The sequence below is a fragment of the Dicentrarchus labrax genome, unplaced genomic scaffold, assembly GCF_905237075.1.
Source record: "Dicentrarchus labrax unplaced genomic scaffold, dlabrax2021, whole genome shotgun sequence".
NCBI classification, from domain to species: domain Eukaryota; kingdom Metazoa; phylum Chordata; class Actinopteri; family Moronidae; genus Dicentrarchus; species Dicentrarchus labrax.
The window spans coordinates 7,773,258-8,037,425 of record NW_026136707.1 but is presented as its reverse complement, the minus strand read 5'-3'; the positions used below and the strand labels follow the sequence as shown (position 1 = coordinate 8,037,425).

Below are 264,168 nucleotides of genomic sequence, written 5' to 3'. Positions count from 1 at the left end.
CTTGTTAGCACGGTTCCACAGATACATATAACACAAATATACAACAGAAAAAAAATACAAAATATACAAAACAATTTCGAGACAGACCCATTGTGTCAATGCAAATGTAAACTCTCATACTAGTGTTTGCTCTTTTCTTTTGGCAGTGGCATCAGTTTTTGGACTGTTTGAAATGTCTTACTTGCTCTTTTCATTTTATCTCACTAATTGAATCTGGCTCTCTTAGCTGGCAGTGTGTTTTTGGATTTCCAAACATGTTGCTGTAGGTGTCCACTAGCCAATGGCATGGCTCCACCGCCGTGATCTTTCTCTGCACATACAGACAGTACAGCAAGGATCTTTTCCCACTGTGCCTCCTTGTCACTTTCAGCACTCTGGCACGCTCCAACAAAGTCTCCCCTCTCGCACATACACAAATACCCAGACGCGCACACACATACAAGCACATGTACACACAGTTAGAGTCAGATTGCGTGTGTTCCTTCCCAACTGTGCCTCAGAGGACTCTGCGCTTGTTCCACAGACGAGGACATGCATGTGCACACACACACACACACACACACACACACACACACACACACACACACACACATACAAACACAGAGTCCTGATACACACTTCCCATCTCTGCTGGCATCCTGGGAGGGACGTGTAAGAGAGAGAGCAAGAGCATATGTTGGATAGACGTTTGTTGAGGGGGGATATTTCTCTTTGGATGTTGTCTTACAAGCTCTGACGGCGTGGCGCAGAAAGAAGGCATTTTTTCGTCCAATTTATTAATCCTTTTAGGCAATGTTCTCTGTTCAGAAATGCAAATTGAATCAATCTGAGGCTGACTTTAAGACTTTTCAAGTGGGATTTAATTAGAAGCCAGGGCCTGCAGTTTTTAATGAGAGAGGGGGTGGAGAGATGGAGAAAGAGAGAGAGAAAGAGAGAGGCATGGGGAGGGAGAGTGGGTTGCGGTTTTGATCTGGGGGTCCTGCTGGAGAAAGGATACACAAACACCCACAACATACACACATACACACACACAAATGTACACACATGCACGCATGCACACAAATACACCCTGTAGAGCCGAGTATGAGGCGGATGCCCGCTGTTTGGTTTTTCTTCACTTCCCTCATCTCCGTCTTGTGAGAGTTCAACCAGAGATCTTGTTACTTCAGTATACATCTAAAACTCTCACACCAACCTAGCGTATCTCTGCATAGATGGGAGTGTAGCTTCATGCTGCTCTTCAGTGTTGGAGCTGCTCAACCTAAAAGACCTTGGGTTAATACTGGACAGCTCCCACACGTTAGGGCATGGTAAGCCATAAATTTGAAGCTGGTGCAGAAAGCAGCACATACCTACCTTCATTGGATGAGTAAAAAACAAGTCAACGGATAATCCAAGTTTCAAGTTGTGGAGCATTACTGAGCACTGTGTATATGTGTGATTCATACCTGCTTCTACTCACTATTCAATGATATCAGTTGTTGTTAAACCTGCAAAAATGTACTGGAAATATTTTTCTCCTTCCTGACTAGGTAATCATCTTTTAACCCCTCAGATTTATCTTATGAAACCTTTCACCTCTTTGAGGATCCTTATCCCCATGCTGGGACACACTACTATAAATGTGTATGTGCAGATTTGTTATGTATATATGGCTGAACATGTATGAAAGCCACGAGTGCCAATATGTTTGAGTTATTTTTAGTTATTATAGTTATTTGAACAGATCTTCTCGTCACTCCCTTGTAAATGATTCTAGCAGACACCACTTCCCTCCAGAGAAAAACTGGTCAGAGATTTCACTGCCATTTGGCTATCACGTGCTAGGCCTGATACATTTTGGGGAAATATGGTGCTGTTAAAAAGGGTGAAGTCGGCCTGTGGTGTCGGGATGTGGTTTGAGAGCTCACGCTCTCCTCTCTACAGTAACTCTCTGCCTTCTTTCCCTCTCCTCTTGCTGTTTCCTGTCACCCTCTCAAATTGGGGCCAAGGCTGGAGAGCACTGGGTTTTTTTTTCGGGGATGTGACATCTTCACCGCCACTGTGTTTGATTTTTCTCTTCCTATATATTCACTTTTGTTTGGTATCCACCAGGAGAATGGAGGGGAGTGCTTTTAACTTGACCATTTCCACTTTGAGAGTTTTCTCTGTGCTGCTGTCTTTCATAAAAGCTGTGGTGGGTCTATGTACTGGAAAAACAGCAAAAGATAAATGTCAGGAAGACTTTCAAGCTGGCAAAGCTTAATATACTGTAGGTAGGAATAAACATAAAATGATATGCACGAAAACAACAATTTCGGATGCCAGCGGAGTTGATGTACAGTATTGAAGGAGCATTGGAAGGAGGGAAAATATGTGAAGAGATGACTTTTAGGCTGCCACGGAGAGACATGAATTTACCCATTAAAGTGAGAACTCTAGCATGTGCCTCACAAAATGCTTGACGTCTAGTTGATACTGTCAATGTTTAAATAATACTAATTAATCTCCATTATTGAAACATGTAATTAATCTCTCTCTCACACTCTCTGGCTGTCTCTCTGTCTCCTTCTCGCTCACATTTAATGGAACATGAAAGGGAAACCCAAAGAGCAAATTCTGTGTTGTGGTCCTTGCGGGGAGCTCATTGAGGGACTAACATCAGAGGAGAAGACAGGCAAAGAGACAGACGAGTGGACATGTTTTGACAAACAGACAGTTGGTCCAAAACTCCTCCCTATCTTACCGCTCTGTGCCTCCTCTCCCTCTCTCTCTGTGTCTTTGAACTCGGGCCTTCATTAACAATCTGCTGATTAACAGGCTTGGGAACACAGGGGGTAGACGGATCAGAGGAGGAGAGATGGAGGGAGGAGGGAGAGACAGAGAGAAAGAATAAAAGGGGGATGCAACTTAGGGGGCTATGTTCAGACCAACATAGCACTGTGTGAAAAAATGCAGCCCCCCTCATTCATTTCAGTGAGATCATTGGGGTTGGCACGGCTGTGGTACAGATGCAAAAAAAAAAAAAATGCTGAAAGAGTTGTCAGTCAAAAAAGTTGAAGAGGGCTCAACGTTTGCCACAATACGATGCAACTTCATCCAGCAATGCAATCAATAACTGTACATGTAAGTGCACATTCCTGGTAGATTACTTTGTAACGTGAGCGCCATAATTCTTCTGTTTACCTCGCCATCTTTGAGACAAAGGATAAAAGGAGTCCAGATCCAAATCCTTCCTCAAAGTTTTTGGGATGGCCGCTCCACTGCCATGACCTCAACCTCAATGAAAATATATGGGCTGCCCTGAAAAGACGAGCCAATGCAAGAAAACCAACGAATCTGGTGAGCTCTACCAATTCTGCCAAGATGGGTGGTCAAAGATCCAACCACAATTTGGCCAGAAATGTATTAATGGCTACCAAACGCAGCTGAATGAGGTAAAAAGGACTAAGGGACATGCAACCAAATTCTAGTTGTGCTGTATGTATATTTCTGACCCATTAGAGCTTGTTTTTGTGAAACATTCAAATCAGCCAGAAAACAACACTTAAGGAGCTGTCCTAAGTGAATATAAACTTTGGACATCAATTGTATATTCAAGTGCACATTCCTGGTAGATTCCTTTGTAAAGGGAGAAGGAGGATAAAATGATGGTCTCTGTGATAACTTTCCAGGGTCGTAAAAATTCACATTATAAACTGCTGTGCAGTCTTTTGGCATCTGATAAGCCTTAAAAGTCATAGACCTATCACTCAAACCAGCCTTCCTGAAATTTAACATGGTGCTGTTTTCAGTTTGAACCAACAGTAAGCCGGCGAAATCGGTAAACCGACCATTATTGCACTTGGTCCGTACCAAGCTGAAGCAGAGTGGATAAACCTGAAAAATCTGGCCTCACATTTCAGCACGGACGGGAAAAACTGAGCTTTTAAAGAACAATGGCTTAAGCTTGGTCGGCGTCTGTGTAAGAAGGGAGAAAATCAAACTAAGTTTGGCTGTATTAAAACACAGTAGAGAGAAGATAGATAGATAGATAGATAGATAGATAGATAGATAGATAGATAGATAGATAGATAGATAGATAGATAGACAGACAGACAGACAGACAGACAGACAGACAGACAGACAGACAGATAGATAGATAGATAGATAGATAGATAGATAGATAGATAGATAGATAGATAGATAGATATGTCTGTCCCAGATGTCTGTCTCAGATGTTGGCTGCGAGGCACAGTTGTGTTGTTTATCAACTGACAGAGGACCCGAGGAAGACAAGATTTAGTCATTTTCCTTTTCATTTGCCGTTTTAGGACGGATAGAGATCTTTATAAAATTGACCTAACTCTGCTGCAGAGTTGGATGCACATCACTTTCAGACGTAAACAGCATTTTCAGAATTCGTCCACCCACTATGGACATATTCTTATAAATGCAGGAGAAGGAGAATGCATTGCTGGGAAAACTCAAAGAGTGAGAGATTAAGAGAGAGAGAGACATTAGCTGAGACTGAAAAACGCAGAGAAGGAGAGAGAGTGGCAGAAAGTCGAGCTGATGGGCAGAGACGGAGAGCGAGAGAGCCAGTCTGATGGACAGAGAGAAAGAGACACTCTGACAGAGGGAGAGAGCGAGGGACGGGCCTGTTCTGAATTAATGACTGCTCTCATCAGAAGATGAATGTTCTCCCGCTCTCCCCTCGGAACCAAGCTCACAAATAAAAAGAAAGTCAGTCCAACGAATAATGAATACACAAATAAATAAATAAGCCAATAAATAAATGAATAAACGGGACAGAACTCCTGAAAGACAGATTATGATCGATGTACAGTCAGTGGCGTGCTTTTGTGTGTGTGAGTTTTTCTAAATACATTTTTACATTTGCGTCTCATGGTTATGTATGGGTCTGTATCCATGCTGCACATGGTTTAGTGTGTGCTAGTTTGGGTCTGTAAACATGCATGTTTTTATTGTGTGTTTCCTGCTGTGCACATATGTGTAATTGCTGGTATTTCTGTGTGTGTTGGGGTTCATGTCTCTGTGCTTGTTGTTCATGTGACTGTGAGTTTGTGGCTGTGAGTTTTTGTTTGTGTGTGTGTGTTGGTATTTACTTGCATGTGGGTTTGTGAATGTGGCTTTGTGATAGTGTGTGCATGTATCAATTTTTATGACTGTGTGTTTGCGTGTGTGTGTGCATGTGTGTGTGAGTGGGGGGCTCTCTGGTGAGTCTCCTTAACATCAAACAGCTGGAAGTAATAAAATATTTAGGAAGCGCTGGGAGTCTGTGAATATTAATACTGCCTTTTCCTTCTGTCTCTCAAATCTCCCTCTCTTTTTCCCTTCTTTCTCTTTTTTTCCTCCCACTTACTCTCTCCCTGACTCACCCATCCTCTATCTTGCTTCTTCCACTGCTTCATCTCTCAGCTTGTCCTCACCTCCCTTTGCTTTTTTGGTCCAAACTCATGCGCTGACTCTGCCTAACTCACTGATTCCAGCCTGTCTGACCTTGTTTATGAGGGAGTCACAGTCATTTAATTGGGAGTCTGCTCCAACCGCTGGCACAGAGGGTGATGGAGGGAGAAGAGAGGAGTTGACCTATGCCATCCTGTCTTGCTAGCGGCGTCGGCATCTCACTGTGTGGGGGATAAGCAGTGTCACAAGTCCTCTGCGCCACCAGGCAGCAGAGTTCACCACGCTGCACCCTGCCTTGTCAAACATGAAAGTGGACCACCAGGCAGACGGACACACTGGCTCCTGAACAAGGAGGGCCACAGGACCTGTTGGCCCCACCACAATGGAGACTATGCAGCTCTATTATTATAAGATTATGTTGAATTCAATGTTTTGCACCTTACTGACATTTTTAGTGACACAAAATCAATGTCTTTGCATCTACTGCACTAGAATTACTGAAGCCAGAATTCACAAGCATTTTACGTGATGTGAGTGTTTATTTTAAATGGGAGAGAATCGACTCTACGTAAATATGAGTACACCACAATTTTAAACAGCAAAAATATATTTAAAGTGGTAAGGTCTAGAGTCTGAAGTGCGGCCACCAATAATTATATGGTTTAATTGTTTAATTATACAATACATTAATACATTTAGAATGCCAATTATAAATCAGTTAATGAAATTTGCATTTGATTTATGCATTAGAAAAATATAAAGGCAAACATGGAATTTGCCAATTATTCAGTATCCTAATTAAATGCCATTAAATGTTGAATTAAAATTTTTTTTTAAATGGAATTGCAAAATTAATTATAACAAACAAAATTTTACTTTGTTATTTACTGCTGCTACTTCTACATCTGCTTATCGTATTCCATCTCACAATTCATCAAACATTTACACTTTCACACATGTAAGCTCTGCCCAGTCCACACAGTATGGAGACCAAAAGGTGTTCAGTATTAAATAAATACAAAATGAAACAAATAATCACATGATTAAATACAGAAAAAAACAACAACGCATTTTTTTTACCGCTGTTTTCAGTTCTAAATGTCCTCTTTCAAAAGTCTGTTTTTGTTAGTTATACTACATATTTTGTATGTATTTATTCATATGATAATTTATTTCTTAATGTTACAGGGATTCATTTAATAACACTTTGGGTCTCCTTAAGTGGCAGCAGGATTAGGAGCTGATTGGTCGGCTGTTGAACTGTGACCCCACACATCTCCCCACACTTAACACTTAAGTCATCAAAATGTTGTAATGCAATGGTAACACCTATTGCAGTACAGTATTATGCTAGAGGCTCTACTGTGCACGCAAACACTGCTCAATTTTCACTGCTGTTTTCCCAGTTGGGCTGTTTCAAGAACCTCACTGGTTTTTGATAAGAAAATATTAGGAATTCTTCTTGTCATTCAAGTTCTGCGTAAAGAAATAACTTCCTATTCTGACACACATGCCATCTCTTTTGTCAATGTTTTGCTTTGGCTGTGATTGGGTTGAATTTAAAGTAGACATTTGTAAAAACAAAACATGTGCTTTAAATTGCCTCTACCTTTTCAATAAAGTTTACATCCTACAAAAACTAAAATACAGGTCAACATACTGAAAATCTGGAGTCTGAATCCATTTGGATGCATGATGTAGTTTTGTAAATACCTAAGCTTAGACCCAAAGGCGGACTCACAAGCAGCTGTTGTAAAAAAAATTTGTTTTACGATGCACAAGGTCACTCATTACAACAGATAGTACATTCACATACACAGACAGAGACACAAACAAGTGACAGCAAACACACAGACAAGTAAGACAGGAAGCAGGACAAACAAACTAAAAGGTTGTGAATTGCATCAAGGTCATGTGTTTTGAGCTGCCATTCTAAGGCTGCCATGCTGCCTTTGTCCCTTCTGTATACCTTCCTGTATGTGTGCGTCAGAGGGACATGCAAAGAAACAAGTAATTACACTGCTTATTACATGACAATTCAAAGAAACTCAGACAAAAGAACTTGGCGCTTCACGACAGGACAGGAGGGAGGCAGGTAGCAGGTTCACAGAGAAGCAGAGTGAGACACAGGCAGACTGACAGTGAGACAGGCTTTGGGTAGGGAGACAAAGAGTTATAGTTATACTGAAGGACAGGCAGACAGGAGGGCTGGCTGTTGTCAGCATCAGTGACAACAACAGCAGCAATGTAATTATAGGCTCTTTGATTAAAATCAATCTCATTTCTGCCACTCACAACACATTTTAACTGCTGAAAAGCTCTCTGCCTCTCTGACACTTCAGCTGGGGGGAGAAAAGAGTGGAAGTCAGGGTGGACAGATGGACAGGAATGGTAGTCATCTATGTTGAAGTTTCACTGCTGTGGTGTTTTGCGCAGCATCTCTCAAATATCATTTCTGCAAAGAAACACTCTACATATTCGCACATGGCCTCATTCACAGTTAACACCGACAATAGAGCCTGATTCTATGCCACTCTGCAGTCTGTGACCTCCTTACACATGAGAAAAAAAAAAGTTTAAGGTCTTATCGCTGTTGAAGTTACAACAGTATACATTTTCCTTCTAAATGTGCATACATATGTGTACGTGTATGTTTAGTTAAGCTTTCCTATTCCTATCATATTGTATTGTTGTGATTGCAGCTGTGACAGCCAACAGTCATCCTATCAAATCACACCTCAAGTACTGTAAACATCATTGACTCACCTTTCATTTGAAACAAGCAAAACATGCTTGTGTTTCTACTGGGATTTGTTTTCTTTAGACTGGCTGTTAATAAACTGCGGTGCTTTGGCATTGGCTGTTCTGTTTTACGAATATTGTGGCATGTTACGCTGCCAGCCGGTTGCAGAGCTTTGGAAACCCCCTCACTACCACACCTTTCCGACGCAGGATTAGGCAGGGATTGAGTCCGACCATTTCTGTAACTTTCCAAAACCAACAATCCCACATTCACACCCACTTCACACTGTGATTGGTCATCTGGGTTTGATTGAACTTCTCTGTTCAGCTCTTTTTTCATTCTTGATGCAACTATTTTTGTCACTTTTCATGTGAACTACTGTATACAACACAATGAATGTCTTCCAAGAGACATTGTATAAAAATGTGGGCCGTAAGCCCCATAGTGAAAACAATATCATGTCTCCACCCCCTCTATGACAGCTCCACCTTCCAGTATGGAGAAGAACTATAAGCACTTCTGATATTCAACGTCTTACAATCTAAGGGCCTAACTGGCTTCCCACCTTCTGTTGTTGGCCTATGAAGTCAATCCGGCTCAAATATAGTGACCTTGCATTAAACCTCTACAGTGACACAGAGCTGATTGAACCAGTACCCACAATTTCTTGTGCGTTGCACAGTTGAGTGGGTAAGTTTAAAGACTAGTCCACTGGCTGATTTATGTGGCTACACCTACATAGTCAAACAGAATGCATTAAATAATAATTAATATGAGTCAGCAACTGGCAGGTGAAGGTAGCCTGGTGCAGTCTTAAAATATAAATGTAAAACTGGTTGTGATATAGGTTTTAAGATAAATACTATTAAAATTATCATTTTGACAGACCAGGACAGATGTGAAGTGCTGTGTAACTTTGACCACACCATTTTTCCCTAACTGCTTTTCAGACTCGACAATTAAGCTAACAAATACACTTTCAAAAGCAAAATCTTCTTTGTGAAGATTGTATGAAGCAGAAGCTTATGGATTTTGCATTCAGGTGTTTTTAAAGTTGTCCAAAGTTTTACACAACCACTGGAGCAACCCATAACAGCACAGCCCAGTCAGTGTGGTTTGGTGATTTGTAGGTTAAAGGACATCTAGGTTGCTGTTAAAACTTGGCCCGAATTTTGGTGTTCGAAATTGAAAATTTGGTTTTTTGACATCCAACTGACAAAACTGCTTTAAAACTGTCCTCAATGGCATTTAAAAGACTATATTCCTACAACTAGCACTAACTTTTCAGGATCTCTGTGCGTGTGTGAATTTCTTAGTTAAATCTGTAAGTGGACCTTACCAAAGTGATTTCTCCCCCTACCTCAAAAATGCCTAGAGAGCACATGCTCATAGACCTATTGGGTTACAAATTGTTCTTGATAGACTCATGGTTATTGATTTCACAAGTGAAAAGTCACTTTTCTCAGCTAGGGAGAGAAAGACACGCGAAATGGGTGAGTGAGACAAAACAGAGACACAGACATACACACACACACACACACACACACACACACACACACACACACACACAAACAGTGGAAGAAGTAGAGAAAAGACAGACTGACGGAGAGACAGAGGGGAAAGGCGTCAGAGTGGAGAGGATTTATGAGTGGGGCCTGTCTGTTGGCTATGGGCCTGGTCCCTCTGTGGTCCACTCCTCTGTAATATTCACCGCTCCTCAGGCTCCCATGTGTCTGCCTGTGGCTGCAATGTACACACATGCTCACACGCACACCCTTACACACATACGAATACTGTACAAACACGGATGTATGCGTGCACATATAGACTGCTCGCTCCAGAGGAATCCAGTCACTGTACAATTACCCCTCTGCTATGTCACTGGGCAGTTAACATCTGCTCCCACTTTTGCCTTTTGTCTCATTTCCCACCTCTTTCTGTCTGTTCATCTCTATCTGCTTATTATCACGACTGTCCACCTGACCCTACGTGCAGACATCACACCACAAGCCGCAAGTCAGAGCATTTAACCGTCGATGAATTTAACTTGAATTTAAAAACAAGTTGCTATATTTCAGTATGGTATTTGCTTACAACATATCACAAAAGAAAAAAATAGTGCACAATTCAGCCAGACTGTTACTTCAAGGAATTGACCATTAATAGCAAATGGTCACACTGTTGGATTACGTAGAAAATTCTTTGTTCTCCGAAGGACGCTTTCGAAGAACTCAGTGGAGTTTGTGGAATGAGCTGCAGCAGCACACAGCACCAACATACTGTAAAGGTGTCTACAGAGTAATAGTAAGATTCTATAAGGCTGCTGTACGATTATGATTCATACACAATTCATATATGAATATGAGTCAGCTGGATGTCGGGCAGCTCATGAATGAGCCACTGATGGGGAAGCAGGGATAAAGCAGCTGAACCTGTGAAGTATAAAAGAAACAGCCATGCAAACATCTATGTCTGACACCTGTGTATGTTCACTTACATGCAGCTCAAAGAAGCATGTTCCAGCATTAAGTGGCTGAGCTTCATAAGACATGGATGAAAGCCAAGCATGTTTTGCTTGTTTCGAATGAAAGGAGAGTCAATGATGTTTACAGTACTTGAGGTGTGATTTGATAGGATGACTGTTGGCTGTAACAGCTGCAAACACAACAATACAATATAATGCATAGGAAAGCTTACAACTTAAATAAACATACACGTACACATATGTATGCACATTTAGAAGGAAAATATATACTATACTTCAAACTTCAACAGCAGGAAAGACCTTGAACTTTTTTTTTCTCTTTTGTGGATGTGTAAGGAGGTCACAGACTGCAGAGCGGCATAGAATCAGGCCTTTATAGTCAGCGTTAACTGTGACTGAGGCCATGTGCTAGAGATGTCTATGTTGCACTGCCGGCAGGGCTGAATGGGAATTCCTCTGCAGCGACCCTGGTCAATAAGCCCACAGCAGACTGCAAGGCCAACCACCACAGAGGCTGAGAGGATAGGATCAAAGACAGCGAGGCAAGAGGGAAAGGAGGAAGAGTGAGAGAAGGAAGTGAGGGAAGGGAGAAGACACAAGATGTGAACTGATGGAGGAAAGGTTAGGGGAGAAAGGAAGAGACAGAGGGAGAGATGCGTTAGGGGGTCAGGGAGAAAAGAGTATATCTATGAGTGTTTGTGATGTGTGCTTGTGAATGTGAGTGTGTGTCCTCCTGTTCAAAGAGAGTGCATGAGGGATTTGACAATAAGAAAGAAAAAGAGAGAAAAGGAATATGAAAACATCAGTGACATCAAAACAACAAAAGGAAGAAAAAAGACAGGGACAACTGAAGAAAAAAAAAAAGAGAGGATGAAGAAAACTTTGGAAATAGCCCATAAAAGTGTGTGTTTTGGTTGTGTTGTGTGTTTGTGCCTGCGTGAGACTCCCTCTCAGTAGAGTGTGTCCCATGCAACTGCCGGTGCTGAACCTCCCTCTCTGCACAGGACTTTTCTAAAGGGCACTGAAAGACAAACACTGTTCACTAGCAGATGCATATATCTCTTTGTGTTCGAAGTCTGCGACAGCTGATTCATCTTTATACAAATGTGATGCAGTGCAGGGTTTCCTGTAGTGTGTTATAGCAGAGCTGGGCCACCTCACCTGAAATTAGCACTACAACATTTACAACATTGTAAAACAGTAATACATTTTGTATGAAATGTGAAAACTATATTTCCCACAGGAAATACTGTATATTTAAAGGGTATTGTTTAAGCCCCCATCTTAATAATTTAACTGAATTGATCAGGAGAAAAGGGGGATCAGGATAACTTACCCCAATTTCCGTGAGGAAATGGACATGATGCAGTATACAGCATTTGATCGAATCAATGAGAATCCCTTAAAGGTCCAGTGTGTAACATTTAGGAGAATAAATTGGAAGAGTTGGAATATAACTTTCAAAGGTATGTTTTCATTAGTGTATTAATCACCTGAAAATAAGAAGCGTTGTGTTTCCGTTATCTTAGAATCAGCAGCTTTTATTTACAAAAGGGGTCTGCCATGTTGAAATGCCATGCTTCTATAGTAGCCCAGAACGGACAAACCAAACACTAGATCGCTATAGATAGGGTGGGTACATAGTTTCCTTCACACTTGATTGAGTCAAGTGGTTTCAGTTGGTTGAAATCTGCACTAGATGCTATAAAACACCGACCCATTAAAATGTATTTACTTTTTTCAAAAAGTTCACTGGATTTTGATTGAGCATGACACAAATGCAACATATGCACCATTTAGGAAACCCCAATATCTCTGCCATCAGTTTATTTGTAAATGCATTTACTTGAGTTTATCTCGTTATCTTTTATATCTAGAGTGCCAGAATTATCTAGAATCTACACACTGAACTCCAGTAAAAACAAAAAAGTGTGGGGTCAATATTACACTGACACAATCCTAGGTAAATTTTACACAGACGCAGTGGGTAGAAAACCACCAAACAGAAGGGTTGTTTGGAGACAGTAACCCAAAAGTAATGTAAAAATAACACCAACACTGGGTCAAAACACCACATTGTGTCACACATTGTGTTTTTTAGTGTATACTATTTCAGAGGTTTTTCAATCATTCGTCTTATTAGTGATAGCATATTTACTTCTGGCAAGGGGCATGCTGAAGTTGAGTGTGCTGAATAGTAGCAGGCAGACGAACTTCTACACTTGATGTTGCACGGCTTGTCTGTGGTGACTCCACTCCGCTGCCTCACTGGCAGGCTAATGTTAGCAAGTGAGTCTGCAGATTTGATGTCGTTATGGAGTTTGAAAGCTGCTTTGTACAAAGTCAAGCTTTAATGTCCTCCATTTTCGTAGTAAACAACATAACATTACAAGCTTAGTTTATTGACAAGTCAATAGGGCATGCCATAGGTCAAGCTGACAGTGGTGTGCCCTCTGCTGGATCACTAGGCAAACTACTTCAAATGGTCTGTTGCACTAATAGACAGTAAATTGCTTTTGAATAGTCTTAAGATTTTAGATCATATCTATGGATGATATTGGCAAAGGGAAAATGCAATAGGCTACATTGAAATCCATCAAATATTGGTGATTCCCTCCGATATTATGTAACTGTTAAACCTGAACAAAGATGTTGTGAATGTGTCTAAGGAGAGAGAGGGGACTATGAATGGGCACAGTATTTGTGTGTGTGTGTGTGTGTGTGTGTGTGTGTGTGTGTGTGTGTGCATGCATGTGTGAAGCTGGGTTCACTTATGTAACAACCACAAGACACAGACAGTGGGAGGTTGAATTAGGAATTATAAATCGAGGAAGAGGGCAAGAATAAAAAAGACAGAAAGAAACCACAGAGACAATGTTAGTGAGGGAAAGCTAGGACAGTGCACCTTTTTGAATGAGTTAAAAAAATGATTTCCTACAAATCTTACTGCATATAAATAAAACTTAATTTGGTGCTCACAACTACCAAAATGAGAAAGAAATTGATGATTTTCCCTGTGATAATTGATAAGACAGACGGTCAGACAGACAGAAAGCCCTTGCAGAGTCTGTGCTCAGAAGTGGCCTTCTGTGATCCCTGCCACTTGGCCAAACAGCATCAGGAAAGAGTGTTGCTCTGGCCGCCAGCCGGGCTGTCGCCATAGGGACCCAATTCAAAGAACCCCCGGCCAAACCATCTGAAAGATGTGGAAGGGGGGGATTTGAAGATGCAAAGACACAGCGAGAGTGCGGATGAAGCGCTTAAACACCCCATATTCTACCATTATCCGGCCCACTAATCAAAGCCCCCAGTTTCTCTTTACTTTCCCTGTGTTTTTGTCTGCGTCTCTTTTTCTATTATCTGCATTTCTTTCCTTCTGTGGCTGACTTTGAAGTTGTATAAGTGAGATGAGAATCCCAAATTTTCTCTCTGAGTTAACGTCTGTCTCTGGCTCTCTCTCTCCCTCTGTGTCTTGTTTCCCCCTTTAGCTCACAGAAAAGAATTCAAAGTGTACTCTTAATGGCTTACATGTGTTTCGATTAAGAAGCTGGCATGCACTTCCCATTTTAATGGGCTTTCTGTACTCTTAGTTCACTGCTGGGCTAGGTTATGTGGTGGGGATTTGGAGGTAAAGGGTTTTCATTGCCAGGCTATGGCAGGAATGTGGTTAGTCAGATGGCAGGAATGTGGCACGGCAGACACACATATTCTTCTGGCTTTCAGACACATATGTGGGCACAGATGCTCAAACGATATGGGCACCATGTAAGTGATTAAACACACTTCTTTTAAAAATGTTGTCCTTTGTCTATTCAAGAGTATGATTTTAAATTAGCAGGATGAGCAGCACTGCTGTTTGTTATGCTGGCAGGCATTTGGACACGTGGCCCTGAGATTGAGTGGGGCATCTTGAGAGATGTTGGAAGCATCAATGACACCTGTACACAGAGTGTACAGCCGTATTTTACTTTGCCAGGGTTTGGCGTGCAAATCGCACATTGCAAATATTTACAAGATCGTTTGGAAATGAACACGTTTATCTAAAATCACTCAGACCCACTGATATTTAATGTGTGAGTAGTTATATTAGCTTAACTTACAGTAAATCAATTTGTGTATGTCTGTGAAAATAAAGAAGCAATCTTGTATCAGAAGAGTCTTAAGAGATACTGTCCAAAGGCATCAAACTTTATTAAATGACTAACGTTTCAATGCCAGGTATGTCTTCATCAGAGAGAGAAAATAAAGGAGCACTTCTCAAAAGTGTAAAAATTCAACATTAAACTTGAAAATGAGCAGCTAGTCTTGCATCTTGATGTGAAACAACATGTTTGCAGTCAGGCCGGCCATAATTCAAATTTTCTAACAAAAAAAGTTGTAAATTTTACTATTAAACATAACATTTCTAGCTAACATGCACACATAGACACAGCATAAAGCCAGTTAAAAAAATGGATGCTGATTTTTCATTTTGTATGTTTAAAACAATGTTGATCCAAGTATGGGCTAATACAAAATAAGAGCTTGAAAAGTGAGTCGATTGAGTAGATATCAAGCAGCTGAAATAAATTAATCTATGGAAACACATAAATGAGGCATCCAAGAGTTTGTCCCCAAGACCTAGAGTAAAGCTGTGATGTATTTTTTTTCTTCTTACATACAGTACTCTCTTTTATTTCTTTTCTCTTTAAAATCTTTCTACTTCTCCATTTTTGTTATTTTCTTGTTTAATTTTTACATATACATTCTTTTCTTTCACATTTCTTCCATACAACACAGCAATATAAGCTGGGCTACATGAGGAGGGCCCTCTCTCACTGTGTGTCTGTTTATCTCTCTCCCTCTATAAAATATTTTGCAGGCCCAAACCACCCTGCGGTTACAGAAAAAAGAAAAAACACATTGGGTGTAAAATGATCCCAGCCCTGTAAAATTAGAAAAGGGGAGGAAGAAAAATGAGCGCACCCAATGTGGCATGTGAACTAATGATGGGTTGGTGGGGTGTTGGTTTCGGCAGAGGAGCGAAAAGACCGACAATGCGTGTGATGCAATCATCACCTTTCGTCCAGTGTATGGTTAAAGTGGGCTGTGCCCCGGCAGTTTGTGGTGTGCCCACAGGGTCATGCCAGGACATGTGTGTGGGTGCTTGGTCGATGGAGGCAGGATGGGGCCGGAACAGGGCGGAGAGGAGTTAGGGGAGGAGAAGGAGGAGGAGGACAAGAGGTGGGATGTGGGGGATGGGTGATCATGGTAAGCGGGTGAGATGAGGAGAGCTGAGAAGACAAGGACGGACAGATGAATCGAGGGAGGAAATGGAATAAGCAAAGATGCACATAAACACATGTTTCCGGACACACGCAAACACACACACACACACACACACACACACACACACACACACACACACACACACACACACACACACACACACACAACCACTCCAAGTCACCCTATTATTATCATTATGCAAGTGTGACTGCAAATGGTCCCCCTGAGCAACAACAGGACTGAGCAATGAGCCCATAAACAGAGATGGGCTATGGTGTAGCAGTGTTGGCATTTTTGATGAGGCAGCAGCCACACACACACTCAAATTCGTTCACATACACACACATACACTCCTCTTTCCCTTCGACCTCTGCTCTCTGAGGGAAGGCAGTGCGAGCACACAGGCTGCCGTAGGGACTGAGCGACAGTGTGCCCAGCTGCATGCCAACTGCGCCCGCGGGCTGCCCTAACCCATGCACCCAAGGGAGCAAACAGCCTCTACCGCTCTCTATATCACCATCTCTCCCTTTCCTTCTCTTGTCCTCCCTCTCAGCCTCTCACTGTCCTTCCCCATTTCCCAATTGTTGTTAATCTATCTTCTTTTTTGTGCTGCTCGGTCTCTCTCTTCCTTTCTTTCTTTCTTTCTTTCTTTCTTTCTTTCTTTCTCTCTTCACCCCATCCTTCTCTCCCTCTCACTCTCACTGCCAGTCCTAGAGAGTGAGTGACAGGCTGTGAATTGCTCTGAGGCTATACCCAGATAAAAGGCAAGGAATGCACATAAGTACACACACACTCAGACACACACATGCACACATACTTCACTGGGAATCACATCCACTGTCACATAGATAGACACAAGTCCTGCCTTCCTTGCGTTGGTGAGAGCAATACACACTCAACACACTGAATGTGGAGTGACAATCTCTTTGTCCAGTTCCCCCCGCCCTGATGCCTGTGTGCTTGGTCACTCACTGTAATGGCACCCAGCATCCATTTGTGTGTGTGTGTGTGTGTGTGTGTGTGTGTGTGTGTGTGTCTGTGTCTAAGAGAGAGAGAGAGAGAGAGAGAGAGAGAGCAAGAGCAAGAGTGTGGGTGTGAGACACAGAGAGACAGATTGAGAAAGAGTGTGTGTGCATGATGTGCATATGTGTGTTTGTATGTGTGTGTGTGTGTGAGAGGGAAAGATATTGCGTCTCACAGTGTGCGGTGTCAGGTCTGGCTGTGTGAGCTGACACTGATTATAGTCTTCACAGCTCACTCCCATCACAGGCAACTATAGCCACGGCCAAAGCCCTATATTTCAAAAAGTTGCAACACTGTGCAGGATCCAGAATTGCTTTTATGCCTCCAGCAGTTCGGCCACTGGCTTCCTGGAACGAAATTTAGAAGCCATGCCGTCTTGGAATTGAAATTGAGTACAGACCTAATGGGACCTTTTTTGTAACTGATGAAAATGTGTCATGTGTCGAGTTCCTGGTCAGATCCGTAATCTTGTTTATTTACTCTTTGATCAGAGAGTTCCTGATTAATTAAACAATCTAGACAATTTTATTTATAGAAAATTTCATTTAAGTTCTTATACAGATGCCTGTAGCTTTTTGTTGAATAAAAAAAGGGTTCCAATTTCTCAATGTAATGTATGACGATATGAATTTTTCCCGATGATGAATTCAAGTGGTCAACATTTTTCTGGTTACTCCACAGTCATATTGAGGCGGGGCTCAACAATAAGGATTGCCGGCTTACCCGAAGCAAGTAAAATATGACTTTATGTAAGTAAATCTAGCAACTTGCTTGCCTGATCAAGCAGTTTGCAAAAAAGGATGATGCTGTTGAGGGAAATAGCTACGGTGTGATCCATTTGCTACCTTCCAATCTCTGTTGAGAGTTGCACACACACAGTACGGATCGGGCACTCATGACAAAATGGTGGTGGGTTTAGTTAATTTGGCCGATGTTAGAGGATGTAGGCGCAACTCCAACTATATATTGTGTAGTTTGCCACTAGTTTGAGAGCAAGGCGGATACAACAGGGTTGTTTTTCAAAGGTACGTCAAGTTTATGAAGACTTTCATGGCAGCTAAGAGTGTCTTTGTTGTTATTTGATAACCACTAATTAATAAAACAATTTGTATAGGGGCAAGTAAAAATTTGCTTAAGGCAAGTACATTTTCTGACCCCCCTGTTTTACACATTTTGAATGATACCCAGCCCAAACACCAGAAAATTATAACATGAATATGTAAATATTGCACATATGGTCAGTGTATATTTACGTTTATAGCCGGAGCACTACTACAAAAATCATTTGCCCAAACAGTTTTCTATGTAAAACAGTTGTGCCATGCTCTTGTTGAGACACATGCTCCTGTCTTTTGTGCCAAATGAAAGGCCGTACTGCAGAGTGTATAATTATTGTAACAAGCCTTCTGTCTTACCCTGTATACACCAATGACGAGGAAGCATTCAGAAAAACAAACAGTGACACTGATGACTGATGCCTACTCTTAGATGCTCACATTTAAAGGCTACCAAACCACGAGACTCCTTTTCTGTGTGGACCTTTTTTTTGTGTGTGTGCTCTCTCTTTTCAGTGTCATTGACTGCTTTATGCCAGATATAAAAAGCAATGCATGGCCAACGAAGCGCATAATGGGCAGATTTGAGTAACGTGTCAGTGCAGAGGAGTGAAAAAGAGGAGGGGGTGAGGGAGAGGGAGTGAGAGGGAGGGAAAGGGAGGCAGGTGAGAGGGAGATAGAGAGATTGAAGGAGAGGAAGAAGGAGAAAAAAGAGGGGAAGAGAGACGGATAGAGGCAGAGGGGTGGTGACCTGTGCCCTATCCTACAACAGAGGTAGCCGCCCTGGCATCTGCAGGCGCAGCAGGCATCAGATGACATGCTACACGACTCGCAGGCTGTGACTGAAGTAGATTGGACCGGCACATTCATGCTGAGTCGTGGTGGAGACTCCGCTGTCAGATAAAGTGACTCTCTGTCAGATGAAAACAGATGGTAAAGTGAGTGGACGTCCAGTCTGAATCAGTCTGAATCACAACTGAAGCAACTATGAGCCAAATCCAGGCAGGTTGAATTAAAACCCGCGTGGGCTCGATGAGAGATCCAACAGAACGAGCAGTTCAATCATGCATCATCCTCTCAACCTGACTCACTCACAGTCGTTTTAAGCTGATGCGACCAACGCTGCAGACCCCACTGAGTAACTTCCCTCTGAGCCCTAATTCTGTACTCCGTCATGTGAATCACGTACACCATGAGCGTAGTTGACTCCGGCTGATGTGTGCTGACATGTAAGTGCCCATAGTGTGAATGCTAAATCCAGCACTGTGCTTCCATTATCCATGCGCAAACTCCATGCTGTGTATGTGTACAGTGCTAAGCCCTACTGGAGATGATGTAACTGGAATTCAACAGAGGTCAAGCGTTGTCCATAGCTAACTACTGGCCTGCATAATGTAATGAGTGCATTAGTTACATCACCATCAACATACTGTAAACGCCTTAGGCTGATATTACTGTTTATATCAAGATGCTACAACAGGATATGGTAGAAATAACTAATTCTAAATTTATATGGTTGTTTGCCATCACAGATCATCTTTTATTACATCCTGCTATCGCTTGATTATTAAACATATGAGTGGTCAACATAGTAAAGCCCATAGGCATTAATTAATATAGTAAACTCATAGGCGCCGATTTATGTTTTTGCCCGTGGGTGCCCAAATGATGATTGTCACAAAATCACTTTATTGAGCTTACTTTAGTAATTACCATGATGCAGGCTACTGTTGTCTGTCGGATATAACACTAGACACAAACAGCAATGAAATGTGACATTACACTGCTCTAATTTTTAACACCATACAAGCACACAGTATTGAGGGGGCAGTGTTAACATACCCACAGGCCACCACATAATGCAATGTCTATAATACTGCACTATAATAGAACAACTGATAGTAATATCGATCACGTATGATAAGCTGACAGGCTTCACAAAAACTTTTAGATATTTCATTTCTACAGGTGAAAACAGGCTCATTCAGAGCAAACAGAAAGCACCTCATCCACTTTGGCCATTTTAAAGGTGGGGTAAGACAAGAAGTTGGTCATAATAGTGTAGTAGTGAAGTAGTCATTGAAACACAAGATCAAAAAACAGGCTGCAGGCTAGTATGTGTTTAAAACCAAATGCAAGAGTTTAATTTAAAGGCTGCTGTTCACAACTTGATTCATGTTTCAATCACTTTCCTTCTCATTTTTCTGAAAGTGCAACACCTCCCTTGATGCCTACACAGAGAATAAGCTTGGAGCTTGTCCGATTTTCACACCTTCCCACACCTGGCCAGTCATTCTAAAAAGAGGGGGTGACTATCAAATCTTCTGTTTCAGGAAAAGTCTAAAAAATTGGGCAAGAGAGAATCCATTATCCAACCCTCTAAAAAAAATTACTTTTTCCTATTTTACAGCATGTCTGAAGGACCTTGTAACCAGCTTTAAGGGTTCCAAATAAAATAGTGTGTAAGTCTTGTCATATAAAAGCATATAAAAGACAACACCTGTGTTTTTAGCTAGTGATATGTGTTATCTGGGGTTGAAATCAGGTGAATGGGATAATATCCTTTTTTGGGTGAATTATTTAGTCAAACATCCGTAAAATGTACCTACAGTGACTTTAAGGGGCATGGCCTCGACACCGACCAGAGTGATTGACAGACTAACCCCAGCAGCGTAGCAGGAACAGCAGGCTGTTAGTTTTGTTGTGAGTCAGTGGATCAATACTTATGCAACATCACAGTTTTATGATTTCTAGTTTTAAAAGAGTTGTTTCATCACCAATAATTGGCTTTTGCCACAAAAATAATGCATCTAAATGCGTAAACGGGTTTTCCCCTTTCACTGCTGATGAAGCGTTGCGGTCTTGATTGACTCCAGATGTCTGCTTTTTTAGCCTTGTTGTCGTTTTCGATGGGTGGCCATTGCTGCATGAACACATAGTTGAAGAATACTGGTTTGTGGGCAGACAGACATGCATGGAGCAGGTGTATGCTATAGTGGTGTAGTCCTGGTCCCCACTCCCTAGCCCTCCGCTGTTTAATGACTGTGGTACAGCCCTCCACTGTGGCTTTGCCCCACCCCTCATGCCTTTCCGAGCGTTTGAAATGTGCCAGCCAGATGTTCAGGGCTTACACCTGTAGGAGACACAGTCTTTGACATGGTCTCTGCGGATCTGTGATGAACACACGCATACGCACATATGCATGGCCGTGCACGTTTCCAGATGTACATATGTCCATGTGCCCGGCAGAAGTGCATGCTCAAAAGATGCATCAGCAGCCAACATGTAGACACCCAAAAACAGAGTCAGTCACACACACACACACACACACACACACACACACACACACACATATACACACACACTGCTCCATCTTTAACCCCTCATTTATCACCGTTCACTCACCCACAGCTTGGCTCCCATGTGAATTTCAGGACACTGGTGGGGTGGCGGGGCATCCAGTTTATGCCACCCTGGTGCTATGCACCTCTCTCCCACGTCTCGCCCTCCCTCTGCCTCCTTTTCTCTTTCGATATTGTGTGCCATTACGCTTTAGCATTTTGTAACTGGAGACTGTCTGTCTGGCTGATGTAAGCTAATGGAGAAGAGCGAGTGTATGGAGAGGCTATAGGAGAGTCTTCCTTCCTCGCAAGCTGCTGTCAGAAAGCATACAGGCCTGATTAACGACAACAGCCACAATAGCTCTTTATGCATTCTCTCCCCACTGCTGGCCCGCTGCCAACTCACCCTCGGGGAAGGCGAGGTATACATGGTGTGAGGAGTGCGTGTGTGGCAGAGGGAGTGAGTGAAGAAGGTGAGGTATGTAATATGTTATGATTGTGTGTGCATGTGTGTGTGAGAGAGAGAGGTAGGTGCGAGAGGGAGCATTCAAAAAGTGCTAAAGAGAACAATCAGATGCTACAAATCCAATTCACAACTCTCCTATCACCAATCCTCTCTGTGAAATAACATAAAAAATAAAGAGCCACTTTCTGCGGTGTCTAATATCTATAATGTCTATCAACAACTCTCAAAATGACCTAAATGTAACCCTTGTTCTAAGCAGTAAAACTAGTCGGGACTGTTGTACGAAGTATAATTGGGAGTCGGATGAATATAGCCCTAAAACTTTATATTTCTGTAAGGTTGTGTTTTGGGTCTCAAGTCTCCACTGATGCTGAATACTTGTGGGTGAGTGTTTGCGCGTGTATGTGTGCGTGCGTGTGCATGTGTGTGCAAATGTGTGTGCGTATACAGCTAGCTAGCAGCTATCTCCCCTTGCTCCTAACACAGAAAGGTTGAGAAGAGCCATCTTTCATCTCCTCTGCATCATCACAGCGTCTGCATTATTAATGGCCCTGATTACTGTAATCAAAAATTCTTATTTATTTGGAGGAGACGGAGGAGGGGGAGGAGGCAGCGAGGCCTGGGCTTCTCTCTCCAGACAAAAAACCTTTGGTCTCCAGCTTTAATTTTTCAGAAATAGAGATGCCGCAGTGCCCTATCTTCCCCAAGTTCGGAGCTAAGCTAGTTAGGCGCACATAAACATGCAAATACTGAGGCACAGACGTTCAAACTTTTTCTTTCTGAGTCTTTGAGCATCACATACACTTGCATACACAAACACACAGCTGCACTGAGATGCACATCCCCGCACACACACAGAAGTAACTGTCAATAATAGCGTCTTAACGAAGACAATCATCTAGACCTCCAGACAGCCAAAACGATAAAAAGCAGAACGCACTCATCCCTGCCTTTCATCTGGTTTTGAGCTTCTTTTCTACCTTCTTTCCCTCCTTCAGCAAAGTCTGTCTCCTTGCCTCCCTCATTCTCCTCCTCCTCCTCTCCTGCTTCCTCCACCATCCACTCCACCCTGTCTAATCTTTCCAGGCACTGCCATTTGCATGCAAATAGTCCATTACCCAGTGGCAGGGAGACACAGCCAGGAGCTCACTACTAGGTAATCAAGGACAAAAGAAGTGCAGGAGAGATGCAAGAAAAGAAAGGGGAAAAAAAGAAAGACAGAGTGGGGGGGGCAGTGAAAGATCACAGGTGAATTAACATTAAGAAAGAAAGGCACAAAGTGACTTGGCAGAAGGAAGAAAGGCGAATGTGAGGCAAGGAGAGGAGAAATACAGTGTGACTAGCGGAAAGATGACGTGTTTGAAGAGGTGATTGGAGGCGAGGATCTTTGTAATGTAAAAGTTACAAGTTAAGTTGAAGACTAGAATGAGTGGAGTGCAGCTTTGAGTGTGCGAAGGATCAAAGAACACCTTATTGCAGCTTGTCAGCCTGTCAATCTACTACAGGTTTATGAAATGAAAGACTGTTACACTGAAGTAAGGATCCGGAGGAAAGGTTTCTGCCTGCATGTTTTGTCTGCAGTTTAAAGTACAGCTTGCAACAAGTACCTTGTCACAGATGCAAGGCCCATAAAGGGGCAAATTTGTAGCATTTGAAAAAGGTACATTTCAAAAGGAATTAAAGGCATACCTTGACATTTTGAATACATTTGGTTATTTTTGTCAGAACATATTTGTCACAATGAAGGAAAAACATCCGTTCTGTAGTTTCTGTAAATAATGCTTGCAATGTTAATATGTTTGCAGTGTGCTTTGAGGATGGCGAAGGACAAATGTAGAAACATTTTTCTACACTGTGGAAGTCTTCACGAAAATGGACTTTTATAATGTCAATGTCAAACAATGTCAATGCATCCCTTGAAAGCACAAATTTGTCACTTGAGTTCTATTTTGTGTCTCTAATGGTAGAAACAATAACAGTGCAAATGACATGCCGATGTCCTGCACACAAACAAGGTATCCAATATGTGGATAGTGCTAAAGCGATTAGTCGATTAATCAATTATTTTAACAACAGAACAATTTTGATAATACTTGTGATAATATAAAATGATATAATATAATAATAATAACAAAATCATTGTAAGTAAGAAAAATCTAAAAGTTCAAACATTCACTGGTTTCAGTGTTTTAAATGTGAGGATTTTTTGTTTTTCTCTGGTTTAGGGCTTTCTAAATTGAATATCTATCTTTATAATTATCTTTCTTGGATTGTGAGTCAGACAAAAAACAATTTGAGGATGCCACCTTGGATTTTGGGACATTTTTTACTATTTTTGTGACATTTAAATGACAAAATTATTAATCAACAACACTGAGAGCCTAACTAATGGTAACATCAGCATTCTAACATTCTCGCAGTGACAATGTTAATATGCTGATGTTTCACAGGTTCAATGATTACTATGTTTACCATCTTAGTTTTGTTTGTTAGCATGCAAACACCTGCTAATTAGCACTACAAATAAAATACTAGGGATCGACCAATATGTTTTTTTCAGGGCCAATACATATAATTATATGTAATTAAGGAAGCCAATAATCGATTTTTACAATAATTTGGAGGCAAATGGTGTACTTTTTATTCCACTACATTTGTTTGATTATATTGATTGATAAATAAATGATTACCCTGCTGTAGGCTGTAGGCAGAACACAAGACTACAAACAGAGAGAGGCTGCATTTTAAAATTATACTGATGATCGGAAAAATGCTAAATATTGGATCTGATAATCATCCAGGCGGATAATCGGATATAACAGTACAGCTGAGGATGATGAGTTTTGCAAGTACAGTATTTGAACATAAACCAAAGTAATGGACACATTTATTACAAATGTCTGTACCAAATATTTTGCCAATCCATTATGTAGCTGTTTTCATCAGTGAAAATAAAAAGTCAAAAGGATACATGAATGACTATACAACATTTCTTAATAACTAATCCAGTGGTTGTTGAGATATTTCAGTCTGACGTAACGTGGTGAACAGACTGACTGACATATATGTGACATATATTGCCATCCCTGGAGGCACACTGGTATCGTAGCTAAAAATGCCAAATACTCAACCTGACTCCAGTGTCTCATGCAAGGATCTGCTGGTTTTCCCTTGTTTTTATCATTGTAAATTGATTATCTTTCAGCCTTGGACTGAAAACAGGCAATTTGAGGACGCCACCTTAGTTTTGATGGTCATTTTGACCATTTTGTGACATTTTATAGACTGAATGATTCTTTCAAAAAAAATGATTAGTAGATTGATAAAAATTAAAATAACTGTCACTTGCAACTCTGGGTACAAAGCAACATTTGAATCCTTGATGTTAAAGATGGGTAAAAACAATCTGTTAAATTTATATTTTTGCCAGTCCTTCATCTATTATGAATGAACACAATACGTTTTTCCACCGACAGCTACATCAGTCTATTTTGTCAGTTGCATGGAAAATAGGTCTGCCTCCTAATTATGAATAGACCACAAATAGATGATGACATCTCAGGGAAATATTTTAAAAAATTCATTTTACTACACCCTACCCACCACTACTACACCCCTTGTCCATCCTTCTGGCTTATGCATAACCTGTCTACATAATCCTCATAACCTACCCACATAACCTCTTGCAGCTTTTGTTCCACTTCCACATCTATACCACCCAAATACCTTGTCTCACATTCAGTGCCTTTCTCTCTTTCTCTCCATAGATGCTTGAAGTAGCTAAACTTCTTCGTATGGGAGAAGAAGAAGTGCATGAACGTCAAAGAAAATGAGCCCCCCACCGTCGCCACCACCTCCGAACCCCTCCTGTCCCCCCATCCTCCCTCTCTGCGAAGCGCTTGATTGCGGCCCGTTTGATGTCCTAAACGCGGCGTGCTAAGATTTGCTCTCTGTTCCTCGCCGAGCCCGTTTGAAGCTCTGCTTGAGCGACACACATTTTCGACGTTACACATTGCTAAAACGGGCAATTATTTTTTTCCCCCCCTTTTTATGTTTGGCTTTAGAATCGCAGTGCATAAGGAGGGGGTAGAGGAGAGAGACAGGGAGCGATGACTTGCACCCACACATTCCTCTAACTAAGACGTAAATATGCATGGTGCAAAGACCTTTCTTCTAAGACAGGCATTTTACTGTTTCCTAAACTTTTTTTTTTTTCTCTGTCACAAGCATTACTGAAATTACACCTCCTGCAGATATCACCAGCATGCACCTATTAAGACCCATATATTACTGTCAGTAGTGCTTGGTTGAACCTGCCTCAACCACTTCTCAGCATCTCTAAACACTTTCATAAGCTTCCTCTGTCGTTCGTGGGAATATAAAAGAGTCCTCCGTGATACAAGTTGCTGTAAAGGGGTTTTATCCACTGTACGAAGCGCTACTGAAGCCGCCCCAGGCTCGCTTCCTTCTACACCCACTACAGCAGCTCCAAGACAGTGGCTTGGGAAAAAAAGGCACTAGCCTTGGACCTGCTTCTCACCCACCCACTCATCTCTATGTGAAGCAAGGTCACCACTTATGTAGGTTTATCATTTTACAGACTTGCATTTGACACGCAGTTGATCCAGAGCTACAGAGCTCTCCCCGACTACGATATCTGCTTGGCTGCGGATACTGTGCTTGCTGTACTGTGGCACATTGGTAACATATGCAAACACACGCACTTACATGCACACACAAATATACACACTGAGGCACACACTTCTCTCAGAGCTTGGCCTGTGCCCAGCATTGCACTCCCCTTTTATGACCCTTGCTTTATGGTTTATTTAAAAAGTAACAGTCCCTTTATAGGTCATTAAAGCAGAAATAAAAGACAGCAGACGGCCTGCAGTGGATAGAAGAGTGAGCAGACGCCAGCCAGATTGGCTTGAAACACACACGCACAAACACAAGCGTATGCAAGGGTGCAACCAAGGCCAAGGGTTGTGACCCTCCTGGTGGGAGTGAGTGGTTACACATCATTGCTTTACACATCATTACCCTGGTCGTATATTGTGCCATGACAAAGCGTAGGGACAAACAAACACATGTATGGCACACAAGTACATATACAGAAAGATTAATTACACATTTTCAAGACAGATAAAGATCATAATACATGCAAATGCACAGCACACAAACATACACATATAGTCAAGAGGGTGCTCACAGCAGACATCGTGGCAGGCATGCATGATACACATGTAATTTCATCCTTTTAGGTTGTCTCTCTCTCTCTCTCTCTCCCTCTCTCATACTTACCCTCTTCTCATTCACACACACTTTGACCTGTGCGTGATGGCAAAATGGGCATGATTAACTGTACAGAAATGTCAGCCGAGAATAATGGCTGCAATGTAATTACTGAACAAATGTGGTCCACCGAGAGACAAGTAAGACAGAGAGGAAAGGAGGAAAAAAAAGGATACATTATAGCATTCATAGTGTATTTGTGCTGTGTCTCTTAGTTAGAGAAATGTTATTATGATAAAACAATTTTGTGCATGTTTTTGCATCAGTCTTAAGTTTATGTGCTAATAATCACATTTATGTATCCATAAATAAATCAGTGTGTTATATGCACACACACACACACACACACACACACACACACACACACACACACACACACACACACCAGTGTTTTCTGTGTTTCCAAACAAGCATACGCACATATGTTCAAATGACTTACGGTGATATCTCTGAACTGCCTCATATATCCAATCAGCTACGTGATTGATTGTGATTCTACAGTGCCATTAGAATTGCTTGCGAGTCTTTCTGTCATCATAAATCTCAATGCATATCTTCGGTGAAATACATATATAATATAGAGATCTGCTACTTATATTATGAACTTTGCGACAGTAAGTAGCGAGAATAATTGAGTGTTAGTTTGTATGTTAAGCGTTAGTTCTGCCTCAGAAATTTTCTGTGACTTTAAATAAATCTCTGTCTCATTTAGTGTAATGCCCTTGGAATGATGTGTGAAGAATAGTTTATATGTATACAGTGTATGGTGTACAGTGTATGTATGAGACAAAGACGGGAAAAAGTTAGTCTGGAGCCCTGGTGTGGTATTGGTGTGTAGTGTGTGAGATTTGTGTTGTATGTTGTATCAGTGTGTGTCATCTCATGCACATGTGGACCATTTTCAAATCGTTTGCTTTCAGGAACAGGGTCGCAACGGCCCTCTACTCTCTCTCTCCCTCTCCCTCTCTCTCTCTCTTTTGCTCTCTCTCTATCAGCTCATCTCTCATCTGACCGACCACAGAGGGAGGGAGAGAGAGAGAGAGAGCGAGAGAGAGAGCGCAGAGAGCAAGGCCATAGTCTTATTAGTGATAATGAGAGAGAGCCACTCTGCCAATTTACATCCGTAATCTGATATTAGCTCCTGCCACCCGCACTAAAGGAGCACATACACACACATAAACACACAGAAAGGCGTGCACACATTTGCAGGCAGACACACACATTTGGAATTAGATATTCATATTCATGAAAAAGACCAGAACTGCTTTTGGGTGAGAACTATTGTGCCCCCAGAGTACAAAGAAAATGTGCTCTAAAAAAACAGAAATATCAAAACACATACTAGACAGAATATAATGTTAGTAATGCTAACTCACTAACTAGAAAGTTATTATATTTCACACTGCGAATGGAGTACGTATCTAGTATTTGCAGCATTTTTGAAGTGCATTTCCTTAATTTCTTCATTTCATTCTTGCATGTGTTTGCACAAGTAAAGAACACATCTGTACCAAATGTCTTTTCTATTAAAAGAGCCATTTCAGCTATGTGACACTGAACTTTCAATGGTATCCAATAGGTTTTTGAAAGGGTCTGAGATTTGAGCATGAATCATCAACTGAAAATATTAAAATCAATTGACATTTATATAATAAAACATTAAATAAATATTAAATTAGACAGTACAGAAATATGTGTAGGCCAATTTTGTGTATGACAGTGAAAGAAAAGGACCCTAAGCTTTTTAGGGATGTAACCTTTGAGTTAAAAAATTCTGAATGTGAAACAACACATCTTTATATGAAAGCCACAGGTTGTTATAAGCACTCTCCTTCTCTTTCTTTTTTATTTTACATCATTTAAGCAAATTATTATGGGGTATTTTAAGGCTTAATTGCTGATGTGCTAATTGCCTCCTTTTTGTTACAGTCTGTGGCTTTAATGTGAAGATGTGCTGTTTCACATATGATGCTCCTTCCCAGGTGTGCATTAGTTAACACAACAGGTAGGTGTATGTGCTCACAGCAACGTACACTCCTGCAGACAAAAAACCTACACTGACAAATCCTCTAATTTCTGCAAACCTTGACAACATACTACAAATGCATGATAAACCTCACATGCACAGTAACACGTGTAAGCTCTCATACACACAAACTCAATATATGACATACAGTATACTGTATATGAGGAAATTTGTCCTCAGCCTCTGTTTCTATATCAAAAGAACTGATGGATAAATGAAAGCAGATTCTCTTAGGCGAACGCTGAAGAACTCGGTTGAACATGATAAGTGTAACATGTTCATGAATATTCCATCTACACTGGAGAGGCCCATCTCTCAATCGCTCTCAATCCCTTGTGTTTCAATTAGAAGCAAACCACCCAGAATAAGCTAATTGTAGTAAGCACTTAAGCATGTATGGCAGGATCCCTGCCGCCTATCCGTGGGCTAGAATGTGGGTTTCGACCATGAGGGTGACAGAGCATTATGCAAGCCAGAGGGGAAACCTTTTAGCTGTAACCTCATACACTTTTAACATACTGTCATGTGTAGCAGCAACTATCTGAAATCACTTTCCACTACAGGCAGCAGTTACGTTTCTCCATGCATCTCCATGCACATCATTTCAACAGAACTGCCATATGGATCTACACTGCACAGCGTTATCTAATAACAGTACATCTTTCTCTAATCTAATCTACTCAGTTCCTGAGCCTTAAAAGCACATTTTTAATGCAAATGAATTGGCATATAAGTGTGCAGGTATTAGCAAGATGTTATTCAACACACTGTTACCTGTTTGCATTTTGTCTGATAAGTGCAAATTAGGCAACAAATATACAATTCAAAATGAAACCGTACACATTAAATCAGTTTTATTGAAGAAAGGTATTGAGGTAAGGCCAAGGCTTTTAAATGCAGATAGCTAGCAATTAACATCCAGCTGGTAATTTGCGTAAGAGCTGCTTGCCATTTTGTGCTTGGTATACATCTTCTTGATGTTGTGTATCTATGTATTTGAATCTCAAATTCTATGTAGTGACTTTGCCATCAAAGATAGTTAATGTCGGACATATACGAAAGAATGGGTGTCATTGTTTAAAGTGATTTAGTTATTGGTAGATATACAAGCATATTTTGAAATATGTAAATTGTGCCAGTTTAGTTTTAATTGATATGCGGAATTTACACCCCTAAATATGCTACTGCTTGCACATTATCTTTATGAAGAACTTTGTTATCCCATCTGTTATTGCCTTGCCTTTTAAATGTGATAAGTTGGTTTCACTGAACAATCTAAATTCCTTTACTTCCATGTCAGCTGCTAAACAACAAACATTTTCCAGTAGGAAATTTGTTTTTCTTCTACGTTTCACTGAGAGAGTGATGGCACAATCTTCTGGTATCTCTTCAAGATGAGGGCATGTTAGCCAAAACTGCCTCTAAAATAGACAGTGTGTGAAGTAGAGCTGACAAAATTGCTCAATTTAAAAATGAGTTGATTGACAGAAAAATAATCTTTAACTATTTTGATAATGATCAATAAATCAATAAAGTCCTTTTTTGAGTAAAAATGGCAAACATCCAGCGTGTCAAATGTGAGGATTTACTGCTTTTCTCTGTTTTGCATGATAGTAAACTCAATCTGTTTAAGCTTTGGATGGACAAACAAGCAATTTGATGTCATCACAATTGTTAGCTGCAACCCTAAACCTTTTAAACCCTTAAATAATGAAAGATTTTTTCACAAAGAGTTGCTTTGATACTTTTTTCTTCATACCAGGCAACACATTGATTAGTACATTTGTTGAAATTTATGCACAGATATTAACTTGAATATTTCTGCACTTTTGAAAAGCATAAAGTTTTTTAAACTTTTTTAGGGATATAAAGCCTTTAAAATAGATGCTGCCATGACTGAAAAAGACCTTTTCCATCCCAAAGAAATAAAAATCTTTGGGGGTATTCCAGCGTCCTGTCAGCTTTCATCTTATTGCATTTATTTTGGACCATATGTAAATATGATATATATGAATAAAGACGTCTACTCATCCGTCAGTATGCTGAGTCAGAGTCTGGCTCTAAATTGGGATATCCATCATGCAGGAGAGGAAAACACATTAATTGGATTTAAAACAAATATGGTATACTTTGAAGGATGGTACATAACGTATAGGCTCTTGCTCAACCAAAAGGCAACTACCAGCTGAACTTGTGATGTTTTAATTACTTTCAAGCTATTCAAACATTTTCCCCCTAATATTCATATTTTGGAATAATCTCAGTGATCTTCTGGCCTTTCAGTTTTCTCTCTTATGGTTATAATGTAAATCTATAAACTCAAAATCTGTCTAAATCCAACACTCTCCATTCCTTTTAGCATTAACCCGTAGCTGCATTAACCTTCCTTAGTGCCTCAAAGTGCCTAAACCCTCTTACCTTCGAGTGTGGAGAAAAATACAGCCAACCTAAGCACTGTGCCTGTGTGCACCGCATTTCCTGTTTGACTGAGAGTGACTTCTACTTCTCCCTTTCAATATTGTGTATGCTGTCTCCCCTGCACAGTGCCAATGTACTGTACCACACACTCCTTCTCACCAATTACCTGTCTGTATCTCTCCGTCTGCGTTGTGTGATTGAGAGAGGGTGCGAGAGGAAGAGAAAGTGAGGATGTGTGTTTGTGTGCAAGCATACCTGCATATAGGGAGTGCGTGCACATGCTTGTGTGTGTGTGTGTGTGTGTGTGTGTGTGTGTGTGTGTGTGTGTGTGTGTGTCCGCGTCTCATTCTTCTGCTTCTGTTTCCCCTCCGGATCTCATGTATAATTTATGGAACCTCTCATGAATATGCTAATTAGCCGGCGTGCAGGGAGAGGTGAGAGGGCTTCCCCTGTTCTATTCTTACATTCGTCTGATGAGAGAGGGAAAGAGAGAAGGGTGGAAAAGAGAAAGAGAGAGGAGGGAGAGAGAGAGAGAGAAAGAGAGGGGAGAAACCGGGAAAGTGAGTGTTGTTGCTGGAGAGGAAAGGGAATAAGTGAAAGAGGGGGAAAGACGAAGGGCAGAGAAGAAAAACGCTGGAAGGAGAGAGTGTGGAAATACATTTATGAAATCCCCAGCGTTCGACAAATAAGCATTGTGGCAATATGGACGGTGGCGAGCCCATGTTGTGCTATATTGTGTTGGAGACAAATGAATCACCCATGCTGAGGGGACGTGGAGAGGCGAGATTGGAAGAGGTAGTGAGAGAAACGGGGAGATGAGAGGGAAAAAAGGGAGAAATAGTTGTCATTGTTCCATCAGCATTTCAGTCGTGTTTTTGAAAGGCTAGACAGGCAGGCAAATAGGACCGTTATACCAGTTTCAATTGCTTCTCCCATAAATAGATGATAGGTGCCAAGTTTCTGAAGAGACGCTGAAAAACACCCATCTGAGCATCACTCTAGACAAAGGGAAGAACAGGGTGATGCAAGCCCCTAGCACTAATCAGATAAATTGCAGAGAAGGAGAGAAGGTAGAGAGATTAATCCAATAGCTAACAAACTAGCAAACTAAACATCAAACGCTTCGCCTTCAAAGTTGCATAACATGAAAAACCCTTTAAACCACATCAAAACCCTCACAGACAGCTGAGGGAAGATCTCACTCTCCTTTCTTCTCTCTTTCTCTTGAACTCTCTGTCAGACTGCAAGCTACTCTCTCTCTTCCTTTTTTTGTCTCACACTCAACCTCTCTCGCTCTCTTTCACCCCCGTGTTTCTCTTCCTCTGTCTGTCTCTCTCTCTGCCCTCTACTATCTCTGGAGTTCAATCACGAGGAGTGAGTCTCATGTGAAATAGTGCATGACATACAACGTGTGTGTGTGTGTGTGTGTGTGTGTGTGTGTGTGTGTGTGCACAATGTTTGCATGAATGCATACAGTTAGCTGAGTTTGTGTATGTGTGTGAGGGAGTTCACAAGTGTGTGTGTGTGTGTGTGTGTGTGTGTGTGTGTGTGTGTGTGTGTGTGTTGTCTTCCCTCCTGGCACCCTCTGGGTAGAGAGAGCATTCCAGCGGGCAGCTCATGATTCAGCATCTGTCGCCCTGCTTATGTAAGAGAGCAGACACAGCCTGACTGACTGACTGGGGGAATGGCTGAGTTACTGACTGACTGACTGACCAAGTGACTCAGTAAACAAGCTGACTGATTTACTGACTTTCAGATTGGCTGGCTTGACTGACCGATTAACTGTCTAGCGTATATGGGAATACACTTTTAAATAATTGAAATTTACAAGTCTTTCCATCAGTATAAACATATTTTTTAGTGTAGACAGTCAGAAAGAAGCACATATCCAAGAACTAGAACTAGAAAGAAGCAATTGGACAAAAAGTATATAGCTTTACTGCATGGTTACCTAATAGTTAAGGTGTTCAATAAACCACAACCTCTTTGCATCAATTCCACCCAGGACCTCTGTAAATTTCTTGTCTATCTGTACACTGTAAACTATCAAATAAAAAAGGCAAAACTGAGGAAAAAGAGAATTGCAATCCCAGAAATCCAGTGAGAATTAAAATGAATTCTCATGTGCTCCTCTACCAAAACTGAAACAGTTTGTCTCCAAACTTCAGGCTGCAAGCTGCAAGCTGCAAGCAAAGGGCAAGGAAATGGAGAAAAACTGCCAAATTCTAGATTCTGCAGGGATTTGTGAAAGACATTATTTTACAGTTTTCTTGTCCCATTTCAAGTATTAAGAGTTAAACACATTTACATGTAAAATAAACTTAAGACTCAATTGGCCAAGACTGAAATGCACTTAGTCTAACTTGGCCTGCTGAGTTGTGATGTCTAAGTCTAACTATAACTGACTCAACACTTGCTTGCCCCTGACTATCAATCTAGTTGACTCATCGGCTTAGCGATGCTGACCAACTAACTAGTCATCCTCCTGATATGACAGCTGTCATACTAACTGACTCACTGGCTAACTGAAGCTGGATGACTGATAGGTACGCTGGCTGCCTCGATGTCTGATTAAATGTCTGATTGGCTGGCTGCCTGGCTGGAGTCAGGCGAGCAAGAGAGAGCAAGAGAAAGAGAGAAGAGAGGGGAGCACAGAGGCAAACCAGAGTTCATTACAGTAAACTTGGAGAGGCAGTGGTGACAGGCTGAGAAAGGGTGCAGAGACGGGAAGAAATTGAGAGTGACATGAATACTCTGAGCCCCAATGCAAATAGATGCAGTTACCTAGATGGCCTGCTCCTTATATAGACACAATACAATAGAATCGCAAAACACACACACACACACAAAATGGAGAGTAGGCGGTAAACACACACACACAGAAAAACACTCACAGTGGAGGTGCACATGTTCAGTGTGTGTAAGGTTTCTTGATCAGGCTGAAGGTTGTCTGTGGCCGGGAGCGCAGAGGACAGACTGGACAGAGGTGAAAGGTAAGGTTGAGTGTGTGTGAGAATGAAAAAAAAAGGAGAAAAGAAAGACAAAGAAAGACGAATCAACAACAAATGAAGAATGGTGAAGGAAACTGAAAGAGGAGATTGTGTTCAGCAGCGTGACCTTCAGTGTTAGGCTGTGGGGAGGATCAACCTCTGGGAGAGAAGGGCGGCTTGGCAAAGTCACTCCTACACAGGGCTCACTGGCAGACAGGGTCAGGCCAAACACACACACACACACACACACACACACACACACAAAAACACACACTCTCACAGAAGCACCGGACACCCAGAGCCAGCCTGTAGCAGACTTTCAGCCAACAGATATGAGGTGCAATAACACCCAATGTGAGTGGGTTCCTCTCACCGCTTTAAAAAAAAAGAGCACACCTCCAACAACACGCGCACACATGTACACACTGCACTCGCCGCTTCACACGTCTCACATTAGTGGCCACAGACAGAGGGAGGAGGAGGACTGAAAGCAGAGGAGGAGGAGGGGGTGACAGCGGGAGTGAGACACGAGAGAGAGAGAGAGAGAGAGAGAGAGGGGAGAGGCAGAGCAAGAGAGGTGTCGCCTCTCCTCACTGATCCCTTATGCTAAGAGGGATTTGCATACATTTTTAATCAAAGCAAATTAGATCATAACCAAATTAAATCACGCTTTCCAGCCGCCCCCTTCTCTGTCTGGCTCCTGTTCCATCCACCCACCTATTCCTCATCATTTAATTATAGTCACTAATAGGTATGGTTAGACAAAAAAAACCTCTGCACACATATGGAGCTAATTGACAAATATATATATGGAATGTGTCTTTATGCCTGTTAAACTGAATATATATCCATCTAGAGAAGAATAAAACTGGATTTCAACATATAGTAGGCAAAACTAATTTTACATTGGCTGCAGGTTTACGTCTGTCTTGGCAACATTCAGTGGCTTTGCTACTGTAACTGTCAAACGTGTACCGACAAATACACAGCAATAAATCAAATGAAAACACATACATGCAAGCAAGCATGCACGCACGTAGGCTAACAATACAGTCACCCACCACAGAAACTAGACACCTCCTCCTACATTCCTCTCCACACCCTATGCTGCTTAACAGATTGGTATCGGCCCCCATTGCTAGCTATTGCCCATTACACAATGACTTCCTACTGTTGTCCGATAACTCAATCACAACCCTATTATAGGCAATCATCATGAAGTCCACCTCTTCACTGGCCCAAACATACTTTGTCACAAACCCAATTTGTCACGATTTCTTCCCTCCCGAAAAAGAAATCCTTGGACACAAATGTAATTGCACATTTTTGTGCCAATTCATACACACAAACACCTACATGTATGCACAAATGAAGACACGTACAGTAAACAAACACACACAAGCATGTTAAAGTGAATTCTGTTTCTTTCTTTCTCTGTCACACACACAGGCATGTGGCCACACAAAGGTGCCTGCAGGCCTATTTGAGATGCAGACTCCCATGTCCCAGTAAATGATATTAAAAGTCATATCATGAATAAATCAGCAGGCAGGGCCCTAACGTCTCCTCCATGACACATTCACATACAGTAGACAGTAGACCGAAGGAGAGAAAGATAGAGAGGGAAGGACAACAATGCCACTAGGTAGAGTACAATGCATACAAATACACAAGCGGGCACACACTACATACACTCATATTGTAAAATAGGGCTGCAACTAACAATCTTTTTCATTATCAATTTATCTATGTCCTTGATTAATCAATGAACCTCTTGGTCTATAATGTCGAAGAAAAAAATGTCCTTCACAGTTACATGCAATTAGATTTTATTTTCTCAAATAAGACAAAGAAAGGCAAGAAATTATCAAAATAAAGAAGCTGGAACCAATTAATTTGGTGCAAAAACATGCATGCAAAACACTAATTCTAGCTTGTGATGGCAAAGTCAAATTTTGTGTGTGCTCCAACTGGCAGCAGTACTAAAGACACAGGTTCATATGAGTCAAGCTTGGTGAAATCTGAACAAAAGGACACCTCTTTGTTGAGTCTGCCATAAGATTCCTCATTAACAGGTTAAACTCACCTTGATGCCGACTTCTGCTGCAGGGACATTTCGGTTCCATTAAGATGAAGCAGAGTTCACAGAGGCACTTTTGGCCCATTTCAATTCTGACCTGAGGGAGAAATATGAGACACAAATCCTGGGGCTATAAACAGTAATTTCCACAGTATATTTAAAGGAGCACAAACACATAGGTGGCCTTGTAGATTAAAGAAAAAAAAATACTCAAATCGAGGCATTTTAAATCTGAGCATGTAAGCGCTGACTCTAATGCTTAAAGGCGTTATTAGAAAAAGGGTTTTTTTACCATAACATCTAGGAGCAGTTATGGGGAACTACAGAGGTAACCCGAGGCTTCATATAGAAAATTATATTTTAGAGTGGCACACATTTGTGTCTTAAATTATTTCAGTCTGAGGTGGCGCTACACTGCGTGGGCAACGAGACAATTTGTTAAGATGCTAAAGAGAGGCTAGCTAGCGTATCTCTTATTTTAAAGATTTATTTGTATATTTCATTTTGTACTAGCATTAAATGAAAAATACTAGTACACAATGAGAGTAGTGTTGGATTTTTATACATTTTAAAGGAATTTGAGGCTGTGGTTTGCTAGCTTGCTTTTATGGTACAGTAGCTACATCAAGTTTCTAACCTGTCCAACAAATACCAATCCCCCTGCGCATCCATGTTAAAGTTTCTCCCTCCACCTTTCATACAGTATACATACATACTGTTCTTGAACTAAGTAAACTAGGTGCAGAGTAAAGAATATATATTCTGTCAATGGTGCAGGGCCTGCAAAACACATTGTCGGAAATTCAAGGGCCCTGGGAATGTGGACTATGTTCGAAAAAAGGTAAGAGTCAGGACAACTCTAACTGTTTTAACAGTTTGCAGTAGAGTTGCCATAAGGATTATTAAATCAGAAACTACTTTTTATTTTTCAAGCAAAAATGGTTTCAGCTTCTAAAATGCGAGAGTATGTTGCTTTTCTTCTTTTTTTGAATTTTGGTCGAGAAAAAAACAGATTAATTGAGAATGAAAATAATAATTTGTTGGAGCCCTAATATAGTCATCAATGTAACAGACGGGTGACTGTCATTGATTAGCTAGCCTATAGATTTATAATTTTTCTCACATTTGTATTATAGTTAAATGTTTATTTTAACCATCTTTGTTCAGCTTTGTTGTCCTTGATTTTAGCTGTTTGTCTATTTCTAGCCATTTACTTACAATTTTTAGAATTAGGTATAATATACACACTGTTTATTGCATGAAAACCGTGTGGGCATGTTCATGTAAATATAATTATGTACTGGCATTTAAAAAAGTGGTGACCAAGTTATTTTTAGCTGCAAAAGAAAACGACTTGTTTCTAAATATAGTTCTGATTTCATCTTTAATTTCTGCAGGTGATGAATATGAAGGATGCTCAGAGAAAGGAGAAAAGCAGTCCTCAGTTATTACTGCTGAATGCTTTAAGATTTATGAATTGCAGTCACAGGTTGTCTTTCATGGTAACCATATGTTAACCAGCTTTCGTTTACAATGAGGTAGACTTTTAGCAGGTATAGGGTTAACAAATATATTTCATAATTTACTGTGCAGCCTTCTGAAGAGGTCGTGGAACAGTTAAAAAAACATCTGTTGAGACAATATTCTAAAGATAGATGTACCTACTAAATCAAGTTTTTTTTAAGTAAACCAGCTTCTATTGAAGAACTTAGAGTCAGTATTTACAATATAACTAATTGATGGATACAGAAAATCCTAGTTTGACCCAAGTTTACTTGAATTGCTACTGACTATGAAATCCCCAAGTCGTGCATACACACACATGCACACACACCGTTTAGTGACTTCTCTAGCACATCTTTTTCTGGAGGTTTGTAGCTGTCACAGAGAAACGTACTGTTGAGGTATAATGAAATCCAGACCTTTACAAGCCAGTCTTAGTTTTATGATGGTAATATTAAAGAAGACATTTCCTGGTTAGCTGTTACAGAAGAGATTGGCTCTTCAGGTGACAAATCAAATGAAATGATACACAAAAGACTCATGAATCCAGTGCAGCACTCCTTATCCATTTTGCATGCCATATTATGTTTCATATTATATGCTGTGAGATTCTGTTTATGTACCACTCCAGCGTGTCCAATTTGTGCAACGGGTCAAATGATGAGTGTCATTTGAGTTTTGCACTTAACTTTTCTATAACTCAACTCAAGTGAATTTGGTTGTTGCTTAACACTTCATTTTGGTTACTTTAATGAAATTATTTGTTTCCTAGGTCGTCACCTAGGTTTTCAACTTGTGCTGCATATTTGTTTTTTCCATCAGTATCATAAAGGTGATAGGCCAAGTTTTCATTAAAGTATAACACATTCTAGGTCAATTTCTTTGTGTAACAGTTACAGAATCTTGCAGCAAATATCTGAGAGGTTTTACAATGAGTTTGAGAGAAGAAGTGGAGGAGTCCATTGGGAGATATGTGTACTGTATGCTAAGGTGTGTGTGTGTATGTGTGTGTGTGTGTGTGTGTGTGTGTGTGTGTGTAAAAGAGAGAGTCTTGAGTGGCGCAGAGAGCAGGGAGTCGGCTGATGGGCAAAGGCATGCTGCCTGCAGGTTCAATCTGCCCGCGAGTCAGGCATCAAACTTTCACATCCACACATCAATTATTCAACGGCCTGCATTGTCAGAGTGTTAGCATGCCACAGTGGCAGACGACAAACCTGGGTGAGGAGGGAGAAGGAAATCGGAGGACAGGGAGGGGAAGGAGGGAGAGAGGAGGTAGGATTGGTGAAGAAAGAAACTGATGATTTGAAAGATGGATGGGGAGATTGTAGTATGAAAGAAGTTAGAAAGGAGGGCCTTTAGAAGTATTTCACTTTGGAGGTGAGAAATTATAGCTGCAACCACTCACGTTTACCAAGACTTTTGAACTTAAACCTACATTTATCATTGCCATTTTTTATTTCAGTGGCTTGACTTGTTTTCTTTGATTATTTAGCACTACAGAATTAGGCGGAACATTCATTCAGTATATGTGCACATTATGATAGTCCTGGTGGATCACATACTGTATGTTACAGTATATGGTATGCTCATGTTGTATTCTCATCACAAACTGCCTGAGAGTTAAATGATACCAGGAGGCACAATGGTAAAACACTCAGACACAGTGCAGAGAAATACATACTGTAGGTATGTTCATGAATGTGCTTAATACCACAATTCGTATTTATGAGTTTCTGAAATCCAAGTTGTAATTAAAATGGGAAACTGGGATTTTTCTGATATGTCCAACTGTAATTAATAACATGGAAGTGCCTGAAAACCAAACAAATATGGATGCCTTACATCAGCCCAAGACCATTGTTCAGTGTAATTAAACCAACATTTAATAGAGATGGTGTTATATTGTAAATGCACAGTATTTTAACTTTTAAACAAGCTACCCTACATTCATACAACTGTCTTGATAACATTAAAGATTGCAAAGTAAAATGGAAATCTTTCACATCGCTACCATCTATCCATTGCGACATGGAAACAGCATACGTGTGAATTCCAAGTGTTTAAGGTGGGAATCCCAGAAGACGGGTGGCAATATATCGAGGGGGCAGTGTGAACTTTTGTTCATGTAACACCCTACCAGTGAGACTCAAGAAGCGGCTGACAACTCCATGTGTAAACCATGTGTAATCTGTCTACACCCGGTCCAAGAGTAGGAGTTAGCAGTGAATCAAAGTCCCCCCCTCCCACAAAAAAAAAAGACCTCTCACTAACTTGTCACAGGTGTAACTAATAATATTAATAATGGCTGCTTTTTTGCAGGACTGATGGTATTCTGATTCTGATTCTGATTCTGATCAGTGCCGGCTCATGGACACAATCAGGGTCTTGCTTAAAAAAACCTAAATGGAACCAAGCAATATTCGAGGTTATTAGTTACACCTGTGCTTCTCTTGCTATGAAGATATAGATCCTTCCATCCATATAGAATTTGGAACTGGGGAGAAATTGAGGAAAACACAAACAAAACGTTTCTTGGTTTAATTGTTGGTATGTGAGGTTCAGTTAAAACCTTCACACCAGTTCAGATGAATGACTTTAAGTGAGAGATAGCATCAGGGCTCTTTTGAATTGAATCAAACAGTATTATCAACATGCAAACTAGTACTCCAACTCGTTCCCCACCAAATAATGTGGCTTTTCACCCACTAATACTGTATTAGAAGCAACCATACATCAAGATCTCAAGGTATCCAGATGAATATTAAGTTAATGTTTAAAGGTTATAGAGCTACTGGAATATGGCCAAGGTAAGTAAGACTAGCTCATGTACGGTTGCTTGACAGATGTAGTAGTTTCCAAAATAATGAGCTAATTTAATACATTTGGTCTAATCATAGTCCCAGTGTGTTGAAGCCCCTGCACAACCATAGTCCACCCACACAGGTGTGTTTACTTAGATTGCTTCCTTCTGGACTTTGTTAGCGTGTACAAACTGGCCTTGATTGACATCTCCGTCACTCTCCTGTTGGTTTTGTTGCATCTGTTGGGGCGGGGCAACTTACTCTGATATCATTCCCATTGGTTCCTAGTTTTGTCAAACAAAATAAGGTAATTCCCAGCACAGATCCATCCAGGTTCAGCCTGACTAGAGGTCTAATCACCCATGGTAATTGGAAACACCTGTGTGGGTGTACAGGGCCTTTAAAGCAGATGTAGTTGTATAGACACCCTGCTGTACATTCTAGGTACTTTCCACCCTGAGCATGTTCATGTTCACAATAAATATGGACACATTATTAATAAGATATTTACCTTAATGAGATTTACTTTGCCAAAGTGCAATAATAAAAGAGACAAAGAAAATATGGAGAACGTGGAATTGAGGGATATTTAAGACTATAAACGTACAGTGGTCTACTGTTCATATGTCTCCATGAAGCATTCAGACTATGGTATAAAAATAAATAGAAGGAAAAAAAGATGAAAGGTATAAGAATCAAACAAAGAGGAGGAAATAACAGCTAATGGACACAGAGAAAGCACATTCACAGCAACTACTCTCCTTTTTCCTTCTCATGCTGTCTGTCTCCCATGCCCTGACTTTCTCCTGTAGCTCAATTCATTGATTTTCTCACACTCACCTATAAAGAAAAGTATGGCTGATTTGGACTCTCAGAAATTATAATGTGACATTTGGTGGAAAATGCATTGCAGATGCCGATGAGGGAGATAATAAGATTTTAAGGGGCTTAACACTGTTGGAGTGGGGCAGTATGGCTTTCCACAGCTCTACAATTGACTGCATGGCTGACCCCAATGTCAGTTTATGTCACTTATCATCTGGAAAAGGGCAAAATTGAGCGCTGGTATTCCATCGAAACTAAGATCTTTTATTTCCAGACAGAATGAGCTCCTTCTCTGTGCTACATCCAGCATTGCTCCATATACAGTTTGAGAACGACGCCAGCTTTTTCAGCTGATCATGCACAAACACACATGTACTCTAACAGTCAAGTGCATCTGCACATGAGAGCACACACACACACACACACACACACACACACACACACACACACACACACACACACACACACACACACACAACATGCGCTCACACACACTCACATAGAGGCACGATTTCCCACTTGCGTGTGAGCCATTGGAGAGAGCAGGCAGACGACTGACAGCCAAGGCAAAGTGCTGATGGTAAGCAGAATTCTCCTGGAATTCTCGAAAGCCAGGACAGGAGTGTGTGTGTGTGTGTGTTTTTTTGCCAAAGATACACACACTCGGGGAAGAGTTTTACAATTCTAATAGTGAAATAAAATGTCTAAATAGCTGCTTCATTTCAATTTAGTTAAATCCACCAAACAGAATTTATTTGAAGATAATTTTTTTTTAAATAAATAGAAAAATGAGAGATATACTGGGGATTGGAGAGAGAATAACAGGGGTGAAATAGTTTAGATGTAAGATTATACTGTAATTCCTCAGTGAATGTGTTCTTGGTGTGGATACCCTAAAAATAACCACAGTGGCAACGGGCCTCCATCCGTCCTCTACCCTTGGCCTTTAAACATCTCCTCTGCAGCTGCAGGGCAAGTTAGTGACCTCTCAATCCTTGTGCTCCCTCTAAAGACACACTCACACACACACAAAAACACGTTTGTATAATTACACTTGTGAAAACTTTCACAGACTGACCTCTGACCCTAACCTCCACACTGCACACATTGAGAAGGCCAAAGCGCCTACTAGATAACTGTCTCCAAAGAGGTTTTCTGAACGGGGTCAGTGTGGAGCCCCCTTGCTCATCTGACTAATAAAGGGTTTGTGTGCCTACTTTTAAGCGCCCTTCTGAACTCCTGACCTTGTTTTGAGAGCCATGTTGATATTGTTCAAATTTGTCATTTCGGCTAAAACAAATGAAACAACATTCATTGAGCACCTGGATTTTGGCATGTTTGCACCAAACCTATCACCAGGGAGAACACTGAGTGCCATTCAGTGCCAGTTTTTAAAATGACTTTAAAATGGCCATGGTTGAGGTTAGATGAATAGTTTGATATGTCACTAAATAATGCTTAAATAACATTAAATAAGATAATTGATACTCTTATATCTGTAGGATTAATATAGCTACAGCCGCTGGTTAACCACAGAAGACAGGAAACAGGGGGGAAACAACTAACCTGGCTCTGTCCAAGACTAAAAAATATACATGCAGTGTCACAGGAGGTTGTGTGGTTTATGGGAGACTGGCATGCAACCCCCATAATGTCAAAAATAGACCAGCAGCGTATTCTCCGTGAAGCAGAGGAGAGAGCCACTTTTATAACCTGCTGTGGCGCTTCTGGTGGAATCACAAGCATTGTCTTAAATGGTGGGTTTGAGCTCTGGCAGCCACGTCACAGCAGGAATCAAGCAATAACAACCCCATACCCTTTTATACCTTGCTACATAACTACTACTGTTCTTCCAGCATTGTCAATTAATTTTGGCACCGGGCATAAATCGCAAGTTGCAGACTCCAATATGAACATAATTTCTACGGATACTGGGCCAAGATGTAAAATGGTAGATTTTTGTGACCAAAACAATGTGGGACTTTTTAGTTTGATTGAGGCTGGTAGAGGCAAGTTGTCAACATTTTACCACAGTCTTATTTGCCACCCACTACACTGTCACCTAAATTGATCAACAATGTTGTGAGAATTTTGAGTGCATCTTTTGGGTATGTTTCCGGTTACCACTTCTTCCCTCACCACATTCTTGCCCACCATAACTCCTCACCACAAAGATGCCCCTTCTGATGTGGACAATGTTCAACAAGGACATTTAAAAAACCTAACCACAACCTAAACCTAGCTCTAAAATAGTCCCCAAGTAAGGGGAATTTTGTTTTCAAAGATTTTTCTCACATTTATCTCCTTGTCCCCAGCTGGGATATTTTGTTATTACAAGAATACAAACACAAGCGAGAACACACACATAGACACATATTCACTCATGATATACGATTCTTCTCTCTTTTGCACATGTTCTTGTTCTTGATCACAGATAATAACAATTCTACAAATTCACTTTTGCCTCCTTCCATTCTATGCTGCCTCTGTCTCACACACAGCCAAGCACACACTGACCGACTGGGCTGACCGATCATGTCCATTGGACCATCCCTGATATACCTAGTGTGCAGCGGGCCATGCGCATGCCAACACGGTGTCTGCATGCAATCTTGATCTCGAGTCACTCAAGCGGGCAGACAGAGGATGTGAGGAACAGTGAAAAGGAGAGGGAGAGTGAGAGGGGGGCCACCACAGAGATCATCTATATTTCATAGACCTCTCAATTAGTGTCAGTGTTCACGGGTGGGAGGTTGGGGAGCAGTCCCTGTCTACTTGGCCTGCTCGTCTGCTTACGCTTGGCCTGTACCTTTTTCCCTCTCCCTCCTCCCCTGTACACAATAGGAGGTCTAATTTAGGTTCACTTCAGGGCTTTTCAACTCATAATGAACGAGATGCCATTGGGGATTCCTGACAGCAATTTGATCTGATGTAATTTCCTAAATGTGATAATGGTGTTATTCTAAATGTGAGAACATGGAGGATAAATAAAAAAATCCCATGGGATGCCACGTTCAAGTCAGACGTTTATGTTTATCATGGCTTTCATGGTGCACAGATGGTGAGGTAGGCTTGTCATAAAACATTAAATGGTAGCAAAAATGCATCGGAAATAACAATCCCAGATTAGCTCCTCTGCATGTTTTCAAATCTTATTATTCATTTCAAATCTCATTATCGTAAGACTTAAGTGATGTGTAAATTTATAGTTCAAGGTAGGAGAAGCAGCACATTTTTGGGGGATGCAGAATAGTCTAAATTATCTGGATTAGCACCCCATACCTTTCTAAGTATACCTACCTGTCAACATCCCACCTAGGACTCTGAGGATTGTTACATCATTTAACTACCAGAGCCAGACTGTTTGACTCACTCATTGGTTCAACCCTTCCTGATCTCATTAGACCTCATGAATAACATTATTTCTACAAATTATCTGATTTATACTGACATATATATGTATTGCAAGTGACACCTTAAGGCTTCAGTGGCATAGCTTAATAGCTTTGTGTGATTTCAAATCCACCCATGCCTAGATGTCTTTCAAATTAAAGTGGAAGTTATACTATCACATCGATCGCATATTAATGTAAGAAATCCCAACAGGCAACTTTGGTTTGTTGGACCTGTCCTCATCAGGTCAAGTTGACATACAAGGATACAAGGTAATTGAATTGTCATTTTACAACGCAGGGTTGTATAATGAAATTCAGGTTGTAGTTCCCTTTATGCTACTTGTAAATATATATATATATATTTTTAAAAAAAGCTATGTACAGTAAAAAAAAAAAAAAAAAGAAGTCATAAAAATAAACTATTTTACATGACGGGGTGCTGAGGATCAATTCAGTCTCACAGCCTGAGGGAAGAAGCTGTTCTGAAGTCTGGTGGTATGGCAACAGAAGCATCTGTACCTCTATCCAGATGGTAGGAGGGTGTGGCCAGGCTGGTTATTGTCTTTTAGTATCCTTTCAGCTCTGCACCAGCACCTCACCTCACCAATATCACTGATGTTGGGTAGTTGAGTACCAATGATCTTCTGAGTGGTTTTAATCACTTGCTGCAGAGTCCTCCTGTCCTGGGCCGTGCACATGCCATGCCTGTTTGTGATGGATTATGTAACCAACATGAGAACAAAGTTGGCAAAAAGCTGTATTTCGGTTACAGAGAAGTCTACTTTTTAGATTTAGTGGCTTTATGGTTACTCTGGCAGTGCAAGGGCTTGGAAATGGCGGATTTTCAGTATTTGATTAGAGATGTTTCAGTTCAGGTATATGTTTGAGCCTGTTTCACAAAAACGATTTGCAAGTAGTGCAGTAAAATTTGCTTGAGTCCTACAGGGCTCTTGCATATTTATGAATGGCATTTGTTTTGATTAGTGAAATGTGTCAAAGTAAGCCAAAGAGGAAATTGTTGCAAATTTGGTGAAGCACGCTGCAGTACCTGGATGTGGTTCTTTATGCAATTTCCATCATACTTGCCCCAGTGGTATCCCTCCATCAGGTTTGGACATTACCTTTCTCCAGTTTAAACCTAAAATGATTGGTTTGTGATCTGGGGGGTGGGGCGGGGGAAGATGAACACACTGTGGTTTCTGGCAGCCTGGACATAAACTGTCCTCTGGATTTTGCTCATCTGTCACTAGCAATAGAAAAAAAGGAGCTCCAAGTGATACCTAACATATCCACTACGTTTTCATCATCATATCATTCTATCGTCCTAATATTTTTCTTCTGAGTAAGCACATTACTCCAATTGATTACTCACCTGTGCAGAGCAGATAGTGATCATGAACCTGGAGGTGTTTACATCCCACAGTATCCATCTTCTATTGGAGTAATCCAGTGAGTATATTTGGGTGTCTCAAAAGAGGTATAAGGTTTTATCTAGGTGTCTGAAGCTAGGATATGATGCATGTAAACAGCACCTAAAACATAAACAGCATACTACAACAATCTGATCGTAACTGGGATATAAGTACATGCAAACAGAAATGAGAATTATGGGAAAAAGGAGATACACAAAGCAGGAAAAGAGTAGATTTTCTGTATTATACTGTGTACTCACACAAAGAACACATTTGACTTTAAGCATCAGGCTCTATCCCTGTGAGTCCTGGTTTCTGCCATCTCCATGAGGAGAATCAAGTCTGTCTCTCGTTACCATTCCCTCTCTTTCTCCTTCTTAACCCAGCTGGAAGCTCCAGCTGCTAGGTTATGGCTTGTCTGATGGTCCCCTGTGGCTCATTTACTAACCAGGGAAGGAAGCAGAGGAGAGGAGAGGAGAGGAGAGGAGAGGAGAGGAGGATGTGGAAGAATTGTTTGGTCAAAAGGGGAGAATGACTACATTTACATGAACAAAAGAAACCTGATTATTGGGTGAAACCAGGTAACTGCACCCATGTGTCTTACCAGTTTACTGTTCAGCACCAGAAATAGATTTATTTAAACTTTTCCGTTTTGGTCAGATCCAGAACACATTGCTATGAGTAATGATGTGTCCTTTCATCCCACCAAACTTCTGCACAATGACAGCAATAATAGTCTTGATCCTCCAGGGAGAGTCCCTATCTGAAGTCTTTGTCATACACATGAACATATGTAAGAAAACCTGTTAAAACCCAATTAAGCATAATGAGCAAGAAATAAGGTTTCTCCAGCAGAAATATATCTGTGTTAATCGTCTTTGTCCTCATCCTTCACCCCAACTTAGCAAACTAGGTTTCTCGTGACTTGGCATTCAAGAAAACTGGGTTACTGCAGACAGCTGAGGGTATCCAGGTAACTAAAGTGCACTGAATGAGAGACAGAGGCCAAGTGGTCTCTAAAGATAAAGATAAACATTGTGAGTAGCAGGGCTGGAAGAGAAAGGAGTGCAGTACTATATAGGCTTTACTCTTAGTTAAATTGGTGGCCATGGGGGTTAAAGGTCAAAAGTAAAGGTCAACAGTGATTGGTTCCCTTGAGGAAGGTCTCAATACATGTGTGGCCTTGGGCTCATCCATGCATTTCTTTCCTCTTTCTCTTTACACATTGGAGAGCGACCTTGAGAATCTGCTCAGTTTCTTGCTTTTTCTACCATCCTTCCCTCTTACTCACAGAACAATTATAGTTATAGGAAGCTCAGAAAAAAGGAATCTCAATTTCAGCTAAGGGAACAGACCCGGTGCTCAAGTGTATAACTGTGTGTGTGTGTGTGTGTGTGTGTGTGTGTGTGTGTGTGTGTGTGTGTGTGTGTGTGTGTGTGTGTGGTGGGTGGAGGTAAACCTTAGGTCAGGGCCCCTTCCTCTTTTCTTGATGCGCTCGGTAGCTAGCAGAAAAAGCTTCAGTGAGCACTTTAGGGTATGCCCTGGGCTAGGATTACCATGGGTTGGGAATTAGGGAGGAAGGCAAAGGTCGGAGGGCTAAGTGTGTGTAGGGGTGTGAGTCTGTTTGAGTCTGTGTGTGTGTGTGTGTGTGTGTGTGTGTGGTGTGTTTAGTTTGCTGCTGATGTAGGCAGAGATTAAATGAGTCCTAAGAATGGAACTGGCCCAGCTACTGCTTATGGGATGATTCAGTTCGTTACAAGTTGGCCATCATTTTTGTCAGTTGTAATATTATTATACAAATCAAGTTAAAGAGATTTAGGAACACAGTTACATTGATTGAAGATCTGACAGGGCAAGAAACATGAGTGGTCCGATCAAATCAGTTGCAAACAAGCCAGTAGGTAAATTGAATGTGTGACTTTTCTATAATTTTTCTTTATTTTTAAGTTTTTCTTCTGAATGACTGATAATTTATTCTATTCAGGACTCGTAACAATTAAACAATATGGGAAGGGAAAATCAGTCTCTAATTTATCTCCTCACCGATTATGGCCAGATTAGAGCTCTAACTTGTGAAAAGGGACACAAGGAAACGTTGCTCTATTTTAGGTGGTTGCAGACCAAAAAGGCTAGGAACCACTCGTGTATATAATGGACAGTTTTGGCAATAATGTTACTGTTCACCTAATTTTTTCCTCAAGATTGTCACTAAAATCTTACAACAATTACTGATAGTAAGGATACTCCAAAACTACAAAAATAAGGTCCAAGTTGTAATGACCCAGATTTGTCCAATTTTGTTGCTTTAATTTTTACTCAGTCAATTTAAGTCAGTTTAAGAAGCAGTTTGTAAAATATGTTTCTTAGGTTTAATTTGTTTATATTTCTCTATAAAGTAGGCAGGAAGAAGACAGGAGTAGTTTTTAAAAGTCTCACAGTGGTTTGCAGTTATGGAAGAGAACTGATCTGAACACAGGCCATTTGACTTTGCTGCACACCAAAGTGCACATCATCTGACCCCCGTAAAGCTTAATGGACTGACAGAGTAGATAGCCTAACAGGGACTCAAGATCAGTGAAACTGATCTAAATGTAGATCCATACCTCATGGCAATGTCACAGTGCAGGCCTACCTTCAGCACTGATTTGAAGTCAAATGCGGTGCAGGCAGAGATGCTGTGGCTGTAAGGCAACGGGAGTGCTGATCTGAGAGCAGTCTTGGAGGCCGACTGAGGAGAGCTGCAGCTCTGGGCTCTGGTGAGTAGTGAGAAATTAATTAAGAGTGAAACAGCAGCAGGAGGGAAGATAGGAGGGAGGGCGGCAGAGGGACTGAAGGAGCATGTGAGAGAGAGAGAGAGGGAACCTCTGGGAGTGGGCCTCCTGGAGGATCAAGACTATTATTGCTATCATCATTGTCTAATTTTCCCTCCTTCTCTCCCTCCTCCCATCCTTCTCATGTCATCTGCATCTCCCTTCTTTTTCTCTCTGATTTCTCTTGCTTGTCTCTCACCTCCTTCTCTCCCACCTTTCCAACTCCTCCATCCTCTTTCTCCCTCCTTTCCTCTGTATACTGGAGGACAGGCTGCTAGCCGGCGGGTGCTGTAGAGGAGGGAGAGCAAGCAAGAGCCTAATGAGATGTCTATCGCCTCCGTCTAGACTGGACCGCTCCTTTCAGCAAAGAATCACTAGCACCACACCACACCACACTGTACTACACACTGTACCATGTCTGTCTGCCTGCCTACTGCTGCTGCTGCTGGGGGAATAGCGAGAGGCAAGGTTTGTGTGTGTGTGTGTGTGTGTGTGTGTGTGTGTGTGTGTGTAGAGAAAGGAAGGGTGTGTGTCTAGGAGGTGTGTAGAAGCAGTATGTGAAGGCATTGGCATGGTCGGTGTGTGTGTGTGTGTGTGTGTGTGTGTGTGTCTGAGGGGTACACTGGCAGAGCTATATCTTGCAGGGAGTGTGTGTGTGTGTGTGTGTGTGTGTGTGTGTGTGTGTGTGTGTGTGTGTGTGTTTGTCTTGTTTGTGTATATTGTGCACAGACATGTCTGAGTGACAGTGTGTGCTACTGTCAGTGCTATCTCTATAATTCGAGTGTGTGAGAAACTGGCCCTTGGGCAGACAATATTATGATGGATGCCCTCACACACACCCTCCTCCACTGTGATTGCCTGTTAGGGCTCTACTCTCACAGGCTGACAAAAAACTGCCCTCCAAATCCCACCATCATACACACTCTGCTTGCAGAGTCCCCTTTTATTTCCTGATAGGCAAGCCCATAGCAGACCTCCACCACAGGGACCTTTGCTAACACCAGGGGGACCTCTGTTGTTCTGGAGGGACCTCTCCACTGGCAAAGTCATCAGAAGTACTCAGTTACACATGTTTCCCAACATCCATCTCCACTCTTGTCTCCGTTAGCCCACTAGGCTGCCTCAATATTGCACAAATAGAAAACATACTGCCACCAAATCCACCAATGAAGCTTGATAGATAGCTGTGTCTGTTCCTTTGTGAAGCCACAAAAAAAAATTCTCCTCTTATGAAATCATTCTCTCTATAACTGAGTCCTGAAAACCTTATTTTCTTTAAAAGAATATGTTCTGTTTCCAATAGAAACCAGTTTTTTTTTCCTGAATCTAGAAAGGAGTTTCATTCGGAAGGCGGAAACTGGAAGTCTTTTCCAGAAAATAGTTTGAAATATTCTTCCTGCACTGGCACACATTGCCATCTGTCTTAAAGGAGTAGGCTAACAGTTCGGGAAATCTGATTATTTGCTTTCTTTCTGAGAGTGTAATGAGAAGATCAATATCAACCTCATGTCTGTGCTTTAAGTCCAGAGCTGAAGCCACGAGGTACTTATCCTAGCTTAGCATAAAGACTGAAAACACTGGAAAACAGCTACCCAAAAATTTGTGATGAACACTTTATTCCATTTCAATGTCTCCAGCTATAGCACTGCTTTACAAATACAATAGATTAGCATTCATCAGGAAATAGTTACAGCACAAAGGCCCTTAAAAACTAAACTAAATCCAGTAGGATAGCACTAGTAATATTAGAGTAGAGTACTGTAGGTGGAAAGATCCAAGGTTATTATAGTTAACTAAAATTAAAATAGAACTAGGTGTGAAAAACCTTTTCTGACAGAACAATTCAAAGAGTAAAAAAACTAAACTAAGCATTAACACAATAAAAGCTCAGTTTTAATAAGCAAACCCACTTTGGAAACTAGCTGGAACTAAACTAAAAATGAAAAAATGAAATGAAAACAAAAAATACAAAACTATAATAACTTGAACTAGCTGTTTCTTGATATTAAGCTAGGCTATCACTTCAAGTCACTCTGTAAAGACTCTGAAATCATATTTTTTTTCATATTGATTTTTTAAATCAGCCTCTTAATCTGAGTGCCGGGGTCCTACATGAATGCAGCCAAAGTTGGAATAGTTTTGGTTGCTTAATGAGAGTGACACAGACATGAGACTGATGTTCATTTTATAAATGTCATTCTCAGAAGACAGCCGATATGCATATTACCTTTAAGAACGATTCATAACTAACAATTCCGTCAAAACAATAAACTTTAAGGACTCAACTTTAGTCAAAAAGCCATAATTTGCTGCTTTGTTGTTATAGCTACCATCTCTAACAAAAAGCCCATTAAAGAGCCACTAATGGGGACAGCTGTTAGTGGCTAGCCTAGCATGCTAAGACAGTGGACTTTATATTGCCTGTCAGCTCAGTTCCCTGTGGGGGTGAGCTGTGAAAAGCTGGAGCTTGTCTCACTAGAGGCCTTTCTCTCTTCTGTCTCTTTGTCTCTTTACATGGGTTTTATAATCAGGAGCTCTTGTGAGGCATCTCTTATGTTAACCTGGCTGCTGCACGCACACACTCTGTTCATTAAAGTGCCACTCCGGAGAGGGCTAAGAAATGGAGGGGTAACGAGAGAGATACAAATGAAAGGAAGCAGAGAGAGAGAGAGAGAGAGAGAGAGAAAGAAAGAGAGAGAGTGAATGAATGAGAGACAGAGAGCTTGTTAGCAGCCATGCTGAAAGTCTGCTCCACTTATTCGGTTGAGTGAGAGGCGCCGCCTTTTTAAAAAAAACTCTTCCTCACTGTCTCTGTTTCATCCCCACGCCCTCCCTCCTGCTCTCTCCTCTCTGAGGCCCGTTGGTTCCAGGTGACAGGCTTACTGAGGGTCAAGCAAGACTGCACACTGGTTAACTCACCTCGCTCACACGAAAACACACACATTTACTGTCTCTCGATCTCTCTCTCTCAGAGACACACACACTGAGACACACACAGACACACAGACACACACATACACGATGTGCTCACACACTGGGCTTTCGACTGCAGGCCTCATTAACTACACTACAGCTGCCCCTGTTTTAGAGGCACTCCTCAGCACGCTGTCTCTCTCTGTCCCTCTCTCTCACAAGCACACACAGCTTCCTCTCTCTCTGTCTCACACAGCCAAACACACACACACACACACACACACACACACACACACAACACTGTCACAGGCGCACATATTGTCCTTCAAGCTTTGTATTTCTCTTTGCCCACTTCTCTTTCTCTCTTTTAGCATCACTAGCTCTCTTTCTGTCTCTCATATAAGCCCTCTTGTGCCACACAGTGGGACATAGACCACTACAGTTCATTAGATTTTCACCAAAAAATACCAAGATTTTGTAAAAGCACAAGTAATAGTTGGAGTAGTAGTTTACACTGTTTGACACCTGCCCTCATATCTATTTCTGTTTCCTGCAGCACAAGGAAGCTAATCACCTCTAGAAGTACAGTGGTACAGAAGTACTAAGTCTTCAAGTCCCTTGAGGCAAAACTTTGTCCACAAGACAAAAATGTGAATATTAGACCTGCCTTAAAAATTGTAAGGCATGTTGATATGTATTCCTGTTGTGTGTTTGTTTTGAATCTAATTTTTTAATTTTCTTTTTTTATGTTCAGTCAAAATTCTCAAGGGGACAGGGGACTTGGACCTCAGCAGGAAAGCCTGACTGTATTGTATACTGGATGTGGATGTGGCTGCATATACTAAAACATATACAGCATTTTTGTCCATAAGAGAGAAACTGGAGACTATTTACCATTATAAAAACATAATACTTGACTTGAAGAAAATGACTGACAGTACAAAATTAAACCGGTCGCAGCATACTGTATATTGGTTTTGCCAGAAAGGTGAACTTCAGCTGATGTTGTTACACATTAGAGAGATGTAGTTTTTTGGTCAATAACTATGCTGATAACAGTTTAGTATAACCAAAATCTATATCATGTCAGTCAAAGCATAAAAATCTATAAGGAAATCATAAGATACATTCTTCTGAACTCACCTCAGTAGTGCACTTCATGAAGAGAGTAACTGTTAATAATAGTAAGCACATTATTTCTGTATGTGCGTATGTCTGTGTGTGCCTGTATGCATGCCGGTCCCTTGGGATCCTGCATGGCCTCGGCACAAACAGCTCTTATCTCCTACAATCTAGTCTGACGCTCCAAAGCTGCTGCCATCAGCCACAAACTCATTAATTACTCTTTAGTATCAAGCCGTAATTAGAGACACCAATCAGGCCCCCGCTCTGCCACCCCTCTCCACCCTCCCCCCAGTCCCTATTAGCACTCCACACCGTACTCTGTGTGCTAGTGAGCTAGGCTAGTTGCTGCACAGTAGCACAATGCTGAGATGAGCTCCCCCATGTGTGAGATTAGGCTGCGTGCGGTTAGATAGGAGCAGGAGAGGAGGGAGGGATGGGGTGAGCAAGGCTGAATGTGTGTTGGTAGAAAATAAAGGGGAAGACAGAGGTAGTGAGGTGAGGGCGGGCAGAAATACAAGAGGGAGGTGAGGTGATGTCGGTGCTCAGGAGGAGCATTAATTTGACATTAATTGTGTCATCACCGCTTAGGTCGCTCCCCTCCCCTGCACACACGCAAACACACACCTCTTTTTTCTGTTCCCACTCCTGATGAGTGGATCATTGGCAGATGAGGAGAGAAAAGATCTGATTAGATCTGTCTTGTCTGTCTGCACTGGAAGAGGGTGAAATGGGGCCAAGAGGAAAGAGGTGGCAGAGTGGGGGGAGTCATTAAGGACAGTGATTGGTTTAATAAGGCGCGAAAGAGAGCGATAGATAGGAGGATTTCCTAGTAGGTCATTTTCTTTTAATCAGGAAAAACTCAGTAGCCCTAGACACCCAAGAGATGTTTGACTTGATTATGTAATCTGTTTTATTTTGGGGGTGTTTCTTTTTTCTTTTTATTTTTTGGAGAAAAAACTAATGACCAGGGCTTTGAGAAAGCTTTGCCTTGTTATTATTTAGCCGGTCTGGTGTCTGGGTAGCTCACCTGGTAGAGCCTGTACTGCGTGTGAAGGTTGAGTCCTTGCCACAGCGGCCTGGGCCCTTTGCTGCATGTCATGCCCTCTCTCTGCCCTTCTGTTCCTGTCTCTCTCCAAATCTCTTTGTCAAATAAGGCAAAATGCCAATATTACAAAAAAGAAATTCTGATCTGGTTGATTGGCAACACCTGTGGTTGGCTCCTCAAAAAATAACAACATAAGAGCGACTTTGTTTATGGAGTCAGGCAGTAATTGGCCTTTATCCATCATTCTGTGCGCAACCATGATCTCATTTTATGCTGCACACGGCAGTTGGCAAACAGTAGGGCACAGTGAAAGGAGCTGGTTACCTTGCTGAGAAGTTGGAGGTGTGTAGCCTGCAGTTCTTCATCTAACTGCTCACTGTGGCTGTTTCTTCTTGTGACATTACTCCTTGCAATATTTCAAACTGATCAGCTTTCATAAAGGGACGAAAACTACAGTTGTCTTGTTTTGTAGACATATATTTGAGATGAATAACAACACGTTGCATTTCCTGTGACTACTTAATAATAAAAGCTTTTTTTTCAGGAATGTCGCCCCAACACCCAGTTTGCAATACAGCTAATACATGGGCCATAGGTGGGCCATAGGGATTACTCTTACTTACTAAGCCTATTTATACCAAGTAACTGATAAGTCCAACTGTTATGTAGCTAACCAACCAACAAAGCTAAGGTTAGGGTTACCTGACCTGTTTAGACTGAAGATATGAATAGAATACAGTCGATAATATCTGACATGACATTTGATTAAAATGCTCTGTAATGATGTCAAATTGAATGCATTTCAATAACATTTAGCAAAAATACACAATAGCATAGCTCAAATTACAAAAATGTAACATTTACAAAGGATTACAGCACGTAAGTTTAATATACCACTTGGCTATTATTTCTAGATGTAATGTTACAGTTACTAGCTTAGGGTAGTCAGTGTTAATGGTGCCACCCCAAGCAGTAAATGGTGCAACCCAATCCTGAGGCCGATTTCATGAGGTTATAGCCCATTGCTTGAAAGTAACTGATGGGCATCTTGTGACTGATTTTTGTGTATCCTCTATCGATCACTGAACAGAGAGCCCATCCATCCACAACACCCCTGCAGAGGTTAGTCGGAGCTGATTCAGACCCTGGAGCATGTAGGGATTCATTGTCTTGTTCAGGGACAATCCAGCAAGGTGGAAGCTGGAGTCTTGAACATTTGCCTTCTGGTTTAACGCAGAATGCCCTCTCTAGGCCACACATTACACCTTCACCTGAGGACTTGGACAAGTTGTCTCCACTATAGATTTTTCTACCCTCCTCCAGCATAGCTCCAGTGTTGGACTGAATCAAAACAAGAGTAGATAGACTTCTTATATAAGCCTGCTGGCAACAACAAAGTATGCTTATAAAGATCTCATTGCACTGCCAAATACAAATTTGGGGAAGTCACAAGACCGTATTTTAGACAGATTGGAATTCATTCTTTTTCTTATTAAAGCTAAATATTGTTATCAAGCAGTTGTGCACCAAATTATTAGACTGGTTTCAAGATAACAGGCTTGATTTATATTAGTAATATATTCAATCTTTTTTCAGCTAGTGTTGACAAGAAATAGTTGATTGCATGTTTGATGCACTGTTATTCAAAAACATCTATTATGAGAAAGCTTGACAGCTTATTTCAAGAATAAGTTCATGAACTATGCCAATTCACATTTTGTGGGTAAAGCATAAAAATAAAGAAAAGAGTATCCTGACTACCAAAAACTTCTATCACTCCCAAATAGATTGACAGGTCTTTTAATACAGGGTCTAACAGTGGACAACAACTGAATCCAAGTTATTAATGTTTGCTGATGCTGTTAAGGTTTGTTTACATCAATGTGAGGAAAATTCAAGCCATGTGAAGTGATGCAAAGACCTCTCTGTGGTGTTGTTTATAGAGCCTTAAAACTAAATGGTGCATTCTGCCAAGGTTGGTCTGAGTAACTGGAATAAATTATACATAAATAATATTTTTATACATGCTATTATTTTTAATAATGCTTAGTCAATAATAACACTCTAACATAACTGTCATTTGTTCAAATCAAATCTGTCCATGAGGCCAGTTTTTAACATGTTGTCTTGCTATTGTGCCGGTCTCTGTGCACAAGTCCCACAGCTTTTAACTCTGCTTTCAGCAGAAAATTCTCAGAGGCCTTTCTGACAACCTCTTCTAACACTACCCCTGAGCCTCAGTTCCACCCCAAAGAGGTTGTTCGCCATTTTAACACCTCTTCTTTGAGTATACATTCTTGATGCTGTTGCTACTTTTGAGGGCAAAACATAGAAAAAATATTACAAATGTACAATATAATGACTGTTCAATTTCTTTCAAATTAGGAGGAATTTGTACTGTTTGCCAAAATCTCATCACATGTTATGATCTCTAAATCGTCATCTCTGGTATGTTGTTGTTTGGGAATTTGCTGAAATGACTGCTTAAGATTTTTCTTGAGAGAACATTCTCATTCTTTAATTCTAGTTGAACCTTCAATCGATAAATCCCTTAATCAGAAAACAAGTCTCAAACAGTTGATCCTGTGAACTATGCCTGTCTCTTAAGTGCTTGTACAGTACTTTGGGCCAAATTGTATGAAATAATTTTAGGAATACAGAACACTAAGACTGAATGTGGCCTTAATTTAGCAGCAGATACAAGCACAATGCTCCATTTTCATTCTTTAAAAATGTTGTGGCCTTCAATCGTCCTTGTTCTTTGCTTCAGTCTGGGGCAGATGGGGCATGATGCTGCAACAATATTTTGGCTTTGGTTTTAAAAATACAACATTCCCAAATTCAGCCGCTCAGCCAGCAGCAGCCCTCTCCTGGTGGTCTCCTATTGTCCTCTCTGAGCTCTTTTCCCACATGGAGTCAATTTGGAGGGCAATCTCTAAGATGATTTGGCATTCTCAGGACAACATCCCCATGTTACAGTAAAAGACATATGCAGCCTGACTTTTTCCAAAATTAAACTCTCTTTTCACAGATTTGCGAAAAGTCATTAATTCATCCTTGTTTAGATTATGTAAACCCTTTTTCATCGGTCTAAGATGATATTACACCAACCATTGAGTCTTCAGACTGGTTGCATCTTAGCTTTAGAACTGATTTGGAAATCAAGGTGAAATGAAAAATTTAATTTTAACCCTTAAAGATTACATCCTCAGTTATCCCTATTTAACAAATAAAAAAATCAATTTCTTTGTATTTTTATATCAAACTCCAATAATTTTCTCTTCCCGTAAAACAAAATGTGTGGCCTTCTGTCGGAGTGGAGTTGGAGTGTTTCTGGGGTGCCGGACCTCACTGATTTTTGTATAAGAACACACTGTTATCACATCAAACTCACAACTTTATTCGTAACTTGGGTGAAACTGAATCATTTTTAATGGAGGAAATATTGTCTGGTTCTCCCTCTGTTGTCCTCCTAATTGCTGCTGTAGCTACTGCTGGCAATAAAAACACCTCAGTACTTTCTTCCTTGTTGTCAAACTTTCCTCCATTGACATTGGATGCTGCATTCAGTCCCGGTCTGGATGTGCTTTCCACTGGTAGCTCTCAGTCCTGGCAGAGTCAGCTAATAGGACCGCTATAGCTGCTGGACCTGGGGGACGTAACACATAGCACTATTGGCTACCGCAACAAGTCCCTCCCTAACTGCTTTTTTTTTTTACAGGAAATATGTACTAAATGTGCAGAAGTAAACAGCTCTCTGATTTCCATTTCACCTAGATTTTAAAAATATAATAATCGGTTTTAAGGATAAGCCAAAAAGTATGTGTCTGTGGAGCCTATTTACATAAAAAAAAAAAAAAAAGATATGTGCAATTGTTTTGACACTGTCTTTTTAATTGTTGTCTTGCTTTTGATATTAGCAGTATAGTGATTATTAAATGTAGAGTGGCTGCAGTAGCTGCCTCGTTCGCGAGGCACAATATCAAACTCTACCCTTCCATATTGTTGAATTAATCATTTCTATGAACAATTGAATTTTGGAGATATAGCAGTTTCACTTTGCAGCTTGGCGGGAAAGTGAGAACTGCTGAATCCTCATAAGCACACAAGGACATTAGTACCCTGGAGCCTTGCCTGGGTGGGTCTGTCTGTTAGCAGTTAGCAGTGTCCCCAGCCAGCCTTTAGCTCCAAGGGCGGTCTCTACACCGATATCACTGGGCCAAGTAAGCAAGAACCTGCTCCCAGATGCTTGAGTGGATGAATAATGACACTGTAACACAGCTTCTCTCCCTCTCTCTGATAATGAGGAACAGAAGAGCAGACCCTCCCCGAGGCACAGCACCTGGACTGGACTGCCTTCCTGTCTACCTCAACCTCTATGATTCTCAGGAGATAGGCAGGCAAGAGTGAGACTTTGGCCATATGCCAGACTCTCTGTCTCAGTTACACTCAATCACACTCAGTTTGGTTTAATTGTAAATTATGAAACATCTTATAAAGTTACTGGACCATGTTTGAGCTCATCAGACCCCTAAAAATGTTTACAAAAACAATTTTTGAGCATTTTTGTGTCAGGCAGCTTTAAATATATGCTGCCCAGCTTCCCCCCTCCACAACTATTTCTCTCTCTTTTCCTCTACTTCTCACTTCTTTCCCTGCAGAGAAGCTTTGCCAAGTGGAGTCAATTAAAACTGTACATCTAAGTGAGAAATGTCTGTTTGAATGTGCGTGTAGGTGCGTATGGTTTCATAACTGCGCTGTGTGCTTCTTTGTGTAAATGTGTGAATTTGTGGTATTTTCAAATGTATGTGTGTGAATGTGTGTCTGTGTATTTGGGTGTGCAAATGTGAGTGTAGAGGCGGGGGCTCCCCTGGGGCCTGGCAGTATGGCGCTGTAGTGCTGCAGACTTCTCTTGTGAAAACGCCTCCAATGGGACTGGGACAGCTGTGGCCAACCTATACCGCTTCATGGGCCATAACAAGCCTTATGACACACACACACACAAACACATATATACACACACACACACACATACACATTACCTATTACTCCAATCCTGGCAACTCTGTCTGGCTGTCTATCCTTGTTTTGTCTGTCTGTCAGGAACTATCTCTTTCTGTGTGTGTGTGTGTGTGTGTGTGTGTGTGTGTCTCTCTCTCTCGCTCACTCTCTCTCACATACACATACACAGAAACAATTCTCTCTCTCTCTTTCTCATGCAGTCTCTAGCACAAGCGATGCTTCACAACATATGTGAAGGTAAATTTTTTTTCTCCCCTTTTTTTCATTCATACGGCCCACTCTTTCTGCCTCCCACGCAGCAACTTGGTGTCCTGGTCAAGCACGACTGCCAAGAGGGGTTGTCTGCATGTGTGAAAGAAGTTACGTTTTAATTCTAAGGAAGAGGTCACTTCGTTGTATTTTCATGAAAAACAAATCTATCTTTATGGTTATATCCACACAAATGCAACAACAGAGACAGTCTTTCTTTTAATTTCATTTATTTAACAGTCACCAGATGATGAGATACATTCTCTTAAAAAAGAAATAGACAACAAAACTGTTATTATTATTTTGAGATTTTAAAAACTATTATACAATATTCTTAATATATAGATTTTGTACAAAATAAAAGTCAGTAAAAGGGGCAAAGGGAGAGTGACATCTTAAAAAACAGAGAAAAAAAGAGGAAGGGGATAGGAGTTGACTCAAACAACTACCACATTTAGGAGCGACAAAGACCAATCTCTTTCATAAATAAATATATGAAAATTAGACATCATATATAGCTCTCTTTCCAATAGCAGGACATTGCTAAATGTCTGTAGCATAGGTTATAGCGTAACTGCTTTGTGAGGCCCATTTGCCCAAAATTCCACGCATTTTCCACACGGAAATTAACTGGAACCAGCGCAGCTAAAGGCCCTGAAATAAAGGTATTTACCTCAATAATGGGTCTGATAGTCTGTGCCATGCTTGACCTTTGGCTGTAATAATAACCCCAACCCCACCCGTACCCCCTCTCATTTCCTTTGTGTGAACTTGGTACAGACCAAGCACAGAGAGTCTCATTGAGGGAACTAGAGAATAGGGTTGTCCTCTTTTTTTCTCTCCCAAGGCCAGTGAGAAACAAGCTTCAGACTCCCCCACTCACAAACACAGAGACAGTTGAGCAGAGCACATGTGGGAGGGATGCACAGTATTGGAGCACAGGAAGGTCATACTGCACAGCCAACATCATTTTACCATTGAATACCATCCTTACACTATGGATATTTCAGCGCTGTCCTCCTTGGTCCTTAGAATTTCAACAATACAACAACAACTACAAGACAACAGAATAAACACACAAAAGGTGGATGTGGATGGCTCTGGGGCATTACAACCCTGTTTGACATAGACTCATGCCAATCAGATTGGCTGATTGTTTTCTCCTTAAATCACTCCCTTTGCACCTGTTTGAGTATTTGAAGCTCAGGGCATAAGCACTGAAAACATGGGAACAGTGGGACACAAAATACAGATAATGGAGATGATTTACAATACAAATACACTACCTGTTTTCAGACATACACACCCAAAAAGCATGGAAACTGAGGCTGATGATTGATCCCACTGCAACAACAGACTTTTGTTCTATCTTTGTCTCCATTTTTTGTACCCTCTGTGAGCAGGCAAGAGGACAGTGACATTGGCCCTTCTCAGAGCAGGACAGCAGGCAGAGTGACTTGGCGTTAATCACAGTTTTGTCTCGCTTTCTTGGCACATTAAGTTGGAGAGGCGAGCAGCGGCCCGGGCGGTCGGGGTGAGAGATGGGAGGACAACGCGTTAGATTCTCAATAATGACGCATCGGCACCGCATCACTTTGGAGATTAAAAGCAAGATGCTGAATTTCAATCAAGCCACATTAATGGCTTGGTGTGAGGAATGGTCACTTTGTCTCCACTGGCAGGCAGAGAGAGAGAGACTTAGAGAAGGAGAGAGAGAGAGAAACTGGCACGAGAACCCCAGGTGAGACAAGGTGATACGGCATTTTAATTCAACAAATTGCTTGCTAGCCAGTAATGATAGAATCCATTTAACGATGTAGTGACAATTTTCTCTAACCAAAGGCAAAAGGGCATTAACAAAATGTTATATCCAAGAGAAAAGCCAAAGTGCCAAGGACTTAATGCATGAAGCTGTAAACAACAGGACTGATGAAAGATAATTAATTGGCTCTGATGAGCATGTGAATGTCATTATCATTGAAATGTTAAACTGGTTTCAGATCAGCATTTTATTTAAATGTATTTTATAAATACATTCAAACCAGTGTCAAATCAGTTAAATTTAATGGTATTGTATTAATTTATATTTTAAATCTGGTAAGGTGAGTGATAAGAAACAGATGATGTCTAAGGTTTTGAATATGAAAACTTAAGGAAGTAATCACTAAGCAACTGAGGATTTTCTTCAAAAACAATTACTGTCCCCACCACTGACAATGACAGCATATAAGAAAATGAGTCTAATTTTACCAAGATCTTACACTTTATCAACAGAACTTGTGATTTCCTCATTTGTTGCCATAAAGTACTGCAGTCACCTTACAAAACATGCCAAGCTCTGCCTGAGCTGCTCTGTGAACACATTGCACTGCAAGATGTGACCCACTTGCAATAAAGTGCATTGAGAGTTCAGTTCTCATGGTAGATGAGAAGCGATGTTGGGCAAGCACAGCTGAGAGATTGTCATCACAGTATAGCTGATATGAAGAAAAACCTAATGTGACATGAACTAGATTTCTCGAGGGGAAAGGAAATCAAAAGAGGATAGGGTGACAGAATAAGTGTCAAGACAAGAAAGAGAGATGGGAGTGTTGGTCCTATAGGCTCTGTGTGAAGTCAGGAATGTCACAGTTGAGCACAGTGCTTCATGGGTAGGGTAGTTCTTTCAGAGGAGGATGTGTTGTCCTAGACTTCAGCCAGGCACCCAGCTCTGGTTGCTATGGGCTTGCTGTGGACCGGCCAGACCGCTCATTCCCATCCCCATACCCATGGTCACACCCATGCCCATACCCATGCCAATGCCCACCCCTTGGGCTAGGGAGCAGTCAAAGTTAAAGTCCATTTCCTCCCCAGAGTCCATAATGTCATGGAGGAGGATGGACTCCACATCGCAGTCCAAGCTACCGTGGAACATGTCAATGTCCAGGTCAGCAGGTAGTCTCTCATGGGGGTGAGGTTGGTGATAGCCATGGTAGTTGCTACCAACACTACCATTCCCCATCCCCTGGCCATGGTGGTATGGTCCGTTAGTCATGCCTTGGTGTTGTGGGTCAGGATAATGGTTATGACGGGGGTGTGGGTGTGGGGCAGTGGCCACATGGCAGGAGTCCTGGGGCATGCCAAGCATACCTGCTGGGTTTGGGGGAAGGGTGGTGGAGGCTGGGAGGTGGGCATGTGATGGGGGGCTGTATAGATAGGGAGCTTTGTGGTTGTATGTGTGCAGCTGATTGCTGTTGCCACGTGGGGTCAGGGCCGCAGCCCGGGGCGGTGTGTGGTTATGGCTCTGGCTGAGGTTGTGACCGTTGTGAGCGAGGCTGTGAGGTGAGTTGTGGTTGTGGTTGGTTACATTGTTGTGAGTATGAGTATGGCTATGAGTTCTGTTATGGCTATGAGCTGAGCTGTGACTATGAGGTCCATTGTGGCTGTGGCCATTGTGGTGGCCGGGGTGGTGGCTGTGATGGTTGGAGCCAACTCCATTACTAGCTTGACCCATCATAGGATGGCTTTCCCTCTCCTGTCCCAGCATCATGTCCTTGGAACAGTATTGTTGCCCAGCTGGACCACCTGTAAGCAGGCTCTGCAGGGCATTGGTGCTGGAGTATGCCCGCATGGTTCCAGAGAAACTGGCTGGCTTGTTCTCCTGAATGGTCTGCATGGGTGAATGGTGGCACAGCATCCCCATGCCTGTTGCACCATAGACGCCTGCACCATAGGGACTCTGTCCCTTCACTCCAGAACTGTAGTGGTAGACAGGGGTTTGGTGCTTATGTCTGCCAACAGCCGGATGCTGCTGGTGTTGCTGCTGTGGTGGGTGATGGTGATGATAACTGTCCTCCATCAGCTGTTCATCCAGACTGATGGCACCTGTCAGGTTAGCCAGCTGAGGCAGCTGCTCCAAGGGAGGACAGCGATTCCCTGCCCCCATAGATGGAGAGCGGGCACTGGTCGGAGAGGGGTAGAGGTGGGGAGAGGTGGAACAGGACAGACCACCCTCCTCTGGTTCCTCTGGCTCTCCCTCTGCGAGGATGGGTGACAGGCGTCCACTCAGGGTAGAGGCTGACGAACTAGCCCTGGAATGGAGATCTGTCCAAGCGTCAAACTCTCCATCTGTCCCAGATGCACCTCCAGATCCTGGGAGGCCTTTCCGTGGTGGGCTGCCATGGTCGGGGGAGCCCTGGAGCCCCACCACAGCAGAAGCTGCTCCTATCCCAGGACGGCCAACCCTCTTGCCTCTGATGCGGCCTTTGCTTTTTAAGTATTTGGTGCTGTTGTCCATGGAGACTGCTCGCCGGCGGGGGGCCTTGCCCATCTTCCCTCCATCTGGGTTCAGCATCCACCAAGAACTCTTCCCTGTTCCCTCATTCTGCACCCTGATAAAACGTGTGTGGAGGGATAGGTTATGTCGGATGGAGTTCTGTGGAGAGATGAGAGAGACACTTTATATTAGTAAAATCTTCCAGAGGAAAGTAAGATTTTTTTGACATCAAACATAAAAATCAACAATGCAGAGAAGCCTAATCAAAACCAGCTGTCACAACTGCTTATAAATCATTAGGTCTATACATGCTGAGTCATAGAAAGAATTTGCCAAATTATGAGGTCGCTTCCATTTCTATTATTAGACAAAACACACAGAGGTAGATACACAACCCTCCATGCAATCAGTGTCAACTCAAGTCAGAAAATTCATATTCAAAAACACAAACATGTTCGAAGGACAGCTACAGCTGGCACGGAGCAAGACCCTGTCAGCCTCAACCACCCTGAAACGACCTAAGACTTGAGACACTCTCCTTACGTACGTCAATCCTCCCACTTGCATTTCCATCAATCCATCTGTCCTCCTCTACTTCTCCTTTCAGCCAGGCTGATGTAAGCTGCTGTGGTTGGGCGTACTGTATGTTTGAAGTCGGTGCCAGTCTGGCTTAGTGCCAGCCCTGTCTCTTTCGCTCTCGTAGCTTGAATGTGGGAATGTATCGCAAGACTGAGCCGGGAGCAAGGAAGGCTAATGGATGTATCCCACCCTCCGATATCTACCTTCACTGCCTATCTCCCTTTCCCTCCCTTGTTCTGTCTTTATCACCATCCCTCTTTCTCTTTTGTCACTGAGTACTACATTTTCTGACTTGATTTTCCTTTTTCTTATTTCACACACTTCTCTGCACACAACAGTCATTTTCCACTTCTGCTTTCAATCTCCATGCCTTCAATTATACAGTGTGTCACAAATTACTTTCCCATTATCCTCGACACCGGCATGTACAGTCACTGACTCAGTAATTCATAGGATATAGTTTTAAACTGTTTATTATCATTTACATCTTAAGGGCTGCTGGATGCTGAAGGTCCCTGATGTGCAACAGAGTCTGTCATTGCAATTCTGCTCTTTGTTGTGCGTGAGGCATTTTGACGCTCAAGCAGGAAAATATCAAATCAAAAGCACCTCCTGTGGTTTAGGAATATACTGGTACAATAGATTGTTTCAGATTGAGGGGTACTCACACTTCCACCATCTCCATTATGTTGCAGATTATTTGTATGCACACTGAATTGCACGGCAGGGAAACAAATAAATCAAATTGCGGCAGAGAACAGATAAATGGGAGGCGAACTGAATTCAGGTGATCTGTGAATGCCTCCTTGGGTTATCTCGCTGTGACACCTCCGGCATTGGGTAACCATGGCAACCGAGTAAACGTGCAACGGCAGAACTATATCATATTGTGGTGAGAGTCAAGAGAGTGAGAGGGAGAGATGGAGGGAGAGTGGGGGATGGGGGAAAGGATGCTAGAGGAGGCAGTTGTTTGATGCTGCTGCTCCAACACTAAACAGCCTTTCATCTCGGCAGTGCAGGTCCGCAGGGGATGCCCGCTCCCTGCTTCTGACGGCTTCTCTACGTGCCGCGCCAACTCCCTGTCTCACCCTGGCTGGATCATCCACCTATCATACCACTCCAAATCATCTCCATCAAGTCCTGTGCATGCCTGAATTAAAACATATGTAAGCTTTCATGCCATTCCACCACGGCCGGTTGAAAATGGGGCATCTTTCAGAGAGCTGAACCACTTCATGCTGCAACTCTGTGTGACCTGTCTGATTCAAATCGCGATTTATCCCTGTATGAGGGAAGAGCAGCCCCATTGAACTTGGAGGGATTTGTCATCATCCCAAACCCTCTTTATCTGATGAATCCACCTGCTAGAGAGATTTGAGAGATTTCGGACAGTGGCCAGCCATGGCATCATGATCATCATCATCACTAGCTGCTTGCTTCCTGTCGTGTAGTTTTCCACCACATGTTTTTCTCTGTCATCCTGTTTGTGTGTGCGTTTTAGAATCTAAGAATAGCTTAGGTTGCAGGTGGTTCCACTGTGGGTGTGGTTCTGTCCGCCTCCTGTTCCCTGAGTCTGAGTCAGGGGCAATTTGGCCAGCCTATGGCCCTCACGCCCCCAAAACAAGCAGTCACTGGTAATCCCCCTCCATCCCCGAGTAATCCCAGACAATCCTGGGCTAATCCCAAGTTGATTCAGGGGCACTCCCAGCTGGGTGTCTCACACAGAGCCATGCCAGGTCACCACGGACACAGCGGGCAGCCCAGATATGCTATGATCCAATAGTAATACAGCATAAAGAAGGTTTGAGATGTGTGAAATAGGGACAATGTAAAACCCTTATAGGATGTAGTGTTAAACTATTCCTCATGTTTGTATGTGTGCATTTTAGTGGATGATTTCTGAGGCAGTGAGCTGATGTTAACCGTATGCCTCCATTGAATCAACTACCTTTACACTGTGTTCTGTCCTTGAGGGTTGGCTTTGCCACATTTTTACCCCTACGGGTTGAATAGAATAAAATTGAAAACTTTATTATGTATTAAATATTCATAAAATGGAAATTCTCTTTCAGCCCCCTGGCTTGCTGAGGCAGACGGATGAAGCCCACAGAAACATACAATGACAGAGAGGAACACACACATCACACGCCTGGGTCCAGGAAGCTGCTTCCTATTCAAATCATACCCCTTTAATACAATGGGCCTAGTGGAGAGGGCTCTAAATAATGAATGAACCAGTGGCTGGGCCTATACAGAGAGATGCACTGCCTTGTCCCATAATACTGAAAAGAACAGACAGAGTCATAAGTAGTTGTCTGACTTCTTTGTTTCGCTATCAGGGACTTCCATACTCATCAGTCTCCAAATACAACTAAATCAGGCTGAAAGGGGTTAATCTGGCCATAAAGTAAAAGAAGATAAGGGTAATAGTTTATGGACCAGTCAAAGCCAATTAAGGTGAACAAAGTTGTCTTAGTTGCAAGAAATAAGCTTGGGTTCAACTCTCATTAAGGCCTAAAAATCCTGATAGCTGATTTAGATATTTAGACAATAGATAACAAGCCGCTGCATAGTCTTCCTTGTCCTCACATTAAAAGCTTAGGCCCTTTTCTAACAAATCTGACATGTTGACACTTCTTTTGACAACACACAGGTGAACTAAGCAGTAAAAGGTTTTTTACTGGCTCAAGGAAGGAACTGAGTTCAAACCAAACAGACAGATATTTCTTGTGTGAATCTGTTCTTTAAGATTAATGCTCAATATTTGTTGATTAGCAGAAACAGGTTCCTGGTATTCATCCATAATAACTTCTTTAAGAACCATTCATTTGGCTCTTGGAAATCTTACGATGTAAATCAATTGTTTTCCCTCCCTTCTTCCATGCAAACACAGTTTGATTCAGGGACTGGAGAGGCCTATTTGGTGCTGGTAATCAATGAAGTTTAATGTCTTTCAATGCTGAGGCTTAGCAGACATCAAGGTCTGACTAACTACACCATCCACTTGTATTATGAGGCCAATATGGGTGCGCAATATACCGTATTCCCACTTTACGCACAACAATGTATAACTGCCACAGGCTTGTGAGTTTAGTGAGTGTGCCCACTTGCCCAAATTGGCTGGGTGCCCAATGAGTCCCTCTGTTGCCACTCCCAAGATGTCAGCCATGCATTAGCATTGGGAATAGATGTAGTATGTGGGTAGGGGTTGTTATGTTGGGCCTGATGGTTCATCTGGGATAACCTGACTGACTGGCATGGGGGCAGCTGTGCTGGAAGGGTACAGCAGGAGGTCGAGGGGCTTGGGGGTTAGGGGTGGGAATATAGAGGTACCACAAGGGGCCCCTTCAAGCCACACAAAGGGGTGCCCTCAAAATGCCCCCCACTCATCCCATCCCCCTCCATTAGGCCTCCATCAGAACCCACTCAGGATTTTTCCCGCTCACACACCCACACACATGGTCGCACACAGAGGGGCGAGGAAACAGGTCAAACAGTTTATAAGACCCATCTTGTGGCGAATGTGCACTCATTCAAACAGAACTGAGTGAGGAACTAAGGAGTGTGAGTGGGGTCTGGGAACCAGCAAAAAGAAACCACTCACCCGATTCAAACAACCTCAAGGGTGAAGCAGTGTGGTGCGCTTGCCCAGCTAAGAACACAGCAGCTGTTCTTGTAGTGGCACCGGGTAAAGCCGTTTGCCACACTCGACTGGTATTACCAAACCATTTCATGCAGAATGGAGCCATTATGTATTGTCAAAGGGTACCCCTCTATGGTGCACATTCATTTGATAAGCCTAAATCAAGGGGGAGTAACAGAAGCACTAACTGTGTTTATTGTGATGCTGTTTTTGCCTGTGCAGAAGGCAGGAGGGATCAGGGGGAGGGGAGGTTTCAACACAAGCAGTTTTGTTCAGCACAGGAATGAGTTTTGTCAGCTAAGCCTGTCTCCAGGCTATTGGTGGAAATTAGCGCCGGCTAAATATTCGCTTTCCATGATTGATGTCACGGCTCGCGTTGTCCCTTTGAAGGGAAATAAAGAATTTAGAGCCATGTGGATTAATAGGGACAGGGTAGGGGGAATTTTATGTGTCTGAGGGGGACTTGAAGAGGGACTGAAGGGCCTAATGGCTGCACAGATATGGCACAATGGAGCTGAGACGATATGGTGTATCAGAGAGTGAGAGAAGACAAGTGAGACTATGACAGTGAGTACAAGGAAGAAAATTGGAAATTGTTTGTGTGTGTATGTGTGTGAGAGAGACAGGGAGGGAGAGTGAGAGTGTGTGCGAGAGAGAAAGAGAGAGATGTAGCTATTTGCCTGAGAAGCCCGGAGTCAGATGATTAAAATCCCTTTAGGAGGCTTCTTTAAGAGAGACAGATGGGCAGACAGGCCTGTTTTTGGAATGCAATCAAATTGAAAAGATTAAAAAGGAGTCTCTTTTATTAGGAGGTGAGAAACAGTTACTTCTCTGCCACATGCCATCATCGCCTCCACAGCAGTGGTCACGACTGCATTGGCATGCAAGGCACATTACAGCCCTTGTTGGGGAAGAAATAAACCTGGGATTAGGAATTGCATCTATCTCGGTGTATCACTGTGGGGTCTCTGAGGATTGGCAGCAGTTTTAATTTCTTACAGGAAAAAGGCAAAAACTTCAGGCTTTCATTTCTTATAGGATCTTTACAGAAAAGGCAAGAGTGAGCCTGAGTAACTCAAGGACTTTTCACCAATAGCTAAACTATTACAGACAGAACGTTTCACTTAATCTCAACGACAAATCTGAACAGGTGCAATTCAAATGTGGCTTGTCCCTTGGCTGCCATTGTACTTGAATAGACCGAGTTTGCACAGTAGAGTGATTCAAGCACTGTGAAAGGTGCTCTGTATCCGACCCTATTATTCCACAACACTGCAGGAGTGCCATTTATAAAAAGGCTTAAAATGGAAAGCAAGTGTGTGGTAGTGTGTCTGGTAGCCTCAGATCAGGAAGTGGCTGTGGAGAGGGGTGTAATGGAGTTGGTAGGGGATTCCTGCCTGACTGTGCACTAATTGCATCCAATGGCTGGCGAGTCATCAGCGGTGCCCACCCTGGCGCCAAGGGAAGGGTTGGCATTGGGGTGGCAGGGTGTGGGATAGAGAAGGGCTGCCGCAGCTTTGGTGGGTAAAAATAGACGCTGACAGATTAGTAGAGCATCTGAGACCCGGACAGGGGATCGGAAAATCCGCTCGGCTGATGCCAGGGACAGCTGAGTGTTTCCGGTGGGCACAAAGGGGACACAATCTGGGCATCACGTCTGACGCCCACGCACAAAACGGGGGAGCCTCAGAGTGGTTGTGGGCACATGAGTGAGCACGTGCCACAGTACAGCATGGGTGTGGTTTTTCCACTGGGACCTGCAAGGTAGGCAGAGCTCACGCCCTCCCACTGAGAATTCACACAACAGGTGTTTGGGCTGGGCCACCTGTGGGGCCGGCCGCCTGCTCGCACTTCACACCTCGTCTAGGGAGCAAACTAACATTTTCCACTGGGCTTGCCATGCTTTTGTTAAAGACCAACACGTTTCTGGAGAGGCTTTTACAGCTCTTTTTACAAGATCGGCAAGATATGCATGTGTGCGCAAGCGTGCACAAGTCAATCTGCATTTATGTGAGCGCCAGTGTGTCTATATTTGTGTATCAGTCCATTTAATAGCCAACAGGCACAGTGTGGATTTGATTATATTGCAACCTCCCTCTGCTATATACAAAGAAACTGTCGGCCAACAATGGAATCAATGCAGGCCCAGGCTTTTTTCACACTCGGCCTCCACATAATCTCATTCATAACAATGAGAATCTCATTTCCCACATTCTAAAGGTCAGTGCACACCTCTGATCACACTTTAATAAACATCATTCTCAGCGTTTAATTTAATTTCAGCAGAGCAGGAAACTCATAGGCAGCCATGCACATGGCATGCAAAATTCATCCGATCGTCCCTTTAATTGCTTCAATTTTACAGTACAGAGAAGAATGACCGCAATCACAGTGAAGAAAAAAATAATGCATAAATACACTGAAACACAAGAACACATCTGCAGAATACACAAACATACACACCCAGGCAGAGAAAAGATAAGTAGAGTCAGTCAAGTGCCAGTTTTGGTTCCATTTTAATAAAATACGCTTCACAATTTTTTTGGACCAGCACCAAGCAGTGGCTCCACATCTCTTTGTCATCACACATTTTAACTCTCACCTAAATTGGCAAACTGTACTAAACAACCACACATACTTGGTCAAACACACACACACACACACACACCTATGCACACACTACCTCTCTCACACACGTACATTGCAAACACATGCCAACATGACACAAAGCCTGGCACACCGGGCACACTCATTACCGCAATGCCAAGCTACCAGTTGCTAAGGAGACCTGTGGGAGAGGGAGGGTTCCTTGTTGTTGCCATAGCAGCCGGCTCGCTCCCTGCCAACTCTCTCCCTCGGGGAGAAACAAGGCAAGAGGTGGGGGGTGAAGTGGGTAGAGGTAGGGGGCAGCGGTTTAATAGGGCTATGAGGTGCAGAGGAACTTCATTAGCCATCAGTGTGCACCAACCACTGCTCCCCATGAATGCCTACCCACATGCAACACTTCAGCCTACAGACTTCCACTTACTCACGCACAGCCCATAGACTCCCACTTATTTGCACACCTATATGGAGAAGAAGATGGAGAATGGCATGCTTAGAATGAAAAGCAGGGCGTTGAAGGCGGGGGGGGAGAGTTTATCTGCAGGGAGAGGGGTTTGGAGGGCAGAGGTGGGTGATGAAACAAAAAGAGGATGGGGGAACAAAGGAGAGTTAGAGAGGGTCTCAAATGTGGGGATCCGCTTGTAAGAGTGGTAGGGATGTGAATAATGAAATCTTAGGTAGTTAAAGGATGTATGGACGCATTTTTTTCTGGAACCTCCTTCCTGTTCCTCTTCCTAACCATCCTTGACCTTCATCTACAGCATTTATCCTTCAAACCATATAATAGCACTGTAACGTGTACCGTGCACAATAGTGCATATGCCTTTCCTGTACACAATGCAACTGTACAACAAATGCAACAATTCATCTTTTATAGCCTGTAAGGCTTTTTTAGACCATACTCCAATTCAGGTTGTACCATTTGTGATTATGTTTCCCTTTAATTCAATATCCATTGTTAAGCATTGGAATTAGAAAATGCTGTTTACATGTTTAATATTTTTCTCTCAATTTAGGTTTATTTTTTGTTTTAAGTCTGCCTTAAACACTGAAATACCAATGCATGGATAGACAAATGGAAAAAGCACCTTCCCTTATCCTGCAAATATCTCCATGATTATAAGTTAAATTACTTTTGGAATTTATTTGACCTTTAACTGTCAATATGTGTTACTGATTGTGCAATGAAACTATATCTGTAATCTTAATATGGCAGCCCAGGAAGTAGGCTACCTTTTTTTTTTGGTGGCATTTATGACCATCCATCACAGTTTTTCAGATTTAATTTTTAGCTGGAAAGAATCTTGCTGGATGGGGACGAAAGGACGAAACAGAGAAAATAGTTTTTTAAATGTATCTAAATTAGCATATATGGCCTCAGACATAAGGACGAAATCAAGGAGAGGAGTGGTTTAATGGACCACATCACTCAGACTTTGATAAATTTGAAAAATCTAACTATGTGTCAGAAGTTTCACTCAGCATTGGCATTTGAAGATCATTTTGTTCAAGTCTGCAGTCCTAATTGACTTGCTAAAAAACAGAGTGTGAAGAATAGAATGCCACCAAGATTCACAAAAAAACAACAACATGACAATAACATGCATGAGAATAAACTGACAATATATAACTGCTTCTTTAAAAAGCCCTGCCTTTTTTCAAAAATAAACTGTCAGTGCTCAAAAGTGCTGCCTTAATGTAGAAATCAACAAGACGAGAGCTCAACTGTAGGGTCAAAGTAATTTCTGTATTCAGGAGCAGTTTTTCAAATATTGACTGCCTGATAACCCTTGATGCTCCTGGCTGCCTCAAATTCCAAGTACCAGTGTACAGTATGAACGAGGGAGAGTATTGATTTGGTCTGAATGAACTCAGTGTGGTTACGTACAGTTAAGAATACCACCCACCTAAGCCGCTCCTACCCCAACCCAAGCTCAACCAATTCAATGCGAGCTCATAAGGAGAGAAAATGAAAGATAGTGAGAGAAAGACACTCCAAACCAACTGAGAGGAATGAGGAGACGGGGGACAAGAAAAGACAGGATTTACCCATCCTCCCTCCTTCCTCCCCCCTCCTCGCTCCGTTTCCTGAAACAAAAAGAGCCCAATTAAGTCAGTTTGAGTTAGGGTCTTATGTGTGTGTGTGTGTGTGTGTGTGTGTGTGTGTGTGTGTGTGTGTGTGTGTGTGTGTGTGGGGCAAAAATGTGTATCCAAATCATGAGTGTGTATGCAATAAATGGAAAAAATAGGGGGGTAACCTACTGTAAGTTGTAGAGAGGGGGCAGAGGAGGGGGAGGAGGAGGAGGAATGTTAGTTGGGGGGGGGGAAGCACTCTCTCTCTCTCTCTCTAGCCTAAGAGGGCCAAACTTGCTCTCAGCTCCTCGACGGGAGACGCTGAAATATTAATCGCCACGCTCCAGCCGCAGACTAGTGAACACAATCGCTTCAAACTCCCACCCTAATGAGTGTGTTCATGAATGGCTAATGTGCACAGATGGGGGGCTGATGACTGGATAGATCGCAATGGGGAGGTGAGGGAGGGAGTGGAGGAAGGGGGAAAGTGAAATTTCGGCGGGGCGTGGTGGTGGTGGCAAGGGGTGCAGAGGCGTGCCATGACCTTTTAAGAGCCTCCTGAAAACTTAATTAAGACTAGCCCCGCGTTACTCTTTTTCTTTTACTCCCTCTCCCACACACACACTTTGGTTCAGGCTCGCATGCCTGCACACACACACACACACACACACACACAGATACATAAAAAAAATCTCTATGATCCTCACTCTCATCCTCTCTCCTCCCAGTGCATCCACACTGTTTATCCTCTTGCCCTTTGCACACACCCTGCCGAGCTGATGTGCAATAGATTTCTCCGTATAAAACTTCAAAATGACTCACGCAAGTTTGTTATGAACACGTCAGTTTCCTGGTCATTTTAACACACATACACACCCTGAAATAAACAAAAAACACGAGAAGACATTAAAACTGCAAAGGCAGGAATGTCTTTCCTCGCCCCCTGCGTGGATACATCTCAGAAAGAGGATGGAACAAATCCACAGGGCTCTGAAGAGTGAGGTGAAGAGCTCTTTTACCTTAAATGCCATTTACTTCCACAGAGAAGTTACAGCTACATCTCACTGATGGTTTGACTCCTAACTGAATCCTAACCTGCTTGTAACACAGGGCATGTAGTCCAAAGTGCCCTCTCAACTAGAGCTTGTTCTTTGGGCATGTTAATGCTTCACATACATCTTTTATAGCTGAATATGACCTGTTCTTGCACCTCTGGGATACGTTTTGCCTCAGTATCCTCATCACTGACTACTCTCCTCATCATCATTTCAAGTACTGACGTAAGAAACATTTTGATACCATGTGGAGAGTAACAGAAATGCGGGTTAACGTGTCTTCCCAAGACTCTCCATTACCATAGAGGCCACATACGGATTAAGAGCACCCAGCGTGCAGACGCATATATAGACATACACACTCACATGCACAGACATGCATACACTCACAGCATCTAATTAGAGGAGTGAGATGCTGTGACCTAATTCCTAACTTCTCCTCGGCAGTCAGGATCGGGGCCTCTGCTTTGGATCGGTTGGATTACGGCGGGAAAGTATGGGAATGGAAAGGGACAGAGGGGTAGTGATGGGAAGGATTTTTTTAATAAAAAATGTATGAGCCTATATATTGGGAGCGAGATTTTACACATAAGAGCTGTCTCATCTATAATGAATTTTTACCTACACTAAACATAACTAAGAAGTCCACATTTTATATCAACATGTCAGATAATAACTTATATTGAACATATATGAAGAATGCTCATATTGAGCGTAGTATGTGTGACACCAATATGCATCATGTAATAAAATGCATACCATACATTTCACTTGAATGGCATTATAAAAAAGTTGCAGGTTTTCTTGTTGGCTATCATAAATATGCCCCTTTTATAGATCCTTTATTGTTTTATTTATACTTTACTTTATTTTTATAGATAGATATGGTTAATTTGTTAAGCATAAATTTGTGCCTCTAGTCACTACTGTTGTTGGGTCCCTCCATGAGATGATTTTCAACTTTCCTCAAAAAAAAAAAAAAGAAGAAAAGATCAAATTTGCTTTTTAGTTATGTTTTCTTGTTGAGTTTTAAAAGTTAAACATGTAATTTTGTGAATACCTCAGTTGATGTGTCATATTCTTCTCCCTCAAGATCAGCCAAAAGCCACATGTAACAGGAGGTTTATCATACCTAAGTCCTACTAGTAAAGACTATTTCTTACCTATAAATGCCACCTCAATAGGATGCTCCCATGCATTTGGGTCCCAGGCACGGATTGTAAGTTAAAAATTAGCAGCACCACAAACTACTTTTCCTGAGCAGTTCTGTCGTGATTTCCAAAGCACTCTAGGCATGATAGAGGGAAACCAGTAGAGGTACTAAGAGGGGAATTAACCTTTGAAAAGGAACTGCATTGGCAATACTCACTGAGCTATAAGAGGTTGAGCTCAAGAGAGATTCCCAATTTAACTTTGCAGTCAGCATACTTCAATACTTAAATGCATTTATCACCCTTTGTCTAATTATGTAATCCAATTAAACTAGTGTATTTCATATGCATTTTGTTAAATGACTAATCTGCAACTTTTATACCGTACCTGCAGAAACAAAATGTAAACTTCTATGTAGCCTAGTACGTTTGTATTTTGTGTCAATGGTGAGCAATTCTTCATTTTAAAATCCATTATTTATTGCATATTTGTATTGTCTTCTACATTTACAAATTAATTTGTCATCAAGCTCACAGGACAAAAGAGAGACTGGTTGCATTATTACTGAGCTAGCTGTGAGCTGTGATTACCTTGATGGCCCAACTCTATCCATCACGTAAAAATTCCTGAAGACGGATGCAGCTGGATGAGACATATTTACAGTATGATGCGTGACTGGGAGAACCACTGAGGGGTTGTGTGTGTGTGTGTGTGTGTGTGTGCAGAGCGTGTGATGTGTGAATGTGTGTGCGCATGCGTGTGTGCGTGTGTGAGCAGCTTTGCATGAGCTGATACATGTATGTGAGAAAGCACTACACCTCTGTATGTTTTATGTGTGAGTGTGTGTGTGTATGAGCGTGATACATGTGTGTGTGTGTGTGTGTGTGTGTGTGTGTGTGTGTGTGTGTGTGTGTGTGTGTGTGTGTGTGTGTGTGTCACAGCACTCCTGGAAGGGGGCTGCAGCGTTTCCGCCTGAGTGCGGCTGTCAGTGGGCATCACTCAGCCTGGCAGTGTGGCAGGACGCGAGGATCATTAGTGGACACGGAGGGAGCGAGAGAGGGAGCAGAATGGAGGAGAGTAAAGGAGAAAAGGGGAGAGAGGGGCAGTGACTGTGTGAGTCTGGCATTGCGTCTTAATATCCGTCTTGAGAGCATTACACACACAGCAGTGCACTTTCCTCTCAGTCACGCAATCACCCCACCGCAGAGACCCCATCGTGGCCCCCTCCTCTGTCATTTTCTCCCCTCTGTCACTCTCTTACCCCCTTTCGCCCTGCATCTCTGATTGACCCTCTCTGTCCCTGCCCATATCTCTCAAGCCATGCCCTCACTTAAGCACAGTGCGTTGCTGCTTTTCGTTTCCCCAGCTCCAGATTTACCCATTCTACTTCCCTTCTTCACTTACATCTTTCCATTTCAGCCCATTGCTCCCATTTTCACCCACTCTGCATCGCACAGTCGCTCTTCTTCTTCTTGCACTAAGCATCATTGCTAGTTGACCTACTCTTAACCACAAGCAAGGTGAAACAACTGTTCTACACATGTGAGACATAAGCTCTTTTCACATCTTTCGCCATCCTGTCTCACTCAGCACTTCATCCCTTGCAGTTGTTCGTGCCAGTTCTTGACTCCTTCAACCATCTGCTTATTCATTTGTACATTTACCCATCAATCCGCCCATTAATCCGACACTTTGTCTGAATGCATCGTGTCCACAATCATTGGTGTACCACTCCACCATCATACCCTTCACTGACTCACTCTCTTTAGTCAGAGAGATCCCTCTGATCTCCATCTATTCCTCCAGGTCTGTGACCTGCGCTGCGATGCCCTATGCTGAATACCAGAATCAACATGCCTGACATTTAACAAACAGAACAGCTTCAACAAAGCTAGCTAAGTTAGCAGAAGTGCTAATTCTCCCCTAGTTTGCTTACTCAGTGGGTTTCCAGGTTCAAGGATCCATCTGTTTGCTGTACTGTCATAGCATTTATCACACACAGATTAGGCCTATTCTGTAAAACATTTGCCCCAGCAAAACATTTGCGAGCTTGGTTTTGGCACCTGCTGTGAGTGTAGTTTCTCATTATAGTCCTGATAACAATAGTACAACCTGGCCAGATGCCAGGTGAAAGACGGAGGGTTTTTGTTTGGATGTCAAAAAGGAAAATGGCCTGTGAACAATTGCACAAAGAACACGTGACCAATCAGGTGCAACAGAAGACAGTGTGACAGCTTCAAGGCAAACAAGGCCACTAAAGCCTTCTTTCTGAGGAGGTTTTGAATAATGGCACATGGGTCAACAACAAATATTAGTCAGTTATCTTCTTTGGATGCTTGCATTGGGCATCTTTTCATTTTATACACTACACAATTAATCAATTCATTAAAATAATGCATAGATTAAGCAATAATGAAAATAATCCTTAGTTGCAGCCCTATTAAAATCTAAATCATGCTTTCATTTCCATGAGGGGATTTGGCAATTCCAACGTAATTACTGATCTTCATGGTCAAACAGGCTGTAAAGCTCCCAGTGAATCCAATCCCTGTCATTAAACGCCCATGTATCCTATCGTTTGCATTCCCTCATCAGAGCAAGGTAAAATTGCACCTTTACCACTAGCCTGATGTTCACACACCTTTCTCTCAAGAGGAATGTCAACATTTAGTCCTCTATCTCTTTCTGTCGCTCACATACACACACCCTTGCATGAATTACAACCATTTCATAATCACCATTCCAGACACACAGCCCTGGAAATGAGAAGAAAGACAGTGCCACAAACACACACACAGCCTTGACCCCAGTAGTATCCCCTCAGCTGCCTTGCACCTCCTTGGCACTCATCTAGTTCGCTCCCCGGCCAGTCTTCGGGCATGGATCACTTGTAAGGATTTGAGAAAAGACTTCACTAAGCTGATTGCTAAAGGGGAGGGGGGCAAATTACCGTTGCACAACTGCGTAAAAACCTTCTTGGGTCATGACTTGCCTTATGTAATAGATTGTGTGTATGTGTTCCCGAAATACCACTCCCCCCCGCAGCCCCTACCCCACGCCATTTACCCATTTTGCACTAATTGAGGGATCTTTTTTCGGAAGCTGTTATTGCACGCATTTAATTATTTATTTTGACGGGAAGCAATCTGGTGGCTAGTGAAGAGATTGTGAATGTGTGTGTGTGTGTGTGTGTGTGTGTGTGTGTGTGTGTGTGTGAGGGGGAGGGGAGAGGAGAGAGAGAGAGAGAGAGAGAGAGAGAGGGAGAGATGGAGCAAGACTAGGTCAGTGTAGCTTTTTGAGTAAATGTGTGTGAGGGCAGAGCTACTGTAAGCTAACTGTGCTGTAAGTCTGTGGGGCTTTGCATGTACGAACAGTATATAAGAAATGTACTGTGTGCATGTATGTGTGCATGTATGCGCTTGTGTGTTGCATCTCAGAGTGCATGGCTTTCTGAGTGCAATGGGAGTGCACTAATGGACGCACACTTGAGCTGAAGTGTGCAGAGTGTAGCTGAAGTGCAGCCAAGTCTGGCTTCCAGTCCTGCTTGGAAGCCCTATAATCTACTCTCTACTATTCTAGCTCTCTTTTCTCTCCCTCTCCATTTTCCTCACTTCCCTCTCCTTGTCTTTCTATCTCTGTCTCTCTAACAATTTAATATTTTCATCCCCTCTTCATTGACTGAGCCAGCCGCCCTCCGTCTCCCCACCATCTCCCTATTAAATCTCTTTATCCTGGTTCTGAGAATGAAGACACATGGATCAACATCGTTGCTGGCTGGCTGTGGACTTTACTTTCCCCCTCCCTGCTGTGCAGTGAAGAGAATGAAATAAGGGAAGACGACATGTAACCACCAGTAGTCTTGACCTTTATCAAGCTCCAGTGCCTGAGGCAGGGTGAATGAGACATTAAGAAAATGACTGAGCATTATTAACCCCTATACACACACACACACACACACACACACACACACACACACACACACACACACGGCAAACTGTCTGGTCTGAATAATAGCTTTGATGCCTATTTCCTTGGTTGGCACTTTTTTGACAGTTAAGGATAAGCTAAAGCCAAATGATTAAACTGGGAATAACACTTATGCATTCTGCGTCACGTCACTTTAGAAAGAAAAGGATGGCAAGACCGGCCCGGCCTGCCAGCTCAGATTGTTTAACTGTGATTGATCCCTTGTTGAGCTCCAGCTTCCCAGCACCCCTGTGAATGCCAAATCCTGTTGAGAATTGATGCTTCATTATAAACCAACCACACAAGTTCTTCAAATGATGCATCGGCCTCTGAGAGAAAGCTGGACCTGTGAGGGCCAGATGTTAACCCTGACGGCTGCAGTCACAGTCAAGCTGTACTTCTAATGATAGATCATTTCCCTGCCTCTCTTCTTCTTCGTCTTCTGTCTTTCTCTTTTTAGCCTGTGAGCACGTGTGTGCGACTGGCGCATGTGCATGTGTGGCCATCCTTCTACTCCAGTCAATCAATGAGCAGAGACAATTCCCCGAGTGACATTTACGGAGAAGAAAGAGAGCCATTTATCACTTTAGTTTTGGGATAATAAAAGAATGACTGAATGAGCCAGTGTGTGTGTGTGTGTGTGTGTGTGTGTGTGTGTGTGTGTGTGTGTGTGTGTGTGTGTGTGTGTGGGGTGAGGGAGAGAGCAGGGCGAGAGAGAGAGAGAGAGAGAGAGAGAGAGAGAGAGAGAGAGCTAAAGATGAAAAGGGGATTTCAAAAGCACATGAAAGGAGCAGGAGAAATGAGCGAGGGAAGAGGGAAATGAGTGATAAAAAGGCTACTTTGTGGGAAGGACTGAGTGTGAAATAGAACAAGTGAGGAGAGAAGAGAAGGCTGTGAGTGACTGACAGTGAAAAAGAGAGCACGAGAAAGAAGGGTATGAAAAAAAAAGCCTGGGGTATGGAAAGAAAAAAGGCAGAGAGACAGAGGAGGGGATAGAAAAAGGCTCTCTGCGCAGAGAAAAAAACTAAGGAGAAAGAGGGGGAAGAGACAGAGATGAAAAAAAGGGTCCACAAGAAAGGGGGAGAGGAGACAGCGAGGCAGACGTGCTGGGTTCATTCAGGGCTATGAGCAGACTCGGAGTTCAGACCCCACACGGTCAGCATACTAAACACCGGACTCAGTGTCCTGACCCAGATTCATGCCACTGACATACAAATCCAAATGGGGAGGGAAAAATTTCACCCCTAACTCCCCTCAAACACACAAAAACACACACTCCCCTTCCCCCTCAATCCCAGCTGGTCTGATAGTCACCTCATAACCCAACAACCTCGCCCCAATCCTGTAACCTCCCCACACATATGCTGGCTCCCACACAGATTTGCCCACACATGACTTGTTTTACACATACACATGTACACTCCCAGGCACAGCCGCACATGTGAAGTGATTTCTTTCCAAGGTCAGTTTCCTCCTTTCAGCTCAGGTGAGCAGACATTACAGCTCAGCGGGGTGCTTGCACCAGTTCCTGACCAGCCGCTACCTGAGGTGACCTCCAGAGCCCCATCCATCAGCCGCGGGCGCACGGCTCAGCCGCAGCACATCCACCAGCCATTAGCATAACAGGCATCTTTCTTGAACATAACTCTTGCTACACCTCCTCTCCGCTGCCCTCCTTTTTTTCTATCCACCTGCTCCGATCAGTCAACGTTAACTACATTTCCCTTTGTAAGGCGGCTCCCTCCATCACTTGCCAGGACCGCCAAGCTCAGGTAAACTGATCGACGGCCCTTATACGCTGTCCTTTCCCCTCCCACAATCCTTTGGCTCATGACAGGGGCTTGATGGACAGGCAGAGAGGAGCGAGAGACCCAGCACGTGGCTGCCAGGAAGGGTCCGGAGATGGAGCGTTGTGAAATACACCGTTTAGCTCGGCATACATCATCTCTTTCTCAGGGACAGACACGGCAATATGCGTGCACGTAAACATACACATTTACACACATGCACATGCACACGGCCATCAATCCCTTGCATACAGGAAGAGATATCCGATGAAGAGAAAAATTGAATTAGGAAATATGGGCACCATGATTTGTGGGAAGCGAGTTTTGTGGCCGGGAGAGAAATACAGCTTGGAGCGCACTTCATCTTGTAGCAAGAGCAAAGAGGAAGAAGCGTCTGTGTTGTTTATCTAAAGCCCCCATCTAGCAACAATGACTTGATTTGAAATATTCATATACATGTATGACAAGATCAGGCCCATTATGTTGTTCTCTCGGTGGGGCTTCACTGAATATACTGAATGGAAACCCATCAGTCAGTGTAAATTATGAAGACAAGATACATTACATAAGCCTATAGATGGGCATGAAGAGGAGTATTATTGTTGCCTGATATCAATCATGGCAACACACGTTCTACAGTGTCATCAGTATGATAATATGCTATAGGCTATTTCAAGGATAAACCCACCATTATAATATTTCACAACGCATATAACCAAAGCAAAACACATTAGGCATTGTGTAGTGTGCATCATCATAAGGCATTATATGGCTTATGTTTTAGATGCATCTATAAGTATACAAATGGTACTTCAATCACAATGAACCATAAATCACATGACCTAATGATTATTTTCCCTATCAATTGAGGTTATTTTATACAATTGCTCATTTATCCTACAAAATGTCATAAAACTGGGAATGCGCCCAAGAAGGCGTTGTAAAAATGCTTGTTTTCTCAAAGCAGTGGTCCAAAATGAAAATATTTTAAATTTATAATGATATAAAACAGCAAAACTTCAAATCTGACAAAAATTAATCGATTACCAAAATAGTTTACAATTACACTAACCAACTAATATCATTAATCCACTTATTGTTTCAGCTCTACGACCTACCACGTCATCCTGCAGATTACGTCTTTGTTGGCAAACATAACAAAAAATTCCATAGCCCAAACAGTGCATGGTCTGTATCTAATCAGAACTATATGAGGCACATCTTTAAGTACAAATAAATAGCATGTACATAGTATAGTTCAGCTATTAAAAGGTGTACGCTAATATGGAGTAGGCTAGCCTGAGGCTGTCTTGCTGTGATAGGGGTGAGTACTGGAGACAGAGCAGAACAGAGTGGAGCAGAGCAGGCCCTGTAGTGGTGGAGAAAACGACAGAGAGAGTCGACCCAGCGTGACTACCGCCTGCCTGAGTGGAGCAGCCTGCCTGCAATTAAGGTGGAATCAGGGAGAAATCTGCGCTGCCTTGATAATGAGCCTCGTCTGAATTATTAACGAGAGCTGTTCCCCCGGGACCCGGGCTCCCACTGAGCCCATCAACCCCCCAACACACCCACATGCGCACACACAGACACACACTGATGCAGGGAAAAGAGAGAGAAATGCACTCATAAACATCCACACACACAGACACAACGACAATCACACATTATGCACATTGACACAGATGAGCAACAAGCATGCTGCCACAAATGGAGACCAAAATTTTTGCAGCACCACGAGGGCCGACACATTTTATTCACACGCTGAAGTGAACATCCAAAGCCATTTACAACATTTGTGATACAAACAACATTTCTCTGGGACAAGATAACTTCATCCCCTGCCATCAGATTGAAACTGACAGACCTGTCTATGTATTAGAATAAGCTACTTCAATAAAACACTTAACTGAATTTGAAAATCACCAAACATCTCACATATTAGAAGAACCCCTTTGATGTGTGAATCCTGTCCATTCAGCTTACTCTACTGATCAAGCATGTGTAATAACAATGGGCATTTTCTTGGGAAACGGCATACTGAGGTATTTCATTTCTGAGCCACTTATTAGATGATGAGTCATTTATTGCCTATTAGTCATGTTGGCAAGTATTTATGATCATGAATGAAAAATGCTTTATTCTAAGAATTGTATTCTGGGAATAATATTACTATTAACTCAGCTGACAAAGATCTATAAGCCCTCCCTCTATTCCTGCTCAGCAAACACACTAAAAGCCGAATATATGCAATACATGGAGTTTTTATTAGTAGGACTACAAGTCACAGGGATATTGGTGTCAATAGAATGTGGCTGGAGGGTAACTGAGCAGAAACACAGTGAGTTTTACTCCCATTTTATTGAAAAGTGGGTATTGTGGCCGTATGCCTAGAGCTCACTGTGTGTCTAACAGCACTAGCATGACATATAGACCTCTCAACAGAAGACATCTTTCTGTTCCCACCCCTCCTCCAAAACTTCATAACCCATTCCCTGAAAATAAAAAGAGATGTGTTCTAATCACCCAGCACTGGTGTGACACTCAAGGCTGCCCCCCCCCCCCATCAAATCTCCATGACATCAAACTTACACAGCCTCAGAGAGGCAAACACACACCGCATTCTGTCCCTGCAGCTGTGAACGGTTTTGCCAAAAAATCCGCAGGCGCTTACCAAACAGTGCCACGCCTTCCACATGAGCCAATCGCCGCGAGTCAGACAGGTTTCAAAACAAATCAGACAGCAAAACAGCACCGCAGAAAGTCGCTTCCGCTCTCGGTCAGCCCCCTCCTCTCCCAAAAATGGTTCACCCCACCCAAGAACAGAGTGTTCCTCCATGGGTGGTTTGAGGAGGCACAAGTGTGTTGTGTGTTTCGTGCAAATGCATGTGTGCATAAGCCAGAGGGAATAGTGAAAACCATCACCCTAAATAGTGCAATGGGAAAAGAATGACAATATCTCTATGCTTCTTCAGTTTAGGAAAAGCCATGGGTAATAGGTTTGGTAAGAAATGCTTCAACAGCTGAAGTTCAGTTCAGCTGAGAAGACTATACAAATTAGTTCAACGCTGTCGAATTGGGAACTTGACTGTCTCATCCCCTTGTCTTCTGCTCCAAAAGACCCAGTAGCTGAGGAGTCGAGCTGGGGAAAATCCAGCATTGTTATCCTATTATCTCTGAGATAATGTGAGATATGAGATTTATCTTAGATAAGACGAGGCACGCTGCTTAAGGCAAGGTCTAGATCACTGGCAGGAGACTGCTAAAGCTCAAAATCCTGACACCATAGTTCCCGTGAGAAAGACTCCTCACCTCAATTGGCCCTTGTGCCAAAAACCACCAAGACAGAAAAAAATATATATAGAATGTCTAATAGATGGATGGATCGAAAGAGAAAGGCGGAAAGATTAAAGAGGCGATAACATGGGTGTCTGCTAGATGGAGTGATAAAACAGAGCAAAGTAATATCAAAGGCAAAATTATATTGTTTTTCATATTACTGTCTCCTGATTGCTGTCTCCCATATTTGAATGCGTGCCCATGCTTTAGTAATTTGCATGTACATTAATCATTTTCAGTGAGAAATGAACTGCCACGGCTGCCTGAAGGCTGCAGGGGGAAAGGCAGTGAGAACGGGCTTCTTGGCATCAGATACCCGACTCAGCCTGAATATACTGCCTGAACCCAACCTGGCTTCGGCTGCAGGAGCCAAGGGGAGATGTAAGGTGCTCATAATCCTACACCATAAATCTGTCCAGCATGCATCATATGCTCTCATTTTCTGAGTGTGTAAGTGTGTGTAAGTGTGTGTGTGTGTGTGTGTGTGTGTGTGTGTGTGTGTGTGTGTGTGTGTGAGTGAGTGTGTCTGTCGCACTCTCAAATTACTCTGCTCCCCTGAGCCAAGACGGGGGATAAAATATGAATCAGCTGAAGTCTAGGATAGTTTCCCGTCTCTCTAGACTCCCCAACCATCATCAAGTGACACAAGCATGCATTCCTACACACACACACACACACACACACACACACACACACACACACACACACACACACACACACACACACACACACACACACACACACAGCAGTCACACACAAGCAACTCTACACACTCAGAAAGTTTCAAGTCTCTCCACTTCATGCTAAGCTTCTGTCAAACACACTCTCTGCTGCACATTTGACATTCATATCCCTCATATTTGACAAGTGTCTCTCTACTGCAGCTGCTGGAGCCTGTGCATAGTGACAGGATTACGAGAGTCTGTCTGTCTCTTTACCTATAAATCAATTAGATAAAGTGATATGATCCAGTACTGTTATAAATACTACTGCCTGTGGAGACAGGGGTTATGTGCCTTTGCAGAAGATAAGACTGTACGGAGAGACATCTCGCTTTCTCTCCTCTTCATTTCCTCGCATGCAGTTTGTTGCTGTCACATTTCTCTCTTTTTTCTGAGCTCCATCTTTCTTTCTGTCTGATTTCTGCCAATAAAGGAAGCCCCATGACCTTTTGCCCTGCTGGCCCTGCACAGACAGCTACCTAAAGATACTTTATAAATAACAGTCTAGTCGCTTTGGATTAATGTGTCTGAGTGACTGCCTGGCACCCTTGCTGACCTGCTGCGAAATCCCCTGGCATCTGACTGCCCCGAGTGCTGGAAAAAGCCCTGCACTGTAAACACACAGGGAAAACTATGTGTTGGATGTTACAGTAGGCAAACAACAGGCAAATTCCACACAAATGCACTGTAGTTGCAATTGCATACACCCAAAATATAATGTGACGATATCTTAGAGGCATGCATGACACATTTCTTTTTAAATATACTTCATAAAGTAAATAGTAATGGTGTATTGTGGATTTTTTGTATCCCATAACAACCCATGCCAACATATACAATAAAACAAACCCCGCCAGCGCAACAATGGCATTTTCTAACCCCCTTGAAGTTAATGAACTTCTGGGCGCCTAAAGGGCAATCCCAACACCAAGTTCCCTTTAAACCATTAGAGGCATTATGAAGTCAAGAGCGAGACTACGCACCATTCTCTGCAGTGACATGCTGTCAGACCAATTGGCGGGCCCAAACACACACGCCTATAGAAGTAGACAGCCCCTCCCCCTGCACTAGCCCCCACAAAGACACACACAACACTACCAACCCTGATGCTTTGTTGCAATTGACATGTGCTTCTCCCACGCACAAATGCAGCATGCATCCACGGAAGCTTGCACTCAGATATAATTAGCCATAAAGACGTAAAACACAAAGATGCATACAGGGCTTCCGAATCAATCTCTAACTTGAGTGCAGCATCCTACATATTTCTATATTGGATCAGCTTAGTTAGTGAATACTGGAAAATAAAGGTCAGCCAGTGAAGTTGCCAGTAATCTGAAGTAATCTACATTGCAGTAGTGACTAGCACCCCAGTGGAAGGCGTAATCAGGTTCAGACATAATGCTACATAACTTCCCTTCAGTAAGGAGGTGATTAGGAATCCATGACCTCAGAATACTGCAGCCTTCCTAGAAGTCAGAAGCCATTAGGTATTTATAGGAGCTTAATGGTACTGTCTCTGTATACTGGCTGTCTAGTACCCATCCTCAAGCCAGCATCACATCTCTTTCAATACCAGTCATGGCAGCATAATTTACAACACACAATCTGCTTTTGAAAATTATTTTCCTAGAACCACCCCATATACTCCGGTTCGATAAACTGTCTCAAGAGCCTTTGGTTTTAGTTGGTCGTCCACCGCCCTCCGCCTACCGAAACCCCCAACCCCCAACCCCCCCAACCCCCCAACCCCCCGTCTGTCTGCCCGCCTCCTACGCAAACTGCCAAGCTAAACCACTTAATTTCATTTTATTTCATCAGCAGCTTACCAACAATTCTTTTATCTTTATTTTTCCCTTTCCCATCACAACAAAAAAAAGTAGACTGTTTTGCATCAAATGCTTTGCTTGTACGTGATATTGTTGTTTTAGATGAAAATGTTGTGGATGATCCAAGTAGTGTTTTCCAACTCGCAAATGCTGTTGTCAAATATAATTGCATGATATGATTGTAAAATGACATGTATGAGAGTGCACCTGTTTTGTGCGCAAAAAGGCAGCATGGACTTAATATGAAAATGTGTGACTTTATATTGACTTTTTCAAACGTGTTCTTACAAGTTTTATAAGCAATCTTGCATTTAATCTTTCATACTACAGATAATGATTCAGGTGTCCACACCCTTTTTATTCCATAATTTGCATATAAATGTCTTTCCAAAAAATGGTTAACCACAATATATAAGATTTATTGACTTTCTGTCACACTCCCAACAAAAAAAAAAATTCTACATGGCTTTGTTATGTATTCAAAATCCTACAAACTCAAATGGGATTCTCACTTGACGACCCAAGTTCAATTAAAAGTTTAACACATTTACTGCAAGAGCCCAGGTAGACAGTTGCATTAGAACCTGTGCTACCTGTGCATATGTGTAACCCGCTAACAATATTTCCATTTGCTTGTTTGTTTGGTTCCTGTATGTGAGCTACACATGTGACTCCTAAGTGTATGTTTACATTACCGTTCTGTCTCTGACCAAAACCAGGTCAGTCCTGTTACTGACATTATGGCTGCCTGCTTTAAACGACTTACCTAATGCCCCGTCATTACCTGGAATGGGCCCCATGTCTCGCCTGTGGCCTGAAATATCTCAGGACCTCAGACTGCAACTGTCAACCCCCCCTAATTTGCAGTTTCAGAAATAGCAGACTGAGACTTTGGCGCTAAAGATAAAGAGGCCCTATGGTTGAAGACGCTTGGTGCAAGGGCTGGGATAAGAAACCAAGTCTACCTGGGGACACACCTTAGCAGGGTTCAGTTTAATGGGACAGGCTTAAGGTGTCAGTCAGGTGCTTGTGATTAAGGCTGAGGCCAACAGAGGAGATTCAACTCCAAGCAGTGACAGAGTTTATGTTATGCAACAGAAACACAACAAGTTTTGACAACAGACGGATTCCTCAGACAGACAAAAATGTGAATGTGTGTTGTTAGACGCAAGCCAATATTTTGGTCTTTGATTGAATTTAATGATATGAATAACACGCCTAGATGGTTCTGGACGAGTACAAATCATATGTCGTTGCCAACTCAGTCATTCTTCCTGTTAGTCTTTAACAGGATAAATTTAGCAATAAGCATTAACAGGCTATTTAGTATTGGGTTAGTGTTGGATTATAGGTATAGCTGGCCAATGTGAAGTCATCTCTAAATCCTGTTTAGTAGTCTTGCTTCAGTAACAAACAGATATCCTACAGACCCAGGTATGACACGATGAACAGTCTAAAGCAGGATTCTGATGACAGAAAATGCATCCACAAAGAGCTGTCATACTGTACAGTCACTACCTGCTCACACATTGCCATGGAAATGCTGCAAACTTCAAAACTACAGTCTCAACGTCTCAGCTCAGCAAAGATTCACCATCAGAGCAAGCGCTGCTGCCCTGCTGATCTCCATGCCCGTTCTCCCTGTCCTCAGATGGCCATAATGAATAGAAACAAGATGAGGCTGGGAGCAGAGGCTGATAATATGGGCAGATGTCCAGGAGGTTACTCTAGGCTCTCAGCCAGACAGGCAGCGGTGGTGGACTGTGGTCAGTTGTGAACACCCCTCTGAATATTTACATTGTGGACAGCTGACCTGTGATCTCCTACAAGTGTCCCTCTGTTGATTCTTCAAGGAGTTTTTAAACTGATGAGTAGAAGAGAATGTGTACTCCCCATTTGCATGAAAATTGAATTGAATGGTTTATCGTATTTAACCCCCACGCGTTATTCGCAGCAGATATGAGAATTAATCATTAACCATTATGGTCCTGGTGAAAGGGTTTTATGCACTAGTACGCTGTTGCCCACCATGATCTGCTCTCTGCAGCTGGGATGAGCATAGCGTTGTTACACACACAGCAAGGGACTCCACTCCAGTCTATTACATTCTGCCATCAATGATCTATTAGAATGACTGACGGCAGTAATGAACTAAGACAAGATAACGCAAGGCACCATTCATGCGTAACCGACACGGAATCCCACGGTGACATGTGTATGGCACGAGGGGTGAAAAAAATCATAATGGCTTAGTGAATAAGAATAATACTCAATATTATCACTTGACACTCTGTGATTAACACGTCAAAAAAAACCTATCATGCTGGCCCGTGTGTTTTATTCCTTACCTTCCAGCCAGCTGAGCTATTACTGTCGCCCTTATCCTTGAAATAGGGCACATAACGGACCATCCAGTCGTATATCTGTGACAGCGTGAGTCTCTTTTCTGGGGTGCTCTCAATGGCGCGGGTAATGAGATCCGCGTAGGACTGGTTCCCCCACGCGTTCCGCCGCGAGGACTTGGCTTTGCGCAGCGGTCCGGTCACATCGAGAGCCGCGCCAGCCAGGCATGGGTGCGTCGCGCCTGTGGGTGCCGGGGCGCCGGCTGGATGCTTCAGCTCTCCCGGCGTTCCGCCCACGAGCCCCGCTCTGCAAGCCGGGACGTCCTCTGGTTCCACCTTGATCTTGGCCAGTGGAAGACCCCCGCTGACCTCGTGTCCACCGGGGAAATCCTCCGGGCACGGCAGCGGCCAGGTGCATGAGCGAGGCCGGCTTTGCGGCTCGAAATCCGAATCAACCTGATGAGCGTCTAATTCGTCGTCCTCCATCATCAACATTTACCCTTCAGTTGAGAGTGGAATAAATCAAATGAAGAGCAAGGGAGGGAAATACCTCCACGATCCCCGTATCCCACTGTCTTCAATGAAATTCACGTGAAATTTACGTTGAAATTCGCCCCGTAACAGTGCTATTAAGCTTACAGTCTGAATCAATAAGAGGCAATTCAACGGAGTAGACGGACCATGATGAATGCAAGCAAAATCACAGCCTCGCGTGTAGAGATAAGAGAAGTAATAAAAGTAATAATAATTTTTCGTCCATTTTACCTGTAGTAAAAATCAAATGGTGATTGAAATGCTTCTTATTCAACAGTCCACATCACCTCAAGACAGTCTCAAACGCGTGTCAGAGCCAGTCAAGGGGGCTTCTCAATCCAGTTGCAGCAACAGATGATATTTCAGATAAGGAGCATATTTGCAAAGCAGTCGTCGATAAATCCCTCCAGAAGACAACAGGAAGAATGGGGAAAAGAGGGGGGAAAAATCACCAGGGCTGTGTAGAGAGCATCCACTGAGGCGATAATGCGTGATTACCGTGAATTATTAAATCTTCCAGTCTGCACGGATTAAGCTGGCAGCGGCACATTCAAGTCCATTCAGCCTGAACAGCACCCAACTGTCTGCAATTATAATGAAGAGGCGTGCGCATGTGACGAATCGATAAATTCCCAGTCTGAAAAAAATATAAAGAGAAAAAATAGTCCAGTAATCAGATTTCGTATCCACTTGTCGGGTTGATAAAACTGGCTTTTTATCACTCCTCCTCTTGCTCCCCTCTATCCCCCCTTGCCTTTTCTCACTCTCTCAGATCCCACACATGTTCTCATTTGCTTACAACTCGTTCCGTCGATGTGAACCGAGGATGACGCGCCGGCGCTGTAGTGGAGATGCTGCCAATTGGAGTGCGCTCACGAAATCAATACTCTCCGAACATGATTACAGCGAAATCCCAAACTCTCTCTCTCTCTCTCTCTCTCTCTCTCTCCCTCTGCCTTACTCTCTCCCTCTCTACCATTTCTGATACGAACGGAGGGATCAAAACCCAAATTCTTAATCAAAACTCTGCATAATGATGATCTTTCTGGCGGAGCGTCACACGGCGCTTTGTGTGCCAGCCTCCACGTCCAGCTGCGATAAAACAAGACAATAGTGAAAACTACCCGAGGGGGAAATTCCTGCACAATCTGGACTGGGCTTTTTTTTTTTTTGTCTTTTTAAAAATACAGTGTCTGATCCGTCTTTGTGCGTAACAAACTGCCCCGTGCAACGTGTGCAGCGTCCAAATGGTCTCCAGGGAGAACCCTCAGCGCGCAGGAGGTTTCACCTCTGCTGATTATTTGCGGGCTAGTCCTCAGTGAGTGTAATTTTCTATGCCGATTAGACAGATTTAGTTCAGATTAAGAGAGATTAGGTAACCCTAGATTTTAATCCGAGAGGGGTAAAGTGAAATGGGGCTTTTCAGAGGCCAAAATGAAAAATCATCTCTGCTCCACACTCCGACCAGAGTGAGGAGACACAAAACACTTTCGCATTCTCATCTCAAATCGCATTTGCCAAGCCTGAACGCCGAAGTTCAAGCTGCTCTGGCAGACACAGCCCTGGTCAGACCCGTGTGCGTAATTCTGCAACCTACTGACCGAGGGGGATTCCTCCCCCTCCATCCCACCACCCCCTCCCAAAATCTGACAGCAGGGCGGGCACACAGTCACAGGTGCTGGAATCCCATTGGCTGTTTATTTCCCCTCATAAATGCATAAAAGCTTTTTTTTTTTTTTTTTTTTTTTTTGGGAAAAGAAAATTTGCCTCACCCTTCACCTTTATCCAACCAGAAAAATAATTGCTGAGCTCACAGGCTAGTATGCAACAACAGTCTGCTTCACTTTTTTATGCATATTCACACCTGTTATGTTGATGGTTGCTGTGGGGACAACATTACTTATTCATGGACTTTTACAGACAGTCCTGCTTCTACATACTCACTCACACATACACACACACAGGACCATGCAGCTACAATTTCTGATAATATTTGTAAGTTAGGCAGTCATTCCATGTAAGAATTTTAACCGCCCATGGGTAATCAGTATGACCTATGAGGGCATGTTGGTATGAATGCATTGTAGTCAAAATATTCAACAGCTGAATAATAAATTGTCCCTGAACACAAAGGCATACATTTTCTGCAGTAGTGACCAGGATCCAAAATTCAGACACTTAATAAGAGAGGATTCTACTCTATATATTTTACTTCTAGTTTACATAAAAACACCCTCATACTTCAAAGTGACACATGCACAGCTCATGAGCACCATCAAAACAAGCACCTGTGCAGCAAGGTGGCTGAAATTTTCTGGAGGACCCCACCCTATCCATGCAAAGTGTGAAGGAAGCTATACTTAAAAGTTGCACAATGTGGCCACACTGTGTGCACTCAGACATGACTAATGTTGAGAAATTTGTGTCAAAAAGAGCACCACTTGAAATGCAGGAGGATGTGTCATAGTGTGTCATGGAATGACTTAGTGCATGAGAATCATTGGGATCAGATGGTTAAAATGCCATGTTGTAACAAAAAGTATTTTTTAAAAATGCCATGTTTCTAATAGTTTGTGTCTACAATCCCTATTGCACCTATAACTTTGATTAATGGGAAATCATTTGTTATATTTTTATTATCATTTGGCCATTTAAGTATGTGCTAAGAGTAAAGCTTAAACCAATGCTGACACAAACAGGCCTTTCATTTCCTCTAGTCTCTAACACAAGGTGCTACTCATGAATAATACTTTTGGTGACCTGAGATTACAGTGTTTCTTTATTAAACATGAAACGAAGGAAAAGTAAATGTGAACATCAATTAGACAAAATGAGGCTCACGGCCGGACCGAATCTCCAGAGAAAGAAGACTCGGAGGACAGGGAGAGGACTCAGACAAACAGAGAGGTGGGAGGCCCAGGCAGCACAAGTTTAAAAACTATGAATGTGTTTGGTCCCTTCCAGGCTGACTGCTATGCTGTCCCCATACCAGACATTCCAGAGGAAGCGTGGCTGGCTTCAGGCTCTGAGTAGCTGATCCTGGAACAGCATGTTCAGCACAGCAGTAATCACCTCAGCCCGCCACAAGCAAGGCTGTGCACCACCACATCAACAACAAGGCAGAGCTTTGTGCCTGTCAATTTGCACCCTGAAAAAGTGCTCTGGAATTTCATTCACATAAGGGAAGGGAGACGTTTTTTCCACCCACTTCTGCAAGGGCCGTCCTCATTTCCCTGTCCCTGCCACTTTAGACGTCCCTCACAACCTCATGATGTTGTGCAACTTGTCCCTGTGCCCCATTGCCCAATGGGATAAGGACGAGAGGAAGCTGGAGAAGCCACAAGAACACCCTTGGGAGATCGATGCCTGTCTGGGAAAAAACCTCCCCTCGTTTTCTTCCCCTCTCAGCAAACAACCCACACTCTCTAACAAGCATATGGGCTCCCAATGACACATGAAGGAGAGGGCTCAAATCCAAGTATTGGGAACCTTCCTGAGTAGGCGAAGCTGGATTTCACCCCTTCATGGCAGTGGCCCAAAGTAGGCTGACTTAAAGACTTCCTGCCCTGAGCAAGAGCCAGCTTTCTGTGGCATCTTGGCATCTGCGCTGCCAGCTATGAACATTATGTTCAGAGGCAACACAGACAATTGGTGCCAAGAGTTTTAATTAAGACTGTGTTGTGGAATGGAAAGTAAAGGCATGTGCAGGTAATGGCTTCTATCCCCATTTCAGAGGTCTAACAAAATATGATTAACTAACACTATCTGCCTTAGCCAATTAATTATATTTAACAGTTAAAGACCCAGGACAACCAAATGGCCCAAAGAGGAAAATCAGTGTGCACTGCTTTTAATATTCAAAAGTGCGGCGAGCATAATTGTACTATAATAAACTGATGATGTCAAAGATGTTTAAAGACAGTAGGGGCGGGTGGACAGTGTAGCTATGTTGGAATCCAAATCAAGGTACAGTATGTATGAAACATAGTACAAACTAGTACAATAAGATTGTACAATGTGTGACCCTTTTCACCAGGTGTCTACAGTATAATCAATGAATCATTTAGGTATATTATCAATTTAAAAAAAGTAACTAAATTTGCTGGTTTCAAAATCAAAACATTTGCTGCTTTTATATAATTTCATTAAATACCTTTAGGTTTGGGGCTGTTGGTTATTTACTGTGACTATTGTTAAAATGGTCAGGCTTGGGAATGTTTGTCTTTCATGTCTTGTATATGTTGTTATTTCAAAAAATTAAAAATAAAGTTCTAAAAAACAAAACAAAAAAAGTGAAACAAAAACATAAAAAGTAGATTGACTGATAATGAAAATAATTAGTTTGGTGCAGCCATAGTAAGTATAGATGCTGAAAGGGCATAGACCATCTGTGTCATGAAATTACAACTTTTGTTCAAATTTAAAACCATATGAGGTTCCATTTATGATAACCTATGATAACGAGCAATTTGAAGACTGGGTTAAGAGAAATCTTTCAAAATGTTCTAATAAATTAAATGATACAATAATAAAATACAAAACCAGAATTCTTGCAGTCTACATGACCCCACACACTCAACAAATCTCTAACTCTAACCCCTGTCGACACCCATAATTTTAGATCTATCGGGATTTTTGCATGCATGTGTTGGAAGAGGGTGTCACTCCAGTCTCAATTTCTTGAAATAAACCATGCTGAATATCATATTGCCTCTGGCAAAGAGTTAAATCCCTCACTTGTGCAAGTCAGTAGTTGGCTTCATCCACAATAGCCGTGCAGGCCTGATGCCAAGACACTGATTAGCCTAGCTATGCCTCTGTTCTCCAGGCAATGCGGAGTGGAGGTGCAGTGGGAGTCCAGCTCATCACCAAAGAGCACTGTGCTAAACACAAGTTTAAGTGGAAGAAAGCCAGCATACTGTAGTGTATCCATGCTGGACACATAAAGCCTTGGGCAAGGAGGCATCTGCCTCTTTAATACATAATTCACTCAGAGCTGAAACATCATGCTTTCGTCCTAAGGGCCAGTAGTCTGCTTCTGGATGTTGGAACATGAAACTGTCTCCATCAGATAATGCGGTCTCATTGACAGTCAACTTGATGTATTAAGTAGCTAACTAAAAAAATAGGTTCAATCCCTTACCGGTATAATGTACTGTATATTCAAATGTTCAAATGTTGGTTTTCAAAGTGCACCAAATGTATGTGGAAGCAATGTCATCTCACCTTTCCACCTCAGCGAGCTTGTCCTCATCACCTTGATATGCAGGTAGGTCAACATGTAGAGACAGCCATCTGCCCTCGAGCTCTCCCTTCAGACATGCACACGGTCCCTTTACATTGCAACCCCTGCAAATGCATCTTACTGTAGGGGTATTATTAGAAGCACTCATGTCTTATAGCCCACATTATTATCATAACTGACAGGATGTGCATTAGTTACTTCAGTCTCTGCAGCAGATTGGCCATAATGTTGACACACTAGCATACAGGCCATTTTGGAATTCGGCATGAAGAGTGAAGAACCTGAGGCAGCTGTAGTGCTTTCATGTGTAATAGTCCCAGCTCAAGTTCCCATGAAAGAGGCACTAATGGGTTAACAGTAGAAATGAGAGGGGAAGAGAGGGAAAATCAATGCTTTTGTTGAGGGGAAGAAAGAAAGGCTTTCACAGGTCTATGTATCATTAAGCAATTGAGAAAGCTAATTAGAGTGGGGGGAAAAGATGTGCAGATCTCATAGCTAATTATTTCCATGGCAACCACAGCTCCTGTAGATGATCTGAGGTAGCATTCAGCAAGGCAGACCGTTACACGAAGAGCAAGAGAGACCCCTAGTGGGGTAAAATGAAGGTGTTCATGAGAAGCTATAGACTATAGAGCTTAAAAAACAAACTAATAGCTTTAAAAATAGAACACAATTCATATTTTTTACGTCAGTAGATAATAAACCTTGTGCAAAATCATATTCTTGGAACAATCACTATGGATAACTGATAAAAATTCAAATAAAACTGTGGGTTTTTTAAGATGTTAATCCTCCCTTACAGAGAAAAATAAATGTTTATTTTTTCAATCAAAGAACATAATCAAGAATGTATCTTAAACTTAAACCAATTGATAAAAATTTTTTTCCAGGAGCCACCCTAAGCACTATGTGTCATGCTTTAAAGATCTATTATTATGATACATATAACTTGTCTGGTAGGTGAAAGGTGGTAGGAGTCATTATTTTGCTGCTTTACACTCAATGCAGGCACAAGCTTCTACATTTCTATTTATTCCCAAACACACCACTATTGTTCCTTCCGTAAACATAGCAAACTCCAGTGCACAGGAGAGTGTTTCTACAGGAGTACCCTTATACATATACTACAAATGTACAACCCCATTTCCAATGAAGTTGGGGCATTGTGTAAAACATAAATAAAAACAGAATACAATGATTTGCAAATCCTTTTCAACCTATATTCAATTGATGAATTTTTTGTTTTGCAAATATTCACTCATTTTGAATTTGATGCCTGCAACATGTTCCAAAAAAGCTGGGACAGGGGCGACAAAAGACTGGGAAAGTTGAGGAATGCTCAAAAAACACCTGTTTGGAACATTCCACAGGTGAACAGGTTAATTGGAAACAGGTGAGTGTCATGACTGGGTATAAAAGGAGCATCCCCGAAAGGCTCAGTCATTCACAAGCAAGGATAGGGCGAGGTTCACCATTTTGTGAACAACTGTGTGAGCAAATAGCCCAACAGTTTAAGAACAAAGTTTCTCAACATACAATTGCAAGGAATTTAGGGATTTCATCATCTACGGTCCATAATATCATCAAAAGATTCAGAGAATCTGGAGAAATCTCTGCACGTAAGCTGCAAGGCCAAAAATCAACATTGAATGCCCGTGACCTTCGATCCCTCAGGCGGCACTGCATTAAAAACCGACATCAATGTGTAAAGGATATTACCACATGGGCTCAGGAACACTTCAGAAAACCATTGTCAGTTAACACAGTTCGTGTTTACATCTAGTTAAAACTCTACCATGCAAAGCGAAAGCCATGTTTTAAAAACACCCAGAAACGCTGCCGGCTTCTCTGGGCCCGAGCTCATCTGAGATGGACTGACGCCAAGAGGAAAAGTGTGCTGTTGTCTGACGTCCACATTTCAAATTGTTTTTGGAAATTATGGACGTCGTGTCCTCCGGGCCAAAGAGGAAAAGGACAATCCGGATTGTTATCAGCGCTAAGTTCAAAAGCCAGCATCTGTGATGGTATGGGGGTGTGTTAGTGCCTATGGCATGGGTAACTTGCACATCTGTGAAGGCACCATTAATGCTGAAAGGTACATACAGGTTTTGGAGCAACATATGCTGTCATCCAAGCAACGTCTTTTTCAGGGACGTCCCTGCTTATTTCAGCAAGACAATGATAAGCCACATTCTGCACGTGTTATAACAGCGTGGCTTTGTAGTAAATGAGTGCGGGTACTAGACTGGCCTGCCTGCAGTCCATACCTGTCTCCCATTGAAAATGTGTGGCGCATTATGAAGCGCAAAATACGACAAAGGAGACCCCGGACTGTTGAGCAACTAAGTTGTACATCAAGCAAGAATGGGAAAGAATTCCACCTACAAAGCAACAATCAACAATTAGTGTCCTCAGTTCCCAAACGCTTATTGAGTGCTGTTAAAAGGAAAGGTGATGTAACACAGTGGTAAACATGCCCCTGTCCCAGCTTTTTGGAACGTGTTGCAGGCATCAAATTCAAAGTGAGTGAATATTTGCAAAAAAACAATAAAGTTTATCAGTTTGAACATTAAATATCTTGTCTTTGTAGTGTATTCAATTGAATATAGGTTGAAAAGGATTTGCAAATCATTGTATTCTGTTTTTATTTACGTTTTACACAACGTCCCAACTTCATTGGAATTGAGGTTGTATAAATATATACGATCTGGCAATGACTTCACCAAAACTGTGCTGTATTCATTGGTGAAAGTGTGATAAGGTTACCGTGTCAAAACTTCACACAATAAATGACGAGAAGTTTAACTGTTGAGTCAAAGTTGCATTGTGTTTAATTTTATGTAAAAATATCATAGAAAAAATGAAAAATAGGAGGTGGGTAATGATTTGTCCATGGTAGTCAGAGTTGACCCTCTAAACAATGTCATTCAGTGTCTCTGTTTGCTGGGGTCAATCTTCTCCAGGTGAACCAGGGGTTTGAGTTGCTCAGCAAAGCTGCGCATGTCCTCTGACACAGTGTCCTGACCGGCAGGAGCCAACACACTCAGCTCCACCAGGTATGAAAGCGATAGACGCTCTGTGTTCTCCGTGTTCCCCGGTACCAGGATACGTGACAGCTTACTAACCACAATTTTCATTACACCTTTGCGGAATATGTGCCCATTAGCCACAAACTCATGGTCCATGCGGAAGCCCATCTCATTGAGGAACTCTGGCAGGCTGTGAGAGCCAGCCACGTCCACACAGTTGCGCACCAGAGCATGGCGGCTCTTGTCTCCGACTTCAGGTTGGCCCAAGTAACGTAGGTGCCATGGAGATGTGGGGTGGGAGAGTGAGCGACGGGCACGCAGAATGAAAGGATTTCCTTGTTGGCCTTTCAGAAGATAAACCAGTTCATGATCTGTAAAGGTCTCCGGTTCCATGTTGTCACACAGACCTCGAAGGCGATGCAAGAGGCTTTCCAGGGCCTGGTCTAACACACTGCCTGAATAAAGAAAGAGGAGAGGAAAAATATGCATACATATATAAATGAAATATTCATACAGTGATGTGATGGTCTGGACTGCACAATATGTGGTATTTATAATATTTACACAATAAACACTGCAAAACATCCAACCAACTGTGACACATAGAGCTGACGCAGAAAGGGAACTTTGTCACAAACATTTTAGATGTTGTCACTTAAGATTAAAAATCAGTTTGGACCATTGCCATGCTGGCAGTCTTGCAGTATCATACAACATTGTAGTTTAACAGTCATACAATAAATCCTACCTGAAGGTTATAATATTCAATTATTGATTCAACTGTTTTAAAAGAGGTCAGACTGTATTTTGTGATAATGTTGAATTCCATCGCATTTTATAGCGTTTCTAATATCTTGTTTGTTTAAATGAAGATTTACGTTTTGAGACTCCGTTATCCAAACACCAAACATAAGGAAATATATTTTAGAAGAACGGTTTCATCCCAACACTTTCCCAGAGAATGTGAGCCAAGAACCACTGAAGTTGTTTTGGTAGCTCATAGTTTCCTAACACCTCATCAGGGTACTTTGTGTTGGTTTATCCTTCAATTTATCACCCGTCTGTGATCAGTGGTAGTGGGGAAATGTTTTCCTGTTTTATGCATTATAATGATACAGAGAATCACGTGGTTGTTAGATAATAATAAATCATGATTTATTATGTAAATGTACATAACTTTAAAACTTATAGACACCTAGTGAAGTTGTGTCACAACACCATAGCAGTACTGTAACACTTGCCACTCATGGCACATATTGTTTTGTATCACTCAGTCCCACAGGCCATGTAACATTATAACACCTACGGACAGACAGTCTGCTGAGATGTCTTATGCTCTGTCCTCGGCTGTGTATTTTTTTCTGACATTGCTCACCTTGCAGCAGGTACTCCATCATATTGATCGTGCCCCCGGTGACAGGCATCACTGTGACTGGCGGAGCCTCCATCTTTATTCAGGTTGTTTTTGAATCTGGAGGAGGGAAATGTTATTAGCTCATATGTATCATAACATACGCACGTAATGTTACCTACATGTTAGTATGCTTAATAAAGTGAGATAGCTGGCTATCTTAATGTTTGTTTCCTTACCTGAGATACCCCCAACAACACAATGCAGCTGTTCTCTTGCTGAGGTAAAACCGAATAAATGTTAGGTGTTCGTCTTCGGTAGAGGCTCCGCAGTAAAGACCGAGGATCCGCTAGGCCTCGACGGCTTGTTCGGTCAACACACCGCTGGTAGCCACACAGCTAGCTCAGCTAAGTTTGATATCATGAGTTAGCCACGACGAAAGCTGCGTTACTCAAGCTTCAACGTCAAGTTGCGTGAATGGGATGACTTATATTTATCTGTGAATACAAAGAGCCGATTAAAAGAACAGTAACAACACAGCTCGGTTAGTTAGTAAGAGAATAAACACAGTCAGTAACAGTGAATGAAACCCATTTTTCTTCTCCCTCTGTTTTTGCCCCCTCTCAGCGGTTTGCATCCAACCTCGAGGCGCACTACAGCCACCTACTGGACCACTGGAGTACTTTCCTCTTCTTCTTTTAGTTTTATGGCGGGATCCAACCATGACTATTAAGGTACATACTTCCACCTGCTGTGCCGGAGTATGTGGCATGAGTTATAGTTAAATTCGACTACTTTACATCTCACACTGGGGCAGCATTACAGTTATTTTCCTAAGTGATGGAACAAGTGAATTAATAGCATATCATATACCCCATTAACAGTAAAAGACCTGCACACAACATTTTCCTCAAGTTGTCAGCTGAAAGTACTGTCAGTAAAATATATTTAAATAGTAAAAAAGTAAATGTTTTCATTATTCAACTGTGAATAAGATGTATATAATTGGGTTATCAGAAGTGACACATTAACATGTAAGCAATGGTGGGAGAGCTCAGATTTACTTCACTTTTCTTTTACTACTATAAAAGTATCAATACCACACTGTAAAAAATACTTTACCATTACAAATGCAACCGAAAGCTTTCCTAACTGCGCAGAAGTAGCTATTATAAGCAAAATGTAGGCCTAAGGTAACAAAAGTAAAAGAACTCTACATGCTGTTAAATTATTATTGATATTATTGTTTTATTATTACTGATTAAAATGCAAGCCATAATAATTGTTGTAGCTGGTTGAGGTGGATTTTAAGTAGCTATACTTTAATCTATAACAACAATGATATTTTATAAGCTCATGATATGTTTTGATTTAAATTATGAATCTGTAAAGTAATTATTGCTGTTAAGTGAATGTAATGGAGGGGGAAAGTATAGTATATCCCTATAAAATATAGTGAAGTAGAAATCATAAAATGAAATAATTACCACAGAATTTTACTTAAGTTCAGTAAGAAAATGCACTTACTTTCCACCACTGTGGAAGCCTTTTAATGTGGTTGCTTTTTTAGGTGTAGCCAATTTAAATTTCTTAATACAGTTTTATTAATGTAAGTTACTATTCCTGTCAAATAAATGTAGTGGAGTTAAATGGTACAATATTTATCTCTGCCAGTGTCCTCAAGTAAAGTGTAATACCCCAAATATGTACTTAAATACAGTATGTGCATGTATATTGTAGCTATGGTGTATAAAGACAGTAAACACAACTAGTATACATTTTTACACAAACCTCTTTAATAAATTAGTATCAAACCAACGTTTCTCATTAAAATTCTGGACCAATATAAATATTTTGGTTGGGAACACCTGAATTATTATTCAGAAAGGATGTCCCTGTGTTTGAAAAAAGGTAAAAAAAAAAAAAAAAAAAAAAGAAATAAAAAAGAAAAGAAACTAATAGTAATTTTTATTGTGGAACGAATTGAGTCAGCTCTTATTCGTGGGTCACTTCACTCAGTAAGGAAACTTCCATTCCAAAACGTCCATTGCTTAAAAATTTCCCTTCAGAACATGCGTGGGTGAAGTCACATACATGTTTTCGTCATGAAGCCCATTTTTTGAGGAATCATTTACTTAATCATGTGACAGTGAAGGTGGGAACTCATTACATCTGTGGCATTTATGGACCATGTTTATGGACCTTTTTCTTTATACATTTATTTCACTATACACACATTCACTGTAAGTCATATGATTGTTTGTTATTTTAGCAGGTCTCCTGATGACAATTGATGAATAAATCACTGAAGTCTCCTCTTCCACCTGCAGTAAAAAGTAAGAAATCTCATCACCCAACAGAACATCACACATGTTAGTTCATTGCTGCATGTGGTATAAGGTTATTCCATCACCATCATATAACACTTACCCTGCCATTCAAGCCACAGCAAGAAACGTATATAGGAAACGCTTAAAGAGAGAGAAACAGAAACAGAATGAGGGGCGACACCTAAACTTGCTGAGCCCAGTGACATCTGTTTCAAGGCAGCAGACCACTAAACAAGCAATAAACAGGAAGTTTAATGAGACAAAGAGCTGCATAGCCTACCTGCCCACAATCTTGGTCTGAGATAGCAAATTAAAAGTGCTATTAAAATAAGACATGTAAGGGTTGCTGATGTTCCATAAATAACTGGAATCAGATATTCAGGCTCTGGAGGTATATCTGAAAAACCAACATAAGAATGAATATTTCATTTATTCAGGTCATGAGTTTCTTAAATAAAAGTACGGCAAAACACCCACCTGTTTTATTATAAGCATTTGATGGTCCAAGAGTGCTGTTAACTGTACTGTATCCATCAAACGTCTGCTTTCTACTGCAATTTAAATCCCCATATGCATCTACAAGTCCTGTCCTTGTGTCTGTCACATTCGATGTGCTGTTTGGATTGATTTTACTGAATTCCATGTCACACACCACAGCACAAGAAACAGATGAATCCTCTCTGTGATGTACTGTAAAATGGCAAAAAAAAAAAGATTATAAATTAAACAGTTTAATTTTGATATTTAAATCACTGTATGTGTGTTATATTCTCACCTGTAATAACACACAAGTTGATAGTAAGTAGCTTCTGCACGTGTCCATTACATCCACTTGTCCAGCAGATATATTTCCCAGCATCTGCTCTTTTCACATTTAAAATGTGTATAGACTTGTTGGAAGTCACAAAGTGTGATTCCCTAAGTGCAGTCATGTTACTGACTTCAAAAGTCCATTTTAAGTTAGTCAATTCACCTGGACATGCATGAATAAAATTGCTGCCCGCAGTTACATAGAATGTCTTATTAGTTTCTTTCAGAATTCCTGGAGGAAAAAAAAGGTATAAATTATTTAAACAGAGGATAGGATTTCGAAATGTTTAGAACTAGATCCACAATGCAGTTTGGAACTTAATGTATTCTGTTTTACGACAACATATTATAACAGTCACAATTGCTCTGACCTTTCTTCACACTGGTGACTCTGGTATATTTATTCCAACAATTGTCTTTAATACAATTTTCACACCAGTACAGGCCTTCATCCTCCTCTGTGAAGTTATCAATGACCAAGGAACCATCACGCAGAACCTTCATTCTGGGACGGAGGACCTGCTGAAGGTGTTGTACTCCTGTCTTGTCTTCAAAAAATATCTGGATTTTGTTACTACGTCCATCTTTCTCGTAAAGCCATTTGAAAGAGACGGAGCCACTTTTGTTATGTTGACATGGTATCACAGCTTCACACCCCAGTGACAATTGAAGGTGATTTTCGGCTGCTAAAATATAAGATTTCTGTTAATAGTCACTTCAAAAATGTTAAATATGAATAATGTATTGCCAAACAACAGTAACATCACAGAACTGCATTTTAAATACAGTGTAATATCAATGATTGAGTTACTTACTCTTTCCTGAGGCAAAAAAGGATGAATTCCAAATAATCAGTAGAAAAATAAAGCCTTTTTGCATCGTGCTTGAGGCACTCATGTCTCTGCAGAAATAAAGACAATGTTGAACAGATAGAAACACCCCCTCAGTGGTTACACTATTACTGCTCTTCAAAACAGAGACTCTGCCTCACATCAGAAGGTTTTAGATTGAATTCAAGTAGAGACATCGGAAGTGGTCCAACAGCCAATGCAGAGGAAATTTACCGTGGCTTTCACCCACGCTGTTTTTCTGATTGTGTGGCATTTATTACACTTTTTGCATTAGCATATGTGTTAAGGTGCAGTATGTACAGCAGTAGCAAGTGTAATTTCTCATATAAAGGTGTCAAACTGATTGTACTCACTGCTTTTTATACGTCTGTAAGATAGGATGTAACCTATTTGAGTAAAAAAAACATTGTAATTGTGCTCTTAATTCAATTTACTCATCTGCCGGGCTTAAAATCAGCTGAGAGTTTCTTGCAGTGTTTCGCCTTCAAAAAGGCTTTCATGCGCTGCAGTTATGAGGTTTAGAGGTTTATTTTAAGGCTCTGAAATGTCAAAAGATTATTTAGGTTTACAGTGATCACTGATAAGCACAGTGTCTGGAAAGTGCAACAATGGAAAAGTTTACATGACAAGAACAATATGAATCAGATGTGAGTCATATCCACAGCAAGCTTATTCATGCTTAATGATTTAAGATGCCTTACTCATTTGTGAGTTCTTTATAGTTTTGATTTAATTTTTGATTTTAACATGATGGCCTATGCAGTCTGAGCTTTGATCAAAGCACCACAGAATAGACCACACAGTTGGATCAATGCCTCTCTTAAACAGTTCAGTAAGTAAACTGTGCATCAGTAACATCTCCTTCTCATATCAAACAGTTTGTGTCCAGTGCTGTTAATGCATGATTACGTGTGCTGTTAAATACATCTAGAAGAAAATGTGTAAATTACTTGAGTACATGAATTGTAATTTGTACAACTGGTTCTGTATGTTTCTAATTGATTTAAATAGTTGAGACAAAAACCGATTAATTAGAGATTAATAGAGATAATTAGAAGATAATTTTATTATATTATCCTAATTTTTTATTAATAAACATGTCTTCATAATCCGTTGTTAACATAGTTTTCACAATCTTAATTTCACATCTTGTTCACAATTACAAATATAAACGCTTACCTTCTTTTAATCTAATCTAATGCCTTGTTATCGGATACTCCAAAATCCGCTATTTGCGTCCGCACTTGAAGTCATCATATTCCCCGCCCATCTGCCATTACGTCATATCTAGCGAGTTGAGAGTTGTGTTTTGCCTCTCAGTGTTTGTCATCAAGTAGGACACTTTGGGACAAACCCTTTTTTTGTGTGTGCGTCTGTGTCGGAATGGAGTTAACTGAAGCTTTCCTGACACTTCACTGGGGCTTGCCGCGTTTGCATCACTTGTTGGCTCTACTTTGTCTTGTCGCCGTCGTCTATAAACTCGCCACCTTTGCTCGCCAAAAGAAGGGATGTGTTCCGAAGCTATGAGGATTTCCCAGGACCACCGACACACTGGCTTTTTGGACATGTTTTGGAGGTAATTCAGTCACGAGCACGCAGCCAAAAAAGCAGCAACTTTATGTAACAATGTGCAAAGTCTATTTGGCTTCTATATCCTTTTTTTTTTTTTTTTTTTTTTAGAGTATTCCTGCATAATGAGGACTTAAATTTCCAATAATCCGTATGAACTTGTATTTATTATATGAATTAATATATTATGTTATTATATTATATTCCATGTATTTACTTTATTACTGCTCATTAGAGCTACGCAGTGGGTAAACATCACAGTCCGGGCAAACACACTATCCTCCGCAGGTATTCAGTCATACGTAAATGAGTTACAAAGCATGCAGGCTGTAGGGTTAAAATGTGTTTGTTAAGCTACCTATGTTTTCATTTTTCTTTCAGTTTAAACAGGATGGGACAGACTTTGACACGTTAATGGCATGGACAAAACAGTACCCTTATGCTTTCCCATTGTGGTTTGGTCCCTTTTTTTGTGTCCTCAACATCCACCATCCAGATTATGTGAAAACCATACTGGCATCAACAGGTGTGTGAGCCATTCTTTGTCTTATCTTTACTGAAATGATACACCATTAAAACCTCGTAGTGTTAAATTCAGTGCTTTTATGGGACCATTTGACTACAGTTTTATAGCTAAAGGTCAATGTAACATTTTATTTGTTTGTTTCCCAACAGAGCCAAAAGATGATGTTTCATATCGTTTTATTCTGTCTTGGATTGGTAAGACGAGTCCGCCTGTCTCCTGGAGCATATTTTGGCCTATTGTAGAGTTGTTTTTTCAGCTGCTTTACTCACACACACACACACACACACACACACACACACACACACACACACTCACTCACACTGTTTGTTTGTCTTCAGGAGAAGGCTTATTGGTGTCGAGCGGTCAGAAGTGGTTTCGACACAGAAGGCTCTTGACCCCAGGTTTCCATTATGACGTTTTGAAACCTTACGTAAAACTGATGTCAGATTCGACTAAAACTATGTTGGTATGTAAAGTTTAGTTGTGTAAATCACAATTCATAAAAATTAAATAAAGATTGTAATGTAATGGTGAAATAATGTTAAAGGTCCAATGTTTAATATTTAAGAGGCGCTATTGGCAGAGTATAATTAGTGTATAATCACCTGCATATAGGAATCGTTATTTTTTTGTTACCTTAAAATAAGTTGTTTGTGTATATATATATATAGAAGCCGCAGGTTGTCTTCCATGGAGTCCGCCATGTTAAACCGCCATGTTTCTACAGTAGCCCAGAAGGCATAAACCAAACACTGGCCCTAGATATAGGCGATTGTGTTTTCACAGCTTGGAAAGGGAGGGGGAAGCGAGGGAGTTGCAGTCTGCTGGTTAATTATCATATTTTGTGGTAGAGTTGCAAAAGTTGAGCTATTGAGTGCGTTGGAGTTTTTTCCCCTGCAGAGATATCACATCGGTTCTCTCACTGTTGCCAGGACAAATGGGGAAGTTATGCAAACAGCAACGAGTCCTTTGAATTGTTTCAACATGTGAGCCTTATGACTCTGGACAGCATCTTGAAGTGTGCTTTCAGCTACAACAGCAACTGTCAGACTGAGAGGTAAGACTGTACAAAGCTTTTCCCATCACTCACTATTTCAGTTTTGTGTTGTCAGTTTTTTACTGTTTCAGTTGTCTAAATCACAAGTGGAGTGGATTTAGCTTATACATGTTTGCCTGTTTTCTCATTTCAGTGGAACAAATGTGTACATCAAAGCAGTGTATGAACTCAGTGATCTGATAAACCTGCGGTTGAGGACATTTCCATACCACAGTGACCTAATTTTCTACCTCAGCCCACATGGGTACAGATACAGAAAGGCAATCAAAGTGGCTCAGAGTCATACAGGTAAAATCTGAACACATAATTAATGACAATCTGAGACTAAATATCAATCATACTCAATTTAAATAATTTGCAAGATTGCACACTCATGCACTGAGCTTTTGCTAAATATGGTTAGTGTGCCAATACTCATCCATTATCTTGTTTTTTGAAGAGGAAGTCATAAAAAAGAGGAAAGAAGCACTGAAGGAAGAGAAGGAGCTGGACCGCATACAAGCCAAGAAAAACTTGGACTTTCTGAACATCCTTCTCTTAGCAAGAGTATGTTAAGTGGTCAAGTAACTTTAAGTTTTCTTACCTACTGATTTCAGAAAATTCTCACTTTTGCTCAATGTATTGACATCGGTGAGTTTGATGTGCAGCCAAGGTTTAAAACTCCACACGTAATAATAATAAGCATAATCATAAATTTTTGTGCCATTCATGGCACTCAGTTTCACCATATATAAGATAATACATTATAAATCATCAAATAAGTAATAAGTGAGGAAAATGTATTTAGTGCTTTTCACAGACATAAGTCACAAAGTGCTTTACAGAGACGGTATACAACAATGCATAATAATAAATCAAGCAGTGTATAGATATATATATACATTCATACACAGGCGCACACAGATACATACATACATTTACATACATACAAAAAATGTAGACGTGATGCATGCATGTTACCCAAACTCAAGTGTATCTTCAGCTGCTTTTTGAAGGAATCTACAGAATCTACAGACCGTAAGAGTGGGGGCAGAGCATTTCACAGTCTAGGTGCTACTGCCTCAAAAGCTCGATCATCCCGGGTCTTAAGGCGGGTGCGTGACAGACAGCAAATTTAGCACATTTGACCAAAAGGAGTGAGTTGATGTGTACGGTGGTAGTAGTTCAGCTACATATGCAGGAGCCTGGATGTGCAAAGCTCTGTACATAAGGGTGAAAATTAAACTGTATCCTATATGCAACAGGGGGCCAGTGAAGGTACCTAAGTATAGGGGTAATGTGCGCAGTAATCACAGTAATCAATGCATGATGAAATAAAGGAATGTATAAGCATCTCGAGTTCAACAGTTAAAACTATGGATCTCAGCTTGCTGATATCCGTTGGAAAAACTGGTCCACTGCTTAAGGATTTGTCAAATATTACCCCAAAATTATACAGATTTGAGTGGGCAGCAGAGGGAAGAGGCCCAATACTATGCATAATCACGGGGGCAACATTTTCTGGAACAAAACCAGAACCTCAGTTTTAGCATTGAGCATTGAGCTATAGAAATTTTTCTGCAGTCCAGTCCCTAATAGTATTAAGACAGTACTGGAGCCTAAATAACCCGAAAGCCTCACTAGGTTTAAAAGAAAAGTCGAGTTGGATATCATCTGCAAATAGATGGTATGCTATGTTAAATCTGTTTAACATAGCATACCACCATCAAGTATAAAGAAAATAACAAGATAATTACGATTGAAGTTAAGACATGCAATAAACAACAAGGCAGCAATAAGTTAGTTAAAAACTGTATATTATAAAATTAGATGCTGTTAAAACAGAGTGAGTTGTAATGATCTGTGCTGCAGAGTTCTGAATGAATTTAAGTCAGTGAATGTGGGGATGCGAGCCAGGTTTACATTGCAGCAGTCAATGAGTGACGTAAAACTTCCATGGAGTGTTGTGCAATGTGTAGTCTGTGATAGAAGAAGGCAGTCCCGCTGGGGAATTTCAACACAATACCAGGGCTCTTAACCTGTGTGGAGACAATGGTTTGAGCAATGGGGAGTGAAAAAGTGTGGATTTGAAACCGATGTAAATAAATTTTAAATAAGACAGTAGGGATAACTGTATAATAACAATAATTAAAATTGGAAGAGTGCACTCAGTAGAGTTGAGGATAGGGATTGATAAAATTTTATTAATACAATGGCATTATCGATTCTGCTTGTTGGTCCAGTTCTTTATCAATTGATTCCTGATCAATTTTCTGTGTGGAAAAAAAGCAAACACAGTTTTTCAGCAATAAATGCAACTGTTTTATTATCTCCCAATCTGAACACAATGTAGAAACAAGAGTTGAAAAATGGCATGCATGTGCAAAAGTTACACTGTTTGACTGAGAGGATATAATAAAAACAATAAGTCGTGTATAAAACCTGAGATCATATTAGAATTTGGCAGAATGTGTAAATATCATGTACAGGTGGCAAAACCCCAGTGCAGAAGGAAACAAAGAAGGCTGCTGATAATGTGCGTAAGCTGTCTCATGTTCAGCATATAAATGGCCACAGTTACAAAAGCAGCAGTCAGGCTTTTTGTCTTCTTATGAGACACTCTTGAGCAGCGGCTTGAAAACTAAAACTCAAATCCTTTGTGCAGGGGCTGATTAAGACAAGATAGGACAATGCTGCTTGCTGTAAACATCCCTATGCTGCTGGTGCCTAACTCACCTCAACTTTATTGCTGGTATACCATCATGTACAGCCCTTTATCAGATAAAAAAATAAGACAGTTTTATCAAAAGTCAATATAGTATGGCAAATATTAAAATGTCATGTCCTTGGGGGCAACATTTACTGAGAGAAAAAGCTTGTCTCTGCCAGCTCAACTTTTGACCTGGTGGACAAGTAGACTCGCTTGCGTTATCTCTGTGACTTCCATTACTCAGTACCAACCTGCCATTATTTTTAATGCATATTTTATACTTTTTTATCACAGTTTCATTGTTACGTGTACTACTTTTTAAAAGTGTTTTACAGGTAAAGTAGATAGTTAATATTCCTACTAGTTGTAGTAGTGGTAATAGTAGTTGTACTCGTAGCAGTAATGGCACAAATAGTATGTTTATTTCCCATTTATTTTTTACACTTTTGTCTTTTATCTCACCTTTAGGATGAGAAACAGCAGGGTCTGTCAGATGAAGATATACGAGCAGAAGTGGACACCTTCATGTTTGAGGGCCATGACACCACAGCCAGTGGCATCTCTTTCATCCTCTACAGTCTGGCCTGCCACCCAGAACACCAGAAGATTTGCAGGGATGAGATCATGCAAGTCTTGGATGGCAAGGACACCATGGACTGGTAGGCTTAGTGTAGTGTTGAAAACATTGCTATACAAAGCAGTGCCAGTATGTGTAACAACAGCTGCTGTGGGTGAGGTTTTGGCTGGCACTTTATTGTTTAGAATATCAACAACTAACCAAACCTTGTGTCTTGTCTTATTTTTAAGGGAGGATCTCAGTAAAATTCCATACACTACAATGTGCATAAAAGAATCCCTTCGTATTTACCCGCCTGTACCAGGAATGTCCAGAAAAATCACCAAACCTATTACCTTTTGTGATGGAAGGACTTTGCCGGAAGGTTTGTTGTTAATGTTTTTGGGAAGTTCATGTAGATAAGGCATACTTTATATAATAACTTTTACCCTCCCGGTAAAAGATGAAATATTAACTTTTCAAATTGGCCATAATGGATCTGTGGCCTTAGTTTGTGTTTAACAAAGTCAGCCTTGCACAACATTTGGCAGATAGTTACTCTTAAACAAACATTTTCCCCTTTTGTTTCCCCAAAAGTAGCTTTAAGGTTGTTAAAACAATTCCACATACAAAACCCCATATGCTGTATTATTATGGCTCCACCATTTTATCAAATGAAAATATCCCAGATGTCTTCTGCGTCATTTAATATACATTTTCCAAAGGTTATGTTGGTTTGTCCAAGGATTGACAACATAGCCGGTCGTAGTGGTCAAACTGACACTGACAGGCTGTTGCTCGTTCAGGTGTTAAGTGGTAGTGGAAGCACACTTATTTAGCCAAGTTTGGTCTATTTGTATTCATACATTGTCCCTGCACAATCCTAAACTAAAACACACAATTCTTTTCTTTTTTGTAGGTAGTTACATTGGCACAAGTGTGTTTGGGATTCACAGGAATGGAATTGTCTGGGAAAACCCTGATGTAAGTCAAGATGATATTCTGAGCAAAAACCTTGGTGAAGTGAAAGCTCACCTGTGCCCGCTCACTACATGGTGGACATTGTTAATAGAACCAGTGATGGAAGTAAAAGTATGATGCTTGCCCAGCACACTGCTTCTGCATAACCTGTGTCAAATAATAGAGGTGACGTAGTCATAAAATTAGTGCATAATAAATCAACTAAAGGGATAGTTTTGGTTTTTTGAAGTGGGGTTGGATGAGGTTCTTATCCATAGTCAGTGTGTTACCTACAGTAGGCAGTGGTCTGCACGCCCCCTGTTTGGAGAAGCAGACAGGAGTACCAGTATGGAAGCTAAGCAATGCACTGCTATGGATGGGGGCAGCAAAAAAAAACATATTTTAGCCACCTAAATCTATATAAATTCAAGTGTATATTATTTAGAATATTTTTAATGCTTTACCTTGCCGTCGGACAGCCCTTTCCGACGGAAAACAGAAGCATTTATAGCGATCATCATCAAAGCCACCAGACTCAGGACACAGGAGTTGCTCCACAGCAACTTACCAACTAACTAAAATGACTGTTTTTGTCAGAGGAGTCTGGTGTAGAGAGTGCGATATAAAGGCTTCAGTTTCCCATCTGACAGCAAGATAAAGAGAGGTGAAAATACTCTAAATATAGTGTACAGTTAAACTGAAGAAGGACATTTTCTAGGTGGCTAAAATACATTTTCTTCTGTAGTACACAGCAATGCATTTCTTAGCTTCCGTGCTGGTACTCCTGTCTGCTTCTCCAAACTGCAGGCATGCCTACCACTGTTTGCTCTACACTGACTATGGATAAGTACCTCATACAACCCCACTTTATAAAACCTGAACTATCCTTTTAATAGTTAAACCAGGAGTGCCTTAGTTGGTTAGGTGGTCAACTCCCAAATGATTAACACGACACTGCCATTTGTTTTTACTGTCTCGTCTCTACATAGGTCTTTGACCCACTGCGTTTCCTACCAGAGAATGTTTCCAAGAGGTCACCTCATGCATTTGTGCCCTTCTCTGCTGGGCCAAGGTTTGTTCACAGCTGATACCTTGTGACTGGGTCATTAAAAACTAGGGAGGGAGGATCTCAGTTTACAGCTACACACTGTCTATTTATCTGACAATTGTATGCTGTATGTGGATGTTTAACCCCTCTTTTCACCAACACAATATAATTAGGGTTATGAGATAGGGTGAACTCAGTTTCACCTAGGATTGATCCAATTTAAAACAATACACAAACCCCAAGAGGAAATACTTGTTAGGATATTAGGCTTGATGTGTGATAATGTGGATTATTCTCCAGTATAATATGAATCATGTAAGTGAATTTACAATACAAACTTGAGCTTACAAACAGGACAGGAGTTAGTATTTAATGGAGCATTTAAACTTTGCAAACCTTTGGATTTTACTGAACAACATTGTGTGCATGTGTCCCTTATCTGCCATCAGTTTTGTTATCATGTTTACCCAGAGAGGTGCTGCATGTGCTGTGTCGGAAAGATGGACAAATATAATTTAGGCTTACAGATTTAGTTTAATAGCAAAGGAGAACAAATGAAAGCAGAAAAGACGCACTACCTGAATGTACTTGGATTTATGGACAACATAAAAGAAACACTTTACAACACAATAGTCCTGCAGTAAAAACTAATGTGGGTAAGCCTTTTGGCAGTTCATCATGTGCTTTATCATATGGACATTTAGTGCAAGACTATTGACATTTTTTTTGTCCACTCTATTCTAATATTATGTCAGTACATACTAAAAATAATAAAAATTCTGGTACTGATGACATGTCTTATTATATTATTGCTTAAAAGCATTTAAATTACCATCATGTTCCTCATAATGTTTTTATGTTTTCCTCCCTCAGAAACTGCATTGGTCAGAACTTTGCCATGAATGAGATGAAAGTGGTGATAGCCCTGACACTGAAGAAATACCACCTGATAGAGGACCCCAACTGGAAACCCAAGATAATTCCTAGACTGGTGCTTCGTTCACTCAATGGGATCCACATCAAGATTAAACCTGTAGACCCACAAGTGTAAAGGGAAATATGTGCAGGAAATTATGGAAACCTGGAAAATACACTACAGAAAATTTTATATTGAGTACTAATTTCTAACACTTTACTAAGTTCACAAACAAATCATGATGAAATGATGAACTGTGCAGTATTTTGTAACATTTATTTAGTGACTGATTACTTGCTGAAACAGAAGCTGCATTTGTATTCTACAATCATTTTCTCACAGTGGGGCAGGTTTATATGTGTAAAAGAAATAGGACCTATATTGTGGTAAAATCTGTTTTTAATAACCTTTTTTAATTTGTAAAGGCATTATCCAATATAACATTGGTTCTCAGTTCTGAGCATATTCATAAAGCCTGTTAACATTGTCTTTGTTCAAGTTCAGCTTATTTATTTCCATAACCCGTACTTAAACATTAACAAAGTTGACTACCATTGTGTCAAGAGTCGTGTCTGGCCAGTCATGAAAGAGATTTGAGTCTGTGCCGCATGAATTCATTTATAACCAGGTCCAAAGTAGGTCTGGAGGTAAAAAGAAATCAGGTCTATGGTTACCGCCAAAATAAAGTTGTAGGTATGTGCAGTATACAATACACTCTTATTATACTGGATCACGTTTGTTCTTAACCTGTGCTGGTTGCTAAGAAGCTTTTAGAGGACCTTTTTTTTAAAATCAGGTATACATTTGGAATACAAGTCGTTAATATCAGCAAGTGCAATGTACCATTATTAATCACAGCTGAAATCACTGTAGAGAGTTATGAGTCAAAAGTAATTCATTTTTTATTTACAGTCGTATGATTACAAAATCCACACGCCCACAAGGACAAAAAGTCACCAGCACAGTTTGTAAACGTGAAACACCTCGTCTGTTTTTGATCTCAAACCTTTCACTTATTTAAAGATCCCATGAAATGGCAACTTCTTAAAAAAAACAGCTCCTTCCTAGACAGCAGTGGATCTTTAGTGGTGAAAGGTGAACTTACAAGTCCAACTATTTGTCATCTGATCATTGTGCACATAGTATTAACCTTACTGTCAAATGTCCCCACAACACTGTTTTCAAAAGGAAATACAAAGGGGCGTTGCGGTGGCCTCGTGGTTAAGATGTAAAATTTACTGAAACCGCTGGGTGCGATTCTGGTTGAGGACTTCTCTTGCAGGTCACTTTCCCTTGCTCCTCCATTTCCTGTCACCTCTCTACTGTCCACCTTCGAATAAAAGCAAAAAATGTCCCCAAAAGACATAATTCCCCCACTTCACAGGACCTTTACACTGGAAGTACTACTTTGCTCCACCAGTTTATTACACGTGTGACACTGTTGCTTTTTCTGCTACTGAGCAAAGAATTCCTATGTCTCAAGTCAGTTCAAACTAAATATGACCATTAAAGCATACTAAATCCAAATATTTCTGTTTTTACTAACTTTTATTTTGCAGTGAAGTTGGTATTTGTTAATGTGCTGCCATTTTAATTCTGCTACGTTCTGTTATGAATCAACAACAGTCCAATTCATGTACTTTAAAATCCTTGTATTTACAGTATACTGGTGCTGAGGAAATGGCCAACCACTTAAAACTCAATATACTGGAAAAAGCCAAAGGACAAATATGATCAACATACTGTTTAGACAGTGCAAATGGCTTTTTATCTGCAGAAGAATCCAAATGAATAACTACAAGTTTGCAGCACCACTTTCATGGGATGCCACATATAGATTTTGGACACAGATTAGGTCAGTGTAACAGGCAATTAATAATGGTACCTGCAAGTTTGCAGTCAATCCTCAATGAAAACCTTTGTGCACAAGTCACCATCTAGTGGCTTAGTAGAACAAATACAAGACACTTCAGTTGATATTATGTTGGTCTAACGCATGTAATGGAAATGTTTCAGTGAATAAAACACCTGATCACATTATATCAATAGGGTTTCAAATAAAAAGCAGCCCTGTGTTTTGATAGAAACTGACTTCAGGTCTGAATTCTCTGACTTTCCTTACTTCTCACAGTAAAATATTTTATATAAAAGTACTTTTTTGCCATTTGTTTAACAGCATTATCAAAATACTACAGAAGTGAAAAAAAGGTTGAAACGAGTTTAGTAGAAAAAAAAAAAAAAAAATCCAACTTTACATCCAACACATCAAAATCATAACTGAATGGCCCATCATATCCATGTCACCTGTCACATACGGACTAAGTACTCAGAGGCTCAAATGCTCACTGCCAAGTCTTTTATGTTCATTTTGTTTGCAATTGACAAGATTCTACGGTTTTCTGGCCGACTTATTAACTGCTGACTTAGTAATTTAAATGATATCTCGTGACAGACAACAGAGAAATTGCGTGGTGCCTTTTTGTAATGACGATGAGTAACAACAAATAAAAAAAGAAATTGAGAAGTGATGACTTCCTCTGCCAGGTCATAGTCCCTGATGTGTCTGCTGGTAACCTGAGAGTCAGCAGCTTTAAGAAACAGATTAGATGAGTAGTGAAGGGGTGGGTTTCTTGCCCGGCCAAGCTTCTTTGGCATACTTCTTTTTGCGTGGCTCGTTGTGGGTCTCTGGTAGGTATGGGGCTGTGACAGGGGTGGGGTTTAGGGTGACAGGGGGCTGGGGAGCCTCTGGGGCCAGGTCCACCTCTGGTGCTGGATTGGGGAAAGGCAGAGGAAGCCCTCCCTGCATAGCAGCACCTCCTGGCGCTCCTGTTGGCTGGTTCTCATGACTGGTGGGAGGCAAGTCCCCATAGAGACCACCGCCCAAGCTGTAGCCGTGGATGCGTTTTGAAGTCAGGTCGTCGAGACCCAGAGTGTTTTGGCCCTCTGATCTGCGTTTCTGCAGCAGGGATGACAGAGTATTAACTTCACAAGTCATACATTCAGCCCCTGACATTACACCTTCACTACCTTTGCAGGTCATAAACCTAACCCACTGCAAATGATCAACATCTATGCAATATATATAAGTACACTACTTATTTTCAGTTGAAACAGACCATAACCAAACCCTGGTGCCATGCTCACGCAGGAGCAGTTTTTATTCTTGCTTAAAAGTAACAACACACAGTAATACTTTGTATCCTGTCAACTGAAATGTGCCAACTAAATCAGAACTTTTTAAATGACAAAACCAAAGCTTACCTTGATAGGGATGACAGCAGTCTGCACCATATTTCTAAAGCGTCCCACTGAGGGGTCTATATCCTCTGTAAGTATTTAAAAAAAACAAGTGTTACAATTTATTGCTGGGTGCATTTCTTCTTTTCAAAAGTAGAAATGCACATATTGGATCAGTGATATAGCTTGGTTATATATTGACAGCATGACAGGAAGCCCCCTCATAGCAAAACCCTTCCAAATAAATCCAGAAAATTAATTAATTAGATGTTTTCTGTCTCTGAAAGTTTTGTGCCAAACTTAGATTGTGAAAATATATACAAGCCAAATTACAGTTGTTTTAACATAGAGTTGTTTCATGGTATGCAGTGTTTGTGTTTTCTTCAATACTGCTTTCACTTTGATTTGTACCTGGGTTAATAATGGAGTCCTCTTCATTGAAGGTCACCCTGGAGTTCCTCCGTTTCCTCTTAGGTCTCTGGATTTCCAGGTTACCCTCCTCAATGGTCAGTAGGGAGATGCGCTTGTTGTGAGCTGTGTTGAACTCTGTAAGGTTCTGGTGGAATGCAGACAAGAAAAGAAAAACGTGTGTAATGCGGCTGCACTGATATCAAGATATTACTACTTTATAACACAACAATATAAAAGACTGAGCAGGAGAAGGACAGATAGCATCATAAAACTAAGGGGGGAGTTAACAGAGCTACTTGTCATTAATAGGCATAAACAGGCCATACAATCACTAGTTCTTATGTTAATGTTATGTAAACATTTTTGGACAGCGCATTTTGTTTTATTACTACTCATACAATTTATAAACTGTAAAGATTGAAACAAAATGCTAAATATTAAACTTGATGAACAAATCTATAAAAATAAAACAATAATTAAGACACAAGACGCGGCCATTTTCTTTCTCTGTTACAGTGTATTGTTGAGAGCATTACAATGTTGTTTTCAAGAAACTAAATGTACCTCCAGCTCTGTTTCTTCCTCTGGAAGCCCAAGCAGTCCTTTCAGCTCCTCATCCTCTCCTGTTTTACTGTCCCCTGTGCCAGCGGTGCCCTGGGTTTGGGGTTTCTCTCTGATGGTGTAGGTCCGTGTTGAGGCCCCAAAAGATATTGTAGAGTCAATGGGAACCTGCTGAGGCTTGTGTGCCTCCAGACGGATGTGTCCAAGGAAAGTACCGTGTGCTAAAACAGTGACATTCAGGAAACAGGATTTGCACATGTTAGGAAAGGTTATTCATAGTTTGCAGATGTTACATTGTGGGATTCAGTCCTGGTGGAAATGCATGTGTTGCTGTCATGCTAAGCCTGAGAGACGGAGAACAATACTTTAAGATGGCTCTGCAAACCATAAGACTTTGTCTTACAAGTGTGATTGTAAAGAATGTCTTACTGCTGTTGAGGTCTATGAGAAAGACCCTTTTCAGGTGTTTGTGGTAGACCAGGGCAGCATGGACACGCGAGCATGACTGATGATCGATGGTGAAGTCGCACCAGTCGGGGTTCCTCCCAAACAGGTAGTACTTCTTTTCATCTATGATCAGTTTCTAGAAGGGAGAGACAAGTTTCAGTGAATCATGGTCATTAAAGCCACGGGGGGGTTAAGGTCTGCAAGCACTCTGCAATGTGCCCCTGAGCCATAACTCAACAGTGTTACTTCCCACTGAAAAGCTTAAATCTCGGGGCTAATGTTGCTTTTGCACCGTTTGAAGCCATGCAGCCATAGAAAACCGAGGTGGACTGTCAGGCTTGTATCTGGTGCATTCAACAAACGTACCACCCAGCATACCACAGTAGCATTAACAGCATTGAGCTGATTTCCAGTTACCTCCATTAGTTTGTCTCCCTTCATCACGTCTAAATGGAGCCCTGGGGGCGGCTTGCCTGCCCTGAAAGAAAACAGCTTTGTGAGCGTTTAAAACATTTAAAACAGAACATTTCTGCAAAGCTGACACACTACACACAATACATTAATAACTTTGCTTGGTTTTTCTTGTATCGCTTGAAGATTAATTCATAAAAACGAGTGCTTGGACCTCTACAGTCAGCTTATGGAAACCTCTACTGCGGTCGTCATCATCTAAAGCAACGCTATCACACATCTAGACACAAGGTTAGCAGTGTTAAAATGTCCTATCTATATCACAGAAGGCCTCCTGTTGTTCGTAAGTTGCGCTCTTGTAATTAAACATGTGGAGCATCTTCTAGAAAAGACGACAACACACAGCCCAACGCCATTTCTAAACCAATGGCAGCGTTAACGGGTTAGCTTGCTAGCTGGCATGGTTGCTAACGTTAGCTACAGTAACTACAAGCTTCCCTCTGAGTAAAAGTGAGTTGTATAAATAAGTCAGCGTTTTTGGGTTTTTTTTAGCTCGTTTGCATCTGATATTGCATTACAGACAAGTAGTTACAACTTTCGCATGTGCATTTTCTCACCATGTTGGACAATCAAAAGGTGGAGGACTCTCTTTGCTTATTTTAGTCGCCATCTTGCCTCATCTTCTCAGAGCCGCGCTGCATGCTGGGTAAACGTCTCTTTGGGTTTTTGGGAGTTGTAGTCAAAATACTGCAGCACGAGTACTGACAGGAACTAGGCAAATAGATCACATCTCTCCTGTACTGGCTTCCCTGTAAAATGTAGAATAGAATTTAAAATCCTCCTCCTCACCTATAAAGCTCTTCATGGTCAGGCCCCTTCATATCTTAAAGAGCTCATAGTACCCTATTACCCCACTGGAACACTACGTTCTCTGAATGCTGGGCTACTTGTGGTTCCTATAGTCTCTAAAAGTAGAACAGGAGCCAGAGCCTTCAGTTACCAAGCTCCTCTCCTGGGGAACCAGCTTCCAGTTGTGGTTTTGGAGGCAGACACCCTCACCACATTCAAGAGTAGGCTTAAGACATTCCTCTTTGATAAAGCTTATAGTTAGGGCTGGATCAGGTGAGTCCTGAACCATCCCTTAGTTATGCTGCTATAGGCCTAGACTATCAGGGGATTTCCCATGGTGCACAGAGCTCCTCTCTTCCTCTCTCTTTCTGCACTCATTCATGTCCCTTTAATGCATGTTACTAACTTCACTTCTTCCCCGGAGTTCTTGTGCCTTCTCGTCTCGCAGGTTCTTATCGATCCTGGTGGAGCCTCCTGCCATGGTCCTGCTAGATTGCCATTACCAGTACTGTTGTTGCTGTGCACCTGTCTGTCTGTCTGTCTGTCTCTCTGTGTCTCTGTCTGTCTGTCTGTCTGTGTCTCTCTCTCTCTCTCTCTCTCTCTCTCTCACCCCAACTGGTCGAGACAGACGACCACCCACCTAGAGCCGGAGGATCTGTCCTAGGTTTCTGCCTTTTAACAGGCAGTTTTTCCTTGCCCTTGTTGCCAAGTGCTTGCTCATGGTGGTACTGTTGGGTCTCTGTAAATAATGTTTTAAAGAGTTCGGTCTAGACCTGCTCTATTTGAAAAGTGTCCTGAGATAACTTCTGTTATGAATTGGCGCTAAATAATAAAATTGAATTGAATTGAATTGAATTGAATAGTCTTACAATCCCAACACGTTGCATTCAAATTAGGCCACCAGAGCCATTTGATAGAATATATTATGTCCCTTAACTTAAACTAAAAGAGGGTAAACTCTTCATACTCTCATTGTGCTAGCATCAAGTGAGGGGTATTGCAGTGAATAAGAACAACTTTGAACTCCCTCTAGAACCACTAGGGGTCCTCAAATCCCAGATATCTGACTAACTAACTGCTACAAAAAAATGTCTTTGAATTACTCTTGTTGTTGTGTATAGGTGTGAGAACCTGAACAAGACAGGTGTTTTCAGATGTGAATATTCACTGCAAGGGCCTTGCACCTAACAACATGTTATGTCTTGACTCTGGTTACTGAGGAAAAGCATACATTTACATTTTCTCTACACAAGTAACACAGGTGTTTAGTCGTGGTAGCATCTCTTGTGGCATTGTTGGATCATGGAAAAGAGAGGGGGGGAGCCCTCCAAGAGATTCACCCAGTAGACTAGGCTGATCTTTGAGGAAAGTGGAAAGTGTTGTGGGTTTTGTCAGATGCTGTGAGGGGCTGCTTCGTCATGTCACAGAGGTGGGAGGATGCAGAACAGATCAGCAGAAGGAAGTGAGGCTGCTTTTTTTTTTTGTGTGTGCTATGTTTCTGAGAGAATAGAGGGTATTTTCCCCCGTTAACTGATGTGTCACATTTGACCTGGATATATTTGGAGTGAAGGGTGGTACAGAGACTAAAAAGAAATTTCCAGAGAAATCAGAGAACCCTTTTCTGGATCAGCTGGGTGAAACTTATCTGTCCTTCATGTCAAGTATCAACCATTACCGTGTGACAAACTGGGGGAGATCTTCTATTTGGAGCTGTGTAATCTGTCCACACAGTTTGTTATGCTTGACATGACGTCAAACCCCCTCATTTTGCAACAAAATTAGTGTGGGAACTTGCAACTTGCATTTCCCACACGCACACACATATTCAAATTTGGACACCTTTCCTTAGAAAGGTATACATCTTACTGTCCTTTAGTGATAGCAAACCAAGGCTTTAGATGCAGTCAGTTAAATATGACGACCGCTGCACTTCCTTGCCACTTGGGTTCAGAAGTTACAAGTGTATACAGCCCTGGCTGTTACAGTTTCTCTCTCTCTCTCTCTCTCTCTCTCTCTCTCTCTCTCTCTCTCTCTCTCTCTCTCTCTCTCTCTCTCTCTCCTGCCCTTTGGTTATGTTTGGTTTAGTTCCTCTTCAGTTTTTCCCTTTACTTGTACGGACCCCAGAACATTTTTGTACTATCTCCACTTTCATGCACACTCTACACCACTAATTTCACTTTCTATGTGTTTTGTGTACTTCTATTATGTATTTATTTAATTTCAATTTGTTTAATGCATTACTTTTGAAAATAGTGTGAGTCCCTCTGAAATATAGCAACATAAGTAACAGAATAAATACATTTCACACCTTTAAACATTGACAGTATTACAAGGCCTATCGATTGGCTTCCATCTCTGACTGCAAGTATTGTGCAAACCACTCCTGTAACTTCCTCATTCAGTTTTGTGGTTTCTGACTGAGAAAGCATTCTCCATATATGCTGCTCTTGTCATTTGCTGTCTGCCTTCCTTTCTGACACACACTGAGGCAGCAGTGATGGCAGACACAACTGCTTTGCCACTTCAGCAATTAATTGCATCTTTGGACAACACTTGTTTGCCAAAAATTCTACAAGTTTGCTCTGGAGTTTATTTCCAAGGTAGGCCTTTTATTGTTTGATTCTATTGTGAACCTAAACTGTGAGAGTAGATAAGGACAACGCTGAAGAGATTAGAGATTAGAGTTGAGAACGCTCCAGATACTCCAGATTTTTGTATTGTGTCTGTGTCTATTGCATACATTTATATCTATCTAGTGTACATGTTTCCTTCTTTTCTAAACTCCAAATCAGACGTTGTAGCAAAATCAGATTGAGAATTAGTTTTAGTAGAAATGTTTGTATTGTTCATGATTGATAATTTTAAATTTATTAGAAGAGTAGTAAGATTGTGTCCCAGTTATATACAGCACAATACGAAAACATATAGGAAAACAGGTTATTTATCCTTGATATAGCTTCTCATTGCTGTGCTTGTTGTCTTGTTCCTTCTTTACTCGATTTCTTACTTTCTGTTTCAGGGTCTATATATGAGATTTCTGGGAGTGAGGTATGCTTTTCCACTGGGGATCTAATAAAGGTCATTGGCATTGAGCTCTTATCAGTTTGCTGTGAAGACATCGACAACAATGAGAAGTTTGAGCTGCCTATCAACCACACAGGTCGGTCTGAGCTAAAGACAACACTTGTGAGAACAGCTAAGTTTGTTTTGTAGCTAACTACTGACTTTCTTTTAGCTGACCACTGACACTTGTTGCTGTTTCTCAGGCTTGTAGCTGACCACTGACACTTATTACTGTTTCTAAGGCTTTTAGCTGACCACTGACACGTGTTGCTGTTTCTCAGGCTTGTAGCTGACTGCTGCACTGACACTGGTTACTGTTTCTCAGGCTTATTCAAGGTTGTTCCAGAGGAGATGCCATACAACACAGTCGAGGAGATGGTTAGTCTGAGGCCTGTGGGTCTGGACTCCTGCCTTCCCTTCACTTTCACCAGCCGCTCCAAGATGACCTTTGATAATTTCACTGTTGGGGCCGGGACAGCTTTGACAGTGCTCTCCATTGAACATAACACGGGTCAGGAGGATCAGGTGCGCTGCCATGTTCAAGGACAACAGGAGGCCTCTGCAGAAGTGCATATCCCACTTTCTTCCCACGGGCAGTTCATTGAGTGCGAGAGCGTGGAGCGCTTCACTCTGCGGGAGATCATGTCCTCGCCCTGCCTGCGTAGTCGAAAGTTCCGCTTTGTCAACACCACCAAGTGTGAACGACCCCTTGTTCTCACTCCCATATACCAGGTCAACGCCATCATGCACTGTGAGAATAATCTACTTTTTAATTTGAAAAGAATGAAAATGATCTGAATCTTAAATACATAACGGTTATTCTTTTTGCTTACCGTAAAACTACAATTAAAATCAGGGTCCCAGTTAGACGCAGGTCCCCTTTATGAGCTTGGTGTGGCTACACGTTTTGACAAATCAATGAAGGTCTCAGTAAGATGCCTGGTCTGGATTTTAAAGAAATTCTCTAGATATATAAAACCTCTTAAAAACCCACTTTTGTCAATACGGACATGCTACACAACATTAGATCAGTTAGATTCTCCACCATCCAATTGTTCAGTTAATTTTACAGAAATGATTGGTCACTAATATGTTATTTGACGTAATAGTAAAGTAATATTCATACTGGTTTAAATAAACAATTTGATAGTATTTCCCATCTTTGCTGAGGAACAGTTTTATGGCAAAGAAATGAAAGGCCTGTCCCATGAAGACACCTGTTCCAAATATGAGCAAGTTGACTTCAGTGATTAAAGCACATAAAAGCCCGGGTCATTATTTGAAGTTTAACGGTATTTGCACACATTGTTCATTGGTTGATCAGAAATGATTAACATATCTGTAAATTACATTGTAATTAGTGTGCAAATTAGAGCACAATGTAACATTTTATGTACTCATTACTGCACTTAACAGACGTTTCCTTTTATGCTTCTTTAATTCAATTTAATTCAGTTTTATTTGTGTAGCACCAATTCATAACAAAAGTTATCTCAGGACACTTTTCAAATAGAGCAGGTCTAGACTGTACTCCTTATAAAATGATTTACTGAGACCCAACAGTTCCTACCATGAGCATATCTCACAACATTTGAAAGGCAAATATTCTACTTTTACCACTCCATTTATCTCCCAGTTTAGAGTTAGTACTTGTGTGCTGATTGAGATTTTGTACAGAAAAGCAATGTAACACTTTACAATAATGATGATGCAAAGTGGTGCATCATACTGACTAGTTAGTCATAGTTAGTCCTTTGTTATTTCATGGTCATTATTACGCTTATTTACTCTTCTAAAGTAAAGTGGTGATCATTCTGAGTGGTTACTGAGTGCTGAATCATTACTTCGTCATTATTTTATGAATGTGAGTGATTAAAATTACACCCTTGGAAATACTGCTATAAATACCCTGGCATGGTAGTCCATAGCAACCTTTAACAAAATGATAAGCTTATTCTACATAAACTATGAAAACTATTTAAAAAAACGATTCAATTAAATTTATAATGTATTACTTTCTTCATTCTTTTTTATTATTATTACTTAGTCAAATACAGATACGCAAAGATGATTGCTGGGTAATATGTACTGATATATACTTGATGTTGTCAGGTGTCAAGTCTTGTTTAGGTGACAAGATGATATGATATATACAGTGTCTTGTTTGGGTGCAAAAAAAACATCTACAGGCTGAACGAGCAGTTATGCCTTTCACACATATAAGTGTCACTTAGTGTGCACTGGGGCCCGTCATAACTACGCTACTGTACTCAGTAACCCCTCAGTATTATGCAATGACATTACTTAATGGCGTTACTAGTTTTGTGCTGTTCGTTCACCGGCTGGTTCAGATGAAGAAAGTTGTCAGTGTGATTGTTTCACAGATATTCATGAACGAATCATTACCTAATGATTCATTAATATAAGATCACCCAGTCTGTTCTCCAGTAACTCATGATTATCTACTATGTAGTCCACCATTAGGAATTATTAAGGAACTGCTTATTAACAATCATCAATTACCAAGTTATGCCTGATTCGGTCCTTACTCGTTTCTCAATTAGGTAAACATTAACTAATCTATATCTTCTCTATAAAATTTGATCAAAAGTCACTCATTAACTAATTGTTCACTAGCAGTTAGTTCCTCATTCATTCATCATTTATTTGTTCCCTGGAAACTCAACTCAAAATTGTGTGTCCCTTATTGTAAAGTGTTACTGATTAAATTACCCTACAGTAAATCGCCTTGACCAACATCAATGCATTAGTAAAAATAACTCTTAGAAAAATCTTTAAAAAAAATAAATATAATATACTGCTGTACTTTAAATAAAGGATTTTCAATGTAGGAGTATTTTTGTATTGCTACTTTTATTAGTTGTACTTGCATCTCGCAAGGTTCTGAATACTTCTTCCATCACTGATAAAGCATGCTGTAGTCTGGTTTTAGTCAATTTAATTTCATCATGTGCCTCTACTACATTTTCTCACATAATTTCTCTCATTCTTTGTACAGTGAGGAAGAATATATTGAAGTTTCCCTCCAGCTTAGAGGTGGATGTGGTCGATGTCACTGAGCTGTGTAAGGATGTGAATTTTGTGACTCCGCTCAGTCTGACAGAGGTCCTTTCCAAGCCAGAGGAGTCCTTCCCTGCAGTAGTGGAGATACTAGAAGGCCCAGAGACCCGCTCTCTGTTCAAGTGCAGCTGGCTGCCACAAATTAGCCAGAACAGCCACCTGGTTTTCCACAAGGTAGGAACCTCAGCCATGGTTTTGTTATCCAGCTTGAAGGGCCGAAAGACACAGCAGTACTTCCTGGTATCTCAGCAATACGGTGGACGATTTCGGAGGCGGCCAAGAGAGTTTAACTCAGTGTACGAGCTGTATGTTGCTTCAGTTCAGGCACCAGGTCTGAAGTTCAGTGTGACAAGGAACTGTGACGAAGTCGAGGAGGAGGGCCTGCCTGCCCTCAGTGTGGGGGAACAGCTGGAGATTGTTCGCTGCGAAAGGATGGAGTTGCCTTGTGGAAGTAGCACGGGACAGAAGCAGTCCGTCGAGGCCCTTTTGTGTCAGCGTCTCCAAGAGGCGGATGATGGAGATGAGAACGATGATGATGAAGAGGAGGTCAAGCAGGAGGATGAGAGAGAGGAGATCTTTCTGCCTCTGTACATGCAGGGTCACTTTGTGGAGGTGCTCACTGATAACAAGAAGTACAAACTCAGGGACCTGGGCAAGGAGTTTAACCTGCCGCTGGATGTTAAAGTCGTGAGCCGTGATACTGAACTCGAGACTGATCCACTATCCGGGTTTGCATGTCTCAGAATAGAGGGGGCTATGTTAGAGCCCACCATCCAGGCAAGCTTTCCAAACAAGCCAGACCACTGTTTTGAGATCCCAACCCAGTGGCTCTCTATGTCTGTCTCTTTCACCAGAGACCCCCTGCCATGGCCCAGCGGTGAGCCTCCTAAGTGGCATGTGGACAGGGTTACTGAGGTGACAGACACGTTCTTTTATGAATATCGCAAACAGGGGAACTCAGATGCGGCTCCTCCACCTCGACCACCAAAGCGAAATCTGACGTCTTCAAAGTCCTGCAAAAAAGCATCAAAATCCTCGAAGAAATCATCCAAGGGAGACAAGTCCAAACATCGACCAGACAAAAGCACCCCAACCAAAGAGTTAGCTAATTTGACTTTAAATACCAAAAAGAGGCCCCCAGCTCCCCCACCTCCAGTAAGTATCACTTAGTCTCACTTTTCTCACACATGACATATGTTAACTTACTGAGTATGATTGCATTTTCTCACAATGTGACTTTCAGGAAATCTCATACTGGTCAGAAACAGCTAACTTTGCATGCAAGATGTTTCCTCTTTGTGTTGTGGTAAAGAATTCATCTCTATAATAAAACTTCCTCTTATTGTGCAGGCTATCTTAGATGATCAGCCTCCACCGATCGTACCCCGAAAGCACTCAGCAGCTGAAGTGACAACAGGGAAGGCTCTGCCCAACACCTATGTGGAAAGGGAGGACTCTAAGAAAAAAGGTGAAGCTCTTTTTTCAGACTTTATCACACAGATTTCAGACATACTGCCAAAATTTAAAGGATCATTTAGATCAACAAGTCCCATGAAAAGACCAAAACCAACAATACTTTACAACTCTTCTTCATTTTTTAAAGCTATTAATTTAAAAAGTGACTCAAGCAGGTGCAAATATTGCATTTGTTTGGGACTATTTTCAGCTGCTCATTAATACACATTTGGTGCTTAAGTAACTATTTAGGGCATCAGGAGAGTGTATGTGCGATTAACTCAAAATAACATGTTGGCCACAAGAGGTGTGTCATTGACTAAAGCACAACAAATAAATGAACAATTTATTGTTGGTTCCTGTACTCTTTTTTAATTGGATTTATTAATAGTATTAAAAATTCAAAATACAGAATATTACTAATAGATGAATCATTTTTTTTACCCCAGTGCTGGTGTGTGAAGTCGAAGCAGATGTGGACAGCGACCACGACTATGAAACTGTGGACGACAATTTGGTGGCAATGATGAAGGCAGCCCAAGAGAATGTCATGTTTTACTAAAATGTTCTACAGCAACAGTGAAATATTATTATATTAAGTATTTACTGTTGTAGTATTTGTCGAAATGTTATTGTACCTTTTGTATTTTTTGTTCAAACTTCACAGCAAATAGTTGATCTAACGTATATGGTAGTTTTTTTGGGGGGGTTGTAGCTTGTAGTTTTGTATACAATACCATTATATTGTGCAATACTAGCTGTTACTGTACATAGTCCATCCTGGAACAAAACAGCAAGGCTCTACAGTATAATACAGTCCTTATATGATGCAAGAAACAACACCCTAAAAAATGACCAGAGTTAAATCAATATCTTGTATCAAAAAAAATGCACATTTATAAGCTTCACAAATGTGATCGTACAGGCATTTAATGCATGTCAAACTCCTACAGTATATATGCAAACTCTAAACAGAGAGGGCTCAAACCAGTCCTTGTTTGGAGGCAACAGTCCTAACCACAAACATGACAAAATGGCTGCTTCTCATATGCTAGCGCTAGAAGCTCTTATAGCTGTAACGGCAAACTATTGATCTGAGAGTACAAAAAGGTGCTACACATTGTATGTATTCCTGTTTTTTTGTTTTGTTTTGCTTCATTGAAATAACTTGTTGGACTTCCTTTTAATTATATGGACTGCGAGCCTTTATAATAGACAATTTCCTTCAGTGTGCTATGTTCATTTATTTTACCGCTGAAACCAATACGTATGTAATACAATTGCAAAACTGGAGGTGCATTTTATACTTAAGACATTTTTTTTTCTCCATCTTTATAAGATGTGGCTTCAGAATGCACTCACACCTATTTAATTAATTCATATTTTAAAAGCTTTTTTACTATGTGAACCAGTAAGGCTGTATAGACGGATTTCTGCATCATGCCCAGTCAACTTAATGTGCCACAGCTGGACACAATCAAGTAAACATCTCAAGTGTGACCTTAAATACAAGTGGTTAAATTCAGTTTGTGGTCTCACAGCTATGAATACACATGTAAATTTAGTATCTGTGCAGGGGTGGGTGGGTGGGTAACTGTCTTAGATGAAGGTTTAATGTGACAAAATGTGGAAAAGTGAAATGGCTTGAATGATTTCTAAACCCACTGTCTAGACTATATCCATTAAGGATATAACAAAGTTATATAGAAAAATGAGTAATATGTGTAAATTATGAAACAAAAGAGTTCTGGTAGATGACCCAACTGTACTTTGTATAATCTTTTAATTTTGGCAGAAGTATGTTACATAGACAAAAACTGAGTGCTTATGTTCCAAGTCTTTAAAATATGAAAATGCTTTACAATGGAGATGGGGAATTCAGAATAGTATTAACAGCTTCTTAAACAGCAAAACCCCCTGGACTTACAAGCAGAAGCAGAAGCAATTTGAGGAATACAGGAGGTGTAAAGGTCTTACTAAATATAAAGCATGTTTTTTTTTTTCTTCAACTAACAACCACCACAGTACCTTAACAGAGAAGGCCTTATTTCACTCAGTTCGCTGGCATTAATGAGGTCAGAGGGATAGTGATTTAGTGGATAGATTTCAGTTATAAAACCAATACTAATGATTTTTATCAGGTTAAATTCACATAAGTAAACCCACTAGTGCTAAGAAGGTGAAGGGGTCTATTCATCATTGTCTGTTGATTTGTAGTGGTCTTCGTCGATGGTGGAAAAGATGTGACCTTCATTGCTTAGGAACTCCACTGCTTGCCTGTTAGAGCACAACGAGAAATATTAATGGTATTTTGAAGCACTTTTTATATAAACCTCAAGTATGCAAATAAAACTTCTCAACATATTAAAACAGTCTGACACCTCTGATTTCTGTCTCTACTGAAGTAGCTTTTTGACACATTTACAATACGTCAATCAATGATTCAATGATTTTCAAGCAAAACACAAAACATGAACTGGTTTGTGGTTGACGCAACACAGATGAGACAGATCATTTTTCAAGCCAGCTAGTGTGAATGTTCTGTGTCTTCTTAAGCTGAAGTTACAGTCACTGAGCTACCACCAAAAAGTCCCTGATCATATCATTAACACAATGCTCTATGGTTGTAACACAGTAACTGACTTCACTGTCCAAATTTCTAAGAACGCCACATTGCAAAATTTTCTATGGCTGATTATCCCCTTAAACTTAAAGAGGAACTTCTCTTACTTGATGACACCCAGGCTTATACCACTGAGTCTCTGCTTCAGGTCCTGAATGCTGATTCCCTGGGGGTCTGGACAGCTTCTTATCAAACTCAGCACCTTGTGAGATGAGCAATGACATATTAAAAACATGCACACATTAACAAACTGCAAATACAGAAACATCCTTCAGCTTTAGCAGCTTCTCTTTGTGAAACCATTACTTCTTTTTCTGATTAAACTATTTTCATGTAAATCATATTTATAGTCAGGAGGAGACAGAAATTGTGTGCTTTATTTATAAAGTTTCACAGTCAGTGTTAAATCAGTATCCAGGAAACTGACACTGAGTGATCCCCATATAATAATGACGCCAACCGTTCAAAAGCAGTGTGTTCTAAATTTCTCATTATAATGTATCATATAGGCTCACCTGATTCTGGTTTGCGCTTAACCCATTGTTAACCATGTTGTTAGCGCCTGCATAACTCCCTCCTGTGCTTTCCATGACAGGCCGTGATGGGGGTGTGATGTTACTGCTCACTCCTCCTTTAGCACCAGAAACTGACTGAAAGAGAAACAAAACAAAAAAATTGCTTTGATAAATTTCCTAGTAAAAACACAAAAGTACATCCCCGAACACAAATACTTGTAACAAGATATGTGACAACAGCAAATTTGAATTCTGTATGATCCTCTATGGCTACACTACAACAGTGTTGGTATGCAGAAGCCCGGTACAGTATAGTCTCCTCAGATTATAGTTGTTATCAGTTTAAGAACTTCATTGCTTTTAAGCATCACATTGATGTGTGTTTTATACTTACTAACAGCTAACCTGACTTCCTTACTTTTGGGGTTTTGAAACAAACGATAAAGCCTGCTGAGGTTTATACTGAAGAGTTCTCACCGTGCTTTGAGGTTTGCCGAGCGCCATGTGTGCTTGGACAACCTCCAGCATGTGTGAGGTGATTTCATTCATGTCCTCCAGCGGCCTGACGCCGAATGCCACGACAGACCTGTGGTTCTGACACCGGAAAAAGAGACACACCCCCTTAGTCAGTCTTAACATGGCAGAATTCACGGAGTACTGTGAGACATCCTCCCTCGCAAACTGTGTTGCATGTATTCCAAGAAACAAAACAAAAACCATGTTGGTCAATAGATCACAGCCTTCTCGAGTGGAACGAAATAAAATTCATATTTATGGCACCAAAAAAATCGTAAGGGATAATAAAGCTCCATTTGATTTGTTTCTGGGAACTGCGGAGACCATTTTAGGACAGTAAACTCACCTGAAAGGAGCGCAGATTGCCTGAAACTTTGACGTACGTTCCTGGAGGCAAGACAGTGCTGTCCACGCTGGGGTCCTATAGAAACCAAAACAACCGTGTCGCTAAAGGGCATGGTTTATGTGGTTTACCAAAACATAGGCTATGCTTCAGCACGCTACAGCTTCTGAAGAATGATGTGGGGGCACGCTTGTGGCAAAAAAAAAGTTTTGCATTATTGTCATAGCACCTTACATTGTATGTTACATTTGGGCTTACATTCTTAATTCATGCTGCTATGACTGCTTATACTTACTGAAGTTACTGTTACTCGGAACAATAAAATGATCTCATATCAAAAAGAATTCAACGTTTAAATGGTTAAAGAGCCTCAGCTGAACAGGAAACCACCAACAATGTGGCCTTCTCAGTAGCAGGTGTCATTTATCGCATGTTTATATTTCACAGACAAATGGTTGTATTTCTTCTTTGCATGAATTACTGAGAATACTACAACAGCAGAAATTCAAGTTTAAAAGCACCCTCACTTACCTCAGTGTCAACCCACTGCTTCACATCCATGGGAGCACCTGTCATGTCATCGACCTTGTACTGGATGTTGGTCATGGATTTATCAGTGCTCCTGATGATACCCACGATGGTGACCTATGATACAGAACATGAACTCTTCTCTTATGTGGTACATGTGGCAATAAAAAAAAAATATGTTGATCAATAGTGGTTGTGTTTTTTCTCACAATACATAATAGCCAATTTTCCAAGCACTGTGGTCCTTGTCAAGTTAACTCCCACTTTTGAGCGGGGGGGGTATACCTATTGTGACCTCGCAACTAGGGATGCTACTAACATTTTCATTATTGATTAATCAGCTGGTTATTTTCTTGCTTTTTTTTTAAATTGAAAATGATAGAAAATAGAGAAAAGATTATGTATTCAAATTGTTTGTTTTATCCAACTTACAATACAAAACCCCCAACATACTCATGTTTAAGAAACTAGAACTTATAAAATGTTTGGCATTTTAGCTAGAGAGAATACTGAAATGATGAATCAAATATCGAAAAGGAATTGCTGACTGTTTATTCTGTTGCCCTTCCCTTTTTCATACCATTGTAAATAACTTTGTGGTTTGGACTGCTGGTTGGACAAAACAGGCAATGTAAACTAGGGCTGCACAATTAATCACAATATGGCCGAGTGCAACATTCAACACAGCATTATATTGAAGTATTGTTTTTCTGAAGAGATCCCCTAATAATCATTACTTTCAGCCCTACTGTAAATGCACCACTAGACACTATTGAGAGTTATTTTCATGTTTTTCCAAACATACAGACCCTGCTTTACTTCAGCTTACCTGGGCAACTTCCACATCTCCTACTTTGAAGGCCTCATCTGCCTGGGAAGCAGACATCAGTTGCGAGACTGTGCATGGGATTATCTGTGTGGCACGGGTTCTCTGTAAAACATACACACACAGACAGACAGACAGACAGACAGACAGACACTGGTTGACTGCTGTGCCTCACTCTTCAAATTGTCAGTCGGTGTTTCCATCAGATCAGTACACATACACAATAAATGTAGTACAAGTACAAACCCCTTTCTTCTCTCCTCCCTGGGATGGGGCAGGAGATGCAAAGCCTCCTGCAGACTGAGTGTAACCTCCGACCATACTCGACTCACCTGAAACACAAATATGTTATAGTTATATTTATATAAGTTATAGCTGAGGACTGGGAGCCGTTTATTCACCATTTAAAACACTTATTCTTTCACAAACTGACGTTCACATCAGAGACACAACAACAACAAAGAGGTAAAGTTTAGTAGCCCAGCTAACGTTAGCCGCAGCCAGAAAATGTAAACAAGCACGACCTGACCACTTTATGAACTCAACCGTGAGGACATTGAACCTACCCTGATTCCACATGTTGGCACCTTGTTATTGAGTTATTAAACACAAACGTGAGACGTTACAGCCACTATGTAGCGATGACAACAGTCACAGGTACGGTAGCTCTGCACTGGGGTCCCTTGTGCAGTCCCGCGCGCCAAACTCAATGTACAACGCATGCGCACAGCAGAAGTCCCGCGAAACCGCCACAGGAAGTGATAGCCCTGATATAGGCTTGTCAGGCAGTTGTTGCTGTATTGGTGTGTACAAATCCCGTATTGTCGGTAATACGGGCGACTCTAACTCTCAACCAATTGCCGTAGCCAAATCCTTAGTGTCTATTTACCCCAGAATTTGACTCGTATGCCTTGTTAGGGGCGCTACACACTGCGCTGAATAAATGAGTGCCTGAAAGGAAACAATCGGGGCAAAATACACCCAAGCAAGTCGCAATGAGTGGCGGTGGTGAGCCAAAGCTTTGCTGCCTTAAAGTCCCGTCGGAAATATTGCGTGTACTGGCGATATACTACCTAATATCTACTCTTTAAGTATTGCTTTGCTTGATTAACTGTCACGCATCGACTGTTACGAGATATACTTGCTTTATGTGTACCAATTTCAAATAAATAAATTCTCTACAGTTAATAGTCCGTGAATTACAACCTGCGATGCGGGAAGTACGAGCATCACCCGAAGGCAGCATACGCACCCCAAGACTTGTTCTGCCTTTTTTAAATATTCAAATAAATGTAATTTAGCCTACGATGTAACAACATGGAAACAACACACTGATTAAAGAACTGTAAACGTAGATCTGACTTTATATTTAAACTATATAAAATAATATGTACGAAGGGATTTTGCACTAACTAGACTTACCCAGGGTGCTGTAGCCTATCTGATGCCTTTTTATGGCATTGTCAAATCTGTAGCCTATAAATAGCCTGCATATTGTCTGGTACACTGCTTCAATCTCTGAATCAAATAATTCCACATGATACATAGGCCTATTGGATTTCTCTATTATAGTCTACCAGTTTACTGCTCTGGGCCTGTTGCCAAAAGCAGCCAAAAGCTGTTACTTCTCCTTTTAATTAAAAATAAAATGCAAATTGTAGTTTGAACTTCTTTATTTTGTGTATCCCATGTTAGTCTATCAGGCTGTAAAATCTCGCTCTATATTTGAAATGGGAGCAACAACAGGAACTTGCAGAGAAATGGACCACCTTCCGGTCAAAGACTCGTTATGAATAGCTGTATCTTATCTCGCTTTGTCCTTTATAGACTTACCTCTCAAACCTGCTCTTGACTTTTGTTTGTTTGCTTTCCTCAAAGAGTTCAACATGTCTACAGTAAGGCTGCTCCTATCTTATCTGCTTTTCAAAGAGGTTCTTGCGCTGTCAGGTAAGTATCCAACAACATTAAAATGTTTCTTTTAAAAAACTCCTTTCATAGTGCAGGGGCAACTTCATGCGCGTAATTACGCATCGCTTTTCTCCAGGGAACTTCTGGCACATCACGGATCAGCACTGGGACCCAACATATAACCCGAATAATAATCCTGAACTCGTGTGCGCATCAAGCGGTAAACGACCCGCAGCCAATGCCGGGATATTTGGAGACTACGCTTGTGACTCGCCATGGGACCTTATTAACTCCTCTGTGTATGCCATGAAAGATATTCTACCAGACCCGGACTTCATCGTATGGACAGGGTGTGTGCTTTAGGCTAATTGTACAATAAAAAAAAGGAAGGAATAAATATACGATTCCTGCTGGATTGGTGAGTCCCAAGTCCATATCCAGAGAGACCAGTGCTTCATGCTTCATAATCATTTGTTTTGTTTTTTACGAGAAATCTTGCAATAGGGCAAACCATGGAAGCATTGTCCCACTGAAAAATCATTGGCGTGGGCCTCCGTTGTACATTATAGTTCTACTCTATTCAGTGGGGCCTCCAACTGTGGGGCCCAATAAATCACCACTTCCCCTCAGTATTTAATCCTAAAACTATATATTGTTTTTATTTTCAGAGATGACACACCACATGTTCCCAATGAAGATCTGGGAGAAGTCGCAGTGCTCAACATTATACGCAACCTTACCCACATCATAACACAGGTGTTTCCAGGTAAGTGTGAGGTCAAGAGACATCATATGTATTTAAAGGAAGAAAACATTGGCTATCAAGCTTTCCATTTTGCCTTCCTCAGATACTAAAGTGTACTCTGCCCTGGGCAACCATGACTATCATCCCAAGAGCCAGCTTCCTGCAGCCCAAAACTACATCTATGACCAAATAGCAGAAATATGGCAACACTGGTTAGATCCTGAGTCCCAAGGAACATTTAAAAAAGGTGGATAGAGCCTCCTGTAATATTTGTATTTATTTTGAATATACATTTAAAAGCATGTTTAATTGCGTCATGCATTTTCTGCTTGTCTATTTGTCTAGGTGGATATTACACTGAAAAGCTGCTGAATCGAACAGGTTTCAGGATGCTGGTCCTCAACACTAATCTCTACTATGATCAGAACAAGGTGACCCAGGACATGGATGATCCAGCGGGCCAGTTTAGCTGGGCAGACAAGGTTCTTACAGAGGCCACCAACAACAAAGAAAAGGCAAAGCATCTTGTCTATCTGTGAGACTTCCATCCTCCGCTATCCTGCCTTCTCTTAATTTGCTGTCGTGTTTAAATTGCAGCGTAGAGGGCAGTAATCAGAATCAGGACTACTTTATTGATCCCCGGGGGGAAATTTGTTTGTTACAGTTGCTTAAGGTGCTCACACAATGTTAAAGAATAGAAATAATAATCATATTACAGTATGTAACATAATGACGTTAGTGCATCATAAATACATCATTCCTCTTTTTAACCCTGGTTACCAGGGTAAACAGGAAGGATACTTTTAGGTTACATCCTTTTTCCGTGTAATTACTTCATGGAAAACAGGTTAACTTCGACAACTTGACACTCATAAAGAAACATGACACTAATCCCAGAATTGGGTACTAATGCCTTGCAAAAAAACAAACTGCTGTTGCTAACTGTACGTGGGTTTTTCTACCAGGTGTACATCATTGGCCACGTTCCTCCAGGTTTCTTTGAGAAGAAGAGAAGTAAGCCGTGGTTCACACCTAAATTCAACAAGCTATACTTGGATTTAATTCAGAAGCATCATTCAGTCATACTTGGACAGTTCTTTGGTCATCATCATACTGATAGCTTCCGAATGTTCTACAACTCAGAGGGTAAGGTCAGACTGTTGTAAACGTATTGCTGATACTAATGCCTTTATTTGTTAATGTCTTGACTGTGATGCACTGCTATGGTCCTTCTGTTTCTACAGGATCTCCTATCAGTGCAATTTTCCTCAGCCCAGGTGTCACACCGTGGAAAACAACACTTCCTGGAGTCAAAGACGGAGCCAACAACCCTGGGATCCGTGTCTTTGAGTATGACACCCAAACACTTGTGGTAAAAGTAAGTCAAGGCCAGTATGTATAATTTCCATTCAAATTTGTTTAGAAGTCTTTATGAGCTGAAATCTACAGCCTATTTGTAACAGGATGTGCAACCCCCCAAAAAGCACTTAACACTTTTATTGTTCTGGTTTCTGGTGTTTTTCCTACTCAGGATGTGGTGACCTATTACCTCAATCTAACTCGAGCAAATGCGGCCCGCGGACGCTGGGAGAAGGAGTATCGCCTCACAGAGAGCTTCAGAGTACCAGACGCCTCCCCAGCCTCCATGCACCAGGCTCTGGAGCGCATTGCTAGTGACAGCTGCTACCTACAGAAGTACTATGAGTTCAACTCCGTCAGCTATGACCTGACGGAGTGTAACAATGACTGCCGTGTTGACCACGTGTGCGCAGCCAGAGAGGCAGACTTTGAAAAGTATGAACGCTGTCTACAAGGGGCGGCAGCTGCCATTTATGGTGGGTTGCTGCCTGTCCTTTTTGTGGCTTTAAGTCTGGTTTCGGCCAATTGGTAATGATTATCTATATCACAGATAATGTTTAAAATATATTATTATTACAAAACTGAAAATCAAGATCAAGAGCATTGTGGTAATGTAAATGTTTGATTTAAATTACAATATTTAACAATCATGTTTTAAGTCATATGACATCTATAATTTAACTGAGTCGTGCACTAAATGTACTTAATCAGAGAGAAAACAACCTTTGGCTTCAGCAATCTTTGGTGTGGCCTCTTTACCTTGATTTATTGGTACTGGTTGAATATTTCATTTCCAGTCATTAGAAAAACTATGTGGTTCTTGAGGTTAAAGTACACGGCACTCAACTGTAATGTTTTGGATCAAATCCAGACTTTTGTAAAATATTTTCGCTCCCCATCTAACTCTTATCTATTAAATAACACCAAAAATGGCTAAAACTGTTTTATACTGGTTTAAAAAATGTTTTAACAGCAAGGATTGATGCACTGTGAATATCAGTGTTATCGCAACAATAAATCAATTGATTAATATCAATTGCACCTACTCATGCCCATATAATGCAACCTGTTACTAATATTACAGATACAACTGCACAATATGGGTTCTATAATGCTTCCTGTTATCTCATATCAAGATTTAACAGGTTTTTAATTAGTCAGTAAACTCGTAACATGTGACATGAAAGATACTGGACTTTGAGCCGGCTGTGAAAACACATTTATTATGTTCTTGAGCAGTGCATTTGATTGACGCATCAACAATAAAGTGGCAACCTTGTGGTTACGCTTCAGTTCATAAACTTTGGTCAATGCAGTGTAGTAGTTAGTCGATGAGTGCGTTCACATGATCAAGATCTGTTTAGCTGAAGTGAAAGGCTGCATGGCTGTATCCAGAGCTTTGCTGAAGTCTTGGAGGCCCACCTCTGTGCAGACAGGAGCTGTCAGCTTTCCCTGCCGGATGAGGTGGCACAGTTCATCCAGCATGACTCTAAATGCTGTTCCATCTAGGGAGAAAGTCTCATGAAATTCATTTTAAAAGACTTATTTAGGTATCTTGATCTATGAAACTCCATGCCAACTCACTGTTTGACTGATCTTTTTTCCACTGTGTGACCCAAAACCCACGAACCTTCACATCCTTAAAAATGAGAGCACTCTGGAGAGAAAAAGTTTAGTAAGTCTACAGAGAGAAAAAGTGTCCAGGTGAAAAATTATCTGAGAGGCTGTAAAAGGTTTCATCTTACCACAGGGACCGTGACTGGCTGTTTGGCCATCCCTCCATATGTCACCATAGATCCTCCAAATCTGAAATACATGGGATTTAAAGATCAGATTTACCTTTCAGTGTCAGATCATGCCAATAAAGATTATTCAGCATCCTTACTGTAGATGACGGAGCAGTTCTGTTGCGCTCTTGCCTCCGACTCCATTCAGTGCCAGTTTAGGCTTTGGACAGGTCTTTTTTTAAAAAAAACAAACAAATAAAAGAGATTTATCTTGGGAGTGTGTTTATTTGCCAGTAACCAGAGCCACGTGATCATATCTTTTAACCAGTCTTCAGACCCACAGACCTTGAACAGTTCCTTAATCTCAGGCCGCCTCAGTGCCTCTTCTTTGATCACATGAGTTGCTCCGATGGCCTTCAGCCTATCACTGAGCTGTGTGAACTCTGGCCTTTGAAAAGGAAGACACAATGGAGAACTTCATTACCATCATAAATTCTAGCACACAAAAAAACTCTTTCCCTTTGTTACCCTTGGACAAAAGACCCCACAATTTTACAGTCAGGAACAGACTGATAAGCTGAGCCTTTGATTAAGACTGAAACGTTTTGTCTCCTGTGACTTGATACACTTAGTGGGAAAGAGAGCTAAAGTGTAACCAGTCCTTTATTTACCCACAATAGTCATTTAAATAAGTTTAATCTAAAATGACTCTAATATAAGTTCACCTGTCTCTGACGACGTTGATAGTGTTTAATCCCCGTGCAGCAGCAATCTGTATCACCGCCTGCCCAACTCCACTGTTAGCTGCGTTCTGGATCACAGAATCACCTGCAATAATAATAATAATAATAATACATTTTATTTACAGAGCATTTTTATGATATCCAAAGACACATAAGTTAAAAGGTCATAGAAACAACACACTAAAATAAATATAAAACACACAACAATTTTTAACACATTAAAAGTGTTTCTGAAAAGATGGGTTTGATTGGGGATTTTAATGTGGACTGATTTGTATAGTAATTTTAATATATAATCTAAAATGTCATATTTAATATAAAATATATATTAAAAATATTATTAGTACTTTAATTGGGCAGGATTGGGCAGGATTGGTTCCAATGAAGGTTCACGGTGCAAATACCAGCACTACTTTCAAATTCACTAGTAAGGACTGATTCTGTAAGTCATCTTGTTTTTTACATTAATGCAACCAGGGGGCTGATGGTTTGATCAGTCTGGAGGCTAAAATGTCAATTTAACCAACATTTCCATAGGAAAGTGGAACATTAGTAAAATAAAGGGACTACCCCTTCTATGGTAGTGTGTGTTGAAATAATTACCTGGCTTAAGATCTTCAAAGTCAGAGAGCATCCTGAAGGCGGTGCAGGGATTCACTCCCAGTGTGGCAGCAGACAACAAGGGAATGTCATTCGGAAGTGAGATTACATCGTCCTCAGCTAGCACTGCCTCTGTCCTCCAGGTCCCTGCTCACCCAAAGGCACAAAATCCTTAAGATCTCATGTTGGGAGACATAATTAATAATCATTTGTGTAAGCTGCAATTTACCTAGACCAGCATCTTTTGGGATGACCCAGTCTCCTGTTTTGAGGGACTTCACCTGGCTGCCCACTTCTACGACCTGGGCCACTCCCTCGTTGCCCCCAACAGCTGGGAGGTCAGGCAGGATAGCATAAGTACCTGGAAAAACAAATAAACAACTGACCTTCATATCTTACACGCATTAACAATGTTGGGCTTCTTGTTATGTAGTCTGGTGTGGAAGTAACCCAGAAACCAAATACCTTGAATCATGTTTATGTCAGATGGGTTGATTGGAGCTGCAAGCATTTTAACCAGGACATCCTTTGCACCTATGGGGGGCAGATCTACATCCTCCAACCTGGCAACCAAAAAAAACCATATACAAAAACGAGTATGTGCAATGCTGCTTTTGGTTTGGTGACAGCTTTCTAATTTAAGAATATCAGACTTGATAAAACAAGAGTACAGAAAATATCTCCATTATGTGATAGGCTTATTGTTTCCCCTTGTGGCCATTGGGGGAAGAACAAAAGCTACAACTGCATTTCTGACCAGCTGTCAAGTGCAACTAGGTGTGTTTCGCCCTCCGACCTCTGGGGGCAGTAATGAGCCCATTAAGACGTGGCCTAACACAGCGAAGAAGACACCACACTGGAAAAATTACCTGGACAAGCGACACAAAAGGTGAGATTTATGCTTTACCAGACATGTTTTCAAACATTATTTTTCACTTTTACAAGAGGAAAGACTTTGAGGATTCAGACTAATTGGTTGGTTTGTTAAATGTACGTCTGGTTAACTGCGCCGACTCCGTTAAAGAGCAGCGTACAGCCTCTTCCCATTACTATAGGAGACAGTTGCATGGCAACAGCGGCGAATAAACCACACGTTTAATGAGACGGGGACTCTTACTGGACGACTTTTGAAGGGTCTCCGTGTTTTCTATACAGAAGAGCCGGGCATGTTTGTGCTCGAAGTCCAGCTGAATGACTGAAGAGGGACACGTTATCTTTCCCCCTGTGCCTTGAAATCTGTAAAAGAGCAGCGACGGAGCTCCTTCTGCTGACTGTGTGAAGTGGCAGCCACATCGCGACACGGGAGTTAACTTTAATATACAAAAACAGCACTACGGCTCAGTTGTATTTGTCATTTGAAGTGTGATCCTCCTACTGCGTGGCCATGTTGGATTTCACTCATGAGGTGGTGTCATTGGGAATATAAACAGAGAACAGCGCCCCTGGTGGATAAACGTGGACCCGTGCACCGTGGTTCAGTTTCACGGGGTTGCCAGTCAAACAAAAGAGGAACTGATGGTTTTAAATTATATTTCACTTCATGTATACAGCACGTTGAGACACGCTGATGTTTATAATTCACACCCTGTGTACATTTCTTTTTTGAGTCATAGGCAATAAAAATGTCCTCAAATGAGGATGTATAGGACACAAAATGTGGTGGCCTGTAACCACGCTCCTGTACTGTACACCTTGGTGGCTTTCACCTCACTACATTTCAGAAGTTGGTAGTATGAGGCAAGGCAAAGGCAAGTTTATTTGTATAGCACATTTCCACAAGACCACATAAAATAAAGGGTAAAATGTGTGTGTATAAAATATATAAAAATATATAATAAGTCAGATAATACTCAAAACCTGAAATCTCATTAAATAAAAGGCAGTGGCAAACAGCTTTTCAAAGTCTTTGATTTAAAATAACTAAGAGTTGCAGCAGACCTGCAGTTTTCTGAGAATTTTGTTTGATATGTGGACTCATTTCTCTTTTTGTCTGTAGTCAGATTATGAGGAAGGTGACAAGAATGCTTTCTTTTTGTAACTTATAATTAAAAATAATTCTCCTGCGAACATTTCAGTTTCATTATGCACAAAGTCACCACCACTTTCAGTAATTTGCTGGCAATTGATAAAGCGCTTTTACAATTAATCTGTTTGGCTATCAAAATCGTTGTGAATTTTCTGTTTACTAATATATTGTACATCTATTTAAAAGTTATACCAGTTACCTTAAATTAACATATCACTATTTTTTTTATATCACTATCATTTTATGACTTGTTGTAGAATAAACTTCACACCACTATATAAGTAAGTTAAAATCAACTCCACCATGACCAGGTACACCGTTAAAATGCTGTGTACCACTTTCTAAGAACTACTTTATAAAATGGATTTATTAATATTTAAAAAAAATATTAAGACTTTATAGATTAATCATAAACCATTAAAAGGTAAAATATATGGATTACAAACTATTGCAATCCTTTAGAGCCATTATGCATGAGTACTTTTACTTTTGATACTACATTACACCTTGCTAATATTTTGTACAATGTACTTCAGTAAGATTTTGAATGCATGACTTTTAGTTGTAATGCTAATTGTTGATCTTTGTTGTAAGAGTAAGAAGGAGAAAAAAAAGACACATGAATATTGACATATTTACTAGGAAATGGAGCAGATCTTTACATATAGCAACATAATCACAGTAATACTTTGAAAAGCCTACATGCTGCTCATCATTGACAAACTAGCCATTAAATCAAGATAAGATAGATCAAGATAGTTGTAGTTTTATGGCAGTCAACATTGATACATTCATCAGTAATAAATGCACATTTTTTTGGAAGTTATTTATCTGATAAAACACCAAATCACAAATTAAATGGCTGATGGTCACAAACAAGATGTACCATGAAAAGCCAACTGTGATACAGAATGCTTTGATGTGCTTCAAATATTACCCTGAGCACATAGTCTTACAGGTCCTTGGATTTTCAAGGTATATCTAACCCATCTAATACCCGACAATCATATCACAAATAACACACCACCGAGGGGGTCAAACAGGTTTGTTGCAATCAGAATGTCTTCCATGGACTTAAGTTTCCAAATGATACTTTGAAAACATCACTAAGTACAGCAGAATATTGCAAACATTACAATACAACACATAACTGTCATTCAACCTTTATCTAAATAGTGGGTGTCAGAATCCAATTAAGAGTTCGACAGATGAGGTAAGTTAGTGGTTTCAGGGATTTTAAAGAAAGTTAAATCACAGAGATTGCTAACAAATTCATCCGTGTGTCCCTTTTTTGAAATGGAGAGAAAGGAAAATGTTCAGGTTAGAGGATACACTGGCACTGCAATCATAAGTGGTAAATTCAACATAAAAGTACACAGAAAAGGAAACCATTCCATCTAATCAGAGCACTTACTTAAACAATCTTTGTATCCTTTTACATCCTGAGTGGAATTATTAAAACAGTGTTTGCTTCTGCAACCTTTAAACTTGGAAAACGTATATAAACACCACCTAACGGCAGAGTATGAAACGATATTTGAGTATTAAGTCATCAATGACACATTCTTTTTGTCATAAGCACTGATAGTCTGAAACACCAAGTATCGGCCATGTGTTAAGATGAGACAACCCCGGATTATATACTACTAGCCCCAGTCCCTTTAACAATATTCTACTACATCCCCATCTACAACGATTATAGAGGAAAAAATACAATAATAGTGGAACATTTTCTTCATATCATATCATGGCAAAATATTTCAAAGAGGAGAAAATATAAAGAACATCTCGCATTTGGGTGCATGGAAAGTTAACAAAGTATTAGAATCAAAAAGCTTGTGAATCTCAATCTTAACCGTTTCACATCATTGCTTTTTTATTGGCCACAATCAGTATTTTTAAGTAAAAACAGAAAGCAAAAAGAGAGGCTTTCTTGTCCTATGCTTCACATCATGCGGATGAGTATTCAGTCCCTGCTTTGTTTTGAATAAACACTCCTCGACTCCTTCCAATCAATCTGAAGTATTCCCTGAGTTTTCAGATTGGCAATTCCTGAGATGAGCCTAAGAGTGGAAGTACTTTTTTTTTGTTTTCCAACCAGCAATCAACTGTATGTAGTATATGAAAATCTTAAAAAATATAATATTGAATATGAAACATATATTCAAAGGATTAAACAGAATATAAAAAGACAATTAATGCATCTTACACATGATTAGTGCAGAGTAACATTGCATTGGTTTTGGCATAGATAGGAATAACAATGGGACTCATTGTGCACAAAAATAAAGAATAAAAAAAATCATACAAGGCAAAGAAATAAAAAAAAATGTCACAGTTTATGTCAGTCCTCATAATACTATGTACCTGTACAGTATATAGTGTATATTGTCACTCTTGTGTCACAGTATATTACTGTTACACTGCATTCATACTGCAATGAATTATTGGTAAGGACAATGATTTATCAAGCACATATGTACACATTAATACAAGTACCTTGATGTTAAAAGTATGTTACCCAAATATATTCTCAAGTCATATGGAGCTTTGAATGACACTTGGCTGGTTTTTTAATGTATACTATTCATTGCTGAGAGGCTTCAACAGGAGCAGATGGAGAAGCGGCAGCACTATTGGATGAAAATAAATAAGTAGTATGATTTCTTTTAAAGGCTTTAGAATAATTTTACATATATATTAATTGGGTGTAAAAGTCTTGTCAGCTTCTCCTGTAAAACGGGAGTAAAAATGCTGATTAGCTAGCTAGTTCTACATGCTCCTCCGTGCAAGCTTGGTGTTCCTGAATTATTACCCTACTAAGGGTTATAGGGAGGCAATGTCTTAAATAACTACCTAGAAATAGATCACGCTGGATATAAACAAAAACATCAGCCATCCCACTGGCAACATCATGGCTGATTCTGCCTCATTTTATTCAAGTATCAAGAGGAGAGCTAGCTGGATCCCTCAGTAACCCAGTCCAGGTCAAGTATCGTATTAGAACTGATGATGTACGTGTATTGGGTTTAGTATTACATTACATTGGTTGGAATTCTATCAAATCCACGTTGAGGTAATCATAAAGCAACAGTATTTCACACAGCAGCCAATAAAATGAGAGGCTACTGTAGATGGAAAGTTGACTAAGATCATGCTGCCAGCTTCCAGAGAAGCTAAAGAGAAACTCAGCACCAGGCTCAAAAAGCTGTGTTTTGCTGCCCTCTCTAGTTGAGATCACAACTTATCTTTTTTTTTCCCCGCCAAAAAGTAGTGACACGTTTTAGACGTGCTGAGCAGCTGTGATGTAGCGTGGAGATATAATACCACGCTACATCGCACAGCCAAGTACAACAGACCACATCTGTCCACATCCAGCTGTGATGTTGGGTGTAAAGTAATGACAATGCTGTGTAAATACTGTAGTGCAATAAGGATTTGATTTAACCCCAATTAAAACCACAAACTCCATAGCTGTATTCTGAGAATATTTGGTTTACCATCAGCAGTTAGAATGACGGTTTTAGTAGCAGACCAAACATGTACCATTTAGGTCGACCGTGCACCTTTTGACAGCCGGCAAAACGCTGGTTGAAAATAATTAATTAATGAAAATAACTCTGACCAAAAGCTGGAAACCACTTCTGGTCTGACATTCATTTGGCCCCAGGATTACTGGATGGTCAATTGCAATATTGGCAGATGCCAATCCATTGCCATTAGTTATACCCTAAAACCCGTCCCATGTGTTTTCACAAACCCTCCCATTCCCCATGCCATATGCAAAACATTCATTACAGAGGTACTAATTGTCACGTCTCTGCCTTGTCGGGTAGTGAGGTGTAACAGTCAGGAAGAAGACTAAAAAGGTAAGGCAGCAAAAGTGTAGCTCTATACTAAATATACTGACTGAGTATTATGCAAAAACAGAAGAGGTATAATGCCCACTGGAGAGGAACAGTATCGCATAAAAGAAAACACAGATTCTACAAAAAACTCATCAAGATAATCCGTTATATGGCATTGCTCACTACAATCTCAAACCCGTCAAAGAACAACGGTGATTTAAACATTTCCAAAGCGTCCTGAGTGCAATAATACAGCAGTATTCCTGAGTGTTACACCAAATGAAAACAAACAAAAACGTCAGCAACATTCTTCATCATAAGCAATTTTTTTTTAACCTGAGGTAGTTCCAAAAGCAGCTTCAACAGGTGGAAGAGGATCGTGTGTCCCATCTCTCCATCAAAGCAGTTTGATTGGCCTCTGTGCTTCCCCCGGCGTCAGTGTAGCCCAATTTCTCGTTTAATCAGAGGTTTCGGGAGGCAGTGCCAAGTGGCTGTGCTCCTCCTCGTCTCCTTTCGAGGGGGACGGTTTTCCCTGAGAACCCGGCGAGGACTGTTGTGCTTTGATTGGGCAGTTGGCAACCATGTGGTCAATGCTCTGGCAGAAATGGCACTTCTTGGGCTGGGGTGGTAACTTGCACTCTTTGGCGTGGTGGTCCAGGCCTCCACAGTTGTAGCACCTATAAGAGCAGAGAGAATTTAGTCAGATGTTATGTGTGCTTAAACATGCAATTGCTGATTTTTTTTGTCCACTTGGGAGCAGTAGATATCATTGATTGATACGGCCTACTTGTTAGCAAACAGTTGCTTATTTACACATCCAGCAGAGAAACATTATAACTCATTTGGATGTTTCTGGCCACCTGGCAAATGTAAATCCAATATTCACTCTTCTTTGAGCTTGCTAGTTTTTGATCCCTCCTGAGGGAAAAATCTGTCTTTTTAGCTGCTGAACACTGTGTTCACCAGCCAGCCAGCTAGTCCCTTTGTTTGTCTGCTGTTTGGTGCTGAATAGGTAGCAGATACAGTTTTTAACAGAAACAAACCAGTGCAGTTTCAGGCCAGAAAACCAAAACAACGAGCTGAAAGATGCTAAAAAGAGCTCAGGGGAGGCCATTTTTACATACAGGTAACCCTGTGATCCATAATATGTAAGCACTGATAATAGCCACTTTAAGATCCTCTGCAGACTGGCTTCCAAACTAGTCCATGCCAAAACATGCTCGTAGATTCATATCTTAAACTTAGAAATCACAGAAAAAATGTCTTCCTTTAGCAGATTCATGTGTAAACAGCCTATTAAAAGTAAAACTATGCACTGCACAGTGAAGAAAACATCCAAATGAACAATAACCAAAGCACATTTTTGAGTGGAGATGCACCTGTTTGCCACTAGAGGGCAACATTTCACCTGGAATGACTTTAGTTTGCATTTGGTCACAAATCTTGCAAGGGCAATCCAGGTCACACCACATTGCTCTTTGGAGGAGGAGATCTCAAAGCATGTCATGTTAGATGGCCAAAAAGTACAACCAAAATGTATCCGAAACGGGAGTTTCTGGAAGGTTTAACTATTCAAGTGGACAACAAAATTGCAGAAGAAAAGAATTATGTGGGAGGGCTCCTAGTTTTTCATATACATGATATTGTTACAGTGGCTCATCTCTAGGTATCGTGAACAGCTTGACCTATTTTGTCAGTTTGTCGCCTCCAGTTGGACTCTTTTGTATCAAAGAGCGAAACATCCGTTTCATCGGCATTGAACTTTAGAAATGAACACCATGAAGGGTCAGCAGGAGCCATCAGGGGTGCCATTGGCCACCTCTGTTGAAGCATAATCTATAGAATGGCCACGCGTGCAGGGGCGGAAGACAGATGGGTGGTGGGCGTGGGGCGATCAGCCTTTGCCACTGCGGACCCCCTGCCACCATTGTAGCAGCAGATGAGGTTTGGACAGGGCGGCCGCCGAGGGGTCAGTGTGGCTTTGTGATGGTGGCCGTTGGGGTGGTGTCAAGGTCTATACAGTCACATCACAGAAGCTCTCTACATTAGCATCCATCAGGAGGCAAGTGGAGGAAAGGGGAAGTGGTCCCTTTGTCTAAAAAAGCTGCAGTAATGACCTCTGAACCCTGCCCTCCGCTCCTCAGTTCTCTAACCCCCAATCCCATCCCAGCCCCCAGCCCACTTGCATTTACTCATACGCTGTTGCCATGACAACAGTGACCTTTCACCCCCTTGCTTGGGCTCTTACATCTGTTATCAATTAAATGGACAGGAGCTTTTTTCCCCACCCTCAGTCATATATACACACACACACACACACACACAAAAAGGTGGTCTATAAAAGGTAGAGTGGAAAACAGCTGTTCACCTTGGTGGCAAAGCATGAACCCAGAACTAGAATAAAACGTCTTTCCTCTGTCCTGATGATATCTGACTATTGGTTATAAATATGATCAATCAATCATAAAACAACCAATGAAACACCATCCAGTGTTGCATAATGAAGTACGCTAGAGGCGAACGATATCTTATCAATGGATCAGTGTGGTCTAGGGAGAGTTATTGAACCACAGCGGGCCTCCCAGGACTCTTTGAGGCGGTAATGATCTCTGTTCTCACACTGACTACTCTCTGGTTCTAATCACAACTGACAGGAGGGTGAAGCTGATACACCTCTAACCCCATGCTATATTGCTATTCAAAGAATTACCCAAAAATCAAGGCCCTGTTGGAGGGGAGGAGGAGGGGCATTGTTGCCTTTGCATGAAACTCTTGCATTTTCATGAATAAAATATACATCAGCAGATTGATCATTAAGTTTTATGTTTTTTTACATGACTTGAACTCATAAGAATATTTCTCAAGGATCATGTGCTGGTCCAGAACAAATGGGGGGGAAATCCCTTTTGCAGTAATGAGGAATGACATGCTTAAGGCTATTCCTATCACATATAGTTGGCTATATTGGTAGCAATCTCTCAAGAATTCCTCATTCTGTGAAGAAGTGAACAGGCTGGAATAATCATAAAAATTTTGATTAATGTTTATGTTATTAAAATGAGGATTTTTTTTTTGTTATTAATTTGGTTTTGGAGATACAAATCACATTGGTAGTAGAGGTTTAGGAAGAGAGAGATTGTCCGTGGGTGTGAATTCACTAGGGGCCTGCAGATTTAAACAGTTATTGATCCAGGTCACACGTCAAGCCTGCTGGTGTGACCCTTGCTAGGGCTGGAGGTGGGGGTTGGGGTCATGGAAGAGGAAGGAAAATGGGGAGAATCACCATTGTATATCTGATCCAAACTGGACACAACATCATCTATTTGTGGACTGCTGAGAAATAAAGCTTTCAAGGGTCCCTAACATAAAAGTGCATAATCTGCTGCTGCCCAATGAAAACCAGCAATCTCCATTTTCTTTTTTTTTTTGTTGCATAAACTAAAAATGTATGCGTTTCCAGTTTTCGAAAAATCTTAAGCTCAATTAAGCATTTGTATCTAAAAAAAAATGCATTGTCACAAAGCTAAAAACTCAACCTATTTATTTTTATTTATTCATGAAAAGTTGATGTTCTGGAGATGTAGGGTCTTCACTGGACAGTAACAATGTATGAGTTGTTACACATACTATGGTTTTCTATAGCTTTTTGGTCAAATGCCATGTCTTTAAAAATGGTGCTTTGTGTGGACTCCTCTCGGCATGTTTTAGTGTATGAACTTAGAAAACATCTTCTGGTATTGATGAATTTGCATCCAACGTAGTTGAGCGACAGTAAGTATGTATGCCATTACACAGAATCTCACAGAGGCAATGAAATTATATACTGTACTAATTTCACTAACATATTTCAGAATACCCACTTCACAAGGAACACACATGTAAATGTCTTTCCTGTTCTTTCCCAGTCCCTTCCTGCTTACCGATCTCCCTTTGAACGTCGCTTCTGGACCTTCTTGCCTTTGGGTCTCCTTTCGCTGCCCACACAGTGGATGCCACCTGGTCCGGTAACTCGCTGCGACTCCAGGCCCTTTGATGACTTCTTGAAGGTAAACTCGACCGCCTCGCCTTCCTTCAGGCTGCGGAAGCCTTCCATGTGCAACTTGCTCTGAAAGGCAACATAGGAAGATGATTCAGTTTTAAATGTATTGTTTTGTGTTTGGGGAAACTCCAGTTTTATGGTGACTTAAGCCCTAATAGGTACGACAGGAAGAGTCAAACCACAAAGGGATGACTGACTGTTCAGCCTTCTCCTAATCACAGACATACAGTAGGGTGGGATATATAATAGTGATAATTTGATTTTTCAAAACCTGCTATATTACACAACCAGTGACCAAATCACCTCCGCATTGAGCCTTTGGATACTCTGACCCTTGAGCACAACCCCCCACCCATTCTTCACTGTTTGATAGCATCAGAGCCTGTTAGCACTTATCAGGTATCTGGTATTTTAAGGTGATCATTATGCCTCACTTGATAAGCAAACAAGCACTACGAAGCTTGCTGTTCCCACTCTACCCAGCAGTTTGTACACATACTGCCCTGCATGAAAGGCACCCATGCCTTAAGGCTACTTTGTCTTTTTGCTGCGTTTGAGTGGTAAATCTGACAAGGATAAACTTCAACCCATCCCCCCCTCCGGAGGAACAGCATTCCACACTGCTGACCCCACCCCATCCCTCTTCCCACCCACATTACAAAGCTCCACTAACACACTGACCACCACCACTAACCCTAAACTGCAGGATGCAGGGGTTAGTACTACGGTTGGGGGTGGGGTGAGAAGGCAGCGTGGCTTCTCTGGGAGGTTGGGGGTCAGGGTGACATTCCTTGGATAGTTGTTTGGCAGAAAGACGTGGAAGATAAAAGTTGAGTGAAAGCACAAATGATTGATATCTCCCTTTGATATCCGTGTTTGAATATGTGACATCTTTTTTTGTGAACGAAACATGATGATTTCAATTAGTAGCGTGTTTGATGAACAGCAACACTGGAGAGGCGTGCTAGCTTTATTAATCAACAATGGAACTGGAGGTTCGAATATGCTCAGAATAAAAACTAACTTGGTCTCCTGTTAAGCTCAAAATTGATGTGACCTTTAAGGGGGTTCTTTATGATACCAGTGACTTGCCAGAAACATTTCTGATTACACAGAACAGAAAGAAAGAAGGAAGGAAAGGTGTGGTGCGGTTTTGAGGATAAAACCCAGAGATGTCTAACACAACATGGGAAACCCCTCTCTAAAATTCCCTTTGGTGGGACTGTGAGATTAACTATAGCAGACTGTTGACATAGGAAGAACGATCCATGATGTAGCAGGTTTGTTTTGATAGACATTAATCCTGTTCTCTTCTCTCATTTTTGAGTAAAATCACAACCCTCTTCTAATTATGAACAACAGTGTTCATTTTCCTAAACCAACAGGGATTAAACTGAGCTTCTCATAGCACAGTCTGGGATCTGCTTTAAATAAAATCTAACATGATCCTCCAGAATCCTTTAGGACAGGTTATCATTTAAAAAGCGTAAATCTCAGATCAATCAATAAGGAACTTTATGTTGGAATCATTACAAACACAGCCTATAGTTTAGTGAGCTAACACACCAGCGACGCCTTCTGCAGTGAAAACAAAAACAAAACATAACAAAAGCACCATCTTCGCTAATCCTGTCACATCCACTCACAGTTGAGCATCTGCTACAAAGTCCTGCGCAGCGAGGACACACGATTGGTGAGCCATGACATTTAAGTGGCAACATGGATGTCCACAGAGCCCCAATCCCATCAGGCTTCTCTGCCCTGGTGACCGTTAACCCACTTCCTCTTCCATGTGTGACCTTCCCCACCCCCATAACGGACCCTCAGCAGCCACATGCCCCACATCAGATTATCTATACCCACACAGGTATACATGAGGGTGGGGGGCTTTAGACTTCAAGGACCTGATTTTGAGGCCTTATTAGTGGGTTCTACTGTAAACTGTCCAGAATGTGTCTAGAAGCCAAGTGAGGCAGAGAAAGACATCAGAGCAGGGAGGGACAATAGCAGGGCTGCTGCTGAGACAAAGAGGGGCTCGGTCACGGCCGAGGGGTGCTTCATTCGGATGCATGGCTCTATTGTCCACCTGCACAAAGGCCAGAGGACCCGGGGAGTTAATTTTCCTTGACACGCGGCCACTAATTTTAGGGCTGAGGCCTTTTACGTTGCCATAACCCCTATACATCCATCATTGACACACGTGCGTCTACCTTTTCAAGTGACAGAGAGGGAAGTAAGTCATTGGTTACGCATTTCTTATGGATAAACTCAGAGCCCAGTGTGAGGTTACTGGTTTAGTAAAGCAGCGAGCATTGCAACTTTTCGCTCTTTGTTTGAGCTTGGTATCTAAAGCAATAATGAACTTGTTTTCATGACATAAAGACACACGGTTTTGGACACTGGATTGGACTTTTTTTCAAGCTGCAAGGCAGTTGGGCAACACACCGCTATTAAAACCACTCATTCCTTTCCATTTTCTTTTAATTCTCTGTAACTACTGGAGCAACAAACTGTAGGTTTCAATCCCCAGTTTAACTCACGTTCACATTTGCAATATGATTAATCAGGTACCAACTTCCTGTGTATAGTCAAACAACATTTCGTTTACAACGGCTGCACAGAACAATGGGATCTCTCTATATGCATCATCATAAGCAGAAAGCGGACAACTGAAAAACAGAAACGAGTAAGAGCTGCTTGAGTCTGTCAACTGGCTCCAACCAAGTGTGGAGGCTTTAGGCTGACTTTATATGGATGTATTGATAGCAAATAAAGTTAAATCATGAATGAAATGAATTGCATGAGGCCTGGGAATGGTGGCGGAGGGGTGTGGAGATGGAAATTTACCTCAAATAAACCCTGAGAGCTCCTTTCCTCTTTAACGCTAGTGCCACAGAGGGGGTTGAGCAGACAGCAAAGAGCCTTTAATCACTTTATGACAGGAACCTTGAGGTGAATGAGCAGCTAGTGGGGACTCCTCTCATTCACATGCTAAGCCTTTATCTTATCAGACAGCAATGGAGGCGCTCACTCACATGAGAAGTAGGAGGGAAACGCACCCCCCACCTCCCCAGTTGTATATGCAAAGGTGAATGAAGGTTTGTGGTCAAACCTGGGTGAGCTGAGAAGGTTTCTTTTAATCTCTACAGTAATGGCAGAAGGAAACAATAAAACCTGATTTAAGTATGCCAATTTTCAGAGCCTTCAGAAGAACATAGGCCTACTCAAGGCAATCTTGCATAAATATATGTCAAGTGATTGGGTTGTATTCCGCCTATAAAAACCCTAAAAGGCAAAATCATGAATTGTACCTGAAACGGATGTGTTTAGAAGCATATTTTAACCTTTACAATAAGCGATCAATAACCCTTGTTTAGATGGTTTGCCTATTCATGCAGATCAATCTAGAACCCCAAACCCTTTTAAGTCATTTTAAAAGCTTCCCTTTTGTAAACAGATGCAATGATAAATGACAAAAAGTGACATACACTCATCATATTCCAAACAAACAACTAAAATAGCTATAATGTCAGACTATTAAAAAGTATGTGTCTTTATTTCTACATCACATTGTATCAGCGTCCCTCATACAATAACCACGAGGGAGGCCCGCAGATCTCTTTTGGCTGAAACACGTGTTCCCCTGAGGGAGAAACACCCACCGACCACACTGCACGCATACACCCGTCCAAAACCAGTTAAAACACATCGCTTATTATCTTAACTTTAATATCAAAAAGGCCTGCTGATGCAAGGTTGGGTTTGTTGTTTTAAATGCATTTATATTATTATAATTTTTCTTATTTTACTTATAGGATAATGAGTCATTTCTGCCTAGTTTCGACAAGGCTGAGAAAACACCTAAATGAATTACGCTGTATTGGAAACAGGTGGGGCGATCGCACAGAAATTCCACTCGATTCAAGGAAAGTAGATTTTCAGACCTCGAAGTGTTGATGGGCTTCTTTTGGAGTCTTATTCGCGTTTGGATGTGAGAGGTTTTTTTTATTTATTTATTTACTGCGTCGATAGTTTCAGTTTCAGCCCCCCGAGAAGATAGCAATCCTACCTGATGAACAAACACATCAACCGGTTCGTCCAGTGGCACTCCCTCTCGGTCGGTCATGGACAGGAACCCGAAGCCCATGCGGACGTTGAACCATTTACACAATCCGACCCCGTGGAAAGACTGTGAATCCTCCTCGGTGCTCGGTCCTTCATCCTCCTCGGTCTTACACACTCCTGCAATGAAAAGTGTATGTAATTACAACAAAATACTATATATATTTTTAAAAATCTGTATATAATGTTGCAAGTGCGACAAAAGCATATTATATCCAAAATGGCAAAATTTTAGTAAGATTTAGAAACTTTTATCCTCCTCCTCTCGCGTTGCTGCATCATCAATCAATACGGATCAATGAGGAGAACACACAAGCAACAAGACGAGGCTGTATTTCTGCTTAATCCCGCATAACATCACAACTCACTTCGTAAAAGCAACTAAACAACATGCGACTTTTTTGTGTGCGCAAAGTTTGCGTAAAATAAGTGATCGCGGAGGATGCCTGATGTCAGAATTTCTAAAGAGCGATTAATGCATTGATGGACACACGGATTCCACATCACGTGTGGTGAACAATGCCATTTAAAATGCTCCATTACAATCGGATAGACAGTCCACCAGAAGACAACTTAATTAAAGCATTTTGTAGAGGAGAGAGAGAGAGAGGAGAACAAAAGCTAAATACATCTTATTTTGTTACTCAACCTGGGAATTCCTGGTTAGAAACGGAGCCCATGTCTTCAGTTCTGCCTTGAGTCAAAATTAGCACCCAAGCTACAGTATCCTTTTTTTTTTTTTTTTTTTTTTAGCCCTCAAACTGGGTAATCCTCACAGATTGCCACTTTCATGCAAAATGCCGTGAAAAGCAGAAACTGCGCAGCGAGTGGGGAAAGCGGGAGAGGGAGGTAAACAAAAGGGGGCTGGCAACCTATTCCCCCTAAACAATGAGGGGTGAGGAGGGGGGGTGGGGGTCAACGGGCAGAATTTCTCTTGAAGAATCCCCCCCTAAACAAAAAAAAATCTAAAAAACAATGCAAGGACACCCAGCCCCTTAAGAAACCACTCCCAGAGATAACTCCACAAAAAAGCTCCCAACATACCTTCTGCCATGTTTGAGGGCCAGTTTACTCCCAGTGTTCACGGCTGCCGATTCTTGTGTCTTTTCCTCTCTCCTGCAGTGGTCAGCTCTGTTGGTCAATACAAATGACCATTTCTCAGCCAACAAACCCCCCACACACTCTCGGTCACGTCCACGTGATTCACAATTATAGTCCCCAAGGATAGATTGCATATTGTGTGATGGAAGGGCCCAAATCTGGGAAGTGACCAATCACTTGTAACGAAAAATCCTGATATTCCCATCAAGGCTTCTGTGATACTCTAAAGGAAGACAGTGACTTCAGTTTTTTACAATTAACTGGAGTCGGTAGCACTAATAAGTCTAATTGTTGCAGAATTATGCATATTTCTGTATAAATCACGTTAAACCTGAATTTTATTCAGATATTCCCCAAATGATTACTACCCTTTCCAAAAAGGGTTTGAATTATGACACTATAAAGGGAAGAATTAAGAAATATTTAGTTTTATCTCCATAAAATACATGCATCAGGCCTGCATACACTCAAGGTGGGGTGACAGCAGGAAGACAGTAAACCTGGTGGAGACTGTAGTTGCCTGTGTTAAAACATCCATTTAAAGTACATTTTGGTTTTAGTTTTTATTATAGATCAATATACTTTACTTGGCAATCAGACTTCACTTACTGCAGGCCATTTAATATTTAGTCTCTGATCGTGTGTGCATTCGTTTCCTTGCGATCAGTGAGATGGTTTGCTGCTGTTGCAGAGAAACGATTGTAATGGTAATCCAGATGAAACATGGAAGGGGGGGTGTCTCGTCCTCATGTAGCAGAGGAGGAAGCAGCTAAACTCGAGTCAAGCCATCGAGGTAGAGAGTTAGAATATTGAAAGGAAACAAAAGCGGACTTGAACTAAACAAAGGGATAACGAACAGTTTTTATTAATTTTTTTTAAACGGCCCACGGTACAAGGTGGCAGCATGAAAACAAGCCAAGCTGGTCAAACGAATTCATGGATCAATAGTGATTGATTGCATCACGTTAAGATGTTGACTCGTGTCCTTGTGGAGTGATGGATGAATCAAAGGCAGAGGAAAGTGATCTTCTAACCAAGCTTCAAGTGAAAGTCCAGAGCCGAAGTAACCAAAAGATGAAACGGTCTTAAAATGTTGAAATCAAATTATAATGAAATGTATTATTGTTATTATTTAAACAAAACAAGAATGTATACTAATTAATTGTCAACTGCAGCCGATGATAAAGACAAAGATAAAATAAAGAAAAATAGGCTGTTTGAAAAATTATTCGTTCTGATGATGCCAACAAACATCAGCACAATTTGTTTTACATGTGTCATATTTCAGTTTAAAAGAAAAAGCTTAATTGTCGACCTGTGTAAGAGAAGACCACTTATTAATTGGATAAGTTGCATTTATCTATTGAGATTAACTTGAACATTACTTTAACTATTGGGCACACAGTATGTATAAACCCCTGATGGATGTTTCAGAGGTGACCCGTCGGTTTCATCACTACAACCACAACGACCCCTTGTGGATCCGTAAAACACGTATTTGTCGCCCTAAACATGACATAATTGACAGGATTAAACAACAGGCTTAAACACAATAAATAAATGATAACAGCACACATCAGGTAAAGCTATAGTCCCATATCAATGGGATGTCAGTGTTGTAAGTTGGTGATTTTTAAGAAATAGAGAAAACTTGAATATGCTGATAAAATGACTTCTTGACTGGATAACGATTATATAATAATGCAAAACCAGAACCTTCAACTAAACCTGTAAGACAAAACCAGGGGGGATTTAAACATATAGGAACCATTAATGTTTGGATAAAAATCCGAATAAACCAAATCGATTTAAATTAATATTACCAAGCATTAATTGGATTTTCTTATGTTTTTTTTTTTTGCATAATCCTGATGAGATGTTGAGGTCTAAAACAAGAGGTGTGTCCAGTTTTGACATTGTTTTGCAAAATTATCCGCATATAATATCACAAATCTAGTTTTCAGGCGTTTTTGAAGCTGCAAAAGCATCTCTGAATCACTTTTTCCATCACTTCTTGACGTTTTACAAATGATTTCGGATGAGAGAAACTGAAATACAACGTTTTAGTGATTTAAAATAAATGTGCCGCAATAACAAAATATTATAAACAACACATCTGCCCAAAACTGGCGCAAAATGTTTAACCTTAAGCCTCCAAGATGTTACTCAGACCCCTTTTATTGTATTGTCATTATTTAACATATAAAACTTCTAAAGCTGAATATTAAGGCCACCTGTATAACAATTCGGTAAGAAATACACCTATGCCTTTGGTTGCCAGAACCTTGGACAGCAGTGTGCTCGACAATGGGAGGATGGAGTTATTTTAGACTTAATTTTATATTAAACAACAAATAAGTTAAAACACCGGTTGCATGCGGATACATTAGTTTTGCTTCGGCAAACTGCTTTGTAGACAAGGGAAACAATCTAATGAAGTCTCAGCAGGTCAGGTCATTTTCAGTGGAGGGGTCAGTGCCTCTCAAGTGCTGCCTGAAATAATCTTGGCCAGAAGCCAAGGCGTTTGGGTCCCACTGCTGGACTCGAGCCAAAGTGCAACAAGCTAAGAGACTACAAAGATGGCTGTCTGACATTACCAGATATTGATTTATCCAGAATACTACTGTTTTTAAACTAACATTTTGCTTCCTTTTATGTGGATGAAAGCACAGTGTTTTGGCCGATGTGTTATTAAACAGCAAAGCATAACATAACATAGAGCTCTAGGGTGTCATCATTTCCTGCACTACCTGAAGGCAGCATTGTGTTCCATTAAATGACCACTAGATGTCAGTGTAACTCAGAACTTGCAGGGCAATCAGACAGTCAGACACTGGAGTTTGAACTTTAAAACAAACATTATGCCGATCATCATACTGTGTCTCCAGAGATTAGACTCACAGGCTCTGTATTTGTGATGTCGCTCCCTCAGTCATGTCAAGACTTGAGCCTAACTTGTTCTTTTGTCGCTGGTCTGCAGACAGCATTCATGATGACTTTTCTTCTTTTCTCCTTAAACGTTTTATTTCTGTCTGCGCAAGGCTCCGCAGCCACGCACATATAGTCAAAATAGTCCCGCCTCTTTGATGTCCAAAACGGACTGTGTGAGGGAGAAACCAACCAACGACGGAGGCTGGGAAAAAAAACCCTCCGTACACCCATCACCGGAGAGCATCACTCTGCGCTCCGCCGATCATCTGTCCGGTGTCAGGTTGGATGGATCAGCCTTTGGGCGGGACACGGCAGCCAGCTGGAGAAGTAAAGCAGCCCAGAGACTGACGGTTCAGACATCAGTGAGTGAAACGTCTTTGGTGGGAGCAACATTGGGAAACATCCGCACTGTAACAGCATGCACGAAATTCCCACAGCAGCTCTTGGAGGAGCTGAGGGGAGAACACGTTAGGAGACTCGGTTAGTCCCATTGCACGGAGCAGGACAAAGCGGTGTGAGTGAGTTTCTGCTGCGGTGATAGCTCCCAGACACACAGCTCAACAGAAGCTCAGCAGAATGCAAACAACTAGGCTGCAGAAGACAATTTAAAACATCTCACAGCCAACTGCGTCGGGTAGTCTGCTGCGACTGGACTGCAACCATGTAGCCACTTTCTTTTTTTTTTTTTTTTTGCATGCAAGACACTTTGAGGAGTAGCTGTGGAAGGCTGTGAGGTGAACTCTGGGTGCGAGGAAACCAGAAACAGCACACACACACACACACACACACACACACACACACACACACACAGAGAGAGAGAGAGAGAGAGGTTTATTTACGCTCGTCCCGTCCACGCTGCTTATAGTTTCTGCACACTCCAGCCAAATAATGGCAAGACTACGGAGGAAAGCTTGTATAGCTCTCTTTCTCTTTACACTGTTCGTCTTTGGGACCATGATGGGACTGAGGACCCTGAAGCCCACCGACGGCTTCTCAGATCTGGCTCCGGGCTTGGAGCTGCTGCCGATGATAGGGGGGAAGATGGACCGTCGCTCCGTGTCCCGTGACGCCACCGCGTCCCCGGGTCAAGCCCGCCCGGCTGGCAGCAACACCAAAGCAGTTTTGTCCAACTCCGGCCCCGAAGGGAATATATTTTATGATGTTCATATTTTTTACTACACCTGGTACGGTAACCCGCATATGGACGGTAAATACATTCACTGGGACCACATCCTCGTTCCACACTGGGACCCCAAAATCGCATCCAGTTACCCGAGAGGGAGACACATGCCTCCCGAGGACATCGGGTCCAGTTTTTACCCCGAACTCAATCCGTACAGCTCGAGGGACCCTGACGTGTTGGAGTCCCACATGGAGCAGATTGGAGCATCTGCAGCAGGTACAGTCCAGAGATGCAACGGGGGGCACCCGGGATTTCTTGGAGAGAGAGATGGGTTGGGGGAAAAAAGAGCTGAGTGTTGTTTTTAGTGCCCAGCAACTGCACAGAAATCTGGCCTCTATAAGCGCAAAGCTGCCTCCTTTTCGCTTGACGGGCATAAAAAAAAACATTTTCAGCACCACACATCCACTGGACAGCTCCCTACACGCTCAGCTCAAAGTCGCCAAATATCTGCTGCTTCATGAGTTTGTAAAACTCCAGTAATCACAATATCAACCTCTGAGGTGTGTGGTTTAGTTTAGTGTGTTTTTTCAACACTTATCCCTTAGGGCTGGCTCATATGGTTGAAATCATTATAAATAGCAAAATATTAATATGGAAAATAGCACATTCATAATAATCAATGGGGAATGCAATAATGCAATGAACTGTTCCACTTGTATGTAGAATGAAACTAAGTTAGTCTGTTGAAATAATTACTTTGATTAACAGAATTAAGTAAAACAGAAACAATACAATATGGTCATATCATTAGGTTACATTTTTATTAACGTTTTTATCTTTATTTATTCAGGTAATCTCATTCAGATCAACTTCTCTTTCATGAAAGACCACCTGAGAACTAAACAATTAGAGTCAAACTACCACACAGCATTAACAAACATAACAGAAAGCACATCCAATGCCATGAAATAATCAACATTTTAAAAGGTGTGTAATTACCTACGAATAAGTTGCATTGTGTTACTGTAGTTACAACATTTAAATAAAAAAAGAGATGTATAGTATTAGATTATCAATGTCCCTTATCTCTGTATTGAGAACTTCAGGACTAGATCAGGTTTTTTTTTGGATGTCTCATGAAATATTAATGGGTTTGTTGTTAGTTTTAACTTGTATGGCTTCCCAAAAAGACAGTACAGTGCTATAGCCTGGTTTCAAATAACAGCCCGGTGTGTCCAGCCTTCAGCAGCCTGAACAATGATATGTTTCTGTCCTGCGGCTCAGTAGGTTATTGTACACCATGCGGGCAGATGACCAGACCATCCATCCCTTTGAAACTTCCCCGCATTGACAGATGGATCATGAGTGCTGCCTCACAATTCTTAGTTAAAACAATCCATTTAATTAGACACCAAAGCCAGCCAAACTCCAAATAGTTCCACTTGGCCTGATGACTGATTCCCCACCACTTCACAGAGACCCATAAACAAAATGAATAGCTTCGACTGTACTCTTAATACACACAGACATAGTAGGGTATTGTAATCTAATAGTCCCCACAGATCCACAGCAAGCGGACACGAGTTTAATGAATTAGCTCTGAGTGCATATCCCATGTGCCAGATCCTCTCTGGTGCCAGGCACCACTGTGGCTGATATGAAGTTATTTCTCAGCCAGCATCAGAGTATGAGGAGGCATTTCTCTGTTGGAATTTATGAGCTGTCACACACTCGAGCTGCGCAGAGATATTGCCACTAAAACAAGACGTAATAAATAGTCCAAAGTTGACAGATGCATATTCATCAATCAGCAGCAGAATATGGGTGTTGGGCAGGTAGGCATTTAGATGCAAACAATCAAATTTCCTCCATACAACCATGGATGGATTATTGAGCACAGGCCCAGGGACCCAGGGGGTCAGGGGGCTGCTGGGCCAGAGCCTCTGTTTAAAATGAATGTCAACATTTCTTGTGGACGAGTCAATTAAGCAACTACAAAGACACTAAATGACCATAAAGAGATGCAACAGACCAGAAGGAGTCATTAAACAACCACAAAATGACCACAAAGAGACATAAAATGGCCGCAAAAGAACCACAAAGAAGCAATATGACCACAAACTGAAGCACACCATTTGCAAATTGTCCACAGAGACATGCAAAACCACCATGAACAGATGCAAAATGACAACAACAACACTCTAAACATCCATAAAGAAATGCCAAATGACCACAAAGATACTAAAAACAACCACAGAGAAACACAAACCACCATAAAGGGACACAAAACCACCACATAGTGATGCATAACCAGCACAAAGAGTGACGTTTTGCTCTATGCATACAGCATCTTGCCACAAATCTTACCAGCATCTGTCCAAGTCCTGTAAAATATGTGTGGTAATTACTCAAATGGATTACTAGGGCAGACATTTTACAATGTGTTCAATAAAAGCGCAACTGACTGTGTTCATTCAATGGTCTCAAATGGCTCTGTAAAACTGTGTGAAGGGCTGTGTGAAAACCTCATAGTAGATTAATCACAGAAAAAGTTTTTCAGTACCCATTTATCCCCACAGGATTGTCAGCATTTCTTGCAATCAGCATGAAATCCATACATCATTTCAACAATGCATAAAACCTTTAGAGGTTCATATGCATTGTGTACATATGTTCTCAGCAGTAGGGGCTCTCTGAGGTATTAACCAGTGCATTTGGTCCAGGATGGATGATCAGACTCATGAGTGTCCATGTATCTCCAGGGGTTCTGGTCCTGTCCTGGTATCCTCCCGGCCTGGCTGATGACAACGGGGAACCTGCTGAGGATTTGGTACCAGCTGTACTGGATGCTGCATATAGACATAACCTCAAGGTAAAAGGCATCAGCACATTTTGAGAGTGTGTGTGTGTGTGTGTGTGTGTGTGTGTGTGTGTGTGTGTGTGTGTGTGTGTGTGCACGAGCAAGAAACAAAGTGAGGAAAAAGTCCAAGAGAAATGAATCAAATCTATTCTGTGACATGATATTCAGCTCAATTTTTGCTGCATACTCCAAGTTCTTGCAGGAAAATGAGTGTTGATTGTTCAATGATTTGTCCATTTTTAGTCTAGTTTTTTTTTTTATTTGTTCTTTATTTTCACATTTCATTTAACCAAGTTAATCCTATTACACTAGCCTCTATTGATGAAAAAATAAAAAATTAGACAATAAAAAACAGTAGGCTAAGAACAGACATAATCAAGGATAGAAGTATTTACCATAAAGTTTACAATTGTGCGAGATATATCTAATTTATCAATTTACCAATTTTCCTTATCATCTCCATCAGTAGACACTAGAGACAGACAAACAATATTTCTGTTGTGATCTGAGATGATAATTGCGAGATGAAAATAAATTTGTAAGATTTGCATATAATTTGCCCCGGATTAATTGCATTATTATTCAACAAATCACCATAATCAAGAACCCTTACAACGGTGCTGTCGACCAGCCATCTCCTCAATTCAAAGGACAACAGGACTAAACTTCAGCTTCTGTTCCTTCACAAGGTTTTCAATGTGAAAGGAAAAAAAATCATCAAGACTTTAAAGGACGGACTGTATTTATTAAGTGTATCTGGGAGAGAATATCCACAGCTATACAACACTTTATCATCTGCATAGAAATAAGGGTTAGTTTCAAACAAGACACCTAAATTATCTATTTAAAGATAAAATAAAAGCAGGACAAGCCCAGAACCTTGAGGCACTCCATTAAAGGCAGTAAACCAGCTTAGACTGTGTTTTAACGTATTAACATAGGCTAATTATGTCAAACCTCCAGCTTCCTGAACTCAAATGTTAATGTATGGAGAGATACCCATTATTTTATTTCTGAATAGTTGCCAGAATATGAATTAGGCTGAGGCTCCATGTGTAAATATGATTGTCTTTCCATTATCTCTCCATCCATTCCTCTCACTGAGTACAGTGACACAGGAGCAAGTAAAGGATTATTGATGCTCCACAGAGGTGAGCAGAGAGCTTAACACTGCTCAGGATAGTAATCTAAAACCAGCCATTGTGCTGTGGTGAGTTATACATGGAAGCAGCGGTTTCTTTGTGTCACAGGAGAGTAAGATTAAGAGCTGTTGAACTTGTTCTGCTGCCTCCTATAGAGCTGTCTGTGCTACTCAGGGATTTGACTCCGGATGTTTGCAGCTGCAGTGACATCTCCAGCATTAGAGCAAAAACGGGTCAAAGAGCTGCTGCTGCTGGATCAGTTGTTCAGTGAGGAATGAATGAGCTCGGGAGCATATCAGTAGGGTGGAGAGGTGGGGGGTAGCAAAACCATGTGACCAATTGCCAATTAGGTTGGAAAATGGCACGTTGAAGGAAATAACTTTCCATGTTGGTCCCTCTGCCTCCTGTCACTGTATCGAAGGCTTATTAAAGTTTTACAGGGAACGCTCGCTTGTAATGCGATACAACTCATGTCAGATACTCTCCAGATACAGACAGAGAGAAGAGGTGAAGGATGACAATGCGATGGAGAAAGGGAGATACAAGATTATCTTTCAGTAGGAATTTGAAATGATGTATAAGAGAGACAGGCTTGTAAGAGTTTTCCTATGTCAAAGCAGGTGCCATTAATAATGCACCAACAGCATTCTACATGTTTTAAGTAAAAATCAGACATCTGACATGCTAGGGGGCTGGAACCAGATAAAAGCATCAGCGTTACTGTAAAGTTTTTCTTTTTTTTGTAGTTTAACCTCTAAAATATGATTATTGCTGTTTTTCTTGTTTATCATTGTAAACTGAATATCTTTGAGGTTTGGTCTGTTGGTTGAACAAGACATTTTAACCAAGCTATTTATTGATATTTGTATTCAATAATTACAGGAAAGTTGTCATCTTAGCGACCACCCAGTAGATTTAAAAGAAGATCACTTGTCTTGCATTTGAGAGATGATAAATAATTTGTGAAATTGTGGGAAAAAACACCACTACTCTTCCTGAACAAGCTTCATATTTCTGTGTTGAAGTTACACATTTAATTGTATTTTTATAAGCCTCTTCAAGTATGTTCCTATTTTATGTTTAGGACCAAAAAGAACTACCTTACCTCACTGACCTATAAGGAATCAAGTTGTATTTGTAACTTGCAAAGTTATCACCAAGGTTAATTACAAAGTTAATTAATTTCGAAGGACCATTATTGTAACTCAATTCATTATCATGCCAGTGTTTGTATGCTGATGTGAAGATAAAGTTAATTTATTTTCCAGCAGCAATGTGACACATATTGGCCTTGTTCTCCGTATGAACTCAGAGGAGAGGCAGTACGTTTGTCAGGCCAGTCTGTCAGATTTGATATCAGATTTGTTCAGTCTGCTGTTTGGCTGCAGGCAAAGGAATAATGTATCTTTTGTGAGAGCAAGACAAGTACGCCTGGATTAGACATGCAACACTGAACTGATGAGGTTTTACACATAATGCTGTCAGGAGAGAAGCTAATAGATTGAATTTAATGCCATATTTTCTTGTCATCAGTGACCCACCAAGCATGACATTTTTATAAAAAGTGTGGAGGAGGCGTGTGTGGAGAACAGGCTGTGACATGCTTTCTGCAAATCAAGTGAACATTTCAGTATCTCATTGAAATAAGAATACGGAATTGCTTATCTTCATGTCTTATGAAAGAAGATCACAATCAGAGAGCAGAGCAGAGAAAGCCTTCAAATAAAATGATTCTATGTACAGCAGCATGTTGAGTGCAGCCTTTCCAAGCAATCCTCTTCCAGTTCTCGTTGTTTTTGATGAACTCCTCCCACTCCCTCTTCACACAGGGACATTTATCGTTAGAGTGCTTCTTCTTGCATAATTTCAGCAAAATGCTGACAAGTAAAGAACTTTGGCTCTCATCATTTGGAACTCTAAATTAAATTTTTTTGAAAGCAACAATCTTTAAAAAAATCTTTGCTCTTTTCTACTGAAAGGAAGACTAAAAGGTGGGAGGGAAGCCCAAGTGAGGAGGACAGATGGTCCCGCAGGAGTAGTGACAACAGCCAAAAATGTATCAGATCAGGATTCAGGAAACGCGCATTTCTGCAATCTGCTTTTAGTAGCAAAGTGGCTACCAGCCAGTCTGAGAAACGGTTGTGACAGTACATGAGCAGTTTTGTTTTGAAACATCAGGCCCTTGGTGAGTCTGTATAATTACACTAAAATCGTTGTATTACTTTCTTTGTCCTGTGCTATCTTCTCTTGTTTGTCACAACAGCACTCCTCCTAACTGAGAATGAGGATTACAGTACGCCTGCCACTCTTCCTAACCAACTACTCGATAGAGCAATCTAAGACAGCATGTGGACAAGTCTTTACAGTGGTTTTATGTAGCTCAGTGGGGCATAAATATGGCATTAACCTTTCCAAGATTCATGGCTGGATAAACCTATTGGGGGCCTGGGCCAAAAACTAGCTATTGGGCCCCTAATGACTCCCAGAAATAGTGAAAAATGCCTGTTTCTCAAATGTATGTATTGAAATTGCTGTTTTATTCAGTCCAAAACCTCAAAGATATTCAGTTAACCCTCGGACAGAGAAAAGCATGAAACCAGAGAATTCTTGCTATTTAATGTTTGCCAAATTACTTAATCTATTATCCAAATTAGTTACTGATTAATGTTTTGTTTTAATGTATGATAGGTGGGTTTAGTTTGTTGCTACAAGCCACATCTAAGTTCAAGATGAGTCAGTAAAAATAATTTAATTTATTGTAAAATGTACATAAATATTGGTTTAAAAATAGTCAAAAATAATATTTTGGACATCTGTTTTGACACGTAACGAGGGATAACTGCACAATTAACACAGGAATAACAGTTTAAAATGTTAAAAATACATTTAAAACTAGATTTTGATACTTAATCCCTACAAGTGACCACAGTTGCTTAATGTAGCCTGGGGGGGGGGTTTGTATGCACCCATAGTGGTATATGGAGAATTAGGTAAGAAAAATACTCTAAATTACTCTCAAGTTCAACTTCCATCATACTGGCAATGCCTCACCACATAGCTAAAAACACACTGAGACCTCGTTGGGTAATGCTGCACAAGAAAGCAATGTACTTTTTATTATATAAGTTGAACTGTATTTCAGCAGCACCCACACACTTCTCGTGTTTTTTGTATGAAAGAGTTGGAAAGCAGAACACATGGAGCCTCCACAGCAGTGCTGCTGCTCGACCTCAGCTTGAAGTGGATCTGAAATAGTCCTTCTGCCCAGGGAGGGTGGGGGCGGTTTGGTGGGGACAAGGTTGGGGGGGGGATTGGAAGCTGGTTGCAGGAGGGAGGGAGCAGAGGGGAAATGTGCATCATGGGTGCCATGACTCAGTTTGCCTCCCTGAACAATCTGCACCCTGAGGGGCTGTGAAAGTTCTATCCAGTAAGTAGGCCATGTAGCTGCATGTACGCAGGGGAATAAGGCCCATGGGTGCCCTGTGATGGCATCAGCCACACATTCTTGTTTCCAGATGTACCAAGTAGCTACATTCAGTCTTATGTGACCCTCCATTATTGTGTGTGTCCAGTGGCTTTGACCACAGAATGAAACTGACACTTTTGCATAAAGAAATGTGCTCAGCTTCCTTGAAATTGATCTAATTGTTATAAAGGTCTGGACCTTTATCATTGTGTTGGCTCATATCCCTCTCTTTGTGCTTTCTGCATGATGTGGCACTAAATTCCACTCTGCTCAGCATAAATCATGCTGGGGTTGTTCCAGGCTCATGCTGTCAGTGTTTATGAGGTTTCAAAATGCGTCGACTCTGTCTCATTTACTTCTAAATTACCACAGAGTAATGGGCCAGTGTGTTTGGAAAATGAGTTGAGTTTTCTAGTGGCGTGCAGTCTGCTGCAGTGAACAGGGAGACCATAACAACTTTTTTTCCTCACTGTGGATGGTAATTATGTGGCTTCATATGCTATAATACCTCACAGTTTTTTTAAAAAATAGGTTCATATTTAATCTGGCTTTACTGGACTGGTACTTAACAAGACATCCAGAAAGTTATAGCTTCCCAAACACTTATCCCAGGCTATGATTTACTCAGGTGGCAAGGATCTTTCTTCCTCTATCTTTCTTCAAATTGATACTTTGCCAGCATCCTACACCATCAAAATGTATGTTTTGTTTTACAAAAAAGCACTTAGCATCTCCCTTAGCGGCACAAGTGGTTCTGTTTTTCTTGCCTCCAGCTGAAATTTCATCTAAAGACATTTGCCGTGTAAAACAGTTTGCTAGGCTTTAGCCAATTTCAAACATCACTTTAATCCATTAGTACACTTATGGTCAATGTCACAGTGACACACTCAGTGGTGCCAACAGTCCTTTTTCCCAGAGAAAAGCTCCAGTGCAGTGTGCACCGCATGCTTATAATACAGCTTCCTATAGTAAACATTTTACAGATAACAAGCACACCATCACAAGACAAAGATTAAATGAACAATGTAAATCGTCCTTTTTCCTCACTGTTATGTTCTAATTCCAGATAGTGATATACATGCTTTAATCCTGCACATTTTCTGTCAGTGATACTGTTTTTTAGCCATGGTAATGCTGTGGCTTGAGGGATGGTAAAGTCAGTCTGTCGGTAGACCTCTTCGGTCCAGACTGATGTATCTCTACAACAAAAAGTCATTGCCTCCATGGCATTCATGGTACCCACAGGATCCTGATCACTTTGTGGAAAGAAGGTGAGAAGTATTTAGTTGGTTGCAATCTGCAACTTCACCGCTAGATATGACTAAATCCTTCACTTGTCCTTTTAACATCAGCAAGTTAGCACTGTCATTGCAGCATAGCATCACACAGCCTCACAGAGCCACTAGCATGGCATAATAAAATCCTGGGCTAATTGTAGCCGTTCACCTGATACACACAACTTAGTTCTGTCGGTCCTGTGTAGCTCACTAGATGACATCTTACATCCATTTAGTTGCTGTTGGCCTCCATCGTCTTAAAAAGCCCATTTCTCTTTACTTCCCTGGGGTGTCCACTGCTCGAGAAGAAAAATGTTTCACTTTGATCATACATTATTCAAATTGCTGAATTCTCTGGCCATGCCTTAAAATATTTAACCCAAGCACTTTTTGTGTACATGTCACTTCGGGTCCCTTGTTCCTCCTGCTGCTTTTGTTCATCAATTGAAAATACCCATGTCTAACTGAGAGTACTAAGAGTGTTACAAAAGTCTCCAAAGGGGCACCACTTAGGGTTAAAAACATCTTCTACAGTGTGACAGAAATTTGTCATGAAAAATGAGAGAGTAAAAACATGGTTCTTTACAGTCACATCCTGTCTGCCGCCTGCTGTCATGCTGTGCTTTAGGGCCACATTCTTTAAAATGGTGCATGATTTACTTGTATTGCACACTTAGCATGGTTGATGTCAAAAACAATACACATCTCTTTGAGCTTTTTTCCTCCTGGCAGCTCCTGAGTCCTCTGAGGAGTCTCCCCTTAGTATGTGAATGTTGATTTTATGTCAGTACTTCATCTGTATGTGCTGACTGTGGTATCATTTATATAATGAATGGAAACCAACAAGGCGTGTGTCTTTCTGCATGTTTTCCTAGGTGGCATTTCACATCCAGCCATACAGAGGACGAAATGACCAGAGTGTGCATGACAACATCAAGTATATCATTGACAGGTATGCACTTGTCTGGCTGCATTACTCCATCACTGACTCAACTTGAACCATTAAGACTTCATGCACAGTTAAAGTGCAACGGTAGTTACAAAACTGAAATACTTTTAGAAAGCATTTCTGCTTATATAAGGCCAGTTTCATGACTTATGAATGAGTTCTTGAAGCAAAAACTATTTTTTTTTACCTTTTAGTATCAAGGTTGCTCTGAAAAGAAGCACATGTCGTCTATATACAAACAAAAAAGGCTCAACACCTCCAAAGATATTCAGTTTCCAAGAAATACTCTTCATATTTTGCCTCAACAGTGATGGTGATAGGACAATCCTTCACCTACTTAAAACTATTTGCTTGGTTTCCATTATGTTTGCTGTAGATTTTGGTGACTCTATAATAATCCTTTATTAACTTAATATGCAAAATAATGTTTCCGCTTTTGTTTCCCCTTATGTAGCATTTAAAAATATAATAACATATTTTTATGGCCACTTGGGGGCAGCAGAAACACGTTGTGAACACAACACTGACATTTCCTCAACTTTTAAGTTTTATATAGTGAACTTGTTAGCAAACAGTTGGTTATTTACACATCCAGGAGTTAAAGACTAACTTTATCATTCATTTGAAGTCGTGTCTCTAGCCATCTGCTGAATGTAAGACCAGTATTCCCTCTGTTTTTAGCTCTGTTTTTAGTCTCCACCAACTCTAGTTTTTAGAGCCTTTTTGCCAAAAACAGCTGCCTGCTACAGCCAAAAATTATGCTGTGAACCAAAACGGTAACGTTGTGGCATGTACGGCTAAACAACCGGCTGCAACTTGGTATAAAGCTCCATAAAGCCGAGGGAAACTGCAGATTCCTAATCAATTCTTTGTAGGTTCATCACTACAAGTGACCTATTTTACATCGTCATTTGACACAAAACATATTGATTATAGCTGCTGTAGGTTTTTACAATCATCTTACTACACACTCTGACAGCCTCATATACTGTATATTTTTATGTTTATTTAAAATCAAATATGCAAACCCATGTTTTGTCTGGCTGCATCATCCCATTAAGTAAAACTATTCTCCATGTCTTGTGCATCATTTCATACATTTCCTCAAAGTTCAGCCCATAATGACCTATTTGACCTCTTTAATAACTTTTTGATCTCCACTAGAATTTGAGTTTATAATAACTGGCCAATGACTTGTTGAAAGGTTTACTGCCATCAGGCCAAAATATCCACTATGAAACTTACTGAGAAGATTTGTGATCCCCAGAGGATAAACTCTTTCCTCAACAGGAGATTTCTTCTCCTTGTGTCCCACGGTCAGCTTGAAACATATAATATAACACATATTAACAAACTAATCTAAAAGGCAGATTGATATGACACTTGACCACATTAATCCTACTCAAAGGGTAAACACTTTTGAATTGATTTAATGACTCCCACGGTTTTTTCTCTTCCACCAGGCTCAGAAGAAACATTTTCAGCCCTTTGCTGTTAAATCTTGCAAAATGATCAGTTTGTTGCACATTCCTTTGATGAGCATTGCTGCCTCTTGACTTAATCAACTAGTCATTTATCAACTAATTATTTCAGCACTAACTTACTGTTATTATTTCACTGCATTATTGTCTTTAAAGGTACGGTGACCATGGAGCCTTCTACAAGTTCACTTCCAGCACAGGGAAGAGTCTTCCTCTATTTTATATCTACGACACCTACCTAACTCCACCAGAGTCCTGGTCTGAATTTTTGACTCCCACTGGCTCCCACAGCGTGCGAGGCTCAGCCTATGACTCCATCTTCATTGCCCTGATTGTGGAGGAGCGCCACAAGCACGACATCCTCGCAGGTGGCTTTGACGGCATGTACACTTACTTCGCTTCCAACGGTTTCTCCTTCGGCTCCTCTCACCAGAACTGGAAGGCCATCAAAGCTTTTTGTGACGGCAACAATCTCCTTTTCATCCCCAGCGTTGGGCCTGGTTATATCGACACAAGCATCCGGCCTTGGAACAACCACAACATGCGCAACAGGGTGAACGGACGTTACTACGAGACGGCCCTGCAGGCAGCACTGAATGTGAGGCCAGAAATGGTCACCATCACATCTTTTAATGAATGGCACGAGGGGACGCAGATAGAGAGGGCCGTACCCAAAAAAACAGTGACCCGTGTGTACTTGGACTATCAGCCACATGGACCTGATCACTACCTGGAGCTGACCCGCCGCTGGGCAGAACAGTTCAACAAAGAGAAGGAGCAGTGGCTCATGTGAGCTTTCATCAAACTGACTTGAAACGGCATGCTCTTGTGGAAGTGTGTGTACACACAGAAGAGAAAGAACAAAAGGGAGTGAATGTAGAGTGATCAGTATAGATTTGAGTGCATAAGGACATGCTTTTACCTTTAATTGACTGGATATGAGACTTCCTGTGAGTGAGTGCATTTGTGCAGGGATGCTGATCTGCAAGAATAGATCCCGTGTTGGTGGTGTAACTGTCTTGAAGTTTTCAGGTAAAGCAGCATTAAAGGGTTATTCTTGGGAACTTCCATTGACAGCCCAGACTTCTAAAATGCTCTGTAAGGTGGTCCCTGACCTCTATTCATTTAATGATTTTCTCAAATACGCTTCCTGAGAAACTCCTGCCTGAGACATTCATAAATACTGTCACCATGTAAAGGCCTCATTTCCCTCCCTGCAGTTACATAATAGATTTGATTACAATAGCAAGACACTTCCATGGTTTTGCTTTGATCCACAACAGACTCTCCAAACAGAATGAGACACTAATCTTCCCTTTTCCCTGGTTCAGAGAGCTCATTGAAATGGTCTTTTAAAGGCTGTGAGTATGGGGTTAGGCATGCAAGTACAGAGTTTAATGAAGTTTATTGCAGCTGTCATGCAAAAACTCCACTTCTTCAACATGATTCTTATGAAATTTAAAAGGAACAATTGAGCATTTTGGGAAATACTTGCTGTTTTCTTGCTGAGAGTTAGATTGATACCACTCTCATATTGGCTATTAAATATGAAGCTACAGCCAGCTGTCCAACACTAACAGTATTCACTGCATCTCTAAAGCTAATTTATTAAGACATTATATATCTCATTTGTTTAATCCGTTCAAAAACCAAAGTGTAACAATGACAAAATGATTGTTGTTGTGGCATTGACGTTGACTGCCAGTCTCCACTTGTTGCCTCGCAACCTGATGCTTACATCAATCTTCATATTTAACTCTTGGCAAGAAAGTGAATACATTTATTTGCAAATATGTCAAACTATTGCTTTAAGAGTTTTATTTCAAATCATACAAAATATTTCAACAGGGTTTTATAACACGTCAGAGCCCAGCCTGCATCAGTAATAACCCCCTGGAAGAAACTTCAAGAAAAGTATATTAGTTGGTAAGTAAAATAAAATACCCTTCCAGTTTATATATTTATAGCATGCAGATTTTCACTTCTCTCGATAGTGCTAACCAACAAAGGTGTTCGGTGTCAGAATTATATCAGGTCCATTTGGCAAGTAAAGAAAGTCAGACAGGCAATTTAAGCGCAGTTACACCAAACGTGGCCTTAAGGTTGTCCAAAACAGAACAAAAAAATCTGAATTTAGCAACATTTTTCCTGATTCTTCCCCACCTGATGATCAGAATTCGAGTTTCTTTAAATTAAGCAGAACTGACAGACTCAGAATATGATATGAATAAAAATGTACCACTGACTGGGGCACTCCTAAAACCTATTAAAGTAAAAGGCACTTTTAGAGAGGCATCTTTAAGATTAAAAGTATGCTCTTTGATGTGTCTTTGGTTGTGAAGGACGTTTCGGAGTGATTTCTGCTTGTTTTTTAAAAACATTTATGATCTGACTCTTGATTTCACACTCCATTAAGAATCAATTATGAGTAAAGCCAGCCAGAAATCTAAAAATAAACCCAGAAGTATGTCTCAAATTGCATCTTACGCATGAATAAGACTCTTACAGAAAAAGTTTTATTGGTGTATAAGGTTGTACAATTCGTCATAACCAGTTAACAGCAGGTGATGAGAACTTCAAAAAACGCTCCAGGTTTTAACCTGCAAGAGGACAGATGAATTTCACACTGCATCAACACTTTGAAATATTACAGTATTTTTCATCTTGTAAATGTATTGTAGTTTAAGTTTCATAAAACCGTTATTGTAACTGGAAGGAGACCAATTGCAATGCAAACCACTGTTAAACTGACGTGGATGAAATAAATAAAAGGGGATTCATAATTTATTGAAAAATAGTTCTGGACTCAAAAAGATCTGATGTATAGTCAATGCGATTCACAGAATCACTTAGAAGTTTTCTGGCCATTAAACAGTTGCCTACTACACCTCTAACATATTAAGTCAAAAAATACAAAAACAAAACAAAACAAAACATTGTATTCTTGGTTAAGCCATGTTGAAAATACAAAAAGATTTAGTTTAAATCCTATATAGCTGACATTGTTCTAGTTTTCTGAATAAAATGGTAGAGAACTGTGACACTTAAAATCCTACATAATCCCATAATGGTAGACCCATAGTAAGGCGGAAATATGGTCATCATAAAACCAAAAAAAGTCCAGACCCTAAAGCAACTACTAGAATGATATCGGCCATCAGCGGTTTAACGCTCAAGTTGTTCCTGAGTTCTAGTCTTTCCCGGGAAAGGCAAATTCTTCCATGTGGACATTCAGACAGGATTCATCTTGTCTGAGGACACCCGGGGTCAACGCTCATTGTGCGTCTTGGCGTTTGTTGTGGAGTGTGGAGAGTTCAAAGGTCATTCCTCTGACAGTCCATATTTGTGCTCCAGCACGTCAACCGTACAAGAAAGGGCACTGAAAAGAGAATTACAGTCGTTTAATGTACGGAGTCTCCGACAGGAGTAAAAATTGGGGTGTGAGGTGGCACAGTTGGTGGCAAGACCAAAGTCAACCGTAGCCATGTTTTTTAGTCCACGCCACAAAAACACCCCTGATGACTTTCTGTTAAGTGTTTACATATTCTGTCTTCACATGCAGATGCTGCAGGAGGCTCGTCCTCCCAGCGGTTGAGTACATTGAGGTGACACCGTCTCCTCGGTAGAAAACACAGCAGGAAACCATAAACACTGTCAGGTGCTTGAAGCCAGTCGTGAATCTAGGAATTTAATAAATTAGCCTGCGTGCAATATTGGTGCATATATTCCTTTCTTCCTGTGTGCAGTAAACAGAAAACCTGAAGGTACGGTCACATCAATCTTACGCATAATTCACTCTGTCTGTACAAATTTAAGAATGTGCTTCCTGTCTTCAGTGCGACCTGGGTCAGACTTCACCTTTGTTCAGCTTTGTCCTGCAAATTTGTTTGGGCAGCCAATAGAAATAATAGCTGTGTCCCAAATCCATAAAACGGTACATACTAATTCTATACATGTACTACATACTCGCCATGATATACTGTTTTAGCAGTTAGTATATAAAGATAACATAATTTACAATGTCATACCAACAGGAAATGATAAAACATGTGATGTCAGTTGTCTGTAACTTTAAAAAACTCTAAAAGAGACATCAAAATGTTCAAGATTTCTTTAGGTTCCACTTGTAAGCATCGTCCATTTGCTTTGTGCATTGCATTGTGGGAGAATAATGCATTTCAACCGCACACTCAAAAACTGAACGTATTTAGTATGCATACAGCTTTTCTGCATTGTTTTGCCACTTTTCCACTGTGAACATACTACACTCTAAAAACCGGCTCAGAATCAGCATGTATTATGGATTTGGGACACAAGTGTGTTGGAAACGCATATGTCATTATTCTTATGATGCCATCATGTAGTTTTGTACAATATTAGACCACCAGATGACAAACTGTACCATCGGTCTCATACATTGTCTACAGATCGCTCTGATCAATATTTATTTATTACTGAACTCTGAACCATCACATCCTTTGTCAGGGACGAGTTTGGGGCTATTCTGTTGCATGAAGTGTAATCTGTCCTTTATTACATTCATTTAAAACATGATGAAGGTCATTAAAAAAAAAAAAAAAAAAAAGCATTTGAAAAATGTTGGGTGTTTTTGCTAAAATCTTAGTGGTCCTGTAAATCATTTTCTGGATATTATTACTATGTTACTGCAAAATGAACATTGATTGGGTCCCAGTAACAACATGAACTCACCAGCCGGGTCTGATGATGCTGTATTTGCCCCGCACAGATAAGTTGACCACTGTTGATCCGAGGCGGCTCTGATCTCCTATTGGTCCTTCATCGACCACCACTGCTAGTTTGGGCCACAGTTCCTGAAACTCCTTCAGAGGAGACACAACAGGATTGAAGAATAATTATGTAAACTTGAATGACAAAGAGATAAAACTAAGAAACACTCTTCCAACCAGAATTAAGAAGCTGGGAAACATGCTGAAAATTAATAACAAATGTGAGATAAAAGAATCTCTCATCTCATTTACTTTTCACTTACATGTACGGCCACAGTGCTGGTGTGTGAGCTGATGTTAGCGCTGGTAAGTGCGAGGGGTTCCCCACACATCTGGCAGAGGCGTCTCATGAAGGCGTGGTCTGGGATACGCACACCTACAAGCTGAGGAGCACATGGACACGTTAACAACAGAGGATTGATAAAATCACACATAAAACATTTGTTTTATTGCTTTATTTTCAGTACCAGCCATTTGAAGGAGTGGACTTACCGAAGTAAAGGGGTTGAGATCTGTGTTCAGCACTTCAGATCTTTCAAACACCAGAGTGACGGGACCAGGCAGCAGGTCCTCTAGCAGTGGTTCCTTTACCGGCACCTTACAGTACCTGACCATGGACACAGAAACATGTTTAACATTGTAAGTGTGTGATGTTGCAGGTTTAATCCAAGGAGTATCGCCTTGTCTCTTCTGCAGTATTTTGTGATTATGTACAAAAAAAAATGCCTTCATTTAAAATAGTTACCTAACGAATGAATGAATGAATGAATGAACGAACACTGTGGTATTTCTGTGACAGCAGGTGTGCCTGTCAATCAAAATGTAAAATGTCTCTCGGTGGTGTGAAGAAGGCCTCGCTGCCTCTTCTACATATGACTCCTGTGTATGATGACTAATATTTACAGGAGGTGGAACATTTACTCAAGTACTGTACGTAAGTACAAATTTGAGTTACTTGGTTTCTATTACTACTCTGCTACATTTCAGAGGGAAATACTGTACTTTACAATTTGTACTTGTTACTCTAGTAAAAATCTGATTTTTGCATACAAAGAGCTAATATTAATATTTAATTAATTAATTAATTAATAAATAAAACTATTTTGACAAAAGCTTCAGCCATTTTTCATGCAAAAACATTTAATGGTTCCAGGTTGGCAAATAAGAGGATTTGCTATTTATTTAAATTTTTTTCCAGGGGGCTTTTTTCCCCAGATAGGACAGCTAAAGATAGACAGGAAGGGGATAGAGAGAGGAGGGGGTGACATGCAGCAAAGGGCCACAGGTTGGAGTCGAACCTCCCTTTGAATTATTTTGATTTCTTTTTTTGATTGGTTGGATGTGGTGTCATTTGGGGCTCTGGTTTTACAAACAATCTAATAATGGAGATAATAATCAGCAGATTAATCCATAATGAAAATAATCACGACTTTCTATCCAACACAAAAAAACTTTTACTTAACCCTTACATACTGCAATTTTTTTTTTTGTAATTGACCCGTTTTGACATTTGACAGCAGTAAAAATATTCTGCATGTCATTCTTTTAACCTGAAATTTGATGACTTTTCCTAAAGTGACCCAAAATACACACACAAAAAAAAAAAAATGTTAAACTTTTGCACAGGTGCTACACATTTTTGTACATCGATGCTGTTCCGGATCAAATTTGACAGGCCCCTGCTGGTCTTGGGAGGCCATGGGGGAACCTCGAAACAGTGAAATAGTAAAACAGCATAGGAGTGGTCATATATGGTGCACATAAGAAACAAAAGGTCATACAGAGGTCAGAGGGTGCCTTGACACAGAGACTTGCACCTGCACCTGCAATGTAACAATATAATCTAAAAATAGACAAACTAGAATCAAATCAATGTGTGTGTGTGTATATGTGTGTGTGTGTGTGTGTGTGTGGAGGAGAAGGGGTGGGGTTAATACGATTATAAAAGGTACCAGAGCTGCCCTTTCAGTGGCAGAGGTACAGAGGTCATGGCAGCAAGACTCACTCTTCAACAGGTCCTTGATCAGATCTTCCACGATGAAGAAGCTGAGAGTGATTTGGAGGAGGATGTGTCAGAGCAAGAAGATAACATAGAGGAAAACTCTGATTACAGCCAATCTGATGAAGATGCCTCTGAGGGAGAGGAGCAGGCAGCAAGAGAGATTGTTTATGTCAAAAAACAATGCCATCTGTTGGTCAAGTTTCAGGCAGGAGGGCAGCGGAAAATGTCATTCAAATGACTCCAGGACCCACAAGATTGGCCACCTCTTATGCTTCACTATTAATCAAATATATTTAAATCATTATGGCTGTTATGTTTTCATGTCTTAGGTAAAACAGGACATGATATAGTGTGATATAGCTGTTTTTTCTCCAAAAACGAGTGGTCTAGAACCTGAAAAATACACTCATACCATTTAAATTCATAAATTAAGGATTAATAATGAATGTATTCATGTAAGATAGGCTATTTACATATTCTAAATAGATCTGTAGTTCAAAATATGGTATAAACACTTTTTATGAGGACTTTCATTTTGACCCGGACCATACTGTGAGGGCATTGGATATGAACAGTTTGTTTTCAATTCAGGACAATATATTTTACAGTGTGGTATTATTACTTCAACTTAAATAAAATACTTCCACCAACACTGTGCATACAGATGGGTGACAATTTAAAGGCAAAACCAACACAAACCTCCGACTGTCTGGAACCCTCTCCATTATCCCATAGGTGTTCAGTTGATTCACATCATTTTCATCAAAGCATTCAATGACCCCTTGTGTCCCGGATGAAAGCCTGTGTACTTGTCATGTTCCTCCTCTTATTCATTCAGGTTTTTCCTTTAATTTGTCACCCGTCTGCGTGTGCAATATGGTAGGTCTAACCATCTAAACCATCGCACTTCTAAAAAGGACTGGCACCAAAACACAACAGTTACTGTCTGCATTCAAAGTGTAGCTCCGTTAGAAACATCAGCCATCGTGTTCACCATCCACCAACAACGACAAAATAGGCCCAGATTACGTCTTCCTCCAATTCTGGTGGTACAACAGCCGAGACCAGTACAAATACTTACTTATAGATATCCTGAGTTTCTCCGACACAGATGGCGAGCGGCTTCTGTCCATTACGTCCTTTGATGTCGTAGGTTTTTCTGATGGCTTCGGAGTTCTGGGCCAGACATGCCAGGCCGTAGATGGTGTCCGTGGGCACAGCAACCACGTGACCCTCCTTCAGAGCCTTCACCGTGCAACTCAGGATTTCAGCACCATCTGCAGTTCAAAAGACGACAAGGAGGGTCAAACGAGGCATCATCATCATCATCATCATCATCAACAACAAACATTGTGTCATTAGTATTGTAAAAGGATTTAGACTGAACGAGATAAACTCGCAGATGTGGACAGTCATACATGTATTGCTTTATAACTGCACTGCATTGATTTGTCTAACACAGCTATTGAGTTGCATTATGGGAAGTGTAGGATTCAGCCTTTTTCCTTTCTCTTTCAGCTCATACCAGGGATTAGGATATCTGTTACTTGTGAGTACCCTGAATGTATTCTTGTAAGCACTCGAATACTCATATTAGTAAAGCATAAAGCACTTCATACATCTACTGCACTGCATTACAGAGGGAGCTGTGCTTTCTGCTCAGCCACTAATTATCTAATCAGTAGAATAAGGGTTGGCAAAACATGAGTTATAAATATGACAAATGGCAATACTCTGTATACTCAGTACTCAAAGTGGCTTCATTGAAATGATACATAAACATAAATGCATCAGTGATGTAACAGCCTGTCAGGTTGAAAATGAACACTCATTATTGTTACTATCTGATGACATTAGAAGTAGGACAGCTGTCTGTTTACAAGGTGAACTACCTTCACTGTCCAAGGTAGAGGAACCAGTTGGGTGTGTGTCTATTTCAGGAATCTGATGCAACACACTGCAACTGCTAAACATCTAATGCAAATAGCTCTTTAAAATCTCTCCCAGTCACTCACTCACGTTTAAAACCGACCCACGTGGTCGCTTGCTGGGACAGAGCTCACCTGTTTGATCCCCCTGGTGAACAGACGGCCCATTGGAGGTCGGCGGCAGTAAACGCAGCACTTTGGTCTTGAGCTCTTTACACATCTCTGCTCCGAGTCGACTGTGAGCTGCGGCCGGACTGTGAGCGGCTCCGGGTTTGAGTAATTCAACCGCGATGTTACAAACGGACTTCATAAAATCCAAGTTACAGACATGGGAACGTGTTGTCGCCGCCGGATGAAAGGACAGAACACTTCCGGGTGACGCCCCCCAAAACCATGACGCTTAACTTTCTTAAAGGGCCAGTAACAGCTTTGTTTCAGATAGTCGAGTGGAGAGTTAGGTTGTGTTTTAAATTACTCTATTTAAAAGAAAATGTAAAAAATTCATAACCCAAAAAGAGTACCTTTATAACAGAAACCCAGTTTAAAAATGTCAGACATTAAAATGTAACATTGTATTCAAACGATCCCTAATATAACCAACTTTATTGAAACATCTCAATATATATAAATTATATAAAACAAGTTAGCCCTGAACTTTTTTATTTTTTATCCCTGAACTCTTGACATAATGATGTTGTTAAAGTTTGGTATGTCATAGTCTTGCTATAAAAATAAATAAACATTATTTTGGACACATGTAATATCTGGAAAGGTATTTTTGGGGGTATTTCTTCAAACTCTCCAACAGATATTGCGCACACTGACGCTTATTTACTTGCCTGCCGTCCTCATCACTCATTAGTTAGGGAGATTTAAATCAGCTGTGGAAACCTGCTTCAAAACGCAGACACAATAGAAAATAGAGTTTTACAGGACAAATCATATGTCTTTGGTCATGGCATCGGACACAGGTAACTAACCATGCAGCCTTTTTTTTTTTTTTTTTTTTTTTTAAGCATAGCTGTTGCATTATAATGAACATTTCTGTTTGTAACTTCTACAGATTGCACAGCAGAGACAATGGCCCTGCGGACTGATGAGGCTGTTTCACCGGTCGAACAGGTCAGACACAGTGTGAGGCTTTAACATTTGACGGCTGTCCGCCCAAATTAACTGGTGGCCAACATGTTTCTGTCCTCCGCAGAAGCTGGAGGACGTTGAGGACAGACTGGTGAATCTGTCTGACAGGATAACTCTGTGCAACAGAGTCCTGAATGACTTAAAGGATCTAAGTGATGTTCTAGTGGTGAGATCTCTTTTTTTTTTTTTCTCCTCTCCTCACACCCCTGTGACTCACTGCAGATTGTGAAAGTTAATGTTATTAATATGTCCCACAGAGGAAGTCTCTCCAGGATGTGTCCTTACCGCCACAGAAGTGACCAGAAGTGGAAGTCTTTTTCTTTTCTTTTTCTCCCTGCCTATGCTTATATAATTTAAATAAATTCAATGAACATCAACTCTGCAAAGACTTCATTAAGCAGAAGAAACATTTCAGTGACAAGGATAAGGTTTTATTAGTATTATATTGCTCTCAATTCAGAAAGTTATTTATCATAATACTTTATACGAAACAAGCATAAGCAAACATTTTCACATTATACATTCTTTTAAAAAATACAAATCCTCAACAATTCATCACTCTTTGGGTGTCAAGACATTCCTTTGGAAGCATATAGTCCCCCCCCCACCACCTTTGTTGTTCTTTTTCTTTTTTTTTTTTTTTAAATATTGCCCATATTGGAAAAATGATGGCAGAAACTCTGTTTCCAAAAAACACTGTGGCTTTACATTTGTGATCAAACAATGTGCTTCCAAACAAATGTCACCATCAGTGATTTACTGATGTTACCATTTCTGGTAAACTTTCAGATAGACTAACCTGGGCCACAAGTTTAAAAAAAAACAAAAAAAAAAACAAACCTTTTCTCTGCTTATTGATTAAAACAAATATGGGCAGCTGCAAGTTTGACTTTCATTGGTAAAGATGAGCCGAGAGATGTCAAATGTGAAAGGCTGAGATGACAACTTAGATGGAGTGGGCCCAAATGAAACATGTTTATGCATAAAGTGTAAAAGTACAAAAAAAAAGAAAAAGAAAAAGCTGCGTACATTTGACCAAAATAATTCTTAAAACAGAATCATTCATTCACGAAGTACTTCAAACAAATCCAGTTGGTTTTAAAAGGCATGTAAAAGGAAAACTGTGGTGCAACATTCATGGGAACAGTACATGGATGGACAACTACAAAGTCCAGATTCACACCACTGTGGAATATGAAATGCAATAAACTGGAGTTCAACGAGCATACTTAACGTGTATGCATTGGAAAGGCAACGTTTGCCTTCAGAGTTCTGCATATAATGTTTCAGCAGAATATAATTTATTGGAGGGAGGAATAAATAATCTTTTTGTCTTGTAGTCAATATTTAAACTTGTGAATGCCACACGTAAAATTGCATAGTTGTGTTCAATGACAGTATGCATGTATGAATATATATTTATGGTATGAGTCTGACTCCTGGCAGTAATTTCATTGAGTGTCTCAACACGGAAACGGTGAGTAAATTGTTACCATTTTGCAATCCAATGGAGCCAAGTAGAGACACTCTTAATATCTAATACTGCATATCTGGAATGGTTCAGGGGACAAAAAATGTGACTAGAGGCTTTCACAACATTATCTAAATACCTTCTTGGCACCTGTGAATTGAGGGAAAGCTCCATTTTGAAATTATGGAAAAAGAGAGGGGGGGAAAAAAACAACCCAGATAGGTAAAGTGATGTGCATGTCAGTTTGGTTTTGATCCTACTGCCTGGACCTAAAATGTAGAATCACATCACATGCATCTGTTATGTAGCTGATTATATTTTTACAGTCAGTTGGGAAAACAATACAGATTCAAGGAAAACCAATAAGCTTCTCTGTCTCAATGCTTTTTGCCTTGTTGTGATCTGCTGCTGGAAGCGATTGCCTGAGACTCAATGACGATGAATGTGTTGGCATGTCAATGGCAAGTCTGAAGCAGAGACTGTCAAGGCAAGGAGGCTCATAGAACAGTTATGTTGTAAGGCCAAGTAGCTCTACACTCTAGTATACAGGGCATAATGCCGTCGCTCTATCATCATTGCATTGTGTCCCATATGTGAAACAATACTGTTAAATTATACTCTGAGGAGGAGCCTATTTGTTACATATATTTTGTTACTATGGGGACTGTACAAAAGCCCAGCTGCTAGTAGAACTATTCAACTAAACACAGCAAAAACTCTTCTGCATAAATGTGACTGGGGGAAGAATGCCAGGGATACATTAGCTCCAAACTCTGAGAGTTAGTAATTCAAAAGTCTATACAAAAATACAAATTCTAGAATAATCTACAAGTTTCTCAAAGATGTTTACACTAAAATGTACTGTATTTACACTGTCACCAGGACACCATCTTTTTAAATGCTACTTTACAGCAGTTGTATACAAAAGTCTGTAGTGGTGCTGCAGTTCAGCTAACAAGCTGTCAGGTTACTCACTTTACAGGTTAGTGTGCAATAAACAGGGAAGAGTGCAGCAAAACGTAGGGCTACTGCAAGTGTGGGGCATCTGGTAAGAAAACCTTATGTCTAAGTAACAAATTAAGGGAACCAGGATCACTTATGACTTGATGCATCCCTGAGAGGGTCACAACCCTATAAAACATGGGATGTTGACAGTAGTTCCTTACTATTTCATTGTGGACAATTTTTGCAAACAAGCAGATCCTTGAGGATAATTTGCTTCACTGTGCAGTCAACTATAGGTGCCTCTTTCCTCAAACTTGCTTTTAGCAATACCCATTACGTTCTCAATAAAAAAATGGAAGAAAAAAAGCAATTCAGTAACATAAAAACAGCTCAACTTAAAAATACAAGTGATTGGAATAAATTAATAGATTTCTCTGCTATCTTAAAGATAATATTACCAGTATAACGAAAGAATCAAGCATTAAAATAAATTAAGATGTACAATTTTAAATTAGTTTAAGTTATAGGCAACTTATTGATGTAATGACTTAATTTCACTTAAAAAGACAGGCATATCTGGTCACAGGTTCTTTTTTTTTCAATGAGTAAATAACTGTCAAAAGAAGTAGAAAATAATCACATCACATTTTCTGGACTACAACAGTCTTCCTAGGAAACAAAAATACTGAGGAAATCACTTCGTATTGTATGACAGCCATATGAGGGGCTATGTGGCCGACCCCTTCAGATTCTTGCTGGGAGCAATGCTTGTTAAAATTGGAGCAAATTCCTCTAATATACAGTGCATTCTGGTCAGTTGCATACCAGCTTTTAAGCATTTGTTAGGACCTGTAGTACAGTACAAGGATATACCGACAAGTTTTGTTTTCCTGCGCAGGTGTGTGACCTTAAAGCCAGGAAAACGGAACTCTTAAGTTATCAGTGCTTGAACAACACTCATTTGTTTCATCCGATCAATTCAGAGTGGATATTGAGGGTTATTATATACAGTTTGATTAAGTTTATAACAAAGGATCTACTGCCTTTTCCCTGCATTAAATAGCATTAACGTTGCTAAATCTCAATAAGCAAACTAATCCTGTTTTTAAAAACTCAACTACTGCAATGAGCCAGCAAAAAAAAAAAACAATTCATAGTTCGTGTATATATTGCGCAATGCCATACAGAACAGAATCCACTGCAGGTACAGGGGGTTTGATACACACACTATATAGGGAGAAAGAAGAGGCGCCACTGTGGAGAATGACTCGAGATGTGGGTGGAAATGATGCCTTTGGATGAGTGGGTGCAACAGACAAACACATGGTGCTAGACTCAGAAGGCAGCTCTTCTAAGAATTGCCATCAGTGGCCATATTAAAGTCATCAGCGACCAGAAGCAGAGCCTCAATGTTGGCAGCTGTCTCAGGGCTCTGCAGGGAGAGGAATTCCGAGACGTCCATATTGGCTAACCCGTCAGATGAGGGAGGGTTGGTGGCAGTGCTGCTCACTATCGTGGAGAAAGTCTGAGCTGAGGAGGAGGAGGAGGAGGAGGAAGAAGAAGAGGGGGCCTCCAGCCTCACCTCACCCACCTTGGAGGAAGACTCGGGGAGGCAGCATGAGGAAGATGAGGCGGCTGGATGTTGTGGAGGCTCTGGGGGCTGTGGTGGTGGGGGAGGAGGGGGCTCTGATGGTTGCTGCTGTGCTGGGGCTGAAACACTGGAGGAGGCACTCTTTGAACTCTTCTCTTTAGCAGAGTCCCTGCAGGCACACTGGCACTGGCAGGATTCCTCCTGTTTGATGATGATGACGGGCAGGCTGAGGCCGATCTGTTGGACTGAGTTGCCTGAAAACAGGAACACAATGTTAAGTTCACTGAAAACAAGAAGGACGAAACAAAGTGACTAAGTTGATGACAATCTGTTATAATCTGCTTTCCAAAGGTACTGCAAAGCATATCAAAAGTAAATGAAAATATTTAAGATGAAAAAAAAGTTAGACGGAAAAGCGAGAAGTGAGAAATGACTAACCGCTAAGTAGATTTCAAGTATAATTAAACTGTTGTGACAGTATCTCAGTGGTGATCTTTGGACAACAATCTGCTATTTAATTCATCCTATCAAAGCTAAGTACTGCGTTGGATGTCAAAACACCTTTATGATTTCATTACAGCCTTTTGGCCAGTCTCTAAAATAATTCACTACTCATTGACTTACCAGCATTTCCTCCCACTGGTATGGCTGTAGTGAAGAAAACCTTTTCCACTTTTGGACCTCCTTGATGTGGCTGTGAACAAACATTAAAGACCACAGTTCAAGCAGGATTTAAGAAAGCTGGGGAGACCCTACAGTATTATGAGGTTAATTTGCAGGGATATGGATTGTGTATGTTTGTGGTACTAAAAGTAATACTAATAAAAACTTTACACCTATTCCTTTACAAAACCAGTCCATGATGAACACACCACTAAAAGTCATAGCTATCATAGCTTACTTTACATATTAAAAGGACCAGTGTGTAGGATTTAGTGGAATCTAGTGATGAAGTTGCAGACTGAAAACATTATAATACAGCTCAGCCTTCCAGAATCTGAAATACGTAAAAGGTGGCCATTCTTTGTTAAATTACAGTTTAAGCATTTGTTTTAATTACCTTTGTGCACGGCACAATGTTTTTTGCCAATCCTGTCACACTAACATACTTACAACTAAAAGACAAAATGCCAGAAATACTTAATTTCATGCATGTATGTTTTTAAACATCACAAAATCAAAAAAAGACTAGTACAAATCAAGTCACCATTTCTCAGAACAATAACTGTGTGGGAGCATTACTCACTGCTTGCTCTGGGTTCTGCTGGCTGTTGGCAGCACTGCTGAGGATCCACTGGAGGTTCTGGTCAGACATGACCAGGCTGGGCTGCAGCAGGTTCTGGGTAGGAGCTATGGTGATGGTGGCAGGTGTGGTAGGCAAACCGGGTCCAGAGATGGGGACAGGGTTGTTGGCCAAAGGCACAGGTTGAGCCACAGCTGCCAGAGCATCTGTTGTGGTGGCTGCAACAACAGACACAGCAGCAGTACCTGGTGCTGTGGTGGTTAGTACTGGAGCCACAGGAGGAGGAGCAGAGATGGGAGGTGGTAGAGGAGTGGTCTGGGCGGCACTATCCGGTTGCAGGAATGTGGGTGGCAGTGCCACATAGTGCTGGGGGGTGACATGGTTTGGTGCTTGGACAGAAGCCTGGGCAGGGTCATCAGAGATCTGCTGAGGCCCTGTTAGTTGCATGAAAGGAGGAGGCTGTGTGGAGCTGACAGTAGCGGTGACAGTGGCAGGGGTGGAGGCCTGAGTGGAAGAACTCTGACTGAGCTGTGAAGGAGCCTCCATGACTGCAGTTGTGTGGGAACAGGAAGATGAGCAGGTATGATTGAGAGAGAAAGAGATGAGAGCGGTGGCATCAGTCACTATCGGGTGGGTAGAGGTCTCTAGGTTGAAGGATTCAGCAAGGCTCTCTGAGTAAGAAAAAGAAAGACCTCCATCAGTGGACAAGAAAACTTGATACAATTTAAGCTGGCAGGTTTTGAAATGTACTGACCGTTGGGATGGGAATCATCTTGGCTGACACTATTTTCAGGACTCTGGAACATGAGCTCAAAGATTTTCACAGGGGTGACATTGTTGAGATCCAAATTTTGAGCCTGTAATAAAATTGAAACTAAGTGTTAAAACAGCCAGAAACTCTTGTTTTACCTCAAAATTCTTATTGCACTTAGGTGTCACAATAAGTCACCGTCTCCAACGTCTGTTTGACAAAGCTGAAGAAAAAGGCCAGACTTACATTATGGATGTTCTCTCGTAGCTCAGAGTCCGTAGAGATGAGGCTCAAGTCACTGAGGCATAGCGAGTGATTTGCATCCTGTAATTAACAGATGAATAGGACCTAATTAAACTTGCCACTGCTATGGGATCAAGCGCTGAGTCATGCAAACAAGATAGGGGAGCAAAATTGGAAAATAATGCAACATCGATTGTATGTTAATTTAAAAATCAAGGTTTTAATTCAAAGGAGCATGCTCTCTAGAAAGTCTCCCATCTAGTAATAAAACTTGCTATGTTGTGTGTCAGAGACACATCACATCAACTTTGAGGACAAAATGTTCACCTGCTGCCTTATACATCATACCCACTGACAGGTGCCATGAAAACCAGATAATCAGTGTTATTCACTTCACCAGTCAGTGGTCACAATGTTATGGCTGATCGGTGTAGTGTCATGTGGCTCTCAGGCTGTGGATGGAGAACATGACAAAATGTAGAAACATAGAGCGACAAAGTGTCCTACACACTGAGAGAGGTTTCTGTACTGTGACTCACTTCAGAGAGCGGATGGGTGAGGGTGACTGTGAAGGGCTGTCCTTTGTCGTGGCCCCGGATGTGACTCTTCAAACTGTACTGGCTGCTAAAAGTCTTTTCACAGCCGTCACTGGGACAGTTGAATGGCTTCTCCCCTACAGAATGAGTAGAGACAGACAGACCAAAACATAAGAGCTAATATTCACAGCTTAATCTTTATAAGTTGGCCATGATAAATGTTGCTACTTTATTTTTAACTTTCTAACTTTGGAGGAAAAAACAATGACCTATTGCAGACACTAAACATGTTGTTATCATTTCATGGACTAAAACCTCACCCTTGTAATAAAAAAGTAAATGGCACTTATGTTACAATAAAAAAAACAGAAAAACAATAAAAAATACACAGCTATTAACTATCTCCGCGTCAATGTGCTCAATGTTGTACACAACTGGAAACACAGAAAGCTGCTTGACAATCTAATGTTTCACTTCTTTCAACCGGATGGATTACATAGCATTAAAAACAAAGATAAATTCTCAATTACGGAAACAGGACCAAGTTTAGGAGACGGATAGGTTGGTCTGATGTTCCACTACCTTCTTTCAATCTACAGGTTGGGAGAATCACCCATATATATATATATATATATATATATATATAAAAATATATATATATATATATATATATATATAGAAAAACACATATAAGGAACCACATATTAGAAACCATCTGGATATGAGTAAATAGCTGGCCATCTCTTCAGTAGCCGGCACCTCCATGAACAAGCATAGAAGCAATTTTGAATAGGACTTGGCCACAGGGAACTTCCTTCCTTCCTTCCTTGTTTAATTAATTTTATGCATTGTGTGTGACTTAGGATAGTGTAGGTAGGTTTAGAGACTACCCAATTTGATCTTCAGACGTATGTAGTTGTTCAAGTTATAACCATATTTTGGACACTAGCAGAGCTTGTGGGTTTAGATTTGTGTTCAATATCCCTCGACAGAAGAGAACCTTCAGAATTGGGTTGGCCCTGCACTGTGTTACAGCTGTACTGCTGATAATGTATGGATCCTCGATCGAGCCTCAATAAATCCTGCTGTCTAAATCATCAAGGTCTCCTGAAAATGTCTTTAGCACGAGTGATTCTTCTTCATTCAAGTTTTTCCATCGCATAGACATTTAAAACAGAAATAAACACTTAATAGTATTCATAATAAAATGAAATAATCCAGGCGACACAAAACGATCAATGTGCATAAACAAGAATGCACACATAAGGGCTCTCCCACACTCAAACCACACACAATACATCTCAGTTACAAGTGCCATGTGCACAAAACTAATGAGAAATAATAACACTGCCAAACAAATAACCATTATGTCAAAGTACTGAGTATACCAATAAACTACAAAAAAAAAAAAAAAAAAAAAAAGAAACACAATTGAATGTTTTAATTTTTAAATTTTAAATAGATTTGAGGTAAACAAGCAAATCATTTTAGATGTAGTACAAATCATATAAACTAGTCTGATGAATTAAGATCTGGCACATCTCTTCCTTTATAAAGAGTTTAGAGACTTTAGCACATTTCCAAATAGATGGAAGTTTACAAGTAGATAAAGAAAATTCAATAAGTCAGCCTGTGGGAAAATAAGTGCTTAAGAACCTAATTTCATAAACGTAGCTTCTTAGCCACTAGGTCCAGGAGCACAGCCAACAACAATTAGAGAAGCTATTTGACCAATCAATACAAGTACCCATGGACACAGCGCTGTTACTTACCGCTCTTTTAACTACATTTATACACAGACCTTTGATAGGAAGACGTAGTAAATAAAATCCACATAATGTCTTAGGCTGCAGTAAAAATCTATTTGTTTGGACTATTCAAATTAACTATGAGTGGGAGGCACTGGTGACAATGTAAATGCAAATCAGGCAGAGCTGCAAAATCAACATGTCCTTGTTCAAGCTTCCCTAGAAGAATCAAGGTTAGATTAAAGAAATATGTGTAATATGTACCTGTGTGTGTCCGTACATGTGTTTTTAGGTGATGACTTGCAGCAAAGGCTTTGCCACAGCCATCGTGGTCACACCTGAAGGCAAAGACAAAAAAATAATGTCAGAAATGCTTAAGACCAGATGCAAATAGACAGTAATTTTAAAATACACTGCCATGCCCCTGATAGAACAACAAACACACTCTACTCATCATATGCATATAGTCAACTATATATATGTAGAACAGATGGGAAACTAATGTGCAAAGTAGTGCATTTCACTACAATTCTGGGCCATGGTCTAACCAAAATGGAGTTTCTAAAACATCACAATCAGACAAACTCTGAGTAAAATCTTTTAATATGAAAAAAAAAAAACTAAAAAGCTTGTGTGGACAAGCAAACATTCAAACAGACTAAAAGAGCTTTCTGTGAGTATCAATTAGTATCAGTTTCTCCATCTTCTACTAGAGGTGGGTTAAACCTGTCGTGATAATGGAAATGCTCACCGGAATGGCTTCTCCCCAGTGTGTGTGCGAATGTGCTTCCTCAGGTCGCTGAGTGTGGTAAAGTACTTTGTGCATCCCTCTGATTCACAGTTGAATGTCTTGCCTGTGTGAAGTCTCTGGTGTGCCTTTAGTCTGCAGAGACAATTATAATAAATAGTAAGTGGGTTTCATTAAACCCCAATTGGAAACATGCAGAGAAAAACAAACTAAGCACAGTGGCATTAAATGGCATGTGTTGATTCTTGTTGCACTTATCTTAAGAATGTCTAAAAGCAGATGGAAAAGTACACAATCTCTATCAATGGTGGTCGTATGAGAGAATCTGGGTGGCATGGAAGATTTCGAGTGGAAATAATTTTATTGAGAAGAGAATCCGCCATGTGTGGCATCGGTTGGCTGCCCTGAGTAACAGTTTTTGACAGGGAGTTGATGGCAGTGGCACAGCTCCACCTATTCCAAGACATGTTGTCATAGCAACTGAACCAAAACAGACCAGGGCTCGGATGTGTGTAGCATGCTACCAATGAAAAATGTTTCTGGCATTGGTCATAATAGGCTAACCCTGTAATTGGGCCTAGTGTTGTCAAAAACAGAAAAATTATACATCAAATACTACATATAAACTCAACTACATTTTTAACTTGAGTTAAAAAGGGGAAGAAAATTGCAAAGTAATATGAAAACTACAAGATTTAGGTAATCCTTTGTTATCAGCTCTATGTTCCTGGGTTGTCAGCAAGTATGTGGATTATTAGAGGAGGGTATTTTTATTTAGGGAGACTAGTTAATGAGAAAAAAGCTAGCGATTAGGGAGGGATAAGATACAAGACAGAGCTCCTTGAGATGACAATGTTCTGCTTTTCTAAGTATTATTCCTTTCAAGGATCGTTTCTACTGCTTTACTTTTTGTGGGTTTGTACTCATCCTGTGTATTTCTGCACCTGACCAAATCCTTCTTTGGATAAAGTCAAATTTGAGATTAGTAGACAAAAAAGAATATTCTTCAAAATACTAGCTGTGGTCAGAAGAATACTGACTCCCAACACACAGCACACATCTATATAAAACATAAGAAAATTAAACATTTGAATTACATTTACATACTTATTTTGTGCCCATTTCCATATTGTATTATTTTTTATTAAAAGGTAGACAAGTGTGTATTTTAATTTTATATCATGATACAATTCAATCTTTATTTTTTTTTATACTACAGTTTCCCAACCCTCTTTGGCCCCTGACCCTCCTTTTAGGTGACCTGAAGGCTGACAAACTAGAGACTGCTATCAACACCTCCAGTGGTGATAATGATAAGCACCTTCAGCAGAAATAAAATACAAAACAACAAAGCTGTGTGAAGGATTACCTGTATAACGTGTTAAAGGCCTTCTCACAGCCTTGCACATCACATTCAAACGGCTTCTCCTTGGTGTGAACCCGGACATGGATCTTGAGGCTGTAAGAGGTGAGGAAGGCCTTTCCACATCCCTGTTGATTGCACACAAATGTGTACTCCCCCCGGTGTGTCTTCTGGTGTGTCCGCAGGTTTCCCGCCGTGCTGTATGTCCGTGTGCAGCCTTCGAACATGCACTGGTAACGCTTCACCTGATAGAGGAAGAAGGGCAGGGGGATATCAGCACTTGAATTCAGCTCTACTGTCTATCATACTATCATACACAGTACATCTATCAAAAATCAATTAAGTAGTATTTAACCTGTATTTCAAAAAGCTAGTGAGAAAGTAATGTTTATTCATCTCAGTAATAACCAGCCTTGCCATACTATGTGACAGTCTGAGTCAGTGTGACCTTTCAGACAGGACTTGAACTTAATGACTCAGCCACCCATCAGCACAGGAAGCGGGTGAGCACAAAGGACAGCAATGATGACTAACCCCCCTGCAATACATCCCATCCAATTCTTTTTAAGAGGACCAATCTTCACTGCTGTGTGGCAGTCTCCTGCTCTCTTCTCACACAAAAGCCCCGGGGTTATGTGAATAAAAGCCGTCCATTCTCTTCTTCAAATGTATGCTATCCTGTATTAAACACAAAGTCAGTAGGGGGAAGCTTGTGGCTGCCCACCCCGACAAGCAAATCCCCTTACTCAGCTAACATTATCCCTGCAACTTGCTCTCTCGATACTCTTAGGGATCTTATGAAAACACACACCATGAAACTGACCATAAACATGACTCTCAAGACAAAACACACTGCATGTCTACCCGGGCATGTATTAGATAAAGTACTTCCCCATTGCCAAGAACCCAGAAAAGTGGGAAAATTAGCAAGAGTCCGAGAATATTTTTTTGTAATGTCATTTTTACAGAAAGCGATAAACAAACATCTAATAAATATTTATAAGACTTTCATTTTGTTAAAGTCATTTGAGGTGAAGATGTTTGTTTTGCCCAAAATTAAAGCACAAATTACTTGAAAGCAAGGCAACTGACCTAAAAGACCTTTTTATAAAAGGAGAATGTATAAAAGACTGCCTGACTGTGAATGATAATACACTTGGTACTTACTTACACTTACTTGCTAATGGATGTTTTTTCATTATGTTAAACTTAAACATGTCTTGGGGCATTGAATGATGTCTTTGTCAGTTTGGAAAATAACTGACATCAGTGAAAAGCCTACATTGTGCATGCAGCCTACCAATGTCAATGCACATGCAGGACACATTTATTTACAAACCTAGTTACATTTTAAATCATAAAATGAAAAGGACAAAACCTGCTTAGCTGATATACAGAGAGAGTGATATAAAGCTGATTAACTTGCCTTTCAGTCTTACTAACAAACACTAATCTGAGTGATGGGTAGTCAAAGCCCATTCATTTTGATTTTAAGGATGGGGAAGAGATCATTTGTTAAGCAAACATCCATGCAAAGCCACCGTGGGAAGCCTGCTAAAGCTTGTAACTCTGTACTGTATTCAGCTCCCACACCATCGTGACTCTTCTCAACCATCAGTTTGATACTGTGAGAGATCATTCTATGCTTTGGTCTCCCACATGCATTGTGGAAAAGACCACTTCATTACAAATTAAATGGTTGTGAGAAAGTATGTTCAGCGATATCACTCTGTGCTTAATGTTGCTCGTCATTACCTATTGAACAAGCGGCTGGGATTTTCAATTTGCCACCGTTGGGTTATCTCTAGTATTCTCATGCTTTTAAAAGGCAAGTTGGCTAAACAGATTTTTTCTATCTAGTGAATGCACGTTACAATTTGCTCATCTTCACATCAGCAGCACTTGACACTGACACAATTTACTACACAATGCAAGTTTTTTTTGTAAACGCTCAATTGAAAGGCTTTCTTACATGCAAAATCCAAACAATATCAGAAAGTAGCAAAAAGGAGCTTAAAGATGAATAAAGATTAAGAGATGTCCCCTATACTTTTCCTCACACAGGAAAGTATCTTAAGTGAATGGTTTGGTTAATTGTCCTCTTGGAAATTAATTCTGTGCCTCATAACAATAACAAAGAATACTATGCAGATAAGTTAAACGTAACCAACCAACATTGCAAGCACAATGATCCCCTGTGATCAAGATAACCCAACATTACATACAGAGGTACAGTGCTTGCCATTCAGCATAACACCAACAAATACTGGCAAGCCTCCACACAATAACGCATACACACATACAGTATATTATTTCATGCTTTGTTTACTTCCCAAAGACAGTTCTCTGTCAACAAATCATTTTCACTAAAAAGGGATGTGATACGTCACCAAGAATGCATCCTGTGCTTGTGAACCATCACAACAGTGTTGCACCATTTTGTTGTTGCAGTCTTGTTGGAAATATTACGTAGTTACTTACTGACAAAAAAAACCACACATTTGACATACAGTCACAATAAAAGAGAACCAGTATTTTCCTATTACTATACCTAGAAATGTGTATTTCTTGGTTTTTTTTTCGTCTTCTTAGTTTTAGCATTTTCTTAGTGTTAACAAAATTCCAATAAAATGCTCTGTGTGAAAACTGGGCTGACACCGACTAACAAACCACAATGCCTTTTTTAACCTTCACTGATCAAACTAACATTAATTATGTCACCTAATAGAATTATGGAAAAACTAAACTCCAGAACTCCACCCATCTAATGATGCTACTATTCACATCTAACTGCAGAAAACCCCGTCATTAATATATAGTCAAAGAGTATTAAACACAAATTTAAAACCAACAAAAAGAATAGGGACATATTGCTCGGTCAATAAAGATGGCTGTAAATTTTATGCAGCACATACAAAATAGCATCTTCTCTGCTTCTGCCCCTCCTATACAAACTGTAATGGTTCAAATGTATTTTGTACTCCGTTCCCATTCTTCACTGCAATAGATGTTGAAGTAACTGGTCAATAATTAACATCCTCTTGTTTTGATGTTTTTGTCATGTGGCGTTTTCCTAGTTGGGAATATATTGTGTATCATTTGACAACAACAACTGACTAAACACAGGGTTGAGTTGATAACTGGAGAATACATTGTTCCCTGCATTCCTTCAGGCCCCTGCTTTTTACTCAGCAAGGAGCAGCTGCTTTACATACTTGCTATCAGATGGTTTTATAGTTCACTTACACTAATTAAGCTGGGATGGGTGTCAAAATATGGCAGATTCACCACATGAATAAAGATAGGAGCAGGACACAAATAGGGTTGTGAGTGGGCTATGCCAAGGTCCAGCACTGGGTGAACACACTGTGGAAGCGGGGTGACACCACCTACAGACAGATGCTGAATTCTTTAGTGCATTGAGGTGGTATCTTCTCATTTTCCTAAGCCAAATCAGCAATCATGTTCATGCTACTGGAGAAGTTAATTTTGAAAGATCTTACAGTACATTTATGTATTTGCAACTGCACTTTGCATTTGACCACGAAAAACCACGTTAATAAAACAAAAGTAAGACCATTTGACGTGTTAGGAAATTTAAATGTTAAATGGACTGTACTTACATAGCACCTTTCTAGTCTTCTGGCCACTCAAAGCACTGTACACTACATGTCACATTCACCCATCTTCACAGACTCATACGCTGATGGCAGCGGCCGTCATGCAAGGTGACAACTGCTCATGAACAAAACGCAAACTAAGGGCATTCACACACATTCAAACAAAGATGCCTAGCACTGGTTCAGTATCATGCTCAAGAAAACTTTAACATGCAGCAGCCAGGGATCGAACCGCCAACCTTCCGATTAGACCCGCTCTACCTCCTGTTGAGTGATTAGCTGGAATGACCAAAGAGCTTCTTCAAACCAAACAAAGCAATTACTTCAGCAAGAACCAGACAAAACTAAGCACAAATAACTAAGCATTGCTTAGTGATGATATTGCTTGACCAAATTTCACCCTCATCTGTGTTGTAACTGCGTTGTATGTGAAAATGAACCATTTGATACTATACCGAAGCACAAAATGGTAATACAAAACAAAACTGCTTATTGAAATCATTGTGCACCTGTGTTTATACTAAACATTCAAAGTAAAAGGTATATGCACTTATTTAGGCTTACCTCTCTCTGCTTGGTCTCGGGGCACTCAGAGTGCAGGGTAAGAGTAGCCCCCTCTATGTTGCGTGGCATGCGGGTGGAGCCTGGATTTATTGTGAACTGGATCTGGTCTGGAGAAATGGTGTGGTGCACATAACCTTGTGACATGCCATCAGGGTCTGTCATAAAGGCCAGAGAGCCCTCCTCCTCATCTCCATCACCTTCCCCTTCAGTTAGGAAGGTGACCCCGTCTTCGTAGCCGCCACAATGACCCTCCTCTTCGCCTTCCTCATCCAGCCGGATGGGGTCCCGCTCAATGAGCACTGTGGTGCGGTCGTACACCCGACCAGATGACGATGAAGACGCAGGGATCAGGTCATCGTCTTTGTCAAAGTGGATTTTGTCTTCTTCTTCTTCGTCGTCCCGCTCCAGGGGATCCACCTCCACCTCAAAATACATGGGCGCCTCTGTATGAGGGCCATTCTCACTCATGGTCCCTGGTGCCTTTTCCTTCCTCGGCAAGGAGGACTGCACAGTCACACTGTCAATGTTACAGCCTGAAAATAAAATCGGCAAAATTACTTACTTTTTCTTAGCAATGGAGTTATACAAGGCAAGGGAAGTTTCTTGGTATATCACCTTTCAATGACAAGGCAATTTAAAGACCTTTACATCAGACATAAAAAGGCAATAAAAGGTCCAGTGGGTAGGATTTTGTGGCATCTAGCTGTGCGCAGATTGAAACTCCCTTGCTTCAGCTTCCCCTTCCAAGCGCAAAGGAGAAATTACGCTGGTTTGTTCTGAGCTTCAGTAGAAACATGGCTCAAGGCTCAACATGGTGGCCTGCAGAGAAGGCGACCCTCGGCGGCTGTAGATAAAAACAGCTCATTCTACGGAAACAAAAACGTCCTGAGCTTCAGAAGAAACATGGCTCAAGGCTCAACATGGCGGCCTGCACACAAGGCGACCCGCGGTGGCTGTAGATAAAAACAGCTCATTCTATGGTAACAAAAACACAATGATTCCTATATTTAGGTGATTATACACAAATGAAAACATACCTATGAATATTATATTCCATTTCTGCCAATAGATGCTCCTAAATCTTACACACTGGACCTTTAAGACAAGACATAAGAGAACCACAAAGTGTTACAAAAAGACACATAACAGGTTTTAAAATGCAATAAATACGAGTAAGAAAATTAAAGTTCAGTGCAAGATGAGATTTAACTGAGAGACAGAGCAGACCTCCCGTTTTCTGGGAGGTTGTTGCAAATATGTGATACATAACAACTGAATGCTGGTTCCTCATGTTTAATTTGACTCTCCAACAGTAAGCAACCTGTCCCTAATGATCTGAGAGGTTTGGACGTTTCCTAACATAACAGTGGACCGGATGAGTGACCCCCCAAAAGCGATATTGCCTTGTTAAAAGAGCTCAGCTTGGTCATTAGAAAAAAATACGTTTATTCAAACACCTAAAAAAAGCACTGCATCTCGAAGGCCTGTTCTGACAGCCAGAACAATTACCAACAACTGGCTAGACAGAGCCTCAAATATATGCACTATGTCTGGAGAGGGACATACTAACTACTGATGTAAATACTCCTAAAGCAGACAGCCGTCAAATAAAAGTCAACGGTTTCCAGTATTGTCCTGTTTAGGGGAAACTGACGTTACCCAACGGGGGTTCTAGAACTTTCTCATTTCAATGACAGAAGTCACGAGACAGCGGCGGTTAAACTAACGGCTAAATTAACGGTCATGTTTAATGATCTGTGATCGATCGAAACTCCTCCGGGTTAGCTTTCACAAAACGCAACGAATAAAGAGGGGAAACATGCCACACTCACACTACCAGCGCCAGTTAACTTTTCCATACTCGACACGGCTCTGGCTAACGCTTCACGATGCTGCGCGGTTTACAAACACAGTGGCCTGATAAACACGCAGTGACAAGTCCCCCCCCCCTCCCGGTTCAACTGACAATTAAACGGTTAATAACCCCGTTAATGTCCCGGTACTGAGGTCCACCGCACACTTTAAACAGGCTGTATAACAATAATCCACTCGATTACTGACCTGACGTTATTTCACGGAGTACATCTTTGGTCACATCGTTGCTAGCCACAGAGATATGGTAGCTAAGTTAGCTGGCTGCTACACAAACAGACACCAAACCGCATTTACTTGTGAAGTTGTATTTTATGTTAAATAATTACGTCTATCGCCAGTCGCACTCCTTAACGCTATGCGACTTGATCGCAGAGTTCACACAACGAAGCATTTGTCAGTCAGACAGCTGAATGGACGCTAGGTAGCTCGCTATGCGCTAGCGACGTCAACTATCACTTCTAGCTCTACACATGCATAGCTTTGCTAGGTAGCAACAACTTAGCTCGTAGCTAAGCTAGGGAGCTAACTGTTAACGTTAGCCTGTTTACCCTCGACAATTGATATAACCTACCCCCCCTCTCTCCCCCTCCCTCCCTGCAAGGATAACAAGTTTAATGTTACTAAGTGATAAACTGGCATTCTTACGCTTAAGCTCATCGATTAAAAGGAGAGGACATTAAAATATATTTACCTGTGTTAAAATGTATGCTTTGGATGTTTAGCACTTTCTTTCTATCCCCTCCCTAGGATACCATACAACGTCACACAGCCATTCGTGATGAATTATGGGAAATTAAATATCAATACTATTGCTGATTTAAAACATGAAAACGTTTTTTTTTTTCTAAAGATTTAACTTTTAGACTTTTTATGTGGCAAATAGGATTCAGTGAGCTGGGTAGTCTCACATAAACAATGTGAGAAAACTAAATGTATTAATTTAGTGTTAATGCTTTTTGTATATATATTGTCTGAGAATAATAAAATTGAATCACCAGTGACACACACCTTGTTTCCAACAGTTTTATATTAAAAAAACAATAGGCCGTTGAGATCAGAAACATTAAAATACAAATTATTTTTTAAATAAAATATACATACATTAAAAATTGTTATCTCTACAGATGCTCAATGATATACAATAAACTTTGTGCATCATACAGATCACAAACATTGCTTTGAAACAAACTAATATCAGAAGAACTGTCACTTACAGTAATTATACTCTATCTATACAAAGAGCCATCTAAGAATATAAGAAATCATTACAGTTTATTTAAAATACTGGACTGTACAGTTTTTAGTGTTCAGCTTGAAGTCTTCCATTTAGGTGGAGCCTTGGGTCAGGAAGTGCTGAAAGAACTCCTGAGTCTTCCTCTTTTCTGCAAGATCCTGCTTTGTAGGTGACTTCAGCAGTAAGGAGGCAAAAATGGTGGCTATGCAGAAAGAAAATGAATTATTCATGTTACATAGTGAAACAAAGGGTTCATTTTCTTTGTTCTAATGTTGTACTATATTTAATAGCAGTTAAATTGTTTGCATGTTTTATTGAATGTGATGAGATAACCATGTTTATGCTACTACAAGTTCTTTTGTTGCCTTTATTCTTGTAGAACAGGTTGGGTGAGCATACATTCTCTTTTACAAAAACAGCTTGTTTCACATTGAATAGTGGAAAGATAATACGTGCGAACAGTCTGAGTCATAAACAGAACAGAATAATAAGAAGGATTTTCATTCATTTTCATTTTCCATTGCTTTATTTGTTTCCCTCCAGTAACTCAACATGCTGACTAAAGAATAAAGCAACAGCTAATAATAACACATTCAAGAATGAAGGAGCCTTAACTGCAATATGCTTCCTGTTCTTACCCAAGATGTTGACATCTAATCGATTGCTAGAGGAATTCTTCAACAGCTCACGGAGAAAGGCAGCTAAATAGTTGAACACATTTTGATGGCACTGAGGTAGCATGGAAATTACCTGAAGAGAGAAAAATGAAACATTCTTTAAAAAAAAAAAAAGTCAGATTCACTTTTGTAACTGAACACCATTTGGAATAGATTGATGGTGATCAGCAATCAACTGCAGGCTCTCTCACTCACTTTCTCACACTGACTGGCATTGGAGCAGATTTCTAGGCACTGCTGGTAAAAGGAGAAGGGAACCACGGGCTCTGGGAGGGCATCGAGGAAGAGAAGCAAGGCTTCTGCCACTGAGTGGTTACTGCCCGCTGCAGGTCAATACAGTCAAGGACATAATTCTTGAGCAGAATCAGCACGTTTTAAAATGTAGGTGCAAAACACACTGTTGCATCCCAGGATTAATTGAGTTAAGCTCAAGTTAACCATCAGGCAGACAGATTACACATAAATACACTGTAGTATTTGGAAATCAAAACAGATACATTCTTAACTACACTGTGTTCATTTTTCAAGTTTTCTATAAAGATGAGCAATATTTTTTTTCCACCGATGATTATGATAGTAATAGTTTCGAAGGATACGTAGAGAATCTGGCATGCCAGTGTCAAGGCAATCCCTTATGTCTGCAAATTCACTCCGGAGGCCAGGTTGCTGAAATATGTCTTCCTGCAAATGGAGGACAATAAATATTAACACATTTATTAAGCCAAGGAGTTAAATTACAAACAGGTTAACTTTGGCCGAAGAAAATGCTCTTTTGGTTTGAGGCATTATGGAGCTGCAGAGGACGTCGATTTAATTAAAATTAAAAGCACACACACACACACACCTTTCTTTAAATTACTCGAATCAAGGGCTTTAAAAATAAAGATTAATTCCCTCCACCAAATCAATACAGAGGCTTTACAAAGCTACTTGGCTGGCAGGCACAAGTACTGAGTCATACCAGTGTCTTTGTACCCTCAAAAAAAATCTTTAAAATATTGAAACTTTTTATTTTGCTTAATTCCTGCGGCATTTTCACTCACTTGTCCCTAAAAGAAAGACACAAGAAATTCGGAAGGATGCAAAAACAAAATAAAGACACACATTGACACTAGTTCAGAAAGGAAAAGTTACTCTACACTGTTGCTGCAACTTTAATCCTAAAGGTATTGATTCAAGATGTTTTCTCTGACTGTGTTCATTGTTGATGTGATTTGGTTGATTTTAATAGTGTATGAATGTAAATGTTTGTATCATAACTGTCATGGTAACGTTAGCCTTCATTGAAATGTCTAAAATAAAAAGACACGGTAATGCTAAGGTTATATTTCAGCAAACATGCATATGCTGAGCGTTATATATGTCAAACACGTAAAAGGTTAAGGTTATATGTTTAGTTAAGTGCCCATCTGCAGCAATTTATAGTAAGGGCTCACATGTTGTGTTTTTATCTGTCTTGTTGTTATGTTTGTTTGATCATAAGAGCTAATTTATGCAATATATCTGTCATGTAGCTCATGTGTCATGTTATTGTCCGGCCGGGGCATGAACCTTCAATCAAGAAAACTCCCCAAAAAAAACAAACACATTTTCTGACCTGTTTGATTGCATTGCGGAACAAGTGATCCACCATCATCCAGAGTTCTTTAGGAATGTCTAGAGGCTTTTCAGTGTTTACTGTATTCTCATTTGCAGACATCTCCGCCTGAAGTTGAGAACAAACAGAGCAAAGAGAGTTTAGTCAAAACGGACTCTGTCTTTATCTACAAATCTGCAAAGCTATAAGAAAATACTACACTGTAGCCTAAATGACAACCTTCAATGGAGAGGCGGTATTTTAAGGTTGCTGCTCTGCACATGGTGGCACTCACCAGTTCACGGAGGGTCTCTTGTGGCATGTCCTGGATGGGCTCCCTCATATGACACAATGCACGGATGGAGGTGCCGTAGCAGCTGGGCAGGTAGTTTCCTGTCACAGAGATGAAGTAGTCCTTGCCGCGCTCCAGGTGGAGCACCAGGATGTCTTCAATCTGTTCCTTGCCAGAGTTAAGATCAGGCGCTGTTGAGCGGTTTACAAAAACTTCAAGCTCAATCTCCACAGAACCACCTGGATGTTGAGAGAGATGCACATACAAAGTAAGGGTGTGGCTGAACTGTCATAATTTTGGAACTAAATGCCTGCTGCACAAGTGAAATGTTATGTTGTGCTAGCATCACTACAAGCACTTACTGAGGTAGTGTGGTTTGAGGATTTGTAAAGCACCAACACATTCCCAATCTGTGATGAAATTTCATCTTGCAAGACAAAAACCCTGCCATTGTAAGTCAACATCAATTTCTAAAACCTAAAGGCAGGTTAACGATGCTTTATTAGAATGAAATCTGTGACTCCAGGATGAGACTGTATATGCCACTCACCCTGAGCAATAAAGCCTTTGGGGGGGTTGGCTGTGAGCCAGGGCTTGCAGTAAGTGAGCTCATTCGGCTTCTGGATAAATTCAAACTGACAAGGGACCTGTCCGTCATTGAAGAGGCTCAATGTCTCTGCCTGGTGTTGCATGTATTTCACATCTTTAAAGTGGAACTGAAGGAAGAGAGAAGGATCCATGAGACAAGATAGGAAAATCTCATGTACATGTAGCATTAGGCTCACAGCCCAAGATCAATACACAGCTTCATTAGTGGTGGTTTAATTACTGAATTCATCAAATGAACATAATTAAAAAGCAAGTTATTGTACAATGTCTATCAAAGAGGTACTACAGCTCCTATTACACTGTAATATGACTGAAATATGATAGGAAACCTTACCTCTCGCTTGGCCAAAGTTACAGATGGAATACACTCATTCTCCATTTTGTCAATATTGCGTACAATCTCTTCAAAGGTCTTCTTATAGGCCTCACTGTTTACTCTCTTTATCTGTAGGAACATAAAAGAAAGATGACAATGCAGCATGTGTTATACAACCCTTTAAAAATACTTGCGACAGATATGTAATAAGGCTTATGCAAAAAATTAGAGCCCGTTGATGTGAAGTGAGGTTATAAAGTTGAATCTCAATGCACTTTTCATTGGTTTATCATCTCTTCTCCACTTCCCTACAGGAGGAGGACTACTGCATCTTTTTCAAACAACAAAAAACTAAATGGAAAACATTTTAGATGAGATCAGTTAAAAAGCAGAATTGTTTACCCCAGTGACAAGCAAGGAACTGACTGGTTTGTGGTCGCTGGTCTTCAAAGCCATGTGACTCTGATAATGATGTTGCTTGATGTTCTTCCCTCTCCAAAGGATACGGTCACACCACGCAGGCACGCGACATTTTTCACTAAATGCAGAAGAGATATTAAGGGTCAAGTGTGCTTATTACACACTTTACTATAAGCGAATAATCAAAATATAAAAGGCAAAAATTACATCCATATTACAGTGTACAGTGTACATACTTCAAAGATAATAATAATAATATGATCTCTGTAGGGAAATTCTCTTAGCAGGACGTGAAAGAGCACAAAATATCACACAACACTGCGACTGAGTGGCTAAAGTGATTTATTAAGGCCACCAGTTTGTTTTAGTTTTCTGATTCAATGCAGGTCTTGCATGCTACAGTGGTCTGTCAATGCAGAGATGTTTGTTTGTAGACTAGAAAGTCTCAACCAACATTAAACCATGGTGAATTGAATGAAGAATGGTGAATTGGATAAGGTATGAAGTGTTTTAATATTTCTGGGATGAGCTGAATTGCTCTCTGTGTTGTAATAGATAGGATGGCAACACAAGTAGTTTCACTGCTGGAGTGCTTCACTTCAAATAATAAACACAATAATATTATTAAAGAGTGATCGTCTGACTAAAAATATTCGACTGTGCTATTCACAGTCAGGCCTTTATATGAGGTTACCTTGTATCCCACTTGTCAGAGCCGGTGTCATATTTGTAGGTGGGCTGGAAATCAATGTCTCCCTCCACAAAGCCAACAAACACAGCATCCTCATCAATTTGCCTCTTGAGCTGAGGACCATATACAGCTGGTAAGTATCACAACTCAAACACAAATGATGAGTAAAGACTATTTAAATAACATAAAGCAGACATCGTTAACATTACCTGATCATAATTGTGCAGCGTTTCAAAGTCCTTCTTGCTGATTAGCTCCTTCACATTGTCGACGTCAAGCTCACTGATCCTGTAGTTGAGGTCCCCAATCCAAAAAATCACACTGGTGAGTGAAACACAGAGAAACATGGAGAAAACTTGAGTATGGATATAATATCAACACAGTTGGACACGTGGGTAAGAATTAGATTCAAATTAGAATCGTATTCAGATACTACAAACAAAACATACCAATCCTTAACATAAATCCAAACCTATCTGAATTTTAACAAATTATTGGAAGAAAAAGCAGATGAATGAACTACAAATTATTAGCCTGCCCTTGATGTAGTGGTATAAAGAAACCACTTAATACACATCCTGACATTGTAAATCTCTAATATTTAACAGGTTTCATACTCATGCTTCATGATAGTGAGTGGAGGCTGTGTAGCATCGAGCTGGCGAAACTGGAGACGGCCGCAGATGTCCTTGTAGTCTTGATTACGTCTCTCGTATTCTTCGATGTGGGCAGCTAGGTGAGAGTTGACCACACAGATGTCAGAGTTGTGGAAGCGAAAACGGATTGCCACAGCGCCCTTGTTTCCCTGCAAATCAACAAGTGATTGAGAGAGAGAGAGAGAGAGAGAGAGAGAGAGAGAGAGAGAGAGAGAGAGAGAGAGAGAGAGAGAGAGAGAGAGAGAGAGATTAATTCTGAATAATGTAAGCAACACAACTGAAGTCGCGCAAAGACATTTTTAACAAACATAGTATGTAGGTATATATGCTCCTTTAAATGACAGTAATCTGATATTTAATACTTGGCATGTTTCAGATGGTTCTTGGTGCAGATTGTAAACCAGTCTCTCATTACTATCGGAAAGGATGGAGCCAACTCACAAGAGGTCCCCACTGGTCACTAGCCAGCCATCTGCTCTACACTGCAGGGACTGCTAAGTAAGCACAGCCACATACGAGACAAGAATAACCTATTCTGCAGCAGTGCATGAGAAATAAAGTTGGAGCTGCTGTAGCGCATCATGAATGAATTAGCTTTAAAGTGAAGCAGAGTCAAAAGGAGGAACAAGACAAGGCTTTGAATTGACATCATCAACATTAAAACCTTTGTGCATAATATTGCCCTATTTATTACAATTTTCAGTAAGGCTGCCCCCGACTAACAATTTTAGTTGCGCCTTTATGATAATAATATAATTATTTAAATATAGTGTGTTCAACAGCCGCCTGTCAAATGATAACGCGATACACACAGATACTCAGACTTATTTATACGATGGATGTATGATAATGTATGATATGCTGTATAACATTAACAGTTACTTTCAAATCAACTCACTATAAACTTGCTCCTCTTCCTCTGTTGATACCTGAACCTGCCGTGTCCCCCCCAGAGTCATAATAGTCCCCTTCAGAGCTGCTGTAAATCAGCTGGCCCTCATTGATCTGCTCAGCTCCGGTATAGTCAGCTAATAGGACTGCTTACTTACAAGTGGCAACAACCAGTACAGCTCACATATGCAACAGTGCACTGGTAAATGACTTGCTGTGTTACAAGAGTAAAGGTCTGTGTTGCAACAATCCCCTGATACTGACAAGTTGCAGCTCCCGAATGGAGTTGACATTGCTTTTGTTATTCTGTGACTATCCAATTCATGAAAAGTGGACTCTTCACAGCAACTAACGATTAAGTCAACTATAACAGGGAAGCCCTAGAAAACAAAACTGTCATTGTGGTAGTCCAAATGTTTATATCTGCTTCCTTCATTTGCTGTAATAATCTAATGCTGTTGTGTAAAGCCACTGTTGACAGCGACTCAACACTTCCTGCTTGTGTGTCATAATTAATGTACTTTAATATGATAGCAATGGAAGGACTTTAATGTGAAGCTAAAGAGAATCCCACTGACATTACCAAAAGTGTCTATAAAAATACATCTAAAATACTTTTTTGGCATCTGATGCCTATAAGTTGGTTTGAAATTCTGCAAGGATGAAATACATTTTATTACATTTCTGACAAAGCAAGCTAAAATGCAAATGTTATTTGTTATTAACAACAGTAACTGGAGTTAAAGAAAACACCACAGGACGGTAGTGGTTTAACATTTTGGTTTGGGTACATGAGCAATAAGGAAAAAAAAAAGATTGAGGTGAGTGACACATTCACACGTCCAGTTCCTTATGTATCTGCCCTGTGCACATACAAAGGGCAGCTTGCTTGAAGTATGCACTCTGATCATGGCTGCTTTCAACTGCCCAGAGTTGTTTATAATGTAATATCTTTACACAACAGCAGTAAACCTACATGTGCACTAGTGCATGAAAGTATACCACCTGTAGAATCAGTCCTTACCATCCTTCCCATGATGCCAGTGCCGACAGTCTCAGCCTCCACATCGGAGATGAACTCTGCATGCTCCTTCTTCACGTAGAAGATCAGCATGATACCCACCAGACGCACCAACTTCACCTGTAGCAGAAGATGAGTAAATTAATAAATATCATTTCATACAGGAAAAGAAAAAGATGCAACATACAAATTTGCACTATATTTATATTTAATAAGTAGCCAGTTGTATTCAAATAACCCTGTAGTCAGATAAAGGAGGCAGTTAATGCAGTTTTTGTTGCTTTTATCGGCATCTAAACTGTTTTTCAACAGCAACTGCTATGAATAATGACGACATTTGTTTCACACCCCCTCTTATCTCAAGGAGAACAGAAGCAATCTAAAATTAACACCCACCGCACCGTTTTAACTGTGAAATATGGTCACAATCTCACAATTATAGTGTTGAATAATGGCCATAAAATTAGGGGGTCACAGTGAAGTTGATCTTTGATAGTTTGGATAACAAATATCTTAACTCATTTGTTGTATCCCATTAAATATCTGTGTGAACAACATTGGATGAAGAAAAGACCCATCATTGTAATGGCTGTCTATTGCAGACATCTGATAAACATTCATATAGCTACAAGAGAACAACCAAGCCAAGAAAAGAGGAAGCTAATAAGCTAGAATCAGCTCTCTGAGAAGAGGGAAGTAGATGAAAACAATGAGGAAGAAAAAGAAAGAGATCAAAAATACAAGGCCTAACTAACTAAGCTCATCAAATAAGTAGGTATATCATGTCTGTTCCTTAGGATTATCCTGTGTAATAATCCAGGTAATGTGATGATACAGTGTTATGCAGACAATTACTATGGCCACATGCAGAAATTGCATGAGTTGCACTGCCACTTTACTGTAACACACAATCAAAATATTTTTTTAAAAACGTGACACTGGTCAAAACTGGATAATTTACCAGCTAAACATGCTCTACAGATAACATATGGTGGAATGTACAATAACATTCACAAGTCCAGTCCAAATACCAAATAGTGGTTAAGAATTAAAACAAAGAAACCAAATTAAAGAGAATAAAAAAAAGATTTCCTTACTAAGGCATACTTGGCATCTGGATGCAAAGCCTCTGACACAGCCTTCGTCCACTCCAGCTCTTTGGGGGTGTCGTTGAAGAAGAAAGCCTCTTTGCTGAGGTCAAGCTCCTGAAAACTATTAGGAAGGACACATTGTTATTCACATGTGTGAGCTTTACCCACTACTTTCATACTCAAAGGTTTGTCACTCCTCAACACCAAAGAAGTAAACTGAAACATAGGCAGGATCAGTGGACACACAGTGCTGAATCTGTGGGTGGTCATGCTCTCCTACTTAAAACAGAATCAATGTTGCATACATCTGTCAGAGGTTTGAGCAGTGTATGCCTGTCTGTGTAATGGGATTAGACAGAGAATTGCAAGGCTATTCTCCAGCAGGGTGAATGTGACTTACCCCACGCAGTACATGTCAGGAGGGTAAGGAGTGCAGCTCAGCCATGGATGGAGGCTTTCCTTTGGTGTTTGTCCATTTACATTGTATGTGCCCAGAAAAAAGCTGAAATAGAACGGGGAGAGAAGAAAAGTGGGCACAAAGGAGAGGAATAGTTTTTTTTTTTAAAACAAGTGGTAACTATTTTGAGTTCATCCCGCTGTCTGTGAGGATCCATAGCATTTTCTTTTTATCATTTCCGATTCAGGGGAGATAAAAATAGCGACAGTTACCTTAATCTATATCCGGCTGATGCCTTGGTGCTTTACTGCATTACTCACTAGCTAATGTCTGGAAATTTAAAAATGTGCTTCATTATCCCCAAATTTAAACAATACATCTTCTCCCCCTCGCACCTCCTCCTCTCTAAGACAGCTGTTCGGAACAACTATAAACACTTCTGAGTTTTGACGTTGTAAGAACTAGTTCTGATTGACCTACTGTCAATGCCTTACACTCATACAGAGCTACACCTAGGAGCTGTATACATTGCAATGAGTCAGTAAAGAAATCTTATCTGTTGACCACTGAGCAGCCCCATTTGAACTTGCACAAAGGCCTCTCCATTGTGAGTAATGGTAAGAGGACCAAGCCCTTGTCATTTACATGCTCAGTGAGATTTATTCTGCCTCTTTTCAGATTGAAAATCAGCTTCCTTCCATTCAACAGCCCTCTTCTCCGACCTTCAGGCAGCTGCTGCTCTTCTCACGCTGCTGCACAGGAGTAGCACAGAACTTTTTATTTTGTGCTGACTTCCATTGAACTGTACAACACTTTCTGTCGTAATGGGCCTAACCTCAGCTAACGAGAAAGATGCTGAAGCTGTCTTTATACAAGAATTTAGACTGCTGCGTTACTGAGCTTTTTTCCTAATCTGCACGTCAGCATTGGATGTTCAGTACATTCTCAGTATTCACTGTAATATGAGATGAAGGCTGGCAATGCACATGTGTCCCAGCAAAAAGTAACCTTTCCTGTATATCTGCTGTTTTTGATAAAGGCAACTATTCAAGCTTATAAGCCAATCGGCACACCCACTTACAACTAAGTTATTTACATATGTAAATTTCCAGATACAAATATCCAGAATTTCCATTTTTTTCATGGTCATGCGCCTTCCCAACATGCTCTGGGCAAAAGGTGGGGAAACACCTGGGAGTCACATATGTAACAGACTCACACCTACAGACAATTTCGAGTTCCCAGTTAACCTAAGCCTCATGCCTGGGAAGTGGGAGGAAAGCAGGGGGACATGTACTGACATGCAAATTCCATGCAGAAATCAAGGGGAATTAGACTATAAACACACACCTTTTTGGTGTCAGGAAAAAAGTACCATCCACTGAGCCAGCATGCTGCATGCTTGCATGTTTTAACACAGTGAATAGAGCATTTCCATAAGCTATTGTATTTTAACATTTCATACTTAAGATTCCTTATTCCATTCCCATTATATTGTATATATTATATGATTTGCTATATAATTTGTACGGGTGTAAATATTTTGCCACAGATATACCAGCAGGAGGCAGTGTTGTTAATAGCTAAACCATTATGCTGACTTCAGCAAATGCTTATTTTTCAACCATCTGACAGAAACAAAAAGCCCTTAGTAAAACTGTATGTGTCTACAAGGATATTAATTCCTACAATAAATAAAAAATGAGGTCCAGAATGTTAATGCACTGGGTTGGTTCCTTTCTTGACGGTGTCTGAGACAGATAGTTGTGCTTAATTTAGAATAGAGTTAAGTACACAGAAATACAAACCCACAGATGCTGACTCATTCTTTTTACATAACACTTAGGTCTAAACTTTGCTCACAGTTACACTGTTGACTTACACTGTTCCAGCACAAACTGTCTTTCTAACAAACTTTTAGAAACTATCTGACCAACTCTACAGTGTAAAAAATAACCTGACTTGCCATGCCTTTTGTTTTGGTTTTCCAAAAATGTTTACATGTAGAACTGGGCAACAACTCATTATATAGCAAATGTAGGAATATGAGGCTTAAAAAGAGTTTAGGCATCGTAATATTGTGCTATATGTTAAATGTTGCTTTTTATTGGTTCTAAATGCGCCAATACATTATGCTGTACAACTTTCTCACTGTTTCAGGCTGAGCAAAATGAACAGTGAAAGACCATAACACTCTGCTAGATTAGATTAGTATTAAAGCACCATTAAAGCACCTATGACCCCACCCAAAGTGTCAACACATTATTGATATCAAGGAAGCAAAAAATGTTAGATTTTCTATGTTGACACTGATGGGAATTATGTCAAGATCACCTAGTGCTACGTCCATTTGCCAGCAACAATCTGCCAAACACATCAAACAAAACAGACTCACAATTGACACAAGCAGTTAAGAGTAAAATACCTGAAATCCTCCAGATAAGTGTACAGGTCCTCATTCTTCAGCAGCTCGCACTTAATAAGGTTGTCGCGCAGGCCGAACTGTGGCATGGCCAGTATCTGAGCTTTGTTAGACGGGGTGTGACTGGAGGAGCGCACCAGGTCATCCCGGTCCTCTCGACTGGAGATGCCCTGACTGTACACCAGGAGATAAGGAATAGCAGTTAGACGTGGGTGTGAGTGGAGACAGACCAAGATAGAAACAGGGTCATTTTGTTACACTGGTGTGATTTCAGAGGGAACAAATGATCATCATTTGGTCGTTTAGATTTCTCCATCCAAGTACCTATGTACAGTTGCCAGTTCACATTCAGGATGGACGCAGGCCTAACTGCATCAAACCATATCTCTCCTAAAAGCTTAAATTAAATGATGGCATAAGAGACACATTACACCCTGCTCCAGACAGCCTAATGTACAGTAGATCACCACAGTGTCAACGGGAGCCCATGCTATGCAGAGAAGCTCGATTTCCATGCCGTCAATACGGAATGAGGCTGAGGGGAGAGGAAGAAATGTAATATGCCTAGACCCTATAATATTCCAGGAATATGCTGTAACTAAACTCTATCTTAGAGTATAGGCCTCATTCCAAGAGTGGCAGCAGTGGCTTCTGAGTTAAACAACTGAACAAATTAGCTATCTAAAATTTAACAACTTTCGTCAGCGAGCTGCTACATAACACAGTATCTGTTACAAATCAGGTGGAGGAAATTACTCAGATCACTGAAATTCAGCTTTCTTTGTACTTTACAATTATTTTATCATGAGTACAAGTATGCAGCATTGATTGTGTTTATTATTAGTTACAGTTTACACCGGAATTATGTATTTCATGTTTTAGGCTTTACTCAGAAAATCTTAAGTATATATCAAAAGGTACCCTGTAAAGTTTTTTTTTTTTTATAGTGGCACTTTGGGGCAGTGTTTTATAATCTTTTGGTGGTTTTGTGTTTACTTGTTATCGTGCACCCGCACAAACACACCGGTATTGATTGCTGCAAATAGTTTCACACTATTCCACTACTTACTTACTTACTTACAATAATAAACAACCCATTTTGCTAACACACAAACAGAAATTACATTTGAATACCCGAAAGTTCCACAGGAAACCTTTACTTTCACTTCAGAGATAGAACATTTTAAGACCCCGTGTACCACTGAGCTTTAGTTTTGAGAGCTCCCACTTGTGAATGAATAAAAAGGACCTTACCTTTCTGGGCTGGGATATGTTTTGGACTTCTGTGTGCCACTGTTAGAACCTTTCTCCCTTTCTAAATTTCCCTTTTTGTCTGATGATTTCTCTGTTTGGGAAGAGCAGGAGAGAAAAGGAAGATTATTAAAGTGTTTGTTTGCTTTACAATGATAAAGCACACTGAATAAATAAAACACTGCCTGCACTTTAAAATCACTAATTAATAACCCTGGTATTGGTGTCTCTGTCTCTTGATGGAGACGTTCCCATCAACATTACCTTAAAATCTGCCCAAGGTATTGACAGCCTGAGATAACTCACTTTATCATAACAGAACCAAGCCCTGAGCAAACCCATATTTAAACCCTTTAAAAGCTGATATGGAGAATAAATTAAAGTCAATTATGACTAAGGATAATAAAAAAACAAATACACACAGTGACACACACGTTTATCATAAAAGTGCCAAGTCAGGGTTCAGTTGTTGTGGTTAATAGACGGTGGCCGTCTTTTGCAGTTGGTTACAGTTATTGCATCCTAAGTAGCTGGATTTAATGGGCGAGTGTGAAGTATGAGACAGCATGGGCCCTGTGTACTGCAGCTTGGCAGGGAACACAGCTGGCTCCTCTGAAAGGGAAAGTCAGGTTCTTTGAGCAGGAAATTAAACTCAACAAAGTTATAGCAAGCTACATTATGAGTGCACCTGACCAACAGCACTGCTTAATGACCAGAATTATAGGATATATCCTACAAGAAAACCAAATAGGCTTTTTTTTTTTAATTACATCTAAATTAAAACATGTTGCACAACTCTTCTCCAAACATTTTTCGGCTATCTTGCCTTCATCAGGATGTGCCTGAGGCTGTTCCCGGTTTCCTTATATACAAGAAATACTATTTGCGTATATCAATTATATAATTATGTTTTTGTATGAACTAAAAATAGCATATTTGAAGAAAATTGTCTGCTTTATTAAGCATGGTGTACAGGAGAAGAGTTGTTTTAATTTTGATTGCGTGTGCACTCTCAAAGTTTAGAAAGAAACTGTTAAGAGTACCAAAACCCTGAGAAAAGGTCAACATGTTAGAAATGCTTATGCTGTTTGTTTCATTTCATACATTTTGTGACCAAATGAAACAAGAATGAAAAAACGGTTAGGCTAGGCAAGGTCAACTAAAAGCCTCATTAAAAAAAAATCCCCAGAAGGATCAATTGATGTTTTAATTAAGAAAAAACACTGGCTTTGTTGTTTGAATGAACAGGAAAAGGAAATGAAGTTAGCCCTTACTGAGAAAAGCACCAGCAAACTGTGAAATGCCTTTGGATGTGTGCACAGGAATGCCACATTTGTGAAATCTCCTTGTGTACACATTGAAAAAAACCCACAGAGAACAAAATCCTGAGGCTTGATTTAAATGCAAAAATAGTTCAGACAATATTAATACTGTCTCAGATCAACACTTAAGTAAACGCACCAGCTTGTAGTGTCGTGGGATAAACTAGTAACTGTTCACGCCCTGCTGAAGACAGTTATGCCACAATAATTTGCTGAAAAGAGTGGCATGTGGCTTTTTTACCTTAAAGCTGCAGATTAAACTCTCTATTCTCAATCACTTATTCAACACTTAGTTAACTATATAATACTACAACTGTTTTTTTACAACCAGCATGTAAAGTAGACCCTGATACCATGTGGGTCCTGTGTGCGATTGGCTCAGTTATTATACTACATGGCAGATTTTACATTCCTGCACATGCTTTAATACTCTTAACCAGCTAATGAGCTTAATGAAACTTTGAAACCCCTGTGAAGGGAGCTACATGAAGTGTCTAACTGCAGTTTCACACGCCTACACCTCTTTATCTGTGGGCTGATCGTAGATGTTGCTAGTCTTCAGAATTAAAACAGTCATAGCTTTTTTTTAACTGCAGCTGCACAAAGGTCACCATTGCACAACTTCCCTCCACCATGATATAAAACTATAGGTAATAAAGTGCAGAGGAACCATTTTAGTGATTTCTTTTTTTTATCTCAACTCTCAATATCCAGTTGCAAATTAAAAAAAAACAAAAAAAAACGTGTTCCTTATGCTTCCATGAAAGGCTTGTAGGATTTGTGTCTGAATGACAGAGAGGCTCCTCTCACAGGTGAAGGCAGAGAGCAGACAGTGAGCTACATTTATCTCACTGAGGAAAAAAAAGTTTACACACAACTGATTTGAAGCGAACAGGCTAAATTAGCTGAGAGGATGATCCACAAGTCATGGTCTCTATCTGGTAACAGCGAAGAGAGAATAAAAAGGACCAAAAGAAGCAAGACAAAAAGCAGTGTCTCAATGAATGACACAGTTCTGTAACTATAATACGTTATTACAACAGCAACCACAGCAGGTGTGTCATTTTCTGTCACATAGCGACCACGAACACCACCGGGCAATACGGTAGCCTTTACAACAACCGCTAACCTAACATTCACGGTATCTTAACATTTAGGCAGCAACAGACAACGTTAATAAAACTACTGGGGGTTTTAAACTAAACATTACACCGCCCGGTGAACACTGGCCCTCTAGCTAATCCGGCTAAAGTTAGCTTCTTTTCCAATAAGAACTAACTTACTACGCGCTAGCATTAGCTGGGAAGCTAACACTGACCAGGGGTGAGCTGAACTCCAGAGGGATGCGACGGCGTTTTTCCTCTCACCACAACCAAAACAAATCAACAAATGTAGGAATATGTTTTCATACCAGAGTCTCTCATCACTCTAGACATCTCCCTGCACCGCTCCCACGCATTATGTGCAGAAGAGCAATGTCCAGTGTGTTTGAGACCTGCCCATGCTAACGTTGTAGTAGGAGGAGTTAGCCTTCCCCTGCTGCCCGCTGCAAGGGGGGGAGGAGGAGGAAGGGGGGGCTATCTGCAGCAAATGCAACCGGAAATGCTTGCTCACATCAGATTTACATCAGGAAGTGAAGCTTGAAGCAGTCACGTAATGTGCTCGTTTATTAAAGCACTCTATGTCAGGGCCATTTTGATGAAAAATGTGTAAATGTAGTTGTTTTTTTGGGTTTTTTTTAATGTCTGTGCATTTGCACACCTTTTGTATTATGTTTTTGTATTTGACATGCATGTCACTCTGGCATGCAAAAACATAATAAGCTTGCATGTTCATATTCAAAGCATACAAATACATTTCACAGCATGACTCATCTCACAACAAATCTTGTTGCATGCTTTTATATATGCAGTTGCCTTTTGCATGCATATTGTTTTATTACTTTATAAATAGAAGGTACTTTACTTTAAAACCCTCTGTTGTTCAGCTCTGTTATATATATATATTTGGTTATTATTAATTATTCTGCACCAGGACCCCTAAAGGCCTGGCAACCAAATGTTGCACAGTCCAGGCTCAAATCAAAGGAGATCGTTCTTTGGTGTTTAATGTCTGTTTTTGTACGTTATGGGCAACCGGTAAGGACCTTGTAAGGTGCTATAGGAATAATGTTGACTTATTGACTTACTTTGAAGTTAGTCATTTCCACATGTCATAGCAGGAAAATAACAGGTGTTATTAAAGACGTTAATAATGACTGCATCCATTTAGTTAAGCCAGGTCCATTACCCTCTTGTTATGCACGCTGGCCACCTATCGTCACTTAAATTAAATGGAGCCATAATTAACATTATTAGTTGCATCTCAGTGTGCATCTTCTGCTATGGCATGTCAAAATGTCAGTTGTGAAAAAGTTGTGACTGGTGTCCTTCCCCACATGGCTCTCTGTAGATGTGTTACAACTCATATTTAGGTTGGGCCTAAGTGTATTCAGAGGAAGTGGCAAAACAGCCCAGTTTCATTATGCAACCCTTTGATCATAGTCATCCAAACACAGTTTACTGGATCTGAACACGCTGGCTGTGAACTTCTACTAAAAGAAACAAGATGACAAACCTGTTTTCCGGTGCTGGCTGAGTTTAGTGATTGTTGCGCTGAGGGGTGCAATTCTGACAACTCCCTGTCCTCTGGTGGCTTTATGGTACTTGTTGAGCCACTCAAACCTGGGTATCTGTGTGGGAGACTTGCAAACATCTGAAGAAAGACAGATAGAGAGGGCAAGAGAATTAGGAATAGTTACGGTAATAAGAACCTGATCTGAACTTTGAATTTCTGCTGATTTGTCTTCAGGCAAAAGTGGAGAATCTAGAGCAACAGTAATGGAAAGATTTATGGTATAAATATGAATGCTTATTCATTTAATACACATGTGGAGCATTTTTAAGCATCAGCTTTCTATTTCTTTCAGTTACATGTGGGTCTTGTTTGTATAACTAACTGTACTCCTAGTTTGCAAAACCACCTCCACGCTTTGTGCTCTACTGGCTTAATTGTGACTACAAGGTACAGGTACTTTTATCTGCTTACCTTTACCATTTCTCACACTCTTCTTTTTAACAACAGCCAGGTCATTTAATCTGTCCATCACTGGTATCCCTTTACCAGGTTAAAAACCTTTGTGGCTCATCTTTGAGTACCACGAAAAAAATGCAACCCAAAAAACACATCAGTCTTCGTCCATGTTCACATGGAGTTTCCACTGTGCCTAACAAAATGTCCCTATCAAAGCAGACTGTCCAATAACCTGTCAATGGCCCGTTCCATTCACATGAAAAGGATGCAGAAAGTCCAAAGCAAGAGTTGAAGAGGAAGTTACACGTCCTTTTTGAACTGTTTTTATCTTGTTTCTTTGAAAACGCTGTGAAAGACACAAACTACACAGAGCACACCATCCAAACCCCACCCCTTCTCTCTCTCCCGTCTTTGTCATGCGTCACACCCTCACCCAGTGACTGACAGGTGAAGTGACACGGTCAGTTTGTCGTTTTAAAGTTTTTTAAGCTGTGACCCACAGCCACCAACAGTCTCAAAAATGCCTTAGTGTTTTGATTCCTGTTTTTTTTAAATGTATTTTCCAGCATACTGACGTCGCATTTTAAGATAAAAGTATTTCATGGTGTGGTACATTATGTCACCTCAAGGCAACTGAAGACTGGCTGAGCAGGTTTCCTCAAAACAGATGGTTAGAGCAGATTATTTGTGCTACTTTACACATATGTACCTCTTACCTTGTTCAGAAAAGACAATCTAAATATATATAGATACTATTAAACCCAATCAAATAATTAGTGGCCTATTCAGCTCTGTGTGTACAGAGATAAGGGTCCATGTTTGTGCTGCTGTACTGTTTGAATGAATAGTTGTTGCTTTTTTTAAAACAAACTTTCTCCGGTTGGAAAATTATCCTAAATTCCAGCAATGACAGCTGAATGTCATGTCAACATATCACATACATGTGTCTCTGAGGTCAGACCTACCACTCCATGCCCTGTTGACTTCGCTGAGGAAGAGCCGCGAGTGGGACCCAAAAGGAAGTCTGAGCTCTAGCTCCTCTTCCTGGAAGCTCACTCTCACTCTCGTATCACCCCCTAGAATCAGATGAACAACACAGTACAGTAAGTGCAATGTTTAGTTTCATGTGGTGGATTAGTTATGTAGCATATTGGCCCTGAGCTGCAGTGAAGGGTAACTCACCCACAACCGCAAGTTCCTCTGGGGAGGAAACTAAAAAAAGTGCAGAAATGTGTAAGGTCACTTCAGAGAAGTTAACACTGTGCTATTTTTTTCTCTAGAAACAATAGCTGTAGCTATCTTGAAGTACACAATAGTTTTTAATTGTCAGTCTGTTTGCAATGAGATACAACATATGAAAGCAGCTCACCTTCCACAACAACAAAGTCAAGGGAAATGGGTATGATGTCCTCCAGTGACACGTCATCAGCAGTAATAGCCATCCTTCGATGGGTATAAATAAAGATTCTACAAAATATTGCAAGACAGACATTTACACTTTTAACTAATTTAGTTAGAAGTCTGAGTCAACAGTATTTTTTTTACAATATAAAGCACTTGCAGAGGTGGACAAAATAAAAGGACACCTGTAGTACAATATAATGCAAGCCAACACAACAGTCTTGCAGCTCTGCAGTAAATACTACCATTTTCACATAATGTATAATTCTGGTTACTGTGTCACACAGGTTGATGCAACTCTGTGATCATTTCCGAGGCCAGTATGTGGTGTTGCCCTGGATTGCATAATGCCGTCACCCCTCTCCTTACACAATTATATGTTAGCCTTTAAATACAAGTATACTGTTCAGTGATACACAGAAGCCATATTATAGCTCATTTGTACTATTAAAACTCACGCATGTTCTTTTGTAGACTCCACCAATCCCAGCAGTCGGCTCTCTGTAATGTTATCAAAGAGGACATCACATTGAACAGCATGTTTAGGGTATAGTTAAGGATATATAGTGGAAATGTGTTACCTCAGTGACAATATTTCACCAGGACCTTCCTCTCATTGAAACATTTTTTGGGGTACAATGTGCAACATTTAAATTTTTTAATTTATTTTACTCCATCTAACATCTGTAGTTACTTTACAAATGAGTATTATCCATTTTTAAAAATTAAACTACTCAGCAATACGTAAAATAGTTAAGATTAGCTCCACCTCAACCACATATATTAAAATTCTGATAATACTTCTATACTTTATAAAAAGCACTATGAATGCAGGACTTTTACTTGGCACTATACTGTCATCTTGTGGATGAAAGGTGTTACTACAAGCGTTGGACCATATCGTGTCGCGTTGGGAAGTCACGCCCGAGAAAACCCACACTAGTGCTTAAAACTACGCGCATTTGAAATGCATTGCCTGGATTTGAATCACAGCCTTAGTTCGGTTGTATTATTTATTGAGAGAGGTGTCAACCAGGTGGCCTTAACCCAGCAGGCCTCTCTGTTCGGGCTCTGGTATCCTTCAACGGAGTCGCGTTAGTTCAATTTAGTTTGAAGCAGGTAAAATAATCCTTCGCTTGAAGTGCTGATAATCCATAAACCCGGCGCACGAACAAAGGATACTATAATGCAGTTTTCTTCCCTTTCCAAAGTCTCTTGAATTGCGACGGATTGATCCATTGTGAAACACAACTGTGTGACAACTTCTGCTCCACACACACACACACACACACACAAACGAAAAACACCCAGGAGGACCAGTTTATTTCTCCCTCAAGTGAAAGCCAAGCAGGAGGAAAGACGCTTTTGGAGCCCCGTGTAGTCCAACATTATTCCCTTTTTTCGGTCCAGATGTTTAGTTTTTTCTTTCCCACTTCTTCTCCTTCTTCTTCTTCCTCCGCTCCCTGCTGGCCCGACCCAGGTCTGCCACGCACTGATCCAGAATCGCTCTGTGCGCCCGCAGTGACGTCACATCTGGGCTGTCAGTTTGGTTTGGATTTAGGCCTCAGGCGGCTGATCCAAAAGAGGATTACGTCCCACAATAGAGTGTGTAAAGTAATATATCCCTACTTTCTACAAAGTTATATCGAAGCTGTGATGGTTTGTGATGATGATGATGATGATGATGATGATCCGGTCAATAGGGTTTAAGTGGGTTTGTGTTAAGAGGGGGGAAACCCACCTGTAATACATGTGTTCAGTTGGAAAATAATAGCATAATAGCAATTGCTGCATTCCTGGGTCAATTTTCTTGCTCCCTGGTGAACCTTTTTTTTTTAAATTTTATTTGCAACAAGCCAAAAATAGAACAACTGACATCATACTGAGGTATTTTAGCTCAGACCTGGCTTTGACCTAGTTTTGGCATCAACCTGAAGCACAAGGATTCTGCTCAGATTCACCATAGGCCTCTGCACAGTGTGTAGCCCGACTGATACTGGATTTTTTAGGCCAAATCTGATGTTGATATTTGTGAGTTGTAATTGAATAATTAAAATAAATAAATAGACACATAAAATAAACAACCAATCGACACAGATCCCTTTGATTTGCACACAGTTACAGTGTGAAAATCTACTTGTCAGCACTCTGCGGTGAACAAACTATGTAATACTGATACTGTTTGTAACTGACCTAGTTTGGTGTTTCTGTAGCCTATTAGAATTTCTTGTTACTCACTGGCTGAAATATATCTGCAATAAGATATAATATTGACTGATATGTCGGTCTGGCCGATTCATCAACAGTCATGTGAGGATCACTGTATCGTAAAAAAAAGAGAATATCCAGCCGAGTTTTTCGTGGACTGTAAGACCAACAGTTGTATTTGACTATCAGTTCTCTGGTAGCGGTGGGAGAAGTGTTCGGACAATTTCATCATTTCAATACAATTGTTTCAAAAACAATGCATTGTGACACAAATTAAAAAAATATGATCAGTAAAATGTACTTGAAAAGTATCAAAAGTTTAAAGTCAGAAAAAAAAAAGTTCCCTATTAGTGATATTATATTCAGTATGTACAATACTTACTTTGTCCAGTATGCAACAGCTGCGTTTGCAGTTAGGACCCTTTGGAGGCCCTCTCACAGGGATCACAAAATACAAGTGTGGTGAGTGGTTCTGAGGTGAACAATGGGGTAGGATAAACAATGTAAACATACATTTGAATTCATTGTAATGGACTTCCCTAACCTTTTCTTTTGTTTTGTGAAATATTTTACCTCCGAGAAGTTTAGAGGGGATAAATGTCTCTTTGGTAGGACTGCTAACAGGAGCCCCCAACTAGGCACTGCTTTTTTATAATGGCTCACAAGCCAAAAACTGTTGGGAACCACTAAGTCCAACAATAATGTATTAGATGAGTTTAGCTTATGTTGTTTATTTATGGAAAATCATATTCTTAAAAGTAACCTGTAACTATAGCTATCAGATAAATGTAGTGGAGTAAAATGCACAATATTCCCTTCTGAAATGTAGCAAATGAAAAGAAAATGGTAATACTCTTGTAAAATAATATCAACAAATTTTAATACTTGAGTAAATGGTTTTCCACCACTGTTCTCTGGAAGATATAGACATTTGGCAAAATGTGAAAAATAACTTACTTAACCACTTAATTAAGTTACCTAAACGTTGGGGGCAGATGGGCTATACCAAAAAAGTGATTCACAGGACTTTACATTTCATAATAAAATAATCCTACTGTAATTTTGTGGCCCCCTTTGCAGCTGTAAGTCTCTAGAAATGTCATCACCTTACACCTTACACTTATGGCAAATATGATTGAATCAAATGAAGATTCATTAGATGTAGTTTATTAGATTTATCTCTTTTAGGCAAAAATCATAATATTTTATACAGTACACAAAACTTGAAAAAATTCTGATCATTTAGCATTTACATGACACCACCTTAAAATATACTTTGTAAACCACACATAGACATCCAAATCACGATTCACTAAAATATTAGTAGTCAAAAGTACTAAATTGCACATTATGAGTACATCTATAGAAATGCTTTAGCAAACCTTCACAACACCCTGTAACAGTTCAACATTTGTGTTTCATAAAGTGCATATAGAGTCATAGCTGTGTCACTCTCACAATGGCTTGAGAAGATGATAAATCTATAAGGAGAGCTTTTGGTAATTAAAACATAACTATGTTAACAACAATGTTGTGTTTAGGCTCACTCACCCATTCCAAAATTAATATTAGCCTACCATAAGTTTAAAGTGGGAAGGCACAAACAAAAACTGTTTCTGGCTTTCATTAAGAAGGCAGTACCTGAATTCAATTACAGTTATGGGCAAGGTCATGGCTAAACAAATTATGAGGTGTACAGCGATTCAAATTATATCTTAAAACTTAACTTCAAGTTAATTTTATTATATATCATTTTGTGAATTATAATTATATATAATTATAAAGGTGATTTGCTAAATGTGAAATGATGTGAAGATTGAGTTGCTTCTGGCATGTTTTGACATTTTCTTTTAAAAAATACTGTTCAAAGCCATTTTTCATTGGTCTTGAACCAGAAATAAAACATGATTGGGAAGTTTCAATAAAACAAGAAACAAAATCAACATTATAACTGAGGCTTTACATAATTCCATACACATATACAGTACAACCACATGTGAATATCAGAGAGATAAATCGGTGTAAATGAGTGTTAATCTCTGCATGGCTAAGCTTTTTTTTTTCCTGGAGGGAATCAGAGTTACACAAAGCTCTGGTTACCTAATGACCCACACAGCAGATGAGCAAGCTGGTATTCAGTCACTCACAGCAGCAAGGTGATAGCCAGCAGGCCAACTAAGGAAGCAATCAATTCTGTGTTAAGATGAGGACCTCTTGTGGCGAAAGAGGGGACATTCAATGTGCCATTCAACCATAGGCAGGAGGTCATAGTGGCGTTGCAGCACTCTAAATTACACGGAGGTTGTGTTGAGTCCTTGCATGGGGTTTGGCTAGAACAGTTGGTGGTGCAACCTGCTTGCCACTGCTCGACGGAATTTACGGTCTCCTTTCTCAGCTGCAAAAGCAATAGTTAGTTAGCAAGAACAGTGCAGAAGCAACAAGTGGTTGAAAGTCTAAATATGAGACTGCGATATTTAAATGTTGTTTAAAAAACCGTTTTATTTATAGTAACATACAAATAACATAACTTTATGTATATATCATGTAGAGACAAACTGAGAAAACTAGTGTACATTCACACCTCTATGTTTAGCAAACAAATATTTTTTCTTAACTGTGATTTATTAATATTTTATGTGATTTAAAGGCATGCATAGACTTTTTTTGTATGTATTATAGGGGTTTTCTTAAATTTTTCTGCAGAAAATAATAATTGTTTCCTGTCTACTTTCTTAAATAAAGTTGTCAGGCTGAATTTGTGCTGAAAAAAGGTATCATGTATATGGGGTAAGGGCAGTTTAAAAGGTGCTAAACAAGGACAAAAATAAACGCATATGAAGCTGGCATAAATTAACCATAATGGATCAGGACTCCAGTACGGGAGCGTATTGCATTCACTTGAAAAAAAGAAAAAAAACTTGTTTTTTTGAATATTTTTTTCTGTTTTTCTGAGTAATTCTTTTCCTGTTTTACAGAGTAATTTTTTTCTGTTTTTTGGAGTAATTTTTTCTGTTTTTCTGAGTAACTTTTTCCGAATTGTCAAGATACTTCGAACTCCCGCGAGAACCTCCAACCTGAAAGTGGCTCCCATGGACCTATGGTGACTCCTGCCCGCACATAATGCCCCATCTTCAACTATCTACCGTACATTGCTGATCTGAATGGGCTTTCCTTCTGAACAACCGCAAAGTCCTCAGGTGCCTGCGTAGAGTCGACAAACTAATGATAATACCATCTATCTGACTTAAAGACAGGACTATCTCCCAGTGTCTTAAACCCAGATCAAAGTAAAACTTGACTGAACTAAACAAGCCGGTTATGTTTGTTTCCGTTAAATCGAGCTCCCAATAAAGGAATTAATGCGTCTATTGTTTCAAATGCTCTCTAAACTCAGAAAAAAATTATTCAGAAAATCAGAAAAAAATTACTCCGAAAAACCAACCATAAAAAAAAATTACTCAGAAAAACACAAATAATTACTCAAAAAACAGACAAAAAAAAAAGAAATTTCAAGTGAATGCAATACGCTTCCGTACTCCAGAGTCAAACATTTTAGTCTTAGTCTTTTATTTAGGAATATGGAGCATAATGTTGCTTGAGCTGTATTATGTCACCAGATTAGATGGTGACATTTATGCTAAGTTGTTTTATTTGGAAAATCAATTTGGCAGTTCTCACCTGACAGTGTAGCTGTGAGGAGGAGCATATTTGGGACGCTCCAAAATCTGTGTAGCAATTTGAACCAGTACATGTACCATTATGGCATTTTTTTCCCTGAAAAAAAGAACACAACACAGAGTAAAGGATGATACAAATCTGACACAAGTCCTGGCTTAGACTATATTCCATTAAAATACGAAATAGTCTGTAGGTTGTTATCATAACCACTGGGAATTGGTTGGAAGTCAACACTGTATACAAATAATTTTGGATAGACATTGACAGCTGTTAGCAGTTAATCACACAGACAATTTGTGTCTGACTGTCTGTGACCAAGAGAAGGCAGAATTAACTGAATTCAGTGATACACACAACTATCTAGCCTTCTGCTTACACATATGCATCCATTTGCATGCCAGCACACACTCACATATGCAGACTTTTGTCCTTACATTGTTTGCTGTTGTTTGTGGATTGGTGGCAGCCATTGTAGTCACTGGTTTGGTTGTTGTTGTTGTTGTTGTTGTTGTTGTTGTTACTGAAATGACCAAAATCATGAAAGGAAAAGAGTAAATCGTTAAACAAATTGCTTAAAATTAAAAGCATGCACCTATAAATATGCAGTCATAACTCATAAGATAAAAAAAAAAAAAAAACAGTGTGTGGATGATAGAATAAATAAAATAATTATGAGAGTCATGAAATGAGGAGGTCAACTCTGTTTACCTGGGACTGCTGATGTTGTCATCATCATGGATGCAAAACTGCCATTGAGGCAGCCAGTAGAATTGCAGCACTTTATAGAGCAATTGTTCTGAGTGGTGTTGCCACAGCTATCAGCACAGGAGGCGCTGCAGCTAACAGTGTAGTACATGTCCATCTGTCTTAACAGCTGATACATTGCAGAATGACACATTAAAAGACATGTTTAATTGTCTTTGCCGTTTTATTTTCTTTTCATAAATGTAAATTATAAGATATAATAGTGTAAACTTAAGTGTATAACAAAGGATTGTTACCATTTGCTTTTAGTAGTTACTTACAAAAATCCATCATTCGAATGCTCAATTGCTTCAATAGGTTACTAATACAGTGCATTTGCTGTATATTTTGCTGTATGCACATGTCATGCATACAGCGGTTGTAACGCATTTTCGAACATTATCATTTAAGGGCAATACATCAAATGGTTTTGTTAGATGGTTCAAGAGGTTTTGTCAGTGTCATTTGCCCCCCTACCTGGCAGTAGTCAGCACATGAAGTGGCATTCTGACTGATGTACATTGTGTAGCAGTCTGAGTAGTTACAGGTGAATGAGGGACATATCTGTGTTTGAGAGAGATGAAAGGTCCATGATGAAGATGAAAAGCTGAAGGGATGAAGAAGAAGGAGTGATAAGGTAAACACACAAACAGAGCAATACACTTCTCTCTAAAAAGGTGGACTTGCCATGCTCATTGAAGGAGAATTTGTGGTTCCATTCCCACCACCTGCGGCAAAAAGATGGATGTCACAATCAATGACAGGTAAAGACAATAGTTTTCTTTTATTTTCATGGGAATACAAAGCATTGACAGTAACGGAAACATGTTATTATTTGGTATTATATTATTTGATGACTGACTGGTGGACATCATTTGGCTGGTTGAGGGACCAGAGCCCGTAGATGCGGTGGTCGAACCTGTGGCTGTCATGGTGGTGCTGGACTTGATCATGGCTCCTATACCAACTGTAGAGGTAGAAGTGGTTCCTAAATTAGTAGTACTGATTGAATTAGAGGTGATAGGTGTTGAAGATGCAGTGGTTCTATACTGGGTGTTGGTGATGATTGCTGTGGTTGTGGGGGACTTGGTGCCAGATAGCGACCCTCCGGAGGTGGCTGTGGAGGAATGAGTGGTGGTGGTGATTGCTGTTCCTCCGGAGGTGGTAGTGGTTGTGGGGGACTGGGTGGTGGATAGTGAGCCTCTGGAGGTGGCTGTGGAGGAATGAGTGGCGGTGGTGATTGCTGTTCCTCCGGAGGTGGTAGTGGTTGTGGGGGACTGGGTGGTGGATAGTGAGCCTCTGGAGGTGGCTGTGGAGGAATGAGTGGCGGTGGTGATTGCTGTTCCTCCGGAGGTGGTAGTGGTTGTGGGGGACCGGGTGGTGGATAGTGAGCCTCTGGAGGTGGCTGTGGGAGATTGGGCGGTGGATTCTGAGCCTCCAGAGGTGGTTGTAGGATTCTGAGTGGCAGTGGTAAATGCTGAGCCTCTGGAGGTGATTGTGGGGGACTGGGTGATGGTGGTGGATGCTGAGCCTCCAGAGGTTGTTGTGGTTGTCAGTGACTGGGTAATGGTGGTCATTGCTGTACCTGTGGTGGACTGGGTGGTCGAGGCTGCTGTGGTGGTGGTTGTTGCGGCCGCAGTGGATGATGCAGCCATTGTAGGGTTGGTTGTGGCTCCGGAGGTGGTTGAAGCTGGAGACTGTGAGGTGGTGCTGGCTGCTGTGCTTCCAGCGATGGTGGTTATGGGCTGGGTGGTGCTGGCTGCTGTGCTTCCAGCGATGGTGGTTATGGGCTGGGTGGTGCTGGCTGCTGTGCTTCCAGCGATGGTGGTTGCTGAGCCTGTGGTAGTGGCTGCGGCGGTTGTTGTGGGGGCATCAGTGGAAGAAGTGGGGGTAGTAGTAGAGGACACTAATACTGATGGCAGAAGTATTCCTAACAAGAGGAGGCGCAGTATACCAGTGCAGCCTGGCATTTTGGGAAACATAATAGGAGAGTATGGATTTTAGTGTACATAAACCAGAACATATGTAATGAATTGCAGCTATTTAGCTGAGCTAGGCACGTTTCATAATACCAGGGAAACTGCATTGTTCTTTTGTCACCGAAAAATTAACACTGGAATAATTTCTTAAAATGGCTATAAGGTAACAAGTGTTACTTTTAAGTGATACTAAAATAAAATATGTTGCTTTTAAGAGGATTTAAAGGCTAATATTAGAAACGCTTTAACCAGGGATTCATTAAAGTCAAATGTATGGTCTTCAGAAGATAAAACCCACTGACCTAGGTAATGCCCTGACTTTTCCTCTTGTGCCACCACATGGTTGACATTTTTGGGGGTTATTTGTTAAATTCCTTGACAACTGTTGAATGGATTGCTGTAAAACTGGACACAGGTGTTCATGGTGCCCAGAGGATTAATCCTAATTACTCTGGTGATCATCTGTCAGAGCTTTCACTGTGGCTCTAGCAATAGGAATGTCAGTCCACCACTTAGGTCCAGACTAAAATATCTGAACAACTATTGGATGAATTGCTACAAAAGTTTGCACAGATGAAAAGTGTCCAGATAATGCATGGTGTTAAGTTTGGTGATCCCCTGACTTTGCTTAGCACCAGAGTAGGGATTTCATGGACTCATGGGTTGGATTCGGGTCCAAATTTGAATTTGTCCAATATGGTTTATGACCAAGTATCTGCAAAACTAATGACATTCCCATCAGCCTCAGCTGGTGGCAAACATGGTAGAAATTATACCTGCTATACATCAGCAACAAAACAGCAACAAAGAAATAGGCCTAGATCAAGCAGACATAGTGTAAACTTATGTAAGCATGTATGCTTGTATGTGTGGCCACACGTGCTGTGCTGGTGCACAGTACAGTATCTATGCCAACATTCATATGTCATCTATTCATGAGAGAGCTACAGTATTACATCTTTGCTTTTGGGACAGTGACAGTGGAGTCCCAGAGCTTCAGTGTTTCTGCCTGCATTTATTTCTTGACAAATACTTGTTTTGTGACTATGAGTGTGTTTTTCAACCAATACATTAGCCAACATGGATAGTGTATTAGTCAAAATGTCTTTGAGCAAGACTGCCACTTTGCAGAAGACAGCTCAGTGCAACTATGAAAATAGTCATGTGCTTTAACATACCTATTACTGTCATTCTGATTTTCCATGTTTCCATAATTTTCTCTACTTTGTACATACAACATAAATTGCAAGTCTCTCTGTCCTGGTAGAGGGATCCCTCCTCTATAGCTCCTCAGGTTCTTTCCCATTTTAAATGTTTTGGAAAATGTTCCTTATCTGAATATAAGGTGTAAGGATATAGGGTCTCAGAAGCTTTACAAATTGTTCAACAATTTGAGGCAAATTTGTGATTTTGGACTGTATAAATAAAATTGACTATTGACTAGACTGACAAGGTTGCTGGAAAAAAACAGATTAAGTTAAGTTATCCTTTATTGATCCTTGTAGGGAAATGTATTCTCTGCATTTAACTAAGCAGTGGGTAGCCACCCCGCTGCGCCCAGGGACCAACTTCAGAGCTGAACCAGTACCTTGGTCAAGGCCACTGACTGGAGAATTAACCAAAGTTTTGATGGTGTGAGAAACCAGAACATCTAGAGTAAACCCACGTGAACACAGGGAGAACTTGCAAACTCCACACAGAAAGGCCCTGCCCCAGCCAGGAGTTGACAGTGGTTTTAAATAAGCAAAAATGCACTCATACCTGTGTCTTTTATAAAAGCCGTTGGGGCCATTATCGCATTGGCAGAAAGGGAGAGAGCTCTTTGTCCAGCCTGCAAGGAAGTCATATCAAAATCCTGATAATGGAGGGGAAAACAAACAAAAACATGAATGAAACAGCTGACGGATGTTCTGTTAATAATATCCACTGGTTGACACAGACATAATGACGAATCTCTCCTTGTAGAATAGACTGAGCAATAACAAGCTAAATTTGTGTGTAGACAAAAGATCTTTATGATAGAAGCTACTGTGGGCACAGTTCAAATTGTTTACCCATGCTAATAGGTTTCTGAATTACAACCATGCTCATTCATTGTAACCCACCTGGGCAATTCTTTTGATCTGTGAAAGTCATCTGTGGTCTCCTCTTTATACAATCCTCTAATTGTCCCATTGAAACTGATCTCATAATTGTTAGGTTGAGGCACAATAGAAGAAACTGATAAATGTGAGACTGAAAGCTGCACCTCAACTTTTTTCATATTTCAACACAGTTTCTCACATTAGTGGCACCTAGAACAAAAGCCTTGGTCAGAACATTTTCAGTTTTAGCAGAACAAGCAATTTTCAGCAATGGTCACCCCCTCATGAGGTAATTCCTGCTAAAATTAGTTGAGTCTTGTGTCACACAATTATATCGTAAGTGTCTCTGTTTGCTGCAGTTATCAGTGAACACAATTAAAATGTGTTTGTTCCTCCATCAGTCCCCTTGGGAGAACTGCTAAGCCGCACGACTTGTTTTTTTCCCCTCTCCCTTGGATCCCAGCTCTGGCTCCTATGGGCTCTACACCCTGGAAACTGAGTGACAACAGGGGCCATTTTTGCGTCCACGTCAAAATGCGGATTTTAATTGGAAAAAGTGAAGATTTCTTGGAGAATATTCAATTTGATGTACAGTGCATAAAAAGGTGTATTCAGGTGCCAGATCCTCATGCTTTAAATCACACCTTCCTGTTGGCCTAAACTCCCTATATACGTTTTCATTGAGTTGCACTGTGAATTGCGCAAGATTTTATTATAGGACTAGCTAAATGATAACTGAAGGAACCCTCAATAGTCTCTCCTGCCGTGAACTGTGCAGATAAAACATAAACTGTGCAACTTCATAAGAGACGTTGTTTTACGAATTATGTCTTTGAGTTGATTCTACACATTACACTGTACTAAGCCAAAATAGAATTACCTAAGAATGTGACTCAAAGAAATTCTTGGATTCATTCTGAAATAGAGTGATATTTTATATATTTTGATTAGACAAATTGACCAATGTTTATCAAAATAGTTGTTAGTGGTTTACTCATTCATAATAGAACATATGAATTGTGCATACATAAAGCAACGTTTGTAACATAAAATAACGTTTGTAACATCAAAACATAACAGATACTATAACATTTCCCTGCAGCATCATTCACTATCATCCCTGTGAGTCCCTGCGCTCACATATCAAAGCTCTGTTTAGCCGAATTTAAATCATGCTCACAAAATTCATCATCTAAAATCAGTAATATTATAATTATAGCCCACTCACCTGCAGTGCACTGGTTTTTTTCTGGCAGTTGTGGTCGAAGTGAATGAGCCTGCTCTCTCTCTGGCGTTGCCTTTCTCTGTCGCTGTCTGTTACCTCCCCCCTTTTGCTTCCTGCCTGCACTGTAGTAACGTAATAAGTGGAAGCTCTCACCTGCACAGCTATACCAGTGTGAGAGGAGGAGACTAACAGGCCTGGTGTTGCTGGGTGGATCTAAAGATGCCCCAGAATTGATGTGGTAATGATTCAGGACACAGATAATGTGGGTGTTTTTCACACTTTCATACTTACAAAACCCACGACCATTATGACTGGCTATGAGTTTTGAATCTGGTCAACCTAAGAGAGTTACAATTAAATGGTTAATTTTAACACTCAGTGTTCAATTCAGAAACATAAATACTTTTAATGGGATTTTTTTTACCTTCACCTATCAAAATGCCTTCAAAATACAACTTCACTGTGTGTCAACTCAACACAAAAGATGATATTACATTACACATATAAATGACAGTGTCAGGTTGCTTTTGAAAAGGTTGACTAAAACTTTGCAGCCAGCAATTAAAGATTTACTAAAATAACTCAGTGGATTATGCCTTTGCTAATCTATAAGGGTACAGGTGAGATTTCAGTGCCATGTGGGGTGATTGTATAGGGAACCTGGTTTCTGTTCAACACAATGTGAAATCAGACCCCCTCTCTCTGCCAGCCATAAAGCCCCCACAGACTACAATTACCTCTTTGTGGCCAAAAGAACCTAGAATTCTTGGGCACAACACAAAAGGCTCTTACACAATTTAGGTGACAGAAGTCCTTAACAGAAGTTGCACGAAACACAGGAAATTTTATCTGCTGTGAATGGCTTACTCAAGTTGTTGTTACCAAAGATACATACTAAAGTGGTTGAGAGTTACTTATGAAATAGGCTACTGTAGGTGGTGAAATGTAATGTAATTTCAATATAAGAGACAGGGGACAAAATCCACAGTCCTTGTTCTGTGCAATAAGTGACTATAAAGTTGACACTAATATGAGAATTCAGCAGTTTAAGTTAGAAAAAACAACTTGGTATACAGCTTCTTTGAAAATAATTCCTAGCTATACATGAGCAACTTTTATCAAAAAGATAGATTGTCTTTACGGTCTCAGGGCTTTGTTTTCACAACTTGTACATATCTTACATGGAAAACACATATATAGCATACATGCACACTCATATATATATATCTTCACATATGCTTACAAAGACATTTACATGCAGACAGTTGGTTAATTACAGTGATCAACATGGTATTTTATTTTTATTTTAGTATGTAGCATAAACAAATTCCACATAGCTAACTTGCAATGCCCATCCCTAGTAAAAACTTAGCAACAAGGCAATTGTTGGCTGCTATGGTAGATCACTTCCCCAAATATCAAAGAACTACTCACTCACACATCTTTCTGTAAGCCAACATAAGTTACAGCAAATTTTATATTGTTTATGATTTACCATCATCTCCAATGACATTTCCAAATGCACAAAGACATTATTTGCAAATAGCCAGCATACTGCAAACTCAGTCAAATTACTGACTATTTGCTTTGTATTTGCTTTGAATTTCATCATACAATCCTGTGTTGTAAATTCAAATACTTTGTATTCTTGTATCCTTGTGTGAGGACATGACATCCGAATGATGAGAGACTGAATGTTTTTTTGTCTCTCTGAATGCAGACCACAAATGCATGCAGCACACCTGAATAGAAGCTGCAAATGTAGGGGCTGAATTTATATACCTATTCACACACAACAATTAAGCATGTAGATATTGCCTGTAGGCTCACATTTCACTTGAATGACCAGCTTTAATTTGAAACCAAAAACCCTTGTCCTGTAGTCAATAGGATAATCAACTAGGAAGAAATGCTGCCCCTTTTCACACTTGATTTCCTATGAGTGAGATATATGACGCATGGTTTAGGCTGGACAAACATCTCTTTAATAATCATGTCTCTAAAAAAAAAAAAAAAAAAAAAAAAAAAAAGTAATATACACTAGTTTCTGTTCATGAAGGTCTATTTGATTCTCAAACTTTGTATATTCACAGCAGTAAAACTTTCCATGGTTCGTAGGTTGAAATATGTGTCACACTATGCCATTTCTTCAGCTTTTTGGAGGTTAACAATGATGTCCAAAACCACAACATGAGGAATATAAGACTATGAATAAATGATTTGCATTACCTGGAAAATTTTGGGACCACTTTATTTTGACAGGTAATAACTGATGAATATTGTCTTCTTCACAGGTTTATAATGGTGCATAAATGTGCATGTAATTGACATTACAATGGTACTGAAAATGTTGTAGTCAGTAACTAGCAGAAGCATACAACCCATCAGCAGAAACTTCTTCACTGGTGTTGCTCTGTCAGGCTCACACTGCAGATATCCACACTTTCCACCATTTAACCATTAAACACCTCCAGACTGTCACTGGGTCCAAAAGTTGCATCACTGTGTCCTCTTTAGTTTGGAGAATTTGATTTATTGATAATGTGTGTAATTAGTATTGTGTACACCACAAAATCAAAATATAAAGCTTCCCAAAGGACCTATGTTTTAAAGCCTTTATTGTTTCAGTTTAATAGTTTTAATATTTTACTCAGTGTAAAAAACATTAAAAAAGATTCAGAACAAAGAAATAGAATATATATATGTGATGGTGTCACCCTATGGAAATGGAAATAAAATACATCATAAATCAAATGGGAAATAATACTAATATTTGTTAAATACTTCTTCAGCTCTTATAACTGAATGTGTCAAAAGACAGACAGAACAGATGACACTGAATACTCCAACAGGAAGGTTGCACTGCATGTGGAGGCTTATTCACATTGTTTATAGATAAGGCTCAGTATACCAAATTAAGCAGCCTGGATGCAACTGTGTAACTGCATGCCTAAGAAGATTAGACAAGATTTACCTACCCAGCAGTCGTCAGCAGCACTGTTCACACAGACTTGGTGCATAGCAACAGGTCAGTGAGCCAAATGCGCCACATTAGCACTTACCATGGACTAAGACAGAGACCAATTGAGAGCTACCATTTCCTCATTACCCTATATGGTTGAGCTTCTGGCAAAGGTTAGTGTCCAGCTCTATCTGTACAATATCCAATAGTATGCTTCCATGTTCCTGTTTTTTTATGTGTGTTTGTTTGTGTATGAGGTCACAGCAGGGCAGCACCCACCTACGTATGGCATAGCCTACTTTTTTTTTTACCTGCCTACACCCGATCCTTTCAGGCGACAGTTCAGTAAAACTATGGTCATTAGTACACTGTAATGTAGCAATCCAATATTATTTTAGCTGAATTACTTCACAATGGTGGAGGAAGTATTCAGATCATTTTCCATTTTACTGTTTACAGATAAAGCTAATATCTGGCGGTTGTTTATTGGGCTGCAACTAATAATACAATTTTCTTGATTATCTATTTATTTTTTTGGTTTGTAAAATGTAAGATAAAAGTGAGAAATGCCCATCACAATTACCCAGAGCTTAAAGTGATACCTTAAAATGTCTGTTTTGTTTTGTCAACAGTCTAAACCTTCAGTTTACCTCAATTTCATATAAGAAAAAGCAGCAAATCATTTTGGTATTTTAACATGAAAGATTACTTCATTTTGTGATAACTGCCTAATGGGCATCGTAAACATTTGAAATGTTCTTCATGTAAAGTCTTAATTTGTTAAGTAACAAGTAACTGTAGCTGTCAGATGTAATGGAATAAAAAGTACAATATTTCTCTATGAAATGTAATAGAGAAGTAGACTGTGTCATGGGACAACTCAAGTAAAGTCCTAAAACTTCAAATCTGAGTCAATTTACTGTATTGTTTGAGTATGTACATCCACCACTGGCTGTAATAGATAAATCATATTAACAGTAATTTCTTTCCCCAGTTAGAGTACCACAATGTGAGGTGAACATGCTTCAACATAATGGCATATATCCTGTTGACTGCGTTTACATGGACACTCAAGGGGATACTGTGCACTTGCAGGTTTCTTTGGGTGAGGGTACATTCCATTGATCATTTGTATGAAATTTGTATATCTTGTTAGTAACATGTTTTCATATGAGCCGTGTTTATTTGTATTGCAGATATGCCCATACAATGCAATCAAATTCTTGCCAAGGGAACAACATGTAATTACAGAGGACACAAACCGACAACTGAAACCATTTGTGGGTAAGCATCTCATAGTCATACAATATGCTCAATAAAATCTTTTTTAAACAGAAACTAAAACACAACTCCACCCACACCAGTTCATCTTTCCCAGAATGAGGGAATACTTTAGCTCCATAAAATGCTTCTTTATAAAAGAAAAATAGATATTTATATAACTGTACACCTATCTATACAGTGTAAAGACCGAGAAAGACCATATTTAGCTGGCTTAAATCTATTCAGCGTGGCTGTTGTGTTCTAGCTCCATGCACATTAAATGTACATTGGTCCTTTTGGTTTTTGGGGGAGATTATAAAAGATGACTTTGCAGTATATCTCAAAATTAGTTACTATTATAGAATAAAAGTCGACGTCTATCAGGGTTAAATGTACCCAACAAGCTGTATTGTCTTATCTACTTTATGGAACCAAAGGTCTATCTGCATCCTATTATGAATCTACTTTACATCTCGTCAGCTCATGTGTAAGTAGAGATATGATGTGATGACCTAATTTGACTTTATTTGTCAGGTTCTGAAAGTAAAGGGATTGCAGCCATACCAGGTAGCCCTGACCGTACACCTGCCCTTGATAAAAGACTTACCAAAACCGAGAAAGAGATACTGTCCCTCAAAACCAGGATCGCCTGTGAGAGAACATCATGGGAAAGGAGGTTTGCAGAGCTGCAGAGAAAACAGGAAGAGCTATATCAGGTTTGCTAGTGAATGTATGTCTGTGTGTGTGTGTGGTTGAAGCTGTGACTTCCCTAATGATACCATGTCTCCTTTACCTCAGCTGTCCTCTCAGGCTGGAGTCTTAATAAAAGTGGGCAGTTGTGATGGCCAGGGAGAGCCAGGAGCCGACAATGGAGAAGTATTTGACGAGTGTTCAAGTAAATGACAGTAACACACACACACACACACACACACACACACACACACACACACACACACACACACACACACACACACAACAGTACATTCAGAAGTTTTTATACATGCTTTTAAATTCAGTATGTCAACTACCACTTTCTAATGAACAGGTGGTCTCTCAAGAATGATGTACCAAGACAGAGGGTCTGAGGGTTCATCAAAAGGCGACACTTGCAGTTTGTCAGGCAGCCAGTTATCCTCATCATCTCCACTGAGCTCAAGAGTTGCCTCCTCCTCATCCTCAGCCACCAGGTATAGGCCCTTAAGGTCCAGTGTGTAATTCACACAAATGAAAACATACCTTTGAATATTATATTTCATTTCTGCCAATAAAACCTTACACACTGGATGATAAGATTGAACATTCACATATTTGTATGGCAAATATGAAGCTACAACCAGCAGCTTGTTTTTGTCAGACAGCTTAGTTTAGCACCAAGGCTGGAAACTGGGAACCTCTAAGGCTCACTAATCAACACTTTATATGTAATTTGTTTAATCTGTACAAAAACCAAAGAGTCAAAACAGGTTGGTCAGGTGGCAAAAGCTTCTTGGTTGGAAGGGAGCTGTCTGGCACCTCACTCCCTGTAAAATGTTTTTACTCTCCAGTTTTTGTGCAGATTAAGAAGATATTGTGTAAACAAGTGAGCTTTAGTGTTAGGGGTTGGTGGATTTTGTTATCTTTTGACAGAGAATTTTTTTTATTTCACTTCAAAATGTAGGTTTAAAAAAAAAAAAAAAACACTACTGACTGAGCCCTCTCTTTCTCGAGTGTGAGATCATGGAGAACATCTCAAGGGCCTCACCGGGTTTTTGTACCACACTCACCCATGGATTTGGAGCTGGGTCACAGAGTCAGGATCATGCTGCCATCCGGACGGATCAGCACAGGAACGATTCGTTTCCTGGGCCACCTGCAGGGGGAGGCAGAGCTCCACCTCGGGGTGGAGCTGCAGACACCTGATCACGGATTGCATGACGGCAGACACAGGGGACACAGCTACTTTGAATGGTAACTGATCTAATTCTCTTGGAACACAAGCAACATGTAGCTTCTTAATATGTCTCAGACTGTGCGACCTGACATTTAGTGGTGCACTTTGATTTCTTTTGTTCACCCCTGTGTCATTCAGTGGTGCTTTATTATAATAATTTCACTACTTTTTTTGGAAAAAACAAGTCAAATGCCACCTACAAACCTTTTATTGTGCATTATTACACTGATTTATATCACAGATTTATACACTTCATTTAAAGGGACTGATAATATTCTGGCAGGATCATCTGTTTTTAAAGTGTGATTCCCAAAGCCTTAGTTAAACATGCAATTACATTAAAGTGTCTCTAAAAGCATCACACTCTGGGCCTCAGGTATTTAACAGCCAAACAATGCCTCCAAACATACTCGAACAAATCCTGTGCACTTAGTGGCTGAGCTGAATATGCAAATGTCAGGCTGAGGTAAACTCAAATTACAGCATTTAAGAAGTGAGACATGAGCTTTGGATGTGGTGTGTGAACTCATACCTGCAGTAACTCATGCCTGCAGCAATGAAAATCTGACTTGTTGTAAATACAAAAGGTAAATGTAAATGTAATGTAAACTACCGTATCATTCACATGGGTAAACCAAGTTAACCTATTTAAAAACACTTCCGCACTGCTTTTTCTTTTATTTAGATTTTCCTTAAATTAACTTAAAACATGCCAATTATTTTAATACTGTTATTTCTGTCCTTTACAGCAAGCCTGGCTATGGTGCCTTTGTACCATTCCACAAGTTACTGATGGCCTGGGAATGACAAAAGCACAGACTGTCATGTAGAGCTGCCCATTTGGATGTGTGGAAAGAGGGCCAACTGAAGGCAGAACAGTAGTTACGGCCAAGGATCTGACACCTTATAATAATGAGATAAATCTTTGTATCAAAGTACATAATATATAATACATAATATAATGTGTCATGTGTCTTGTCTTGTTTGTTATTTACAATAAAAATACAATTTTCATCAAACATAGTTCCATTGTGTGAGCTTGGAGAGACAGCAGAGTTAGTTAGTGTATGAGTCTGCTCACAAAACAAGCAAAATACAGTCTTAGTCTCATAGAGAAATGCTGAATTTCAAGCTCCAGGGCTGGTTTGGCTAAAAAACTTAAAGAGTGGGTCTTAAAAACCTGTTTTTTTTTTCTTGCCCTGAGCTAAATGCTCACTTCAAGAGATTCAAGATTTGTGCCCAAATGGCAAAATGGATGTCTGTACAAAATTTCTAATTAATTAAATAGTTGTCGAGATAATTCCCTCTGGACCAGTGGTGAACCGACCAATCGGCATTGCCATCCTTTGAGACAAAAATTCATAGCTCAGTGAAAGCACATTTCAGAAAAGTAGGCTGTGTGTATCCAGCAGTAACTCCAGAATAACCAGAAACTTTGTCCAATTGACACATGATAGATACACACACAAACACAGGCTGACCTTTCCCCCCCAGACACTAGAAAAACAAAAAGATTAGAAACCTTGTGTAGTGTAGAGCATTTCCTACTTTTTTTGTAGTGTTTTAGTAGAAAGGTGAAAGTGAAATTTAGTTTAAAAGGAAGTTTAGTAGGAATCTTATGTTATGACGAAAGTATGAGTCAGTGCCAATACTGAATGCCAAGCTCCTGACTTTCTGTTGGATGCAAGAACCTCACAAGTAAGTCCAACTGACACGCATCATATCTGACACGTCCCATTTTTTATTTTCAGTGACATGGTTTTTCCTATACATGGTTACTACTTTTATCTTTCAGTGTATGTACATTTACAAAGTGATTTTCCAACAGGACAGATACTTACAAGTTCATGAGAACTACATTTCAATTTTCTTATTGTCATTTTTCAATCACACAATAACCCAAATGTGTGTGTAGTGTTACAGCAGCACTTCTGTTCTAAGAATGTTTTATGAAACTGATGCTGATTAACAGGAACAAGGCGCTGACGAACCAGCGAATTCCTCTCGCTAGTATCAACTTCTAGTTTTACAAGTGTTCTACAATTTCCTCATTTGGTTAGGATTTACTGTAAATACTGTATGTTGAAAAATACTATGGCTGCACCTCACAGAGATAATATTGAAGACCCAGATGTTTTGAAGAACTATAATGAAAGTACAAGAAAAAGTAAGACTTTGTACAGCAACTCGTTATTGCATGAGAACTTACTGATTCAAATATATCACATTTGACACAATATGCATCAACAGTCAAAACTCTAGAAAATTAGTAATAACTATTTTTTGCTCTAAAGGCACTTTTCATCCAGAACAAGGATGACGAGATCGCATTTGACTACAATGTCATACAATAACATACAGCTCAGACCAGATTATCTAAACTGTTCATAAGTAGAAAGGCAAATTGCACATCCATAATGGCACATTAGACAAAATAAAACATTGTAGCAATTAGCTTTCAAATCACTTAAGGATAGGCACTATAAAACCTATCTAAGAGATTCTCTGTTTGCTATGACAGTGTCAACACAAATATTATGTTAGTTCTGACTGAAGAAGATGCAAGGAAAGAAAATCATCAGAATATCCCTCTCTGAGTCTTCAGGTTGAGGATCTCTGCGGCCAGTTTCTCTGCATCCATCAGATGTGGAAACATTTCCATGACTGTATCCACCTGATGTGGGTTGAAGATGGCTTGCAGATTCTTGCGAAGTTCCAACCTCTGTGGGTCAAACGCAGGAGTGGATGACTGTTGTTGGCCCCAGTAATGGTACTGAGGCCCATAAGAGCAGCAAGAGTTGTGTGAGTATGAGGTACTGACTGAAGAGGGGAGACTATGCGATGTCCTGGCTTGGGGCAGCCCCTGAAAGGGGTCTGACCAGTAATTTTGCTGATGATGTGTGGCTCCGCTGTAATGAAGATGACTGGGGAGGCTGTGTTGCTGTGGCACACCAGGTGGGAACATGTGAGGAGGGTAGGTGTCGTATTTGGCTTGACCCTTGGAGTCCAGGTTTCCGTGATGTTGCTGCTGATGAGCTGCTGAGGGCACTACACGGGAACAGCACCTGCAAGACTGGCTGGTGTTATTTTTCTCTAAATGCACTGAGGCATGTCTGGGTCCACTGAGGACAGGCTGCTGGGGCCTGAGCCTCTGGGAGTTGCTGAGGTAATGTGAAAAGTCAGAGTACTGGCTTTCATAGGAACCAAAGCCAGAATCCAGGTACTCGTGAGACATGTTGGCATAGTAATGATTGGGCATCGAGTGCAGCCCAGACCAATCTTTCTGACACTGGCTTCCTGTTGCAGAACAGGGCATATGATTTGGACTTTTTCTAGGATCCTCCCAGTACAGCAGTGTATTTTCACTAACCTGACCAGCATGTGACGGACTTTGCTGGTCTCTTCTGTACTCTGTGTTAGAGTCGTGAGGATGGGAGCAGGGTTTATGAGCAGGCCCAGGTTCAGACTGAAGTTGTCTGGGTGATAATCTGATATTTCTCTCTTCTTTTACAGTAGAAATCTGCGCTTTTTCTCTCAATTCATCCGCCAATGACAGGTAAGACTGGTTTGACCGCTCTGGATGGTAGAACTTACATTTGATGCCGTAAGTGCACTTTTTGTCTGAGGAAAACAAAAATGGACACACACACAAAAGTTAAAGGTCATCTCATTTGGGAACTACATTTCTTCCTTGTCTAAAACCTCTACGAGAAGGAAAAGTCTAACAATACGCAGTATAAAAAAAACAGAATGGTTCCTTTTCTTGAACTCTGTGCTAATCATATCTTACCATACGGACAGGGCTGTTTCTTTTGCTCTGTAGGCAGAGGCTTTTTCCTAAGGAAGTTGTCAAGACTGGGGCCATGGCGACCCAGAGGGTCATCTGGGGGCATGAACCTGAAAAAAAAAAAAAAACCTTCATGTCCTTGTGACAAATAAGCTGTGTGCTGCATAATTATGTTTCCCTGATTACACCCTCAGGATGCAATATGCCCTCTGGAACCACATTAAACAGGATTCATGGAAGTAAAATGTGAAACCTCATTGGCTCATGTAGAAAAACAGGCTAATTGCTTACTTGTCATTCACAAAGGAGTACATGAGGAGCCTCTCCTCGATGCATTTCTTCCACTCAGGTCTTTCTCCTTGGAGGTCACGGTAGGTGTCATTCGATACGATCACTCCGTCTGACTCATACGCCAACTTGACGATAAAGCGGTCATCATAGCAAACCACTCGCTTACCCCCAACACGGCGTGAAGGAGTGAAGACCACAATTTTCTGCTTTTCAAGCTCCATCAAGATGTGTTGATCTGAAAGTCAAAACAATCATGAATGAGATGGCTGTGGGGAGAGGAGGTACTTATTTTATATTATGTATTTGTGTTTAAATCCTTTTACATTATATTTTACTGTGTAATACAGTTTCTGACATAAAGTGCATAGCTTTTATCACCATCTTTATCATATAACATGACATACAATTTTCACATACAAGAACCAACAACCACAGAGCTTAAGAAAAAATACAATAGGCATTTTACAAAGCCCCAGCAATCAATCACAGAAAACAACACATAAGAGAAGGTATTAGACCATCTGTACAAACATCATAACTATCTCTATGTACATTATATCATATTACTCTACCTGCAAAGTGGTTGAATGAAAGAAATAATACACCCACTGTGGGTGCTTTACTACACGACTTTTAAGTGAAATTAAATGAGCCATGAAATCTGCATAAAGAGGCCAGGTTACATGAAAACTAGAGTAGTCTGAGCTGCTGACTTATGGACAATACTCTAACACTTAAAAGCGTGTTTCTAACTAAGTGCCTCTGTGTCTGTCTTCACCTCTTGCTGTACATTTTCTCCTGCTGTAGATGATTGTCAGCATCTAATCACTTACTTGCAGTAAACTAGGTGTGGAAGAAAAAAAAAACACAGAAGGACTTCCTGATGGGACTTTCCCACGAATGACTGCAGGCTGATTTTTACTTCCTTGTTCCCAGGTTGAAAATAGAACATTTGGATTTCTCCACACAACCTGCGCATACTAAATCACGAGAGCCATGACGTGATGATGCATTGAAGTTAGCAGGAATAGTTTGAAAATACGAGGTGGTGTAGTGTAGACATGATATTAATCTGGATTCTTCAGATACACCCAAAAACATTAGTGACTCAGCTGTCACTGACTGAGCTCTCTACTGTTTTCTACTGCCAGAGAATATCATACTGTACCCACACAAAAACTCTATCACTAAATCATTCTTGTCATGAAAATCTACGAAAAATGCCTGCACACTCTTGGCGTGTTACCGAAACATAACTCAGTAGCAAGTTGTGTAAATCTGTGTTTCACAACATTAATTGTGTTGCCCAATGGCTGACTCACTCAACATTATCTCATGGTTATACTGGGGAATGAATCACAGATACAGGAATACAAGGGCGTAACAAAGGGGGAGGGGGATTACGGCAAAGTATGAATTAGTTGTATTCACATTTCTTGGTAAAAAATATACTCTATAGGGGAAAAAAAAGGTTTTAATTGAACTTGGGGGACAAAGCAAAATGGTTAAGTCCTGGCTAATTAAAGGCAACATTTGGAAAAATATACTTATTTTTTTCAAGCTCACTAATTAACATCTTATATCTTGTTTATAATACTCTAATATACTTTAAGGGTTAAATGACAGTGTCATGTGCTGGGCCAGTTGCGACTGGAAACTCTAGGTAGCAATTCCTCCCAACCAAGAAACAGAGAAAGCAGAAAACCCCTTGTAAAATGGCAAATTTACATTTTTACACTTTGGTATTTGTACTGAGCTAAGTATTTCTTCTATCAGTAAAGAAAGAGACCCATTGGACAAGTCTACTTCTTTATTGGCTGGGAGTCGACGAGAGAGACTCACATGGACATGAAAGTAGTTTGTCTGCGAAAAGCGCATTTGATTTAAGTCACAAAAGATTGTCATGTAAGATACGCATTCTGGCATCCAGTCTAGGTCGCCAATGCTGGTGTCCTGGCTTACGTAATTGTAGGCTGGGAAAGTCCCTTCTTTTTCTGTTACATGGGGGTTAGCAGTACATATACAAACAAATCTTTGATCTGACTATACAGACTCAACATTGTCACTGACCGCATCAGTAGCTTTTAGCAGTCGTTAGCTCGGCCATACTGCACAGTACCTGGCTTCCTAGTTAAAAGCATATTGAAGACTGTGAAAGCCACTGAAACTATCAGAATCTGATAGCTCAATTATAAATAATATGCTGCAAAGCGATTAACCTTCTGTGTTGTGTTTGGGTAGTTTTGTACCCAACAGACTGAAATGAAGACAGAATCTGTGCTGGACAGCGATGTGTTCACTTAACTAAGGAAAAACATTGTCAGTGACTACGAGTATTTGAACGGAACTGAACAAAGTGATTTGTGGCTTCCACCTCTACTTTCTCCTGTATGCTAATAAGTTGAGGGCTGTGGCTATAAACTGAAAAGTTTATGAATGCAAGGGTCAATAATGGATTAATAAAAAGCCAATGGCAATTTGAACCCGACCTCCTCATTAAAGGGGGTGTTAGCCTCTTCTTGCTTGTGGTTTAGCCAATGAAAATGTTTCCACTTTGACTGAGAAATGTTTTTGTGGCTAAATTAATTGATGGGAACCATCTGTCTGCTTAGTTGTACATTTCTTGTATTCTCACCTGTTATGGGGGTGTCAGGTCTGGGGTGCTCTTTTCTCCAAGTGGGAACAAACACAGTAATAGTATTATGACCTCGGCCCATAAAGAAGTTCACTGCGAGCTGGATGCCTCGGCATGAGAAGACTTCCTTGTTGCCATGACTGTAAAAAGAAGCAGGTGTAAGAACATTAGTAAGTAAATAATTTGACAATAAACACGATGAAAAAGAACGGTAAAACTTGATCTGTGTAAACAGCACATGCCTTAAATGCCACATAAAACGTTCTGTCTCAGGGAACCTTCCCTCCGGATAATGCTTACTGTGAACTTTGTATGTTACACTTCACATAATTTGAAAGGTGAGAATTTAAGGTGTGTGCCTATTTGCATATTGTGGCCTTTACAAAAACAGGCACAGGCAGGATGGTGAACGCCCTTTTTAAATAGCTAAGTGACACAATGATGGAGAAAAATGCATATTTTTAAGGTTCAGAGTTTAATAACAACATGGAAGTGAGTGATGGCGGTTTGAAACATGTTATTTTACAGCTGCTTTACTTTCAGGTAGACAACACTGCTTTGGTTGTTTTGTAGCTTTTTGTGTAAGGGTATTGGTGGTCTATGGTTCAAAGTAACAAGTAGCAGCTATGAGGATTATGAATTATGATTTAGTTAATGATCTATGATTCCATAAAAGAGAGGAAAAAAACCCTTAAGATTACCTCATGGCAACATTACTGCCGTCGATAACAACAGGCCTCAATTCAGTGTCAGTATTCTTCTGCTCCCCGAGTTGGGGTGTGATTCTCTTGGGTCCAAGGGCCCAACTGGGAGGCAGCAGAGGGTCCTTTTGGTCTGTGCCCATCTCATCACTGTCAGAACTGGACACGGAGAGTGTAGTGCTGGTCCTGTTTCGGACCAGCTCGCCCAACACAGAGTTAGTGTCTGTGCCCAGGCCCAGCTTCCTCAAAGCAGTCTTCACCTCTGCTGAGGAGTAACCCAGTTTCCTGAAGAAGTCCACTCTGAGGTTGAGTTCCTCACTGTCTGTTTCGAGCTGGTCCGAAGCTGAGCTCTGGCTGGGAAGTGCCTGATCCATTCTGGAGCATCTGGGCCTCTTTTCAGCAGCATAGAAGATGTGTTATACGGCCTCAGGGTGATATTCATCGACTGACTGAAGGAAGGAAAATGAAAATGAATGAAATGAAACGAAGGAAAATTACATTTTTATTAGGAATACATGTTTATTTGACCCAATTTAATTTCGTAAGTTCCAATTTTCCCTTTTTGCTGCTCTTAAGTTGCATTAAGATTGTGAAATAATTTTATTACGCAATCTGACAGAATATTATTCTAAATTGACTTATTCCAAGATGTTAACTGCGAGTTTTTCTATTCAAACCCAAGATTATATGTACATTTTTTATGGTTGCACCATTCCATCTAATTGAAATAGTCCAGATGTCTTTCCCAGAATTCAGCCTGACATTTAGAAAATGCCACTAGACTTTAGTTCTGAGTTGCACAGCACAAGTTTAGTTTCTAATAACTATTCCATTCACTGCTTGTTAGGAGTTTATTACAGAACACACTACAGACGTGGGCTGCCTTTAGACGTTAATTATCAATCCTCTTTTTTCAGTTAAAAATTAAAATGCGTTCAAATGTGAGAATTTGTTGTTTTTGTCTTTAAACTGAATATTATGTGGTTTTGAACAGTTGGTTGAACAAAACAATACATTTGATGATGTAACCTTGGGCTCAATGATATTGTGACACTTTTAAAGATTTTTCACACATCAAACTGATTGTGTGATTAAAACTGATTCATCAAGAAAATAACTGGGCAGATCAACCTATATTATTAAAATAATCGTTCATTAAAAGTAGAATAGCTCATTTTAAGTACTTTAATAAATTCTTCTGCTCTTGACAGAATTGTCATTTTCCATTTTCCATCTTATGAGCTCATGTCCATTAGATTATTATTCAGTGTACCTGGAAAAAGCCACAAATAGGCATTCCCAAAGTTTGATTTTATGTAATTGTCTGTAAATATGTTAAAAAATGTCAAATTTGTGATGTTACCCAGTCAAATGTATTCATATATCATATATCATATATATATATATATATATATCATATATATATATATATATGATATATATACATAGCATACACACAGTAGGCTATCAGGTATAAGAGGCCTGTGGTTCTTATACAGGCTACTGTAAAGTCTGCTCGCCTCCTCGGCCTTTACTATGTTAATAAAGACAGCTGGACATAACAGTAAGAAACGCTGCTCTGCTTTACGCACTACACCACGTTATGTTGCCTGTATGAACATAATAATAAAAAACCCTCCACGACTTTCGAAGACTGTGTACATCTAGCCTACTTGACACAGGTGATAAGTTTCCAACGGGACATTTCCACCGCTAACCGGTCGGCAGGTTAAAGGTAACAGCGTCCACAAACCTCACCGCGGAGGCGAAGCGACGACTTACCTCCACCGTTTATCTCTTTCCCATTTTGTCCCATTTGTCAGCAGAAGTTACTCATAACTCTTGTCAGCGTTTCGAAGTACAGTAACTTTAACACGGTCCCGACTTTCATAGCACCTCCCTCTTGGAAAATGGTTCCTTCCCTTCCTCTCCTCCCCTGACGGAAGCATGCGCCGCTTTGAAATATTTGCATATACTATGAAAGATAAGATTAGGTGTTCCCTTTTTCTCTGCTTGTCAGTCAGACACTTCACTGTAGTGCTTTGCATATTCTTTGATGTCGATGTTGTGCCTCTAGGCAATAAAGCTACAAGCGGATAACATTATAACAGCTACCACCTGAGCAAAAAGTCAAATCAAGTTAATTTATTCAGAGTACATTTATATTGACCAGAATACATAGTTTAGTTTGATCATTTAATGAAGAAACTGGCAGAAGATTGCCATTATGCGGTTATATTATGCAAATAAAATCCTAGTAAAGCTAATTCAGTGTGTTTAGCTGTCATTTGTAAATTACCTTTTAACCTGTTTTAATTTGACAAACAGTAAAACTTTCTGATGATCCAGTGAGAAGATTCATGTGACGAACAATTCATTATTTTGTGGTAGAGGAGTCATGGTCTCTGGTCATGTTTTGGAGTATTCATGCTCTTATTTGTATTGAATATCAGTGGTTATGCTCTCATATCTATATACATACAACCAGGTTAGTGTAAAGACGCCCCTTAGTGGTTAGTTGGCAAAATAACAGCACCTATGTTTTTTTGTTTGTAGTGATTTTTGTTGTCTAAAAGTGAATCAAAGACACAAATACAATAAAAGTATGATATATTATGTTTCATTTTAAGGACATGAAATCAACTCATACACTGATAATGCTACTAGTTTGTTTGCTATTAGAGAAAAACTGCTTATACAATCAGTATTCAGATAAAAACAATATATATAGAAGAATAAACCATCATTCAGTCATATACCTCTCTTTAAAATATAGAAATGGTGACAGAATTGAAATATTGTTTGGTTTGTTTGCGCCAGTAGTAGAAAGTAACTAAATTCATGAACTCAAGTATTTAAGCATAATATTGAGGTACTTTATATGAGTATTATCATTTTATGCTACTCTATACTTCAACCTCACTACATAGGGAAATACTGTACTTCTTACTCCACTGCATTTATGAGTTCCCTCAGATAGGGAGCAATCTTAACAACTCAACACACATAAAAAACATAATTTTATCTCCTTGATACGTTATGAATCATCTTAATTTTATGAGAATTGCTTATAAAGGTGATCTGAAAATGACATACTGCAGAAGTCTCATGTGAGTTTATGGCAGACTAAAGGGTTACAACTTTGCTATTCTAGTTATTACTTTTACACATAGGGCAGTCAGGTCGGTTGGTAGATGCAAGATCATACTATACATAATTAAATCACATTCAAACCTTTTACATCATATATATTATAGTGTATTATTGCAATAATAACCCCACACACTGCAACTATTGTTGACATGTTACAGCTCATGTCTGGTTGTGCTATAATTAGCTCACTAGATGTCACCCTTGCTCCATGTTATCTCGCTGTGTCGCCTTTACTGGAAAGATTATGGAAGATATTGGTCTGCAAATAGTTGTGGCTTCAGTAGGTTGGCGGTTAAGTTGTGAAGTTTTATGTAGAGTGTGTGTGTGTGTGTGTGTGTGTGTGTGTGTGATTGTAAACAACACTTTGTGTACAGGGTTAATGGCACGGTCGAGTTAAGATCACAATGCGTGCAGCTGGTTAATGGCATATACAGAGTTGAGTTCCAGAGAGTGGAGAAAGTAATCAGGGCCAGTTGCCAGGTGGTTGCTTCCTCTGAGGGCCCACACCACTGGTCCCAGGTGTCTGCAAGGCCTGATATTACTGCAGGGCAATGAGCTGCAGCCAGCAACGATGAGTTGGGGTGAACACACAAACACACACATTCAAGCTCAGACGGAAAGACAGAAAGATACAGAAAGCACACACACATAAATTCACACATTTTTGTGAAGTTATCCATGTCTTTATATGTGGGAGAGTTTCCAGGTGCATTATGAAAAATATCAGTTGTATCAGACTTAGCATGAAGGACAGTTACATAGTATTTTATTGAATTTAGTCTGTAAACCCTCCATTTACCCCAGTGGACTGTGGTTGAGTGTATTGTTTGTAATTTATGGCTAGATTATATTGGAAGGCATTACTGGCATCCAGAGAGCTATTGTTCAGTAATGCAAATCTTGAACCTCGCTGAGGATCCAAGTGCCCAAGATTGGATGAGATTAGTGCAGATTGGGTATTGTGAACATCAAACGCTTACTTCCTTAACATCTTAGGGGGAGGCATTACCCTACTCAAAGGCATATCTTTTTCCTCCAGGCAGGTGTAGTTTGGCAAGGCTTGTTAAACCCGAGACAGTTGATCAAATATTCAGCCAGGCTCATTGTGCTGCTGAGAGCTTTTGGATGCGGTTGGGATAGTGCCGGGCTGATAAAACCAGCTTTGTAGTGCCTCAGTGCTGGCCTCCCTTTGCTATTCCTTTCGTTGACTGCCCGGGTCAGCCGTCTGTCAGAAAAATTAATTTTTGTATGATTTCTTTAAAAAGAACCAAAGGAAAGAAAAGGCAGCCTTTAACTGGAGTAATCCATCTTGCACCAATGGTGTCAGAGTGATTCACGATTTCCAATTTAACCACGGTTTGAATCTAAAGTAAATCAGGCAGGACGGCTCCACCCTTTGTGCAGCCGGACGACAAACCCTCAGTGACAAGAGCTTTCAAATGAACATATCCCCCACATTCATCTTGTTCATTTATTACTTGAGACACCCCAGTGCTTGTCCTACATAGATCAGCAAGCAAAGACCTCCTGACATTGTGTGTGAGTGTAGAGGAGGTAAGGCATTAAAACTAGGTAGGTGGCTATAGCATTGATAGAAGATTGGACAAAAGAGCAATAGAATGGAGAGGGCCATGGTTTTGAGCCTGTATTTAATTAAATTTGCTTTGATTAGTGACAACTGAATTCCCTGAGTAGGATGTGAGCGTAGAATTGCAATGTAGTGACTACTCCAGCCTGCTGTTCATGGACATCTACCCACTGAGATATTCTCTAGAAGATCGCATGCACTAATTATTTGTTTTGGTTTTTCAGTCTTCTTACTGGTCAGAAATTGATTAATTAGGTGTATTTCTGTCTTCAATGTTATTAATTCTACTGTGCGCAACCTTCCTTTACATACTGCCAAACAAAGGAGAGTTAACGAAGGCAAATTAATAAATGTTTAAAGCTGCTATAGTCAATATTTTCATTTTGTTAATGGACAATATAATTATGTGTAATGTGAAAGGGGTCGCTCATAATGACAAGAGAGGGAATTATCGCTCTCATAAACACAGTTTTCTGGCACAGCAGGCAATTGTTTATATTGAAAAAGCATTAGGAAAACCCACTGTATGCTACCTGCCAGCACCCAACAGTAAACAGAAAAAGTTAGCAACTAGCTGGTGAACATAGTGGAGCATGAAAGGAAAGTGAATATTAGACTTCATCAGATCATTTCTACTTGCAGAATGTGTGTTTTTTTATTTCATAGTTATTCGCATTTGCATTTACTCATATTCTGCTAAATTAATTATTTAAAGGTCCAGTAGGTAACATTTAGGAGGATCTATTGGCTGGAATATAATATTCATGTGTTTTCATTGGTGTATAATCATCTGAAAATCAGAATTGTTGTGTTTTTGTTATGAGAATAAGCCATTTTTATTTACAGGGGGAGCAGCTCCTCTTCTATGAGTCCATCATGTTAAGCCAACATGTTTCTACAGTTGCCCAGAATTGACAAACCACATTCGGGCCACTGTAGTTTTTCCTTGGAAGGCAAACAATATTCTACTGGACACACTTGGATTTTCAGCCTCACATATGACTGAATAGAAATGACAATTCAAATCTCTTTTTTTGCAGAGAGACAACAAACTCTTCCTCTCCTCTGACTATACATAAACAGTATTAATTATTACAGATGGAAAGGGAAATAACTTGATTTTATTATTTGTCTGACCACTTTGAGCTAAAACTGTAGTTTTATGATGGAATTTCAGATTAGTCTGACCAGTTGCAGCATCCAATCACTAACACATATCCAATAAAGGCATTTGTCTGTCCAGTAAAAGGCTTCCATGAAGGTGGATCTCATGTATCCTCGCTCATGCCTCCTCAGGGATCTTTCCTCGCTCCTCTGAGCAGAAACACTGGAATGGCCTTCACAACGGTGGACCGGATCAATTTCCAGGTCAAGTGAGGAGTGAGGAACAATCAAATAAGGGAAATTACCCTATGTGTGCATTGTCCTCATTTACCTTTGTGGTATCTAACCATGCTGACAGTTGTGGTCTTTTTGTGTGTTTTCTATATGAGAATATGTATTTTTGTACTTTTGGATGAACTGTTGAACAAACATGAACAAACACTTGAAATAAATGTGGTCAAGCCAGCCATAGATCATTTAAAGATCATTGTGTATAGGTGTACTGGGTCCCAGCGCAGCTCCAGCCCTCGCAGGTGTAACCTCAGCATGAAGTCCTGGCCTTGTCCAAGAGCACCAACAATGTTCTGATTAATTATTCCTGTCAGTCTGGGTCATTCAGGGGTACCTGTTATTCTGCATATTACTCATACCTGCCCTAACAAAGGGGCACACTCACAACAATGCATGACGGCGTACAGGTACACAAAAGTGCGTGCATTACAAGTACACATGCACATAAACAGACCCACAGACATGGTCACTAACACACACAAAGACACACAAATAAACCCACTTCCAGTGCCCAGACTCGTGTGTGATAGCAATTCATGCTCAGGCAGTCAGGCAACGCTCCAAGGTATTCATTACTATTGATGTCAGAATCCACAACAAGAAGTGATGGCTGAACCTCCTGCAGCCTGTACTGTTTAAAGCCGAGCTCCTCTCCCCCAGCTGTTGCTCTCTGTCTTCACTTGGGAAGGGAGACTGTGATGATTAATGCACTCTCTGCTGGGATCTCAGGGAAAGAACCTGGAGTCCCTGCTGAAGTGCTTTGCTCATATTGTGGTGATTCAGTCACACAATATCTACACTGTGGAGCAACTGTGAAAAGTAACTGCATCAAAATTGAAAATCATGACGCTCTTGCATTCTGCCATGTGTGCTACTGTACAGCTCGAGACAGATTAGGCTGATGCCTGTTTGCACTGAGGGTTGTTTGGAATGAGTTTCTGTTTTTCTGTTTTATTTAAGTTTCTCAACTTGTTCCAGCCTTTATCAGTCAAGAAGGTTATGGCCTGTAGGAGCTAGGATAAAAATCACTTTGTGTCATTGTTATTGGTTTATCACGGTGGTAGATTATGTTTAGGGAAAAATAAATAATGGTGTTTGCAGGGATAGAGAAGATTTTTCCATTCTACTGTGTAAAAAGGGTAAAATCGTTCTATGGTGTGAACGCTGTTCTCTCTTCTTACATTCAATGGTTGATCACATGTCTGTTCCCCTCAGGACTCCTGTTCTTTGCTGACGGTGCTCAATGTTGGTGTTTAACCTGCTGATAACACTCACTTGATTCGGCTAGGTGGTGGGGCTGAGCGCTGGAGATACTGCTCATCTTGGTGAGTGCAGCTGTTCAGAGATTCCTCCTCACTGCCTGTCTCATGAAAGCCTGCAAGGTTGGTAGCTTTGTTGTTAATGAAATAATACTTTAATAGATTCTGATAACTTCTAATTTCTTCTACTCTCATGTTATGCAGTAAGATACATAAACATTTCTTGATTCTTGACTTTATACACTAAAAAGGAATACATAATCATTGAGGGGGCACTCAAGCAATTTAGTATTGTTTGGGGATATACAAGAGACATAAAAAGAGAAGGTGAAAATCAAAGGAGCAGAGGCCAAGATATGTTGATTTTTAGTCCCTAGCATGGGTCAAGTTTAAAAAACACTCAAACACTTCAATTCCCATAATCTATCCCGCCCTGCCTGGTAAAATCCCATGTCTTCCAAACACAAAAATGTTCTTATAAAATATGTAGTCTACAAGCCCACGTTGAGATAACCCTGATGACCTCATGAGGATTGTTTTATTTTTATTCATTTGTTGCATTGCCCTCCTCATGCTGAATAAGCTATCTCCTAAAAATAAACACAATAAAATATTTTACAAATTAAATCACCAAGTTGTGAATAATAATCATACATTATATGTTCTTAAGTTTTCCTAAAAAAACATTTGTGTGTGATGCCCTCTAGTGGCCCTAAAGGTACACAACAAGTAATTAGGGACAAGATTTATAAACTGAATTTAAAAGCATACTATCCTGGATTTGTCTGTTGTTGTTTGTAAAGGCATCATTCATAGTTGGTCCCTCCTCCCTGGCTGGAGTGAGCCAGAGAGAGCACGTTCGGTCCAGTTACATAGAGAATTAATGAGGAGAGAGAGCTACTTTAGTAAGAACAAATCAGTGCATCAGAGAAATAAAATGTTATTTTCTGATTGTTTCACATCAGCTCTAAAGCACAGATGAACATAATCACACCTCCACACAACCCTGCAAGAAGGTGGCATATTTCTGGCTTTTGTGTGAATGCAACCAAAGCACAACTTCATCATATCTACCCTTGGTCAAACAGACACTAACACACACACAGACCTGCAACTTGTTATAAATCCATGACACAGACAGAGAGCAGAGGAGAGAGTTAGGTGGAGACCTGGTAGCTACATTTTATACATTTAGTCCAAAACTCAAACCCTATCTGCTGCCTAAAGACTGACGTCCAGAAAAATTGTGCGGATAGCATAACAAGAGAATATAAGCAGAGGGAAAAGTCTCTGCAGATAAAGACACCGCCACACATCTATAGTGGGTCATGAGTCACGATTGAGCAAGATAAATAATAATAATTATTATAATAATAGTAATAATAATAATAATAATAATCCATGCATAGACTCATACAAACATAATCCTGCATAGAATGCCTTTAAGACGACAAAGATTAAAAATGTCATGAACCAAAGTGACCATCTGCCTCAAATCATAGATGGGTGGAAAAGAATAAACCTCAGTGGAGAAACATAACAAAAAGCACATGCTTCTACACAGGGCACGAGAGTGACTGACTGTTTGAGTATGAAAATAATGTGAATTATATATGGCCTTCACAGCCACTATAACTGAATATCTATAGGAAATTTCGAAGCAACATGCTCTCCACCACTGTCATCAAATGAGGAATGCTGTTCCATCTCTTCAGTAGAGCTCTGCATGACTAAAAAAAAATCTTATTCCTTTCACTCCAGGCACTTTAAATTATCCTGCAAAACCAACATGACGTATGTGTGAGACCCTGAAATAAAGGCTTGACTTAGTTGATAATAATATACTTCTTCCTTGACCTGTTCAATATGCTCCCTCTTCCACTTATAAATGTGACTCAACATTTTTATTATAGCAAGACAAAGACTGAAGTGGAAAATCCACACTTAGTGGTAAAAGGCTGAAGTGTGCTTATGAGGTGTTGGAAAAATAAATAACGGCCATCAATTTCAACTGGGGGGTGATTTTTCTCTCTTTCTTATTTTTTTCTTGCCAGTTTATACCCACAGGGTCATAGTGGGGTGTTGACAGCTCTCTGTTCCACTCTGTATGTGTGGGCATTAGTTTGCTGTCAGTAGTGCTACCATGGGGCGACTGTTACCATTAGCTGTTTGATTTCTGATTCACACCCAGTGGGAGTGGGCTCTCAGGAGCCAAACTGGCAGCTGACTGGTATAATGTACAGTTGGTCTTGTGCCCCTTTTTTGTCCTCTCTGACTGGACTGAATCTGCATTTTCATCTGCAGCTTTCTTTCTGGCCTTTGTATCTTTGACCATTGAACAAAAGAAATTACGGCTGCTACTAACAATTTTATTATAAGTTAATGTGCTGATTATTTTCTCAAGTCATTTGGTCTATTAAAAGTTGACAGTAGAACATTGTTATTATTATTATTTTCCAATGGTGACGTCTTCAAATGTCTTGTTTTAATCCGAAAGAACCAAGAACCAAAGATACACATTCACAATTATATAATAAACAGAAAAAACAGCAAATTCTCACATTTAATAAGCTGGAACCTGCAAATATTTGACAATTTCCCCAGTCAAAATAGCTGAAAATAATTTACATGACTATTTTACCTAGGATAATCCTGTTTATATTTTTGGCATTGTGTATATTTTGGATTTGAACCTTATTGATATTTTTAATATTTGCATTATTTGTCTCTCTCTACACATTTTATCATATTTTTATTACGTTTTTGAACACATAAAAGACATTCAAAATCTTTAAAAGAATAAATACTTGGACAGGCATCAAACAACAAAGACAACAAAATGGGGTAGCAAATACAAAAAATAGGAATATTTTAAAAGATTAGACCAAATTTGGGTTTATAGATTAAAAAGAGGCCTTATTCTTAATCTTAATCTTATTCTTATTCCTTTTCTTATTGTTGATGATTTGATGATTTGATGACTTGATGATTCGCTTTCAAATTCCTAGGTTGATCAAATACCACAGAATAAAAATGTGTGAAGGACATGTTGACATTGAGCAGAGCAAGGGAGGATATGAGTAAGACTTCCTGGATGGAGGGATGGGAATTTCCAAACGGGATTGAGGTGTTGAGTGTGATCATACAGAATATGGAAAATCGAGAAGTTGTACTGTTAAATGAGGAAGCATTATCCTTCTTGTCATGATTAATGAAGTTCTTTGGATATGACAAATGTAATAGCTCCATTAGGAACGCCCACAAAAGATTGATACAGTACCTTTCTCACCCTGCGGACCACTATCATGCTTTTTTACTATGTGTGCTTTGGGGACCATACTGAGTGATTTTGATGAGCTCTAAATCACTTACATCTTCCACTGAGGAAAAGGCTTAAACCTCTAACAGAGAATAATTTTTTTTCGCCGGGTTATTTTCCAACAGTTTAAAGAGCTTTTAACCCCACAACAGGCTTTGTTTTCCTCTCCTCGGTGATGTGTAAAAATGTAATTCTTCCTTATCATGACCCAGACATGCAGCCATTCATCCAGCGGCTGCCAGTTTTTATTTGCTCGGCTTCAGTTCACTTGTCAGCCACATGCCATGAATACCTGAAATGGAATTTTGAGTGGTTAAACACAGGTAGTAATTCACTGTTTTTTTTCCTCTAATGAAAATTATTACAATATAATACCATACACATTATGTTGTTTTTAGCTCCGGGGTTTAATAGGGTGATCATTTCTTGTCATTTCATTGCCAAGAACTTTAATAGAATTTCTGGATAATTGCAAAAATGCTAATGGAAATCAGAGCTTATGGAATGTAAAATTGCAGAAAACAAAGAGTATGAAGGCGGATGAATCACCGGTAGTAATAGTACTGCTAATATCAATGAGAATACAAAAAGAATTGCACATTAGTGTGTTTCTATCGAAGAAGCATTTATGACCCAGAAGACAGACAGAGAGAGAGTAAATCACATGAACATCAACATATTAGAAAGACAATTGATAGAAAAAAGAATTTATATGATGATATGATGCTCGGTAAAGCAGAGTCAACAATAAACAACCTAGCAGGCGGTCCAGATTTGCAAGACATAAGCAGTCTCAATCTCCCATATAGTGGGACTGTGAGGGGGAAATAGGGAACGTTTCAATTACAGTATACATGGAAAGGGCATCTCTGTAGCAGGATTGATATGTCATTCTAACAATGTCCAATTAAAAAGGAGAATGCTTCCATTATTCTTTTATTAGAATACCCGCTCCTGAAACTGCATTGAAAGACATGCACATTCTCGGTTAAAGGTGAGAGTCCATCAGGCGTGAAATGAGTACAGCACACATAAAATAATTTATATTTCCCCTTGGCCGCCGTAATTTAGTTTTGCAATTATATTGATTGCGTATGTGTGTGTGTGTGTGTTTGTGTGTGAAACATGCAAAATAGTGCTTTTATGATTGGTGCTATTTTCATGTCTATTTATGAACTGGGAATAGCATAAATCTTTAAGCATTAAGGCTCATAAAAGTGTTAATTGTTGGGAGAAAGGCACCTGTCCAGAGTAAACAATACTACTAATAAACAACAAATATGTACAAATACGTACATTTTTGTACTTCAGACATTCAACACAAGAGACATAACTTTATAGCTGTCTTTCTTTGCTTTCAAAAACAATGTTGTTAGTATCATCTCCCTGCTGTTAGTACCCTGGTGACATCATAACTTTTGTCAAATGACTGTTTCTTGCCAATTGTGGAAAGATCCTCTTGCACGCAGATTCATTCAACTATGATGTTTGTTTTTAGAAGTGAAATGTGTCAGTTTGTATGTTGCAAATTTGGTGAAAAGCCCCGAAGGAGCACACAGAACAGAAGGTAATTGTAACAGTGTGAACTCTTCACAGTATTTAGCAGAAAATAGCTAATAGAGCTGCAACAATTGGTTGATTAATTGATGGACAGAAGATTAATACACAGCTATTGTTTTGTATAATCTTTAGAGCAGTGTGCGAACTATACAATGGCTTTCGGGGGAGCTCACTTTTTAGAACATAAAATAAACATTGACAGCAGCTATTGTATGAAAGAAAACCTACAGTTGTACCACTGACTGTAAATACTGGTGCTGCATCTCTGCAAATAGATGTTATTGGTTAAGTCTGGTATCTCGTGCTTCAATGATGCTGCGTGTCCTTGTTGATTAATAGTCGAATGTACTCTTTTACTATTCACAAGGAGAGGAAAGGGGTTCTAGTTTATATGAAAATGAACTTTGCTTGAGTTTCGGCTGTGTAACTGGCATGCTATGAAAGGAACACTTATGCAAAGAGGAATGGCCTGCGGGGTCTTTACCATGACCCAGTTCAAACTTTGCGGGAGGCAAGAAAGCTCTTCACGGCTTCTCTTCTTCTGAAATACAGTGGAAATGATGGAATATATTAATGCCAGTGCAGGACTATGACCTGACACATAAATCAATGGCAATGAATATGTGCCTGAAAATATAAAAGAGATGGGTAGAGCATTCTGTTAGTTCCCAAGTGACAGTGGGGGAACTAACTAAGTGGGGAATAGCTCAAGTGCTTAACAATATGGCAAAAATACAGGCTGATTGAATCCGTGCACTCCCACTCCACCAGCTACCTCCTCCAGCTACTACATTGGACCTAATTATCCTGTGTAAGAGGCTGCCTGGGGAAGCCACATCTGAATACTCAAAACTGTCTGTTACTTCACAATTTAAACCTGCGTAACACTGGTTATCAGCATTTTCTCCTGCTTCAAGCTCCCCGTCCCTTTTCTGAAGAGCATAATTGTCTTGATGTGCTCATCACGTACAGCATGGAATGTTGATTCCACCTTAATTATATTCCCCAGGGGTCATCGCAGTGACTTCTGCAAAGTAAATAAAGCAGCGCTGCATCCACACAGGCGAGCCTTGCAGTGTTAGTTACCCGCCGCGCTATTTTAAGTCGTGCTGAAAATGAATACCTCATTCACTGTAATTAAACAAGCCACCTTGACACATTTCAACAATTAACTTTTAATCACTTGGATCTCCCTAAATCAAAATCTCATGGTTGACGTTTATGACTCAGTCTTCTCTGTGGCTGGGGCGAAGGGTCAGTCTCATCAAATGAAATTTGAAATAAATCATGTGAGGTAATTGAGAGTGTGAGAGGGGCGCAAGTCTCATCTGGTGACCAAATATGTCATCTGAGCAGAGTGTGATTGGCTGGTGGGATTTGAGGTATAACTTACCGACTGAGAGCCATTAGGTACATGTCTGAGATGTTTGTTTACTTCCAAGGTTGTCAGTGCTTTAATAAATTATACTGCAAAATATCACTTAAATTTCCTTTTGTGACTTTAGTGAGTTCGAGTAATTTCCTCCCTATTACAAGAACTGATTCCATCAAACAAACCAGGTGCTTCCCACAAACCCTCTCATCACCTGTTTCAAACATACATCTATTTCACTCCTCAAACTGAATCCCTTTAGCCAAATCGGCAATGTCATGATTCCTTTAGTGAATGATGAAAGCAAAGAGAAAGCATAGTTCACACTGACACTCCCATCTGCATATGTCTTATTCATTCTTTTCACTCTGAAGCTAATTAAACTTGAAGTCAAACTCAGGACATTTTTCTACACTGAAATGCAACTGTAGACAGCCCAGCACACTTCTCTCCACATTTCAAAAGAAATCTCTGCTGGCTGTGTCATAACTTAAGCGTTTTAGCAAATTTAAGATGATTCACTTCTCTCTGTTTTGACTTTCAGGAGCAACAGCAGATAAATATAATATCAACTGTATTTCCCAGGAAGCTCAGCAGGGATGAGTTGCTCAGTTGTTTCAACAGCAAATTTAATCTGTTTAGATTTGTTTAGAAAGATGATGGTCCACTTATAGGACATGCTTATAGTTTGTCAAAGGACCTACATTATATGGTAAAATGGAGAAGTTACACTTAGGCTTTAGCCAATGGCCATAAAGAAATCAAAGATAATTAGTTGTTATTGTTTATCTATGAGTGCTTTTAAATGAACAAATTGAACTGAGAGATGAGGACAGAGGAAGAAAGGAAGAAAAAATGGAATGCTACCTTATACTTATACTTATTAATTACATTTCAGTATTGTGTTCTTGACCTCACCTCATTTGAAAGCTGTAGTTATTAGTTACTTTGCATATTAAGACACAGATTATTATAATATATATATATTATATATTATTATGCATTGTTATAGATAAGACTAAAAGTATTTAAAGTAGCATAACAACTACAACATTTAAATGCTGCTTCCATGTTATAGGCCAATATTAATAATCTAATAATATGGTTTATATAATGTATAACACTCTGAAAGGAGCCATTGTATGTATTGTAAAAAATACTTTTATTTGACATTTTGACATAACATTTAAGTATGTTTTGCTAATTTGTGCTTTAACACATTAAAACCGTAATTTTGAATTTCAAATTTTGAATGAGGACATGTAATGGAGCTTTTTTTGCAGTGGTCTAAGTACTTCTTACACTGCTGCACACTGCACTACTGTAGAAACACATTACTTAATGTATCTGAGACAAAAAGAAAACCACAAGGATGCACTGATTGCCAGCCACACATTTAGAGGTTTTTAATGACTTGTACAGTATCTATAAAATGAAGGAAGGAAACACTTTGGAGACATTGGAAGCAAGGAAAGCAACCCCACATGCTGACTGATGCTACTTCCCAAGTGAGGAGGGGGAGCATGGGGCAAATATGGCCCTGAGACAGAGGGTCTGTCACAGTGTAGCCAATGCCAGGCTGATTTCACGGTTGATGTCCCCTAGAGAAGAGAAAGATGTGCCGTCTCAGCCTGTAAGTATATTCGCCACCAACAGGGGTCACTCTGTGTTTAGCAAAAAAGACTGGCAGCCTATGGGAAAAATAGTAACAAGAGGGAGAAAAGGGTAATCAGGATGCAGCATGAATAAAGGTGAGTTTGGAGGGAAAATTACACTGGTGAGAGTGGGTGGTCAAGGGGGAAATGACACAGGAGATGAGTGTGGACATTTTGGGGGGAGCAGATTGATCCAGGCAAATTAACCAAACCACAGTCAGATGGACAGGTGTAGAAAGACAAAAAGACAGATTGCCAGACAGACATCAGGGGGAAAGGAAAGGATGATGGAAATGAAAAAAGAGAGAGATTGAAAAGGAGAGGTGATGGGGAGACTCCAGTGGGCTGGATACCATTTGGCACTAACTCCTCCACTGTTTTTGCTTCTTGAAAACTGGTCAGTGAACAGACTGGAAAGTTCCAAAAAATTCCACTAGCTCAGTGACAGCTATGGTGCTATGATCCTCGGGGAGTGAAAAGGATGGATTAGTCCATTTTTATTGCTTGGCGAATGCACCCAACAGCCCTGTCTGCTCATCAATCATTCACAGTGTACTCCTATTCCCCAGTAAGCTGCCCCCTCGTCCTCTCTTTTCTCCTTCCAAATTCTCTCTTTCCCTTTCCCATTCTTCTTTCGTTCTGTCTGTTCTCCATTGTCAGTCCTCAGAGCCTCGGAGCACAAGTTGAGATACATTAAAGATGAATGGGCACGGATCTTCCCATAGGATCCTGTCTTAAGTTTTTTGGAGTGAAGTCTGTTTCATTCCCTCTTCACTTCTCTGTATTGGTTAGCCTTAATGTGAAGTGAGAGTTGGTGAGTTTTTTCAAGGTAACCCTCCTCCCCAACAATTAGCAGGAGCTTAGAAGGCAACCAGCCAAAAATACTTAACTCACAATTTCACAGGCAGGAAAACTCCTTGTGAGAGAATTGCACTTTCATGTTTCAACTGTTTACAACAGCACATCAGGTAGCGTCTAGTAGAATACAATGGAATAGAATAGAGTAGAGGCTGGGCTTTAGGGTCACCTTGGATATAAACCCTCAACTCTTCAGAGACAGAAAAAATAACTGTGCAGAGTTATCTACAGAACTGTGGCCTCGCATTTCCATGCTTTATAGATTTTAAGTCCAAATATTTGAAATTTTTATGAGGCACTTCAGCTCAATTGGCCAGCAACGAGCCTTCATTTGATGTGGGTTAATATCTACAACATTTGCACAGCCTAGCTCAATATAGCCTAGCCAAACGTGTGTGTGTGTTCAGCTGCCTATGAACGAGTTTTTGTTCAGCACCAAATACAAATAGGATGTGTATGTATGCCAATTAATTTCTCTGAAGCAAATGAGTAATGAGAAGCCAGCCCATTTGGAATAATAGGTTATGATTTTATAAAACACTCCTTGCTGTTTAAAGGCCTGTAAACAGCAACACTGTGCCTCCTTTTTTTTCCATTCGACATTATTTTCAGCTTGGTCAAAAAACGAATTAATGCTTCTTCTCCACTTCAGAGATCGGAAAGTAATTTCACTGTTCCCCCCTATTTATTTGAGGAGCAAATGAATTTTCCATGCAAGCCACCGTGCAGTCTCTTTTCCAACAGATGTTTGACTGTCTGCATTGCATCCTGGGTGATTAACCCTGGATTTCATTCGACTAAATTTGGATGCTCCAGATTCTCGTCAGCACCGTCGTGGGATCTAAGTGCTCGTATGCAACACTGAGGTACTTCCTTATCTATTTTTGATATCTGCCAACCGCAAGAAATGATATGATATGAAAATGATATCAAGCATAGCAAGCCATCACCATGAACAGTGTCACAGTCCATTATTTAATGCAGTGAGTCTCCTCAAAACCTCCTCTGTTGTTTCCTTCTCCACGCAAACATCAATATGTTTCTTATGTCTCTAAATGTTTCTAAATTATGACGCCAGTAAATTATTTTAGGAGTGTCTCCTCTGTGCTTTGGGAACACCTCTCAAAATCAAACACCTCACACTCTCAAAAGTAGGATGTACTTGTTTTTATGATGTAAGGTGTCCTTAAAAGAAGTGACTCTCTCTCTCTCTCTGTGTGTGTGTGTGTGTGTGTGAGTGAGAAAGAGAGAGAGAGACTGGATTGGCTAAAGCTCCCTTGTGCACAGTTAAGCTACAAGAGCTCCCCATGTCAATATTAGTGTTTACATTCACACTCAACTGTGACTCAGTTTGTTACTTCAGAGGATGGATGGTTAATCTTGCCTTATGTCACTCTTAACATCCTTGGCAACTGGCCGGATTTATAGACTAATGACTCTGTTTCTGCGGACTGGGACCAGCAATTAATTCAACACAGTGTTTGTGGAGTGAATCACTTCTGGTATTTTTTGTTTCCCAGTGACGATAGCATTTGCCTCACCTTGTGCTTACGGCTCCATTAATTTCAGTGTTATGGCCTGGTCATGGCTCAGCATACTGTTAATACCCAAACATAATATCAAGGAAGGAATCAAAGAAATGAAATAAGAGTTGTTTTGATCAAAATTAAAAGCCTACTTCCCTTTCACCAAATGAATCTGAGGCATGAAGATTGGACAAGGAAAACAAAGAAAAGCTTGTAACCTTAAAGATTTAAATGCAGTGGAAGAATCTGGATGCAGATTATTATTATTTCAAGCTGCACTGTTCAAAGTGTAATAATCTATAGTAACAAACCACAGAGAATTATCCCCTGACTCTGCCGTTTAGGAATTGTTTTTGTGTCTTTTATCGTTCATCGTTTTGGACTTATGACCCACAACTTCACTGTTTTCCTTCCGTCTCCAAGCTTTTGTCAGCGTTGTTTTCTCTTCGTCTGATAAACCCACTGTGTGCTTCCTGCTCTGCACCAAACGGCAGACAGATCAACTTAACAACTAGCTGGTGATCATGGTGGAGCAATGTGCAGCTAAAGAGACAGTGTTTGCTGGGTGTGTAAATAAGCAACTGCTAATATGTTAGCCACAACAACTTTATAAGGTGGTAATATGTAGGGCTGCAAATTTAATTGAAATACTACTGACATATTACAATATGCAAATCGTAGAAGCTGCAATGTTTTGATAAAGGTAAATGTTGATAAAACAGGATTATAATGAAGTACTGTAGTGCTGCAGAGATGTACTGGACTACAAATCTTGTTCTTAAGATTTAAGAAAACATTTGTTTTGTATAGACCCAAAAGAAATTCACATCATCGTGATTTTCAGTGGGTTTTTTTCAGTGAAAATTAAATTTCTGATGCCAAAATAATAATTTCCACACGTATCATGAATTATATCATAATATCTGTCAAAATAATAGCAATATCATGTTTTTACCATATCATGCAGCCCCATTAATATATGTCAGGATTGTTATTTTTGTGTATTGTATAGAGCTAGCTGGAGCACATGCTTTTAATTCAGTGCTTCTAAGAAATATGAACTTGAACTCCCATTAGTAGCCAGCATGGTTCTCCAGATTGTTGCTTTAAATAGGAATGTATTCTCCACCAGTTTATTAAGGGTTAAAAAAAATATGCTCGAGATTTTTGTGTTCTCACACCACATCCAGCACAGACAAACGATGTGTGTGTCTTGCTAATCTGAGGTTTTATAGAGTCGCCTTTGGAGATAAATCGAGATAGAGCACATGCCACATCAAAGCATCAAAGCAGACTGAGATGCAGATGGACTTTGTGTCCCTTCATTACACATGCACTAAACCACTTGGCTGTGATTTCACTTGCCACTGGTGAAGGGATCCGTAGCCACTTAACCAGCTGTAGCCTGAGCCCGTTCTGACAAATGGCCAAACACATTTATTTCTCTCAATCAATATTACTGGCTATACCTCCATCACTAAATGTTCTTTATAGAAGCTCATTTCCTGTGTCAGATAATTCTTCCCCCTTTTGTTCCCCGTCTGTCTGTCTTTCTGTTCTCTTCCATCTTGTCTTTTCTCTCACTTCGCTCTTCTGTCTTCACACACACACACACACACACACACACACACACACACACACACACACACACACACACACACACACACACACACACACACACACACACACACACACACACACACCCATATGCACACACTTACACACAGACCCACACGTACACATAAGTTCATGTGTAAGGATGGGATCTGGGTGCCATGACAACAGGGCACATCAAAATCCAATTAAATGGAACTTCCTCCCACTTCACCAGACCGACAAATAACTTCCTCCTACCCTCTTCTCCCCTTTGCATGAAAATAACTTTGGAATGTTTAAGTTATTCACATCTGCACTCATGTAAAGTTGATAAGATTAATACGTCAAATCAAACTAGTGGAGGAAATGGGGGGTTCAAATTTCTTCAGAATGAACAAGTGGTAACCCGCAGCACAAATACAATTTCTCTGGACATGGCACTGCACTACATGACATGAGCACAGAGCGATAATGGTCCAATAATTGCATAATAAGAATAATGCATGTGTAATATTCATGCATTCAATTTCTACTGTAATGCATTCAAAATGGGTGAAAAAAAACTCACACTGCAGAATAATATTTAAACAGGTTCCACGTCTTTATGCCTTTAAGCATGACGTGGGTCTTTGGGTCATTAGATAAATGTGCCATATTAGATGATAAATGTTCAATGGGGTGATCTATATGCATAAAGATGGCATCATGATCTACTGCAATTGTAAACCAGCTCACTGACACACTCTAGCAAAGCTAACTTCCTCAAGACCTGGGTTCATGTAGCTTTGCAGTGAAGCATGCATCTGTAGATCCCCATCTGCCGCTGGGTTTCCACAGTGTGTTAAACGGAGTGGGCATCATCAATCACTGCCACCCCCACACGGGCACTGCCAAGCCCCCAGAGAGAGCTGCAAGAGCTGGGCAAGACAGAGAACCAGGCTCTAGGCCTCTAGTGAGAAGCAGCTTACATATTACGCATCCGAGAGGCTGGCCTTGTAATGTCCCTCAAGGGCTGCCTTCCTGCTGTGCTCAGTGGCTGCTGGGGGACAGGCTGCCGCTGCAAGACTAAACCCATGAGACTGAACATCACATTAACGCCGTGGCAAGCCTTGGGAGGCCTTCTACTGCAGAGTGAGAGGCCAGGCCCACCACCACAATTAAAATGAAAATGATTAACAATTAGCCTGCTAGAGAGAAATAAACAAGCGGTTTGCTGAGACAACTTTTCCACTGCTGTAGACCCATTTGTGTAATGGGGGAGCATGTATATTCTGTTCAAGATAGTGAAGTGCACTCCATGTGCTGATGAGTGTTCATAGCCCACAGGGCTCAGAAGGGTTTGTGCCTCCCACACCATGCCGCCCAAACCCACGCTCTTCACTTGTCTGAGCAGAGAGAGTAGAGAGACCGAGGTCATCTGTTTAGTTTGTAGCGCACTGTTGGCCTCAGCACCACTCATGCTCCTCTGTTGTAGACAGATTTGACTAATCTACAGTTTGCTAAATTAATAGAATTTTCAAAATGCCACGTCCTATTGTTGTTCATGGGTCACCGTTACATTCTGGATCTGTTCCTGGATTTTTCCTGCGCCATGCATAAGTTTTCTGTATATTGGCTGCAATGACACTTGTCGAATGCTGACTCAGAGTGACTTTTATAAATTGTAAAATAAATCAAAAGACACGGGAGAAAACACACTTGATAAAATCCTCTGACAATTGAATGATAAATTTGCTGGCCTGTACCTGTGTGTGCTCCGGATTGCCTGGAGGTTATTGCTGTGTACTTTATCCACCGTTGGTCATTCATCACCTGGGCACAGTATCAGCCACAGTCTCTCACTCTCATATGCACAGAGAGAGAGAGAGAGAGAGAGAGAGAGAGAGAGAGAGAGAGAGAGAGAGAGAGAGCGCAAACGCAGGCTATAGCCACACAACTATAAGGTGTATTTCTGTGTCTAAAAGTTAAGACAATAACAATTCATGCATGATTGGTACTGTATAGCAAGTTTCCTCCTGTCTAAAATTCTGAACTTTACTTTTCATTTTGTTTTCATAGAAACAGAGATGAAGCTGGATGTGTATGCTTCCAAAAGTAAAGGTTAAAACTATTTTTCTTTTAAAACTGGGATTACAATATTGCAACTTGAATCAAAATGCAAATTATGCTAATCAGGTTTGCTTAAGAGTCAAATCACCCGAATGAGAAGAAAACATGACTCATTTACCTCTAGTGGCATCTAGTCCTGCAGAGAGATTTCTGCCTCCACACTAATACAATGAAAGTTAGCTGAATATTAATTTTGGTGGTTTAATCACTGAAAATGACATTTAAAAAACCCAACATCACACCTCTTTCCAGAATCATTGACCCTATGACTGGTGATAATCCACACAACCCAATGGATGAGTTCTACAGTATATCTGTCTGACTTCTGATTGTAAAATCTTTATGCAGTGTCCTTAAATCCCCCCCCCCCCACAATGCAACAAAAAACAGTAGTGTCTGAGCTCACTATTGAGTAAACTATTGAGTGTTTATTATATAGGTAGTGAATGAGGGAATGTCAGACACAAGTGACTATTTCTTTGGTAGTTCTGATGACAACTGTTCATTCCGGAAAGAGATGTTCCTATCCCATTTACCCCAACTGTATTTGGGTGGAGATGGATAACATCATGGAACAGGAACTATCTCCATAGTTACACTAGTGGTAAGTGAGAAAATGTTACCTACACTCAGCGGGGATCGACCAAAACTGTACAGGATCATGCAAACCCAACAACAACAACTGAGGGCTATAAACCACAAAGAAATATATGTGAAAACAGTATGATGGCACAACTGTTCTCTACATCTATAACATCCCTGGTTTAATTGAGGCATCTGCATAGGATACAAATTTGAGACATAAACATGCAGAATTACTTGAGAGAGCCTATGCAGCGGCACAGCGGTGCTCTGCTGCAATATGTGTACAAATCCTATAGCATCTTAATATTGTGTTGGTGAGTAATGACAGAAGACTGCAAATCTGTTTAATAATTGTCATGTCTGTGAATTTCCACCTAATTGTGTGACCACCTGCTGATACTGATCCCAGAAAGTCACGTGAACATACATGCAGCATCTCAGACAATGTCTTGCTTGTTTTCCTATGAATATGTTAAGAGTGTCTCTCCATCAGTTACCCTGGTGTAACAACAGTGTGATGCTCGACTCCCTTCGCCTGGAAAATTCCCAAACAGTGTGGAAGTCTCCCAGATTTAGGGTATGCATATTCATAAGCCATAATCATGGCTGAGACTCTGTAAAACTTCATTACATATTCATACACAGGGACTTTTCTTATATACACAAGTTAAACTACTTTATGTTAACTCTACAGTTCAATAGTATACTGAATTAACAGGGATAAGATAAAACTGGTATTCCTGCTGTGGTTCAAAGTCAATATGCTCTTAAAACCTGCATGTATTAAAAATATAAATGACCAATTACAATCAAAATACTCATAGTAAAACTACCTAAATGTGTGAGACAAGAGGAAACTTCGATTTTACATGTTAACCTTGTAAAAGCTTCTTACACCTTATTACTGTGAGCTTAACAAATGGTGTAGTTGTTTACTTGGCCAAAGAGTTGGAATTTAAGTGTGAAACAAATTCTGGCACAGGCCGGTGCACTGAAGATAGAGTAAAAAATACAACAAAATAGAGACCAAAGATACAATCAACACATGGCTAATAGACACTACAGAAAGAATAGTGACAAAGCCAAGACTGTCATTTAGAAATAGTGGACATCTTGCCAAACGTCTTACTTCAACTTACAGGGAGAGCGTTTTCTTTTGAGCTGCTGCCGTTTATTTCTCATCCATCTGTCAAGAGAGAGTTGCAGCTTGTCGGCAGTGCACTCACCGCCTTTGTCTTGTAAATTCAACTTCTGACATCCACAAGACTGCAGAGGGTTGTCGCTCGACAGAAATAGACTTCTGTTTTTGTTTTTTGGTCTTTTTTTCCCCGTTTCCTAACAACAAAGCACCTCTGTATCAAAACCGCAATGGGTGTACCTTGAAGTAGGAGCCATATATAGAAATCTTGTAAATCAGGCATGAATTAACACTGAGGTGGCTGTTGACTTGGAACATTTCAAACACCTTCAGAAAAATGATGATGTTGGCGATGACAGACGAAAAGATTTATTAGGAAGGAGTCAAGCAAGTTCGAGAATGTCCTTTGTAGTAATGGAGCACAGAAACATTGTGGTAGTACCTAGGATAAATTAATGAACAAATACATTTTTCATTATGTGTGTAGCAATTAATGCCCCTGTGAGTCTTATATTGCTTTTGAGCCAAAAATGTCTGCCCTTCAAACTAAACTTGTATGTATTTTGGAGCAAAAATGAAAAGTTTTTCGAAATCAATACATAATAGCCTGAGATTTAAAAATACTGTGCCGGTACACTGCACAGTCTGATGTGGGATCAATAGAGAAATGCATCTGGTTCACAGCGGGAGAGATGGAGGATGGATCAATAATAAGCAAATTTCCAGGAATTGCAAGAGGTATCGACTATTTAATTAGCCATTTCTCTCAAAAGGTGCATCAAAGACTCATGATAAAGAAACACTAATGGGGCATTGTGATAAACTTAGAATACAATGTGCAGATGAGTGCACGCTTGTTGTAGGACAGACATATGTACTATCCTTTAAAGCAGACAGACTACCTTATT

General features: G+C 40.4%; 17 protein-coding genes and 1 non-coding gene across 32 annotated transcripts; 5 read left to right on the top strand and 13 right to left on the bottom strand.

Moving 5' to 3' along the window:
- Positions 1-59,891: 59,891 nt before the first annotated feature.
- Positions 59,892-90,695, bottom strand: LOC127367226 (forkhead box protein O3-like). Its single transcript, XM_051406908.1, has 2 exons — positions 89,028-90,695; positions 59,892-64,092 (listed from the first exon to the last, which is right to left on the bottom strand). The coding sequence occupies exons 1-2, from the start codon at positions 89,514-89,516 to the stop codon at positions 62,371-62,373; spliced, it is 2,211 nt and encodes a 736-aa protein (XP_051262868.1). The 5' UTR covers positions 89,517-90,695; the 3' UTR covers positions 59,892-62,370.
- Positions 90,696-97,613: 6,918 nt separating this feature from the next.
- med18 (mediator of RNA polymerase II transcription, subunit 18 homolog (yeast)) lies at positions 97,614-99,835 on the bottom strand. Its single transcript, XM_051407401.1, has 3 exons — positions 99,420-99,835; positions 99,205-99,300; positions 97,614-98,284 (listed from the first exon to the last, which is right to left on the bottom strand). The coding sequence occupies exons 2-3, from the start codon at positions 99,275-99,277 to the stop codon at positions 97,728-97,730; spliced, it is 630 nt and encodes a 209-aa protein (XP_051263361.1). The 5' UTR covers positions 99,278-99,300; positions 99,420-99,835; the 3' UTR covers positions 97,614-97,727.
- A 1,121-nt stretch (positions 99,836-100,956) lies between these two features.
- LOC127367694 (carcinoembryonic antigen-related cell adhesion molecule 15-like) lies at positions 100,957-104,466 on the bottom strand. Its single transcript, XM_051407748.1, has 8 exons — positions 104,351-104,466; positions 103,136-103,221; positions 102,692-103,006; positions 102,286-102,552; positions 101,988-102,200; positions 101,791-101,907; positions 101,611-101,651; positions 100,957-101,504 (listed from the first exon to the last, which is right to left on the bottom strand). The coding sequence occupies exons 2-8, from the start codon at positions 103,215-103,217 to the stop codon at positions 101,391-101,393; spliced, it is 1,149 nt and encodes a 382-aa protein (XP_051263708.1). The 5' UTR covers positions 103,218-103,221; positions 104,351-104,466; the 3' UTR covers positions 100,957-101,390.
- Positions 104,451-112,979, top strand: LOC127367691 (cytochrome P450 4B1). Its single transcript, XM_051407745.1, is given in 13 exon segments — positions 104,451-104,659; positions 104,661-104,747; positions 105,122-105,266; positions 105,416-105,460; positions 105,605-105,732; positions 106,199-106,323; positions 106,457-106,611; positions 106,763-106,869; positions 109,481-109,671; positions 109,820-109,953; positions 110,488-110,552; positions 111,518-111,600; positions 112,450-112,979. Coding segments are annotated over 13 exon segments (1,548 nt in total). The 5' UTR covers positions 104,451-104,554; the 3' UTR covers positions 112,628-112,979.
- Positions 112,980-113,369: 390 nt separating this feature from the next.
- On the bottom strand, positions 113,370-118,282 carry ppp1r8b (protein phosphatase 1, regulatory subunit 8b). Its single transcript, XM_051407750.1, has 7 exons — positions 118,177-118,282; positions 117,566-117,626; positions 117,131-117,284; positions 116,705-116,922; positions 116,141-116,285; positions 115,754-115,818; positions 113,370-115,448 (listed from the first exon to the last, which is right to left on the bottom strand). Exons 1-7 carry the CDS (start codon positions 118,227-118,229, stop codon positions 115,095-115,097), a joined length of 1,050 nt encoding a protein of 349 aa, XP_051263710.1. The 5' UTR covers positions 118,230-118,282; the 3' UTR covers positions 113,370-115,094.
- Positions 117,360-117,501, bottom strand: LOC127367771 (small Cajal body-specific RNA 1). Its single transcript, XR_007885539.1, has one exon. It is a non-coding gene; the product is annotated as a small Cajal body-specific RNA 1 (non-coding RNA).
- Positions 118,283-120,841: 2,559 nt separating the features above from the next.
- Positions 120,842-128,377, top strand: themis2 (thymocyte selection associated family member 2). The gene is made up of 6 exons (XM_051407744.1): positions 120,842-121,008; positions 121,428-121,568; positions 121,797-122,222; positions 124,491-125,707; positions 125,903-126,020; positions 126,457-128,377. Exons 1-6 carry the CDS (start codon positions 120,906-120,908, stop codon positions 126,567-126,569), a joined length of 2,118 nt encoding a protein of 705 aa, XP_051263704.1. The 5' UTR covers positions 120,842-120,905; the 3' UTR covers positions 126,570-128,377.
- On the bottom strand, positions 127,774-133,327 carry rpa2 (replication protein A2). Of its 2 annotated transcripts, none has more exons than XM_051407751.1 (9): positions 133,192-133,327; positions 131,605-131,690; positions 131,362-131,463; positions 130,536-130,649; positions 130,008-130,082; positions 129,623-129,739; positions 129,146-129,280; positions 128,738-128,832; positions 127,774-128,284 (listed from the first exon to the last, which is right to left on the bottom strand). In XM_051407751.1, exons 1-9 carry the CDS (start codon positions 133,244-133,246, stop codon positions 128,197-128,199), a joined length of 867 nt encoding a protein of 288 aa, XP_051263711.1. In that variant the 5' UTR covers positions 133,247-133,327; the 3' UTR covers positions 127,774-128,196. The 2 variants fall into 2 exon arrangements, with proteins under 2 accessions (XP_051263711.1, XP_051263712.1); XM_051407752.1 differs by lacking the exon at positions 133,192-133,327 and adding an exon at positions 131,925-132,090.
- On the top strand, positions 133,168-136,309 carry smpdl3b (sphingomyelin phosphodiesterase acid like 3B). The gene is made up of 8 exons (XM_051407746.1): positions 133,168-133,305; positions 133,403-133,616; positions 133,935-134,032; positions 134,115-134,258; positions 134,357-134,526; positions 134,977-135,157; positions 135,256-135,389; positions 135,543-136,309. The coding sequence occupies exons 1-8, from the start codon at positions 133,245-133,247 to the stop codon at positions 135,900-135,902; spliced, it is 1,362 nt and encodes a 453-aa protein (XP_051263706.1). The 5' UTR covers positions 133,168-133,244; the 3' UTR covers positions 135,903-136,309.
- Positions 136,310-136,572: 263 nt separating this feature from the next.
- mecr (mitochondrial trans-2-enoyl-CoA reductase) lies at positions 136,573-139,847 on the bottom strand. The gene is made up of 10 exons (XM_051407749.1): positions 139,558-139,847; positions 138,906-139,003; positions 138,670-138,801; positions 138,444-138,587; positions 137,823-137,925; positions 137,443-137,545; positions 137,256-137,329; positions 137,116-137,176; positions 136,955-137,027; positions 136,573-136,875 (listed from the first exon to the last, which is right to left on the bottom strand). The coding sequence occupies exons 1-10, from the start codon at positions 139,731-139,733 to the stop codon at positions 136,712-136,714; spliced, it is 1,128 nt and encodes a 375-aa protein (XP_051263709.1). The 5' UTR covers positions 139,734-139,847; the 3' UTR covers positions 136,573-136,711.
- A 1,239-nt stretch (positions 139,848-141,086) lies between these two features.
- lin28aa (lin-28 homolog Aa) lies at positions 141,087-153,625 on the bottom strand. Of its 2 annotated transcripts, none has more exons than XM_051407756.1 (4): positions 153,520-153,625; positions 152,423-152,595; positions 148,235-148,419; positions 141,087-144,991 (listed from the first exon to the last, which is right to left on the bottom strand). In XM_051407756.1, exons 1-4 carry the CDS (start codon positions 153,527-153,529, stop codon positions 144,772-144,774), a joined length of 588 nt encoding a protein of 195 aa, XP_051263716.1. In that variant the 5' UTR covers positions 153,530-153,625; the 3' UTR covers positions 141,087-144,771. The 2 variants fall into 2 exon arrangements, with proteins under 2 accessions (XP_051263716.1, XP_051263715.1); XM_051407755.1 differs by lacking the exon at positions 153,520-153,625 and adding an exon at positions 153,125-153,293.
- On the top strand, positions 148,275-170,003 carry LOC127367693 (glycoprotein endo-alpha-1,2-mannosidase-like protein). Its single transcript, XM_051407747.1, has 5 exons — positions 148,275-148,360; positions 156,618-157,906; positions 160,393-160,502; positions 167,251-167,327; positions 168,962-170,003. The coding sequence occupies exons 2-5, from the start codon at positions 157,396-157,398 to the stop codon at positions 169,596-169,598; spliced, it is 1,335 nt and encodes a 444-aa protein (XP_051263707.1). The 5' UTR covers positions 148,275-148,360; positions 156,618-157,395; the 3' UTR covers positions 169,599-170,003.
- A 1,296-nt stretch (positions 170,004-171,299) lies between these two features.
- On the bottom strand, positions 171,300-177,857 carry yrdc (yrdC N(6)-threonylcarbamoyltransferase domain containing). Its single transcript, XM_051407754.1, has 6 exons — positions 177,619-177,857; positions 176,637-176,832; positions 174,046-174,160; positions 173,817-173,936; positions 173,516-173,646; positions 171,300-172,184 (listed from the first exon to the last, which is right to left on the bottom strand). Exons 1-6 carry the CDS (start codon positions 177,791-177,793, stop codon positions 172,127-172,129), a joined length of 795 nt encoding a protein of 264 aa, XP_051263714.1. The 5' UTR covers positions 177,794-177,857; the 3' UTR covers positions 171,300-172,126.
- Positions 177,858-179,032: 1,175 nt separating this feature from the next.
- Positions 179,033-196,091, bottom strand: mtf1 (metal-regulatory transcription factor 1). 9 transcript variants are annotated; one of them, XM_051407736.1, is made up of 13 exons: positions 196,013-196,076; positions 194,484-194,541; positions 194,062-194,421; positions 193,447-193,979; positions 189,269-189,507; positions 187,903-188,034; positions 187,416-187,489; positions 185,407-185,540; positions 184,871-184,948; positions 184,628-184,730; positions 183,877-184,544; positions 183,255-183,324; positions 179,033-182,884 (listed from the first exon to the last, which is right to left on the bottom strand). In XM_051407736.1, the coding sequence occupies exons 4-13, from the start codon at positions 193,912-193,914 to the stop codon at positions 182,391-182,393; spliced, it is 2,460 nt and encodes an 819-aa protein (XP_051263696.1). In that variant the 5' UTR covers positions 193,915-193,979; positions 194,062-194,421; positions 194,484-194,541; positions 196,013-196,076; the 3' UTR covers positions 179,033-182,390. The 9 variants fall into 9 exon arrangements, with proteins under 9 accessions (XP_051263696.1, XP_051263695.1, XP_051263697.1 ...); XM_051407735.1 differs by having other exon boundaries at positions 194,062-194,312; XM_051407737.1 differs by lacking the exon at positions 196,013-196,076 and adding an exon at positions 195,508-195,822 and having other exon boundaries at positions 194,062-194,312.
- Positions 196,092-196,330: 239 nt separating this feature from the next.
- Positions 196,331-216,153, bottom strand: inpp5b (inositol polyphosphate-5-phosphatase B). Of its 3 annotated transcripts, XM_051407896.1 has the most exons (23): positions 215,843-216,153; positions 215,119-215,198; positions 214,629-214,726; positions 214,442-214,471; positions 214,225-214,335; positions 212,804-212,941; positions 208,869-208,959; positions 207,618-207,788; positions 205,196-205,297; positions 204,802-204,916; positions 203,708-203,824; positions 201,754-201,941; positions 201,346-201,457; positions 201,140-201,249; positions 200,428-200,563; positions 200,044-200,154; positions 199,651-199,816; positions 199,104-199,339; positions 198,830-198,937; positions 197,829-197,913; positions 197,428-197,555; positions 197,194-197,305; positions 196,331-196,757 (listed from the first exon to the last, which is right to left on the bottom strand). In XM_051407896.1, exons 1-23 carry the CDS (start codon positions 215,897-215,899, stop codon positions 196,648-196,650), a joined length of 2,712 nt encoding a protein of 903 aa, XP_051263856.1. In that variant the 5' UTR covers positions 215,900-216,153; the 3' UTR covers positions 196,331-196,647. The 3 variants fall into 3 exon arrangements, with proteins under 3 accessions (XP_051263856.1, XP_051263857.1, XP_051263860.1); XM_051407897.1 differs by lacking the exons at positions 214,225-214,335; positions 214,442-214,471; positions 214,629-214,726; positions 215,119-215,198; positions 215,843-216,153 and adding an exon at positions 213,275-213,656; XM_051407900.1 differs by lacking the exons at positions 212,804-212,941; positions 214,225-214,335; positions 214,442-214,471; ... (1 more) ...; positions 215,119-215,198; positions 215,843-216,153 and adding an exon at positions 211,599-211,711.
- A 1,866-nt stretch (positions 216,154-218,019) lies between these two features.
- On the bottom strand, positions 218,020-226,745 carry LOC127367769 (mucin-5AC). Its single transcript, XM_051407902.1, has 9 exons — positions 226,582-226,745; positions 225,031-225,124; positions 222,210-223,253; positions 221,978-222,018; positions 221,768-221,854; positions 221,255-221,420; positions 220,981-221,066; positions 220,547-220,642; positions 218,020-219,263 (listed from the first exon to the last, which is right to left on the bottom strand). The coding sequence occupies exons 2-9, from the start codon at positions 225,113-225,115 to the stop codon at positions 219,012-219,014; spliced, it is 1,857 nt and encodes a 618-aa protein (XP_051263862.1). The 5' UTR covers positions 225,116-225,124; positions 226,582-226,745; the 3' UTR covers positions 218,020-219,011.
- Positions 226,746-229,532: 2,787 nt separating this feature from the next.
- On the top strand, positions 229,533-233,752 carry LOC127367770 (uncharacterized). 3 transcript variants are annotated; one of them, XR_007885538.1, is made up of 8 exons: positions 229,533-229,713; positions 230,535-230,645; positions 230,737-230,824; positions 231,338-231,519; positions 231,602-231,698; positions 231,849-231,990; positions 232,461-232,750; positions 233,483-233,752. XR_007885538.1 is itself a non-coding variant. In XM_051407904.1 (8 exons), exons 2-8 carry the CDS (start codon positions 230,574-230,576, stop codon positions 233,538-233,540), a joined length of 879 nt encoding a protein of 292 aa, XP_051263864.1. In that variant the 5' UTR covers positions 229,533-229,713; positions 230,539-230,573; the 3' UTR covers positions 233,541-233,752. The 3 variants fall into 3 exon arrangements, 2 of the variants coding, with proteins under 2 accessions (XP_051263864.1, XP_051263863.1); XM_051407904.1 differs by having other exon boundaries at positions 230,539-230,645; positions 232,511-232,750; XM_051407903.1 differs by having other exon boundaries at positions 232,511-232,750.
- A 680-nt stretch (positions 233,753-234,432) lies between these two features.
- Positions 234,433-242,087, bottom strand: LOC127367768 (endoribonuclease ZC3H12A). Its single transcript, XM_051407901.1, has 6 exons — positions 241,930-242,087; positions 240,148-240,596; positions 239,447-239,586; positions 236,812-237,046; positions 236,524-236,630; positions 234,433-236,354 (listed from the first exon to the last, which is right to left on the bottom strand). Exons 2-6 carry the CDS (start codon positions 240,519-240,521, stop codon positions 235,312-235,314), a joined length of 1,899 nt encoding a protein of 632 aa, XP_051263861.1. The 5' UTR covers positions 240,522-240,596; positions 241,930-242,087; the 3' UTR covers positions 234,433-235,311.
- Positions 242,088-264,168: the final 22,081 nt, after the last annotated feature.

Excerpts from the sequence above, each read along its gene's own strand:
- LOC127367770 (XM_051407904.1), top strand. The coding sequence starts at position 230,574 with ATGGCATATATCCTGTTGACTGCGTTTACATGGACACTCAAGGGGATA. Across the intron at positions 230,825-231,337 it reads ACAACTGAAACCATTTGTGG|GTTCTGAAAGTAAAGGGATT; the intron begins GTAAGCATCTCA and ends TTTATTTGTCAG. Across the intron at positions 232,751-233,482 it reads GGACACAGCTACTTTGAATG|CAAGCCTGGCTATGGTGCCT; the intron begins GTAACTGATCTA and ends TGTCCTTTACAG.
- themis2 (XM_051407744.1), top strand. The coding sequence starts at position 120,906 with ATGGCAGACACAACTGCTTTGCCACTTCAGCAATTAATTGCATCTTTG. Across the intron at positions 121,009-121,427 it reads CTCTGGAGTTTATTTCCAAG|GGTCTATATATGAGATTTCT; the intron begins GTAGGCCTTTTA and ends TTTCTGTTTCAG. Across the intron at positions 122,223-124,490 it reads GGTCAACGCCATCATGCACT|TGAGGAAGAATATATTGAAG; the intron begins GTGAGAATAATC and ends TTCTTTGTACAG.
- inpp5b (XM_051407896.1), bottom strand. The coding sequence starts at position 215,899 with ATGGATCAATCCGTCGCAATTCAAGAGACTTTGGAAAGGGAAGAAAAC. Across the intron at positions 197,914-198,829 it reads TCCGCAATGCAATCAAACAG|GAAGACATATTTCAGCAACC; the intron begins GTCAGAAAATGT and ends CTCCATTTGCAG. Across the intron at positions 197,556-197,828 it reads TGGCATGCCAGATTCTCTAC|CGGGCAGTAACCACTCAGTG; the intron begins GTATCCTTCGAA and ends ATTGACCTGCAG.
- LOC127367769 (XM_051407902.1), bottom strand. The coding sequence starts at position 225,115 with ATGACTTCCTTGCAGGCTGGACAAAGAGCTCTCTCCCTTTCTGCCAAT. Across the intron at positions 221,855-221,977 it reads ATTCTCCTTCAATGAGCATG|ATATGTCCCTCATTCACCTG; the intron begins GCAAGTCCACCT and ends TCTCAAACACAG. Across the intron at positions 219,264-220,546 it reads CCTCACAGCTACACTGTCAG|CTGAGAAAGGAGACCGTAAA; the intron begins GTGAGAACTGCC and ends TTGCTTTTGCAG.
- LOC127367226 (XM_051406908.1), bottom strand. The coding sequence starts at position 89,516 with ATGTTGATGATGGAGGACGACGAATTAGACGCTCATCAGGTTGATTCG. Across the intron at positions 64,093-89,027 it reads ATAGCTCAGCTGGCTGGAAG|AACTCCATCCGACATAACCT; the intron begins GTAAGGAATAAA and ends ATCTCTCCACAG.
- LOC127367694 (XM_051407748.1), bottom strand. The coding sequence starts at position 103,217 with ATGAGTGCCTCAAGCACGATGCAAAAAGGCTTTATTTTTCTACTGATT. Across the intron at positions 103,007-103,135 it reads CTTTTTTGCCTCAGGAAAGA|CAGCCGAAAATCACCTTCAA; the intron begins GTAAGTAACTCA and ends CTTATATTTTAG. Across the intron at positions 101,908-101,987 it reads AAATGCTTATAATAAAACAG|ATATACCTCCAGAGCCTGAA; the intron begins GTGGGTGTTTTG and ends TTGGTTTTTCAG.
- med18 (XM_051407401.1), bottom strand. The coding sequence starts at position 99,277 with ATGGAGGCTCCGCCAGTCACAGTGATGCCTGTCACCGGGGGCACGATC. Across the intron at positions 98,285-99,204 it reads GATGGAGTACCTGCTGCAAG|GCAGTGTGTTAGACCAGGCC; the intron begins GTGAGCAATGTC and ends TTCTTTATTCAG.
- smpdl3b (XM_051407746.1), top strand. The coding sequence starts at position 133,245 with ATGTCTACAGTAAGGCTGCTCCTATCTTATCTGCTTTTCAAAGAGGTT. Across the intron at positions 134,033-134,114 it reads CATAACACAGGTGTTTCCAG|ATACTAAAGTGTACTCTGCC; the intron begins GTAAGTGTGAGG and ends TGCCTTCCTCAG. Across the intron at positions 135,390-135,542 it reads CCCAAACACTTGTGGTAAAA|GATGTGGTGACCTATTACCT; the intron begins GTAAGTCAAGGC and ends TTTCCTACTCAG.
- mtf1 (XM_051407734.1), bottom strand. The coding sequence starts at position 195,305 with ATGGAAAAGTTAACTGGCGCTGGTAGT. Across the intron at positions 189,508-193,446 it reads CCGAGACCAAGCAGAGAGAG|GTGAAGCGTTACCAGTGCAT; the intron begins GTAAGCCTAAAT and ends TTCCTCTATCAG. Across the intron at positions 182,885-183,254 it reads ACCAGTGGGAGGAAATGCTG|GCAACTCAGTCCAACAGATC; the intron begins GTAAGTCAATGA and ends TCCTGTTTTCAG.
- LOC127367693 (XM_051407747.1), top strand. The coding sequence starts at position 157,396 with ATGGCAAGACTACGGAGGAAAGCTTGTATAGCTCTCTTTCTCTTTACA. Across the intron at positions 160,503-167,250 it reads CATATAGACATAACCTCAAG|GTGGCATTTCACATCCAGCC; the intron begins GTAAAAGGCATC and ends ATGTTTTCCTAG. Across the intron at positions 167,328-168,961 it reads ATCAAGTATATCATTGACAG|GTACGGTGACCATGGAGCCT; the intron begins GTATGCACTTGT and ends TTGTCTTTAAAG.
- mecr (XM_051407749.1), bottom strand. The coding sequence starts at position 139,733 with ATGTGGCTGCCACTTCACACAGTCAGCAGAAGGAGCTCCGTCGCTGCT. Across the intron at positions 138,802-138,905 it reads TGACATAAACATGATTCAAG|GTACTTATGCTATCCTGCCT; the intron begins GTATTTGGTTTC and ends TTGTTTTTCCAG. Across the intron at positions 137,546-137,822 it reads ATCAACGTCGTCAGAGACAG|GCCAGAGTTCACACAGCTCA; the intron begins GTGAACTTATAT and ends TCCTTTTCAAAG.
- lin28aa (XM_051407755.1), bottom strand. The coding sequence starts at position 153,155 with ATGGGCTCCGTTTCTAACCAGGAATTCCCAG. Across the intron at positions 152,596-153,124 it reads TTCTAACCAGGAATTCCCAG|GAGTGTGTAAGACCGAGGAG; the intron begins GTTGAGTAACAA and ends TTTTCATTGCAG. Across the intron at positions 144,992-148,234 it reads CGACGTTCAAAGGGAGATCG|GTGCTACAACTGTGGAGGCC; the intron begins GTAAGCAGGAAG and ends CTGCTCTTATAG.
- yrdc (XM_051407754.1), bottom strand. The coding sequence starts at position 177,793 with ATGAAGTCCGTTTGTAACATCGCGGTTGAATTACTCAAACCCGGAGCC. Across the intron at positions 176,833-177,618 it reads TCACCAGGGGGATCAAACAG|ATGGTGCTGAAATCCTGAGT; the intron begins GTGAGCTCTGTC and ends TTTGAACTGCAG. Across the intron at positions 174,161-176,636 it reads GAAACTCAGGATATCTATAA|GTACTGTAAGGTGCCGGTAA; the intron begins GTAAGTATTTGT and ends GTCCATGGTCAG.
- ppp1r8b (XM_051407750.1), bottom strand. The coding sequence starts at position 118,229 with ATGGCGACTAAAATAAGCAAAGAGAGTCCTCCACCTTTTGATTGTCCA. Across the intron at positions 117,285-117,565 it reads AGGGAGACAAACTAATGGAG|AAACTGATCATAGATGAAAA; the intron begins GTAACTGGAAAT and ends TCTCCCTTCTAG. Across the intron at positions 115,819-116,140 it reads GGACTCCATTATTAACCCAG|AGGATATAGACCCCTCAGTG; the intron begins GTACAAATCAAA and ends AAATACTTACAG.
- LOC127367768 (XM_051407901.1), bottom strand. The coding sequence starts at position 240,521 with ATGGATCAGGCACTTCCCAGCCAGAGCTCAGCTTCGGACCAGCTCGAA. Across the intron at positions 237,047-239,446 it reads ACCTGACACCCCCATAACAG|ATCAACACATCTTGATGGAG; the intron begins GTGAGAATACAA and ends TTTGACTTTCAG. Across the intron at positions 236,631-236,811 it reads TACTCCTTTGTGAATGACAA|GTTCATGCCCCCAGATGACC; the intron begins GTAAGCAATTAG and ends TTTTTTTTTCAG.
- rpa2 (XM_051407751.1), bottom strand. The coding sequence starts at position 133,246 with ATGTTGAACTCTTTGAGGAAAGCAAACAAACAAAAGTCAAGAGCAGGT. Across the intron at positions 130,083-130,535 it reads AGCAGTGGGTTGACACTGAG|GACCCCAGCGTGGACAGCAC; the intron begins GTAAGTGAGGGT and ends TGGTTTCTATAG. Across the intron at positions 128,833-129,145 it reads TAAGCGCAAACCAGAATCAG|GTGCTGAGTTTGATAAGAAG; the intron begins GTGAGCCTATAT and ends TCATCTCACAAG.